The sequence below is a fragment of the Filicampus tigris genome, chromosome 20 (genome assembly GCF_054856515.1).
Source record: "Filicampus tigris isolate MCC_2025a chromosome 20, RoL_Ftig_1.0, whole genome shotgun sequence".
Taxonomy (NCBI): Eukaryota; Metazoa; Chordata; class Actinopteri; order Syngnathiformes; family Syngnathidae; genus Filicampus; species Filicampus tigris.
In genome coordinates, this window is record NC_141236.1 from 2,927,501 (window position 1) to 3,167,500 (window position 240,000).

General features: G+C 39.5%; 5 protein-coding genes and 1 long non-coding RNA gene across 13 annotated transcripts; 3 read left to right on the top strand and 3 right to left on the bottom strand.

The window, feature by feature from the left end:
- Positions 1-13,611: 13,611 nt before the first annotated feature.
- cd2ap (CD2-associated protein) lies at positions 13,612-58,527 on the bottom strand. Of its 2 annotated transcripts, none has more exons than XM_086018792.1 (19): positions 58,181-58,527; positions 47,147-47,304; positions 37,801-37,969; positions 36,223-36,323; positions 35,668-35,794; positions 32,714-32,892; positions 30,945-31,032; positions 30,756-30,850; positions 28,063-28,161; positions 26,944-26,997; positions 25,685-25,721; positions 24,487-24,549; positions 22,975-23,122; positions 22,755-22,864; positions 19,093-19,208; positions 18,512-18,595; positions 17,014-17,210; positions 16,699-16,762; positions 13,612-16,467 (listed from the first exon to the last, which is right to left on the bottom strand). In XM_086018792.1, the coding sequence occupies exons 1-19, from the start codon at positions 58,182-58,184 to the stop codon at positions 16,426-16,428; spliced, it is 1,935 nt and encodes a 644-aa protein (XP_085874918.1). In that variant the 5' UTR covers positions 58,185-58,527; the 3' UTR covers positions 13,612-16,425. The 2 variants fall into 2 exon arrangements, with proteins under 2 accessions (XP_085874918.1, XP_085874917.1); XM_086018791.1 differs by having other exon boundaries at positions 26,938-26,997; positions 58,181-58,524.
- Positions 40,296-65,968, top strand: LOC147127857 (coxsackievirus and adenovirus receptor homolog). 4 transcript variants are annotated; one of them, XM_086018796.1, is made up of 4 exons: positions 40,296-40,576; positions 42,079-42,159; positions 63,857-63,953; positions 64,233-65,968. In XM_086018796.1, exon 4 carries the CDS (start codon positions 64,241-64,243, stop codon positions 65,135-65,137), a length of 897 nt encoding a protein of 298 aa, XP_085874922.1. In that variant the 5' UTR covers positions 40,296-40,576; positions 42,079-42,159; positions 63,857-63,953; positions 64,233-64,240; the 3' UTR covers positions 65,138-65,968. The 4 variants fall into 4 exon arrangements, with proteins under 4 accessions (XP_085874922.1, XP_085874920.1, XP_085874923.1 ...); XM_086018794.1 differs by having other exon boundaries at positions 42,082-42,159; XM_086018797.1 differs by lacking the exon at positions 42,079-42,159 and having other exon boundaries at positions 40,553-40,576.
- Positions 65,969-67,731: 1,763 nt separating this feature from the next.
- On the top strand, positions 67,732-102,816 carry tnfrsf21 (tumor necrosis factor receptor superfamily, member 21). Its single transcript, XM_086018312.1, has 7 exons — positions 67,732-67,819; positions 72,078-72,218; positions 81,490-82,165; positions 83,913-84,455; positions 94,478-94,743; positions 97,856-98,096; positions 100,223-102,816. The coding sequence occupies exons 2-7, from the start codon at positions 72,192-72,194 to the stop codon at positions 100,450-100,452; spliced, it is 1,983 nt and encodes a 660-aa protein (XP_085874438.1). The 5' UTR covers positions 67,732-67,819; positions 72,078-72,191; the 3' UTR covers positions 100,453-102,816.
- On the bottom strand, positions 100,123-107,563 carry LOC147127859 (uncharacterized). 2 transcript variants are annotated; one of them, XR_015083783.1, is made up of 3 exons: positions 106,768-107,563; positions 103,638-103,714; positions 100,123-100,453 (listed from the first exon to the last, which is right to left on the bottom strand). It is a non-coding gene; the product is annotated as an uncharacterized LOC147127859 (long non-coding RNA). The 2 variants fall into 2 exon arrangements; XR_015083784.1 differs by lacking the exon at positions 106,768-107,563 and adding an exon at positions 104,784-106,686.
- Positions 103,589-131,978, top strand: LOC147127860 (uncharacterized). Of its 3 annotated transcripts, none has more exons than XM_086018310.1 (41): positions 103,589-103,725; positions 109,755-109,858; positions 110,615-110,663; positions 111,524-111,676; positions 113,774-113,932; positions 114,499-114,561; positions 114,915-114,950; positions 115,045-115,110; positions 115,492-115,554; positions 116,126-116,194; positions 116,796-116,837; positions 116,914-116,976; positions 117,150-117,212; positions 117,695-117,757; positions 118,364-118,405; positions 118,487-118,549; positions 118,721-118,783; positions 119,217-119,258; positions 119,333-119,395; positions 119,763-119,915; positions 120,207-120,377; positions 120,473-120,517; positions 120,602-120,754; positions 122,106-122,276; positions 122,366-122,410; positions 122,614-123,144; positions 123,345-123,374; positions 123,507-123,632; positions 125,217-125,326; positions 125,407-125,465; positions 125,982-126,121; positions 126,188-126,391; positions 126,469-126,672; positions 126,745-126,891; positions 126,981-127,159; positions 128,363-128,527; positions 128,609-130,006; positions 130,092-130,133; positions 130,690-130,755; positions 130,934-131,000; positions 131,104-131,978. In XM_086018310.1, exons 2-41 carry the CDS (start codon positions 109,757-109,759, stop codon positions 131,172-131,174), a joined length of 5,541 nt encoding a protein of 1,846 aa, XP_085874436.1. In that variant the 5' UTR covers positions 103,589-103,725; positions 109,755-109,756; the 3' UTR covers positions 131,175-131,978. The 3 variants fall into 3 exon arrangements, with proteins under 3 accessions (XP_085874436.1, XP_085874435.1, XP_085874437.1); XM_086018309.1 differs by lacking the exon at positions 103,589-103,725 and adding an exon at positions 106,792-106,917; XM_086018311.1 differs by lacking the exon at positions 103,589-103,725 and adding an exon at positions 106,792-106,917 and having other exon boundaries at positions 125,220-125,326.
- A 28,749-nt stretch (positions 131,979-160,727) lies between these two features.
- thbs1b (thrombospondin 1b) lies at positions 160,728-172,546 on the bottom strand. Its single transcript, XM_086019075.1, has 23 exons — positions 172,358-172,546; positions 172,200-172,275; positions 171,511-172,070; positions 171,068-171,143; positions 170,811-170,888; positions 170,610-170,719; positions 170,288-170,413; positions 168,750-168,846; positions 167,480-167,653; positions 167,207-167,383; positions 166,954-167,127; positions 166,740-166,867; positions 166,495-166,647; positions 166,162-166,380; positions 165,987-166,094; positions 165,480-165,639; positions 165,240-165,358; positions 164,353-164,587; positions 164,015-164,242; positions 163,422-163,693; positions 163,221-163,318; positions 162,998-163,137; positions 160,728-162,569 (listed from the first exon to the last, which is right to left on the bottom strand). The coding sequence occupies exons 2-23, from the start codon at positions 172,261-172,263 to the stop codon at positions 162,562-162,564; spliced, it is 3,504 nt and encodes a 1,167-aa protein (XP_085875201.1). The 5' UTR covers positions 172,264-172,275; positions 172,358-172,546; the 3' UTR covers positions 160,728-162,561.
- Between the last annotated feature and the right edge of the window lie 67,454 nt (positions 172,547-240,000).

The window sequence follows — 240,000 nt, forward strand, 5'->3', positions numbered from 1 at the left end:
GGAAGTGCATGATGTGCCAGTGTCATATTTGAGTGCTGCGCGCAGCTTGATTTTCCTCCCGGACACAATTTGTTTTGAAAGAAGCCTAAAAAGAAGCCTTTCACCGAGTAGGCTGAGATGAAATTTAGCCGCCTGGAAGTACGTCACACGTATGAGGGCCGATTAGTGGGCCAGACTAAAATCCACTTCCGGCCATGCTTAGTCCAGACATTTTTTTTTTATTTGTCACCCCCAACCCCTCCGCCCCAAAAAATGGGCATCTGGCCGGGCCGGAGGGTCCGACCGGTCCGGCCCAGGGACGGACTGCCCAGCTCTGCAAAGGAGCAATTTCAATTTACAACTTAACTTGAATGTATTATTCTTGTGACTGTGCTGTTTAAAAGGGCAATTTAGCAGTAAATGTCTTGTGACTTGTTTTTATTCATTATTAGAAAGGATACAATGATATCAACGGGGTAAGAGGGCATAGAATGGAAAATAAAATGCCAGGAATGTCAACCTTTAAAAAAGGTCAAGACAACTATGACAAAGTCAAAGGTTGTCAGAACAGCTGCGACAAACTTGTTGCCAAATCCACTCATTGAAATATCATAGCAGCATAGGACAAAGAACTATCAAAACACATTCCAAATATGAAAAATATTTCAAATATTGGCAAACAAGTTGTGTGACTTTCCCACTCTTACCAACAATTTCTTCTCACACTGTCACTCTCATTTGTCCTGTTTTGTTTCAATTCAGCACGGCATTCTTTCTGAAGAAAAATACTTCCCATCACTACAAAAAAGTGGGTTTACTGATGTGAACAAATCTACAGGTCGAGAGGCTGAGGGTGGATCTTTTTCTAGCTATTATATCCTCTATATACACTGACAACAGCTTTCCAAATGAGAAATGAGATGAGCCCTAAAGTCTCTGTAGCCCTCCGCAGACAAGGACTTAGGGGCGCAGACTGGTTCACTCCGACCGTTCGGAAACTCAGAGCATTGATCAAATGTGACTTTTGGTTATTCAAATTGCACCAAAAACAGTGTGCCTGGACGCGCTAGGCGCTCCAACTGTGCGCAGTACTCAGGCAGCATGGAAACAGTTCTGTGATACCTGTGACTTTCCTGCCATTTTCACAAGGATTTAGTATTCTTAGATCACTTGATACTCTGCCACAATACATTTATATACTGTATATTAACAATGTCAATCAATAAAGTCAATCCGAGAAGTCATTGTTTATTATACAAAGTAAAAAGAAAATTTCTGAATTGTGAAGAATTAAGAGATTTTTGTGCCATTGTGATTTTTAGATATTTGAATGAATGAGCCATCAATCGCAGTATGCAAAATGATGTCGGCTGTCGGTGACAATTAATCACTCTGATTGGCTGTTATTGTTAGCTAGCAAAGCAGTGCATGTGATAGAATTACATAGACTATGTGCTGTAGCCTTAATTTCCTTGCCAATAGTTAGCTGTGGTGCATTGGTTCGAATTAACAATTCAACTTTTCCATCAATGTCTGGAAGTTTTACTTCTTCAAGATATTTCCACTTGCCTATGGCCTTTTGCCTTGGGATGTGCCCTTTATGCACTGGGAGTTTATCTTCAGTATACAATTTTGGTAGGCCGTAGAATTTAGGACTTTCTAGTCCACTTACTTCAAGGCAGCCAGCTGACACGAATGTAGTATCCATGGCCTTTCTCTGGACCATAGTGTTCAGCAAGATTCAAGTTTTCCTCGTTTTGGCTTTTAACTGCAGCAACAAGTTCTCAGTTCAAAAACATGCAGCTTCAAGAGCTGACCGACTTGTCAGTTTCTTCTTGGACTTCTCTGAGGGAAGTCAACCCAAATATATTTTTTTCTAGAATATGTTCTATGCAAACCCACTAGTTAAAACAAGGCATTCTGATAAATATTGCATTTGTGGAATAAGAATTAATCCACCCATTTTTAGCCATCAATGGGGGCGGCCATTTTGTCACTTGTGTCAACTGAAAATGACATCACAACTGCTCAGGGCTCAGGTAAAGACCAATCACGACCCAGCTTGAGAAAACAGGTCAGCCGTGATTGGCTGTTATCTGAGCTCTGTTGAGCAGTTGTGATGTCATTTTCAGTCGAGAGAAGTGACAAAATGGCCGTTCCCTCCCTGAGATGGCTAAAAAGAGGTGGATTTTGCTGCTTAACTAATATTCCACAAACGCAACATTCATCAGAATGCCGTATTTCAACTAGTGGGCCTGCTGGGAACATATCCTTGAAAAAAATATTTTTGGGTTGATTTCCATTTTAGGCCTGTTTTGACATTCTTTTCTTCTGTGGTCCTTTATCAAACACCCAAAGCATATTCCATCTTATCCTTATGTGGCCATTCATTCATTTTACATGATTCATCCAAATGTTCTCCTGCACTGAATATGCAGGGTCTTTTAACAGTGGGTTTCACATCATCTTGCTTGAAGCTCTTTACAGGCCTTTTTTCTGCCTTGACCTCAGGGGTAGCCACAATGGCAAAACTGCTTTTCTTGTCAAGGTGGCTGAACTTTCCACTGAAGTCTTTGATTCCATTCTGATCCCTTTTAACTTAAGTATGGTATCTTGTATGTCACCATAATATGGGTCCATTGCCATCCGAGCGTGATGCTCTACGAATGCAACTAGTACAGGAAACTTTGCTCTTTTCTTTTTGCGTTCATAAAAGTCATAGGCTTGAGCTTGCCATTTTCCCTTAACCTGTAAGGTAGTTTCAGTATGACTTGCTTCATTTGTGATGGGGTGTTCATTTCATCTAAAAATTGAATATCTTTCATAGTGTTGAGACATCCACGTAATACAACTGCAAATGTACGCAGCGCCTTTCTGTCTTCATGTTTAATTACAGTCCATTTGGACACTTTCTCCATGTATGCAGATGCAATCAAAAACTCGCTTCCATCATAGTCATCCACATCATCGTCACCCTCTTCAGCATTTGAGAGGTCTGAGGTCTTGTTGAGCCTTGAGAGCAGCTTGTTTACTTTCAAATTCCTCTCAAGTCTCTTTCTTGTTTTCCCAACTCCTGTTTTTGTCTTTAAATTGGCAGCAACGTCAGTGTTGCCTTTCTGACTTCAGCTGTTCTTCTCATTGGCGAGGTTGTGGAGCTTCTATTGGACAGTGACGTCCCGCTACTATTTTCTTCATGAAATGCATTCTCACTGGCGCCACCTTTTGGCAATTGAGAAAAGGAAGCAGCTTTATCCAACCATTTGCTTACAATTTCTTAAAATTATTTTAAAGCAAGCAAGTATACTTCTACAGGATATCATCTTCTTTCTCTTCATGAGGGAGAAGAATATGAATGAACTCATGCAGCTTTAAAATGTCCAACTTCCAAAGCGTTGTAGACAGCAATGTTCTCCTTTATCTTTGTTTCATTTCCATAGTCAATCATGAGTTTCTGCATCATATTTCTTGTCTATGTTTTTCACTTTTATTTTTCCTTGCTTGATGTGTTTATCAGATTGAGCGAGGCGTGCCTTTTCTGTCGGTTTGATCTTCCTTTTGGGTCTCCCAATCATGAATTCCTTGCTTTTTCAGTGGCATTTCACTTCCAATTTCATTTGTGTTTCGAGGTTGCACAGTTGCGTTGGTAGCGTCCTCAGTTGGTGGCTTGTTTATTTCCCCATTTCTCTTTGATGCACAAGCAAGTGTAATGCATTCTTTCAAGTACACGAGGCTTTGGCAGCGCTTTCCTTTACGCACGATGCACAGTTAAATCAGTGTTGACAACAGCAAAAAGAATGGCATACAATGTATCAATTCCACAATTCACATACGGCCAATCCATTCCAAACCAAAATACATTTACAATTCAATGCGACAGAAAAGGAGCGTCCCCTGCATACATGCGTCAATACAGCACTTAAAGAGGGAAATCAACCCAAACATATTTTCTTCAAGAATATGTTCCCAGCAGGCCACTAGTTGAAACATGGCATTCTGATTAATATTGCGTTTGTGGAATAAGAGTTAATCCACCCGTTTTAGCCGTCTCAGCCTTTTGACTGAAAATTACATCATAGTTGCTCAGGGCTCAGGTAACGACGAATCATGGGTCAGCTTTAGAAACAGGTCAGCCGTGATTGGTCGTTACCTGAGCCCTGTGTAGTCGTGATGTCATTTTCAGTTGACAGAAGTGACAAAATGGCCGCCCCCCTCACCTGTAGTTAGGCTAAAAACGAGCGGATTAAATCTTATTCCACAAACACAATATTTATCAGAATGCCTTGTTTCAACTAGTAGGCTTGCATAGAACATATTCTTGTTGAAAAAAATATGTTTGGGTTGACTTTCCCCTTTAAGTCCAACGTTTAGGTCAACTTTTGTTGTTGCCTTAATTTCCTTGCCAATAGTTCAGGCCAACAAGATCTACATTCATTTTATGAAGGACAATGTACCAACGCGCTTAAGTGTGTGTCCATGTAGATGATATGTCCATCCATCCATTATCGATACCGCTTATTCTCACAAGGCGTGCTGGAGCCTATCCCAGCTGTCTTCGGGCAGTAGGCAGGGGACAGCAGGGCACACAGAGACAAACATCCGCACTCACAATCACACCCAGGGGCAATTTAGAGAGTCCAATCAACTTACCATGCATGTTTTTGGAATAGGGGGAGGAAACCGGAGCACCCGGAGAAAACCCACGCAGGCAACGGGGAGAACATGCAAACTCCACACAGGGAGGCCGGGATCGAACCCACGACCTCTGAACTGTGAGGCGGACGTGCTAACCAGTCGCCCACCGTGCCGCCCTTAAGTGGAAATCAATAGCAAAAACCAATTGGCAAAAGTAATCCCTGTTGGATTTAATTAGTTCAGTGCCACAATTTCCATTGCGAAAGACAACAACCTATGACGCAATCAGATTGGAATGTTTCCTATATTTATCACAAAGTAATGGAAGCATGCTGTTGCATTCTAAATCCATTGTGAGCTGTGTCAGAGTGCCATGATGATAAAACATAGTCACCCGTGCCGCCCTAGATGATATGTAATTGTGTTAATTGTGTATGTTGTGTGTGCACATATTTGTCTACTCTAGAGTTCATAATCTAAATAGACTTCTGTCATTAATCAAAAACCCAAAAAGTCACCTGCAGGCGCAGTTGACATCAAACTTTCCTCCTAACGAGTGCACCTGTTCCAATCAACTAGGCGTGATCACAAGCCTGTGTGCGCACTATAATGCCAACTGCCTTGAACACAATTTGGCCAGTAGGTGGCACAATTGCTCACATGAGTACATGAAAGAAAAACAATTATCCAGAAAATTAAGCTCAGCAAATTGTTGATTTTTACTTAGACTTGATCTTGCTTATATTATCAACGTGTTGAGCCAATTTCTGGATGTGTGTGTATTTTATTTCATGAAACCCTGACTGTGGATGGTATCATAAACAATGACTTCTCAGTTACAGAAGGAGTTGCGAGGAAATGAATGTACACATGTACATTCAACTCCTGTGTAAAACTTTATTTAGCTCTAGCCACCCACTGAAAAATTTCTGACTATGCACCTGAGCGTGTGTGAAAGCTTACATTGATCAAGCCACCATTCACAAAATGTGCCCGATCGATCACAGAACAATTCTAGTTCTGAAATCCTTGGGAGTTCCTCCGAAAAATAAATGGAAGCAGTTTATTCCTCAACACCTCAGGGTTGGCTCCTAACGTGGGGAGGCTCTTGCATAATGAGTGACAAATCTATGTCACAACCACACCATCATAGTCCAATTGTTTTTGCAGGCTTTTGCCTTTCAAAGGCTATTGCATTTTCCACACACATTAAGGTAGGTTGTATTCAAAATGGAGTAGAAAATGGAAAACAACCTTAATCATTTGATAACTTTCTGCATGCCTCTTTTGTGTTGTTATTAGTATATGTGGCATAATTCTAATTGCATATCATCCCTGTCCTGTGAAAAACACTTACAGTATGTCCATTTTTTTTCATTTTTACGTCAATGGTTTTTCCACGTTCCAGACATTGCATTAACGTGAAAATTTAAAAATATATAATAATGACAATTGCACAATTACACTTGACAATTCAAGTGTAATATGATGTTTCACATTCCCGGGGCACTTGATTTAATACAGCCTCAGAAGTGTGGAAGAGGAAACGCACTTAAGTGGATGGCCTGTACTTGGAAGGGCAGATTAGAGCATGTATCCAGAATGACAGATTTAAACAGCTACACGCCTTTTCCCTCCTATCTGCATGGAAGAATACAGGGCAATTTTAAAAAATAATAATACCCAGGGGGCAGCACGGTGATCGACTGGTTAGCTAGTCCGCTTCACAGTTCAGAGGTTGTGGGTTCGATCCCGGCCCCGGGCCTCCCTGTGTGGAGTTTGCATGTTCTCCCCGTGCCTGCGTGGGTTTCCTCCGGGTACTCCGGTTTCCTCCCACATTCCAAAAACATGCATGGTAAGTTGATTGGACACTCTAAATTGCCCCGAGGTGTGATTGTGAGTACGGTTGTTTGTCTCTGTGTGCCCTGCGATTGGCTGGCAACCAATTCAGGGTGTCCCCCGCCTACTGCCCGAAGACCGCTGGGATAGGCTCCAGCACGCCCGCGACCCTTGTGAGGATGAGCGGTATTGATAATGGATGGATGGATGGACTTCACATTTACAATATCATGATGCATCCCATTTAAATGAATGAATGAATGAATAATACCCAGGATTGTACCTGGTTTTAACGGTGGTCCATTACTGGCGGAAATTGGCGCATGTATGCCGCCATATTACTTTAATTACTATTCTTGAATATTTTTGTTGCAGACAAACTTCTCCACACTTCAGCCCATTTATCAGTAGTATAATGAAAATGAGTGGGATGATGAATATTTACGGTGTGTTAAATCTCCTACTTGCATCCCTAAAATTTCCGGTTAGGTGCCAATGTGTTCCGAGTAAAAAAGTTAGCCTGGAGCCCTGAATCAAGCCCCACATACAATCTACTGTTAAAGTAAAAATGTTTTCAGTTTCACTGCAGTAGAGTGTGCAAAGCTTTCACTGTGTTAAAAGAACAAAAACATCTTTGTTTTGGTGGTTAGGGTAAGGATGCCCCTGTGGCAATAACACAAATGAAACCAGTCATCAGGCTAAGATCGCATGATTCCGATTCAAGGTTCATGATTCCGATTAGAGGTTCTGGGTAAAATGTGACTCAACACAAGATGAGGAAAATTGTGATGAAATATATATATATATTTTAAAAAATAACCACAATGGAAGTCATTCATATCTTGGAGTGAGGCCTTGATGGAATTCATGCATCCTGCATGACCTTACAGGAGGCATTGTTTGTGTTTTCATGAACACATGGTCTGAGATTTTTGGAGGTGCTGATTTTCATCCCAACCACATCACACTTGGCTGCGAGCCGCTCCAGTGGGAGTTGGAGATGGCGGCTTTAAGAAGCCAGCAGTACCACATCATCTGCAAAAAGCATAGGCGCAATACTGAGGCCACCAAAACGGATCCCCTCCGGTCCATTATGTCACATGTTGCGATGACATACAGTTTCCCACACAAAGAGGAGAGAGGGGATGCAGCATGAAGCTCGTTGCTGCTGCAAAGCAAACTAGTTTGGCAGCGGCGTATGTGTAAAAAGAAGCTAATCACCCACGTTCCCCCTTAGCCGTCAAGTCATCTTGGTCCCTTTAGGGGTTGTAGCAGGCACGATATCCATTGTTGTCACTGTCTTTTTTAAGCGACGCCCCCCGACTTGGAAAGCAACTGTTTCAAAACAACTTGTGTCCGCGAGTATAGTCAAGCTGCAGGCAGCACTCAAGATCTTTAAAAAGCCTCTGTCGTTAGCATCTCTTCCGCGGCGACGTCAATCACGGCCGTTTTTTTTTTTTGGGGTAATCATTTTTAGGAATAAGGGGCCGGAAGTGTACCCAGGTCAAGGGTGGAGGGTCGCGGCCGGACCGGCAAAAAAGGGTCAAGTGCCCAGCTCTGCTGTCTACCAACGACCTAATCACATTTTAATGACAGTTATGCATTGTAAAAAGGGGGTTCTAGAGGGCTACAGAAAAGTGTTTGCACCCTGACCTTTAAGAGGAAGGTTTTCCTAAATCTATTAGTTGAATTCTCAATGGTTCAAATTTAGTAGGCCTGCTCTATTTTCCTGAAAATGCTGCGTTTTAATGGAGAGCTCTCAAACAAATATTCTTATTCATCAAATATCTTAACATCGCAGTTACCAATATTGAAATAAAGCTGCTCTTTATACGTATCATTAGCTGCGCACGACTAGCTTTTATATTTATGTACTCAAAGAGGTTTTACAGTATTCAGACCACAAAATGACCTGAGGCAGGGGTGTCAAAGTCAAATGGACGGAGGGCCAAATAAAGAATTTTGTGACAAGCCGAGGGCCGGACTGATAGAATGTTCATTGAAATGTTTTAAATATCCAGGCTGGATCGGGTCCTTCGCGCCTGCTGACAACGTCGCGCTTTATATTTCTGTAAAATATTTCTTTGTTTCTATGTTTGTCACCCCCCTGGCTGTGTTTTTATGTTCGGAGTTGCTAAATAAAAAATAAAATAAAGTACATTACTGCTACTTTTGCGAGGCAGCTCGTACGTCACTTCCGCTTATGACCCGAGAAGAAGCCGCTGCCAGTCTTGTGAAACAAGATCAGCAGAACGTTTGCGTTTCTCCTGCCAAACTGGAAACAATTTTCTGGTTGACTCGGGCTGCAAGATTGTATGAACTGTACATATTGTGAAGTAAAACGGAGAGGATCATGTGATAGGTATGATGTCTCCAGCTGACTCTATTTTAGAGTGGCAAGGTATGAATGTGGGTGCTCCTGTCAGAAAACACAGGCCCGTATTCCACTTGACACGTCTATTTATTGTGGTCTGCAACAACACAGACAAAGAATAACTAAGTAAAATCATACAATGCATATCCATTAGTTAACAATATGCCTAAACATTACAATTCACTGTATTAAGAAATTAATCGGCCAAACAATACATACAATACACATTCACACGTTTCATCACTAGAATAATAAGCATACTAGCCGAAATAACTAACTAGTGTTCACCAACGTGACATCACTCACGAGAACATATCTAGGCCGTTATGTTCAGCAGTTACCTGACACGAAGTTAAATTATTAAACTCACCTTTTAACATTTATACACAACAACAAGCGTGGTGAAACGCGGGAAATCTGCAACTACTGAGTTTGCTGGCACAAACAAACTACTAGCTAGCTGTGTCGAAGGAGGAGAAGGAAAAGAAACCACGTCTCTCGCTATCAACACTTCAATGCATGCTCACAGTGTGGGACATCTCAGCACTACATCGAAAACTCAATGAATTTATCAAATGCCAACGATTACTAATAATAAAACAACCTGAGATTTATATTGTACTGTTTTAATAAGCTTTGTAGAATAAGCTTGGTGTAAACACATTTTTAGGTAGTTGGAATTGAAATTCCTGTACACGTGTTTGTACACCTAATTATTATATAAATCAATAAAGCTTGTGCAAGTAATATAGAAATGAATACATCTTACATTCCATATTGATTCCATTTCATATGGCCTCACATAAATTAAGCAACAGGTGGATTCGGATTCTGCACAGAGGAAGCCTGAGGAACGACTTTTTAGTTAAGTGGATATCCATCCATTATCGATACCGCTTATCCTCACAAGGGTCACGGGGCGTGCTGGGGCTTATCCCAGCTGTCTTCGGGCAGTAGGCAGGGGACACCCTGAATTGGTTGCCAGCCAATCGCAGGGCACACAGAGACAAACATCCGCACTCACAATCACACCCAGGGGCAATTTAGAGAGTCCAATCAACTTACCATGCATGTTTTTGGAATGTGGGAGGAAACCGGAGTACCCGGAGAAAACCCACGCAGGCACGGGGAGAACATGCAAACTCCACACAGGGAGGCCGGGGCCGGGATCGAACCCACGACCTCTGAACTGTGAGGCGGACGTGCTAAGCAGTCGACCACCGTGCCGCCCTTAAGTGGAAATCAATAGCAAAAACCAATTGGCAAAAATAATCCCTGTTGGATTTAATTAGTTCAGTGCCACAATTTCCGTTGCGAAAGACAACAACCTATGACGCAATCAGATTGGAATGTTTCCTATATTTATCACAAAGTAATGGAAGCATGCTGTTGCATTGTGAATCCATTGTGAGCTGTGTCAGAGTGCCATGATGATAAAACATAGTTACCCCCGCCCACACTTTTTTTTATGACAAATTTATTAATAAGAGGAAGTGCATTATTCCAAACTGTGTAAGAGGTTGGGGGGAGGGGTGCAGCCTTGCACTCTGGATGATGTAAGAGCCATTGTCATTGAATTGTAAATAGGCTGGAATGCATTTACTTTTTTTTAATTTCCTTTTCATATTTCATATACCGTAATTTTTATTTGTGTAAGTGAAGATGGCATGGCTATACTTGGCCCTGTTCATTAGTGGGTGGCGGTGTGATATGGTGGCTATCTTTGCGTGAATATGTTTCAACTCAAATGTTAGCAGTAAAAGTATAATCAACAGATTTATTTATTTATTTTTTGTGGGTGGAGTATTGGAGCCTATGTGTCTTTGTAATTGCTTGTACAGCACATCTTTGCTAGTATTACGGAAATTGTACAATGGAGCTTGTTGGAAAATTTCAGCAGGGATGTAAGCTCAATTATTAGTTCACAAACAACAACCATTTTCCAATGGGTGTTCGTTTAATCTTTCAAGAAAGCATCCAATGTAAATCAAGACTCACACAAGTTGATTGAATTTGCTCGTTCGTTTCTTTCAATTTCCGAAATACTATCAGAGGGCTTCTTTTCTTACCTCGCAAACATTCGTACCCATGCGGGCGAAGTGAGAAAAGGGTGCTATCTAAGATGCAACCCCCACATATATTGTTGTGCTGTCAGATAAGTCTAATCAAAAAACGTTGGTTCTGATCTTCTCCATCTATGGTTAATCACTTCAAGGACCAGGTCGTCTGGCCCAGAGGCATCCTTGGTCACAAGGACTTCTAGCTCCGTCAGATATCCCTCAAAGCCACATTCCATTACACTAGACTAAGCTGTATGCATGCAGTTATGTGAAGGCCTGTTGATGTGTGTGTTACACAAGACAGATCGTTCTATTGATTGTTATATGACTGCTCATGTATAAGGACATTTAGAGGTTTGTGTGTGACGATTAAAAATGTGTAACGCAATTACCGTCTGATCAACATATGGCTAATATTTAGCCATCCATCTAGAGTCAGTAATGACCAGCCTGATGCTAATATTGGACAAATCCTTCAAGCTTCTAAAGCAGAGTAACCAAATGCAGGCCACAATGAAATGGCATACAGTTGTGTGTTTAAGAAGACAGACTGAAATATACCTTGAAAACAACTTGCTGGAACTAGCTCACAAACGAGCCGAGCCATTGGTAAAGGATGCACCCGTTCCATTTTCTCCTGTTCGTCTCTTCCTCCTCCTTCTTAAAATGAGCAAAACCAGGGCTTTCTTTTGCAACAATGAAAGACACATCTTGTCGAGGTGCGGTCTATTTCTCTTCGAAACCAGCAGCTAAATCTCCCTTTCTCTCGTTTTTTTAATCGACAAAATATATAGCCAAATACAAAAATCAGTCAATCCAACGTTTTACATAAACGTATCGTAGTTACTAATGACGATGTGTAAACCATAAAAGATAAAACATGCAAACAAATAAAAAGAATAATAACAATTATATTTCACATTGCAAACAAGGATATCCCTGACACTTACCCTTTAAAGATTTCTGAATGATATCAATTATCAATCTACATTTCTGCTTTATTACATCCAGAGACCTGAAATAAGTCACAGTTTCAACCAAAAACAGTTTAAACAACACGGTTGAGTTAAGAAATTGAAACTTATGGATGTGAAATGTTCCCAAGAAAATATGCAAAATAATAAAACGTAATATTTTATTTTGTTTTGCACAGCATATACTGTAATTCTCAAGTATTTTTTCCCCAAAAATGCAGCAATAATTGACGCAATTTTGGGACAAATCCACCCGTAACACTGTCATGATTCTTGTTGAGCAGGAAAAATTATGTACCGGCAATTGTGATGTCCAAGAAAGAGAATCATAGAAGGTCTATTACAGAACACTTTACTGTACATACAGTCCCCTCTAAAAGTATTGGAACCAAAGATCTTAATTTCCAGTTTGGGTTTCAGATCAAAAGATGAATATGAGAAAAAAGTTTAGAATTGCAGCTTTTACTGTATGGTAGTGATGGAAAAAGGAATCTTCCAATTTCCTTCATGAACCAGTTATATTTTTGGATGGCACTGGGGGTTTAAATAAAGGGTTTAAGAAATGGCAAGTCAGTGTGCTTTCAGCCATATGTTGAACAGAGTGCCATCTAGAGGAGTGACAAAATACAACTGGTTCATGAAGCAAATTTGAAGCTTACCATCAGTACTTTACCGTACATCTAGACGTGTTAGTATGATGGTAGCAGCAGAATTAACCCTGAAGTCTATAAAACCATTTTGTCTGGCAATTTACAGAAAACATATCCCAACTATATGCATTCGGTGTTAACTTGAATTGGCCCTTAAAAACAAAACCCCGAAGGAGTATTTCCAGATTCCAGCCACATCACATCACATCACACACAAATGGCTCACGTCTATATGTGACATATGTACAGTTTGTGGGAGAAGCGCATGTGAGAGACACTACATCTTGCTACATTCAAGAACAACACATGGAAGCGTTTGCATGTATGGAAATATTTAGTCGGCTGTCAAGCATTGCATTGAACTATTAAGCAGTCAATTAAGCCCAGCTAGAGTTTATGAATGCCTATTTGTTACTTCATTGCTGGTCTCACGCCATTACAGAGGCAGACGAAGAGAGTTTGGCCACTTGCACATGCCGCAAAAGGGCTAGCTTAGCACTAGCTAGCAGCTTGTACGATCAGAAGACTAAATATGACCAAATATTTGGATTAGGGTTTTTTTCTGCGGTTTTACATGGATTTTCAAAACCCGAAAATGGACAATATTTGGGATTTAAAATGGGCATTGACTGAATGTAAACATTACTGAGGGTGCAGTGTGAAAAAGGGCTTAAGAAGCGTGTCTTTGGAATCCGAGAAGAAAAATCGGAAAAAAGCCCCAAGCAAGCACGCAACTCCCTGACCTCAGAACTGTGAGACTAATGTGCAAACTACGCGTTGCACAGTGCCGCCACATTAAGTAACCAGTCTAACATAATTCGACTGTGACGGTAAATTCAAACATGTGATGTGCAAGAGATCAACGTTTTCATCAGGTGTCATACCAATGAAGATTTAATCATGTAGAATCAAGCACTCCACCTCCTAAACACACACACACCTTTTTCCATCACACAATCACAAGGCCAAACAAACTCATCTGCATTTGCAAAACAAGATTTTTTTTTTTTGCTTCAAGTCAAGCACGAGACTCAAGGGTCCTGCAACTGCGAGTGAAAATCTGCCAATAAATTTCATGGTGTATAAATACAGAGGCAACGTCATTTTTGACAGTAAATAAAGATATTTATTTTTTTTGAAAGAATCTCAGCTCATGCAAGGATACAACTCATGTAAACAAAATTATTTAGAAATTAAACTCGTAAATGTGCAGAATTCTTCTTTTCTTGGTGTCAATCTCTGGAATGTACAGTATATAAAAGTAAAGCGCAGTACATATGTTACATCAACAGCTATCCCTGATCCCTCTTCCCCACAATGTGATTATCAAATAGAGCAGCCGTGTCGTCAAAAGGCTTAAAAGGGAGAGAGCGAAAGTATGTCAGGCACACACACACAAAGGTCAGACAGACACTGACAACTTTGTCAAAGCATTCACATGAGAAGAGAAAACAGAATTGAATACCATTAACGCCCTTTTACGTGTGCAAGTTGATCAGCAACACAAACACAAAAGCTTGCGGATGATTTGGAAGTAACTCCTTTAAGACACTGGTGACATTTTAACAAAAAAAATAGTAGTAATAATAAAAATGATAATAATTATAACTTGTGCGGAAGACATAAGCCGGAGGCCAAAAGGGGGGGGGGGGGGGCTGAGAGACGTGGTGTCCTCTCATCTTGATGCCCAGCAACATTAGCATTTAGCTTACTCTAGATGTGAATATTGCTTCAGGCAGCCTACTAACATGTTCAGAAATTTCTTAAGCCGGAGAAAATCTGCAGTTAGAGGTCACAACTCAAATGATTTGACATGCAATGACAGGGGATGTCGGTACATGGTGACATCGCCACCAAGCGTGGTCAAATGTACGACACAGAATTGGAATCCGTTCAACACAATTGTATGTGGAATTGTCAAAAATGAAGGATGTGAAACAACATGAAACAGTTTGGGATTTAAACTTGGGGAACTGCACGTTTATTTTGTAGCTATTTTGTTAGCTCTTTTTTTTTTTTTTTTTTTTTTGCGAGAGGTCTGAATCTCAATATGCCACGCATATCAACTGAATCATTTTCTTGACACCCATTTAAACTGGTGGCGGCCACAGCAAACAACCTGCTGAGTGCTCCTTTAAATTCTAGAGCCAGTTAGGAAGGATTGTCTTCAACAAAATAGTACAACAGGCATAACATGTCATAAATTCCTATAGTAAAAGTAAGATTTTTGTTTCTTGTTATTGCTAGTTTCTACTGTGTTGTTCCAGTTTTCTGAAACTACTTGGAACGTGAACCCAAACCCAAAATGCGAAGGAGTATTAGGGCCATCCTGAAAACAAATGTATATACACTAGAGAAAAAAGATCTCACCTTATGAACAATTGTCACATTTGTGGGGGCTTGGGGTCATAACATAAGTGTATGAAAATAAAAATGTAATATTACAATTATAACGCTATACACTTGTTTGGCTGTTAAGGATATTGTCAAGTTCAACTTTAGTTCAAGTTTCCCAAATACAATAAAATAGCTGATGTTTTGGTACATCAACACCACCATGAAAAACTAGACCAAAATCATCTAATCAGGAGGGTTTTGATGGCATTTCATGACAGGTCTTGAGCGAAAGACAGTGGCTGCTTTTTGGCTTAAGTTGGTACTTTAAAATTCACTTGTTAAAATTACTTCATTCTCATACGCTCATGAAAATCGGACTTTTTTTTCCTCATGTTTTTCAGTGTGGCTCTAATAGCTCCAGTACAAAAAGACAACAAGAACAATTGCTGAGCAATAAACATTTGTTGACATACCAGCCCCAAAACAGCGATACAGGTTATTTTGTTCACTTTGAAACACAAAGATGGGATAGATAAGAGGAAGAGGTAGAACGGACCACCTGGGATTTGATGGATGGTGGACTGAGTAGAACAAGTAAGCAAGCTGCAGAGATGATCAAAATGAGACTCTGGCTTTTTCATATCAACATCCTTAGGCACTAGCCAGAAAAACCTTGGAAATGGAAGGATGCAACATATTGTTCCTTTCTTTCCTCTTTAGTTTTTCATGCTGGTTTCAGCTAAATTTCAGATAATTTCCCAGTCTCAAGTGAAAGTTAACAACTAGACAAGAGGCCCTCAAGAGTATGTCAGTAGAGTTTAAAAAATACAGATACACAAGAGAGATGCAATATTTTCAGGTAAATGTTAAGCTCCCATACAACACTTGTTAGAACTCTTTTTTTTTTTTTTTTGACAGGCACAGTAGTGTTTCCCTGGATAGGAATGCTAGAAAATGCATACAAAAAGAGGACAAATATAGAAGAGAGTTAACTTCCTCTGGGACGATGCTAGGAATGATTAAATTACAGCTGCAGCAGGCACCTTGTTAAGAGGAAAGGGAAATGATTTGTCCCGAGGACGACAGTAAGTGAAATTAAAATGAAAGGTTTTAAAAGTTGTGCTTAAAACATACGAGCGAGAAAATTAGGTGTAGAAACAAGGAGCCTCTGCTTTGTATATAGTCAGTAGTACTGAGAGCGACCTTTAGTCGTGAGGCGTTTGATGAGCGCGGGAGGGAATGGAAGAGAGTGAGAGACAAACGCATGCAAGTTAGCACAGTAGTTTGAAGTAAGGCCTCGTTTTTTTGTGTTGGCAAAAAATATATATATCATATACATCTGTAATTTAATTACATCGAGCTTGAAAACAAAATATGTGCAAAAAATGTTAATCTTACAAATACGGGGAGTTTAATTTGTAGGTGTGAAAATGATTGCACCCTCTCTCTTCCCATTCAACTGTCTGTTGGTTGTCCTCCTCCTCTTCTTCCTCCGCCGCCGTCGTTGTCCTCAAAACCGGCCCTCGAGTTGGTCGTCGGGCTAGCAGCTGGACCTTGAGCCCCATGCCCTGAGCTCAGCTTCACGTTGAGTGGACAGCCATCTTTAGCTTATCTAGCTCCATCTGAGGGGACACAGAGCGCAAAACACTCAGCGCCAAGATTTAGACCAACACTTACATGTTCTCTTTTCTTCAGCCCCACTGTTACATATCAGTTTAATCAAGTTCATCCACGTTCATATAATGTGTGCATCTTGTTTTTGACTGTTAGTGAATCCATCAACATTTGGCTTGGTCTCAAGCGCATAACAAATGCAGACAACCCAGCGTAAATTGTTATGGGATCAATACTACCTGCAGGGCTACACGCTTTTGCCTTTCCTCATCCAGCTCTCCACGAAGCTCTGTTATTTCTTTCCTAGAAATATGCACAGACATGAATTAGTAAATGAGTGCAACTGCAAAGCTGTCAAAACATGTGGTTTGTAGATTTAATAAGGAAATCACGAGTATTTTTCATTTTTACATGTCAGGATGTAACTACTGTATCAAAATGTGAATTTATATTGCCCATTCATTGGCAAAACTACATGCTAAACCAATGCTATGTCAGATAAATGCAAAATGTGGTTGCATTGTGTAAAATAACTATTTTTATGTACTAATTACATTTGCTGGGCCTTGAACAGCTCCACTGACAGCAGGAGATCCTTCATCTGACTTCTAAGCGCTTCCATCTGGGATTTGGGATCCTCTCTTCCCTGAAAACTGCTGTCTGAGCTTAAGTTTGTGGGCGCTGGGCTGAGTTTGGCTTCGACACTTGGTTTATGCAATGACGACGAAGGGGACGGGCTGTGTGTCGCAGGCTGTGGAGGGATGGAAGGAAGAGAGAGACAAATAATAAGTGTACTGGATGTATAAGTATTCTAAAAGCACCAATAGTAGTTCTATAAACAAAAGTCATAGCTGTAGGTTCTGCTACATGGCGGAACTTCTAAAGTCAAGTCTTTTTGCATGTTTTTTTTTTTTTTTTTAATATAATTAAAGAGCAATCACTTTTGGTTAACCATGACCAATTTACAGGCGATATCATCATGGCGATAAGCTTTATAGCAGGTGGTCCTCCTTCTGTAAGTCTCTTGTGACATACGACCCACACAATGACATACACAACACAATGAAAATAATCCATTGAATAATTTTTAGCTAGGCAGGAGGCATTCTGGCATTCATTTTAAAATGGAATTGAGATCATGCATCCATCCATTATTTATACCGCCAATTTAATTTTATTCATTCATTGAGGACAATTACCTAAAGAGATCAGATTTAACAAACATGTGTTGCATCATCAGTAAGTGAATAATAAGAGTGTTAAACCACTAAGTACCTTGAAGCTAGAAAGGCCCTATACAAGTGAAAGCCCATTTACGATTTACACTCACATAATTCAAGTAGCTGTTTTTATTTGAATACAAAACATTTCATGTAAGCAGACGCACTGCCACACGTTTGGCTCTCTCAATGATATCATGATTAGACATTTTTTATTTTGTTAACAGTGCCCCCCAAAACACTAAAGTTAATTATTGGACAGAACATTATTATAGCATAACATGAGCATTTACCCACAAATTACATTTCTGCTTGATAAGGCATATACCTAAAACTAGTACACTGTCAATTTTTTACCGGGAATACTGACTTGAACAGACCTGACAACTACCACTGTCCAAAGATGGAAAGACTGCAGCTTTTAATGGCATTTTCACCTTCAGAGCGTACTTGTAACCAGGCATCTCTTAGAACCAGTGACAAATGTCACGAAAATTGCTTCTTTGCAAATATAAGGGTGACATAAATAGAAAAAATAACTGCAAAGTGAATTAGTGGGCCTGGACAGAGTGTAGACACACTCAAAGCCAGAGAATTCAAGGCAGTTTCGAAGTGCCCTGCTTTTTGCAATTAAATGAGGTCCCTGACAACAAAGTACAGCATCAGCTAGCGACCTTATTCAAATATGAACGAGAGGACATTTGTTGAAAATTATGAGGATTGCATTGAAGAAGGTAGAGAATTTTGAAGGAGCAAACAGAGAAAATAAAACACAAAATAATGCACACGACCATGATAAAAAAAAAGTAGTTACAAAAGAAATCAAAATGACCTTTCTGGGTTCTAGAGGCTTTAGTTTGATGCCATCCTCCTCATCCATCTTGAAGGATTTCTCCATGACAATTTCCTTGTTGGGCTGCAAGGGAGTTTTTTTCAATCATTTGATAAGGACAATACAACTAGTAACACTACTACTAACCACTACTACTAATAATAATAATAAATTAGATATATTGCAATAAATATGATGCAAATGTGCCTGCTATATCTGCAAACTAGAAACAAACAGCCCACAAATGTCTGGAAACAAGCATTAGCTATGAACAATACATTACTGGAGAGAAGAAAATCAGTGTGTGTCCTCATCATGACAGATACATGTGAATGAATGAATGAATGAATGAATGTGTGTTTCACAATGTGGGCAAGACTGAACATCAATGTGATAATTGTGCAGCCGTGCTCTGACAAGATGTGCTCCTGGGGCAGTCATTTACAATCGCAACCACAAAAACATAAACATTATATTAAAATATAAGTACATTTAGGCCATTGTACCATTTTAAAACATAATCAAGCAATATACAATTCTTAAATATTGATGACCATAACCAGTACTGTATCAGTGCTCACCGATAGTCCTCCACCAAATTGGGCGGGCAACCTCCGACCAGTAATCTTTGGTCTGTTAGCAGTGGGATGAGACAGCTTTTCTGAGGTAGATGAAACCTCATCAAAACTAATTAGAGCTGTTGAAAAGACAAAATAGACAGAAAACTATGTTAAAGGAATATTAGAAGCTATCATTTGACATTTAAATCAGAAGTCGGATCAAAAATGTGCATTTTGCCCCTGTACTGTCAACACTGTCAACGGAAAATGATGTCACAGTGCCCATGGGCTGAGCTGAATAATAATAATAATAATAATAATAATAACAACAATAATAATAATAATAATAATAATAAATTATTATTATTTGTTTTTTTTCACAGCTTGTCCAAAGGCGATATATAGGTGCATTTGTTTCCAATCTAATAACCCTACACTTTGCAGCCTACTTTTTTGAATTTTTTTAAACTAACCCCAAAAAGTCAATTTAAAGTAGCTGATAAACAATCAATAAACGTTTTCACAGAAACGAGGAGGGGGTAAGGGGGGGGACCTACAAAAAAATGAATAAAACAACAATTTTTTTTTAACCCTTTCATCTATGAATTATGATTTGATGATATGATTTATAATATAACATTTTTGTTTGGATTTATTAATATAGGCAAAAGCAACTTTTAAATAGCTGTCCACTGTAGTGACCACTGTGCTTGAAAGAGTTAAATTAGAGAAAAAAAGAGAAACATAAGGCGCAACAATGTGAATTTGCAGGTGCCCAACATAAAATTTGCATTGACCATAGTTTTAAGTTGTAATATCAACATGCACCACCAGATGGCAGACATGGCTTAGTTGCCTTTCACCGGGGTCTTATACTGCACTATACCACAACATGAACAATTTTGGAATGATATGCAGGACAAACACAGAAACTCAATAATATTTAAATTTTGAGTGAGTTGGTTTTTGTGAAAAAATACAGAAAATGAGTTCTTGCACTTAATGTTGGTTTGCTACGTGGTTATTTTGTTGTTTGCTTCAAACCCTTGGTTGTTGGGTTAGGAAAGAGAAATGTATTATGAAAAATGAAATATATTAAGAGGGAATATATTAGATGGGAATGATTTTTGCAGCTTTCATTTTACTTAGAAATAGCCCTGTTTGAAATGATGGCTTCGTAATGTAAGTAAGAATCTATCATTTCAAACAGGGCTATTTGCCATTATGTAAACCCATTTACCCACATTTCTACCAATCCGTATTAACAGAATCCAGTATAATCGAATAGTGAACTACGCTTAACAGCATTTATTAATATCGTAATAAGTCGTGGATATGGAAGTGTATTGCCTGTAGTTTCTATCAAATATAATACTATTTCTTGTTATAGAATTAGCGGAAAATTGGAAAGTATTGTAATATCTTGCGATATGATGGATTCGTAATGTAAGTAAGAATCTATCATTTCAAACAGGGCTATTTCCAAGTAAAATGAAAATTGCAAAAACCATTCCCATTTACCTATTTAACTGGTGACAAACACAATTTTACAAACTATAGGCCCATCTCCCTTCTTCCACAATTCTCCAAAATTCTCCAAAAACTCTTCAATAATAGACTAGATAAATTCATCGAAAAACACAAACTACTCTCGGACAGTCAATATGGATTTAGAGCAAACCGGTCAACTGCATTTGACTTAGCAGAATTTATTGAAGAGATTACTGATTCAATCGACAAAAAGAAACACATATAAGGACTGTTTGTTGATCTACAGAAAACATTTGACAAAATTCCTCGGGGTAATTATTGACCGGAAAATTTGTTGGAAGCCCCAACATTAAATATATAAAATCTAAAGTTTCAAAAAGTATTTCGATCCTGTCTAAAGTAAAACATTTTCTCAACCAAAAATCCTTGCACATTCTTTACAACTCACTAGTTTTATCATATTTAAATTATTGTTCAGAGGTCTGGGGAAACACATGCAAGAATTCAATGCAGCCTCTTTTTATACTGCAAAAAAGAGCTATGAGAGCAATCCACAACGCCAGTTATCTGCAACAACCAAATCCGCTGTTTCTGTGCTCTAAAAGTTTAAAATTGTTTGATCTTATAGAATATAAAACTATACAACTAATCTACAAAGCAAAACATAATTTACTGAGGGGTAATAGTCAAAATATGTTTTCAGAAAGAGAAGGTGGCTATAATCTAAGGGGAACACATAATTTAAAGACATAGTACTCACGCACGACAATGAAACGTTTTTCTGTATCTATATGTGGAGTAAAACTATGGAATAAACTGAATACTGATCTACAACAATGCCCAAACACACACCAGTTCAAAACAAAACATAAAATAAGTATTTTAGAGAAATATAAAGATGAAGAGGGGCTGATAGAGTTGTATAAATATATATATTATTATATTATGGTCATTACTGTCTGGTTATAATATCATTATTGCTATTATTACTATTGTTCTTGTGCCATTATGTAAACCCATTTACCCATATTTCTAATAATAGGTGTACCAATCCGTATTAACAGAATCCAGTATAATCAAATAGCGAACTACGTTTAACAGCATTTATTAATATAGTAATCAGTAGTGGATATGGAAGTGTATTGCCTGTAGTTTCTATTATATATAATAATAGTTCTTGTTATAGAATTAGCGGAAAATTGGAAAGTATTGTAATATGTTGTTGATGAAATTGAGATAAAAGGGGTTGGAATATCAAAGTATACATATACTTCTTACTCCTTTTTGAACATGTATGTCTGCCTTTTTGTATGCACTTAAATGACACTCCTTTTTTGTTGTTGTTTATTTTTCTTATCTTATTTTTATTTATGTCATGTCATCTTCCAAACCGCTTATCCTGTACAGGGTCGCGGGGAGGTGCTGGAGCCTATCCCAGCTAACAATGGGCGAAAGGCAGACTACACCCCGAACTGGTCGCCAGCCAGTCGCACGGCACACACAGACACCGCCACTGAGCGGGAACCGATCCCGCGCTGCCCGCACACAACTCAGGCTTGTGTACCACTACACCATCAGTGACCCATTTTTATTTATTATTTTCTTATATGTTTGAAATAAAGCGAGAAAAAAAAAAAGAGCAAGTATTATGCACATATTTTGTCCATATCTAAAATAGCATCTCTGTCATACATGTGGTTAGGAAGTGCGCGGTCCAGTGATGAAAAGTCGTGCCCCTATTCAGCATTTAAATTGCCCATTCCTACTTTGAACATACTTTGCAGCCGACTGTATGTTGCTATTTGTCTGACACTGCAAACCCGAACCAATTCCAAATGACTGACTAATCTGTGCCTCTGTAATAAACAAGCTCCTCTCTGTTCAACGTTATTTTTTCAGTGTAAACAGTGCATGTCAGCAGGCTGCGGAAGCCGGTAAGGGAAACAAAACAAACCAAAAAAAACCAATCAATTCGTTCCCAAAAAAAAAAAAACAGATTTAGTGATTGACTCAAGTAGCTCTGCTGAGAAGTACCCATAAATGTATTTTGGTGAACAGATGCTGTCAGCAGTAGCTCATCTGTAAGGACTTGGGCTTTGGAGCTGGTGGTCAAGAGTTCAAGTCCCACTGTGGCCCAAAATGTGAAAATGGCAACTAGCTGTGGGAAAAAAAATAAAATAAATCATACATACGTGATTCAAATGATTTATCCACTGTGTCCGATGAGGGTGTTTTGGGTTTTGGGGGAAGTAATAGCTCCAAGTCAGGCTTTGGACGAGATGTGGGCACTTCCCCATTATGTCTGGAAAAAACAAAAATAAAAATTCACTAACAAAAATGGTTAGAAATAGCACATGACATTGAATGTTCAGATCCTGGGAGAAAAGAAGAAACACCCCACATCAGACACACTTCAAATTTGGTGATGGAGTAAGAGGCTTGTCTGGCCGCTTTGGTGGGAGGTTTCCTGGTTTGCCTTTGCCTGGAGGTGGGATTGGCTTTTTGGGTGGGAGTGGTGCTGCTGGCTTGGATGGTTTTGGATCTGGCAGCGGCTTGTCAACTGTAATTGAACAAACAGAATTGGAGATGTACTTAATGATTGAGAAACTCAGCGAAAGGAACAAAGATACCGAAAGAGTCAGATGAAGTCTGAAAATTGAAAAAAATGTTTAACGTTAATGTTATCAGCATTAAGGGATCAATGGATGATTGTGGAGGAGTGAACCGACACACAGCGGAGGATGGTCGCTTCCGAAAAGTTCATTATTCCCTGATAATTGAACACATCAAAAGGGCATTAATCCATTTATACCATGGTCACTTGGCAACAAAAATTATTAAACTTCAAAATCCTAATTTCATACGTTTTGTAACCAAAATAGAAAATTTTACTAAAACAACTTATTTTCCCCAAGTAACACCTGAGGGCTTGCTTAAAAGTAATTCAAATCCCGTAACTTTCTAAGGCAATGTAAACACTATTCAGTATTCCAGCAAACATATTTTCTAGTTTGACAATGCTAGAAAACAACCACAGATAGTATGACAATGAAACCAGTTTTTTTATTATTGCACGTATATTTGGCATATTTATATATGTTGGTTGATTTTGTATTATTTATATTATTTTAAAAAAAAAAAGAAAATAGAACTGTATAATAGAATAGAATAGAATAGAATACTTTATTGTCTGTACTTTATAAAACTGAGTTCTAACAATTAATTAGAACCTTAAAGAATTAAACTGTTTTTACATCATGATGTAATACTTCAATTCATTGTATTGCTCAATTCATTGTGTGCCCACCTTGGCCACTTGGAGGCAGTTTAATACAGTAGTACAAACCCAAATGAGTGAGAATCAACACTGCTCTCAGTAATTCAGCAGCTGCAATATAGTTGCATTTTTTTTGCAGAAGATGAAAAATATTTGCCTGTTTAGGAGATTCTTATTTAAAGGCACTGCTGTATACACACCAGTCCAATATAATTGGTACCCTTTCGTGATAGAAAGCAAAACCCATAATGGTCAACGACATGATTTTATTGAAACTATTAGTGTGAATCAGGTATTGCTTTATTATTGTGGCACAACTGAATCGATATAACAACAGCATGAATCCCTTAGCCTTAACATAATAATTTCTTGCACAAGCTGATGAGGTAATGACTATTTTCACCCACTGCACTGATAATTGCCTCCAACTATCAATAATTAAAAGAACATTGATGTCATACAACACGTTGTCATTCAACAGCTGAAGATGCGCACACATCGTTCAGGCACCATACATTATTTCCATAGCTACAGACCATGCCATAATAGCAATTAGGTTTCCAGAAACGATATAGAGAGATACAGCAAACTAGCCCCTTAATTGCTACCCAATTTACTGCATACAATGAGAATGAAGGGATTTGTACCTTTGTCTTCTGGCCTGATGGCATGAGGCTTCTTGTCAGCGCTGGGAACCTCTGGTTTGAGAGCTGTTGCAGAATCATTAAAAAAAGAATGTCAGAAAGTACCCGGTTAGCTCGGCATGAGGTGCAGCAAACTAAACGGTGGTGTCAAACTCAGTTTTGTTGTTGGCCCCAATGTTGGTCAGGTTTCCCTCAGATATCCGTTTTGAATGTGAAACCATATATGTAAATGTTTCATCAGCTCATCACAGTAATACAAATTCACAGCAAAGTAATGTGTAACTAGTTTTGAAATAAGAAGTTAAGGATAATTGTTTTTTCAACTCTATCACGTTACTGTAAAAAAAAAAAAAAAGTAGTTTGGTAACAAAAACAAATGGTCGCAATGTTTCAATGTTATTAACTCATTCACTGCCATTGACGTATTTATTTGTATTTTTGCTGTGGAGCAATTCAATCCCAGGAACTTATTCATACTTTTTTCCAATTTTTTTCAAAGGTTAGGGTAGAAGAGGGTATGAAAATGTCTGGCAGTGAATGAGTTAATGATATATGATAATTTTGAAATGTTGGTCCAGAATCCTTCTGAGATGTTGACACAAATGATTTGCTTTTAATTCGTCACATAAAATGATGTGTTGTCAGTTCAACATTGTTTGCTGTATGACACGAAGGAGCCCAGTGGAAGTCGGTATTGCTGAACATTGCCCAAGACAGGGTGACTAATATCTATCGCAAAAGCAGCGAATTATCAAGTTGAAAGTTGGAAAAAATGGTAACAGGAGAAATAAAGCAAATCCCCAAAGCGGGGGGAAAAAACAGAGCAAAACTTTTTAGAATAAAGTCATTGTCATTTATGTTGTCTACAAGTGGGGGAATTGAATAAAATCAGATTATTTTCTCGCACAAAAATACAATTTTAATTAACGCCTTATCAAACACTCTGAGTACGATGAGCGTTGAATGTTTGGAAGAGGTGGGTTTGAATAGTGACCCATATGGCTAATCAACACATTAACCCTGATCCTGGAAAGTAGCGACATGTTAAATGTTGGGACCATGACACAAATAGCAATGATAAGCTCTGTAAAACTGCAAAATTATGAACACTTTAAAAAAACCATATCTTAGCGTATCCTTTCACACAACTGACCTGGTAATATTTAATGAATGGAATAAGAGACGTGTCTGAGGTTCTTACCTATATGTTTTGATGGTGGAGGTGGCTTCTTTGGTTTCTGAAAGGAGAAAAAGAAGCAGAGAAAAGTAGGTTACATTAAGTAAATTCCACTGGTATTCAATAAGAGACAGATTCTTATCATAAATACCGTATACAGTGGTACCTATACTTACGAACGTCTCTTCATACGAACTTTTCAAGTTACGAAATGCCTCAACAGGAAAATATTGCCTCTTGTTATGAAAGAAATTTCAGGATATGAAAGGTAAAAATACAGTATGGGCTGCTAAGTCACAGCTCTAGAGTTTCCTGAACGCAACATATTCATCATAGCTGCTCTGACATTGGCTATTACTTAGCATCTTCCTGGCATTCCATTGGCTAAGAGGGACGGCGACCGTATGTGTCTACGTGTGTAGATAGACAGGTAGATAGATATATACCGGTATGTGATGGATATTTCTATGCAGCGTCCTTGTCATTCGCCCCTCGGGCCATGAGATGTTCCGATAGTTTTACATGAATTAGAAACGAGGAAAAGAAAAAAAAGGAGAAAATCGGGTTTTTTTGTCCATACAAACAAAGCAAGAGATAATAGAAAAGTATGAAAAAGGGATGCGTTTGGTTGATCTCGCCAAAGAATATGACCGTAATGTATCGACAGTCGCCACGTTATTAAATCATCGAATGTTTGCCGTCAATGTTATACATTAATGGCTGCATTATGCCGCCGTCCCTGTGTGACCTATATCTTTGCTGCTGTAACAATGAAAATTTCCCCACTGTGGGATCAATAAAGGCATTCTTATTCTTATTCTTATTTCTTTACAAAACGCCAGGCAAAAACCACTTCTGAGAGAGAATATGAACCAAAGAGGGCAAAAAGCGGTGAGGACAGCAATTAAAAGGTAAACGACCATGTGGCCCAGTTTAAAGTTATAATAACACCATTCAGCACTTGATGGTAGAAATCACTTTGTTACTCCTGTCTGTTCATTTCCATCAGAGAAGAAGAAGACCAGTAGAGCAATGATTTGGAATGATTTAAATCGGAATGATTAAAAGTCTCCATCTAAAACCGGATATTGATGATAATGCCTGAATATGAGAATTCTTTAACAATATCATGATGATTATTTTACAGATATTATTAAGAAGAATGGTCTCCCAAACAACCCGGACATCCCCTCTAACAGTGTTATTTACTCCCCAATGTCTCCCTAGCCATTTCTTCAAAAAGTATATTTTTGTGAAGGACATGGCTGATAACCTACCGGTACCTCTTCAGAGTCTTGCTTCAATGAGGACTTGCGCGACCCTTTGGATAAAAAGGCCTGAAACAGATTGATCATTGATCTTTTTACTGTGCATCAGACATTTTTGGGCATGTCACGTTAAATCCTGCCATAAGGAATGCCTTGAACAAGATACAAAGCCAAGAAAATGTCAAATGTTCAGTACTCAGATTTTGTACATGCAAATATTCAACTACACAGAAGTAATGTTTTCTTCAAGCCTTAAATAACACACTATAAGGATGCTAAATGTGACAATCTTAGAAACGGATCACCAAATACATCTTGGTGGTTTATAAAAGGCCTAATACAAGGCAAAACTTATGTTAAAGTTGAAAGAAGAAAATCAATGTTCTGTAAGGTTTTGCTTACATTATGTCCAATTTAAATATCAAAACTATTCTTCTTAATACACAAACTTGCACTAGCTGCTGTTTGGAATGTTTTAAATTATAATTGTAGTACAGTAAAAATAAAAATGAACATTTGGTTGTTTCAAACTCAATGTATCGTGAATATGCGAAATAGGCAGCAATTCGGCATATTTTAAAATAGCCTCCCTTCAAATGTTCTGTGGTAAATTCCTGGTAACCAGGGATCTTATGGAGTAGTTACCAGTCATCACAGTAGATAAACTACTTTACTGTGACCTACATCAGCTGAGAAAAAATAAAACAAAACAAAAAATAAAAAGATGCCCAGTTTTGATGAGCACAAGAGAGGGATTAATTTTGCAATGTTTATTAATGTGGTCAGATTTTGCAGTTCTGTAAAACTGAACTTTTCATACAAGAGACATTTGTAATATGCTAACCAAAATAACACCCCTGCAAACTACTACCATTAGTACTTATTCCTACTACTATAACAGCAGAGTAGAGTGCAGAAGGAGCGACAACCATACGGCAAGCAAAGTGGTTGTACCAATAACTCTAATGCTTATCTTTTATAAATATTTAACTCACACCCCACTAAACATCGTCACTAAACAAGCTTTGTTCATTAAACATCGTTCCTTCTCTTTATTGCTAAAACTGTGAAAAAAGACTCTAGTTCAAAATTCCGGCAATAAACTATTTCATTAAATTAACATATTGACTTTACCTCTTTTTCTGTCTCAGACAGCATGACTACAAAGTTGTCCGGAAAGACGCCTTGTTTGCCTCCAACCTCCCCTCGCCACCACCCGGGCTCTCCTGTGTCCTGTCAGAAATAAGCAGAGAGGGGATGGAAATGTCAAAACACTCACATTGGTAGAGAAAGTACAGAAATCTGGAAGTGCTGAGAAATCAAACAAATGGGCGCATTTCCTGGTTCATCCCTTTCATCTAGTATTCCGTCAATGACTAAAATTCTTCAGTTGACCCCGGCTAGGCCCATTCCAAGTGGAACCCGCCTTGTAAAACCAAAAAATAGGAGAAATGGACGGGAGTGCATTAACTTATGAAGCCATCCAAAAACTACCAACATTTTGTTAAAAATAGTAAAATAGTTTCAGAAATGAATTCACGACGAAAATTTATTTGAATTGAAAAACAAAGCTTAGGACCATCTCACCCAATTGCAATCCAATTATAACATTGACAAGAAAATTGGTCAGAATGTGAATTACATTGGTCTTAACTGTAAAAAAAACAGGCCCAAATAATTTGTATCTTTGTAGAGCAAGTTCAAAAAACTCCACTTGGTGGCAGCACCTTTCCACACAAATTCTTAGCTATGCCTTTAAAGTGTTCAATGTTAGGTCAAGGTTCATTGGCAGGCCCAGCACACAACAAAACCCGTATCAGAGAAGAAATACCCACATAATGTTCAGAAGCAATGACTATGATCTAACAAACTGTCAAGACTTAAAGTGACACTTGGATGAGCTTAACATTGGCACTTATATAATAGGTTTGCATGTAGAAATGATATCAGTACTAAAATGACCCCCTCAAAAGACTTGAAGAAGAAGAAGTAGTGATTTAAGGGCTTCTTTTTTGTGATTAGATTTACAACAAATTGCCCCGGCCCCTTTTGGGGTGTGGCTTATGTTATGTTTTCAGTCTCAGCGGTCTACGTCACAGGAGGGAGGCAAGCGTGGTAATATTGCTCGCTTTGTCAGTTCTGTTGTCTAAAACGGCGACCGATCGCCACCAAAATGTAAATGCACATTACTACTCTTGTCCACTTCAACCTGTGAAAGTATAAAAGTGTTCTGCACAATAGTTTGGATTTATTGACATCATCATGATCACCTCCACAAAATAAAAAATACTGTGGCGATCGCTTCTCCACTTACACAGGCTGAAGCGGACAAGAGCATGAATGCGCACACGAACCCAGACTGGTTATATTTCGGACATTTAGCGACGCTAAACCCGTCAACTCTCGGGAGGCAGACGGCGATTGGCATTGGGCAAGCAATCAGGCAAGCCTGGATCTTTAGTCCACCCCAACACCCCATCCCTTCGCTCCCCTCCCCAGCTAACAGTAGGATAACAGTACAGCTAATAGCAAAAACTTGCTTAAGACCGTTAAAACAAAAGGCGTTAGCACAACAACATTAGCTTCTTACTGTCCGCGCAGCGTGTGGAGGTGATCATGAGCCTGCGTCTTCATTTCGCGGGGTTGCCTCCCAAGCAGTCGCGTGCGTTGTCCGACACCGCTTGTAGCCGCGAGAGTGAAGCGGCGTCAGAGTGAGGTAAGACCTCATCGAACACCGGGGGTGTCTTGAACGTGCGCATCCGACTCCACAGCCGCGTGTGGCCGCATTGGAATGCACCATTTCGGCTGCTGGACGGCGTGTTGTCGGTCGAAAAACTGGGGCCATTCCTCATCCAAATAAATGTGCACATCTACTCATTCCCCCTTCAGTCTCTGTTAATAACCTGACTGGTGTTAAATGCCTCGCTCGTCCTATCCGTCATCAGCAACGAAGCAGTGTTTTTTTGTTTTTATTTTTTTAAGCAAAGAAGCAGTGTGCGCTTGTCCCAGCATAAAGCTATGTAGCTCATGCTCACTTCCACATTTCCTCATTCTCATATAAATCAGCCACGGAGAGGTTAACCCTTTTGATATGTTGAAGTGGTCATTAGTAAGGGTGTCCACATACATTTTGGTGCCAATTGATCACCGTTTTTGGACGTTATAAGCAATGAAAGATTGATTTCCAGTGGAGCGTTTGTAATCGGTTCCTGCAGTGACTCTGACCGAAGAAGGATAGAACGGCAGGGGGCGCGGCCATTCTCCTCATTAACAAGAGCCGTTATTCATGGAGTCACTTATTTCCTAATTCCTCCCAAATTTATTGATAAAATAACAAATGACAACTCTTTTCATTTTCCTGATCAAAATATATATCAAATAAACTTGTTAGTGAAAACATGGCCATCCCGGTCCAACCATCCCTTTAATGGTTGTGAGTTTTTTGGACAGATTACTCATGAGAAAACATAAGCAAATACTGAAGCAGTCCAAAGAGACAAAACTCAAATTGTCTAAAAGGGAAAAGTACTGTTTTCTGAGAGGGAATCAAAAGTAGCAAAAAGTAACGAGAATATCTCTGCATGACAACGATAATGAAGTATTTTAAAAGCATACCTTTTTCTAAGTATTTTCATCCGCACGCAAACTGCATTTTAGGTCACTAGTTTTGTGGTGTTTTTATACGGAAAAATTGGTGGGAATACCACTGTTTAGAGGGGCTGAAAACCCGCAGGTAACTTATCATTGACATACTCTGACTCGTTGAAATTACAACATTATGAAGTTATTTGTATGGTTGTGCAATCAGACACCGAGCAACATCTTACCTTGCTTATGATAGAGATGATGTCATCCTCATTCAAAGTCAATTCATCCTCATTTGTAGCCTCAAAAGCGAAGGTGACCTTACAGAAGTCTTTAGCTTTGGATATAGAGATTGTGGCAATTCAAAAAAGGAAGTATAGGACACAAAAGCACAACATGTACATGCCACAAAAGGCCAGGATGTATTTTACCTTTGGAGTTGAAGTCTGCATCACCCTTTTGCATTTCTGTCACGTTGGGAAAGGCTGGCTTAGCAACTGATGGTAATGGAGGAATTTGCTAAAATGGAGCAAGCAAAACATGAAAGATGGAAATGATTTATAGGACATAAATGGACAAGGGACTTCATATGGAAAAACTAGTTCAAAAACTCAAAGAAAGGAGTCAAAGGAACAGATCATGTTTTCATGAAAGGTTGTGTTAATTATAAAGCTGTCAAGGTTTGTTGAGGAAAAGGAACGGAATTGAAATTGGAGTAACAATATGGATGAAAACGTCAACTTGGTTTACACAAAGATACCGCATCTTTTACTGTATCCGCTTAATTTCTTTGGGATTTGGGAAACAAATTATTATAAATTGGCATAATCTAAGCAATGGGTGACAGAGTTTGAGTCTATAACATCACCTCGTCAAATAACTGATTTTGACAGTTTGATGAAAAAAAAACCTGCTATGACTAATAAAAATGCAGTTCAGACATACAGTAAATAGTCAAATAAGGCACAAAAAAAAAAGCCACTTTCATGCTGTTTATTTTGAGTAGCCTACAATATGTACGGTGGCCATTATTATCTAGAGCTGGTTGGTCGTGATCAGTCCAGGGCGTATCTAAACAAACTACTTCAGCATCGGCTCCAGCTCAATCATCCAAGAGAGTTTAAGTGTTACAGAAAATGGATGGATGGACCAATGCAAAAACACACAAAGTTGACGACTGATGCAAAGTTTCCTTTTGATCTCACAAAAGGAAACCATCAATTGCAACTGTCGATATTACTGATTACAATGAGTGAAAAGCCAGGTGAGCAGTAATATGTGAACCATGTGGGCTATTCAATGCCAAATGGAAATATCAACTTGAGTAAAAAGAGAGGTTCACGACCAAGCGTATGTACTGGTAGGGTTGGGGTGAGGATCAGTGTTGTGAGTAGCAGAGAACGATAGAAGCCGAGTTAGTGGTTGAAAAATATTGCAATGGCTGTTGTGAAGAGACGAGAAAAGAGCGAGGGAGAGAGAGAGAGAGAGAAAGAGAGAAGGGAGCAGAGTTTCAGAAACAAGAAACTAAACAGCAAATGTTGTGAATATTTCTTTTTGTCAATAATTACATAGGTCTTCTGACCCTGAAAGGCTAAATAAAAACTGTTCAAGTCCAAGACACATTTTGAATTTTTTTCCATGACTTAGAAGACAACTGTCCCAAATGTCCACTTTGTCTTTCACTTTCCCTGAGCTCGCAAATACATTCCGCTCTAGTAAATTTGTTAACGTGTAGCTCACCATATTTGTCTGATTTGTTCTGTCTTTAAACAGTATAGTGAGTTACCTTGAAAATTAGTGGACAGCAAAAGTGAATACACCATACGCATGGTAACACATTTTACATTTCCAGTAGAAAGTTATGCAGGTGCACCAGTTTGCGGCGCCTGTTGAATTCAAGCTACTGGGACGCCATGACGCAAAATGACCTCATTCTTTGAATGTGTGATAATGCGGGCTACTTACAATAGTTCAGTTCTAGTACTTTTCAAGGTCGAAAATTCATCTGTAATTTTTACTCTTTAAAGAGGATCGCCCCTCCAGCCAACACTCCAGCCATTATCTTTAGCAATTGAACTAATCTTTTTATTTAATTATTCTATGGTCACTTATTTTAAAAATGTAACTTTACTGTGAATGCTTTCTTTTTATGTCCCATACAAAGAAAAAGAAAAAGTAATAGGGCTGTAATCAAACTCACATTTTCCTTTTTTTCTTCTGTATCCAGATTGGGAATTCGGACCTTTGATTTTATTGACCCTTCTTTGAAAATATCTCCAAAACCAATGCGTTGTATTTTTTTGGGCTGGACAATAGCTCCATTGCCTGAAGCAGGTTGGGGCGATGATGGGGTCACTGCGTTTTCTACACCATGTATATCTGTGGAGGAGATGCAATAAGGGAAAACAAGACATGTAATCAACAAGTGCAGAACAACAGCTTCAGACTTCCTCTAATGGTGCTTGGAAGGACATTATTACCATATTGTAGATAATGATTGAAATTACTGAAAATATTAGTTTTTGCCCCTATTATATTGCAGGTTGGATGCAAATAAACATACTGTACTGATTATCTTTGCCACCAAGGCACCTGACATGAAGCATTAAAAAAAGCATTTACAGCACCATCTAGTGTAGGTCTTACTCAGCTGCAGCCTCCGTTTCTTGAGTCCCCACTGACGTTCCAATAAATGTGCTTGGTTTACATTATGTTCCCTGTGGCCACAGAAATCTCGTCTTCCATAAACATAACACACCATGGGATTTTGGCCTGGTTTCCCCTGTATTCAAGTTTTCTCACAGTCTATGGGATCTATGTCTTACGGGATCCATGATGGGCCATGGGAGGGGGGTCCGAGCTACTAAGGCCTTGAGGATCAAGGGTGCACTATGGTTCTGTCTACCAAGGATTCCAGTACGTTCCCTATTGGCTCATCATGTTGTGATCAACGCCTGACATGTCTCTGACATTCCGTCGAGTCATTGTACGGATGAAACCCGGACGCCGGGCAGCTTTGGAGTTTGTTTGTCCACATCAGACTGTGATGAAGCTCCCCTGCCAGGCCCGGCTTAATATCCCTTTCCAAACTGTATTTGGCGTGTCAAACCGTATTATGATGCAATGTGACGTATCGCGCTGGGCCCGTAAAGCATCAGACGCCAGGATACTTTGTGATTGAATGTGACAAACCAGCTGCCATACATGCTAACTTGTCATGAAAGACATGACAAAACGGTACAAAACATAAACCAAACACAGCAGCATGTGACCAAACTTGAAAGGACCGCGAGTCCCAATAGGACCGCCTCCAAGTTTCGTTACATACTGTCATGTTTTGTTACTGTGTGATTAAAGGTAAAGTTGACTTCCATCCTGCGGGAATCACACGGGATTCCCGAAAAAATGTCAGCTTCTATTAGTAGCATAACATTTCCATTTATTTTTTGCTTTTTGTTTTCAGTTTGTCTTACTAGGATGCTACAACATGTCATCCTTTTTCACCAAAGCCTTTCTTCTGCATCCTCCTTTCTAACTACCCACCCTCATTTCTTCCCTCTCTACAAGTCCATATATATATATATATATATATATATATATATATATATATATATATATATATATATATATATATATATATATATATATATATATATATATATATATATATATATATATATGTGTATATATAGTCGCACTGGAGTATAAGTCGCATTTTGGGAGGAAATTGTGCATTAGTACACATCATTTCCACCAAGAAAGTTACGGTAAGATAACTTTAAACTCACCAAAACGGTTGTAGATCGATTAAATAAGTCTTTTATTTATCCCAGATTATGTAGAATGTTTCTTAGTCTCCAAAAGTATTAATGTATTCGGTCGTAATTATGTCTTCGTCTCTGTGCTGAGTGTGCTCCTCCTTACGTGTGTGGCTTCATGATGCAATACCCCAACTGCCTGTTGCAACATTTATATAGGAGCTGAATTGTGGCTGATTGTACTGTGTTGTTGACTGAACATACTAATCGCTAACGCTAATGCTAATCGCGGTTGCTAATCGTTAGCATAGGGATAGGTAAAACATAAGTCACAAGTCAGCACTAACAATCCATGAAAGTAATGTGTTAATAATTTCACACATAAATCGCTCTAGTGTATAAATCGCACCCCCGGCCAAACTATGAAAAAAGCTGTGATTTATAGTCCGGGAAATACGGTAATTATATTTATAAAAGTGCATTGTTTACCTTGGAGTAGACAACGACATACCTATAATCTGAGCCTGCGTTTTTATGGGATTATTTTGGTTTGGGAAATGAAGACAATATTCCCGCCAATCTCCCTAGTTAACCCATTAAGGACGGGAGAGCATAACCGCGTTTCTACCACTAGAGCCGTGAGCGCTGTTGCGTCTTCCTACCTTTAAAGCAGGGAGAGCGGATACGTATATGTCGTTTTTTTAATCCAGTTCTCCGTCTCTTAGCTATTATTAGCTTTAATGCATCAGAATATACACGTGACGGTGTCACGAGACCGTGGAGAGTGTCGCGGGATTTTTTCGAGCTGTAGGCTAATGGCGGACCCCGTCGATCGTCGGGAGCGCTGAAATAAGTAACGGCAGTGATATAGATGACGCGCTTGTGGACTTTAAACCAGTGGAACCAGTGGAACCAGTGGAACGTGATATGATATGGTTTGTAGACAATGACGATATCGACGTCTTTGTAATAGAATAGAGGATGGCAATTACCACTCGTTTTTTTACATTCAAATAGTGCTTCTCTTGCACTGACACTTTTTTTTACACCTTCGTTTGAAACAGTAAAGATTAATAAAATCGGACTGTGTGCAAGCCACATGTCTAAGGTCTCAAATTCTTTTGGAATTATGTTTCTGTCTGCTATAGGGGTTGAGGTATTATTTTGTAAATGTATTTCTGGCAAAACTTCAGGTTTTCAAGGGTAATTCCAAAGGCGACCTTAGGTTTGGGGGAGCTGTTGAGCCAGGCGCTTTTGGCCTTAATGGGTTAAAATGTCATTTTTGTCGATGCCCAAAGTACATCCTTTAAATCATCTTTTAAAGGATCAAAAATAAATAGAATATGTATCAAACAATGGGGGGGGGGCATCTCTTCATTTGCTCTCCGTCTCATACCAGTCTCATCTGGTGTAGTGTCATTTGATTCTCCGTCTTCTTTCGTGACATCCAGTTCTTTGACAAAGTTGGAAGGGAAGAGTCCTGACTTGCCGTTGATGACGCCGCTCCACCAACCCTCTTCAACCTGCACACATGAATAGCCAAATTAGGGCCACTGCTGACAAGAACGGGCTAGTTTGGCCTGACTACAGAATTGATGTTTCTTATTATTAATTTGTATACATTTATATCTTATGAAGTCCTCAATAATAGTGGAATCACAAACTGTCAGAAACCTGTTTTTCAGTAAGTGAAAACATGATGCTAATTTTAGGTCAACACCCCATATGCTCTCTCTCTGACTTGTGCTCTACATTGTTTCGCCATTACGCTAAGAGATTAGTAATAACATTGTATAACCTATTGACACAGTTAAACCATTCATCAGTACATCAAATGCAACAGTATTTCTCCTATGTCTTTCAGAATTACCAGAGAAACCAGATGATAAGAGCAAATATGATACAACCCGCTCGCATTAAAGCTCAGAAACTAAGTAGAAAGTGAAAATACCTCTTCAGTGACGTCTAAAATATCCCCAATTTTTAATTCCAGTTCATCTTCGTTCTGTGGCTGATACTCAAACAACACTTTGCACTGTTTCTTCTTCAGCTCTGTGAAAAGAAGGTAGGGAGGTAGTAAACAAACCGGCTGTGTAACTTCAGCTGTATGCTCTTTTACATGTTCATACGTGCAGGCCCTCAAAGTTTTTTAAAAAAGGAGGCGGTATTAGAAGGCAACAGTGTAAACGTGTAAAATGTAGGAAGTGGAAGCACGATTAAGAAAATGGTGAAAACAATGTTATCTGGGATGTTTCAATGGGGGACCCCAGACCGAACCTATTGTTCAAGCACAGCAGCAAAGAAAATATTTTACAAAAAGTACGTACTTACTTTAATCACTGCCAGCCCTCCCAGTTACAATGCATATTTGGCATCTCTAGCCATCAATTGCAGTGAATGTGTTAAATGCCATGACAAAGCGATCCAAGTGGTACAACATGGGTGTGTGAAACTTGCATCAACATGATCTATTTTTTGTTTTATTACAAAAAAAAACCTGCATGGTAAGTTGATTGGACTCTCTAAATTGCCCCTAGGTGTGATTGTGAGTGCAGATGTTTGTCTCTGTGTGCCCTGCGATTGGCTGGCGACCCTTGTGAGGATAAGCGGTATGGATGAATGAATGAATGAATGAATGAATGAATGAATGAATGAATATATATATATATATATATTAGGGGTGTAACGGTACGCTAAATCACATTTCGGTTCGGTTTTTGGGAAACTTCGGTTCGGTATATTTTCGGTACAAAAAAATGATTTTTTTAAAAAAATATGTTTATTTTGAAAAGATGACAAGTGAATTGGTACATTTTTTAGAAAGAATAAATAAAAACGAACAATTCGGGTGATATTCTAAAAAATTAAAAAATACATTAACAATAAAGATATCTTAATTTAGTAAATTATTAAGACACTGAAATCTTTAAACACTCTGCAGCAATAGCCTATGACACACCTAAGTATTCAAGTTAAAGACAAGTTGTCATTACAGTACATATACTTTTTGTGATTGAAAAAAATACATACAATAACAGTTACAATTATTGCTAACTATATTAAAACTATTTTTATAATGACAAAAATTTTAAATGTACCCTTCCGGCCTCATTCCTCCGTCCTTTTTCGTAAAAATTATCGTCCTCCGACCCTGTCCGTCCTCAACCTTTTAAAGCGCTTCTGTGCTTGCATTCATTCAGTCCGAGTAGGTTGAGATGAGTTTTGGCCGCCTCACGACCACATCACACGAATGAGGGACGATTAGTGGGCCGGACTAAAATCCACCTCCGCTCTTGCTTAGTCCATCCCTTTTTTAAAACTTGTCGGAAATATCTCATTTCCCTAACTTTTTTTTGAAAGTTTTTCTTCTTTTCTTTCCTGAAACAACCATTCACACTGACAGAAAGTAAACTCCACGGAGAAAATCCAGCCGTACATTTGCTTATTGTTTAATTTCATTTTCAGGTTGCACCATTTATGTAAAAAAAATGAAGAATGCTCAATATATTCATGTGTCTGCATTTCTTACTCTTTGTGGCAGCTGATGGTCGTGGCTGGAAACCACCAGTTGGGATCCCAATGGTACTCATCCTCTGAACCAAGTTGGCAACATTCCCTACAGACTTTTCTCTCTTCAGAGGCTGAGCAGATTCCTCTTTGGGTTCATGTTTCACTTCCTTGGCTTCTGGTTTTCTTTCCTTTGAAAACAGAATGGACAGAACACGAATATGATAAACATTACGTTTGGAAATGTTCATCATCTGTTTCTGACAAATAACGTGTCGCGTTCCATTTTGTAGATGTGGCATCACTCATGGAAGTATTAAATTAAGATATATCTCTGCTCCCAAAATAATTGAGATTTTTGCTTTCTGCTAAGACCAAACCAGAATAGATAACATATTTTCATGCGGTGAAAACAACTACTGTACATTGGCGCTCTTCAATGCTACTTATGTTTGAAAAGTGTTGCAAAACTACTTCCGTTTCCGTGTACTGCGGAAGCTGTGTGGCACAATTTTCAGCTCTAATTATCATTTGGATTTTTTTTAGGCAATAACGAGTGAAAATAGTAAAGTTAGCTACATTTAAGTTGGCCTTCAAAAAACAGGAAACTGAGGCAAGGCAGTTATATTTATATAGCACATTTCATACACAAGGCAACTCAATTGTGTTTCACACAAGCAAAAGCAACAGCTACAACAGCATTTACAAACAACAGTTAACAAGATTCAAAAGCAAAGCACAGAAAATAAATGTAGCTATGAAAATTACAACATTTAAACACATTAGCAGAAAACTTTAAAAGTAAAGAAATAAAAGTGGGTTTCTAAACTATATGAAAGAAAAAATGATTTAAAATTGTTTAGAGGAACTTATACAAAGGTATGAGAAAAAAAGCTACGTTTTTAACCTGGATTTTAAAGCATTTACACTCTGAGCTGTTGGCTGCTTATTCCACTTGTGTGCAGCATAACAGCTAAATGCAGCTTCACCATGTTCACTTTGAACTCTGAGCTCCACTAATTGACCCAAGTCTGCAGGTCTCAGAGCCCCACAGGGTTTATATTCAATCAGCATTCCATGAATGTATTCAGGACCCAAAGCTTTGTGATTTATAGACCAGTAGCAACATTTTAAAATCTGTTCTACAGTTAATTGGGAGCCAGTGTAAAGCCTTTAGTATTGGAGTAATATGTCCCGATCTCTTTGTTCTGGTATGAACCCGAGCTGCAGCTGGTTGATGCTCTTTTGTGGGAGACCAGTAAGAATGTCATTACAATAATCAAGTCTACTTGAGATGAAAGCATGAATACGTTTCTCCTGGTCTGCTTGGAGCATGTAACCCTTCAGTCTGTTCTGAAGCATTTGACCCAAAGGTAATACATACAGACTGAGCAGAAGGGGCCCAAGGACTGACCCTTGAGGAACCCCACATGTCATGGTCATGCGATCTGATTAAAAACTTTCAATGGTCACAAAGTAACTCCTTTCCTCTAAGCAAGACCTAAACCATTTTAGGACTGTTCCATTTATTCCCACCCAAGTTTCCAACCTGTTCAACAGTATCAACTGTATCAAATGCTGCACTGAGAACCAATAAGACTAGCACCAATACCTTACCTGCATCAGTGTTCAATCTTATGTCATTTAGTACTTAAAAATAAGAGCTGTTTCTGTATTGTGATGAGGTCGGAATCCTGATTGGAATTTATAAAAAAAAGTCCGTTTAAATTCAAGAATTTGATGAGTTGATTAAAAAACACTTTCTTGACAATCTTTGATAATAAGGGAAGGTTTGAGATGGGTCCATAATTTACAAACAAGGGGCCATCCAGCATTCTCTTTTTTAGAAGGGGCTTTTGATGGCAGCTACTTTCAAGGGGTTTAGGAAACTTGCCTGACTGAAGTGGGCAGTTGATTATTCGCTGTAATTCAGTTAGAACAGATTTTACAATAGTTTTGAAAAAGTCAGACAGTAATGGGCCAAGGCAGCTAGTTGATGGTTTCAGCTGCTGAACCAAATATGTTTTAGTTTTTTGATCCATCGTATTAAATTCTGTCATGGTAATCAAATTATTCCCGGGTGATTTTAAGTGCTGCATAATTTTGGAATTTTGCTGGTTTGTGATGGTCTTTGACCTGATGGATTTTACTTTTTCACTATAGAAGCAGGCAAATTCATTACATTTATCTGTTGAGAGGTGTTCCGGCGGGAATTGTGAGTTTGTCAACCACAGCAAATAGATTATTTAAGTTCTTACTAATGATTTCAGAAAAGTGTTGTTGTCTAGCTTTTGCTAACTCTTTGTTAAAATTACAAAGACATTGTCTGTAAAGGTCAAAATGAACTTTAGTTGAAGTTTAGTTAGTTTAGCTCCACTTAAAAAGACTTGGCTTACAGTGTTGCTGATTGGATATTTTGCACCAACTGACTGCATGTGTCCAGCCCACATAGACCATGTGACCTACTTGTATAAAAGCAGTACCATGCCAGTCCACTTGAGCTTGCCCTATCGACGGCCTAACAAGACTGAAACGCGTAGGCAGTTTTTTTTTAACTGGCCATGTTAAAATAAACACCTTTTAATTCAGAATCACTTTGAGTGCCTCAGTTTTTTGTATTTTGAAGTCCTGCGCTCATCCCTCGACTGAAGACCACCAAAAAGATATTTTTGAGAAAACTCAAAACATCCCAGAAGCACTCCAGTATGCATTGATTATATAAGTTGGCTTGTTTGTTTCAAATCGATCGCTATGATGCTTCATTGCAGAAGGACCCTCGTGAGTAACGGAGGTTAGAGGTTAGTCAGTTCATTGTTTTATTTATTGCATCTCTCCTGGCGTAGGACATTTAAGGCATTTGTGAAGATGTAGGGTAGATGTTTGCTTTTGTGATATTTTAAAAGGCTTTTTGCAATTGAATGTATTTTTGGGGTAGTGTTGTGTTGATGTGAGTGTGAATGGTATATGATAGTAATATGATATAACGTATAATACAACTTGAACAAAGCAGTATCTGGGAATTTAAACAAGCTAGCGTTATTTTTTTTTTCTTTTTCATTTTGAAAAGTTGCCAATTTAACAGTATTAATAGCGAATATATACAAATATAATGTATGAGAACTGCAGGCTTTGACCAGCTTAAAGCTAACTTTGACTGAATGTGTGCTGTATAAATATATTTGACTTGACTATTTACTGTACATACATCAGATGAGTAGTCTTATTTTCTTCAAGGTCACTGACATATTTTAGTCTTATTTTACTATGCAATAGACAGGAACATTTATAATAGCGCCTTTCATATAACAAGTTTCCTCACCTACAGAAGCAGACAAAGGAATGATGCCCTCTAAAATGTGTTTGTTATCGCAGTTACTCTTTAAAGAATGTCTGTGACACAACAGGCAATGACAGCAACGATTAATCGATGATCAAAGACATTCCTATGCCCTGCTGGAGTACTTAACTCATTCTATCCCAAAGACGTATTTAGATGTCATTTCACAAAGGGTCTAAAAATGTCTGGTACAGAATGAGTTTAAGTATGTCTCAACTTTATAATACTCACTTGTCTATCCATCCATTCTCTGAAATTATTTTCCTTCAAAAGTCTGTGGGGATGACTGAAGGGTATACCAGCACGGCAGTGGGAACACGTGCACTGGATATGCTTAAACTAGTCATGCTTTGTTATGGATTAGGAAGGAAGAGTCAATGTTTTCTTAAGCTAGTAGCGATGAAACGATGATGAATGCGAGCACCTGTGGACGCATTCTAATTTACTGGCTGTTACTCTTTGTGAACCAAACAGGACAGATCAATTCCATCCCAAACTGAAGCCGTGACAACCACAATGTCAGTGCAGGAACATTCTATTTAGCTAAACAATGACTGGGTTTACCATCCGCTTCCTGGTTCACGCTGACTTTGCACTTCCATTAAATAGGAAGTTCAGTTTGCTTGTGATGAGTGTGTCCGAGTATGTGTGTTTTTCAACTGGTACACAAAGAAAAAGACACAGATTATTATGACACAGTCCTCACAGACTCAACATGTTGGATGGTTTCTATATATGTGCATAAATAATTGGTATGTTTATCACTAATTTACTCAACGCTATGTAGTACAGCTGTGCTCAGCAACATGACCATGAATCATGATCTTGGCCAGAGAACCATGGTCACCTTACCTGAGGATACTTTAAGAAGATGAATGCTAACTAATCCCGGTCATGGCAGAGCAAAATTTAATCTCTTACCATTTCATTCCACGACCAATTTTATGCCTTTGTGTCGTTCAGCAGTAATGCCAATTAAAAAGGGAGCGGGGGGTGAAGAACAACCTCTCAGATGGTGGTAGCCTCACAAAACTTCAAGAACCGGTAGGTACTGCTTCTTAGCGGATTATCTGTCCAAGCACAGTGACAGGCCCAGTCTTCTTAGCAGATTACCTGTTTTACTATCAAGGATTTGCCGACCGGAGAAAAGCAGCAGACACTGCAGACACTGAAAATGCAATAGACGACAGTCACGGTGCACTACTGAGGGAAAACCTTTAAGTCAGGTGACTGGTGATAAAGTCATAAAATGGCCCCGCCTGAGTCAATTGCACACATTAAAAATGCGCATGGAAGGTTTGGCACTTGAACTTTGAACTAAATACACTCCGTCCACTAGATGTCAAGGCAACACTAGGACAATGTAGGACTAAACAAAGCAGACTTGTAGATGTCGGATAACGGATAACGGATAAATAAATAAACAAATAAATACATAAAATAACAGTATTTATTTATTTTCAGACACAGGTCCATACAATCAACACAAGGAAAACACACAGAGGGAAAAAAGATCAAATAGAAAGGATACAAAATTGTACATATTAAAATGTATACAAGGCATGGCACCAATGCAGTCTAATCTTAGAAGTAAACCTATAACAATTTTTCACTGGGCTGACAAGGGCTTCAATTATGTGGTTCACTGACGTGTCTAGTCGACAGATGAACGTATAAATTAGCTGTCTGAGTAGTGCATCAAATGTTGGTATTCTTTTCACCACAAATAATTGACTAGCACTGTACAACCTTGGTACTCGAAGAAGGATATATTGATCCTTTCATCTCAGTGCGTCATTATAGGCAACTTTTAGCCTCTGTAAACTCGACTTCTTGTACGGTCGTTGGACCATAGCTGAGCAGTGTAAAGTGGCATAATATGTTTTGAACAAAGAACACTTAACAAAATCAGAGCACATATAAAACTTTCTAATCAACACATTTTGCACTTTGAGTTGCATTTTTATGTATGAAAAGTGCTATATAAATAAAATGTGATTGATTGATTGATTGATTGATTAGCCTGAGAGTATATTTCACGGCACTGACGAAAGATATCTTTGTCATCCATCAAGTCCTCAGATATGATATGGCCAAGATATTTCGTTTTTTCACACACTGCAAGTGGTCTGTTTGGTAAATAAAACGTTGGGAAACATAATTTCCTATCCCCAGCACTTCTATCATTATATGACATTTTTTGGCATTATACATAATATCGTGACTTATGCCATAGAGCACATATGTCCAAGTCAAGTCAGGCCGTAAGGTTTTCTACGGCCCCTGGGATGATATTGCTTTATTATTAGATCCGGCCCGCAGCAAGCCAGTGTGGGTAGCAGAAGTGATCAGGTCCTTTGCGCCGGCCGATGACGTCACGCTTTAAAATATAGTGTAGCGTCTTCCAAGAACACAGACGTAGTTTAATTAACACGTTTTTATTAGTCCAACCGGCTACTGTGGGTCGCAGCCGACGCCAATACAGTATGACAACCGTTCTGTCAGAAAAGAGCTTCGTCTCTCTCTTCGTCCTCCGCTCGCATGCCCTCTCATCCAGCTGCACGATGCATTCATTAACCTCGGAAACAACACAACTTGGCAAGACACAAATTCGACCACAACATAGACAACCCAATTCGTTACACTATTTCTGTAATATATTTCTTTGCATCTATGTTTGCCCCCCCTGGCGGTTGTTATAACGAACATTACCGCTACTTTTGCGAGGAACGTCCTTCGGTCGTCTACGTGCTGACTGAAGACTTCACGTCACTTTTCGTGGCTTTCAGAATCGGATTGTAGTGAAACGTTATTTGGAGTAAAACGCTCTTTATTAAGAAATACTTCATGTTAGAAGTCTCACGTTGTTTTATGATTAGTAATTGTTGGCATTTGATAAAGTCATTGAGTTTCGATGTAGTGCTGAGATATCCCACACTGTGAGCAGGCGTTGAACGCCCCTCGAGCGCTAGTGTTGATAGCGAGAGACGTGGTTTCTTTTATTTTCCTCCTTCGACAAAGCTAGCTAGTAGTTTGTTCGTGCCAGCAAACTCAGTAGTTGCAATTTGTAGAAATTTTTTAAAGCTCTTTTTTGACAGAACGGTTGTCATACTGTATTGGCGTCGGCTGCGACCCACAGTAGCCGGTTGGACTAATAAAAATGTGATAATTAAACTACGTCTGTGTTCTTGGAAGACGCTACAATATATTTTAAAGCGTGACGTCATCGGCCGGCGCGAAGGACCCGATCACTTCTGCTACCCACACCGGCTTGCTGCGGGCCGGATTTAATAATAAAGCAATATTATCCCAGGGGCTGAAGAACACCTTCTCCGGCCCGTGGGCCTTGACTCTGACATATGTGGGCTAAAGAGAACCTGGTCATCTGCATACATTAAATTATTTAGTAGTGTATTACCCACGAGACAACCTGTATTGGATCCATTTAACTGAATTGATAAATCATCTACATAGACATTAAATAAAATAGGAGATAATATTCCTCCTTGTCTTACTCCGTTACTAACACAAAAAGGAGCTGATATTGCATCTTCCCATTTAACCTGAAATGTTTGATTGGCATACCAATACACTAGAATTCTTACGAAAAGTTTAGGGACACCTCTGCACAGTAATTTCAAAAACAGTTTTTCGTGGTTAATTCTATCAAAAGCCTTAGATGAATCAATGAAGCATAAAAAAACAGATGAATTGAGACTTCTGTACTTTGATACAATCCCTTTAAGTGCATAAATACAAAGATCTGTAGTACGTTTTTGTTTGAAACCAAACTGGTTATCAGTTGAGGGGAGAAATTTTTCCAGTACTTTAGACAAGATACTGGCTAAAGCAATTGGTCGATAATTGTCTATACTATTCAATTTTCCAGCCTTGTCTTTAAGTGCTGGCACTAAAAGTACAGACATAATAGAGTTGGGCAAGATAACAATATAAATCAACTTTGTCAATCTTTTTGGGTAAGACAAATTAACAAAGACATCATTTTATAGCCATCTCAGTCAGGGACATTAATCCAACATCCAATGTGATTTTGCAGGGTTATGCTATGATTAACCCTTAAGAGCTACTTTAATTTCTCTGGAACCCATCATCTGATTTTCAAAATTCTTGCATGTGAAGAGTCATTCCAAACAGACTCAGTATTTGGGCAGAAAGTGATTTTTGGGAAATCTTGTCACATTTTTCTGTAAATTTCCAGACAACATGGTGTTGTAGACCTGAGAATTCTTTCTGCTGCTACTATCAGGCGTTAAATCATCAATAAAAACTAGTGAGCCCGTTCCAGAAGCAGCTTGTGTGTTTTGGATCATAAGCAGATCTTTGGTAGAGGTTAATCTTGCTCTCATCAGTCCATAAAATGTTGGTCCAAAACTTCCGATTCTTCTTCTGCTGATAATTGGTTTGCATCTTGTGGTATGGCCTGTATATTTCGTCTCTCAAAGTCATCTTCAAACAGTGGACTGTGATACAGTACCTTGACCCATGGCTTGTGGAGGTTGGCAGTAATGTTGTCTTTGGGTGTTTCTAAACACCTCTTACAATGTTTCTATCATCAACTGCTGTTCATACCCTTGGTTGACCTGTTTCATATCTGTTGCTCAGCACACCAGTAGCTTCATTCTTTTTCAGGACATTTCAAATTGTTGTATTGGCTATGCTTAATATTTGTGTAATAGCCTTGATCGATTTTCCCTCTTCTCAGCTTCATAGTGGTTTGCTTTTCTCCCATAGACAGTGCTCTGGTCTTCATGTTTGCTTAACAGCAAATGCAGTTTGCACAGGTGAAACCCAAAGCTAAAACAAGCATCTAATGTTTAAGAAATTAATCTAAGACAACACCTGAGCAACTAGAAAACCCCATCAGTCACGTTCCAATACTTTTGCTCACTCGAAACATGAGAGTCTGAAATTTTGTCACATACAGTGGTACCTCTACTTACGAGATTCATTGGTTCTAGAAGAAATTTCTTAAGTAGAAAACTAGAGACGCGTTTTCCATGTAAATGCCCTAATCCGTTCCAAGCCCCGCAATATTCAGACATAAATGTTTTAAAAAGCATAAAAATGCATGAAAACATGTAACAAATACATGTTACAATTAGATTATTGCACAACAAATTTGAGTTGTGCATAATGTAAAAAAACAAAGATTAAAATAAGGAATAAAAATGATGGTCGTTCACCTTTTAATTGCTGTCCTCATCGCCTTTTGCCCTCTTTGGTTCATGTTCTCTCTCAGAAGTGTTTTTTGCCTGGCGTTTTGTAAACAACTGATTTAATAACGTGGCGACTGTCGATACATTACGGTCATATTCTTTGGCGAGATCAAATAAACGCATCCCCCTTTCATACTTTTCTGTTATCTCTTGCTTTGCTTGTATGGACAAAAAAAACGATTTTCTCCTTTTTTTCTTTTCCTCGTTTCTAATTCACGTAAAACTATCGGAAGACCTCATGGCCCGAGGGGTGAATGACGAGGACGCTGCTTCCATCTATCTATTTACCTATCTATCCACACACATAGAGACCAACGGAAGTGGTCCCTCTTAGCCAATGGGATGCCAGGAAGATGCTAGGCTAGCCAATGGCAGAGCAGCTATGAGTATGTTGCGTTCAGGAAACTCCGGAGCTCCGTGTAGCAGCCCATATTACGAGTAGCTTTCGTATCCTGAAATTTCTTTGGTAAATAGAGGCAATTTTTTCCTGTTGAGGCGTTTCGTAACTTGAAAATTTCATATGAAGAGACGTTCGTAAGTAGAGGTACCACTGTATTCATCTTTTGATCTAAAACCCAAATTACATCTGTAGTATACAATAAAAACAAAGGAATTGACCTTGCCATTTCAATACTTTTGAAGGGGACTGTAATGTCCACACAGAATCTTTCATAAAATACACAGAAGACATTGTAGGTGAAATGATGCTATGACAACTATTATGTTGGATTAGTTGCGAGCACAGCAGAAATATAATAATTCAAAAGAATTGCGCACAATGCATCTGCTGTTACCTTCACAAAGTTGTCAGGAAAGAGTCCTCTTTTCCCGTTGAGATCTCCCTCCATCCAGCCATCCTCTTGTATACAGCACACGTTCTTTATGAGATCCCCCTTTCGCAAGGTCAGCTCATCCTCGTGGAGTGCTTCGTAGTCAAACTCCACCACAACCTCTGCTCCGGAGACCACAGAAAGGAGGTCATGGAGAGGAAAACACAAGAGGAGGGGATGCAGAGAGGTAAAGTAAGAATGGAGGAAGCCATAACTCATAGAATAAGGAGTGTTCAGATATAAAAGAATAGCATAGCATAGCATAGCAACATAACAAAATATAAAATAGACATTGGAAATTAATGAAAATTAATAAAAATTGATCTAATATTTCATGGAACTATATAACAGATGGAGGCAGACAGATGGAGAATGCTTTTAATTATGTTTTTTAAACTGAAGACAATATAGTGATGTGGGCCCGACCGATTACCGTGTAATCAGCTGGCTGATTTACCCGATTTTTCTTTTTTTTTGCAGACTTTTCTCTCTCTTGTAAAATTAAATAAATATTATAGGACAATTGTAAAAGAGCCAATTGTTCTGCCTGTAATTCTTATCTTTATTGATGTAAGCGTAATCAGCCGATTAATTGGTTATGGTAATTTTATTCTGTCAAATATCGGAATCTGCAGAAGCCTTAAAAAAACCAATTTTGGTCAGGCCTGAATAGTGACTTTAACTTGTGAACATTGTGGGCAAATTGTCATCTGGTGTGTAATACCACTACCATGATGCATATAATGACACAAAAAATACATATTTCAAACCCAGTGTTGGTCACGCGATCAACTACAAGGTCTACAAAGCGATCCTACGGTATTTGCTTCATGCAGTGTGTGAGAAGAGGCAACAATTATGACAGGGCAAACCGTGGCTGCTTCACCATGACAACGCGGTTGCTCACAATGCTCTGAGCATCCATTAGTTCCTGGCTGAGAAGAACAATGCCGTGCTGGAGCACTCTCCCTACTCACCCACCCTGGTTCACCCTGGTGATTTTTTTTTCTTCTTTCTAGAGGTCAAAGGGATTATCGAGAGTAGACAATGAAGTCTTCAGTCAGTGCAAGGTCGCTAGGTTAGCGCTCACTCATAATTCTTAGTATCTGCAGGTGTACAGAAGACAAATTGAAGAGTAATAGTTTATTAAGGACGAAATCAAATCTAAAGACCTTTCCATTCAATACATATGACCACTGGCTAAGGGTAACAAAAATAGTTGTATCACATTTTATATCGTGTGTATTTTATATAGGGATACACCAATACTGATAACAGCTTCGTTATCAGTGTCAAATCTGCCGATACTGTACATCTATAATTGTACAACACGATACCACTTTACTAGCTTGACATAACATGCGGGTAGGTGGAGTAGGAGCCCTGCAGGACATGTGGACACACTTTATGGTAAAAGAGGATGAGACCACTTTTATTAGCCCACTGAAAATGATGCGCTGTAAAATGGATAGTGAACTCTGGCTGGGTGACCGTCCGACAAGTTTTAGCAGTGGGTTGTCTGCGCAAACCCTGGCCACAACGGTGTGGCAAGTATCACTTTAGGTTTAATGTCAGTTTTGTTGACGCATATGTTGGATTTCTTTTTACCCGCTTATTTTGTAGTTAAGAAGGGGTGTAACGGTACACGTGGGTGTATTAATACGTTTCGGTATGGCATGTTCGGTTTGGTCCACTTGCATTCGGTTCAGTCCACTTATTAGCGCGAGCTTACGCACGGGCGCTATTGACTGTTGCATGCGAGAGAGGAGAGTGGCGGCACAACAGTGAGAGACAGAAAAGAGCCAGAGCTCGAAGGTCCCCCCGTACACTGCGCTCTCCTGTTTGGGAGCATTCTGGCTGTCCTGGTAAAATCGCTGATGGGGAAAGGTACGTGGTTAAGTCCGAAAGTTGTGCGCCAACATTGCTACATGAGATGGGCGGCAGGTAGCACGTCTAACATGCACGGCATCATCCGACTGTGAATGTTTCTTAGACGAGGGAGCAAAAACGTCAAACGTAAATAGCGAGATTTATTATATTGTAGCGTCTTCCAGGAACACGCCGTCAGACGTAGTTTAATTATCACTTTTTTATTAATCCAAGTACAACTGCTCGCGCCCTTCTTTCTCCGCTGCTCCACTCGCTTGCCGTACAATGCATTCATGAACCTCAGAAACATCACAACTCAGCAACACACAAATCCAACCACAACACAGATAAGCCAATTCGTTACAATATGATGTTGAACATTCAAAGATTTCAATGCCTAAAAAGTGCATACAATTTCATAAAGACTTTTTTGAAATAAAGTTAATGTATTTTTTTCATTATAAAAATAGTTTTAATATAGTTAATAAATAATTGTAACTGTTATTGTATGTATTTTTTCATCACAAAAAGTGTATATATGTACTGTAATGACAACTTGGCTTTAACTTGAATACTTAGATGTGTCATAGGCTGTTGCTGCTGAGTGTTTAAAGATTTCAGTGTCTTAATAATTTACAAAATTAAGAGATCTTTATTGTTAGTGTATTTTTTATTCTAGTGTAATTTCTTAGAACATCACCCTAATGGTTCGATTTTATTTATTTTTTCGGGAGAAAAAAGTACAGTTTACTTGACATCAAAATAAAAATATTTTAAAAAATAAATAAATGTTTTTTTGTACCGAAAATATACCAAACCGAAGTTTCCAAAAAAACGAACCGAAACGTGATTAAGCGTACAGTTACACCCCTAAACACATAGGTATTATGGCATCCGTAGTCTTCCTCTTATACCCACCACACATCATGTTTTTCTTTGTCTCTTACTCTTGTACCTACCAGAAAAACTATTCCTACACTGTATGTAGCATTAAACTAATCAAATATCTCATCTGCTCAGTGTTTGAGCCCAATCGGCGAACAGTAATTTCAGATTAGCCATGTATGTCACTAGAGAAGACACAGCCATCTGGAGGAAACAGACCAAAGATGCAAATTGAACAGGCAGAATCACAGCAAGTATATTTAATGTAAGTGGAACCTTAGTCCTATTCCCAATTGGATATGCAGCAAAGCGATCATTTGTAACCAAACAGATTATAAAGGAACACCCAGTATATCGTCGCTGTCCTGTGAAAAACACGTACGTCCGATTTTTCTTTTTTTTCTTCTTTTTTTATTTTTACTTCTTTTACTTTTTACATTAATGGGATTTCTGTAACAAGAAACCTCATTCACGTAAAACAAAGAAATTGAAAGAATAGACATACATGTTTTTCACAGGACAGCAGCGATATGATGTCATATCGTCTTTGGGCATGATGCAAAGAATTTTTTTCATTTTACTTTTGAGATACAAGACGAGTCGCACTTGCTGTCCAAGTGCAAATAAAAAGGCAACTGTTGATGAAAAATCAAAACCAAAACTTGTTTACTCAATACAGGTAGGTTCCCTGCTGTAGGCAGTAGTAGTAATAATGTAATCAAATTACTAGTGATTACAAAGATGCCCCTCATTTTTGGCCTTTTAGTCCACAAAGTGTTTCTGCTTCTGACATACCAACGGTAAGGGTTTTCTTTTTTGTTCCTCTGAGGAAATTCCTTTCGAAATACAGTGCACTGAACACAGACAGAATGAATCAGAAGACTTCCTGTCAGTTTAATGCAGACAGGTAGCAGCATGGCTACTCTGGCGTCAAAATACTTCTCAGGCTATTGCATTATACAATGAACACTAACAATGGCGATGGGAAGTATTCAAGGTCAGATGACATAAGGCATTAATTCTATGTTCACCATCAGGTGGCTGGGAAAGTGGGAGGATTGTGTTGTTCATTTGTCTTGGCAGGTGTCCCAGAAAACAAGTTTAAGTATTAAGATACTTCCAAGCTGTAAATCAATCAATAAATCAATCAATCAACAGGCACACAGCAGTGACAGTGACCCAACACTGCTAAGCTTCACAACTTTGCAGATGCGCTGGTGCTCGTATTACCTTCAATTGATTGCCATGACAACAGAAATCTACTGTGTGCTGTGAATGTGTTACGTAGTAAGTAGTAAGTTCTCACCAACGCAAGAAAAAGTTCTGATGGTACTAAAACACTGGTGATAAATTGAAAAATTAGCCATGACGAAAGCTCGGTTAAAATAATCGAACTTGATTGTTTTCGTGATCCCATTTGTAACGCAAAATTCGAAAATTTAGGTCAATTTACTAATTGACATGACTCGAAATGCAATTAATCCATTCTAGCCCCCAAATTATGTTATTTACATTTTATGATGGTTTTTTTTTTCAAATTTTAAATCAGTGTGTGGTTGAAAATAAGAATACAACATAAAATTATTGAAAATATACTTCACTATAAAGAAATAACACACTTAACAAGTGCTTATTGTGCTTTACCTTTAAGTGAGGAGGGGTTGAAGGACAACAGCTCCTCCGTTGAAAAAGAGTCTCCTTCCAAAATAACAATCTTATATAGATGTTCTTCTTTTTGCATATTTCCTTTGTTAACACAAAAAATGAGCCAAGGAAATGTGTCTTTTGTCACGTTAATGACGTTAAGGTAGCTGCTGTGCGAATTGTGATTAGAAGAAGCGGGTGTGTAGACTGCACACGCAACAAGCTCGTCTTTGGAGCAGACGTCGAGTGTAATTTTCCCCCTTTTTTTTTAATAAAGAGACGCTATAATACAATAAATACTAGGGATAGACCGATAATCGGCCGAGCCAAATATTGGCATTCAGCACTTTGCTACGAATATAAGTGTCTGCCTTTTTTTTTTAATCTGATAACCAATAATGAATCAATTTAAAACCGTGTTAACTTCAAGGAATTGTTTATCTAAATTTTGTGTTAATTCTTGAAAAATTAATTTAAAAAAAATTAAATTAAAAAAAAACTATCGCAATGAGTTATGCAATGATGGTTAAAGGGGAGGGGCGGCACGGTGGTCGACTGGCTAGCACGTCCGCCTCACAGTTCAGAGGTCGTGGGTTCGATCCCGGCTCCGGCCTCCCTGTGTGGTGGAGTTTGCATGTTCTCCCCGTGCCTGCGTGGGTTTTCTCCAGGTACTCCGGTTTCCTCCCACATTCCAAAAACATGCATGGTAAGTTGATTAGACTCTCTAAATTGCCCCTAGGTGTGATTGTGAGTGCGGATGTTGTCTCGGTGTGCCCTGCGATTGGCTGGCAACCAATTCAGGGTTTCCCCCGCCTACGGCCCGAGGACAGCTGGGATAGGCTCCAGCACGCCCGCGACCCTTGTGAGGAGAAGCGGTATAGCTAATGGATGGATGGATATTAATGAGTAATTACTAGATCTAGGATTATATAAATAAAATGTACATTAGATGTGAGATAACATTTTTTTTGCATATTATTGAAATGAATAGTGTTTTTTTTTTTAATGAATGAACCTTGAAAAGTGAAAACATTCTACACACTGTGCCTTTAAAAGTCAACCCAAAAGTGTTCTTTACAATAATATCTACTATGCACCTCCACTAGTTGAAACACGGCATTCTGATTAATATTGTATTCGTGAAATATAAGTTAAGCAGCAAAATCCACCCATTTTAGCTATGTTTTCAGCTTATCCCTTGTGAGGATAAGCGGTATTGGTAATGGATGGATAGATGGTTAAAGGGGGAAGTCAACGCAAACATATTTTTTTCAAGAATATGTTCCCAGCAGGCCCACTAGTTGAAACACAGCATTCTGATAAATATTGCATCTGTGGAATAAGTATTAATGCACTAGTTTTTAGCCATCTCTGGGGGCAGCCATTTTGTCTTCTGTCCAGTGAAAATGACATCACAACTGTTCACAACCACCAATCACGGCTCAGATTCAGAAAACAGGCCAGCCGTGATTGGTGATTAATTGGAGACTAATTGGCCACCCCCAGAGATGGCTAAAAACGAGTGCATTTTGCTGCTCTATTTATATTCCACAAACGCAAAATTAATCAGAATGCAACTAGTGGGCCTGCTGGGAACATATTCTTGAAAAAAATATGTTTGGGTTGACTTCCGCTTTAAATGGTGCGAGAAGCACAGCACGGATCCATCCGCTCATCCATGCTGAGAGGGTTCGCACTTTGGGCAATGAAATACGTACATAACTAGAGGGAGATTTTCTATTTTAAAAAATGATGCGCATAAATTGAATAGTTAATCAAAACGGCCGTTTGTAACTCGAGGTTCCACTGTATTTGTCTTATCATTTGTAATACACTCAACTTTTGCAGTTCAAACAGAGAGCTTCACAACGGGAGTAAACATTGACGTCACTCGTGATTGCCACAAGACACGGTGTATTCAAACACAACAGGAAATTTCAAACTCCGAAAAATCTCAATCAATGCATGAAACGTTAATAATAGCTACAAATATCCAAACAGTATGGGTTTTCTATCAATCTATAAAAGCTGGCAAAGATCAAGAAGAATGATGATGTGAAATCACTGCTATTTGACTTAATTACAATCAATGATCGATCTGGCCACTTACGTTATAATCCCCAATCAAATGATTAGGCTTCCATCCTCCAGTTTAGTGGTTGGGATGTCAAACGTTAAATATTCACTGAGATGTTATATTGCCAGAAGGCGTAAATATATCTATTTTTTTAATTTTGGTGCCCAAGACATTTGTACAGTATTACAGTGGATATTAGTCATGTTTAAAAATGTGTAAAGTTTTAAAAATGTGTAAAGTTTTTTTCTTCAATTGTTCTAAAGATTTTGAAAATGTTCAAAGCAGATTTTTTATTTTATCAAAAGTATTCTAATTAGTATTCTTATAGTAATATGAAGAGATGAAACAAGAACTAAACAACAATTAAGCAGTATAACGGAGCGGATTGGTGTCGGTTACTTAGCATCGGTGAGTACTCAAGTTTGAGTACTAGTACCGGGACTAATAATGGTCTGAAAGAAACCGGTGAAAAATTTAAAACTTTTAAGAGGTTGGATTACTATGAAGCCCCTAGAGTGACATGAAAGAAAAGAAAAAAAAATTTTGCATTCCCTCGCAAAAATTGTGTGCTCCCTTGAAATCTTTGTGTTCTCTCACGAAAATATTGCGTCCCCTCGCACGGGTACACAAAAGGCTTTTTTTTGTCTTTCATGTCAATTTAGGGCCTCTGTAGATGACTTTTTGTTGATGTGTACTTAATTTGAATGAGTCATTTTCCAAGACAGGAGGAAGGAAAAGCACAGGGGACATGTTCAGGGCCACACATGTGAGTCAATCACTGTGCTCCCTAACATTCCCACTAACACCTAATGATTAACATGGAAACTAACCATCGCGTTTTTTTCTGCTTCGAGTCGTCGCTGATGTGCAAGGTGATGTGCGAGGAGATTACCCAAGCAAGACACAGGAACACTCGCAGCTGCTTATCTGTATCAAAGCCGGAAGTCTCCGGCTCACGCTTGTTGTCATACATTGCAATCTGTCAGGATGTGGACATTTCACAAACCTCATAGGTTCACTTGAGCAAACCTAACAGTGACTTTTCTTTACTTGAACCTACTTATTAATGTCTGACGTTGCACATATTAAATATGTTTAACACTGAGAGCAGATCAAACACGCATAGCTAAAAGAAGATCAAGGGATCTATACATTTCCAGCGCCTAAACATAAAAAAGAAAAAAAAAAGAAACAACTGCCCACTGTCTGAGGGTTGAGATGCGGTATGAGAGGGGAAATCATGACATATTTAAATAGTACTGTACATCTTCTAAAACATTTAATCTCTTCAGTGGGCTGCTACCACTATAATTTTGCATTAACATTAAGTTACCCTGTGCGCACTTACTGATAAGATACAACAGAGTAGTTGGAAATCACAGAATAACTCAAAATACAGTATCACAAAATTTTGCAAATGAAGACATCCCTGATAAAAAGTTAGTCATGCAATATTTTAGGGAACAAAACAATCTATAGTATGTTGCATCATAATGTCTACGTAAAGAAGATGGGGGGACACATGACATGAAAGAAATGACTACAAAAATATCATGAAGGGCACAATAAACAACTGATGTTCAATACCATTTTCTCCCTTTTAATTTGCATGCAGTAATCAGAAGAAAATGTGTTTATTGTCACACCTCAGCTCTAAAACAAATTCATTATCAAAGAGGCATACTTGACTGTTACTTGAAGCCCTGTGTTGTATTTACTTTATTTTTTACACTTTTCTGCATTCCTTGAAAAGTGATTGTACTAAGATATTTTGAATAGTATTTATTTAGTCACTGGTTATTTTGAAATGATGTTTTATTCATTTTATTGCATTTTCTATTTAAAATGTGCATTTTATAAATAAATTGTGAAAAATTAAGAGAAAAATACAATTTTTTTTCAGGCAATTTTTGAAGAAAAAAATTGGGACATTTGTCATTATATGGATATAAAATTGTGTGTTGGGATATACAGTATATAAGATTTTAGCCATGTCACACAACTCTATCCTTGGGTTTATTGATTAAATCAAATAGTCATTTGCACTGCTATTTTATCTAATTTGACAAAGTTCACCAATATGTTATAAAAATTACTCTACATTCAGGTCAATTTTATCATATGAAATGATTCTATCACGAAGTTTGCCCTGTCATTGGCTGGCTACCAGCCCAGAGTGGGGACAGCCTCATGCCCAAAATCTGCTTGGGTTAGTCTCACCTGCAACCCAAAAAGTGGATGAATGGACAGATGTAGATGGGAAGTTATTTAGCCAACCTTGTTAGTATAGTTTCTAAGGTTCCTCTGTGCTGTTGAAAATGAAATCACTAACAGACTGTTTCCACAGACATATTCAATGATCGGATTTTCATCCTCTAACCGCAACTTTATCTATTGTTTATCACTCATTAGTAAAAGGTATGCAGCCACCAAAACTCAGAGAGACATACAGAGAGAGAGAGCGAGAGAGAGAGAGAGACAGACAGAGAGCTTACTACAGTCACACACAGACATGTTCAAACACAGCTGAAAATACCCTCAGCCATTTGCCAATTGAAGAAAAGCATACCTCAGTGAGAAGTGTATCTAGAATTTAGAACACCAGCTACAAAACAATTTTTAAAACGTACAGTATACTTAATGCAAGGGTATGCTTGTTTTTTTAAGTTTTGGTGTGAAGCAACAATCTCAAAAAACAATACACATCCACAAAGCACTTCAAACCCACTTAAGGCACTCTAATAATACACATGCCAAGCAAGTTGTTGGGGATGTTGTTTTAAAAAATCCTAAACTAACTCAAAACTACAGAAAAGTTCTGTGAAACTACCTACTACTCTAAATATGGTATATACTATAAAATTGTGTCTGCAGGCCAAAATAATCACTATACATTTAATACTTGTTTTTTCTGTGTTATTGTTGCCCAAAGTTGTCACTTTTGTTTTCATCGCAGTAGTGGTTTGCATGTGGGTTGTTTCAGATGTAAATATAAGCTCAGTCACAGAGGATATGTCACCTGAAAAGAAAACAAATTGGCTACTCAGGATTGTTGTGTGAATTTGACATGTGTGAGTCCAGCAAAATGTCTCCAACAGACTTAATTAGAAAATCATTCCAACAAAAATGAAGCACTACTTTGATTTTAAACTAGACATGTCACAAACATAGCTGAAATGCTACCATAAAATGTTTACATTTTTGTTATTAGTTCTTAACAAGTTATTCTAACTACTTTGACAGAATGTTGAAAGAATAACATAATTAAAAAATGCCTAATGAAGAAATCCAGTCTTTTTTTTTTTTAATTCTGTGCATTTGTGCAGCACTTTTTAAACCTATTTTTCTAAATACTGTTTGTGTATTCGCTACCGGACATTATTTTTATACCAGTTATACAAGAACACATGCGAAGACCAGTAATCTCTTTAAAATATCCTTTGCCTACCACGTCAGGTTTAGAACCTGTTTTGCAACATAGCAAAGTTACTGAACTGCACACAACCACATGCACATCTTCGAAACACACATCCCCGCCTCAAGAGATGCGGTAGGAAGGTTGCATAATTCAGTGCAGAACGCTTACAATGTAAGTGGTCATGTTGGGTATAAAGCAACCCATAAAGCTTAACCTGCCACCAAATCAATCTAATAAAATGAGAGAACATGTAAATGAATAAAACATCAGGATATCTAGCGACAGTCTGAATTTAAAGCAAAATAATTTTGTGTATAATGGAATATCATGATGATGTTCTCAGACATTTCCTGAGATTTTACATCTCGAGTGAGAACACTGATCATTCACTTTCACTCCTTTGCAAAATCAGGCAACTACATGTGAAACCTAATTTCAAGATAAACATGCTATTCACTCATCAAACGACTCAATATATCACTTTGACAAGCAGAGTTGCTTGCCCACATGTAAATGGTCACACCAAAACACACCGTCTGATAATAAGAGTGGGTGGAAACATAACTATGCGCTCCTAAGATAAAAAAAAAAAAACACACAAAAACGATTCTATATCTAAAATGAAAACTAAACAAATCTGTCCGTTAAAGACAATTTAAATCTGGACCTTAACATCAACTAAATTCACTTGAGTTGTCTGACTATTGAGTTAGTTCTACTCCCATACACAGCCAACTTCACACTATTTAGTTCTTGAAAAAGTATGTTTTGTTCGTCGGTGGTTTGACCACAGAACGTGTTTTAGCTACAATGGCAGCAGTTTAGATTGTTTACGTCAACATAGCGAGAAAAACGCAGACAAGGAGGAGGCGTTTATTCGTTTGACTTTGCTAGCTTGCTATTCTCCCTTGCTAAGCTAACCTAAGTGGATTGCTTACTTTAACCAGGGTTCGTCAAACGCACACAGCATGACTTAAGATATCGACGTCAGGCTTGGAGACTTTACTGGTCTTTAATTGTGTGCGATGTGGCCAAAAGTAACGTTTGGCATTTTAAAACACACATTGACGCAAACAACACAAGCGCCACATCATGGAAAACTCACCCATTCCTGTCCTTTTGCACCGCCTTGGCTATCAAACGTTGCCAGTCGCTTATTCAGCAGGCTTGCGGCTAACTAGCGAGCTACAAGCCAGGTAGATAGGCGTATAAACAGTTAACAACTACGACGTGGTTGTAATTAGGGGAAAAAGTAGAGCCGTATATCCATTCGTCCTTGCCCAAGCAGCAGCCTCCCTTCTTCTCTCCTGGCGGTGCTTCAAGAGTATTGTGCAGGAAGTTGAGCAGGAGTCTCCACCTTTCTTGGACTTGCCTCCATCGGGTTGCTAGCGGCTGATGCCTGCCACCAAAAATACAAAAACAGCACGAAACTTCGCGATGATTCAAAGCCAGGGGAAAGTCCCGCGAGAGGAACGGTGGAATTTTGATCCCTGCCATACAAGTGCGCTCAGCAAATTAATCAGTCATCACTCTGCGCGTCTGCTATGTCAGGTACCACTCAAACTTACTTTACTAGCAGTACAAAACTACAAAAAATAGTAATAATGATAATAATAACAATAAATGAATAATAAACAAAAATAACAATAATGAATGAATACAGACAATTATACTTGTATATCATAAGGAGTGTAACAAAAATAAAAACGTATTTTATTGAGAGATACACACCCCTACACTTATATATACCATACTTAAAGTTGAACTCAACAGAAAAAATTTCTATAAAATATTATGTTCAATGTAGTCCCACTAGTCTAAACTCGGCATTCTGATTGACATTGTGCTTGTGGAATATAAGTTAATAGTAAAATCCACCCATTTTTGTCCATCTAAGGGGGCGGCCATTTTGTCACTTTCTGTCGACTGAAAATGACATCACAGTTACACAGGGCTTAAGTAACAACCAATCATGGCTCAGCTTCAGAAAACAGGTGAGCCTTGATTGGTTGTTACCTGAGCCCTAAGCAACTGTTATCATTGTCATTTTCTGTCTGCAGCAAGTGAAAAAATAGTCACCCCCTTGAGATAGCTAAAAACGGGTGGATTTTGCTGCTTAACTTATATTTCACAAATGCAATATTAATCAGAATGCCGTGTTTAGACTAGTGGAGGTGCATAATAGATATTATTGTAAAGTAAACTTTTGGGTTGACTTGCTCTTTAAAGAGACAGTGTGTAGAATGTGTTCACTTTTCAAAGTTCATTCATTTAAAAAAAACACTATTCATTAAAATAATATGCAAAAAAAAATGTTATCTCACATCAAATGTACATTTTATTTATATAATCCTAGATCTAGTAATCACTCATTAATATCCATCCATCCATTAGCTATACCGCTTCTCCTCACAAGGGTCGCGGGCGTGCTGGAACCTATCCCTGCTGTCTTCGGGCAGTAGGCAGGGTACACCCTGAATTGGTAGCCGGCCAATCACAGGGCACATGGAGACAAACAAACATCCGCATTCACAATCACACTTAGGGGCCATTTAGAGTGTTCAATCAACCTACCAAGCATGTTTTTGGAATGTGGGAGGAAACCGGAGTACCCAGAGAAAACCCACACAGGCACGGGGAGAACATGCAAACCCCACACAGGAAGGCCGGGATTGAACCCACAACCTCTGAACTGTGAGCCGGACGTGCTAACCAGTTGACCACCTAACACCTCATTAATATTAATTAATTAATTAATATTACATGGGTGGCGGCTCACCGCACAGCCTCGCTGCCATTTTTCTGCTATTGATACCCAAAGGAGACAATCAGCCGATCACAAATTTTCCGCATCAGCATGTGTTACAAATGCAATGTACTTACATTGTCACTTGAGGGAATAGTAGAAATATTTGTGATGAAATTTTGCTTGTACCTCTGCTAAAGAAATTTGTGGTAGGCTTGCAAAGTGATATGGCACCATATGACCAAACAATAATAATAATAATAATAATAATAATAATAATTATTATTATTATTATTATTAAATAATAATAATAATGATAATAATAAGTATTATTATTCATAATAATATTAAATAATGATACTACTACTACTACTAATAATAATAATTATTATTATTATTATCATTATTATTGTTGTATAACTGTATAGAAGATGATAATAATAATGTTGTTGTTAACCTTTCGGCTTTTCCCCTCAGGGGTCGCCACAGCGAATCAAGTGCACGCACGATTTGCATCATTTATTTGGCAAAGCATTTTATGCCGAATGCCCTTCCTGACGCAATAATGATAATAATAATAATGATAATAATAATAATTATAACAATAATAATGTTATTATCATTATTATTTTTACTACTATTATTATTATTTTTATTATTATCATTATTATTATTATTATACAGCACTAAACCTGTTTCAGCCACTAAACAAAAAGTGTTGGTCCAAAGTAACATGAGACATGGGTATTTTAGAGTGTTATTGTATTAACTTACCATGCATTTTTTGGGAATGTGGGTGGAAACATGACAACCCAGAGAAAAGCCACGCAGGCACAGGAAGGCTGGAGACCGGATTGTCACCCACGAAATCTGCACTGTGAGGCGGACGTGCTAACCATTCATCCACCATGCTATCCAAATAAAGACATCCATCCATCCATTATCTATACCGCTTATCCTCACAAGGGTCGCGGGGCGTGCTGGAGCCTATCCCAGCTGTCTTCGGGCAGTAGGCGGGGGACACCCTGAATTGGTTGCCAGACAATCGCAGGGCACACAAAGACAAACATCCGCACTCACAATCACACCTAGGGGCAATTTAGAGTGTCCAATCAACTTACCATGCATGTTTTTGAATGTGGGAGGAAACCGGAGTACCCGGAGAAAACCCACGCAGGCACAGGGAGAACATGCAAACTCCACACAGGGAGGCCGGGGCCGAGATCGAACCCACGACCTCTGAACTGTGAGGCGGACGTGCTAACCAGTCGACCACCGTGCCGCCTCAAATAAAGACATATACAACAAATTGTACAATGTGCTATACACAAATTTGTACACATAAAATTTACATGTAAGCAGTGACGTGTGGTGCTTTTCTGACCAGGGCCTTTTTTTTTAAGTGACCTTCTTAAGAATCCACTTTTTAACACCACCAACATAATGTACAAAGGCCATGTACATGTGTGACGTTAAAAAAGATACAGAGGCTTTGGTAACCTTGATTTCTTTAAACACTTTAAACACTTTTGAACCCAAACCGAGAGTTTCTGCAGTCACCAGCATTGAGGTTCATGACTGGTGCGGCACTCCTCCTCTGGAGTCGGATATAAAAATATGAACCAAAAATAGAAGATTAGTCTATATTTCAATTTTGACCTTCATTGAAACATGCTTCAAAAAAGGAGTTGGCCCTCAGGTCGGTTATGACCTCAGGAAACATGCTTTTTTTAAAAAAAAAAATTTTTATACCGTACTAGAATAAAGTGTAGGGCACTCTCATTGTAATGGTGTGCGCAGGGAGTAATTTCGCTAAGGTGTATATTATTTTTGCCTCAAGCAGTCAAACACACCACATAGCAGGAGATAAGAACAAACACTGGACAAACTTTCAATATATTCTTATGCTGCAGCTTTCATTGCACACTATGACACATATACACACACACATGCACACGCCCCCCCCCCCCCCACACACACACTAACTGTTTCGATAAAATTGATGACACCGAAGGTTTTAGAATAGGCAGGTCTAACACTAAGGAGGGGCTAACACTAAGGAGAGGCTAACACTGATTTATAAGACACGGTCTCATGAGGAGGGGATCACCTTACTTCCTGATCCCATCCGGGAACGAGGTAAGACACAGTGATGCTGTTTTTACTTGACCTTTTTTTTCCAAATTATTTTTATTGTGCAAAAAGAAACAAACAACTATACATGTGTTTTTGCTTGACCTTAGTTTTTGTATGAAAAAATAGTTTAAAAAAGTTAAGCAGAAATCATATTATTAATTTCTGCTTGGTGTGGTCCTCTTAATGTTTGTATCGAAAATATAGTGCACCTAAATTGTTTCATCTGTGGGTATAACGGACCATTTAAGGTAATTCTGTGTTGAGTGGAAGCAAGGTTTTTGATGTAAGTGTTAAAAATGCACTCTAAAATCAATAGGTGTTAATTGTGCCAAGCTGGTGGTCATAGACTGGCAGACCATACAAAGGGGTTAATTGTGCCAAGAACCGATAGTCATACACTGAAAAAAATGATGGTTGAATTTCATTCATTATCCATACTGCTTCTCCTCACAAGGGTCGCGGGCGTGCTGGAGCCTATCCCAGCTGTCTTTGGGCAGTAGGCGGGGGACACCCTGAATTGGTTGCCAGCCAATCGCAGGGCACACAGAGACAAACATCCGCACTCACAATCACACCTAGGGGCAATTTAGACAGTCCAATCAACTTACCATGCATGTTTTTGGAATGTGGGAGGAAACCGGAGTGCCCGGAGAAAACCCACGCAGGCACGAGGAGAACATGCAAACTCCACACAGGGAGGCCGGAGCCGGGATCGAACCCTCGACCTCTGAACTGTGAGGCGGACGTGCTAACCAGTCGACCACCGTGCCGCCGTGGTTGAATTTATCTAATTTTATTTTTTGTCAAGTTGTTGCATACTCATTTGTATCCAGATATATTTTTAAAGTTGATGTATGGTCCGCTTGAACATCTATCTGTATTCAGATGATTTTATTTCATGCAACCACTTGGCGAAATAAATTTGAGTAAATAATGCACAGCATTTTTTTCAGTGTATGGCGGAACATTCAATAATGCTGGCGGGCAACGCCGAAAAGCTGTTGGACACCACCTTGTGGTAAAAAGGAAAATGGCAACATTATATGTGTGGGTATGCACTTTGTCATGTGGCTAACGCGTGTCGCTCGAAAGATTTAGACAAAGTCGTCCAACTTGTCTGTGATTGCGCGAAAGGGATGGACTCATAGGCCCCTTGAGAGGGTCTCCAACAATTGAATCACACTTGATAACATTGGCAAAACAATACAAAAGAAACATGGAAGTGCATGCGTCAGAGAAACCCAGGGGGTTGATACAAATGAGAACACCTGACGAGATAACTGCACAGCTGGAGGATGACTGGAAAACTACAAAAAGTATCATAAATTATTGGTTACATTTCAAATTGTTTTCAGCAGATAAAGTAAGTCTTGCTGTGCAAGCACCTGTTGTGCTGGGCGCAGCCAACTGTCCCCAACAGAACATGATAAGCACAAGTAATTGGAGGGACGCCACACAACTAACCCCAAAGGATGATGAGTCTGAAACAGAGGAGGAAGATACTCATGTGGGCGGAAGGGATTTCTGCAACAAAGTCAAAGGGGAAAAGTGAACTGCAAAATGCAAACTAATGAATTGATAAAGTAACACGCCTTGTGATATGGCATCGATGTCAATATAGATTACATCAATACTGGAAAGAATAACGCAGTTTGTAACGATGTTTCTTTATACTGTAATGCCATTACCGGTACTCCCATCATTGGTGTTGACATCACTTGCTGTTGACCTTCAGCTCATCACATCCTGAAACGGTTTTGCTTATTTGTTACCATTTTGGCTTTTCAGCTGCCAACATACAGTAAATATGAAGACAGTAAATAAGAAGATCAAAGATGCCAATTTGAGCCTTTGATCATGATTTTGTGCTTTAATGCCTTCATCTCTTTCATCCTATAGTGCTGTCAATTCAAGCAAACACCAAACACCAACACTGTAAACTGAATGTGCTGTTCTTGGAGTGCATCTTCCGTCCTTCATCAGAAAAGTTGACCAGGTAAGGAATACTGACTTTATTTAGTCAAATGAAATTGGTTGTATTGCTCTGTGTACGACAAGTTCCTGATATCAACTGTATTTTGTCATTTGATCGCAAAAACATTGCTGATTGATAACTTTTACAATTGCAATAGTAGAAGACAAATTGTTGCTCTCATTGCGTTTGTGTTTGCATTTTCCTGCCTTATACATGGCGATGATGTGGCCTTAACTTTTACAATTGTAATAATAGAAGACAAATTGTTGCTCTCATTGTGTTTGTGTTTGCATTTTCCAGCCTTATACATGGCGATGATGTGGCCTTTTGTCCTCCTGGGAGTGCTTTGTAGCATTGGTCCAGCCTGTGCTCTGAACATCAGCACTGATCGTGACCATTATTACGCCGCTACGGGCTCAAATGTCACACTGGTCTGCCACTACAATCACACCATGGACACCCCGCATGTGACAGAGATCATGTGGAGTGTTGTGGATGAGAACGAGATGGAGAAGACGATCCTTTGGTTTGTTGTTGACGGGTTGTATCCTGTTCAGTACAAACCACTAGAGGGGAGAATAAGCTTCACATCACCAGATCCTCAAAATGGCGACGCTTCAATCACCATCACAGATGTCCGTTCCACAGACTCCAAGACGTACCAGTGCACCGTGAAGAAGTTACCCGAAAAGTTACCTGAAATAGGCTGGAAGACCCTGAACCTGGCAGTCATGGTGGCACCCAGTCAGCCTCTGTGTAATCTGGACAGGGAAAGCGATGGGATGACACTCCAATGTGGATCCTTGCTCGGAACCCCTCCCCTGCTGTACGCCTGGGCCAAGACCAGCGGAAACCAGATCCTGCCGGCGAACGCCACCGTGGATACCGTAGGAGGCACCTTGCATGTGAACAACATCACTGAGCCGTACTGTGGACACTATCGATGCACGGTGGAGAATATGGTGGCCACCAAGCACTGTGAACTTGTCCTAGCCTGTCCGCTGTCCCAAGACATCGAGGTCACCAGCCCGCATTTGTCCAATGTCAACGCCGCTGCCGCCACCACGGCCGGCGGCACCGTAGTCCTGGTCATCGTAGTCACCGTCGCCATGCTCGCCACTGTCGCCATTGTCGTCACCATCACCGTCTACTGGTACCACAAGAAGAGATCCATGGACATTAGTAACGTAATAGCTTTAGAGTGATGATTTGATTCACTTTAATTTCAAGAATATGACAGTTATCTGACTTTTTTTTTGTCTTTAAACACTAGAAAATGTTCAAGAAAAAGACAGAATATTGAAAGACAACTTGTTTATGAAGAATGATTAAGAATTTTATCTAGTAAAGTTTGTAGCTGTGTACGAAATAATTAAAATCTGATGCCAATGTTAGTTTCTGTTAAGTTTTGATGTTTTAACATGATCAAATTTCACGTTTAAACTGGATAAGTTACCATATTAAAACATGTTCAATTTTATTTAGCATTTGGCACTGCTGTTTATATTAAAGTGGAAGTCACCCCCACAAAAATTCTTTGCAATAATATGTTATATGTGCCTTCATTAGTCCAAACATGGTATTCTGATTAATATTGTGTTTGTAGAATACGAGTTAAGCTTCATCCACCCGTTTTTCGCCATCACCGGGCGGCCATTTTGTCACTTCTGTTGATAGATGAAATCAGTGTCATCACCTGTTTTCTGAAGCTGAGACACAATTTGTCGTTATCTGAGCCCTGAGCAACTGTGATATCATTTCCAGTCGACAGCAAGTGACAAAATGGCCGCCCCCTGAGATGGACAGAAGCAGGAGGATTTTATTGCTTACCTCATATTCCACAAACACATTATTAATCAGAATGCCATGTTTAGACTCGTGGGCCTACATAGAACATTCTCTTGTGGGGAAAATATTTGGTTTGACTTGCCCTTTAAGGAAATATCTTCAAGAATCCCTATCCCCCCAGCACGCCCCTCCCCCTCCCCTTCTCACTGGTCCCTGAAAATGTTGTTTTCAATAAAGTTTGAATTTAAAAAAAAAGGAAGCAATTGTTTCCGGGTATGGACACTCGTTGAGTCTTCATTTTAATCTTTTTATTTTTTAAATTATTATCCCAGCATGATATAGCTGTAAGCCTAGGGCAGCATTTGATTCAGCCAAGTAAACTTTTTTTTTTATAGCAAATCAGCGGTGGTACACAAAAATTATCTTAAAAAATTGTCTTAAATTAACTCAACTCTAATTCCACACAGTGTAATATTGTAGAAGTAAAACGAGGGCAGTTAATGCCACTTTTTAGAGGTAACTTCATATTGAAAAAAAATGTAGAGTATCACTTATGTAGCAGACGTTTGCCCACGAAAACATACAGTACATATTCACTCAGGTAGTTGACACCGTCCTATAGGAAGGATGACTTGTTCCCTCTTGTGGGTAGAAAGTGAAACTGCAGAGCACATTGTTTCAAGCATTGCGGATGTTGTTTTCTTTTTCCCTCGGGCAACAGGTTGTTATGGCTTGGTTTGGAGATCTACTGTCTAATACCTAACGAAAGGGGGTGTGGATGACACGCCTCCTCGCCATAGGCGTGGTTTTCTCGGGCTCGAGGGGGAAACGTTCAGAAATAACCCAATATGACAGAACTTTACCCCCTTTTACTGAATCTATTGTGTAGGTTTTACTTCCTGCTCTGATAAATTAGATCACCTCTCATAACGATTTTTTAAAATATCAGGATTCTCTATTCAAACATGTGTGCTTGTAAAAGTATATGTGAGGAAGTCTGCTTAAAATTGTGATAGTCATAAAAAGCATGTAAAAACCTGAGTCCCTGAGAGGAACGGTTCTACACTCTCAAACATAACTCTATATTAAAAATACTTTCTTTAATACATCAATGCAAGTTCAAATAATGTTGATCATGACAATCACTTCATTTAGCCTGTATACTCACATTGTATTGTTAGTAAGTTTAAAAACAACATTCAACTTGGCATTACTTCATAAACTTAACTTAATACCTTCATTTTTGTCAACATGTGGTTGCCTTTTTAAGGACCCAGCTAATTATACCTTTACCCAAACAATTGAGTGAGACAGGGCATGATTTAAAAACAAACCAACAAATAGGCAAAACTTTCAAATCGGTTTGCGTGTAAGAACTGAATAAATTTGACATACCATTTGACAGTTACTCTCATGTTAAACACATGCTAGGTTCAAATGAACTATACCTAAAGATACTCTTCCTAACATTTCAGATCATCTTTTACCGCCTCACAACAATGTATAACTTACAATTTCAACCAATTTTAAATATCTCAACAAATTGCCAAAGTCAACCGCTGTTAGACTTGATGTTCATCGCTCAAGCAGCTGGTTGGAGGCAGATTGGTGATAGGATGGTTCATTTCAATTGCTTCATCTCATATCTGGTAACCAGCTGAACCAGTTGTAACAACCAATTTTCATTTTCAGTGAACCGTCAGTTTTAAACATTACATCAATACCTGTTCTGAGATCAAAGTCAGAATTCTCAATTTAAAGTCAGAATTCTGACAATAAAGTGAGAATTCTCAGAATAAAGTCAGAATTCAGTAAAATGCACATGGCTATTTCTTGCGTAAAAATGTGTTAACAATGCTTGAAAAACTATTTAGACCAGTAAGGAGCACTGCGTGCATACACACATCTAGGAAAAAACGATGCCTCTTTTGTCTTTGAAGCCTACCGTTATGGTCTCTTTCATCTCTTCCCCCCTACAATAGCGCAGCATGTTTCATTGCAAATTCATTCAAGCAAATGCAAACCATGAAGAAGACACTGTAAACTGAGTGTGCTGTTCTAGGGGTGCATTTCCTTCCTTCATTGGAAAACTTGAGCAGGTAAGGAATCCTGACTTTATTTAGTCAAATTGAATTGGTTGTATTGTGTGTGTGCGTGTGTGTATTTATACACTTGGAAAGCAAAAGACACGTTCCTGATGTCAAGTGTATGTTTTAATTCATAGCGAAAACACTGCTGATTGATAACTTAATTATCAATTAATAATGAATCAATTAATTAATTGTAATAATAGAAGACAAATTATTGCTATCAGTGTGTTTGTGTTAGCATTTTCCAGCCTTATACATGGCGATGATGTGGCCTTTTGTCCTCCTGGGAGTGCTTTGTAGCATTGGTCCAGCCTGTGCTCTGAACATCAGCACTGATCGTGACCACTATTACGCCGCTACGGGCTCAAATATCACACTGGTCTGCCACTACAATCACACCATCTATCTATCTATCTATCTATCTATCTATCTATCTATCTATCTATCTACCTACCTATCTATCTATCTATCTATCTATCTATCTATCTATCTATCTATCTATCTATCTATCTATCTATCTATCTATCTATCTATCTATCTATCTATCTATCTATCTATCTATCTATCTATCTATCTATCTATCATCATCCACCCATCCGTCATGGCTCAGCTTCAGAAAACAGGTGAGCTGTGAATGCTCATTACCTTGGTCCTGACCAACTGTGATGTGATTTTCAGTTGACAGAAGTGACAAAATGGCTGCACCATGAGATGGCTAGAAATTTCAACTAGCTAAAAGTTTCAACTATAGTGGGCCTGCAAAGAACATTTTCTAGAAAAAATATGTTTGAGTTGACTTCCCCTTTAAACTATTGAATCGACATTTTCCCAATAAGTCACTTAATTAATGTTGGAGTCTGGTTTCCAGCACAGGGACAAGCACCTTAAACAATGGATAGGGCAACAGTTTTTCATCAGTTGTACTGGGGAGCCAGATTTACTCATGTCCACGCACTTTCTAACCAGATGTATGACAAAAATGACATTTGAAAGATGGACAAAATATATGCATATGTCTGCTTTTTACTGAACCAATGAACATCAAAGTATCTTGTTTTTCTCAGTTGCTTTGGTACACTTCTTCGATCAAAATTGAATCTCTCAAAACGGTTTGTCCAATTTTCACATCATTGTGTCACTTCTGCACATCAAAAAAGCCATTTATGATTTTGTACAACAACTTGCAAATGCTTTGGCACATACATGACAGTTATATGTACAATTCTCTGCTGTTCTCAACATTATCAGTTGCTTTTGTCAAGTTGATCAAAATACAAATATTTTAATGGGCCTCTGTTAAATTGTGTCACTCCACAACATCTTTACATGCAAAATGGCTGAGCAAGTTGTCATCATATGTCAAGCATATTCCTCTACATTTCCATTAGACATTTTTTCCCAGGAGGATATTGATTTCTTCTAACGGGGAATGTGTGAAGTATTTGATCAACCAATGATCAACCTGTCTTTAGACTTTTCACTCTGATGGCACTGACATGTTCAGTGACACAAATACAGTATTTACATTTGAGAGATGTACCAAGTATTTTGAGAAAGAAAATGCCTTTTGCAGGGGTCCACACTGGCGGAGCTAGTATTTTTTCCTTGGGGGGGCCATGGAGGTTCAAGGATATCTCAGGGGGTCAGCGAAACAAAAACATTTTTTTTACAAACCCCAAAAATTCTTCAAAAAACGCTGATAAACATTCAATATATGTCCCCTACAGGGGACGGGGAGAAATGTGGAAAATAATTCCCGGAACAAAACGCAAATGGTGTTTTGCTATTTGTATGAATTGTTTTGCAAAATGCACTTACTGTTTTGAAATTAAATTTTCAATTAAATTCAATTCAATATGACATCAATTGAATGAATTTGATGTCATATATATATGCTTAATTGACATCAGATGTCCGCCCATTGGGTAAGCTCCAAATAAAACTGTACTATGGCTGGGAAACATATGCACTGTAATAAACATACAGGCCATAAAAAAACAGATCCCAAATCCCATATGCATGTAAGCATACTATCATGCAGTCTTTATTTGGAATAGCTGAGCGATATAACAAAAGCTTGCTTTAATTGTGCTCTATAAAGCCGCAACCTACAGTACATCGCCCAGCAACTGCAGTGGAGAATATGTAGTGTCCTGCAGCTATTTGAGTAGTTTGTCCAGCTGAATGTCAACGCTGCTCTGCAGGATGAGTAAGCAGAAGTGCTGGTCAGGATGTGCAATGAATCTATCCTCAGTGGCACGCACTGTCATAACATTCTTTATTACTCTTGGCATCTTATACCTTCCTGATTTCTAGCAGCATTGCTTTTAATTCCTTACTCCTACTGAATTTGACCTACTTCTCATACGGATTTTCCCTCACGAGCAGAGGCAAAGAATTACCCTTCATCCCTTTATCTCCACCCGCCCTCACCATCCTGTGCTTCATGTCCACTCCCCTTCGTTCCACGTGCAGGGCAGATGGCACTGGACTTGCTTATCAGCTGCTGCTATTTGCAGCAATGCCTGAGGCTCGAAGCACGCCAGCTTGTGTGTATGCTGACTGCTGCCCAATGGGCAAAAACACTGCACACGTCATGTCTAGATATCTGGGCAGCAGGATGGTAGCTGGATGGCAGACTGCACAGAACAGATGACTGAGTGGTTTGCTCAAACCACCACGTTTGCTCCACTGACACATATCAGACTAGTGGAGGTTAGGGACTTGGTTTGTGATGATACATTGCTGTACACTGCTTGTGTGTCATTAATTAAATGCATGGATGCCTTTATTAAACATTTGCATGTAAAGCAGCTCTTTATCTGGATTTTTGTATAGGTTGTGTGCAATGGATATAACAAGTCTACTCACCCCTATTAAAATGGCAGAGTTAGGGTTTTGTGACATAAAAAATGGGACCAAGAAATAAAAAAAATATATAATAATAATAATAATAATGAATTAAAAAATGAATAAAAATCCACCACTAAGGTGACCTACAACTCAATTTTAAAAAAAATCTAAAAAGCTATTCTGCTCTCATACGTTTTTTTCTGTCTTTTATATATATATTATAATAATTCTGAAGACAGACACACCACAGTTATAACATGCACACTTGTGAACACATAATTTCAGTTGTTTATTTTATTCTTACTTCCCCTCACGGAAAGGTTTAAAAAAAATCAATTGAGTGTTATACTGTAGATCACATTTGTAGTGGGAAACGTTTAAAAATAATTTATCTTTATTTGGATTACAAAAACATGACATCAGAACAGCGGTGTGTACACATTTTATATCCACTGTATGTACAGAGGATCCTCGTTCACAAATGGCCGCTGGTTCATATTTTTTAAATTTGTATTTATTTATTTTTGAAGAGCTACTGCCTTGGTTAGCACATTATGATTTGGTTCACCCTCTGAGGCTGGAACTTAATCCAATTTCCATATTAAACCAATAAGCGTACAGGCGAGTATGTGAGTTTTCACCCAAGCAATGGGGGAACGCAACAGAGAAAAGCTTGCTGTCCTTGATGGCCTACCACTGAATAGAGGAGTAGTAGCTACTCACCAACAAAGAAATTGACGATTTAATCATGTACTTTTAAGACAGATGGATCAAAAATAACATTATTATGCATAAAAAAAAGACTGACCCTACTTGGGTTGGGCCAGTTTCATCCAAACTTTTGTGGTATTCATTTAACTCAAAAAGTTGGCTCAAATGAATAACCCACAAAACCCATTTTTGGGTTGTTTTGTACAAACAACCCCCAAAAGTATGCACAAAACCCAATTGTGTGGGTTATTCGTTTGACCCAGCTCTTTTTTGTTTTGGAGTGAAGCTTCTCTGCATGGCTGATGCAATAATGAAAATAAAAATGCTGTATATACTCTAAAATGCACAATAGACAGCATTAGTGACAATCATTGTCTTGAAGCATACTGAACTATCCTCCTCACACAAAGCGCACAGAGTTGGGCGCACGTGCTCGCTCCGTCCTTAACCACGCCCACTGCCTGCGTCACCGTGTCAGAGTATCCGCGGCTCTCCGCAGCAAGAGGACAGCGCCGCACTGCTCATTCAACAAGCGCGCACGGGGCGAGGCGGCGGTGCCCGTGTGGCCCTCATCCATCACCGCGATGGGAATTAGCACAGCGTTCTTTGTGAGACAAGCCCTCATCCTTGACTCCCTTAAACCGCTCCATCTCGGGACCCAGACTGTAAAACACTGCAACTGAGTGGCTTCTCTCCTCCATAGTGCACTGAGGAGGAGGATGACGAGCAGAAACACCCAGAGATGAGAAGTGTTTATCTTGTCAACTTGGACAAGGACGTTTGTTTGAGCCTCATCTGAGTTCTGTACATCTACACAATGTCCGCCATGTGTATTTCTGCAGTGGTGAGTGCATTCATTTGATTCATTACGCTTCTTGTTCCTTATCCTAAGGATTCCTTCAACAGATTCTCAGTTTAAAGGGGCAGTGCCTATTTTTTATTCCCACATCCTTTCCAGTCTGTTCCGGGCTGAGCTTCAGGGGCAGTGTTCCTACATGTTCATAATTTTCATTCACAATGACTATTTATCCCTCCCCTCCATTTGAACATCTCATCAGTATCCAGTCATTCCACTGTGGGCGAAGCAACACAAAAGATGTAACAGTGGTGTGCTTGTTTGCTAGTTGCCACATTGCAGTTGTGTTGACTAAACTACTGGAAATATCTGCCATTGAGTCCTAGTCACTCGTTGCTTGACACAACAAAGATATGGTCTGATTACTTCCTGCAGAACTGAAAGTCTCTTGAGAACCAAAACTTTTTTGCACCACTGTTGGTGGAACCCCATTGAAGTGAATAGAATTGCCTTTAATCCGTTGCAACATTTAAAAAAGCAAAAAACAAATCCTATTTGTTTTTCAATAAGCAAAAATAGCACTCTATAATACTGTACTTTACTAAAACTGAGAAATAACATAATAAAATACAATGTAAAGCTTTAAACAGTTTGTACATCACAATTTAAAGGTACAATTCAATTCGTAAGTAAGTAAAGTAAGTAAGTAAGTAAGTAGGTAAGTAAGTAGGGTTTTATTTTTAAAACGCACTGTGACAAAGTGCTTCACAAAAACAAACAAAACTTGTGACACATAGCTTAGCATAAACAAACATGTAGAGAAGGCAAACATGACATGAAGAGAATTCAACTACAATAGAAATGAAATAAGAAAAATAAAAACTGGGCATGGGAGCAAAAGGGAGGCCTATCAGTCTACAGAAGGACTTGAGGATATAAATGGGTTTTCAGGCGTTATTCGAAACAACGTTGTGTGAATTAATGGAGTCATGCAAACATCAATAAAGAATAGACTTCTACTACTCAGGAAGTTGCTGTAATATTAGTCATTTTTGTAGAGGATAAAGAATTTATGCCAGTGAGTATTGCTATATTACCTGTCTGCTCGTGTTATTTTTTGTTTAAATATCCGTTGCTTAAAAGGTCGTAAAACTGTGACTATCTATGCTAACCGTTTGCACGTCAAAGGCAATTTCTATGATGTTAGCATTAAGCTAGCCAATGTAGTTTGGTTGTAATGTAAATGCTGTACACAACGTGTAAAGTTTGGAGACTGTTTAGTTTGGCAGTAAACTTCAACTAGGTGTGGCATGAAACAGATTGAACCCTCTATTTTGATGAAATATACAGTAATTGCAAGATTTGCTGCTTGTTGTGAAGTGAATTGAACTGTGTTTACTGACACCATGCAGTACTATCTTGGAAAACTAGTGAGTCGGGTCACTGGTATCTCATGGTGTCACTGTATTGTCTTTTTTTGTTATGACACTGGTTGTTGGGTCTGTATCTTTGAATAATCATTTATTCCAGCTCAGTGAGGTCTCTGGAAGCTGGAAAGTTTGCAGTACAGGAAACCTCATGTGGTTTTTGTTGTTAATTCGCTTCGCACCGAATGCGGACTGCTGAGTTCTGATCAGAATTGGTCATTCAGGCTATAAATTCAGGTTTCAATTGTTTTATTCTGATGGATTGGCTGAAAAGCAGTGGCGGGCAGTCAATTTTCGACCTGGGTCTTCAGTGGGTATTCAGGCTACAATGCTCAATTCTGATTTTTGGGCGAAATCCGATTTTTTTGTGTAATCATTCACATTACATATTAATTGCAACCTAAGTTTAACCCAATGTGACCAGAATGCGCAGCAGAACTGACGATGTCACTCACAACAGAGTTTTTAAGTAAATATGTTCCAGCGTGTAGGGCATTACCTTTTTACAATCTCATATCTACAGAGGAGACGTGGTAGAAATATTTGATGATAAGCGATCATACCGCAGACGCATCGCATACATATCCGATTTAAATCCACATATGAAAGAGGCCAGGGTGTGGCATGGAATGAATACCATTATTATTAAAGCAAAAACACAATTAACTTTATCTTCCAATATATCACCTCCAAACAACTCCAAACATCTACACTACAATCTCACAGTTCACAATAAATATTTAGCAATACAATTTTAAATAAATCACATCATACCCACCAGAGATGCTAATGTAGAGGCTCCTGCTTGTCCGTGCATGCTAACTGTTCCACTCATACTTAACTAGTCTGAAAGTGCCCCCTCCCAAAATTTCCGTATTGAAACAAGCGAATCAGCAACAGTGTTTTTGACCTAGCCTCATAAAATCCATTTTTTTTTCCGAAAAGTGCGCCTTTCATCATGATCTGATATCGTCCTCCATCGTAAATCAAGCTTTAATACACATCAAGCTCAAACAATCAGAAGCTAGCCGAACCAATGAGATGACGGAAAGACCCACCTGTCACCGGACCTGCTCGAGATTGTGAATGTGTTGGGAACAGGGGCGGAGCCATGGGTGGGCCTGGATGTGCACAGGCCCACCCACATTGACAGACTGCCCACCCAGTGAGACTCATGAAAAAAATATATACTTTTTAGTCAATTATTAAATTATTTTAGAATTTGTGTTTTTTTTTTTTTTTTTTTTTCATTTTTATTGAATATTAAGGATGGTATAATTGTGCTTGTCTAAGGAAGATCTGAACTTCATATTATTCAGATTGTCATTTTACTTGAATATACGATGTGTCGAGACAGTGAGAGAAATATTCAGGCCCACCCATTAGCCACATTCTGGCTCCGCCCCTGGTTGGGAGAAATAATATGTGCATGGTAACACATGGAAGCTGAAACCCGATTGGACAAAAACTGTGCAATCATTTGTGAAACTGCCTAAAAACAGATGACAATATTCTATAAATGTGGCCGCCAATCTAATAGACACAGTGCCTCAATTACCACTACAACAAATAAGTACCTCGCTAATCAACACTTCCTTCGCCAACTGTAAAAGCCTTTACTGTTGCAAATACAGCAGATTTTTTTTCAATATATAATTTAGATGATTCCAGTTTACAGCTTACTTGCACTCCAGCAATGCCCAACAAAGAGGATGTGTTCCAACCACAAACCCCGTGTCAAGTCATTTGCACGATGGATGAGCACTTATCGGCTGCAATGTGACACATCCACACAAATAATGATCATTAGTCTTTGTCACTGATAAATTCACAGTGAGTGAATACAAACAGTCTCCTTCCTGTCCGAGCTGAAATGTGCTGCGACCACAGTGCAAGGATGGCCATGGGGCGACACACAACAACAGGTGCTTCTTGGTGTGAACAAGTGCATTAGGGGGAGGGGTTCCGTAAGTAAACGGGGGCACGTGCATGTTTCTATCCTGAACATGTGTGCATGTTAAGCCCTGCTTTAATTAGATAGTGATTCCCGCTAAATGTTATTCTGCCACCCACACCCAAACATGCATACGCACACCTCATTATGTGAACAGAAAACAGATTGTTTTCACTCACCACTCACCCTAAACAACCACTTTCAAACTTTTAAGACTCCAAATGCTGCACCATACAAGAATATTGGGCCAAACATTAGTAACCTTTGTCACACAGCTACATAGATCACGTGCTCGAGACAGACAGCCTGCCTGGACTGCTGACAGACTTAATGCGTTGGCATGTAGACTGTCAGTTCATGAGCCTGTATGCTTATTTTAGACTAATGTATTTGGTTTTGGCTTCGAGTGTGGGTGCCATGGTTTGTGTTAAGTTCTTTCACAACTCAGATCAGGCCCTCCTGTGTGGCGTGTGTGTGTTCTCCCAGTGCTTGTGTGGGTTTTCTCTGGGGATCCCACATTCCACAAACATGCTTGTTTTGGTAATTTTCTGTTGTCTATAAGCTTTTTTTTGTCTACAGTGTACCCCTGTTTATTGCATCAAGATATATGGGTACTACATTTCAAACCAACCAGTTTCATTTTAGAGGGGAAGTCAACCCAAACATTTTTTTTCAGGATATCTTCTGTGCAGGCCAACTAGTAGAGACAAGGCATTCTGATGAATATTCCATCTGATTAATATATACATTTGTGGAATATGAGTTAAGCAGCAAAATCCACCCGTTTTAGTCATCTCAGGGGGCGGCCATTTTGTCACTTCTATCGACTGAAAATGAGATCGCAGTGTCCCAGGCCTCAGATAATGACTAATCATGGCTCAGCTTCAGAAAACATGTGAGCTGTGATTGAGCCCTGAGACACTGTGATGTCATTTTCAATTGACAGAAATGATAAAATGGCCGCCCCCAGAGATGGCTAAAAACGACTGGATTAACTCTTACTGCACAAACGCAATATTTATCAGAATGTCAATAATCTATGTTGTCATAAATTACAACAACATAGGGTGTTATTTTTCTCATTTAAAAATTTTACAAATTATTATTATTATTTTTTCTTTTAGCCTTGTACGGATTAATGGATTTTCCATTCATTTCAATGGGGAAAGATGATTTGCTCAGACTCAAGGCACCACTGTACGTGACAAAGCAGTCCTTGTTGGAAGCCCATTGATTTCTCAGTGTGTCTCGGGACTGGTCTAATAGCCGGCGCCTGAGGTAGAATTACAGGTTGCTCTGCTCAGTTGCTCTGGGAAGGGAAAATTCAGGGGTATGAGTTGTATGAGGAGTACCGTATGTTTGTTGTGCTGGCATGCTGCACTGTTGCCCACGTGATGTAAACAAGATCTGCCTGACCAGCAACCACACCCTCAGATGTCTCTCTTCTCTCCTTGTCCGTCCTGCTAGCGAGTCACAGAATCAGCAGATTAAAAAGTTGCTTTTTACTATTGGTACCTAGTGGCTGCCTAGGTTGGCTGATTGGTTGGTCGTGTGAGACATACAGTATAGACAAAACATAGACACAACATTGAGAGATAGGAACAAAGGCATGCGGCAGACCTGACTTAATACCTGATTTTCTGTGAGCAGAGGCTCCAGATAATGGTTCTCTTCCCATTACAAATAGCAAAACACCATGGTTCCATGAGTAGCAAGTGTAAATGGTTGTCTGTCGACTCTATTTGTCCAGTGATTGGCGGGTGACCAGTCTGTCGACTGTATACGTAAGCAGGAAACTACTGGGGTATAAAAATGCCTTGGTTGCATTTTGTTCAACTTCCCTTTTTGTCTTCCCACACTTTTTAGTGTATGGTTGCATCTTTTCTCCTTTCCTCTCCTACATTCCCTACAGCCATACTAGCAACAGTCTTGTCAGATTGCCATTACATCATCTTCATTGTAAGCCAACCTGTGAAAATGGCAGGTATAGTAATGAGGCGTTAAATATAATATATGAACTAAGAAAAATGACAAAAAGTAATAATACATCAAAATATGCCATAAATTAACAAGAGAAAATCAGGTGTTGTTTTATGCAGTGCTTTTCAGATATGTCAGTGGTTGTGGTTTGGGTGTCTGTGCATAAGTGGATCTGTCGGTGTTCTGTGAATGTAAACACACCCATATCAGAAATGTGTCCACCTAAAAATTTTAGAGGTGAATAGGCAGTCAAAATAATAAAGAAATTGAGTATTGACATTAAATGGCATTGTGTACTTGGAAAGAGACTATCGCTGAACAATTTTGAAAAATAATACAATTTATGTTTATTTCTTCAATATAGTAATTGTGATTTCTTTTGCAATTACTGTTTCAAGGTCCTCCTCTCATTAAGTTTTTGAGCAGGCACTAACAATGAATTAAAATGTATTCGAATGCACAATCGGTTTAGAAATAAATGTTTTTGTCTGATAGATTAGGTTTATGCTAAAATAAAGGCGAATGAATCATGAATTAATATGAAAGACTGTACTACTTCAATTAGAGTTTTTAACTTACAAAACACTTGCAGTCTTTTAAACATTCACAATGCAGAGATGGGAAATTCAGGTCCAGAAAGTAAATACCCTGCCACAGTTTGGCTATAGCCACAGGTGCTTCTACAGTCTGCTACTGCTGAGCTTCATGGGTGGCAGGTCAAAGGGATAGAGAGGCTGCCTAGCAATTGGAAGATAGATAGTTGAAGCATATTATTGTCAAATGACTGACCACATGGAAACAGTTGCAGTATCTTGAAAAAAAATCGCTGGTGTCATGAACAATTGTCAGGGATTTGGATTGTGGGGGAAAGCCAGGCATGGGAGAGAGCATGCAAACTCCAGATAGAAAGATCCCAGCTAAAGCAGATCTAAGCCAGTAACTCACAAAGCATGACAAAGCATTGATAATTGGATCAAGGATGAAGCTGTTCTTTGTAGTTTGGATTTGGCTGGTTGACTAATATGTGACTTTCTGGGTGGGCCCGGCTGGCGCGTGTGCCTTCTGGCTTGCGACCATGTTGGACTCGCCTGAGGGAGCGTGCCCTGAGTGGATTAATGCGCTGTGCTCCGTTCCTGTAAAATAACCGCTGTGTCAGCTGCGTCTGCAGTATTTGTGAAAGAGATTTCCTGTTTGATACTAACACATCTTCTGTTCTCCAATCTCAATTGAAAATTAAAGGCAAGGCTGGATGTGTTGTTTTGATTCACAGCTTACAGGAAAAACCACTGGGAGCATCCATTATGCCATGATCAAATGATTTTGTTAGACACTCCAGCACTGTTGCTCTGAAGAGCTGGCTGCTTCCTTAATCACCCGGCTTAATTATGACTCCTGTTTCAGGACAAAGATTGTAAATGTTCATATACTGAATCAGAATCATTAGCTGTGGTCCTATCAGTCGTCTGACTGGCTGCTGATAAGTACGGAGGCAAGTTAGCAAATTCACGGGAAAAATGAAATGATTTGGTGTTCACTGACTTTAGTGAGCTACTGTTGTTTGTACGTTTTACACGATCAGAATTTTGGGGTCAATCACATCACGGATCACCGAGTTAAAAAAAAAAAAAAAAAAGATAACCGATCACCGATCCGTTCAGAAAATGGAGCAATATATCTATTTAAAAAACTTGTTGATTTACTGTACAATTGACCCCTGCTATTCCCAGCGGATGGGAACTCGGCCCACGAATAGCAAAAATACCTCTGCTATTCCCGGCGGATGGGGACCCGGCCCACGAATAAAGAAAATCCGCGTATAATTGACGTCCTATTTAAATGTACTGGAAAGAAACACATTTTTAACCTCCCCTAAAAGTTCTTCAAAAAATGCTAAAAATGTATTTTATGGAAAATGGGGGTAAAAACCCAACAAATTATTTTTAAAATATGTGGGAGGCCTGCGATTGGCTGACAACCAATTCAAGGTGTCCCCCGCCTACTGCCCAAAGACAGCTGGGATAGGCTTCAGCGCGCCCGTGACCCTTGTGAGGATAAGCGGTTTGGACAATGGATGGATGGATATATGTGGGAGGCTGGGGATTTTGTTGCAATTTTGGCAAATGCTTGATACTATTGCCATCTTGGTTCAACAACTGTAAACAAGTAAGCACACTTTTGCTCACTGTGTAGATATGTTTTATGATCAATTTCCTTGTCTGTTCATTCCACCTTTGAAATCCAAAGAAACAAATTTGACCTACATTGAGCCACAAAATAACCTGGAAACCTATCATTCTCCAGATGTGGCTGAAAGAAAAGTTTCCTGGATTTGTACATGCATTGCGCTAGCTGCCAACTCTTCTTGACACGCGGTGTACGGCCATATTAAAAATTAAAGATCATGTAAATGAAAATGTATCTCTTAAGTTGGTAGGTTCACAGTATGTTTGAATAACACGTCTGATTAAAAAAAAAATGTTTTTAGTGGAAAAGGCATACCTTTACTTTTTATGTATTTGCTGAGTCAGAGCAACTGGCTCCCTTAGCCAATGGCGAATACCCCTAATCATTTTCCATTAATTGGGAACACTCAAGATGTTTTGGGTAGAATCACTGCTCAATACAGAACAGGATGAGCTCAGCCTTGTCTGTTTGATGGAGATATTGCTTAAAGTAACTAACTACTTTGACATGACTCAGTTTATGTGTGCAGCGTGACGTAAAATTAGACATGTGAGGTTATTCCTTTCAACCACGTGTGCTGTCAGGTTCCCAGCAGAGTTGACAGTGGAGCCAGAACAAAAGGGGTGATGCATAGTTACCACCAGTCCTCGTAAAATCCACTTAAACTTTATGTGTACAGTCATGCTTGTCCTTTTGGCTCATGAGCCTGAGGGTCAGGATCGGTTTCCTGGCTTGTTTTGCTCGATCACACAACCTGACGTTACAAATTTAGCTCCTTAGAATTAACAGCAATCAGACTGCTCTTGCCCATCTGAGTGTGGTTTGATTCTGACTTCTATCCGGTTCTGTTTGTGACAATGTCTGTTCATTCAGGTACCCCTTGGTCCAGATACCTTGCTTCTACATCAGTCGTGATGATTATTTCTCAGTTCCATGTAATTCAGATTTTGGGTTGTTATTTTAGAACACCTCTTCTGATACTTGTGATGACCCCATCCAGCCTCTGCAATCGCAGACATTGCAGTTCTACTCACCTGATTCCAATTTAGTGCCTAATCCAAAACTGTATGTAGTGACATGTGTCTTGTCAACATCAGGCTGTGAGAACATAGTAGCAAATAGATACAAAGTACATAGTTGGATATCCAGTTGATCTGGTTTTAGATTGATTCTTCCTTCCACTGGTTTACATAATGGCAGGTAATCTTGAAATTACATCACTGGCCACCATTGGCAATCATTTTCTTTATTTAAAGGTCTGTGCAGCTCTAATATGCAGAACTGAGTACAGTTAGAGTCATGTTTGGTGAAATGTTCATAAGGGTTGTTGCACTCTGTCAGAAGGCCTCCTTGGAATTGAAAAGATTTCAAGTTGACAAAGTATGTATGTATACATAGTATATATAATATACTATTGGTACAAGTATTACTAGTTGTAAGACATAGTCATTCTAGTAGTGCACTGAAATGTCCTACTGTACAAGTGTTTTACGAGTGTGAAAGGCGCTATCGTCTCCATCAGCACTCGTCAGCTCTTCCCCTTGAGTGTGAACCAATCAGCTCCACAACTTCCGCGGCGCCTTCTCCATCTGTTTCATCTTGTAATTGTCTTGTACTGTATATGTTGCCTCTTTGTCAACCCATTTCCGACTCTGTATGGAGTGTTTCAATTGTACCTTTTTTTGAGAGTCCAATGTTTTCCATTAAAAAATGTTTTTGACTATTGTATTTTATTTGTCACTCCCTAATTTAAATATTTCCCCATTTTCCTCAGGTCCTGTGGACATTGGTGGTTGAAATCTCAGCCCGGGTTTTAACCACCACTCACCCAGCTGACCTCACCCTCCTCTCTCCCCGCCACTATCAATACAAAGACCCAGACTCTGGCTCCCAATTGGTCTGTGACAAGTGCCCGGCAGGTACCTATGTGTCTGCCCACTGCTCCTTAACTGCCGTTAGGGAGTGCAGCCCCTGTCCCGAAGGTACTTTCACACGAGGCGAAAACGGCGTTGTGCAATGCCATCACTGTCGAGCTCCATGTCCTTCGGGCCTTATTGAGAAAGTACCCTGCACTACCTCCCAGGACCGTGTGTGTACCTGCCCTCCAAACAGCTTCCTGTTGGGGGAAGGTAGCACTGAGTGTAAGCCCCATTCGCTGTGCCCTCCCGGTACAAGGGTGAAAAAGCGGGGTAGTGAAACAGAAGATGTTATTTGTAAGCCGTGCACCAAAGGAACTTTCTCCGACGTGGACTCAAATGCGCTCAAGTGCCGAGCCCATGCCGACTGCCAAGCTCAGGGGTTGACGCTGCTCATAGTGGGGACAAGAGAGACGGATAATCTATGTGGACCCCTGTCTACAGCCCCCTCATCTGCATCTTCCTCTACAACCACTGCACAAGGACAGGAATTAATCACATTGGAATCGTCGTCACCACCATTAGATCACAAAGGTGAGAGTTTGTTTAGTGTCATTGCATTCATGAAACCCCATTCAACCAAAACCCTGCTTTAAAAAAAGCACATTCTTAGGCATGGCAACAAAGTGGTGGCTTCTACTTGCTCCAGGAATGCTACTATTTGCGGTCATGAGGGGGTCAACTTCTCCTTTCTTCCTCATTGCTCCTCACCTCAATGATGTGTCGGATCAGGGAACATGAGTAATTCTCTCGCCCTTTTGTTTTCTCTGCCCTTCACCCTCCTCATCATCTTTTCTGTTAAGTCAGTGGGTCATTTCTGAGAATCAACCAGACATACTCGCTTTCACTCCATCTCCACTGACACTCACACCTATAATGCTGTCAGTACTTTTTGTTTCTGCATGGGGGAAATGACTCTGTTACGTCACTATTCAAGGGAGATGAGGAAGGACCAATTTGTTATCCACAGCAAAGAAAGTGTTGTACACAGCACTGTGTAACTATTCTTATTCATTCATTGTTATTCATAGGGTGTATTGAGGCTTTTAAGGCTTTGTAAACCTCATTGTCAAGACAAGGAAGTACCAGTCACTTGTAAACGATACATGTAGCTAAATGGTTCACTGGACCATACTTGCAAGGAGACATTTATATTGACACTAAATTAGAGTCCAGGTGCCTCATGTACCAAGACTTGTGAGGCTTTCATACGACAACACTGTGTATGGCCAAATAAAAAAACAAAACGTTGCATGCACAAAAAAATCTGAATCCAAACACATTCCTTTCGTACAACTCAATCAATGCAGAAATGTTGGCATACCAGACCCCTCTCTCTCCCTGCCCTTACACATAAATAGGCAAATTTGTATAACCAGGGCCTACCCGTGGGAATAATCACTCTGCATGATCAAATAAACAGATGATCAAACCATGAGTCACAAATGAATCAGAGGAACGTCACAAATCGTGAGCTGGGGACGCCGGTAAACAAAGACGATGCCCGACAAACTGTTAAAGGGCCCCGAGTTGAGTGGACACCGCAAGAGTAAACCGCACCCGTCGGCAAAAAATATAAGATTTGGGGGGCATCAAGATTGGCCATTCGCTGCGGGCATCTACTGCGCTTCGCACTCCACTATCCAGTCCTCTAAGACTCGCTAACCCGCTCTAAAGCAAGGAAAACATGTGTACGCTCGCCAAATAATTGCCGTGAAGCACCGCATTAACAATTCACTCTAGATATATCTGAACATGAGAATGGAAAGGTGAGTATGATGTTTTTGTACATGAGTGTTAGAACGCTGGGTTTGTGGAGGGCCCAACAGCAGAGAGGGAGACAGATTAGCAGAAAAAGTGATTAGTTTATCGAACCAAAGTTGGTGGTGGTAGCCGTGATCTCAAGAGAGCAGTTCCAGGTCAAGGAATAGAATCCAGTTGGTTGCAGGGCACAGGTCTGGCAGGAAAGGAGCAGGCCACAAAAGATCTGAGGAATGCAGGTAATAAAGCAGAGTCAGCACTGTTCAAAATGGCTGGATGCACAAACTCATGATGGAGTATGTTGATCTGGTGAAAAGGTGGAGTCAGGAACCGGTTTAAGTAGTGCACTGAAGATTGTTTCTCCAACCCTGCATGGATGGATTAAAGGATTCTCCCATTCCATTGTGGAAGTTTAGTCAGGCTTGATAATGTAAATTGCATTGCTGGTCTCAATTATTTCTTGACTTCTGGCATTTGTTTTCACTCAACAATTCCTTTTCATCCCTGTGTCTCAACCCAGGCATCAACGGCCGTTCAGCTGCTATTCAACTGCGGGAAAACCAAGATAGGAAACTAGGGGGTAAAATTCATAGCCATGCTACAAGCACCATTCCAGCCATCCGTGAGCCTGCTCAGGCTTCACCTCCCACAGCCCCAAAACAACTGGTGCATCACAAACACCCTTGGGATGAACCAAATTCTTACACTTTGCATGGTCCCAACAAGAGAACAGTAGAAGGATTCCAGGGGATCAGTAAGATTGCAGTGCAGTCAAACCGAGACAGAGTTTCCAGTTATAACCGACCAACTCGAAGAGGATCCCCACGGCCGAGCACTCACGATCACTTCGATATCAACGAGCACCTCCCCTGGATGATAGTCCTGCTGCTCCTGCTTGTACTGGTTGTGATTGTGATGTGCAGTGTGAAACGTAGTTCTCATGTGATTAAGAAAGGCCCCATGCAGGATCCGAGCAGTATCATGGAAAGGGCAATTCAGAAGAAACCATCTGTGCCCCCCACGCAGGTCAAAGAGAAGTGGATCTATTACTCCAATGGACAAGGTTAGTCTGCTGCTACGATCACTTGTTACAGAATCGGTATTAATGACCCTGCCTGAATGCAGAGCATTTTTATAAAAGCATTTCACATCAGCCAACCTTCAAAACTACTTTTTGAGTTAACCTTGACTTTTTCAAACATAAGTACTACAATCAGTGTAAGTAATGTAGCCACAGTAATTCATCTTAAATTGGCCTTTGGAACTTAAGGGTCACGTGTTTCTCCTGGACTACCTGGTTCAGGAGTGTGATATGTAAACCCCAAACTGAACTTTTGCAAAGCAGTTAAAACGATATATGCTCTAAAATCAAAGCTTACTGCATTGTGCTATGAATAAATATAGAGCACTCAGCCCTTTGCTCACGGGGGATTGTTGAATGTTGTGGTCTACTCGGTTGTTACATGGACACCAAACTCTAAGCGCTCAAGTACCAAATTATTTTAAATTATTTTTACACTCAAACTGCTTCGCTAACTTCATACAAAGATATTCATTTGAAATGCTGGTACAAATTACCAATTATACACAGAAAATTACCTCTCCATGGTGAACAGATGGTTGTCATGTATGATCTTTGCGTTAGAGGATCACGGTAGGACACCATCAATTGATCACTGTTCACTTCTCAAAATACAAAATGCCTGCAGCTGAACTGCGCACTTTTAAAATTCTGCTGAGTCACGCACAAGAATACACTTAATAAATAGTGCGTTCAAATTCGCATGAAAAGATGTATCCATCTATTGTATCATTTCCAATAAAACTGGACATCACGCTAGCCACGTAAACTGCTCCGTCGTCGTGGAATTAACACCAACTTCAGGGGCGCAGTCCTCTATCACTTGCTGTACTCCTTGTATGCATGTGTGCCATGTCTGGTCTGTTCCTTCGTGTGGTGTGTGACAAAAGGTTTGAATTGAATTAGTACTCATGACTAAAATTGAAATAACAAATCAGTGAAAAGGAGACAAGGAAGGCTTTTCTCCACTTAAGTAACGTCAATGCGGACACGTGCTGACGTTAGCCATATTGGTGAGCCGTGTTATCCGCCATGGGAGCGAGTCTATAGTATGTATTTCACCAAATGTAGACATGCTAATTCTCATTGCTTGTTGCAAATGTTCATTTCAAGACAGTGTTAAGTTAATATACAAAGTTACCTTGAATTTGTCAAATTGATGGGGGTCATTGTGTTTAATGTAATATCCCAGTTGTGGTACCCTCACTGACTGCTCGCACCAACAATTGAAGATGGAGTGGTTGTGTCACTTTGCCTCTACTGAGAAAGACAAATAAAACAGCTTATACTACTGATGTCAAGTTCTAAAACTACGGCACACCTCAAAACCAGTAACCGCCCATGCCTACTCAGGACTTGCATCTCTCCAGCAGGTCTTAATTTTCACACATTTTTCCCCATTCACAAGTTTTACAATTGAACTGCCAATCCATTATTTTTATACCTGCCTTTCCAACATTTCATCTGTTGTCACTGTGATTTGAACTACAAATCTATTTGACCTTTATTTTGGGGAATTTACACAAAATCTTGAATAAACTGAGCTTAAGTGTTTACTAAGTGATACTCTATCTTGGTCTTACAGATCAAATCAAGGTCCAAAAAGTAAAAAGACTGTGGTTTTTGCCACAGGTGCTTCTACTCAGGTAAACGAGCTCAGTTGATGAGAAGCACCTGTTGCTCAAGACAAACTGTGGCAGGGTTTTTACTTTGTGGACCTGAATTTCCCCATCTCTGTTCCAGACTTGCTTGTGCAAATCAAGCCTAACACTGATACGCTAAAGGTTAACAATATTGCAGTTGTACTGTAGGCCTAGGTGCTTCTAGTTACATCACCACTATAGAACTACTCAGACTGAGTGAGCTGATCAATGCTGCCCTGAGGCTTATGGTGTGGAGGGCAATGGTTACACAAGACGGCCCTGTTATAGAAGAACATGCTGTCACTTTCAACAGAGGCTTGCACACAATACTCAAATTTCACCAACGATTGCTCTCCTTTCTATTCTGGCCTCCTCTGTTTAACCTGTTGTGTTCTTTTTGTATTTATTTTAATGACTATTAACAAGTTCTCTGGTTCCTTCTCAACATAATGCCCGTATCGTTCTTTGCATTTGTTGCAATGCCCTCCTGTCATGGAGTTAGTTTTCTTTTTCTGTCTCTCTTGTGCATATCTGTTGACACAACAGCAAGACGGAACAGGTGGGGAGCTCAGTTTCACACGGAGGGAAGGAAAAACACACTGAACTTTAAAACAGGTTGCGTGTGTATGCTGTATGTGTGTGTGTGTGCTCTCGCTCTACGATAAAGAACCACCCTCCCTGTCTCTGCTCAGTGACTGACCATGGAAAACTGGAATAATCTGGTTTCAGCTGCATTGAGTTTTGTTGTTTTTGTACATGCACAGGTCAAACAGGTCCCCAATAGAGGGACAAAGAGATGCACAGCATTGATAGAAGGAAGTGAAAAAGGCAGTGGTCAAAATGTTAGACTTTTAAAGTGGCTTACGTGTGGGGAATTTGTTGGGGCAGAAAGTTCTAAAAACGCATTGTCGTAGCTCTTCTCTAGTCAACCTTGTCTACACATCATAAAAAAATAATTACATGGACAGGCCATGAGTAGTGAGTGTGAATGGTTGTCTGTCTGTATGTGTCCGATTATTGGCGGGTGACTAGTCCAAGTATGTTATCTGCCTTTTGCCCAAATGAAGTGGAAAAGGATAAGCTGTATTGTGGATGGACGGATGGATTTTAACATTCTTTTATGTCACATAAGTGTGCAAATAAAAGGCTTGTAAATTTGACACCCCACAAAGAGTGTTAACAACCATGCCAAATCTCCAAGTACGTGACAGTAGGCTTCAAAATGGTGACAAATCATTTCTGTGTTCAAAGCTTTCAAACACTGAATGCTCTAAAACCAAGCCCTGCCCAACTGTCAATCAAAAACACATGTAGCGTTTTAGCCACAAAAGTTTACTCACTTTAAGCCGCAGTTGGCTGTAATACGGTGATTCTCAACCAGTGTGCTGTGGAACATTAGTGTGCAGCAGGAAATTATCCAATGTCTATTATTTTGACCCAAAAATATATTTGCTAATATGTAAAATTGTTTTTTTAATGTATTTATGCCAACCACGTATAGTAACAGGCAAAACAATAAAATGTTCTTACACTAGATGACAGAACGTACATAATGACCCTGTATAACCACTTTTTGAAATCGTTTTGTTAAGTGGTGAGCCGTGACATTTTTTCAGATGTGAAATATGAGCCTTGGCTCAATAAACATTGCGAAACAGTGCTGTAATATATCCCACCGGGCCATGGATGAGAAGCGCTAGCCACCAGCTAGCTCCTAAGCTAACCAGGTCTACTCTTGGCTGACGGTCAGGCAGGTGACTCATTCGTGGTGTCACCTCCTCATTGGTTATTATATTCAGTTTTTGAGTCAACATAACAGCGTTCAGGGAAAATCCACTGTACATGAAACACTACAAGTTTTGTACTTTCAAGTAATCCCCAGAAGTCTAAAGCACTTTGCCAACTTTTCTGCCATGCCGTCATGCCCTCTAGGAAAGAATTCTTCATGGATCCTCCGCAGCCCTGTTGCCACAGCCATCCTGATGGCACAAGTCCCGGAACATTTCTGACACACCTTATATGTTAAGTGAAAGTGATTCCCGACAGTGGTAAACTCACAGAGAACTAATGAAGTATTGTTTAACCTCCTCCCAATTAAGACAAAAATGCTTTAAAGGGTGATTTTCAGTTTTCGTACATTGTGTGCATGGGTGTTTTTCTGATGGGATGACTAATCTGGTGCCCATGTGTATGTATTTAAATGACGATACGTATGCACTTGAATAACAACACAACACACATTTTACACTGCCGTGTACCTTCTGGAACAATAAATAAAACAGCTTTTTAATCCTTTCAAGGTGCATGGTTGGCTCCCCTTGAAGATTGTAATGCCTGTTTACTAGAGTAGTTAAAACAATTAGACAATAAACCGAGAAAGAAAAGGAAAGGTGAAAGATCTCCCATGTACTGAGCTTGTCATTTATTGAGAGACAACCAGTGAGTAAATAGCTACTCCCCTAAAGTCACATTTGTATTGATATAATGACAATTTTTAATTGCACACATACACAAAATGTCAACTATATAAAATGTGTACACTGACAATTGTACTACATTGTTAGTATTGTTAACCAAAGAGCACTCAATGGAAACCCAAATCATTATCCCATTGTGGACTGGATTCAGAATTTTAATAAAAATGTGGATAACTAAGACAGCGTAGCGTGACTGATATAACGTCTATAAAAGTCCTAAAGACAAACTCACTTCCTGTGTTTGTGTACCGTATTAAAAAAACTGATGGAAATAACACTTCAAATGTAATGTTAACTAAACTTTTTACACAGTATTGTATTATTTTTAAATCTGTCCAAATCTGTGTGCACGTGTTTATGTGTGGGATGTGACTCAAATCTGGAAATATTCATTTGGTGTTCATTTTTGGTGGCCACCACTGATTCCTGGATATCCCTAGAAAATATAAACCTCAAATATGCATTTTTCCACAAAAAAGAGGGTTTGGTTCCCACCCCCAAAAATTGAACCCCCTCTCCAAATAAAATAAAATAATCTGCGAATAGGTGAATCCGCAGGTGCTGAGGTGTGAGTATCCTGGGTCCACTGTAATAATTTATAACACCCGCCCCTCAAAACAATTCACAATTTTTTTTATTTTTTTAAATTAATCGAGGGGCTGTTCAGAGTGGCCGCCAATTGCACATCACTGATATCTATTCATAATCACAGTCATATCTATGGACAATATAGGGCCACGCAGGAATGCCGCCACCAATATTTAAACTCAGAACCTTGGAATAGAGGCGGACATGCTAACCACTTGAGAAGAAAAAATCTAGTACATGTAATTATATTCATTTACCAAAGTAACAGTTTTAACTTGACTATATTTTTTGTTGTCCAGCTAGCATGTAGCTATTATAAAATTCATGTCTGTGATGTAATCTAGGCGCGTTTGGAAAAGAAGGGCCATGGAAAAAACAACATTGTGATACTAGAAAAGAACCTCACAAGTAGTAGTCTGCGCTCCGTGTGAAGTAATGTAATTAGCAACATGTATTTCCGAAGCAAGTTGGAGAATGTTGCGAAAAACATGAAGAAAAACAACATTGAACCTGCCCACTATCCTCCCTTGTTAAATACCCACTCCGTTAATAATGCCAAGTTCCACATTCTGGCCCAGTGGGGAGTCGCATGTTAGAATCTACTGTGTGCTGCAGTACCAGGGTGGGCCTAGGTAGCCTGTTCTTAGATCTGCCTGTGTTTGATGGTTAAGATCATTATTTCAAGGGAAGGGTCACCCACGTACACATTTCACAAATTAAAATAAAAGTTAAGTGTTCTCCAGTTGGTATACATTTGAGTATGTGATGTATTCAATGTAAAATTCAAAGCATTTAAAGGTGCTGACGTACGCAGCTCTCTGTTACACATCATGCAACACATCGTAAATGAGACTACTAATGTGTTTCATGTCTCTGGGCTCTAAAACTGAATTTGGGCAAATACAATCCAGATTTTCTGGCCGATCACCGATCTTTAAAAAGCCTGACCTGCCTATCGCGATTTTTGCCGATCCAGATTTGTTTCCGAACCAACTACATACACCAATTTTGTAAGTCATTGAACAATACCTGTGAAACAATACAAAGTGCTTTTTTTAACTGCACACGAAGTAGTTGAAAAGCCTGATTAAAAGAGCAATTAGTAATCTCACAACACAAGTGGACAGTGGCTTTTTTAGACCACTGCAGAAGGATACGAGATCAGTGGAGAAGATCAGTTTTATATTAAGCGTATATATATATATATATATATATATATATATATATATATATATATATATACAGTATATATGTGGAGTATTTATACATATTATATATATATATATATATATATATGTGGAGTATATATATATATAATCTGGTTAGCACGTCCGCCTCACAGTTCAGAGGTTGTGGGTTCGATCCCGGCTCCGGCCTCCCTGTGTGGAGTTTGCATGTTCTACCCGTGCCTGCGTGGGTTTCCTCCGGGTACTCCGGTTTCCTCCCACATTCCGAAATGGCATGGTAAGTTGATTGGACTCTCTAAATTGCCCCTAGAAGTTATTGTGAGTGCGGATGTTTGTCTCTGTGTGCCCTGCGATTGGCTGGCAACCAATTCAGGGTGTCCCCCGCCTACTGCCCGAAGACAGCTGGGATAGGCTCCAGCACGCCCTGCGACCCTTGTGATGATAAGCGGTATTGATAATGGATGGATGGATATATATACAGTATATATAAGGAGTATATATATACATATATATAAGGAGTATATATATACATATATATGTATATGTGTATATATATATATATATATATATATATATATATATATATATATATATATATATATATATATATATATATACATATATATATATATATATATATATAGAGAGAGAGAGAGAGAGTCCAATCAACTTACCATGCATGTTTTTGGAATGTGGGAGGAAACCGGAGTACCCGGGGAAAACCCACGCAGGCAGGCACGGGGAGAACATGCAAACTCCACACAGGGAGGCCGGAGCCGAGATCGAACCCACGACCTCTGAGCTGTGAGGCGGACGTGCTAACCAGTCGAACACCGTGCCGCCATGTATATGTACATATATATATATATATATATATATATATATATATATATATATATATATGTATATATGGAGTATTTATTAAGTTTAAGATAAAAAAAAATCACAAATGTTAGCATTGTCTAATAGTTTTAAACTAATCTACAAACAACAGTTTGACCTTCCTTCTTAAATATTGGTATATAATTATTGATAGTATTAGTTAGTTTTATAAACGTACAATGTAGTTTTTTTTGGTGCCATTTTCATTTTATTTCATTACCGAAAATTGTTTTTTTTTTTAATCAAATTTTTAGTTTCTCTGAACCACAGTATATTAACCTTGGTTCTACATCTCACGGGTATTTAGCTACAGGAAACGTCAGGGAGGTTTCATCTGCTATAGGATTTAAAAAGTGATGCACAGTGCAATTTTAATGGGCTTTCCTAAGAAAGCAAATCATGTCACGAGTGGAATGGGTTTACACCACAAAGAAGATGACTCATTGTCCACACACAATGAATTTGTCAGCTCGGCCTTGGACTCGAGTGTTGCTTGTCATCACAACAAATGTTAAGAAAAAAAATGTCTCAATATGTGCTGTTAGCCATTCAAATTGATAGAGAGTCCCCTCTGGGCATCTTATTTTTGCCCAGAAATGTTCATTTTTGCATAAAAGGCACATTAGCAGCACAGTTAAAGATCGTGACAGGGGTTGAGAAAATATTAGTCGACATTGCTGTACACGCAAATGCATAAACACACACGCTCAGCCTTGCTACTTCCTCATGCAAAGACATAAACACATCTGCTGGCTGGCACCCTGACTCATCACGAGACTTTTATAGGCCACCCAAGTGTGTCCAGCTAACAGGGACAGTGAGGCATACAGAGCAAGGGGATTTCTCTGCTGTCACTGTCTGTTATTGCCAACGAGGCGGCAGGCTTTTGACCCACAAGGCTGGCACGCGAGGTCCTGTGGGTCCACGCTCCACTCGAGTTTATTAATCTTGAGCCTGAGTGATGATAATATGTTTGTGTTTTTACGCGCGTGTGTCTGGCTGGATCCGAAAACGAGGTCAAAAAGTTTGGTTGATGAGATGCTCGGTTTTCGAATTGAGGGTATAAAAAGTGTAACAGCAGCAATGTTCAAGCATGTATTATAAGTGACTTGCATCAAGTCACTGTGCATATATGTGCATACCTCACATGTGTCGTTGTATTGGCCTCTGGATTTATATGAATTCATACTCATTTTTTGGGTGTGTTTGTGTCGGCGTGTGTGCGTGCGACATATTTGCCTCAGTGGTGGCTTATCCATTTAATCTCTCAAAATCATCCTGGATTTGTGCATTTAGCGTGTTTGCCACTGTGGACATCAATCAGGGATCAACCTGATGCTTATCAAAGTGGATGAATAATTCATTGTGCGTGGAGGCTTTGCTGTCAATACAGTATGATGCCAGCAGAAGTCAAAAGGATCAGCCAACTCAATTGATCAAAGAAGACAAAGAACTCAACTGTGTAGCAAATGTCATTTATTGAAAGATTGAACCAGTTATTCAAGACATGAATTGTTGTGTCTTAATTTGGATATGTATAAGCGAGTGTGGTGTTACTAATTGATTATATATATTTTTTTGTTTATGGAGACATTTTTGGGTGCATTGCATCAGAATTTGAAAACTACTACTCCAAACTCTGGCTGTGGTCTAGATGCTATTTATGATTAAAATGTTAACATGCATTGGTGATTGACAGTCTCCTTCAGCAAATTCCTTACAGCATGCCAGGCCAGTGAAGACAGTTCCATTTGTCTTTCATGCTGAGCACAGACTGCAATGTACAGTATTTTTTTAGCTGCTGTGCTTAAACTCAATGACCTGTTTTACTGGTCACAGAGGGTAACACGTGTGAGCCCATGTGACTCAGTGACTGTCGAAAACATTTATTAGAATCACCAGGGAGAACGATTTAAATGTAAATTTTTGAATCAATGCTAATGGGAAAACGACATTGAAGTGGATCTTGGATATTCTTCACCCCTTTGTGGACTGCTATCGGACAGGGCATATTTATGATAAATGCTATTAAGGAATCTGTGATTTTCTCAACAGCAGCGATGGACAGAGAAGTGGCATGGGAGCAAATTGCTGCACAAGTGAATGCATTGCTTTGAATGCACTACTATTTCCCCTTCTGACTTAACTTTAAAACCCCACTTTAAATCTTATGTGAATGGGCCGTGTGTTGGATAACATCTGATTTTCACTTACGTATGTACAATCCGACGTTAGAAAATTGTACCTGAAGACGTATGAAAACGTCATTAAGACAGGCAAGGCATACAGTACTTTGCTTGGCGATAAGAGGACTTCCACCTCAATTTTATTTTTACTAATTGTTGAATTAAATATTCATTTAGTATCTTTAGTGAACGCAATTTTATTTACATACTGTATGTGTGTCATTGATTTGTGGACAATGAATTACAAATATTAACGTTTGATTTATATGGAGTCAACATCCACACGCCCATCATATTTAGATGCCCTGCAAAATCATAATCTAATTAGAGCATGGGCAGTGCATTTGATTGTTTTGAACGGAAAGATGGGCTGGTTGATTTGTAGATTAGGTAAAAACAAAATAAATAATAAAAATGTGTATACGGTATAATTGTAGGCTATGTATGTGTATGTATACAGATTCTTTTTGAGGGGCGGGGCTATCCTCTGTTATTCACCCAAAAAGGAGTTTTATTTAGTCTGCGGTAGTCTTGTCTAATAGAAAAAAAGTGCTTTGGTGCCATCTTTTTACAGCTATAGATAATTACAATCATTTTTGGGTAAGCATCAATTACTCGCATATCAGGACTCCGCCCCTCTGATCATTTTATTGTAATTGTACCGACTTACATAGTACTGTTGGGTGTGGGCACAAAATACGACCTTGACGATGATTAACCTTAATACGAACGGGGAAAAGTGTTACGGTATATTTGTAGTAAGAGACTATTTTTGAATATTTTTGCTATTCTGTGAAACACTTTATGGCTGTCAGGTTTATCCTCTTATCCCAACAGCCTCAGGGCTGTGAGCAGGGAATAGACAATTTCAAACATGACTTAGATTAGAGACTTGTTTCAGTGCTCGTCTTTATTAGAAAAAACACATTGGAACTTCTTGTCTGCAGTCTAGAATTATGAAATTCAGCAGTCCGCCCCTTTTCTTCATATATCGCATGTGTACAGAAAGACAACAAATCCATTTGTTTACCCTTCTCTTAGGAGTGGACATTCTAAAACTGGTTGCAGCTCAGGTGGGCTCCCAGTGGATTAACATTTATCAGTCGCTGGCCAACGCCACCGAGCGGGAAGTGGCAGCCTTATCCAGTGGCTACTCGTCAGATCACGAGCGGGCATATGCTGCGCTGCAGCACTGGACCATTCGGGACAGTGACGCCAATCTGGCTAAGCTGATCAACGCCTTGCACCGACAGCGCCGCATCGACGTGGTGGAGAAGATCAGACTGGTCATGGAGGACAACCCACAGGTAGGAGAGAAAGATTGGAGAATGAACAGGGAGACCAATTTGTTTTGTTTTTTTTGTTGCGGTATGCAGAAAAAAAAAAATCTGCAAAATTTGGCAAAAAAAAAAAAAAAATGGCCGATTTGAAATTCGGCTAGCTGATTAATCGGTCGTGCCCTAATTTTTATCAGTGAAACGTTTTCAATTTTTACTACCACTGATTTGAAACAAGTTGGCCCTGGCGCACATCACTGTGTGGGATTGCGCAATGTGAATGATCTTTGTAAAACAACAGAACAACAGTATGCGTGTGTGTGTGTGTGTGTAGAACTATTGAGTTATGTTGCTGCTAGTGCAAGTTTGACACATTAAAGCCTACGTTTACAATTTTTTTGACTTTGAATGCACATACAATACAGTAGGTTGTCCAATGAAGGCCTACTTTTCAAAAATCCCAAAATCCATCTTCACCAGCAAAATGAACGCAAGTTGTTCTGCAGTACCATGAAAGCAGTCATTAAAAGTAACCGATGCTTGGCCTTTGTCATCTGAGTGGCGCTGGAATGGGAGGCAGAAGCTTAGCCAATGAGCAGTGGTCCATCAATGATTGGTGGCACTCATCTGCACAGCTCCTCTCCGGAACAGTATGGTCCACTGGCCATTGCTCATTTGACATTCTTGTCTCAGCCTGGTGCAATATTCACATGAAAACCCAACCATGGCTACATTCAGTTCTTTATCCTTTACATGATTCAAGGTCAAAGCCTAACAGTTAACGGTATTGTTCTGCGGTCATAGACTTTCTGTCTGCCAGTGCAGATCATTTCATCTTTCATCACTGCTTAATAATCAGTGGATGATTTTCCACCACTGCCTTCTCAGCATAGCGCTAATTTCTATATAAAACAAACAACTAAGATTTTTAGGCACATTATCAATTGTACCATTTTTGTCTGTTGCCAATTACCCACATCACATGTGCCGGCTTCATCATCCGCAAGGGGAGATCTTGCAGGTCATCTATATAAACGCATTTTTGCACACGCCAATGTCAAGCACGAATCTCAGCGAGTCTATTTCTGCTTCCAGTGTCAATCATTGGTGCACTTTGACTGCCCTGCTATTAATGGATTAATGTTAATGTAAAATCTCGGAAAATACCAAATGAAAGAAAGCCCCGCACATGTGCACAGTTAGACTGTGCTTTGCACAAGACTTGAGGTTGTATGCTTTCACCTTCTGACAGCTGAAAAAGATGTTGATAAAAACGTTTATGGCCCGATGGGTTTGTACAGGTTTTCCCTCAGAAATTCTCAGCTCATCAAAAATGTATTCAAAGTTACCTAGTGGTAGAACTAGAATGTCTAGTTCTCGCTATGAAAAAAAAATACAGTTGATCTTTTCTGTATCTTGTTGCGTATCAAAAGTGAAACTGTGAACAATGGTGTACTTATTTTCCAACTGTCATGATTTGTGTTGTGATGTGGTTTTGATTTGTTTTATCATGTTTTCCTTGTATTCCTTCTCATGTCTTGTGTCTTGTTAGGTTTTTGTGACCACCTGTTCTCGTCAGTCAGTCCCTTGTGCCTACCAATCACCTCCCTTAGCCATTCGTGTCTTGTCCAGGTGTCTCTCGTCATTTCGTCTATTTGTATTTAATTCGCTGCTTCCTTTCTAACATTGAACGATCTTGCTCCTGTTTGTATTTCCTGTCATTTGTCACGTCCTCATGTTGTAGTGTGTGTGTGTGTTTGTTTGTTTGTTTTTTCGACTCGGGTTTGTTTGGACACTCTTTAATTTAGTTTTGATTATCCTGCAGTGAATTGATTGCCTTTTGTAATTCTTGAAATCAAATCCTTTTCAAGAGCACTCCTGCTTTGCTTCCTTGCATCGATTCAATTGGGGCCAACGCTGCCCATTCATAACACCGTCAGTGCTTTGGTGGATAAAGTCAGAAAAAAGCTGCTTTCAATCACAATTTACTGCAGCTGCAAATCTTACATTTGATTTTATGAACAGGTTTTTTAGATCTACAGTGGGGAGTTTTCTGGGTGATTTCCAGCAGAGTTTAATATATGTACCACAAAATATTCGATTGTGTTAGTCAGACTGCACTAACTTGCTGCTTCCTGCTTTCCTAAATGTTCCACTTTCCTCTGCTTCTGTGTTGACTGGTTATTGTGTTTTGTGTGTTCTACAGTTCTACATACAGTAGATGCTCTTGTGTGATAGTGAGTGGTTGTTCTGTCAAAGCTGTGCACCACAGGGACTCTGTCATCAATGAATGGAGGAGAACACAAGAAAATTTGAGCAGTGCTTACATTTCTTCCGCTACCGTCCAGGCTGGGAAAAACAAGACTTTCTCTCATGAGCTCATCTCCAAACCAGTCCTTGCTGGTTGGAAATGAATGTTCATTACAGCTCCAGAGAGACAGAGGACAGATAGAAGGACAATATACAGAGGACAATAAGGACAGTACAGTACATGGAGATAATAAAAGAAACATGGCAGTCACAACTCAAATCAAAGGATGTTCATATTAAATTCCATGAGATTTTTTTTCTAACTATTTCTATAACTGCGTTAGTGGAATATAAATTAAGCAGTAAACCCCACCTGTTTTTAGCCTTCTCAGGGGGCAGCCATTTTGTAATTTCTGTCGACTGAAAATGACATAACAGATGCTCAGTTCTCAGTTAAGGACCAATCATGACTCAGCTTCAGAAATCAGGTGAGCCCTGATTGGTTGTTGCAACTGTGATGTCATTATCAGTCAACAGAGAGTGACAAAATGGCCGCCCCTGAGATGGCTAAAGCAGGTGGATTTTACTGCTTAATTCATATTCTACAAACGCAATATTAACCAGAATGCCGTGTTTCAACTAGTGAAGGCGCATAGAACATATTATTGGAAAGAACATTTTTGGGTTGACTTCTGAAATAGTTATATAAATATCGTACCTACATTATAATTGAAAACAATGGCAATGTGAACGGTGACAGTTCCCGAGCTGAAGGTCAATATAATCAAATTATGTTGCTAATTTGCCCTAGTAAACATCATGGCAACATATACAAACTCCATTCCAAAACATTGTTCACCTTACTCATGTTGTGTTATCTGTCTTTCCCCAGTTTGACATAAACCAGCTGATGACGTCTGTGAATGTAAGCCAAAGCCTCAGTCCCATTCACAAGCCTCCAGAGTCTCCCAGCAGCAGTGGTGGCAGTGGCGGCAGTGCTGCAGGTGTGGAGCAGTCGCCAGTGGAGCGTACCAAAGGCTTCTTCCACGATGAGTCAGAGCCGCTGCTCCGTTGCGATTCCACTTCCAGCAAAGACTCGGCTCTTAGTAGGAACGGCTCGTTCATCACTAAAGGTGAGTGGTCTGTAAACAGCTCGCCTGTTTTCTAAAGCTGAGCCCTGATTGGTTGTTACCTGAGCCCTGGGTAGTTGTGATGTAATTTTCAGTCGACAGAATTGACAAAATGGCCGCCCCCGGAGATGGCGAAAAAAAACGAGTGGATTTTGCTGCTTAACTCAGATTCCACACAATCAATATTTATCAGAAAGCCTTGTTTCAACTAGTGGCCTTGCATAGAACATAAACTTGAAAAAAATGTTTTAGTTGACTTCCCCTCTAAGCATATTGTTTTTAATTAGATATTTTGTTAATTATAATGATAGTATTTATGACTTCAAATGAATCAAATGTGGCCCTCAGCACAAAGGTTTTCCCACCCTTGGTCTAGCTGCTAATTTCATCCCAATTATTAGTATGTGTGACAAAAGTCACCATTTTGAATCTCCAAACTCGCAGTATTTGCCCTCTGCAAAATGTAAACATCATTTAAAAAAAATAATTTCAAATACATACTTTGATTGGGTATAATCCCAAATATTAATTTGCTCACATCCTCAATTATTTTATCGTATTTAGCTCTCTTTTCACTAACGGATACCCAGAGAAGATAATCATTCTTCACTCTAGACTGATATTTTAGTGGTAGCCTTTACATCTTGTAAATATCAACAGGCTCAATCGTCAAACGCCTCTAGAGACTCACTCATGCATGGCAATCTCGATGAACTCTGATCAAAACATGACTAAGAGTATTATGAGTGCCCTCAACTCCGTCATTCCAAAAACATGCATTTGTTTCTGTTTTTTGTTTGTGATATACAGAAAGAAAAAACAATCAGCATAATGCTATTTCAAGACTCTAAATTGGTCATAGGTTAGAAAGTGACTCGTTAAGTGTACTTCTCGCCCAAATTCAGATAGGATTGACTGCAGTTTACCTGACTGTGACCCTAAATTAGGACACGGTTTATAGAAAATAAATTGATTATTATTGCCCTCTTGTGGTTGCCATTAGTATTGTACTCAACTAACTGCTCAATTCTTGTCTTAACAATATTGTTTCACTTTGCCTTTTATTTTCTGGGTGTTATGATTAGGAACTGGGGAAAAATAATAAACAAGGGTTGGAGATAAAGTACAATATAACCTTAAAATTACATCCCCACTATGACTTCACATGCCAATAAGGTGCATGATTAACATTCCCCTGGTTTTGTAGAGCTGAGTCATATTTGATGGTTTTGTACCGCAGTTGTATTTTAGCAATTAGAACACTCTTTCAAAGTAATATACATTCGATTTAATGGTTTTACATTATTCAAAGATTTTACTCAGCTAAATATTTGTTACAAGCCTTGTGAAAAATAGTAGAAGTAGAAAAATGTGATTAATCACGATTAATTATGAGAAATTGTGCGATTAATTATTGAGTTAAAAAAAGACTTGTTAAGGCAATACATGGTGTATAGTATTCAAATGTTTGGAGTACAGTATCACTGGAAATTTAACACTAGGAGAGCTGTCATTTTGACTGTTTTCAAACTTTGATGTGTTACCACTCTGCATATATAGATAGAAGATGCTCCTGGCCTCTTGACTTTTCCTAATTCTGTATATATTTCATTACCATTGTGAAATTTTATGGTATTAAACAATATAAAAATACTTAACGAGTCATTATTCCTTTAACTACGGCGCCCCAGTCAATTTGATGGTTCTACTTAAGACGGCATTAAATTGTTAAGTAATTGTAAAACTGTTAATTGGTTCTCTCTGTGAAAATTAAGCATCTTTCACACAGTTTCTGCGAAATTAGCACATCACTAGTGGCGGCACTTATTCAAGTGAGCTTCTCAGATGTAAGTATTGGAGATAAAACATTCCTACAATCAGATAGTTTGTAAATCTGACACTCATCTGGTGTGGGGTGGAGACATGAGTGAGACTCGTGTTAAACGTCACACCCTGGGTGCCAACTTCCTGATATCCCCTCACAAAGAGGCGGCGTTATGCCTCTGATACTATCTCAGAAGCCGGAAAATGTGCGTGTAAATCCAGTTGTTTCTTTATTAGCGGTGCAAGTAATATAGAGTGAGAAGTCAATGTTAGATTTTTTTTCCTTTTCTCTGTCATCACCGCAGAGAAGAAAGACACAGTGCTTCGGCAAGTCCGCCTTGACCCGTGCGACCTCCAACCCATCTTTGACGACATGCTGCACATCCTGAACCCCGAGGAGTTGCACGTCATCGAGGAGATCCCCGCTGCCGAGGACAAGTTGGATCAGCTTTTTGAGATTGCCGGAGTCAAAAGTCAGGAGGCCAGCCAAACGCTGTTGGACTCAGTCTACAGCCACCTACCTGACCTTTTGTAGGCTAAGGAGAAGACACACAGAGGATAAGATAAGGTCATAACATTTCTGGTACCATTCAAATTGAGTACACTTTTGATCTAACACAATTTCCCATCATCTTAAGTTTATGTAGATGGTTGTAAATGGGCCCATTGTCTACGTTTAATGCTTTTGACCTTTACAACTTCCTCCTATCTTGTATTGTGTGTTCCTTGTTCTTCCTTCATCCACCATGATACAGGGTCAACACTTGGTGTCTCCCTACCAAATCTGAGTTTTATAATGTAGCAACCATCAATATTAAAGGGACAGTGTGTAGAATGTTTTGATTTTTCAATGATCATTCATTTTAAAAATGTACTATTAGTTCCTCATCAATATGCAAAAAAATATGTCATATCACATCAACGTATCTTTTTTTTTATATAATCATTGGTCTAGTACGTACGCACTTTGAATTTAGGTCATTGCATTCTATTAGTTTACCACTAGACAGCACTAAATTCTACACAATCTCCTTTTAAGTCATGGCTCAGGAGCTTGTTGAACAAATTGTTTCCATCCAATGAAAAGCATCCATCTCCAAGTTTTGTTTAAAGTTCATGATTCAATTTTTGATGACATTTTTTTGCTTTTTAATTGGAAATATATGCTTTTCATTGTTTAGTGACACTATGTTAGGTTTCATTGAAAATACAAAGCACTTTCTTCATGGTAAACTAGCATCGTTCATGGATAATACTGGATTTCCCGTAGAGTGAAAAAAAAAACAAATCAAAATGAGATTTCATTTTAAACAAGTCAGTACACCAGGGGCGGAGCCATGGGTGGGCCTGGGCACAGGCCCACCCAGATTGACAGACTGCCCACCCAATGGGATTCATGAAAAAAATATATACTCTTACATTTTTTATAAATTATTACATTATTTTTGAAGTAGTGTTTTTTATTTTATTTAATATTAAGAATGGCACAATTGTGGTTGTCTAAGGAAGATCTGAACTTCATGTTATTCAGTTCATCATTTTATTTGAATATATTTGTGCCGAGATAGGAGGATTGTGCTCAGTGAGAGAAATATTGAGGCCCACCCTGATTTTTTCAGGCCCACCCATTAGCCACGTTCTGGCTCCGCCCCTGCAGTACATTGGTATTGTTGTTGTTTATTTTAAGAGGCTCTTCAATAATTAAACATATATAGCACACATTTATCAACATATTATCCAAAGTGTGGGTTTAGCCCTCAGCATATGTGCCTGAACTAGCTCCGATAGGCACTCCCCCCCCACACACACACTTTCTCTACAAGTTGGCTGCGCTCCAACCAAAGCCTTATTCGCACCTTTTCTGTAACTTATTCTGCTCCACTCTAATCTGTCACTCTCTTTCCAAGTCCACTCAAGTTTAGAGGCTCTGAAAATTTTTTTTTTATTATTTGTGTCAAACTGTTCTTAGAGTAAGGCACTAATTAATTTGTAGTTATTTGTTCATATAAAATCATTTTTGTTCTGGAATAGGCGTTGTCTCTGAATTTAGAGCATTAGTTACGATCTCAGAATGGGCCAAGATGGTGTCTATGTCTTCAATTGCGATGAATATATGACATTATCAAAGGGATGATGAGACTGTAATTACCAACTTGTCGTAGAGCAAGTTGAGCATTGATAATGCTCGAATTGTGCTTTCTTCCATTTGCTGATTGCAATGCATGAAAAAAAACATCCACAATATGACAGTGCAATACATTGTGGTCATCTATGTCTGTATATTCCCCCCCTCCCCACTTTTTTTTCTTTTTTTAACTATAAAATGTTGTTAACATAAGCTTGACTTTTTATTTTATTTTTTCACTATTCAATTTTTGTAGCATCCCATTATTAACAATGTTTTTATTTTATTATATTTTTTACAGCCATTGTGTGCATTTCCCTCTGCTTGGCATGACACAATTACGTGCTGGAATACAAGATATGCATACTCCACATTCTACTTGAAATATGTCTACGTATGACTTTTGAGTCAAAAGAAATACTACAGTAAAGTCACTCTGGTTTTTCTTTAAAAGTACTCTAAAATGAACTTAAAAGTGCACCAAAAAGGATCTTGGGGGTCGCCACGATGGTAGCAGCAACATGGGTACTGGGCTTGACTCTCTCAGTAACAAATTTCAAGATATGCTCCTGTGAACTTGACAGAGCGACAAGAAGGATAACGAGAATGCCCTCACTCGGACTTCATGGTGTGAGGGCTTTTGTTTTTCTACGTTGAAGTATGAAAAGATGAAGGTGATGGTGGGTTGAGTGGAAGATTTCCATATTCACAAGCATAGCTATGTTTACTTTGTAACTTTAAAAACGAACAATAAAAGCTCCATATTTGTCATAACATTGTGTGTAGTGGTTACTCATGTAAATGAAATGTTGATTTTTTGTTTTTTAATAGCATGCGGTGTAACGGGTTCGAACAAGTTTCACCAAACCCAAATTTGAAATGTGGCTATTCCTAAGTGCCCGAACTTAGAAAATGCCGGAGCCTTGAGTGGAAGAGTCCGACAAGCAAGACAGTCAAAATCATGTTGGTCGAATGCCTGCATCTTTGCACATTTCTTTATTATTAACTAGACTATTAATGCTGCTGAACTCAAATCCATTTTCCTTTTTGTTTTTTGAATTGTTATTGTTTTAAAATTGTTCTTATGTACATTGCATACCCCCCTTTCCTTATACATTTAAAAAAATAGCGTTTATATATATTTTTTTATACAGGGAGATGAGCAACGTAGGATTTTTTTTTTCTTAGTACTGCTATTGTGTTTTTACTGCGCATATCACAAATCTTGGGCTCTATTTTGGTAAACCAGTGAATGTCTGACATAAAGCATGGTCTAAATCTATGCAGGGGCAGACTAGATTAAGTGTTGGTGTTTTCGCCGGCACATGCAAGCAAGCACAGGGCGGTGCATTGAAAAAGGGGGTTTTGCGCCAATGTGAGTGTGAACACAGCCTACTTGATTCGCCACCAATCAAAGCGGCTCCTCTCATTTGCTTTAACCCATTTAGGCCAGGAGCGCATAACCGCATTTCTACCACTAGAGCTGGGAGTGCTTTGCATCTTTCTACTTTTACAGCCGGGAGAGCGTATACGTCATTTTCTTTTTTTAACCAATTCTCGGTCTCTTAGCCAATGAAATACATCAGAAAGCATACGTGAAGGTGTCGTGAGTCCTCAGATGTCCCGGAATTTTTTCGAGCAGTGATGGTGAAGGCAGATGATCGCAGGAGCTCTGAAATAAAGGTAATGATATAGTCAATGCACTTGTTGACTTTGAAGTAGAGGAACCAGTTGAACGTGATATAAGGTTAAGATATATGTTTGTAGACAATGACGATATTGAGGGCTTTGTACAGAATAGAAGATAGTAATCACCACTCGATTTTTTTTTTTTAAATTAACTCATTCGCTGCCAGACATTTTCAGACCTTATTTTCCCCTTCCGTTTGAAAAAAATATATATAAATAAATTCCTGGGATTGAATGGCTCGATTGTGAAAAGACAAATTCTTCAATGGCAGTGAATAAATTAAAAATAGTGCTTCTCTTGCACTGACACTTTATTTTTTACAATTTTGATTGAAACAGTAAATAATAAGAAACTGTGTGAAAGCCACATATCCAAGATCTCAAATTCTTTATATCATCTGCTACAGGGGCTGAGATATCAATTATTTTGCAGGTGTTGAATTTCACGGAAAACTTCATGTTTTAGGGAGTGTTGGAAAATGTCAGCAGGTCACTCACTTGGAATGTAAGCTCAATTATTAGTTCACAAACAACAACCATTTTCCAATGCGTGTTCGTTTTAATCTTTCAAGAAAGAATCCAATGTAAATCAAGCCTCAATCAAGTTGATTGAATTTGCTCGTCCATTTCTTTCAATCTCTGAAAGACAGGAATCAGACAAGGTCGGATCTGGTCTTCTTTTCTTACCTCGCAAACACTCACACCAATGGGTGCGAAGTGAGAAAAGGGCGCTGTCTAAGATACAACCCTCACATATATAGTGTTCACATAGAGTATATAGTGTTGTCCCGTCAGATAAGTCTAATCAAAAACGTAGGTTCTGATCTTCTCCATCTATGGTTAATCACTTCAAGGACCAGGTCGTCTGGCCCGGAGACATCCTTGGTCACAAGGACTTCTAGCTCTGTCAAATATCCCTCAAAGCCACATTCCATTACATTCCAATACAATTTTATTTATATGGCGCATTTCATAACAGCTAGAGCTGTAACAAAGAACTTTACAAACAATACAATAAATAGAACAAGAGCAAACGCTTTATAGTACTGTACCTCATAACTACTGAATGTCTTGTTGTTTCACAGGTAATATACACTTCCTCATTCCAAGTCATGAATCGCCCCACAAAAATGCATATACAGTAGTCATCATCGTGTCTTGTTTCACGTGGATTAAACACTTTGTTTGTTCGAATAATCAATGCATGTTTGACACACAATCTTCAAGCTTCTTCTTCTTTGTTCTCGTCTTAAAGGCTCCAGTGAGCGGAAGGCTCTGGTTACACTGGTTAACAACACAACAATAAGGACACAGACACACACACGCACACACACACAAACAACATTGCCGTCACAAAGGTGCCTCTGATCCCCACTAATAAACAAAAGACATTTGTGAATTCACAGCAGAACAGAAGAGCATTTAAAGAAAAGAGTAGAGGGAGTGGGAGTCATCGATTACATGGCGGCCATGTTGGAAAAATAGAATGCACAACACTTTATTAATTCAAAAGACAGATCTATGTTAAATTTGTATGGGGTATGGGGACTTTCCTGCCAAGATACCACGTTTTTTTTCCCCTTCTTTGATATTTTTCTTTTATTTGATCATTACTTAATGAATTGGGATTTCCAGTGCTTGCAAGCTCTCCAGGGACAGCGCATTGTTCGGGTTATTTTTTCATTATACAGATGCAATCTAGGAAGATAGACACTTTAGTGGGGAAATTAAGGCTAATTAGTCTGCTACCATTTTGTATGGTTCTAACAAACCCGAGATTGCACCTAAACCCAAATAATGGACTGGTCACCATCCAGTCGCAGGGAAAATATAAACAAACAACAATTTTTTGGGCCTATGTATGTGTATCATATTCATCTATTGAATCCAAATAGGGAATTTATTTCAGTTTTCATAGTCATTTGTGCTCCTCCGAATTGCAGAGACATTTTTCTTGCCTCTTTTCAATGCAAGTAATGCAGATCCAGTGGCAACATACATATTTCCATCAAAGATTACTATCAAGACCTGTCAAGCTTGTCTGGGCAGTGTCGGAATCATCAACCCAAGCAAATGAAATCAGACATTCCATAAAAGGTCTTCCCTGATAAATAACACCTTAAAGGAGCAACTATGTGACATTCTTGATTGTTCAACAGTGATCCTGTTATGCAAGAAGAGCCAGTCTCACATTGCCATTATATTAATTATAATACCACTATTTCGCCTGTTTGAAATCGCATTTGAATCGAGTTGGTCGTTGATCGATAAAATGAACCCTGATATTTATGTGAAACCTGTGGATCAAAAATCACAAGAAGAATCCATATCAGTTGGGCTTTTATGCCTATTATATAATGCTGACATAAATGTCCTCAAATATTTTATTCGCAATGTTTTTAATGTCTACTCTAATTTCAAATTTTCTTGCATATATAGTATTTTTTTTTTGTGTCTATTAGATCAGGACAGGAACCAAGAAGCGCAGTACGTCTACCTCACCTGCTACGACTCGGACACGACCGTTGCCTTGCAAGATAGTTGCTACATGAATTCCTTGTGTGTTTTACATACTTGGCCATTTTGTTTCTGACATTTGCAGAACAAAGTTAACCATTCACGGATGATAAAGCATCATATAGCTGCCCTCTGGGAGTTGGAATGTTTAATACTGAAGCAGACATTTATTCACAGTATCCACATTTTGATGTACATTATTAAACATTAATGATCCCTTGCTTCCTCTATGTGTGTATATGCATCACTATTTTGCTGCAGGTTATTAATTCCCAGAGGTAATTACACCAATTGTTTCCAGGGAATTATTTGTATTTGATTTGATCTTTACTTTGTCACAATTATTAATGCAATCTGATAAATACCCACACACATCTCTGTCATATTTTTCGAGACAAAGGCAAATGCCACACACGGGCAACAGAAAATACATACAAGGAAACAATACAGAAAAGTATGGTCGTATTCGTGTGCGCGCGCGTGCATGCGCATGTGTGTGTGTGTGTGTGTGTGTCTTACCAAATTTCAGGAAGTATTTGAAGCAGCATGTTTTCCACAGTTGAGTGTACGGGTTGGGCGGGCTTTTACAAGCCGTAAGCGTTCATCATGAAATGTGCTAACCATATACACAAAAGTGCCAATATCAACAGGAGAGGGATGTGAACCAAGGTAAGAAAACTCATTATTTATACCTTATATATATAGGTTATATATATATATATATATATATATATATATATATATATACATTTTTTTTCAGTAATTTGTTGAGCAGATTAGATTAATGACCGATTTTCTTACACAACATGGGAAATTTTGACATAACATTGCTGTATTTTATCATCATGTATATTAACTCTGGTTTAGGCAATTTGAATGTCAAATATTTGATGTTTTGGTTAGCCTAGTTCACAAGTTCAAAAATACTGAGTTATGAAGTAGACCAGCATAGTTTTGTTGTGTTTTTGTACTGGTCAATGCTGGTGTCACCAGCAAGATTAAAACAGCAGCAGCAGTATAAGCAAAACAATACAAGATTTTAACATCCGAACCTTGAGGGACGCGCTCCATGAACTGAGCCAAAGCAGCCCAGCCAGACCAGCATGTAGTTGGTGCCCATCCAGGAGCTGGTGATAGCTGGTGACCAGCTGGAATCTAGCTGGTGTCACCTGCTACCAGTTCATGTTGCTGGTTGTCTTTGACTCAGATGGCAGTGCGGGTTGCCCAGTGACCGAGGATTTGGATGCTCCAATCTTGGCTGTTTTGTTTTGCTTTTGCTGCTGTTTTGCTCGTGCTGGTGACAGCAGCAAAACCAGGATGGACACTTTTCACTATTTGTATAGATGACATCGCTATCACCATCCCGCCTTCACTGCGTAGTGGAAACCTGTTCAGGGTTTACTGAACCGTACCGTGGCAAACAAAGAGAACTGCGCTGCTATTTTAAACACTTATATGGACATTTATTTATTTATTTTATTTTTTTACTGTTTATTTGAACAAGCATTTGTGTGTCTATCTGACTCTTACTATAGACAGACATGCCCAAGTTGTAATCAGTGAGAACAATTCAATGTACTGTTCTTTGTTCACTTGACAATTCCATTACACTAATGATAAGTTACTGCGTCACACTAATCCCTTTAAAGTGTTGTTGTTGTATTATAAAATCTTTGACGAGGAAAAACTGGACTCTGAATCCACAGGCAAAGAGACCCAAAATGTCTGCCTTGTAAATCACTGACAAATCACCACATGCTAAGTACAAATATAATTGGGGAACTTCTTTCGTTATATTCATAAGTCAATTATTTGACAGCGGCACTCTTGGGCCAAAACATTAGTACATTATTATACAGTAGTACGCATAACATTAGTTCACGCCTGGTGTGTGCAAGGAATGAGGAAAGAGATTTACGCCCAAGGAAAAAATCTAGATCAATCATTTAATGGCTTAAAATAAGAAAACAAGAACAAGCTGCTTAGCTGATAATATTAGTCAATGTAGTTTATTTACTTCACTGTAAAAAAATGTTGAGTGAACTCAAAATTGGGTTTCCTGCATTTCACAAGACCCAAATCTATCTATTCATCCAACACAAGTCAATGCAGCTCCGCTTACCTTTTGGCTTTGACATGATAGTATTTCAGACACTGTCCTAGATATTAGCTCTGGGTCTTCGCTCAGGTTAGTTGCCTAGTCAAGGACCGAGAACCTCAGTCTTGAGGTGGTCATGTAAATTAGGTGAATTGTGATAGTATCGTAAAATTCAGAGCCACTTGCTCATGGGCACACATATGGAAATAGGCAGAAAACAAATGATGTATTTGGTTGTTATAGTTTACACTTTATGGGTTGGCAGGCTGCCCAGAGGCCCAACTTTTAAAAGTACCAACTACATAAACAAATGACAGTATCCTTTAATTTTTATTTAGGTTTCCATTCTCTGTCCCTTTGGTATGTTCCGTTCAAACTCAAATGTGTTTTTGTCCGAACAGTTTAGTGTGAAAATCACCATAAATATTTTGGGGATTCTATTTGTATTGAATTATGACTTTTTCCTTTTTGACAGTCAAATGTTAAAAATACATAGATGCAAGATCGAGCTACAGCAATAAACATAATATCAAATCAGTACCTCTCTTAAAGCGTCAGTCAAACCTGACTATCATGATCTTTGCAAAGGCAGATTTTTTATACCTGATCACATTTGATTTGCCAGTATATGTAATTAACTGTACAGTGGTTTTATTTCTTCAAGAGGTACCTATGTCTCAATGTGAATTCTTTGTATTTTGAATTTACACCAAAGAAATTCACTATTTTATAGTGCATTAATCACCATCTTTTCCTTCTTATTAACTATTAACTCATTCAGTGCCAAGGAGATATTTATTTGTCTTTTCACAGTCCAGCCATTCAATCCCAGGAACTATTTTTAAAAAAAAATATTTTTCAAACGTTTGGGTAAAAGAGGTTCTGAAAATTCCTGGCACTGAATGAGTTAATGATTCTCATTTATGTGAACGCACCGGTCGTGTTAATGATTTCTCTGAATAATTAGAGATAAAGGTCATATGCGACACTTTATTATTCATAAATCTCTTCTAGTGCTTACATTTTCCAATCGTCACTTTTATAACATTCCTAGAAAATATGAGCTATATTTAGAATAGACAGCAAGATGCTCATATTGTTCTTGGGGTGTACTTGGTGCTCATCGGTACCAGGTCGGTGACCCCTGATCGACACTGATTTGCAGATTTCAAACACTTGTTTTGTAATTGCACTGCAAATGAACAAGCAATATTTTGTTTCACCTTTGTTTGAAGTTTTTTTATGTCCTGCTATGTTGTTAATATGTATCATTATCGTCGGCATGGCATATTTCACGCAATGATTCAAATGGGATCAGATAAAACTGGTTGTGTTGATGGCAAAAAGCTAACAAAGCTAGCTGAATGATGAATTGGAACAAAAAGTAATTCCATTTGTTTTCTCTTAGGAATGGCAATATATAAGAATGGCTTGATCATTGCTCTCGTCTTGGCGACGCTCTGTATTTTGGAAACTGGAAACATCATCAAATTGTCAAGCCTGGTGTCACCGGTAGGTTCTCTGTGTTGAGGCTTTTTCACACTACACTTGGTTTTCTTGGTGTTTGCCACGGGGTTGCACGCAAGGACGACAGCACCCTTCTGACGTCATGGCAACACAGCTCTTGAATTGAACATTTTTCAATTTGAGGGTGAAGCCCAGAGCGGCAAACGTCCACCTTGTATGTTGCACCGTGACGCGATGTATATTATATGTAATTACACACGCAAAATTAATGGTTTTATCAATGCCGCACCATTGATGAAACCATTAATTTTGTGTGTGCACTGCAAGTTGCTAAGTGCAGTGTGAAACGGCCTTGGATGCTATCATCCTCTATCCTCTAGTGGTATGCGAAAGAATCACGGTCTAAGTACAGAGCAGTTCAGTTGTATTTAACAATTACATTTCAATACATTTGCAGATTTCTTTAAGTACTGTTTGTTTGAAAACAGTTATTCAGTTATTGAAATTTTAGATGCAAAACCATTGACCAATTATTTCAGTACAGAATTTTGATGTTCCTTTAATTAAGAAGTATTAATGTAAAAACTGTGCATAATGACTGCATCTTACGATATTAAATAAACTGTTGAGTCAGTATTGTTTTTAAGGAACACTTGGGCCAACTATGCTACTGTATTCAATGTTGGTTATAATGGTGGTGCATGAAGTGCTAAGTAGTTTTTTTACATGATACTTGGCGTAAATGGTTTGTCCAATGACATGGAAAGTACAATTAAGATGTCTCTTTTGTCACTTTTTAAGCATCAAGCACGCGTTGGAGAACAACACATCATAAGGGAGAAAAGGGATGGTGAGTTAGAATAAGACATAACTTCCCATTTGTTCTGATTACTTCAATATTTTTTCCGTACTCATCCCCTGAGCCATCACCTTGCTGTAATGCAATGGTTTGTTTGTCCCAGAGATCTTAGGGGCTACTGTATACATTGTCTGGGCAAACAGGCCTTAGGTGAGGGACCAGACAAAGCAAAAAGCTCAAAAAGTCCCAATGAAGAACAAAAGAATCCACTGTAAAATATAAAACCAAAAAAAACATTTTAGATAAAAAGTAACCAAGTGTATGATAATGATGCTTAGAATGTGAGTCTTCTTACTTTGCATATTTTGTGGTGTATATTTCTTCTTCTCTTGACAACCCTTGTTCAGACAGGTCATCCTTTTTCGAATAAGTGGTGCAAAAAAAAACAGCACACACACACACACGTAGAAACAGGCAGAGGAAATACTTCCCAAAACTCAGCTATCCATCCATCCATTATCCATACCGTTCATTCTCACAAGGGTCGCGGGGCTGTCATCGGGCAGTAGGCGGGGGACACCCTGAACTGGTTGCCAGCCAATCGCAGGGCACACAGAGACAAACAAACATCCACACTCACACTCGCACTCACACCTAGGGGCAATTTACTTCCCATGCATGTTTTTGGAATGTGGGAAGAAACCGGAGTACCCGGAGAAAACCCACGCAGGCACGGGGAGAACATCCCACACAGGGAGGCCGGAGCCGGGATCAAACCCACGACCTCTGAACTGTGAGGCGGACGTGCTAACCAGTCGACCACCGTACCACCCCAAAACTCAGCTAATACATTAAAATGTTTTTGTTTTTTAATAGAAGTAGTTGAGATCATTTGTCTTTTTCTCCCACAGAGCCGCTCAGTCGGCATGAGTATGAAGTGTCCATTGAGCTAAATGTAACAAGCGATGAGACAGTGGATTATCTTCGCTTTCTGCTGCTCAATAGCAGCTCTTCCCTGCCTCTGGATCACACTGCAAAATTGTCACACATTGATATCACCTCAGGTAGGCTCTCAAATGGAATCATGCCATGTTTTTGAATGTTTTTGTATCTTGAGGAAAAAAAGGTTAATGTACACATTGTAATCAAAGCAGGGTCACGCAGTTCGTCTGCTGGCCGTGTGTACCCGACAAAAAAAGACCTTTATAAACAGTTTCATACTTTCATTTATGGGGTAAAAAAATAAAAATAAAATAAAACAATGAATCTTTGGTCCTCCATGGAATCTGTTTACTTTGTTCTGAGGAATGCTGAAGACAACAATGTTAGATAAACAGATTATTGCTGTTCCTATGTTTTGGTAGTAGTCATGTCCTTGTCTTCTTTCAAGTTTTTCTGGTTATTTCGATTGTGTAAGGCAGCTGTTATCACTAGTAACTAGTGACAGAAATGTTTTTCTTTTGCATATTCCTTATTACGGTGAACATAATTTTTTGGTGTATTTTTCTGAAGCACATTTAAAAAAAACTTGTGAATTACACAGTTGTCATTAGACAGTAAAGTAATAAAATAATACAACATCAGTCAAAATGGACATCTGAAGACGGGTGACCTGTTAAACACAAGTTGATGATAGTAATCATTAGCTGCTCTATACACCTTTAAGTCCTCATATGTGCCCATTCTGTGTAACATTTCGTTTAAATTCTGTTTATCAAAAAAAACCCTCCTGGAGAGGCCATCACCAATTGTTGAAGTGCACTGGGATGACTCAGACTAAAGGAAATGCAGAGTTGAAAGGAGTTTTGTCATAGCTGATATGGCATGACTCCTTCTTGTGACTGGCTCCAAGTCAGCCCTTATGTCAGGGGTGTCAAAAATACCGTCCATGGGCCTTAACCGGCCAGCTAGGGGATCCAATCCGACCCGCAGGATGCATTTTCAAAGTGAAGAAATGCAATAAAACCAAACACTTGATTTTTAGCCTTCTGCTAATTACAGTGTAGTCTACCCGTACTAGCCAAAGTGTCTTCTCTATGCAAAGTGCAGAGTTTTCCAAGAAACCGATTTCTACTTATTCACAGAGGTGAATGGAAACCCTGTGTGCTCGGTGTGCAATAAATAAGTGTCCGAAGGAATATAATATGCGGCCCCACTATGAGACTCATCATGGAGAAAAATATGACCACTTGCAAGGACAACTAAGAAGAAAGAGGATGAATGAATTGCTGTTGGTTCTCAGGAAACAGCAGTCCATTTCCACCCTTAGCCGTAAAAGAAAGCTACCTGATTGCTAATGATACCGCATCAGCATCAAAGCTGCATTCCGATGGTGCGTGCGTTAAAACGCGCATGCTGAAATCTGCTAATGTTAGTCGAGGCAGTTGACTGCACTGTAAAAAATTAATGTTGGCTGAACTCACAAGACCCAAATCTATCTATTCATCCAACACAACTCAATGCAGCTCCGTTTACCTTTTGGCTTTGACATGATAGTATTTCAGACACTGTCCTAGATAGAAGCTCTGGATAAAAGAAAGCTACCTGATTGCTAACGATACCACATCAGCATCAAAGCCGCATTCCGATGGTGCGTGCGTTAAAACACGCATCTGAAAGTTGCAGAACTTGTGTGTCCCAACATTTGTCTGGAAAGGAATAGGCGTACTGTGGCAGAGAGGATTTCGGAACTATCGGCTGATTTGTCCAGCCAGTTGAAACACAAGTCATTTCTTAAATTTTCTATTGCAATCGATGAGAAGAAGAAGGGCAGTAGAAAGAAAGAAGGGAGGAAATAAAAGGAAGGAAGCAAGCACGTCACCATTGTTGAATACTGATAAATAATTATCACAAAATATAATTTAAAAACTGCTTTGAAAAGTTACTATATAAATATCGTAATGTACTGGCGTTTCCCGGTATTTTCATGAATGTCATATCATGGATTCAGGTTCAACAAGGAAGTGTGGACATTTTGTATTCTTTCCAGTTTGGCACAGAAGGGTAGTCAATGATTGAGCTATATTAGAAAAATATCAGAGTTCTCATGCAGTTCCATGTAACTTCGTATCTCATGCAGTGTGCAAACACCCTTTTGCCATAAATTATTTCCCATTCACATTGTTCTCTATTCTCACATCCTTTTTTTTTTCTTTGCTTAGTTTGCTATCTCTATGAGAGCAACTTCCAGTGCCGATGCGAGGAAGGCTTTTTTTGGCCAAAAGACACCTGCGAGATTTATCAAGCCTGTGATGAGATTGTTAATGATACCTGCACATGTATCAACAGTATCCCCATTGAAGGAGACTACTGCCTGTCAGGTGAAACATAAGTCTATCTTGCTTCTTTTATGGAAATCCATCTTATGAAAGCACTTGTTTTTATAGGAATGAATATACAGTATCCGATAAGACAAAAGTGTAACACATATCAATAGAATACATCATAGTCAACAAAGCCACTGCGACAGATGTAGTTTTGGTAGTATAGCTTGCCTTGCTCTGACCAACGTATTAGAGGATAGAAAAGGCTGCTTTTAAAATCGGATTGGTTTGAGGAATAGGCCCACTGCTAATATATCTTAAATGTTATGGACAGTCCTGTTCTGTGGGCTCTGGGCAGATTGAATTGACAGAGGCTGAAATATAATTGAACAACAACAACAAAAAAATCTAGCACCCTCATAGAGTACGGGAAGCTGTGCATCCAGGAGAAATGCCACGAAATGAAGAAAATAGAGTCTCGGGAATGTAGAAGTACAATTTGATCAGTGTGAAATATTTGGTCTAATGGTTTCTGTTGTTTTTGTGTTTTCAAAAATACGGTATGTTTACAAGACCTGGGGTGCATATTGGTTTATTCAATAGATTCTCTAAACTCTTTGCAGCTGATCAGCTTAGTAAAAGATTCACCAACGCTACGACAACTATTGGACCAGCAACAGCAACATGTAAGAGTTCAACGAGTTCACTTTCTATGGTGAAATAATCTTGATGATCTTTTAAAAAGATTGGATACTCCTCTCAGACAATGTAAACGAGGAAAGGAATGCAATTATACTTTTGTGGTATTATAAAATATTATGTACATTAAAAAAATAGCAATGCCGAAATGCAACTCAAGCAACACTGCATATCTCGATGCAGGTTTAGGATATAGTCACTATTTGAGACGAACCTTGTAAAGAGACCATGTCAGAGAGAGACAGAATCATCACAGTATAGATGCTCAAAATTTTTACTTAAGGTAATGAAGTACCTGTAAGACATCTGTGTTCATGAAGCAATTACTGTATATCCACAGACACAACAGCTGTTACTACAATTAGTGCAACAGCAAGTAAGTCAATCATCTCAATTATTTCGATTGTGAAATTGGACATAGGACATACAGCTAGATTTCACCTACTTTCTTTTTTTTTTTTTTTTTACAGACACAGGACTGGGTTCTACCACCACCTTCAAAACCACAACAACCGGAGTACTAACGACAGTGACAAGTAAGAGTTCATGAATTCTGTTTGGCATTTGGTGTCATGATCTCCCACACAATACATATTCCTCCTGCATATTTTCTTTGTAATACAACAGTACAGTGTCTTTAGAAGGAGTCTACTGCTATTTAAAGCCATATCGTTCTCCATTTAACCTTTGGACTGGCGAGATTTTTCAGTACGACCTTACGTCCTCCTCAAGAGTCTTAAAAACAAGAGATGTTCATGTTCATCAGGTGCTTATCTTTCACAGACACAACACTGGTTTCTACAACTGTTTCAAACACTCAAACTGTTGCAACAGCAAATGAGTCAATCATTTCAATCCCTGCTATTGTGCAAATGAACATTATCTGTTTCAATTCAGTAGATATATTTTTTTTGCAGACACAGAATTGGGCTCTACCACCAGATTAGACGCAACCACTGAAATAGGAACGACACCAATAAGTAAGAGTCTATGAATTTTATGATCAGAATATACTATTCAAATAATGCAAAACTCATTTTAGATATCTATCCAGTTCCACACATTCTATTAAACACCAGAAGATGTCTCAAGGCACTTTACACTTGGAGCAGGTTCTCACTAGACCACAACTGAACCCCATATGAGGATCGAAGACCCCTGGTTTAGAGAGTAGGGATGGGTTAGGGTAGACAGAGAGGCATAGAGCGAGAAATCATGTGAGAGAGAGAGAATGATAGTGAGGGCGATTTGGCTATCCAATCAGTCAGTCAGTGTCCAACACTCGAGGCATTCAGGCCAGAAAAAAATGAATAAGGCTATAGATCATCGCTAATCATATTCTTTATAAAACAGGAATGATTTAAGTTTGCTTTTAAATAATATTCAGCCTTCCGGTATCAGGCAGCTGAGTCCATAGAACGGCTGGCTGATAACTAAAAAATTGTACCTCCTGCATGAATAATTACATTGTCTTCAGAAATATGTTCAAAGGAGATGTTGTGAATGTTGATTTGTTCAAAGGATTCTTTAAATTATGGATCTCTTTTGCAGGCACACCTTTTACGACAACAGTCACCAACACTACGACAACTGTGGGAACAACAACACCAACAATTAAGGGTTAAAAAAAATACACTTGTGATTTTCTAGAAATAAACCCATCACAACCAGTCACACAATCAAACAGTTTTTCATTAAAAAATATGGCAAGTAAGGTGGAGGATTAGTCACAAAAATAGGTACTGGCAGACAACCAATCAATTGGATTATATTAGGATTGTTTAATGCTCAAAAACAGATCAAAAAAATAAATCAATAAAAATCGGTTTGATGTTGCTGATGATTTGCTGTTTTTTATAAATTTAACGTTGGCCATCACACGCTTAAATGTAACAGACAACAGGGGCAAAGGGCGTTCGTTTGGCGATAGTTACACTACGAAAATTAATTGGGGGCGGGGCAAACGTCACGTGGTTGGACCGGCCTGGAAATACACTGGCCTATGTGTTGATTTTCCCAAAATTTCAGATGGCTAGCATGCCCCTGCTCTCCACCCCCTTGATAATAACATAATTTCAATTTATCTAAAGCCGGAATGATCACAATCAAAAATTGACAAATGAACACTCCAGTAAACTTGCCCAAAATTTCTACTTAAGTTAGGTAACGAAGTATTTGTGTGACACCTCTGTTCATGAAGCAATTACTGTATATCCTACAGACACAACAGCTGTTCCAAACACTACAATTAGTGCAACAGCACGTAAGTCAATCATTACAATTCTTTCTATTCTGAAATTGAACATTACAGGTTTCAACTAGTTTCTTTTTTTTTACAGACACGGGATTCAGCTCAACCACCACATTGGACACAGCAACTGAAATAGAAACGACACCAATAAGTAAGTGTTCTATGAATTCTATGATCAGAAGATACAATTCAAATAATAAAACACTCCTTTCCACCCGAACTCCTGCATCACGAATTAAAATGGCTTCAGAAATATCATCAAAAGAGATGTTGTGAATGTTGATTTGTTTAAAGGATTCTTTAAATTGTGGATCTATTTTGCAGACACACCATTTACGACAACAGTCACCAACACTACGACAACTGTGGGAACAACAACACCAATAAGTAAGGGTTAAAAAAATACACTTGTGATTTTCCAAAAATAAACCCATCACAACCAGTCACACAATAAAACAGTTTTTCATAGAAAAATATGGCAAGTAAGGTGGAGGATTAGTCACAAAAATAGGTAATGGCAGACAACCAATCAATTGGATTATATTAGGATTGTTTAATGCTCAAAAACAGATGAAAAAGTCACAAATCAATAAAAATCGGTTTGATGTTGCTGATGATTTGCTGTTTTTTATAAGTTTAACGTTGGCCATCACACGCTTAAATGTAACAGAGGACAGGGGCAAAGGGCGTTCGTTTGGCGATAGTTACACTACGAAAATTAATTGGGGGCGGGGCAGACGTCACGTGGTTGGACCGGCCTGGAAATACACTGGCCTCTGTGTTGATTTTCCCCAAATTTCAGATGGCCAGCATGCCCCTGCTCTCCACCACCTTCAAATGATTCCCTAAATTCTGGATCTCTTTTGCAGATACACCATTTACGACAACAGTCTCCAACACTACGACAACTGTTGGACCAACAACACCAACAAGTAAGAGTTCAAAAAATACACTTGTGATTTTCCAAAATGAACTCATCACACACAACCAGTCACACCATGAAACAGTTTTTCATAGACATATATGGCAATAAGGTGAAGGGTTAGCCACAAAAATAGGTACTGGCAGACAGCCAGTCAATTTCTATGGATGATATTTGGATGGTCAAACGCTCAAAAACAGATTTAAAAAAGTTACAAATCAAGAAAAATGGTTTTGATGTTGGTGATGATTTGTTGTTTCTTTGAATTTAACGGCAGCTGTCACGCGATTAAAAGTAATAGACGACGAGAGGGAGGGGTGTTCGTATGGTGGACATCACACTACAAAAAATAATCGTAAGGGGGAACGGCGGTCACGCGTTTCGACCAGCCCGGAAATAGACCAGTCTATGTGTTAATTTCTGATCGCCAGCAGGCCCCTGCTCTCCACCCCCTTGATAATAACATAATTTCAATTTATCTAAAGCCGGAATGATAACGATCAAAAATTGACAAATGAACACTCCAGTAAACTTGCCCAAAATTTCTACTTAAGTGAAGTAATGAAGTATTTGTGTGACACCTCTGTTCATGAAGCAATTACTGTATATCCTACAGACACAACAGCTGTTCCAAACACTACAATTACTGCAACAGCAAGTGAGTCAATCGTTACAATTCTTTCTATTCTGAAATTGAACATTATAGGTTTCAACTAGTTTTTTTTTTTTTTTTTTACAGACACAGGATTCGGCTCTACCACCACATTGGACACAGCAACTGAAATAGAAACGACACCAATAAGTAAGAGTTTATGAATTCTATGATCAGAAGATACAATTCAAATAATAAAACACTCCTTTCCACCCGAACTCCTGCAACACGAATTAAATAGCTTCAGAAATATCATCAAAAGAGATGTTGTGAATGTTGATTTGTTTAAAGGATTCTTTAAATTGTGGATCTATTTTGCAGACACACCATTTACGACAACAGTCACCAAAACTACGACGACTGTTGGACCAACATCACCAATAAGTAAGAGTTAAAAAAATAACATTTGTGATTTTCCAAAAATAAACCCATCACAACCAGTCATGCAAAAAAAACAGTTTTTCATAGGAAAATATGGCGAGTAAGGTGGAGGATTAGCCACTAAAATAGGTACTGTACTGACAGACAACCAGTCAATTTTTATGGATTATATTAGGATTGTTAAATGCTCAAAAACAGCTCAAAAAGTTATAAATCAGTAAAAATCGGTTTGATTTTGCTGACGATTTGTGTGTTGTTTTTTTTCATTTAACATTGGCTATCACACGCTTAAATGTAACAGACGACAGGGGGGAGGGGCGTTTGTTTGGAGAGATTACATTACGAAAATAAATTGCCCAAAATTTCTATTTAAGTTAGGTAACGAAGTATTTGTGTGACACCTCTGTTCATGAAGCAATTACTGTATATCCTACAGACACAACAGCTGTTCCAAACACTACAATTACTGCAACAGCAAGTGAGTCAATCGTTACAATTCCTTCTATTCTGAAATTGGACATTATAGGTTTCAACTAGTTTCCATTTTTATAGACACAGGATTCAGCTCTACCACTACATTAGAAACAACAACTGGAATACAAACGACAGCAATAAGTAAGTGTTCTATGAATTCTATTTGGCATTTGGTGTCTCCCACATTTACATATTAATCCTACATATTTTCTTAGTAATACAACATTACAGTGTCTTTAGAAGGAGTGTCAAAAAACTTTTGTCGTGCCGACTTAATGCTTTTACAATCATGGCCACTGAAACATCAATAACAGTGACAAGAGTTTGTGAAATTTTCTCTCAACCATTGTAATGCGACAGCAAAGCAATATCTCAATTGTTAAAACTTAATGTCACTGGTTCACACAACAGTGCCCAATTGTATGGCCTACATATGAATACGAAACAGTTGTTGTTCTTCCTATTCATGTTGTTGTGTGCTATGCTCCCATTTAATATATCCCTGCAGCACCTCCATTTGTTCATGAATACATCCTCTCTATTGAGCTGAACACCACAGAGGTGAGCGAGGCAAATCTACTGAGGAACATTGTGAAAAACATCAGTTATCCCATAGCCATCAACAACTACTCCAATATCTCTGGAATCAACATAACTACAGGTAAATAAAAAAATAAAGGCAAAATGCTTGAATTACAATAAGAGTTGTTTTTACTTACATCTTTGAGTTGGGGGACAATACAAAGGCCATTATTAGTTCTGTAAACTGTTATTTCTTTGTTGAAAATGCCGGAAGTTAAAGTTTTAGGAGACAAAATAAAATGACTTTCATTTAAAAATGTGTTTTGTGACGTTCTACTTTTGAAGTGAGGGAATACTCATGGTATGACAAAAAGGTTTGGGTGATCCCTGAGAGAATCGGAACGTAATCCTCATCTTCTTCTAATTATAGTTTGCAATGCAAGCAGTGGTGATTTCCAGTGCAGATGTGAGAATCAGTATCGTTGGCCATGTGACCAGTGTTTCCTGCATGGATCATGTGACAGCATCACAAATGACACATGTGGATGCATTAATGCCATTCCACCTGGAGGACAATATTGCCAAGCTATCGACCAATACAGTAAGACATTTTGAACCAGTGATATCGAAACATACAACATACATTTTTCTTTTACATAATCAGCATGACATTACTTCTCTATGTTTTCCTTACAGAATTTACAGCTTGCCCTCCAACAACAACGTCTCCAACAACAACATGTATGAGTAACAAGACAATATTTGTTCAAAAGACTGTTGAACAATTGGTGTTGCAGACAAAGGTTGACTGTTTTCTCCCTACAGCTCCTCCACTTGATCATGAATACATCGTCACTGTTGAGCTAAACACCACAGATATGACTGTGATAAGCCTGCTAAGAAACATCCTGAGAAACATCAGTTATCCCATTGATATCGACATCTACTCAAAGATCTCTGATATCAACATAACCACTGGTAAATATACATCTTTTGGGTGGAGGAGGCAGGGCTCAATTAGTAGTATAAAATAAATTAGCTCTATTTATTACATAGATTTTAAGGTACTTTTATTAGTTTATAAATGTAGAAATGGTCTCGGGCCGTCTTATTTATCTGACTTGCTTTTACCATAGCAACCCTCGAGGATCCTGAGGTCCTCTGGCGCCGGCCTTTTAATTATTCCTAGGGTGAGGACCAAAACGCATGGTGAGGCTGCGTTCAGCCATTTTGGTCCTCAACTTTGGAATAGCCTGTCAGAGGACGTCAGGTCTGCAGAGACTGTTGATATTTTTAAGGGGAAGCTCAAGACATACCTTTTTAGTTTGGCCTTTAAATAATTGTTCTTAGTCTCTTACTATTTTTATCCAATCTTATTGCTTTATAGTTCTTAGCTTCTTTTATTGCTTTATCTTTTTAGCTTCGTTGTCATTTTCCTTTAGCTTCATCTAGGTTTTACCTCCAGTGTTTCCTCAAGGGGGGCTTCCGCGCTGGGAGGTGTGGCTGCCCTCGCTGCGCAATGCTTAGGGGAGTCTCTGAGGTGGTGGTGCTACCCGTGGCCATGGGCTGTCATCCCTCTCAGCGTGGACGAGCCCCCCTCGGGTACTCTTTCCTCATACGGTTTCTCTGTGCCCTGCCATGGCTCTTTTTAAGGCTATATGTGTGTGCGTTTGTGTATGCATAAGTGAATGAGTTCTCTATTTATGCTGTATTTTGACGTTTTTAATGTACAGCACTTTGAGTTGCATCTTGTGTGTGAAAAGTGCTATATAAATACAATTTGATTTGATTTGATTTGACATGAAAGTAAGACAATTATATGCTGGTCATAATCATCATCAGGCAAAATTTAATGAACAGTACCCTACTTTACGTGTGGTGATTTATTAGGGATTTCTGTTAGTGACTCGTTAGTTGTTAGCACGTCTGCTCTACAGTGGATATGTCCCGGATTAAAACTCTGGTACAGCTACTCTTGTGTGGAGGTTAGGGTTAGGGTTAGGGTTAGTTGTATGTTTTTTCTATTTTCTAATTATACTGTGGCTTTTCCCCACATTCCCAAACCATCCATTTTAGATTAATTGATAACTAAATTAGCTAAACTAAATTAGGTGTGAATGACAGTGTGATTGGTTACCTGTGCGCGCCCAAAGTCATAGAATCATAATTTAATTCAAAAAAAAAAAAAAAAAAAAAAATTGGGCTTGTTTATCACCACCCAAAATGCCCTTAATGTCCAACTGTCTTAGTAAGAAACTCAAGTACTGCATAACTTGAAAATGAATTATTGGAACAGATGCTTTGATATGGCTTTTGTTATTATTTCTAGTTTGCAATGCAAGCAGTGGTGATTTCCAGTGCACATGTGAGGATCGATATCGCTGGCCATGCGACCAGTGTTTCCAGCATGGATCATGTGATGACATCACAAATGACACATGTGGATGCATAAATGCCATTCCTCCTGGTGGAGAATATTGCCAATCTATCGATCAACACAGTAAGTAATATAGAATGGTTTAATAGATGCCAATATCCATTAGGTTATGAGGTTGTTTCTACCATGCTTCTCTTTTTTTTTCTTTGAAGTCACTTCTCCTTGTCCCATCACTACTACATTTCCGACAACATCATGTAAGTGAGAAGAAGCCTTTTTTTTTTAATGTTCACCAAATCTTTATTTCCATGAAAAAAACAATCCTCCAGCATGAGACAGCAGTATGTTTTTGTTTAGATTTTATTTAATTACTGCTCATACATAATAAACTTAACTTAAAAATGACATCAAGTTTCTTTGCTCAAATAATTCTAATAATGCTTTTTTGCTCTAATTGCAGACACAACACTGGCTTCTACAACTGTAACACCAACAACAAATGGAACAAATACTACATCTCAAGCACCAACAACAGGAACAAATAGTACAACTCAAGTACCAACAACAACTGTAACAAATACTACAACTCAAGCACCAACAACTGTAACAAATACTACTACAACTCAAGTACCAACAACAACTGTAACAAATACTACAACTCAAGCAACAACAACAGAAACAAATACTACAACTCAAGCACCAACAACAGAAACAAATACTACAACGCCAGCACCAACAACTGTAACAAATAGTACAACTCAAGTACCAACAACAACTGTAACAAATACTACAACTCAAGCACCAACAACTGTAACAAATACTACTACAACTCAAGTACCAACTACAACTGTAACAAATACTACAACGCCAGCACCAACAACTGTAACAAATACTACGTCTCAAGCACCAACAACTGTAACAAATACTACAACCCAAGCACCAACAACTGTAACAAATACGACAACAACTCAAGCACCAACAACTGTAACAAGTAAGAACCTTTGTGCCCACAGTATTATTGTGAAGTGGTGTTAATCACAGAGAAATGAGTGTTACAGAGAGATGATTATTTAGCATGAAATGTGTATAATGGCCAGTTCAACAAATGTCAAGTTCTAATATCCCAGATTCCTTCCTCCGATTAACTTAATTAACAATGTTCCCTTTTCAATAATTCCGTTTCAACATCAGCTACTTCTACAAGAGCCCCATCAACAACAGGTAAATTCAGATTTCACGTGACCAATGTGTTAAACTCAGCAATAACAAATAACATAGTGAACCCTTTCACTTGGTATTATGATTAAATTGAAACATTTCCAACAAACATAATGACTAAACAAATCACCACAGAAAACAGTACAGTATCAGCAACCCCGTCGACCACGAAGTCCACGACTACGATGACCACTGAGCCTGCCACTACTAAAACCTCCACCACCACTGCCACCAGTTCAACTCTTCCTGATCCCCCGAAAGGTACTTCTGAAAAAACAGATGAAAAACACGTATGTCCGATTTTTGATTTTTTTTTTTCCACTTTAATGTGATGTCTGTAACACGGATACACCACTCACGCAAAAATAAGAAAAATAAAAAAAATGGACATAACTGTTTTTCACTGGACAGTGACGACATATAATTGATTATTTTCTTTATACACGATATACATTAAGAAATTTATTATCGAGCTCTGTACCATTGGGCTGATGATAAGTACAACTTCAGTTATCCATGTTGACCGGACGGGGTGGGGGTGGGGTGGTTATCAGCGCCAGGGCGTTGCGATGAAATGACAGCTACTACTAGCCCAGAGTTTGGAAAAAAAGGAGCTCAGAGAGCTATGCCGGGGTGACTCCATTTATAGATTTGTAGATAAATAGAAGCATCTTAAAATCAACCCTAAAATGCACTGGGAGCCAGTGAAGTGTATGAGAGCTTTTCAGTTGTGTATGAAAGGGTGTTAGTAGTGTGCATGAGAGAGTTTCAGTAGTGTATATGAGAGTGTTTCAGTTGTGTGTATGAAAATGTTTCAGTTGAGTGTATGAAACCATTTCACTAGTGTGTATGAGAGCATTTCAGTTGTGTGTAAGAAAGCATTTCACTAGCGTGTATGAGAGCGTTTCAGTTGTGTTTATGAGCAACAAAGATGTCATTAGTGTGCATGAGAGCATATCAGTAGTAAGTGAGAGAGCTGTTCCTGAATCATGTCCCTAATGGCCCCTCATATAGACCGACCCACTTTAGATCACAACGTTTTCATTAATATATACTATTTGACCCTTATTTTATCAGTCTAAAATAGCTTACTATTCAGTCCAACGATATTCCTATTGTATTTGATCAAAAATCTACATTTCAATTAAATGTGCTCATAAGATCACGCCCAGTGTTTGTTTGAACAAGTATGAGAACATAAAGTTAGTGCAAATGGACAAAAAAAAAAAAAAGGGATCAATAGGCAAGTGTACATAACATGAAACATTTGTCAAACACTATTAAGTCCGAAACATTTAATCAGCTAACACAGCACTTCCTGTTCGGGAAATATTTACAATGAAATGTTCTATTCGACACCTTTAGTCTAAACACAATATCCTGATTAAAATTGTGTTCATAAGATAAGATTCAAGCAGCAGAGTATTTTATCCATCTCATGGGACTGCCACTTTGCTACTCGCTGTCGACTGAAAATGACAAATCACAATCACAAATCACGGCTCAGCTTGCGAACGCCACATTACCAAACTCAGCAAACTCAGAATGTACTGGAATCTGCGGAACTGTAGTGCACCATTAATCCTCCAGGGCACAGCAGCACGCCTTACCTCCCTCAGCAGTGTAAGCAAATTTAGCAAGAGTTACTGCTAATATGGAGAAAAAAATGGCCCAAATCACATTGTGCACCACACTTAGGGCAAATGGCGCTGTCATGGTTGCGGGGAAGACAACACAAATTGGTTTCTCTTTTTATATTTTCTTGTATTTGTGACGGATCCACCTATAATAATCTTTATGTAAACTCATCTACTTTTTTTCTGTTGTCTCTGTTTTCTCTCTCAGAAGTATTACAATTAGAAATGTCCATCAGATTGGACAAAGAGTACACTCCAGAATTGAGCGATAAAACCAGCGCTGTTTACAAGGAGTTTGAGTCTCAGATCAGGCCCGTGGTAGGTCCTAATGGCATGCCGCTTTTTTCAAACATGTATTTTTATTTGTTCAATGCTAATTCTCACTCTTTTACTTACAGTTATTTGACGAATATAGAAGACTTACAGGATTTGTCAATATTTTTGTGACAGCGTTCAGGTAAACATGGCACAGACAGTCAGAAATTGGTGTAAAGCCGAAATCAACCCAAACACATTTTTTTCAAGAATATGTTCCCATCAGGCCACTAGTTGAAAGACAACATTGTGATTAATATTGTGTTTGTGGAATATGCGTTAAGAAGCAAAAGCCACCCATTTTTGTCCATCTCAGGGGGTGGCCATTTTATCACTTATGTCAACTGAAAATGACATCACGGTTGCTAAGGGCTCAGGTAACGACCAATCACGGCTGACCTGTTTTCTAGCTGAGCTGTGATTGGTCGTTCCCTGAGCCCTGAGTAGTTGTGATGTCATTTTCAATCGACAGAAGTGACAAAATGGCCGCCCCCGGAGATGGCTAAAAACAAGTGGATTAACTCTAATTTCACAAATGCAATATTTATGAGAATGCCTTGTTTCAACTAGTGGGCTTGCATAGAGTATTGTTGAAAAAATATGTTTGGATTGACTTCCACTTTAAGGTCTCTATGGTTGCTTGTGCTTCTTCCTACAGACCAGGAAGTGTGCTTACAGACTTCACTGTTGAAACATCACAAGTTGACACTGACGAACTTGCTATAGTGAATCAAAGACTTCCTAACGCAATGCAGCCAATTGCTGATGTCCTTGGCTTTGTGACTGCACGTTACAATAGTAAGTTCATCCATCGCTTTTGTAACTTCTTCCAGCTTGTAACTGCCTCACATATGTTTTCCAAAGGTCCAACTCAAATCCAAATTCCAAATGTGACATATACTGGGAGGTCAATGACATTGACATGTGGCCCCACTCCTGATAGCAATGCCACTAAGGTTAAATGGAAATTAAATGGCCAGGAAATCAAACCGATTGGACGAATTAAAATCAGTCCACCTGCTACAGTATCTACGTTTGAAATTACGAACGTGATTCTGGCTGATGCTGGTAAGCCCCAAACTTTTTTAATGAATGAACTACAATTAAAGCCTGATTATTATTCAACTTTCTTGTCTTTTTAACAGGCCTTTATGAATGTAATATTATGGGCACAACTATGACTTTTGTGCAAGTTGGACTTGTAACAAATATCAGACAAGCTCCAAATGTGCGAGTGCCGAGCAAAGTTAATGTTAAGTGTTCAGACGGGGGAACACAGCCACTTCAGTGTTGTGTGCAGTCCGACTATATTGTCACGTGGTTTCTGGACAACAATGCTTTAAACTCCGGTAAGCCAGCAATGAGAAGTGAAAATCACCCTGCCCTGCCACTTTTCCTGCAATATTTGAACATTTTCACAGAGGTAAAGCCTGATGAGGGAAGCTACTGCATTGTGCACCAATATAGGCTGAGAGGCTGCAGAGATTTGTCAGAATTACGTTTTACATGCAAAGTAAAAAACCCAGGAGACTATGAAGAAACAACAACAATGATCATTTTTAATGACAGTAAGAACGACATTTTAAATGTGCCTTTTCCTCATTACTATTTTTAACCATAATTTGCCTAACAAATTATTACTTATTTTTTTCTCAAGATGTTGCATGTAATGACCCTCTGTATGGGTCCGGACGACCAAATGACATATCAACCATAGCATGTGATCCTGGTCAAGAGGGGAGCAGGACTGCGATATGCAGGGAGACAGGAGAATGGGTCCTTTTAGAAGACAATTGCATTGTGACTGTAATCAAGGACTTGGTAGTTGTTTCTGAGGTAAGTGACCAAATATAACATATTTCCCTTTTTATATGTGAAAGTGATCAATTAATGAGAAAACCTTTTAGCCTGTATAACACAATGAAAAAAAACAGTTCCTAAGGAGTTTAAATTCAGTTCAATTAAACAATCAAAACAAATTCAAGACCACTAAGCGGCATTCTGAGAACCGCAAATCAGAACTGCAGCTATACCCGATCAACCCCACAGAGATGCACACTGAAAAAAATGACTTCAAAACCTACAAATACGCTGAATACAAGACATTAGACCCTGAGAATAATTTGGACCCGGATAATCACTTTTATAAAAACAATCACTGTTTCATCATAAATAAAAATGGAACATAAACTTTCAATTTAATAGCAAAAAGCCTCAATCCACTCACGAAACTCCCAGCGACAGACTGACGGAATGTATGGACAGTAACGCTTTAAAAGGACGAGGACGGACGGGGTCGGAGGAAGATTATTTTTATGAATAAGAACGGAGGGACAATGACGGAAGGGTGCCCCGTTTGTGGAGGAAGAGCGGACCGGCAAAATAGGGTAAAGTGCCCATCTCCGCATATAACTTTAAACAGAATGGCTTGTAAAGTCATGTTTAAAGCGGAAGTCAACCCAAACATATTTTTTTCAAGAATATGTTCCCAGCAGGCCCACTAGTTGAAACACGGCATTCTGATTAATTTTGCGTTTGTGGAATATGACTTAAGCAGCAAAATGCACTCATTTTTAGCCATCTCCGGGGGCGGCCATTTTGTCTTCTGTCGGCTGAAAATGACATCACAACTGCTCACAACAACCAATCACGGCTCACCTGTTTTCTGAATCTGAGCCGTGATTGGCCGTTGTGGGCAGTTGTGATGTAATTTTCAGCCAGAGATGGCTAAAAACAATTGGATTAACGCTTATTCCACAAACGCAATATTTATCAGAATTCCCTGTTTCACCAGGTGGGCTTGCATAGAACATATTCTTGAAAAAAATATGTTTTCGTTGACTTCCGCTTTAAGTCAAAGTCAAGTTGAATCGCTTGAATACCAAGTTGCGAGACTTTCCTAACATAGTCCGAAAAATCCTAAACACAAACAACTCTGCTCTGCGATTTTAGTTGTTAGCACTCCAGCAAATGACTTGTTGGTTGATAAATGCAGAAATGTACATAATTCCCCAAATATTTATAATCTTGCATTCCTAGGATTTGGTTGAAGAGGAAGTACCACAATTTGCTGCAAATCTTAGTAAAGTTGTCCAGGACGAAAAAGAAGAAATCACAAGTTCGTCTGCCACCATATCAGCTATTGTTGGCATCCTGAGTGTCATTGCTAATGTTTCTTCTGAAGTGAATGAAACTGTCATGGAGGTATGATGACCCTTCGTTATCCTTTACTATGCGGCGTAATCACACGAAGAATCCTACAAGTAAATATGTCTTTATTTGCAGAATGTGCTGGAAACAGTAGATGTCCTCATTGGTGATGGCGCAAGAGAATCTTGGGAATTCCTGAGAGAAAACGTCACTCGCAATGACAGCTCCAAATTGCTTAATTCAATGGAGACTTTAGCTGATGAGTTAGTTGGGGAGTTTACCATCAGAACTGGATCAATTCTGCTCAACAGGACGACGTTCAACGACTCCTTTATGGCCGAATTCAACTCCAGCGTCGTCATTGATATTTCAAACACCAACAGCTCCAATCTCAGCATCACCACCATCGTCTTTTCCTCCCTTGATAATGTCCTGCCACCACGGAACTCCAGCTTTAACAACACGCTCACAAACACCAACGCATCTGCTTCCTTTAATAACACCATCAATGCTGCAGTGGCACTCGTCAGAGTACAAACAGAGATTCGAAATGTCAGCCTGAGTTTCAAAAAGCAGAACGACTCACTGACGCAGAATCCGCAATGCGTCTTTTGGAACTTCACCCTTTTCGACAACTTGGGAGCTTGGGACGACGAGGGTTGCGCGTTAGTTTCCGATATCAACAACACAGTGACCTGCAACTGCGACCACCTCACCTCATTCTCGATTCTGATGGCAAAAGATATCCCCGAATCGATACGAGTCGCTCTGGATATCATCACGTATATCGGAGTTGGCATATCTATAGCAAGTCTTGTCATATGCCTCATCATTGAAGCATATGTTTGGAAAGCCTTGACAAGAAACAGCACTGCGTTCATGCGCCACGTGTGTATCGTGAACACTGCCCTGTCTTTGCTGATTGCAGACATTTGCTTCATAATTGCTGCCTCTTATGCCAAGAACCCCCTTGAAAACCCAGATGAGGACCATAAGGTTCCACTGGAACCATGTACCACGGCAACATTTTTTATGCACTTTTTCTACCTGGCTCTCTTCTTCTGGATGCTCGCGTCGGGTCTTCTTCTGTTCTACCGAACCGTCATGGTCTTCTCCCATATGTCCAAATCAGCCATGATGGCTATTGGCTTTCTTTTTGGCTATGTGTGCCCACTTATAATAGCTGTGGTCACCGTTGCTGCCACGGCCCCGGGAAAAGGATACATCAGGGAAAATGATGCATGTTGGCTGAACTGGATCAAGACCAAAGCCCTGCTGGCTTTAGTAATACCGGCCTTGACTGTGGTTTTTATCAACATTTTGATTATTATCGTGGTCATGTTCAAAATGCTGAGACGAGGGGTCGGAGAGACAACTCATCCTGATGAAAAGCACACACTGGTTGTCATTGCCAGATGTGTGATCATTTTGACGCCATTATTTGGACTCACGTGGTCTTTGGGAGTGGGAACCATGATATCGTCCTCAAATAAAGGGATCCACATTGCTTTTGCCTTCTTCAATTCACTGCAGGTATTTTCTTCACTTGATGTTTTTTTCTGGGCAGTACATTTTGTATGACGTAACTTTGGTCTTGTTTTTAATTTCCTTTTTTTAGGGTTTCTTTATTTTAGTGTTTGGGACCCTGCTGGATTCAAAGGTAATTTCAGTGATGTTTGCTTATGAAAAGCTTGATCTAAATTAAATGTATACCACTCGGGGGACTGTAGTATTAGTGGAAAGTAATGATGGTCAAATGAAACTTCATGAAGCGCTCGTGATATTTTTTGACCCCTCTAGATGCCACTCTTGGTTTAAAGATATATTGGAAATGTAATATATTTCCATTGCAAAAGCATTTATCTTCAAACCAAGAGCACCATCTCGAGAAGTGAAAAAAATTCACTTGGTGGTTCATGAAGCTTCATTTTCCCATCGCTTGTGGACAGGTTACAATATCACAATTTTTTTTAGCTATTTGTAGCCTTAATTGAATGTAAACAAATTAATTGTTGGACATGACTGTACAACCTCTTTGTTTTGGTTTGTCAATAAGTAATTGTGAATTACTAATTTGTATCTAGAATGCTTTGAAATGCGATCGGTACATTAGTGAAATATAGCACCAGTTTGAATGTAAAATGAATATTACTATATTGTTCCCAACATTAGCCACCAAGTGAAGTGATTGATTTTGAATTTGATTATAATTATAGATCCGAGCTCTTCTCTCCAAAAAATTACCTGTATCAAGCTCAGGCTCTGGCTCCAATCAAACTGCAGTAAGTGATGTGACAATCATTTATATATTACAATAAATGCGGCCATACAAATGAGTCAACATCCCATGTTGTACCTATGCCTGTCAAACTCTACAATTCTGTACACATACAAAAGTAAGTTCTATTTGGCTAGTTTGATTTTTAATGGCGTTTTTTTTCCTTGTGCTTTCTCTATTAGAGTACAAGTGCTGGTGTTTCTTCTTCAAGTGGCCGAAAATGGTTCAGAAAATTGGGTAGGAAAAAAAGTAAGTTATTGATTAACCCCCCGACCCCCTTCAGCCCCCCCCGACCCCAGTCCTGCTTGCTTGAATTAATTTTCTAATCAACACTTTGTTGTTTGTCCTGCAGATATTTATCATGTGTCAGAGGCTGCAAACTCAAGTAGCTCGAGTGGCTCTGAGCTATTCTCCAATATCTGAATCAGATGAATAATCACTCATAAAATGGGCTTTACTTAGATTTAAGAAATCTGTCTCTCTGTACTATTAAGTACAATCTTATATTTTAACTGCAATGAGTCATCGATATTCATTGTTTTAAAACAATGCAATGGCATAAATACCCGGCATGCATTCTTTGACTCATTTATGCCACCGTTGTGTGGAATGTCTCGATTTTGAAGTTAACCAGTCATTTTAAAACATAAAATATTAAAATTAAAATTAACTTTGATGACTAGTGACAATGCATTCCGTTGTGTAAAAAAATAAATTAATAAAATGTAAATTTTAAAAAAATGCAAAAAATACGCTAAATCCTTAGTTAAGGTCTCATGAGGTTTTGTAAACTACATCTCAGTACATCTAGTTCAGAGGTTTTATCCGACTTTTTCACCCAAATTCTGGTGGACGTACAAACTGTTCAACAGCTTTCAAGAAGGTAAACTGCTACTGTGTTTGAATATCTGTTAAAGCAGATAGTTATAATATACAGTACAACGAACAAATAATTAAATGTTAACAATTACACTTTGATAACGGAAGTTGGAGTGCAGAGGTTATGGTTAGGTGTAAAAATCGTTATGTAATGCAGAAATGTATTTTTAATGCGTTTTTAATAAAAGTGAGCTGTTTGAATTGATCACTTGTAACATTTGTACACAGTTAACAAAATTGCCAATGTAGATTTGTTCCCAAATAATGTCTTTTTTATTTGATAAAAAGTAGACTATAAGAAATGCACTTAATTTATGAAGGACAATTAAACAACATGACTTAAATAAAGATGGTTTATTCTTTGTGTGCTTACAATGGATGTCAACACAAACAACAACAAAATGGCCTGCCTTTAAAAATCAACTTTAACTTTGGTCTACCTTAGATAATGCCTTGCATTGCACAAACATAATGCTGATGTTTTTGAATGTTGCATACTTGACCAAGCATCAACTTGCTGCATGACTGAAAAGCGGGAATGTATTGTAGTACATGTAGAGTGATTGATTTGACTGACAAAGGAAATCCATGGCCATACTTTTTCCCACCATCACCACAACCCTTTGACAAATGTAGGTCGAATGCAAATAAATAAAACATTACAAAAAAAAAGGCTAAGCTGATTATTTTATCCTCCAACAGAGGGCAGCAGTACATAATATTTAAACGCAGTACCACCTGCAGAAAATGCTTGTGCGTCACTCATACCTCATTTCGAAGCGGTTAACAAGATAGACATGATGTATAGAAATGAGAAAGAAGCGCTTGTGATTGTGCTGTTTGGAGACATCTGGCACTGATGATGTGTCATGATAAAATTCCCCTTGTCCCCTCGTCTATCAAGTGACACACACAAAAATGATTGAAAGGCCCTTCACTCAAGAGATGAGCACGTTTTCATACTTACATGACAGGTGACGTTAAAATGAACGCCATTTTTTTTAAGGGAGTCTCAGAAACACGCACGCCAGAGTGGACATAATAAAGTTATACAGTATATCCAGAGACACACTAAACCATGTGTTTGGTTTTGACTCACAACTAAATTATTTCCAAATTTTCAGAAAGATTTATTTGCATTCACCTTGCAGAACAATACAAATATGACTTTTTTTTCCCAAAATAATTTATCCTGCTAACCAACCCAAATGGTGAAAGCTGAATATTTCAAGTTGATATCTTAGCATTATGGCCCTATAAAAAGGCATTTATAGAAGCTGCGCTTAACTATGTTTTGTGTGGATTTAATGGTTTTATTATGTCTGGTCTTACCCTAGAATTTCCTTTTGTCACTTTTTTAAAGGGCGGTAGTGTGATTTACTAGCATTCAACATTCTGCACAGCAGCTCAAGTTGTTTCTTTTTTTTTTTTTTTAATTCCCGACCATGCGCCAAATGAGCTACATTCACTTCATGGCACAACTCAAATGCATTATTCTGTTTTATTCTATACAACAGTGACAAGGAAAAAGGAGTTCAGAACAATCATTGGGTTGCCTGTGAGTTATAATTATTAGATGTGACGTTATCTAGTTCCGTCAGAAATAAGGTAAAAGTCAAGTCCGTAAAATGGAGTAATACTGACCCAATTTTACTTCAATTACAACAAGCTTTCTTTGCAGTGTCACTGTCACATGTCCAAGCAGTGTAATTTCATTGGTTGGGCATTGGGTCAAATTGAGAAAGGTTCGACTGCTTCTCTTATGGTATTTTTGTGTCATTTGAGTTTAGATGTCAAATTATTTTACAATGGAGTTTTTTGAGCTGTTAATTTTTACTTTTATTTTTTATTTTAAGTTCGACTTTGATGCTAACAATAATTCAAATGAAATTGAATTAAATTAAAATTTCAAATTCAAACCCAGGTGACAAAGGTACACTTCCATATATTTTCTCCCGCATTGCAAAAATATGCAGATTAACGGGGACATTTGAAATGGATGAGAGGCCCTTCAAAATGTAAAAATAAATTGATTTTATTTTTTAATTTCAGATGGAAAGGACTTGTAGTTGGCTCAGGCCATTTCTGATGACTTTATGTTATTTTTACCTTTAATTTGTCACATTTACCGCAACTTCTTCACCCTTTAGTGATGGACAAGTGAGTTTGGGATTAATGAGTCACTAATGTCTCTGCGGCACACGTGAGGCGTTTGGGTTTTAATCAACAGAATGTTATTATTAAGCGGTTTAGGAAAAAAGTCTCAGCCATTTTTTTTTTTCTCCTTACCATATGTCAAGTTCGATCATAATAAAAATCATCCTATTGGAATGAGTGATGAACCCTTACTGTATTTTTTTCCATGCAGAGTTCAGGTAAAGGAACAGCTTTCCAATTGGAAGCGTACATCAAGCCGAAAGGTTAATGCTTGTGCGTACGTGTCCACACAAACGTGCGGCGCAATGTGAATGTGTTTCCCTCGTTAACTGGCAAGGCCCTCTTGTCTTAATTAGTGGCACTGAGCTATGGGTGGAAAAAGTGAGCTTGGGCAGACGGGCAGTGATGGAGCAGCGGCATGCGGTGCCATGCAAAGGGACCTGCCAGTTCAAAGGCCTTCGGCTACCTGCAAATCTTCATCCTAATGCAGCGTCAGTGCACTGAGATTTGATCTTGAACATTGAGTTTGCCTTAACTTCCTGTCGAAGAGCTAAACAAAACACGCACAGGTTCAGGTCAGGGCCAAGTGTACTGCTGAGATCTCCCACCAAATCCCCTGGTAGCCGCTCAGCAGGGGGCCGGACCCTGGTGATGATGTAAGGCCTGTAAACGCAACAAAGACTGTTTTGTGCCACTGTGCTACGCACAAGCTAAGATGCAGAGATTCCTGTTTAGGATTATGTTACGAGGAAAATCCTTTGCATTACCAAAACTGTTTCCATATGTATGTTAAGTCTTACATTTTTAGTCATTTAAAAAAAATGAGCCGGGGCTTAGCCATTAGCAGTGTCAGAGATGAATGCTGCATTCCAGAAAACTTGGAGGTCAGGAACTTCCGAATGCGAACAAGAAGAAGGGCACCGGAGCGCCTCACATGGTTGGAGTTCCTATAAAAAGAAATCAACAAATCAACAGTGAACTCTCGTTCTTGAGGGTTAGGGACCAAGCCCCCGGTGCGAAAATCTGCAAGTAATTGACACTCTCTCTCCTTACAAATATTTATAATTGTTTATATTTTGCAATTTGCTACATGTACAGCTTTGCCACCATCTTGTGGCATTTGTTGGAAAATATAAGAAATTTTATTTATGTATTGTCACTGTTCCCTATCGCCCATGAATAGCGGGGGAACACGGCAGGGGCGGAGCCAGAACGTGGCTAATGGGTGGGCCTGGAAAAATCAGGGTGGGCCTGAATATTTCTCTCACTGAGCACAATCCTTCTGTCCCAACACATTGTATATTCTCTTAAAATGACAAACGGAATATGAAGTTCAGATCTTCCTGAGAACACCACAATTATGTCATTCTTAATATTCAATAAAAAAAAAACCCCAACGAAACTCAAATTCAAAAATTGTTTACCAAAAATTTAGAATTTATCTTTTCATGAATCTCACTGTGTGAGCAGTCTGTCAATCTGGGTAGGCCTGTGCACACCCAGGCCCATCAATGGTTCCGCCCCTGGAACACGGTAATATTTCAGATTCATCAATAATATACTTAAAAGTAAATGGCTTCAAGATGATTGGATTTTTTTTCTAAAAAACGCATCAGAAGTGTGAAGATGCATGTGTACGCTCAACATTAAAAAATACAGATGAAAAGACGATGAAAATATATCATATTGACTGAGACTTTGCCACCTTACATTCGTTACTTACGCCAGCACAATTTTATGACTTTATTTTATTTATTTTAAATGTATTATTTTGGGAAAAACATCAGGGCTTCCAAAAAAGGATGTGGTCTGTTGTCAACTTTTGTCCTTACAGACAAAGCAAATGCTGGGTTACAGCAGTCGTAAGCCATTTTTTTATGAGTTTATCTTTTAGTGCAGTGTCTCAGCTGCTTACTATAAAAAGTTTTGTTTTTTTCTATTTGGCAAGCTAACATTAAACAACTCAGACCAATTGTGGATGGCCGACACTTGTTGTCCATCATGCACAATTGTCGGCATTAAGAAAAACGCAAATACTTCATTACATTACATTACATTACATCACATTAAGTTAAACCTCAATTCTGGAAGTTCGAATACGATTTTGCCAATTTTTGTCCACGTCTAAAGTTGATGCGTCACACTGGTTTGAAATGTGTGCTTCCTAAAATATATTTAAATGTCAGGTACCCTCTTGAACAATAAGGTCAACTGGAGCCAAGAAGGAAATTAGATGTCTGTATATAGTGTCAGCTTCTCTGTGGGTTTCCAACCTCAAGTGACCCCTTTTCATATCAAGCATAGCAATTTCATTCACGATCCGGAATTCATTTTGGCAACATGAGCGCCACTTGAATATAGTGTACATTTAAATAATTGCCGTGCATGGCATTTCATGGGACAATCCATGACAGTTTTTCCTATATGGGAAGCATTTAGATTTAAAAAAAAAAACAAAAAACTGAATACTGATTTGTGGACTATCATGAGCATGTCCTCAATCCACTCGTTGCGTTTAAAAATCTTTTGAAAGAGTCTGTGACCCAGGTGCTGAATTTATTTATTTTTTAATAATTGAGTGCACACTGATGGCCAACTGTCCCGCAAGAAATAGCAGCGGGTGGGGATAAGACTTGCAATTGGCTGGGTGTAAATCACTGGTAAAGTGCATGGATGGCCGGTTTTGCACAGGTGTTTCCTTATAAAAATAAAGTGTCTGGTTAACATTTTTTTTCCATAGTCATAACGGGACAAATCTGTCAAACGCTTAATGATTTACTCGCTCACTCTCTAATGTCTCTATTTGCTCACTGTTCCATTTATTTAACTGACTTTGGGAAGTCAAAGTCACATTCTGTGGTAAAAGCCAGTATGTGTAACATCGGAGGCACTGTTATTTTCCGTGGCACGTGCGGGATGTCCAGGAAAAGTTTTGGCCGCGGCTGCATGAGTGCCTTGTGACCTCTGTAATGTGCAGATGCTTGTTGTCAAACCTCGGCAGCTGTGTACCGTCATGTGTCAGACGAGTGGCATCTTTGGCAAAATTTAAAAGGGGACATTGTCCAATGTTGAGGTCATAGAGAGTCCATATATATATGTGTATGTGTATATATATACATACATATACATATATATATATGTATGTGTATATATATATATATATTAGGATTAATATTTTTTGTATTAAATTGATTTTCCAATATGATGGATCTGAAGTCCATACTTCCACGTTCTATTAGCACCTGTAGTCATTAGATTCAAAGGTAAGCAGAAGCCATCCCAGCTGGATGGTTTTAGGTGAGAGGCAGGTGTATATAGTGGACTGTCTGCCAGTCAGTCGCAGAGCGCATACAAACAAACAGCCTCAAATTCACACATATGGGCAATTTAGAGTTCTTTGTGGGCACCATCGAAAGGCAAGAAGAAAAGGAATGTGGATGACGACAACCTTACAAGCAACCTTCGCAACAGGTGTAAAAATCCTCTCGGGGAGGTTGGGTTATTGCCTTCATGGATGTAAACACAGAAGGTTTACAACAAGGTGCAAACTACTAGGAAGAATGATGGAGTTGATAGCAGTGTGTAGTGTGTTTCATTATCAGTGAAGCGGTAGCATAGTGAAAGTCATCATTACATAAGGGCCACTCATATATTGGCCATAGTCTCGATTCTTTAGTGTGGGTCTTGTTCATACAATTTGAGTCAAACAATCTGAAAAAGCAAACAGTGCCAATTACCATATCCACACCAGGGGAAAAGAAGCACTTTAATATCTTACATCTTAGACGTCGCTGCTCACATACATATCTGCCTTCTCATTTAAAAGGTATACAAGTCCAACCATGATTATGTGGTACTCTCAGGGAATTGCCCAATGTCCATTACTAAAAACGGACTCTTAAATAAACCGTGTTTATGTTTGCTTGAATGCCACTATCCATGGCTATGAAGTCATGGTCATCGGATGAGTGTACAGCGCTGACCGCAGCCTGGAAGTAGCCAATTAACCGTCAACCATAATGATAGCTCCGCAGTTCTAAATCATCATGGAGACACAACAAACAACAAGTGTGAGGACATTGCCCTTCCCATTACCTTTGGATTACTTTGATTTTTCTGCTCATTTCCTTGTGTATTCAATACTTCTAAAAACAACACACTCAAGGGAGGATCCTTCACTCACCGATGATGACAAACAAGTCTGTTAGAGCTCGGAAAAATAGCGCCAATGGAAAATTGCGTGATTTGGGTGTCAGGTGACAACTTGGCTCACTTTTAACACGTGTGTCATGTTGAGTTCAGCACAAAGATCATAGGGGGGGATGGGGGTTGTATGAAATGTGTATTGTGAATAACAGGGGCATTTTACAACATTTCGCTGGTCCGTCATTCATCATCCATCATTGTTCATGACGAACTGAAGTGTAATCGTCAGTCCGCTAATCTCTCAGTCAGTCCGTCATTTAAATCCGTCAGACGTCTGTTGGTCTGTTAGTCGCTCCCCCAAAAAACTTCAGAAAACGTCCAGCGATGGACTGACGGACCGTCACTGACGGACGCCAACTATCTTACACGAACTTTTTTATCTGCAAGCGAGCCGTTCTGAATTTTGACACATTTTTCCTGGATTTTGTGTATTTCGATCGAATGACTGTCAGAAGCTGTGTTTTTTCTCCCCTCATAGGATTTTAATTGTACTCTACATGAAATAAGAAATACATGTCAACTCTTTGTTTGCACTGCATAGCATTGCATGGTGACATCATTGCTTACACAGCCACTGTTTGACTGGCTTCCGACCAAAAGGATCCTCATCACTACATCAACCCTCGGCCTTTAATCCAGTATCCTGCTGCGGTTTATCCGATGGAAGACGAGGCTGCCCTCAGGCCTCCATTCTCCCAGCCATAATTAGACAGCACGCCCTGTTATTCCAAATTCCTCAAAGTCACCTCCCCCACCATGAAAGTGTCAGTCACCTACGTTTAATTAACAGGAAAAGGCTTCAATATTAGTTCCAACCAGGAATTTACAAAGAAATGTGGAAAAGGGATGCCCCGGTCAGGTGTTTGGATCCCTAAATATGAGCTGCATTATATGCCACTATTTTTTGATTCATTTACCTAATTTGTATCATCTGTTATAGATTATGACTCATCACAAATAAAATTGTTAGAAAACGAAGGAAGTGAAAAAGCTGCTAGGTTGTAAATTTACATGTGGATAACCACAGCCTTTTGGAAGCGCTTGGGTATTAAATGTTGAGCTACGTGGTTTTGTGCCTTGTCATAAATGTGGCAATTTTGAGGCCCATCAGGAATACAGTATAAGCAGGTTATGATTTAATGGAGTCATTTGACGATAATGGATGGTTGGCTTGTGCGACTTGAAATAGAAATAGGAAGTGGATGACACCGCCATCTGTATCTGCTCTAGCTCAACTTGGGGATGCGGAAAAAGTATCTTCATGAGGTCCTACCAAGGTCAAAGAAGAATTTCCTTTTAGTATTTACATTTGAATATAATAGTTGATATCTACAGTATAGTTAATTCTCATAATTACAGTAAATCTGTTTTGATGACAAAAACAAATTTCATTTTGAATGTTTGGGCACATTATCAATGATTTTTGATGATATTTTGCTCCCATGAATGAGGTGTATCTGATCTGCGTGTTTACGGTAGGCGCACATTGACTGACATCAGATTTTTACCCACATTTGGAAGAGGCCTGATTCTGAACTGAAGACATACGACTCCATTATTTTATCATTTATTTATTTATTTATTTTTACTATTAACACTGCCATGACACATATTCTTGTCATACTTAAGAGCAATAACATGGATTGAATTAAACACTTAAAGATTAATTCCACCCCAAAGTTTTCTATACATTTTCTATAATATTTTTTATGCACGTCCACTACCTAAACACGGCATTCTGATTAATATTGTTTTTTTGGAATATAAATTAAGCAGCAAAATCCAGCCGTTAACAGCGGCCATTTTGTCACTTGTCACTGAGCAACTGTGATGTCATTTTTAGTTGACGGCAAATGACAAACACCCATGAGATGTACATTTACTACTTAACTCATATTCCACAAACACAATATCAATGCTGGTTAGACAAGTAGGGCTGCATAGAACATATTATTATAAAGACATTTTTGGGGTAGTGTCACTGACGGTGTAGTGGTACACACGCCTGAGTTGTATGCGGGCAGGGTGGGATCAGTTCCCGCTCGGTGACGGTGTCTGTGTGTGTGCCCTGCGACTGGCTGGTGACCAGTTCGGGGTGTAGTCTGCCTTTTGCCCATTGTCAGATGGGATAGGCTCCAGCACCTCCCCCGCGACCCTGTACAGGATAAGCGGTTTGCAAGATGACACATGACACATTTTTGGGGTTGACTTCCACTTTAAGTTTAATGATTTATCAGGAGGACGTCATAAAGAAATAAAAGTGCTTCACGTTAGAGTATTGCACAACATTTTTTTTTGTAGTCAACGCTAATGTGATGAAAGTCAAATTGAAGTTGATTCGTCAACGATGTCATTGATGTTTTCAGTGCAGTACAGGGGGCCCCTAACCTTTTTGTGTCACGGACCATTTTCATGTAATTCATATTATGAGCCATTCTGTAGTTTGAGAGCTTTTAGGATTCTGACGTTGCGCTTTCACTCGTAGGTTGATAAAACACCTATTTAAGGAAATTGTGGTTCTAATGCAAATCGCACACTAACATGTAAACTATTTTAATTATAAAGACTAATGTATGTACAAATGTGGAATTTCAACAAGCGCAGGTTTGCTTCACCCTGGCAATGTGTTTGTCATAAATCATACTTTGGGAATGACAAAGCATAAGTAGGACCTAATTAGAACAAATTGTTGGTTGGAACTGTTAGTGAATGAGGCCCATTGTTTGTTGTTGGAAGAATGAATGTAGCCAGTAGCTCTGTTAAAAGTGCTAATGAAAGTCACATCCCTGGCAGACAGTGTGCAAGGCTACTTGTCATGTTTATTTAAGCTTTAGCTGCATGTGGCTTCCACTTCAGAGTGTGCTGGCACTTGCGCTCATCAAGAATCTTTCTTCAGCACGTGACGACGGCTTCACACGCCACAAGCGAGACTCTACAAAGCAAAGAGCCACAGACGCCGCTATGACTTTCTGACGTGTGCATGGTCATTGGCCCCCTACACCCCATTTATGTTTCCTCTCATCCGGCTCAAGGAAAGGTGAGCAGGTGTGACTTGGACAACAAGTCCCATTCACAGGAGGAAGAAGTCCCAGGGCAAAAATAAAAAGATTTACACCTTGTCTTCAACTTTAATGTACACAGATTTATATCCTTCACCAATGAAAAGCAGATTTTCAGATTACAATTTAGAGCAGACCCCTCAGTTGTTAACCCAGCAAACACTCCGAAGAACACCAACTACATAAGCAGCAAGACCATTTTAAAGTGAAAATTAAAAATGTAACGCATGGTCATTTGACTATTTATCATCTGTGCTGTTGTGCCAACCAAAATGTGAAAACACATCTCAAAGTAGAAGCGCTTGAAAACAATATCACTAGAAATATCATGAATCTTTCCGTCGAGAAATGCCATAAACAAAACAAAAATGATGAAATACATTGCTTTTGTTAACCTTTCCAGCAAAGTGCATTATTAGCATTATCAATACTGTATCAAACCGAAATGTGTTCAGCACAGTACCAAGGTCAAATTGTTCGCTTGTTCGTCTCTCTGTGGCCTTATAACAGCACACTCGCATACTCGTGGTGGCATTCATATATTTTAATAGAAAATATATTTTTTGTTTTTGTTTTTTCACACGATTTATTTTTTCTCTCAGTATTAATCTCTTTATAGTACATAAAAGCGGTTCAGATCATGGATGGATGTGTATTTCTGCCAAACAGACATTTGAAATGACACATGAATGTGCCACCCGTCCTTTCAACAACACTGGCAATTTCAACTGATGTCTGTGGTATAACAAAAGGGCCACCATCCCTCAGTACACCTTGTTCTGATGGGGGGACAATTTGAGAAGAAAAGGTGTGCTTATGTGTCAAAGCCAGAGGAAATAGCCAAAGTTCCTGTAAGAACAGTCAGACTGCTCCCATGCTTTTGGAGAGCTGCAACATATTAAATGTATCGCTGTTCTCTTTGGAGCTTCACTTCTGGATGGAACGTGTTTTCCTCTTCATGCTATAATGATGAACAGACATGAAAAATAAGAATGTAAAGAGGCTCTTCCAACCTGAGCAAAACATGATATTTTTTGGTTTTTATCATTTAACAAAAAAAAAAACGGCACCTTCCAAAAACACTTGTGCGGAAGAGGACCAATCAAATGGTTGCAATCACGATACCTCAAAACAAAACTGGTGGCATGACTTTTACTCCAATTAGAGAAATATTTTTCCTGAAAAATTGTATGTCGAATCCTGAATTGTAGACTTTAATAAGTTAAAACACATGTTTTGTATTTGACTCAATCCTTTCACTTTTCTGTGATGTTTTGCCTCTGTGAGCTGACACAATTAGCTGTCTGGGACTTGTTTGGGTTATGAATTAGTGCAGTTTTGTAAATCACACAGGGAGTGGCAGCCAATAAAGCAGTTAGAATCCACTTTTAAGGCTTGTCTTCTGTCACTCACTGCTCCATTGCTTCCTTTTGTTTCCACCCCAAGACATGGCAACCAAAGCTTAAAGCCTGGAAACCACTGTTGCGGTTTTGGCAATCGCACTCATAATTTGTCCCCTGTCGCGCCATGTCATGGTGGATATGTGCACTGAGAATTACTTTGCAAGTGCGGTCACAGTGGTAGAAATGACATGAAAGTGATATATTGCATTTTTGCCCAAAGCAAATTATAATATTCATTCAACCTCACGATGCATAGTCCGTGCAAGGTATAAATTTACTGTCTCGTGCAAACGCGATGAGGGTCACGATCAGTTGAAACAGGATAGGTGGGTCTCTCTAATAACGATGACGATGAAAAGCACAGGAAGGGATATCTCAGTCATGCCGCTTTTAGCTGAAGTCGAAGTCTGTGCACATGCTGCACACAGTTCACCACACAGGTCAGGGTGCATGTGAGAACTAAGTCGAAGAAAGACGCCGAAAGGAGTCAAAAAAGAGAAGCTGGAGATATATATACACAACACTCCGGAGGCTATAATCAGGGTTTCTCCTACTATGTCTTTAGGATTGCGGAATGGAAGTGTTTATCATAAGCTTGTGGATATGGGACAGGAATAAGTCAGTGACAGTACAACATGAAACAGCCCTCTGCTGGTCACACTGGAGCTACACATAGACTTCGGGGGGATATTTTGACTCAGAAGTCTCTTTGCCTATTTTGAGAGTCTTTCCAAACTCTCTAATCATAGCAACATGAAGGCTCGTGTTCAATTTTTGCTGAGCTGATGCTAAATGAGCAATTCCAGCACAGCTGCATATACACTCACTGAAAACCTCAGTGGGTACACCTGCACAGTTGGCGAAAAGACGGAGAACTATGTAGTACTCAGTTGCGGAGGTATTGTGTTAAACTGTTTCACCATTTCAGTTTTTGAGACTTTTTTTTGGGGGGGGGTCTGCTTTAGAGCGCCTCGTTGTCAGCCGTGAGTGCATGCATGTCACAGAGAGAAAGGCGAAATAGTGTGTGAGCGTAGAAAGTCAGTATGGCTAATTTAGTGCAAATTAAAAAAAGATAAGTAGCAAAGTCTCTAAAATTTGGCAAAAGTATAATTTGAGTACAATTGTAAAAGCTCTTCTTCCATACACTCTAAAAACAGTTGGGTTAAAAATAACACAATTTGGGGTCAAAAAATTGACCCATCCACTAATTGGATCAATTTGACCCACTTTCATGCATTGTTTTGTACAAAACAGCCCAATTTTTGAGGATGTTTTGTACAAAACTACCAATTGTTTTAAATTTGGTTTAGGGTTAGGGTTTATTGACCCAACTAGTTAATCGGTCCATTTTTGACCGAGAATTAGATTATTTTTAACCCAACTGTTTTTAGAGTGTAAAGTTATTATTGAGATTGAGGTGCTTGACGATTGTTTTGAAACTGGAATCTGCAGATTTTGAAAGAGGCCATTGTTCAAGTAGAGATTTTTGGTGCTTTACATTGATGGACTCAATCAGTCTTTGAGCTGTCAACAGCTAGTCCAAATGGATGAAAAAGAGCAGCTCGTTAATCAAATGTGCTTCCTTGTTCTGATGTCTTCAGAATAGCCATTATAGACGCTGTCTGGACAACATTGTTTTGAGTGATATGAGATCACGTCTGCCTCTGGCCCCTCACCCAAACACACCCCAAGGGGGTCCCCAATGGGAGGTGGTCGGCCCCTCCCTTATGGCCACTAAGCTGGGTGACATGGCTGTCAAACAAAATCTCAGTGCTTCCCTAAGTCCTGGTTGCCAGGGCGGAATATGAGGAATGTCGGCCGGCGACAAAAGACGATTAGTGACCTGATTTCTCCATACACTGACATTTGTGAGTTTGCATTCTTATATGGGAATTCTTGTCACTGGAGCTAGTTCGGACAAAGACATACTAAAGTATTCTTCCACATATCACACATAAAAGATGTTGTTCCAACCCTTGAAAATCTCCATCTATCAAACCAAAAATCCCAGATCTATTTGCAATGAGTCTTTATAGCAGTGTGATCATTATCTTTGTCCACATAGTAAAACCATGGGTAACCATGGGTCTTTTGTACATATGCAAACTCTGGTCCACATCACTAAAAGCTAAACATGAACATAATCCACGCTGGTCCAATTCCTCCTTTGGTCAATTTATCTCTCCGATGGTCAAGCCCTCATTAAGGAGCGATCTGGTTGTCCCTCCTTTTAACGTCTTAAATCTAAATTGTATTACCTCAAAGTTCCCCTTTATCTTCGTGATCAGTAGCAAACTTCTTGCCATCTTTGTTGAACGTCATACACCGGCTTTTAAAGCACTAAACATCTGATCATCACTTATGATGTAACAAGTCTCAAATGCCAAGTTAGCTCAATCTGAGGCATTAGTAGACAAAGTCCTTGTTTACAGACTGAACATTTCTACTTTTAAATGACCCTTTGTTTCATTAATGACTGTGTTTATGGCCTTCAAGGACCAAATCTGCTTAGGTGTGGCGCTACAGAAGCTAATAGCGCTGATCTCTCACTTAATCTGCATGAGACTCCCACAGTGTAACTTGGGTTTGTGTCATTCTGACACCCTGCTTAGAACAGTAGGACTGCAATCACCCTCTTGTATCAATGAGTTGGCGATTCGGAAGACTTATTAAACTCCTCCCTGTTTTTGATCCTTTCATATGACATGTAAGAAGGGGAACATTTTGCGCTTTTTGTGTACCTTGAATCAAAAGACCTTAATCTTTTTTAAGAGGGTTATTTTTCTGAGACAAAACACTTCCTTTCCTGTTGCAGATCAGGGGGTTCAATTCAGGCTCAGTAAGCATTTAAACGACTCAAGTATGCAGAAGTTCACTGCGGAATTGGCCTTTTATTATGGAAAAATATAGAATAACATTTAACTATAGTGACACACATCAACATGTTGAAATGTTATGCCATAGAAGGCTGCAAGTTCAACCTGTGGCTTTACTCTATTTTAAATATTTGCTGCTTTCACAACATATTTTAGTTCCAAGTTTAACTCGGTCTTACTTATATAAGCTTTTTTATGCCTTTTATATATAAAAAAGTAACCATTTGGGTTAACCGTTACCTTGAGATAAAATGTAGTGTCTGTGTTTTCTATTTGCACACGTTCACCACCTGAAACACCCCGAATGTGCGGCATCACACACATTAATAGGGCGGTTTGTGCCAGGTCACTCCAAACAGATCACACCTGGACAATGCACCCACAGTCTGGCTACCCTGCGCCAACCATATTGGATTTTAACTGCATGCAGGCAATCCAGAAACCCAACGACAAGAGTTGCCCCCGGCACTCCCAGACAGTTGGCAGACAGGAGAAAACAGATTCTCTCGCTCTCAAACATAAATTTGGAGTGTTAGAAACCCAAGACTGCTCTGCATGGCTGCTTTTTTTTAAACAAATGCCATACAACAAACACATGACACTTCCACTGAGGTGAGGTAAGGTGAGGTAAGGACAAACCGATCTGAAAACTGCAAAGAAGTGCAGGGAACAGACTAATCGGAATAGTGTAGGGTAGTTGACCATGAATTACTAGGGTTCTTTATTAGCAGCCTGTGGTCCGTTTTAATCTTATTCTAGCTTGTTTCGCCGCGGGGTGTGATTTGACAAAACATACTGTGTCTGGGAGTGTATTCAAGCTGCGCGAAGCACTCAAGTATGGCACATCATGCACTTTAATACTTCCGGAAATACGCCGTAGCAAAACTGCTGTGTAGTGGTTTGCTGGTATGCTTTTATTTTGAAGGAGGGGAAGTGTGGAAAATAAGTAACTTGTTGTTCGCTTGCAGACTTGTCATCTGTTGGATCCAAATAATTATAAAATACGACAAAACCAACCCCTGGCCTCGCAATGGAAGTAAGTACACGCAGCTGGATAAGTAAGTGAGTAAGTGGGTTTCAATAGTAAGTTAGCCAACTAATTGTCTTTAAATAAACATCTTCCGTTAGCATCTCTCCCGCTGGGGCATCATGCACGTTTTTTTTGCATGGGGGGGGCATGGGGTCGTCGATCGGAACGGGGCGGGGGCCGACAATGTTTATGAATATGGCCGGGGGCTTGCGGCCGGAATGGTACCCAGGTCAAGGGTGGAGTGTCACGGCCAGACGGGCAAAAAAGGGCCGAGTGCCCAGCTCTGTATGTATGTGTGTGTATATATATATATATATATATATATATATATATATATATATATATTAGGGGTGTCAAAATAGTGCATTAATTGCGATCATTTGATTCCACATTTAAAGCATTGTTTTTTTTTAACCGTGTTAATCTAATTTTTAATCTCTAACTTTACATTTTCTCTCCATTTTGATGCGTGGGGCTTGGGCTTGAGTTGTTGGGGGTGTAAAACGATGGTCAGTGTCACACTCTGAAGTGGACACTGCTTGGCTGTGATTGTGTTTGGCATAACCTGATAGGCTGCCATTGCAGATGGGAGGGTGCTAGCGGTAGTTTGTCGAAGTTGGTCGTCGGAAATGATAAAATCGGCCTATAGGCGATTACTATTTGGTCCGGCCGGACAAAATGGCGGATGGGTACACCGGCTGTAGGCGGAAGGCGATAAACGGACCGCACATTTTTTAGGTAAATACCTGTAGGTATGCACACTTTATATTCTTTGTGTGTATGTGCGTGTATTAAAATTGAACTGCAATTCATATTTGCATTGAATGACAAAATGTCATTAAAAATAAAACACAAGTTCACCCAACTATTGCACTGTTGCCTTCCGTTCCGAAAGAAGCAATCCACTTTTAGACAAAATAGAGCGAAAGAGCTAGTTTGACTTTTGACAGTCTGTGCTGGATGCCAAGAGGCGTGGACCACACAGTTCAGACCCACAGCTGTTTCGTTTTTAGCTCTTACGACCCATCGAAAGCTTATTTGTGGTTCACTGAAACCACCCACTGCCTTCAACATGGCCCACTTAACTCGAGACACGATACCAGCTACAGATTTAAAAAGATCATTTCCACACTTCTAATCGCAGGCAACACCACGATCACTTTGCTAGATTTCTCTTTACGCTGAAGACACATTTTAGACTCATTCATCTCTACAGAATTATTGCACCTAAAAGGCACAATCATCATCAGGCAGCCTTAAATTGATTTATTGACAGTGATGCTGACTGGTCGATTCATGTAACATTTTTTTCCTTTAAATATTTGGTTAGCCTACTGGATTCAGTGCAACCTGGCGCATTTGAGGCGATGGAAAATGTCGAAGCATGTCTGCCTTTTTGTGGTTGTCATGCTTCCAAAACAGTCGTGTAGATAACAACATAACTACATGGTGGCTAAGTGAGCGGAACACTTTAAATGTTGAACAATGTAATTACAGGAGCTGGAGAACAGTTAAAAATATAAACAATTTACATTGAGGGAAAAAAATTGTCATATCTCAAGAATGACGTGGTCTATGTATGGATCAAAAAATACTTCGTCATAATGGGATAATTGATGGTATGGGCCGCAAGTTGCATAAACTTTCAGTTACCAACGAAAGAAAAGTGTTTTATAGGAGCTTTAACTAAATTGTCGCTGATAAATGAATACAATCAATCTATCAAGTTATTAACTTCCACAAGAAGTACTTAAGTCTCTGTTTTTTTTTAAGTGTAATTATTGTGGAAGTACATTTTAAGATGTTATAATAATAAGGTGTTATAATAATGTTATAATTGGAGCCCCAATTTGAAGTCAACCTCTCAGCCTCCATGTCATTTGGTGGGTGTCACAGATAGTTTTGTTTTTGTTCCTTTCTTTGTTTGTCTGGTGACACGGGAACTCAAGTGTGCGGTAGATGAAAGACACCAAGCAGGTTGGTACCGTTATACAGTAGCTCTTCTCAGCCTCTCATGCCTGTCATTTGAAAGAGTTTGCCAACCTAACAATTGTCCTTCCGTCCATTGATTTTCAAAGGGCGAGCCAGTAAAAAAAAAAAAAAACTTCGGGCACGGCCCACTTCTCAAGACCACAGGTGAGGATGGGAAACTGGATCGACTTGTATATCGAGAGCTGTGTTTTTAGCCTCAGCTCCTTCTCCACCATGACTGATGCAGACAATGCAGATGCAGCACTAACCCGTCGGTCGATCTTCTGCTCAATTCTTCCATCAGTCATGAACAACACACCAAGATCCTTGAAGTACTCCTCTTGGGGCAGGATCATTCATGACTGACCCGGAGAGGGCAATCCACCTTTTTCCGACTGAGGCCTTGTATTTGGAGAGGTCATGCTGAGGTCACCAAACCAGACCCCTCCGACACCTCAGCTGTGCCTACAACGTCTGTCCACAAAGGTTATGAATCAGAATCTGAAATTCAACCTTCCTGAATAGACCTACCTCTGAATAGACCTTACTAGGGAGGCTGAGGAGTGTGTTTTTATGTACATATTTGGAATACACGCGCCAGTCCCCCTTCTTAGAAAAGGAGGTGTAACAACCAAATTAAACTGACTGTCAGCATGATAGGTTATTATGTTTGTTTCTGTCTGGCAATTTGAATCATCTTTTAGACCTGCTGATGAAATCAGCTGGGTCATATTTCACTGGTTGCATTTTTCTGTCAGAGTCAGTTATATCTCCCAAGCTGAAGCATTTGTGTTGTTAATTATGTCTTCATCCAAAGATGGTGAACTAAAGAAGCCCACAAATCAAATTGGTACAGGGTTGCTTTTGTGTCATCTGTTTTTAGATATTTTTTGTGGCTCTTCTATTAAGAGAAACATATTTCCATTGGAAGACGTAGTCTCCGTTTGAAAAATTGTGACATGAAGCTGGCTGTGCATTTGTGGTTTAAGTTATTCAGAATGATGTTTTTAAAAGAGCGTGTGTCACTTCAAATTGTCTTTAATTTTGTTTCCAAGCTCAATATACAAAACCCAAAGCAGCGGCCAGAATGACTGATTTATTTTATTTTATTTTTTTTGTTCCAGAGGTCCCCCTACAGTGCTGTACTAATTTCAATTCCAGCCATCGCAGATGGAAAAAAAAGTCCAAAACCAATTAATGTCTGTGACAATACAGTAGTAACAGCATTTGTCTGGTCACGTTCACAGTTTGAGAGCTAAAAATGGCATTGATCCCGGTACGTACGATGATCATCTATTATATTTGATATTTCCCGGACATATTAATATTTGCTTTTCAAACTGACATTCTTTCACCATTCTCTCGAAGACTTTTTTAGGGAAACATCTAAAGCGTGCTTCGTAACAGCCGTCGAAAACCAGATTTGAACACCCCTGTTCTGTTCAGAAGGTCTTGTAAGACCGACCTGTGTATTCTTTGTGTATATGTGCCCCGCTGCAGCTGCGGCGCCGTATAAGGAGCCCACTGTTCTTTTAGACGAACGCGTTCTGAGCCGGAGTCTGTAAATAATCCATGGAATGTCCGTAATTAGTTCGGTAATCATAAGCTCAAGGAAATCTGCAGGAAAGCAGACTTTATCGCTGTGTGAAAGTCTTCAGTGTGCACGTCTTCGGCGGTCATTGACACTCATGCTGGAGAGTGTACTGTGGTATACAGTGACATTTCAAAACGTACCTCTATAAGGCACGGTATCCTATTTTAGTACGTACAAACAGCAAGTGAGGCAAAAAAGAAAATGATGAACAAATGATCATAACATGAATTGATATTTGCTCTCCATATCACCTCTCAACAGGTTGACATAAGTTAAGTGTGTGTTATTCAAGCATTCCACACATTCCAGGATGTGTGCGTTCATTCATATACCATCTCGGATCAGCAAACTTCCATCTCTTTATCTTATCTTATGTACTTGTGAGGTGTCTAGGACTATACTGTCATGATCTGGGTTTATGGACTTTTTGAATGGATTCACTTCATGTTATGTTTCCCTGTCACTTGTTCATTCATGTCTGCTTTTCTCGTCAGGTTCCTGTTTCCACCTCCTCTTGTCAGCCCTGTTCCTTCTGTCTACCAATCAGCTCCCCACAGCCACTCATGTCTTGTGCAGGTGCGCCTCGTTGTTTCGTCAATTTGTTTGTATTTACTTACGTGCTTTCTTTTAGTCAGTTGTTAATGTTGTTACACGTCATATATGTTTCATCATATCATCGTTCATATAGTGGTGAGTTTCTTCTTTCCTTATGTTTCTTAGCTACTTTGACATTAGTTTTTAGGAGGGACTTTGTGAGTGTTTTCATTATTCCATGAATCTTGTTTGCCTTTTTTCAATAAATACTTTTCGGAGAGTAGCCCTGCTTCCCTGTCTTTCTTCTCCTGCTTCCCCACATTTGGATCCACCGCAACCTAACCGTGACATATATTCTCTGAGTACATTCAGCCTAATGCTGCAAAACTGATAGGACAGAATAGTTGGGGTACATGCAAACTTTTGGGGTCTGATTGAAATCTTTCCGATTGTGATCCATTCTGCCGTCTACGGCTGTGTGACGCACAGAGTGATGTAACGTGTAATGTGATTGTTTTTACGCTTTTGACAGTGTGATTAAAAACATGTTACAAGCAGTTTAAATAGGCAAGCTAACCCGTCTCAGACCAGCTATGGCTGTAAACTGCAGGGAATCCTGTAATTTGTTTTCCTCTGCTTATAGTCATACTTTTACTGGATAAATACTTGAATGTGGCTTGAAGCACTGCGTTGTATTTCTTTTAATTGTTTGCACTTTAAATGGATGCCGAGTGGGCAACATTTAACACAATATGATGCTATACAATGTAAGTTAGAATAATGTAACAATTTGTTTAATAAGACGCAACGGTGCAGGAAGATTGCTTCAAAGAGGTGGTTCCTTCTCCCGCTTGGTCAATGAAGAAATCTCCATAGCAGCGCCTCCGAGTAGGTGACACCTCAGATATTGTCCAGGTTAGTCAGTGCAGATCTTAAGCACAATATATGTTCCGGTTCTCCCCTTCAGTGTGTGTTCTCATTGTGCACGTGTGAAAAGACAAGGTGACTCGCTTTGTGGACAGAGTGGGCTGTATTTGTGTCAGAGATCCCATGCATGCTTCCAAAATGCATGTCTTTATCTCAAAAGGCTTCAGCGTCAGATGAACGGAAAACAGTGCTTTTTTTCACTCCCTAAATGTGTATAACACCGCCATGAAAGTGTTAGTTGTGACTCAGCGACGGGGGAAAATTCACACGACAACACAAAAATGCCTCCCTTGCCTCCTCTGGGAGGCTGAAGGGGATCCAGACGAGGAGGCCCTTATACACACCTATGTGTGTGTGTGTGCGTGTATGCACGCATGTCCATTATCAAGATATCCCATCTGTCCTGGGTGTTGAGAGCTTCTCCAAGGTGCACAACAGTCGGCCGGCTTGGACGGAGAAAGGACTCTATTCTTCTCTCCAAGCTCTGGTTTCTGTGCTCCTTTTGTCTGGGGCACCCGATCGAGGATTGCAAATGCATCCGAGGGAACCCAACACTTCACATTTCTCATCACCCCTCTCAAGGCTCGTTGCAGGAATGAGCATTCTCATGAAGGGCACAAGCGCAATAGAGCCTTGAATGCTTATTTTTGCATTTACTCCCAAAGTCTTAGTACCCAGAGAAAACACGTAGTAACATATAAAAGACCAAAAAGATTAGGCTAAGTCATTTAATTACGTGTTAAAAGAAGACATTGTCAACTTCAACTTACCTTTTACCGGTGCATATCTGCTCATCGTCACGCGAAATATGCAACTGCTGAATGATGACAGCTGACAGTAGTCTATCCTGTCAGGTCAATGATTTCACAAAACAACTCTCAGGTCTGTTTTCACCATTGTGATGGTGCCTATCAGATGGACTGCTAAGTGCCAGTTAAGCACATTCACAGAGAGCAGTCCCCCCCCCCCTCCTCCTCCGACATTCTCCAATGCTGACTGTCCCACACAGCATGGCACAAGGTTGTGGAAGACTTTGGCACTTGTGAGTGGAAACCTGGCCTGTCACAGCCCGAATGCCCACATTAGTCACTCGTGTTGGGCTCAAGCAGGATCTTCAGAAATTGGAACCTTGCTTGTTTATCGACTTCTTCTTGGTCTTTTCTTTCCTGGCTCGGAGAAGTGAAGATTTACTTCAACTATTAAAAGAGGTTGAATTCAAAGAGTTTCAAATGTTGTACGATGCAATCATTAGCTCACACTTGTACGTTGTCCAGGTGTTCGTCGTAGTCTTGTCAGTTTGCTGGTTTCTTTCTATCTTTGTCAGTTCATTGCTTCCGTTTATGTTGTTGTTGCGAGTCACGTTCTCCTTGTCAGGCCATGAAGTGGTGAATGTTTTGTTTCCCGGTGTTGAATTTTTACATTGAGTTTTGATTTTTGTAAAACTTTGTTAATTTAGTGTTTAGTGCATTGTCTTTGTTTACCTTTTCGTTTTGGAAATAAATAATTTTTTTACTGCTTCCCTGCATTTGGGGCCAGCTCTTGCTTCACACATCAGCACAAAACAGCCAACTCATAACACAAGACTTACATATGTGACTTAGGTGACAACTGTGCTCAAAGCATACAGACATAGGATACATCAACATTTCACAATTTTATAAGGGATTTTTTTTTTTCTAAAGATGAAATATTATACCAAAAAAAAAAAGAACAATCAGTAAAAAATAGGCAAAATTGTAATCAAGTCTTACTAAACATGCTGAACCCGCATTGGGAATTGTTGAGAACCGTGAACACTACCATGAATATGTACATGATATATTTTTGATGGAATTTCATCCTGAGTTTGTGGGTTCAAATCTGGGCTCCCGCCTTCCTGTGTTGGTTTTTGGTTCTCTCGCATGCATCAGTGAGTTTTCTCTGGGAACTCCGGTTTCCTCCCGCATTCCAAAATCAGGCATGGTAGTTTAATGGAAGACTCTCAATTGTTCATAGGTGTGAATGTGAATGGTTATTTTGCTTTTTGGTGTGACCAAAGCCTGTTTTTGCAAACCTTTAGAAAATCAGGCCCAAACTGGGTTTCTAGGAAAGATTACGCCACGGTAACATATTTCAAATCAAACATATTCCCGCTTGAATTGGACATCACCCACACACACAACCCGGCTGTCTGTATCTTGGATATTTACATTTTGGCCTTGCATGCAACATGTGGCCTGTAGTGGGGTTTGGTAGTGGTGTGAAAATGTAGCTAGAGCAGCTATCCCGAATATTTCACACCTTTATGTGGAGAGTGAGGGGGTCGCCGAGTAAGTGGTCAACAACACACGGACGACTTCCTTTTCGCTCGGCTGCTGACGTCGTCACTCATTTCTATTCAAACAGAACATATGAGTGCGTTTAAAGAATGCTAAATGTCTTTCGGGTCTCAGTAGTTCATTCATGAACGGACATTTTAGCATTTAGCCTACACTTTATCAATACGTTCCAAAAACTTTACCAAAATGTTGGAATGACATTGCCCACTCAAAACTGTTTACTCCACATTGGCATTTCCACGCTTGCGTAAGTCTTCGCGTGAGTGTCAAGATGTGCATTTTGGCCTAATGTAGCCACTTGTGAATGTTCCCATTTTGTATTTGTGTGTTTGACTGTTTCTATTGTTCAATCTATGGTTGAGGTGCATTGGTGTCTGTTGATCTTTTTTTCCCCGACTTTATCACTAGATCGTGGAGAATCTGAAGCTTGTTTTCAACTAAAATTTACGTTCTTGACAAAGAAGAATATAATAAAATAAAATCAACCATGTGATGGCTCGTAACTCGAAAAACTTGGAATTTGGGTCACTGCTTTGATAAAGCCAGCTTAATCCTCACACACCCTTGTTGACCTGAGTGAGTGCTTCTGTGATTTCATCTAATTCCATTTTAATTGTTTATTTGAAAGGGACAATGCACTTTAATGAACACCGGTACAATAGCTGTGTAAATGCGCCGAAGTTTGCAATAGCTAATTTACATTCGTAGTCCCTTGGAAGATAGCATAAGACATGATGAGTTGAATGTGCAGCCGAGCTGTACCAGTACAAAGAGTGGAGAGAGAACATCTTCACTGTGGCAGTACTGATGTGACATATTACAAGTTCAAGGCCATATGGAATTGCAGGATCGCTGGATCAGCAGAGGATAGAGAACAGTAGCAGGGTGTCCTCAAAGCAGGAAATGAAAAGCCTTTTCTTCTTCCTCCAGTCCCTCGGTCATCTCGCATCTCCTTCAGCTGAGTTAAATGCATTGTGATAGTGTCTGGGGTTGCTGCTTTTTGTTTAATGGAAACTGGTATGCCCACATATTGTACAAAAATAGAATGATATTAACTGTTAAGTAGAAAACAATGATGTTACGCAACTGGCATCTTACAAGACTTTGGTCAAACATACGTAGCATCTTTTTATGCAATGCTACCCGGACATAGCCTGTTTGGGTGAGAAATAAGATACTGGACAGAAAGTTGTGGCAGGTTCCAGATGCTCAGAATAGCTTGCCTTCTCAAAGTTGTGTTCTCAGCCCTAACTGGAACTTGGTGACCAAAAATGCTCTTACAAAAGGCCTGACCATTGTTTTTTTTTCTCCCCCACATAACATTTTCAGAAAATGCAAATAGACACTATCCTACCACAAAGATTCTGAAAACACGATTAAGCCTGACAACCTGCTGCAACAACCAAGACACCAAAGCCCAGTTCCAGAAATTTCTTTGAGCCATAGGTCCGTATATAATATTTATGTTCACTTTACCAGCCTGGATTGAAAGGCATAACTCAGCAGCACCACAACAGATGTTTAAAGTCTTTAACTAACAAACGAGTAATGAATGGGAGAATTATTTCATAGCGGCAGGTCTCAAATGGTGGATGGAATTCCTAAAAGGTCTGCACAGCTGAGTGCAATGCAGTGGTCAGTTGCCGAATGTTTAAATCATTTTTACTAACAGGAGTTAGTTTTAGGAAGCTCCCTTGAAGTAGTGATGGTCAAATGAAGCTTCATGAAGCACTTGGGATATTTTTTGACTCCTCTAGATGGTACTCTTGGTTTGAATATGAAGTGGAATTTTAATACATTTCTATTGCAATAGCATTTATCTTTAGACCAAGAACACCATCTAGAGGAGTGAAAAAATATCACAAGTGGTTCATGAAGCTTCATTTTCCCATCACTACCTTGAAGCGGTTCACGTGTGGCACCGGCTGAGGAAAGCACACAGGTGAATATTGTCGACTGAGGTGCTTAACAATCAGCCAGAACGTAAAGAAATCCAAGCTGGGTCGAAGCCAATAAACAGGTATCAATTGTCAATTGTTTATTGCACATGACTCGGGTCAGAGGTTTCCAACATGTCAATAAATCACGGCTTTTGCATTGTTGAAACGGGCACTATAAATCTTCAGCAATGTTCGGTGAGCTTGACTTCGGGACTTCCTTCCTCTGTTCGTCGAAGCAGTATGCAGAGATGAGCAGTGAAATATGGAAGCCTCTGAAATAAATTGTTTAAAAAATTCCAGACATATAAACCCTGAATAATCAGTAAAATAGGTCCATATATGCCGGTTGGATCCAAAACGAGACTCCTGTGCCTTTCGGGAAACTGTTGACACGGATGCTTATCACAACTGAAACTGCAGTGAAAACAGAGAACGTGCAATATAAAGCTAAAATGGCAGTATTTCTGGTTCAATTGCTAGTTCTCATTTACATATGGATTTTTCAGACTTTAAATCTCTTAAAACAAGAGGGTGTGCTGTGCGTAAACCAGGAAGCTCAGACAGCTCAAGATGTTCATAACATATTCGAATCTATTTTCTCTTTGAAATTTCAGTGCATGTTCATCATTTTGGTGTTATCGTATCCTTTGCTATACACCCAAATAAGAACAGGTAAGGGGGGGAAAAAACACATTCCAGGTTTATTTTCTGCAAGTCCATATTGTGTAAGTGTCGAATTCTGTATATTCAGGTGGTGTCCTGCAGCCTCTGCCCTTCATGTGCAAAGGTGGTGGTATTTGGCGGTAGGTCCTCCTCTTAACACAACACTACACACACACACACACTGACAAGCAGTGCACAAGTGTCATGTGACAGATGAGGGGAGCAGGCAGGGAGGCCAATTCATGTAGCCAAAGTTTGAGGTTTGAGGTCAGTTCAGTGGCTCCACAGTCTATCCGCTTCCTTGGGAGAATTACAGGAGCTAAATAAGACTGTTGTACATCTCCTGTTCCATTCATCAGCACTTTGGCCCAACACTTCAAGGCTGATAGTTCATACCCCATTACTGGGGGGAAAGGTGTTCTTTTTAAAGGAATATCAAAGAAGCTTGGCGGTAATTGGGTGGGTCTTGTGCAGCTTTGCTCTGTCATTATTTAAGGAGTGTTTGGGTGTGTGGACCGGAAGGCTGTGGCTATTCACAAAATCAATGAGAGAACAGTACATTCTGTTCTTTTTTAGATTCTCACCATCAAGAAATGAATGGACCTTTAGAAGTATGAAGGAATAACAGATACCCTTTTTGTGCTGCCAATTTGGGTCATTGGATCAGATTTTGTTTTGTTTTTATGTTCTGTCATGTTTTTCTGTGTCCCTTATTCATGTGTTGTCCACTCGTTAGGTTTTCATTTCCACCTGAATTTGGTCTGCCCTGTTCAGCTCCCTCCAGCCACTCGCGTCCTATCCAGGTGTGTCTCGTTGTCTCAGAAGTGTGTTTGTATTTAGGTCTCTGCTTTCTTTCACCCCACATTGGTTTATTGTTGTTGTTCTAAGTCACATTTCCCAAGGTTTATCATGTTTCCTGTCGTGAAAAATGTGAACCCTTAATTGACAAGTGTCAGGGCAAGCACTTTGAGAGAAATAAGAGATACAGTTTCATAAAGAGCTTGCATGCAAGGAGGCTTATAGTAGTGCTGATTTTCCTATATGATTTTCTTATATGTAAACAAATAAACACACATGAATATGAGACATTACCTTTTTTCTTTGACGCAACTGGTGTCACCAGAGATGTTGTGGTGAATGTTTTGTTGTACTTTGGTATCAGAGGAAAGATGATGACACAGGTGCAAAGTGACTTTTTTTGTGGAAATGTGGAAATACTCCTCGCAGGTGAAGAAAAATGTTTTCTGGTGCTGATCCTTTTTCTCACCAATTTGTATGATATAATGTTGACGTTTGGACGTCATTGTAATGTAGTAGGGACAGTTTTTGTGGATCGGTTTGCAGAAACAAAAGAAGAAATAATAAATGGAAAAAAAAAATACAAATCTGAATTTTTCCCATGTCATTATGGAAGACTCTTTTTTCTGTTGAGGAGCTGAAGTCTTTGTTTTTTTGTTTTATTTCTTTTTAATAGTCTGTTTTCACTTATCTCTGTATCTATTTTTAACCCCACCCAGGTAAAATAAAAAGGGAAGTATAACTTAGTTTTGGAGCTGGAACTAATGAATTACATCTCCTTTCATTTCGATGGGAAACATTACATCGACTTAAGAATGTTTCAGGTTACAAATGGGCTAACAGAACTATAAAGTTTTTAATTTGAGGTTCCACTGTATTCACTTGGTTGTGTAAATTCACAATAAATGAATGGGTGGTCAGGCAATTAAAATGTCACAATTTCTGTAATACAGTATGTCCTCTTCATAATTAACAGTGGTTACCTTTTTTGTACTTTTGTATGGCTATCAATTAAAATCTCATTTAATTGTCCGTACCAAGCTTTTGCGGTGGTGGGTCTTTCTCGTTTCCGTTATTTCCCATGACAAAAAAATATTTCAAAATATGAACACATCTGAGCTACCTGAAACAGATTGTGTTCGACCTGAGAGGTTGCAATGGAATGATAAAGTTCAAGGGTCTCCTCTCTCTTCCAGCCATGAAGCCTTAAATGGTGCAAAAGTAAACACATGGGGCGTTTGTACACACCTGCGTGAGAACTGCGGCAGCTCTTCAGAAGTCTCGCCCTAGTGTTGCTACTTTGTAATTATTGACTTGCTGAAAGGCAGAACTTAAGTAAAATATAATTATTCTAAGGCTAAACTGTCAAACTGAGTCCACATCCATGTTTGTCATGGGTCAATGGCCATTTTTTTTCTTCTCCAATAGAAATACATTGGCAGAGTGATATGGTAAGTAACAAACAAAATGCACATGGCTTGTTTTGGCTCACTTCCACTTCCAAAGTAGGAAGTGTGGTGGCCCAAAAATGTCTGTAGGCTCAATACTGGATGGTGGGAAGATACCCGGGGAGCACAGTTGGTGCCCTGCAAGTATTTGACTTTCCTTGGACGTCACTTGTGACAATGAACTTACAATAATTTGACCTTGGCCATCCTGAAACAGATATAAATCACAAGATCAGTCTTGTCTAACCTGGTCACCTGGTAGTTGAAACTAAGAGCAGAAATGTGTGTCACATTCCTCATGCAGCCTTCATCACCTTGTTTGGGAGAGAAAGACCTTACGGTGCAACTCTTTCTGTGTCTCACCACCAGACTTAATATACGGACTTACTAGTAATACACAACTCAACAAAATTAAAGTGAACACAACCCAGGTCTCAATGAATGAAAATTTCCAGATATAACATGTTTTTAGGCATGCATCCACTTTCTATATCCAGAGATGGTAAAAGTACAATTACTTGTTTGAAAAAAACTAAAAAGTGCTTTTATGGGATGTTTCCTCATCATGTCATAATTTGAAGGCTATTAAATTTATAAAGTCATTGCTTAGCAGCCTTTAAACTGACTGGATTGTTTTTTAGTTCTCAAACTTCAAAATTTCAAGGTCTTCTTGAGAGCAGACAAATGGAACCAAATCGTCTACCACGCCAATACAGCATGTTATGCTAAACTACCGTCATTAACCAGGGCCATGCTAATGAAAGGGTAATGATTTAGCTTTGCCTCGACATGTTTTCTCAGACTGGACAGGGAATTCTTGTAGGCGGCAAGTTCGTGGATTAAAGGTTTACACAGGACACAATGACGTTTGTAGACACAAACGCAAACGGAAGCCAATTTAAAATGACCGGCCTATAGGCGATTACTATTTGGACAAAAAGGCGGATGGATGGACGGTGGAAGGGTACCCCGGCTGCAGGCAAAAGGCGATAAACGAACCGGGAAATTTTTGTAAAATGCCCAGCTCTGTATTTTACGCTTCATAATGCGCCTCACATTTTCAATGGGAGACAGGTCTACACTGCAGGCAGGCCAGTCTAGTAACCCCACTCTTACTACAAAGCCACGCAGTTGTAACACGTGCAGAATGAGGCTTGACATCTTGTTGAAATAGCAGGGACATCCCTGGAAAAAACGATGACGCTTGGTTGGCAGCATATGTTGCTCCAAAACCTCTTTGTACCTTTCAGCATTAATTGTGTCTTCAAAGATGTGTAAGTAAGTGCCATGCCATTGGCACCAACACAGCCCCATACCATCACAAATGCCGGCTTTTGAAATTTGCGTCCATAACAGTCCAGATGGTTCTTTTACTCTTTGGCCTGGAGGACACTACGTCCACAAATTCCCAAAACAATTTTAAATGTGGACTCGTCAGACCACAGAACACTTTTCCACTTTGCATCAGACTTCGTGAACCAATTCAGGCCAAAAAGAACACTACCAGACTAACACAATTCCATTTTGCATGTTAAAATACATTGACTTTTGGATAGCATTTATACTTTTCATAGTTTTTATCTTTCCACTTTGCATCAGTCCATCTTAAATGAGCTCAGGCCCAGAGAAGCAGGTGGCATTTCTGGGTGTTGTTGATAAATGTCTTTTTCTTTGCTTAGTGGAGTATTAAGTTGCTTAAATTTGTTTAAATTAATTTACAGAAGCAGCGTCAAACTGTATTTACTGGCAATGGGTTTCTGAAGTGTTCCTGAGCCCATGTGAGCCTTTAACGTTGGTTTTCGGCCTTGCTGCTTACATGCAGTGATTCCTCCAGATTATCTGAATCTATTCATGAGATTATTGACCATAGATGATGAAATCCCTAAATTCCTTGCAATTGTACACTGAGGAACATTGTCCTTAAACTGTTCGATGATTTTTTTCACCTACCTCGCCCATCTTTGCTTGTGAATGTCTGGGCAATTCAGGGAAGCTCCTTTTATACCCAATCATAGCACCCACCAACTTCCAATTAGCCTGCTCACCCGTGGGGTGTTCCAAACAGTTGTTTGCTGAGCATTCCTCCAACATTCTCAGTCTTTTTTTGCCAAGTGTCCCAGCTTTTTTGGAAAACTATTTAACCACTTACAAAAAAGAGCACACACAATCACAAGACTTTTAACTATTTATTATCTTGAATTATGTTACAAAATAATCACTATGAATACAGACAGCATTTCAGCATTTTTACAACTAAGAACGTGTTTACAGACAAGCAAAACTAATTGTACAAAAACAATGATAATATTGATAAACAACCATGCCCCCACCTCCCAAAAGTAAAAATGATAAAGAATACAACATCCTCACATCAGTGTGCAAACCGTTTATACAGACGGACAGGTGCCCTTTTGTACGGCAACAAATCCTGATAAATTATTTAAATAGCATTTATCTACACACGCACACACTCACTGACCTCTCACAACCTGCTAAGAACAAAACTGAACAATAATTTATCTGCTAAAAACAGCATTGGACATATAGGATAACGCAAAATTATTCTTTAATAATAATTAAAAAAAAAAAAAAAGAAGAAGAAATCTCCCATTTTACTTTCACACTTGCTGGCGAGGTTTTGGGAGCTGATTGTACTTAAATGGAAATGTCATTTAATTTACAACCCATGCTACACTAATACTACAATCCTTTCAATGGAAAATAAAATGCATGTGTTTTTGTTGATCAACTGCAATGAGGTAATATTTGTACATCACTTTAGCTTTGCATTTCTTTCCTAAAGGACACAAGTCACAAACACTTTATGCTTAGTAGGTGTGTGTTATCAAAACCAAAACAAAACTGTTTGCAAGTTGTGAGTAGAGGGAGTAACACATCTGGTTTCTCAAACCTAATTACTCCCAAGTTTTTACCATTTTATCCAATTGATTTTGTACTTTTTCAAAGTATTGATTTGTTTATGCCTACACTGTAGGCAAGAGTCAATAAATTACATGTATTTACATAATACCTAATTCAAACCCAAAAGATGAGGGTAATAAGTCCAAGGTTTGGCTGTTACATGGTGGAGGGAATGCAGACTGCAATTATTACAAGACGCTCATTTTACCTGAGACTTCGTGAACCAATTCAGGACAAAGAACACTGCCAGACTAACACAATTCCATTTTACATGTTGAAATACATTGACTTTTGGATAGCATTTCTCCTTTTCATGGTTTTTATCTTCATAGAGTCTTAGGTTGAAGAATACAAGTACTTTCATTTTCCATCGTGGACAGTCTTCCACACACAAGCATGAACACAAACATCCATAAGATTATGTTCTCCGTATTTGTAACACTACACAGTTTTCTTCTGTCATACGTCCTCCACAACAAAGATTCCTAACATTTTACTGCTGCCATCATCCTCTGAGTCCTCAAGAATTGCATCTTTCAGAATGTGCAATCTGGTAAAGCAAATGGAATATTTACTCAGTCTTTTCTTTGGGATGTCCATCCAGAGGGTAATAAGGTGAGGAAGGTGAGCTAGAAAGGCACACAGGCTGCAGAGGAAAAGCTGAGAGAGAGGATGTAAAAAAGTCTGCAAGTGCATAGTTGTCTATGGGGAGCCCTGCCCGCACAGAGATGAATGAGGTCTTTCAGAGAGTAAGAAAGCAAGGAGAGCTGGGACAGAAAGGTGCTGGTGTCCTACAGGCAAAGGTGGGAGGGAGGGAATATTTTCCTTTTTCTCTCCAGCTTTCCCCACTCTTGCGGAAGGGTGAAGGGACTCTGATCCTGAAACTGTTCTCAGCCATTTGGTTTTCGGCCCAAACCGGCTTCATGTTACCCAAAGGCTGCCCACATGCCCTTCACCATCAACGGGTGTACGCATTGCACATGAAAGTGTTGTGGAGATAAATCGGTCCCTGGACTTTACGAGAGAATAAAAAAAAGTTCATACTACTAAAAGGTGCATTCCTCAGAACATCCAGAGCTGTGCGCTTATGCATCTGTGAAAAGAAAGAAAAATGACATTGCATTTTAATAATGGCCCCTTTTAGGTTCAGGAAATCAGACAATTTTGTCTTTACAATAGAACCCCTTAAATTGTACAGGAAAATGATGCAAATGACCCTGTCCTTGCCACTCAGTATGATATGGTATAAGTCGGGAATGTACATCTGAAAATGAGCTGTGGTTGATGTTTGTTAGGTGGCTCACCTCCCAACCACAAGCCTTAATAGCCCTGTTCGTATGTTTTCATAGTGAACTTGTTTTATGTTTTTACACACATACATGCACAGTTAAGAATTTTAAAAATAAAAACCCCCAAAAAGCTATTGTAATTTTGAACAAATCTGAAGTGGATCAGAGTCCCAGAACTGACTGTGTTCAACCTTGGAGGTTCCACTGAATAGTTTGAGACATACATTCTTACCTCTGCACTCATACTTGAGGTCTGAGAAGTAAACCATCTCCTGAGAGAAGACAAAAAGACCTAGCCTGCCTCCGGCATATGTCTTGTCATAGATGCTACCAGAATCTGCCATGATCTTCTTTCCTTCATACATCACAACCCTGAGTAGGTAAGGAATAGTTGATGAGCAATGAGCAAATCCATTGGACGTTAAACATCCATGTTGGCGGTTACATCTGCCCACCTGATAAGCCCTGTTCTTGGTCTGTGGATCAGATGCCATCTGTAGGCAGTGTAATCTTTCCATCCAACATTCTTAGGGTCATGCCAAAGAGTGCGGACCTAAAGCAGGTAAAAATAACCATAATTATATTTTAATATGATGGCAATTCTGATGGAAAAGTCATCAGTTATGAGGATGAACACAAAGAAGGTCATACTGTACCTGTCCTGCAGTATTCCCGGTATGCCACAGGGCATTCCTGAGGTGTTCTCCCGGGCCAGTGGTGGAATTGACCACTTTGATTGACAACCCAGAGTAGCCCTGGGCTTTCGTGGGTTTGTTGGACCAGTAGGTCTGAGTGATCTGCTTCCACATCACCACATAGAACCTGGAGCTTGACTGGTAACCAAACACAAAGCCGGCATAGTCATCATCCCTCTCGGTGTTGATGAAAAAGGTCCCACTGAAGTCCACCGCATTGAACTCGTGATATCCTACAGAAAAAAGATCCAAGAAAGAATATTGAAATAATCATAAATGAAGAACTTTGTGTATATCTATCTGTTGGAACAAAACAACAACAACAACACACAATTGGAATATATATTGTATTTTCCTCCAACAAGGATCTCTTTGTTTCCATGATTACGCAAAAACAACTAAATGATTTTACTTTTACAATTATCTTCTGCAGCATATCAAATGCACAGTTAATTTATTTTCTGGATACTAAACTATTTCCTGTTCCACTTCTTAGCCTAGGAGAAAAGGATCTGCCATTGTACAGCTTTGGTGGAGGTCTATGTTCTACTTACCGACAGCAATTCCAGGGTCGCAGTTGACGGTTTGAACGAGCTCTTTACCCTGGTGACGAACCACCCAATTTGGATCAATCTGGGAAGTGCCTTTCGGGTCTAGAGGAACCATCTGGAATTTGCGGAAGTCTGTCTCGCTAATGTCAAAGTTCTCTGGACAGACATCGTAGATGTCGGGCACATTGTCTTGGTCAAAGTCATCTTTGCATGCATCTCCACGGCCATCACCTGCAAAAGAAATTGTGTACATTAGTAGCTGATCTGTAATGGGAAATACATATTGGGTATTAGTGTGCCAGTTGAATTTAGACCCCTTCCCAATCTTCCATTGTCCTCACCATCGGAGTCAACCTGGTCAGGATTATGTGCGAGTCTGCAATTGTCCTTGTCGTCTGGGATGCCATCATTGTCGTCATCGTGGTCACATGCATCTCCCTTGCCGTCCTTGTCGTGATCAGCCTGATTGGCGTTGGGGATGTACGGGCAATTGTCCAGGTTGTTCTGGTGTCCATCCTCATCAATATCCTGGTTGCTGTCACATTTGTCTCCCACACGGTCATCATCTGAGTCCACCTGCAATGGCAAATGAAAGAAAATGGAAAATTTGAAATGACAATTGGGAATTAGGGAACAGGGGATTGTATGAATAAAAGGATGTTGGAATTGGAATGGACAGTCTTCATTTCGGTAGACTCAAATCTTGCTTGGATTATTTGTGGAAAATTGTGTGTTTTACTTCTAGTATCATAGCTGTCTAGACTTGATTTTAAAGCTCATAAAACTATCAATTTCAAGCACCCTTGTCCGTTAGATTTCTCCTTCGCAGTGTAGCATGGCACAGGTGCATTCAGCTGTCCTGCAGCGCAGCCCAATCCTCAATAATATCTCGCTGAGGGCCTCTTCTTTCACATTTTACGTCAATGGACAATTGAAAAGACCCCTAACCCCCACCACGCCTTTTTGAACTGATGTGCCCTTGAGCTCTATGTGGGATTTAGTCCAGCATGTAAAGCTCACACTGATAGGGGCTGATAACTGAATCACTCACTCTTTCTCTGACTCTCTCTTTCTCTTTTTCTCTCTCTGTCTCTTTTTGTGTGCATATCTCTCACATGTAATTGAAAGAAAGACATGCTGAGCTATGAAGAAAGACTGAGGGATGAATGTGTATTGTTGCTAGTGGATGAGCTGGAAGGAAATGAGTAGGGAAGGAGTGTGCACACACCTGATCAGGATTATGTTCCAGAGGGCAGTTATCGCACATGTCTCCTACCCCATCCAAATCTGTGTCTCTCTGGTCCACATTGTACACATAGGGACAGTTGTCCTTTTCATTAAGTATGCCTAGAAAATTTACAAAACGCATTATATTGAAATGAATACTTTACTTTAATGTATTTAGAAAAAAAATCACTTCAGTGCAGACTAACAAGCTGTGAGTCCTGCTCGGAGTAACCATCCTTACCATCTCCATCTATGTCCACAGCGCAGGCATCCCCCTCTCCATTGTTGTCTGTGTCTGTTTGGTCAGGGTTGCTATTATAAGGGCAGTTGTCACAGCGATCACCCACGTCATCACGGTCATAGTCATACTGCCTGGAGTTGAAGGTGAATGGACAGTTGTCCTGTTTTGGAGATTAAAAGATGGTAAGAAAGTTATGGGTATGTGTTCAGGTGCAGGTCCTTGCCATCTGCCTTCAGACTGACTGAGTGGATCTATTTAGAAGGAAGGAGGGCGGTGGAATGAAAAGGTGCTTTATTTTTAGGTCAGATTCCACTTCTAGCGTTGGAATTTGTGCACAGTTGAGTCCCTTCAGACTTGTACCTCGGTGATAGAATTTGAGTTTTTGGCCAGGGAAAACATTTGCTTTTCCCCTGAGCCCCACCTCCTATCCACCTAGCTTCATATTGCACATGCATGAAGAACATAAAAATCTCAGTCAGTTGCACATCACTCTCCTGCGCTACTTACTCTGTCATCAGGAATGCCATCGTTGTCATCGTCAACGTCACACGCATCTCCAATACCGTCCTTATCATAGTCTTCCTGCCCAGAGTTGGGGAGGTTGGGGCAGTTGTCCTACATTAACAGAAAACATGGATCATCAGGATGTTCAACTAATGCCTTTGTAACTTCTTATACCTACCTTTTTGCAGTGGTAAGTGGCATTCTCCACACAAACTAAGTCAGCATTGGGCCAACCATCCAGATCAGTGTCCTCTCCACAGATGTATCCATTGCCAGCGTAGCCTGGCTTGCACTCGCATCGAAACATGGCTTCCGAGAAATGCCCAAGGTAGTTACAGCGTGCATGTTTATTGCAGTCGTGGCTTCCATCCAGGCATGGATTTCGGGGTGAGCACACCTACAAAGAGAAGAAGGGAGTTGCAAAATCTAAATTCATATGTTTATGAACCTAGAGACACGGGCCTGCAGTTTAAATGAAACTGCCCCCGTTCCTGTTTTCAAAGGTACACACCTGTTTAGTAGCAACAGCCTGCTCCACACCTTTACCAAATGGTTGAGGTCCTGAATATCGAGGTGGGCATGGAAGACAGTTGTAGCCGGGATTTGTGTTCTCACAGCGGTGTACGCCATTAAACACAAAGCAAGCATCAGGGACCTCCTTGCACTGTGTCCAGGTTAAGATGAAGAAGAATTCAAATCATTCAACTTGTATAAGGTTTTTTCCTATATAACTGACAGCAGATGCTCACTTTTTACCTCATCAAGGTCTTTGCATTTGACACCATTGCCAGTATATCCAATCGGACATTTTCCACACTTCCAGGAACCATCGGGGAAACTATTGCATTTGACTCCAGCAAAACAAGGGTTTGATAGGCATCCATCTGAAATCAGTCAACATTGTTCAAGGTCTCAAGTGTCATTTCAGGTATACGCTGCTATGTTTGTGTCTAACGAATCAGTTCCTCACCGATAGGACACGTTTTCTTGTTGCATGTCTGCGTTTCTTTGCTGTCACCAACACACTCTTTACCATTATAATTTGGCGCAGGGTCATTGCACAGGCGTTTACGAGTTTGCGCACCGCCTCCACATGTAACAGTGCATGTATCCCACGGTGACCAAGGTCCCCAGTTGCCATTGACTGAGGAAAGGTTGCACGATGATAAGCTTTTGTTGTTATATAAATGAGCTTAGTGCAAGTGAGTAGACCTGAAACTTACTGGGGCATGGAGACTTTTGACACTTTTCTGTTTGGCGTCCTTCTCCCACACAGTCCTTGCCTCCAAGCTGGGGGGTTGGGGAATTGCAGAGACGGATTCTAGTGATGACACCAGCCCCGCAGGTAACCGAGCATGAGGACCACGGTGACCAATGGCTCCAGCTGCCATCCTGCTTGACTGAGCATTCAAAATCAGACCGATTTTAGGAAGCAAAGTAATGCACCAAAGTTTTTGGAGATGACAACTTGGGTTGTTTGTTGGGGGTTGACTTACAGCGCTTGTCACACTCTTGGAGGTAGCAGTCCCGGGTTTGCACAGAGGTGCCGTCGCAGTTGTTATTGATGCGGTCGCAAGAGCGTCCACGCTGCTGGATGCCCCGCCCACATGACACAGAACAATGGGTCCATTCAGACCACGGCGACCAGCCGTCCTCTGCATAGTCGCTCGCTGAGGAGGAGGGTGATGGCAAGAATATGGGAGAGGGACACAATGAAACGGCTATTGGAGAATGCCGCACCCCCCCAACCACCACATACACACAACACCCTCGAGCCTAAATTAGCAGCGGAAATCTTTAAGAGCAGAAAGCTAGCAGTTTGGATTTCGCTTGGATTCAGGGCCTTCTGTTGAGGATGAGCAGCGACTTACATACTAAGAGAAGCCAAAGAACAGAAGGGCCCACTGTCCTAATGATACAGTTACATTGGGATGCCCCATTGACTTATGTTTTCCTAAAGGGGACTTTTTTCTGCGCTGGTGGCCAATGGTGTGTAATGACTTCAACAAGTGGCTGAGGTCCATATGAATGTGGCCACTGCTGTTTATTTATGTTTTAGGGAAAGGGTTGCAGCCAAGACTGCACAGGTATGACTAACATGTCACTCGTCTTCACGTGGATGAGGCCTTTACCAAACAGTCAAACAATTTTCTTGCCCACTTTGACCAATTTGGCAAATTGCAGCCATCTCAGCTTTAAGAATTCAAAGATGTTTTTGAACACAAAGCGCCAATGTTCCAAACACATAAGTACCCTTTTATTTATTCCAACACGAGCGCAGTTAAGTCATCTCCAGAATTAACATACTTTCTCTTGAACAGAAACCTTTACATGTGGGGAAATATTTGCGGCTTTTATATGGGAAATTACACTGAATCTCAGAGGGAATGACTGAGGCAGTGTTTCAGTGAATGCTCCTTCCAGATTTGAGCTTACACAGCATTTACAGTACTGCATGACACATTTGTATGGTTGTAACTGCAGTGTGGAACCTCTAAGGTCGAACATGTAGTTTGTTTGGTTTTGGAAAAAAAATACTATAGGAAATAATTTGTTTACAGGGTCAAACTGTACAATCTAAAAGATTGTCTTAACTTTTGTTGAGGTTATATTTAAGACATTCTGCTTGACTTCAGAGGGGTATTTTATGCTTAAATTTGGTTTGAATCTTTAGTGAGCGGTGAACATTAGAGTATATACGGTAGTTTCTAATGACGGTGCAGATTTCAGCAAAATGTGTTCAATGAAGTGAAGTAAAATGCTTACGTGTTCCACAGCGTGGGCAACACTCTCCGTCCGGTAGAGTTGCGTTAGCACAGGGAATCAAGGGACAGGAGATCTTGCGACACACTGTTGCAGAGTTCTGCAAAAAACCCGATAGTTGGTTAGGTGTTGCCTTATAAAGACTTTTTCAAATGTTGGTATAGGGGCCATGAGCGAAATGAAGCTTGACCTAACCATGTCTTGAAGGATGGTTTATTGCATAACTCGCGTGATTTTGATCCTTTTCCGTGCAATAAAATTTCTGCGCTTGGAATAATTCGCCAAGCCTGACATGATAGAATAAAATCCAGGTGTCTGTCTGCAAATGTAGACCCCTGCTGGCACCAGTCTGCCTACTGGGTCAGCAGATTGTGGGAATGTGGCCAAACCCTTCATAAAAGGAAGCTGGTTTCAGACGGTTGACCTAGACTGCGAAACTGTGCCTAAGACATGCAAAGGCAGGCAGCCTGTGTATGACATAATGAAGGACTGAAGAGAAATGACTGCCTTTTCTTATGAATGCTATTATTATTCCTGCTGGATTTGATAACTTGCAGGAATGAGGGCCAACATGACTACATCTGGAAGTGAATCCCACTACTGCAAAAAGATGAGGTCTTTATTACCTGAGTGAATGTTAGAGATGAGATGTCCTTGAAGCGAAAGTCAACTCAAAGATTTTTTTTTTTCAAGAATATGTTCTATACATGCCCAATAGTTGAAATAAGGCATTCAGATAAATATTGCCTTTGTGGAATAAGAGTTAATCCACCCGTTTTTAGCCATCGCCCGGGGCGGCCATTTTGTCACGTCCGTCGACTGAAAGTGACATCACAGATGCTCAGGGATCAGATAACGACCAAATGTGGCTCAGTTTCAGAAAACAGGTGAACTGTGATTGGTCGTTAAAACCATCTGTGATGTCAGTTTCAGTCGACAGAAGTGACAAAATGGCCGCCCCCTGAAATGGCTAGATTTTGCTGCTTAAAGTCAACCAAACATATTTTTTTCCAGAATATGTTCAATGCAGGCCCACTAGTTGAAATATGGCATTCTGATTATTTCGTTAAAATAAAATGACATCACAGTTGCTCAGGGCTCGGGTAACAACCAATCACTACTCATTTGTTTTCTGAAGCTGAACCATGATTGGTCGTTATCTGATCCCTGAGCAACTTCGATGTCATCTTCAGTTGACAGAAGTGACAAAATGGCCACCCCTTGAACTAGCTAAAAATGGGTGGATTTTTTCATATTCCACAAAGGCAATATTAATCAGAGTGCCTTGTTTCAACAAGTGGGCCTGCATAGAACATATTTTTGAAAAAAAATATGTTTGGGTTGACTTTAATTACGAGCAGCGCATCATTTTGAGTTGACCTCCTGACGACAGACTTCTTATCATGGCCAAACAAGCCATCACGCTATCATTACTGACCACATTAGTTGAGTTGTGGTAATAGTTTGCTACTGTGTCCATCTGTGTTTGTGCATGCACAAAGCATTCTCAGAACAGTGTAAAAAATACAAGATATGCACACCTGACATGTGCACTCGGTGCAGTCATCGACAGTCCACTCATCTCTGTTTTTGTGAACGATGCCATTGTGGATGCAGACGCCACTGTGGATGCCGATGCGAGTCTTAATCAGCTTGTTCTCATTTGTCTGCAAGGGAAACATCCATTTTTAAAGCAGCTTAACAAGTCAATCACTGTTTGAGGAACACATTTTTTTAACATAACCATCAATTTTTGAGAGAGTAAAATGTTAATTTGACTTCATTATGATTTGAGACCTCATAAATATACACGCACACGCACACGTGCACACGTACACACACAGGCAGTGCAGACAGTCTTACCAGTTTGCGGAGCTCAATGGACAGCTCCTTGACCACCACACCAAGACCCTTGAGCTCCTTGAACATGCTGATGAGGTCCTCACAGGAGAAACCACAGACCATCTGCAGATCTTCATTACAGCAAAAAGAAAAAAAAGTTTAATTTGTGTTTTAGTGCAGACCGGCATGAGCAGTAATGCACATTCGCTAACTATTATTTACCTTTAGTTTTATGACCTGTGTACTCTGTCCTGATGGCTGAGGAGCCATTAAGATTCTCCATGATCATGGAATCTGGCGCTGGAGGGAGAATAAAACCACACATCGCATGAAATAAGTGCTCACAAGTGTGATGGTATATTTTTATGACACAGCTAAGCCCTTGAGAAAAGTTTTTATGCGTCCAAATATTGTATTTGGGTTGAGTATCACATGAAACGGAAGTGTGAGGGTAAACATACTGGTGATTAATTACTCACAGCTCTGACATCCCTTGTTGCGGAGGATGGCGTCCAAGCTTGTTCCAAAAACAAAGCGCACGTTTTGAAGGACCCCCTGCAAACACGGGTGTGCAATTTAAGCCGTAAAATCTTGCGTGACCGCGTTCATATAAACGTATCTATACTGTACACATGCACTTAGCGGTTTATTGCACACGTTGCTATTGTTTTGTATCTTTATTGCACTGTGGGTTTGTCGCGCATTTTATTATCACTTCTTGTCACCATTTCATATATATATATATATTGCATACTTTTTTTGGCCTTCATGTGTGCATTATCACACGAAGTTAAATTCAAGGATCTTGCCATACAGATTCTTCTTCTTAGTGTGCGTATTTTACGCATTTGCAGCACTTTGGATGAGACTGCTCAAAGGTGTGCAAATGTCATTTCACAGCCCGTTACGGGTTCGTACTCACCATGAACCTGTCCTTCACGGCTCCTTTCCCGATCCTGAGCTGCGCACTGGCAGGAGTCTCCTGGGTCAAGATGCTCTGGATCGGCGCGTCCAGCTCGGCGTTGTTGACCTCCTCGCATCCTGCGTACAGCTGAGCCCGGTCCTCCTGCACGAACAGCGTGATGTTCTTCCAGTGACCCGTGGCGAGATCCGCATCTTCGATGGAGACCAAATGCTGCTTCTTCTCGGTGGAGAAAACAATGTCCAAAGTGTTCGCCTTCCCGTTGGACACGATCTCAAATACTGGACCGGAACCGTCCTTCTTCTCGACGGTCAGGAGGCTGCCCCGCGTGCGCTTGGCTTGCTTGAAGTTGAGCAGCAAGAGGAAGCCTCTCTCGGCGTGGATGGAGTCGATCAGGTCCCGGAGGGCGCGCTCGGGGACCGGGGGGATCAGGTCCGGGTTGAGGATCTTGTAGGCGGGGCTGTACGGGTCGTCTCCTTTCACCTGATTCACTCCGTGGTTCTTCTTGGGGACTTGGACCAGATCGAACAAGTCGTACACGCTGTTGTCCTCTCCGCTCTCTGTGGGTGTATAATCATAATTTGCACTCAATATCTTTGTTGTTGTTGTTGTTTTTCAGTTTCAAACAGAAAATACTCTTAATAAATATTCCGTATTAGATGTATAATCTGCGAGTTCAATTGGATCACCTGCTATTCTGGCCCCCTCACAGGTCCACAGCATCAGTAACAAAAATATCCCCGTCAGCTTCATGATGAGATTTAACTGCAGAAAAACGTATTTAAGTTGATGCTTTACTGTAAAAAATATTATATCTAATCGAATATCTATACTTTAATTAACTCACCTGTTTACAAAAAAGTAAATTAAAGATTAAAAGTAGGATGTAAATGCACAAAAATAATACAAATCCAGCAATAATCCTTCGGAATTTATATGTATCAAATATGGGAAAAATTAGACAAAAGCTCCACTGCACCTCAGCAACATGTATACATTTTATGGGGAGAAATGTGTCCTGGATGGGATCAGTCGCAATAAAAAAGTTCCTTATAAACTGACGCAAGACAAAGTGCTATTTAAATAGTTTAATGCCATTCCCAACAAGTGGCCTCGTCCAATCAGGGGTGAGGAGAGAAGGGTCGAGTTTATCATCTATAGGGGAGAGAGAGAGAAAGAGAGGGAGAGAGTGTGTGTGAAGTATTTCCTCTTGACTCAGTGGGTCCTCTCTTCATTACAGATTCCCATAGCCAAAAATGCGAATTATGCTTAATGTATGGAATTATTGTGTTTGTCTGCCCTTCATTGCCACAACATAGCAGTAACACTCATTCTGCAATGAATCAAGTGGCATTTCAGTTATACTCTTAAATTCAATGCACGTTGATAAAATTTAATGTTGATTACATCTGTAAAGAGTCCCATAAAGCTAGTGCGCTTTGTTTTGTAAAGCCATTAATCAAAGACTGATCACAAACACGTTGTTAGTGAGTGGACAGCAATGCATGCAGTTCTGTTTCTGACCACTAAGAGTCGACATAACATAGTAGCCTGAGGCAATCTAACTTGCTGCTCAGCTAGGACGAGGTCCTGGGTACAAACTGAGTGTTGTGCATGAGTGCACTCTTTGAGCTCCCTCCATACCTGAGCATTGACATCCCCGTGATTTTCACTGCCTGTTGACAGCTTGAAGGAATGTCAAAGACATATGGAGTCCTGATCTCTGCCGACGATGCATACAACATCAATCAAGCGAATAGCAGCACAGGACGCATGGTCAAGGCCTCATGCCAATTAACCAAGTAAAGAAAACTTGAACTAGCTCATGAATTTCTTTTAGCAATGGAAATTTGAATTTCAGTCATCTAGAGTATTTAAACAGTGTGGTAGCGTGTCTGCCTCACAATTTTGAAGTTTGGGTTTTAAATACCAAATACTCCGGCATCCTCCCACATTCCAAAAACATGCGTTTTATGATAACTGAACATATTTCAATTTAGTCATATTTACATTTTCTATAGGTATGATTGTGAGTGTGAATGGGTGGTTTTCTCTGTGTGCCCTGCGATTGACTGGAAGAATGGAAGAATGGATGTTTTTATATATATATATATATATATATTTTTTAGGGCTGTAAAACTTAACGCGTTAACTATGGAGATTCATTTTTCAATTTTATAAAAGCATGAAAAAAAATCAACTCAGTTGTATTTACGTCCTGTGACAGCTGACCTCTGCTCACTTTGCAGTCAAACTTAGAGGAGAGTCACTGGCAGATTTTTACGTAGTTTTACTTTAAAAAGTCGCTCGAACGCTCATTGGAAAAATCCAAAATAATTTGTGCACTTGGCAAAGCCAAATTCAAATGCCATATTTGTTGTATGTCTTTGGTGTATCATTCAACAGTTGCATTTTACAGGAAAATAACCTTATTTAAGGATAAAAGAAAGCTATTAGAGTTTTTGGATCAAAATATCCTTTTATTTTTTTTTTCCACATTAATTCCAAGATGTTACGCAAGTAAATATCTGTTCCAAGCTTCATTGAAAAATACGATTAATTGCGATCAATTATGGAAAATTTTGCAATTAATTCGTTAAAAAATGTTAATCGCTTGACAGCACTAATATATATATATATATATATATATATATATATATATATATATATATATATATATGAAACACATCTCCACATTCACAGTCAAACAAGGGTAGATTTGGAAAAATCTGGTTATAAAACTAAACTATGATTGAATATTTAGGAAATAACAACGGCATAAACAACATTTAGTTGAAGCAAAATGCTTTGCTGATACAATCCACCCACCCACACAACACAGACACAATAAAATCTCCAGTGACAAGCCCTGTCTCTCTCGCAGTGTTTGTGTAGTTATTTTGATGAAACATCTCATTGGAATGTTCTACACTACACGACAAACTGTGCCTTTCACATGAGATATTGAATGCAATGGGCTCAGTGATTCTGCAACTTTTAAATATCTCAAATGTGGCTAGGAATGTAGTCTTTATCCATCTTCAGTCTATTATCAGGTCATGGTGCACCATCTTCTTTTTATGGGCTTCCTTAGACAATGTCATTTACATTCCAAGCACAGCAGAAAGAGCACGAAATAGACATGATGGTTTTCACAACTATCTGATGTAATTGCTGCCCATAGCCAAGCTGCTTGTTCGATTTTATTTGACCTCTTGTGAGTTTGCATTCAACAACAGTTGTGTAAAACACATTATAAAGAGATTATCTTTTACTCAGTTTATCACTCGATTATAATTATATAATAGTTTTGGCATTCGGATGATGTTTTTTTCTTTTCCTGTCATCGTTACTTCAGTCATGTTGTACTGGTTAGTCAGTGCTTTCCTATGTCGCAATATGTTCTGTTTCTGGTTCAACAGGAGGAAACCGGAGCACCAGAAGTAAGCCATAATAATACCATTACACGCATGAACATGTTACAATTCATCAAGTAAACTCTAAATAGGCGTCTCATGAATATGTGTGTGAATGGATGAATCAACCCATCCATTTCCATTTTAGTATGTATAAGAACATTTTCAAAAAAAGCATTAAACACAATGGCATGCTGTCACTGGCTTTGCGTGCAATAATACATTAAGTTTAAGAAAGGTTTGACTATGGGCCCAGTAATATAAAATAAAAATAGATCAACCAGTTGTTCAGTTTAAGATGAGGGTAAAATTTATCGACCTGAGAGAATGAAAAACGTAAAATGTATCACTGCTTTTGTAAGTATGGAGAACTATTATGGACCCAATAAATCAGAACGTACACGCATGTTGGGCACTTTAAAACCCCACATTTTCTTTGTTCGCCATGAACATAATTTACTGGGCATTTCAAACAATACTTTTACAGCTCTGTACACATTCCTCGGATAAACCAACACAAACGGTGGTGACCTGGGCTCAGGCGGCAATAAACAGTTGTCAGCTGACCTTATTTGGAGATATAAAAAGGTCATCTGCCACGTACACATTCCCAGCATACCTCTGCAGCATACATAAATATCCTGGGAGCCTTCTTTGTAATACCTTAGCTTCTTTATATGCCCCAAACTGGGTTGAAATCACTCATATGGCCTGTTAGGTCAGGCGATGCAAAGAACCCTTCGTAGTTTTTAAGGGAAATGTAAGGTTTGTCCAGTCCTCAATATAAAACACCTCTTAAACAATATGCTTGGAGTAACCCAAAGCTAATTCTTTGAGAGTTAAAAATAAAGAAACGCTGAGTACCTGTCCAAACCTGCCGTACATAAAAAGAATCAAAACACATTGAAACAAAATCGTTAAAAATAATCCGGATAACAGACGTTCTGGGCAGCAGCTATTTGTCACATTTTTTGTTGAAACTACGCATGTATGCACATGCACACACTTCCATGAGCCACACACTGATAACAGTGTTTACATCGGGTGTAATGGTTTTACTGAAGAAAAACACTACACCTCGTGCCATATGCTGCAGCCTTTACCGCAATGTTTCCCAACCTTTATTGAGGCAAGGCACATACACACTCTAAAAACAGTTGGGTTAAAAATAACACAATTTGGTGTCAAAAAAGGACCGATACACTACTTGGGTCAATTTGACCCAACTTTTGTACAAAACAACTCCAACATTTTGGCTGTTTTGGACAAAACCAAGAAGACCCACATCTGTTAGCAGGCCGGGAGCACCACAGGGGACTGTGCTGTCTCTAGTCCTGTTCATCGTGTACATTTTGGAGTTCAAGTACAACTTTGGAGCTCTACCATGTGCATTAGTTTGCGGACGACACCGCGATTGTGGCTTGTAACAGGAGAGGACATTTGGAGGAATAGAGGACACTGATTAAGGACTTTGTCACATGGTGAGACTCCAACAACCTGCGCCTAAACATCTCCAAGACAAGGTGGTTGTGGTGAACTTCACGAGGCCCAGACCTCACCCTGACCCAGTAGAGATTGTACAGATGTAGAAATTCTTGGGTTTGCAGCTGGAAGAAAGGCTGCGGCGGACTTCCAACGTTGTGCAGGAAAGGACAGAGCCGCCTGTTCTTCCTCAGAAGACCGGCTTCTTTTAACATCTGCAAAAAGATGCTTCAGGAGATGTTGTCTGTAAATAAACAGATGATCATGATTGTTGTAAATACAGAATCATTTTCAGGAATATTAAGCAAATGTATTTCTCATGGCACATTTGTTGGGACTGCTCCAACGTGTTAAGTCATTTCAGACGGAACCTGAATGAATCTTCGTGACCTCCAGGCGCATCCGGATAAACTATGCAATTACATCAACCCGCAATACTTCTGTGTGTTTCTCTTAATACCACTTTAAATTGAGGCTGAGTGTTGACATTTGAGTATCAAGACCATTGTAGACATCTCTGCCCACTCTAAAAAAAACATTTCTGATTACCTCACCGTTGTCCTGTCACATTAACAACATGTCTAAGAAGATCTCTGGTGACCTTGTCATGGCCACAAGGTTCGGAGGTTGGGCGTGAGAGGACCTTTCAGGAACTATTTAGTGCATGAGTGAGCAACTGACGCTTCAATAGACCCTCCAACAATCTGCCTAAGGGAGGGGCTCATTGTCAGACATTCGTGACCTCACAGTCATGATAAGCCATGGCCATTGACACTGCTCCCTTTGCCAATCTTCATATACGGGAACATTTATAAACATGGGTTACATTAATATGACTGAATAATGAATATAGTGAAATAACTATTCCTAATTTTCAGCCATCCACACTGCTTGGAGTGATTAGGTTCACAGTTAGGTTCGGCCTATCTCAGCTGACTTTGGCAAGAAGTGAAGTTTAGTAGTAGTAGAAGTCGTTACAAAAGACTGATGGAACATTTGTTTTGAACATAGGGAAAATTTCCTGTGTATACAGTAGTGATGGGAAAACGAAGCTTCATGAACCACTTTTGATGTTTTCACTCCTCTATATGGTCCTATTGGTTACAAATTTAGGATAAGAAAAGTTGTTGTTGCTATGCTCAGAAGACATATAAAGCCACAAAAATGGGACAGAAAAATGAGTTTTTGAAATGGTTCTATTTTCCCATCTGTGATTTTCAGCTGGCACTGGATGTCACATCACGTTGGTGGGTATTAAGAGATTAGAAAGGGGGTCTGAGGTCCTCATAACAAACCTTTTTGAAAATCTGCAAAAGAGTACTTACTGATTTTGAGGCGTTTTGGATTTAACAATGAGAATTGGCATCATGATCAAATGCTAAACAAGCCAGACAAAAAATAATCTGCTTAGCTCTGATGCTTTGTTTTTCTAAGAATAGTTCTAAGAATAGAACTATTCTTAGAAGAATAGAAGAATAGAATATCAAGTATTCAAGAAATACTCTGTTACTCTTCTGTCATTGTCATTCCTTAGTATCAGCGAGGAAAAAGTCTGCCTTAAATGTACTGCTAGACAGTTGTTTATTTTGGCAAAAAAGTAGGTTATTTTAAAACACATCATCAACAGAGTGATAAATATGTCCCAGGCTATCTAGTTTAGTACCTCCTCTTGAGTCCCAGTTGATAGAAAGCAGATTTGCACTAACGGCGTGTTGATGGAGTTGCTGAGCAACGGTGCGATGCAGGACACTTGAGGGTAACACAGGGAGCTGTTTCAGGGTCATGACCACAAACTAAGGACTTGAGCCAAAAGAGAAGGCCTTAGAAGTTGATATGCACACAGTTGTCCATTGTACTGTGTCAAGGATTATAAAAACGTTGTATAAACTTTGCGAAAACCACAATCAAACAAATGTACTGAAAGGTGACGCTCTGAAAAGTTATAGATACATTATGTAGCAATTATCATTTATAATAAGGGCTTCAAAATCAATTTAATGCAACACTGATTTGAAATAAGGAGAATAGCGTCTCTGTCATTGCCATGGCGACGCCTTCTAATCTGTCCATCCATTTTCTATAACGTTGTCCTCATTAGGGTTGGGAGTTAGCTGGAGTCTATCCCAGCTCACAAAAAACGGGGCTCACACCGGGCTGGTTGCCAACTACTTGCAGGGGACATATAGATAAACAACCATTGAGACTCATATTGTGATGGGGGATTGTGATATTCGAGACATTTTGTAGAAGGGCTCATCAAAATATGAACACTGGCAGAGATTTATAGAAAATTGTCGCCTATTGAGATATTGTGAGAAATCATGAACATGATCAGTGTCACATGCTGTATATGTCACCTGTGTAGTCCTGCAGGGCTCGGTACTCGACCCTCTATTGTTCAGCATCTACATGCTTCTGGTTGTTGGTATAATACGTAAATATAACTATTACTTTTCACTGTTATGCAACTCCAATTTGATATGACTTTAGATTAGAATTAACAAACGCACATGATTGCCATAATCTGGAGTCGAACCTCGCTGAGATTAAGCAATGGCTGTCCTGCAGTTGTTTGCGTCTTAACCATGATAAAATGGGGATGTTGATTGTTGGCCCCACTCAACACCGGCGCTTGTTTAAGGACACAACTCTAAGTCCTGTTAAATGTTCTATTACTCAAAGTGACTCAGCAATAAACCTCAATGTTATATTTGACTCCTGATGAGGACAAGAAAGTGTTATTATATTACCCTGATGTTGGCCAACTTGCATTGACTCCGGTCCACTTGAGATGTGATTTCAAGGTTTTACTCACTCGTAAAATATTACATGGCTGAGCAGCTTCCCATCTTCTCGACTCAGTGGCGCTGTATGTTCCTTCCCGGAAACCCAGAAGCCCCCCCACCAAAAAGCCTCTTTTTTTTAAGGATATTTACTAATCATATCTACCAAAGCAAAAAACATTAATTCCTGAGCTACTCATCTTTATTTATTAACATGTTTCCTGATGATTTGCATTAACATCATGACTTATTTATTTATTTATTCATGTGTTTATTGATTTTTTTTTTTTTTAAAGAATGTGCATATTGAATTGAAGTCCCTCTGTGTCAACGAGTTGTAAGAATGCAGTACGGTCTTTAAGGCGCTAATCCACTTGTCAATCAAGCCATTGCAAGCACCTGAATCATATTGGGGTCACAGGGAGCATGTCAGGTGAGTCGACTTTTTACTGAGTCTCCTCTGCAGCAGCAGCATTTCCTGAGGTTATGTTGAAATATCAAAATAGCCGATGTTAATATACACTTGACCATGACCGGCCATTACTATCTTTCAAGTGCTGAAAATCCCTTTCAAAATGTGTGCATTTTTAACACTTCTTTACAATTTGTGTCAAGTCATTGAATCAGATATCTGGAACTGAGAGACAGTACACAAGCAGGTCCATAAATATTTGGATATTAACACAATTTTCTGCATTCCAGCTCTGTATAACACCCAATGGATTTGAAATGAAGCAATCAAGATGTGCTTTAAGTGCTGACTCTATACTTTAATTTGAGGATAGGTGAAAGGTGTCGGAGTTACATTACCTTTTATATGTCTCTCCACCTTTTTAATTGGACAGTTGGCTACTCAGCTGCTCCAAGGCCAAGTAGCTATGTGTCATTCCCTCATTTATTCACTTACAAGGAGCATATAAAAGGCCTAGACCTAGAGTTCATTTCAAGTGTGGCATAGTCATTTGGAATCTGGGGAGGTCGTTTCAGCAGTTGATTCTCAAATTTGGTTTGATTTGATGTGGCACAAAATGCTAAATTTGCCACGCAAGCTGAAATATGAAACAGCTTATTTTGCGCCTTGGTGACCATTATTTTAGTGTTATTTTAGTGAATGTGTTTGATTTGAGAAACTACATCTTTTAAATGATCATTGTTCTTAGAAGCAGCAATGTTTATTTACAGCAAACATGTCTCCATACAACCCAGCTAGTATGCACCAGCACTCTCAGCAGAAAGTGAGAAGTTGTTGGCGTTGTTTGCAAATTACCGGGAACAAAAATGCTAGTCATATCCATCCATCCATTATCTATACCGCTTCTCCTCACAAGGGTCGCGGGGCGTGCTGGAGCCTATCCCAGCTGTCTTCGGACAGTAGGCAGGGGACACCCTGAATTGATTGCCAGCCAATCGCAGGGCACACAAAGACAAACATCCGCACTCACAATCACACCTAGGAGCAATTTAAAGTGTCCAATCAACTAACTATGCATGTTTTTGGAATGTGGGAGGCAACCGGAGCACCCGGAGAAAACCCACGCAGGCACGGGGAGAACATGCAAACTCCACACAGGGAGGCCGGAGCCGGGATCGAACCCACGACCTCTGAACTGTGAGGCGGACGTGCTAACCAGTCGACCACCGTGCCGCCATGCTAGTAATAATTATATCCAAATTCATTGATAACAACATGAAAAATCCAAACTCGATTGTAAGATGAGATTCAAAGCCGCAACCTCTGACTGCTTGGCAGACGCGTTAACCACATGTACCAACACAACAGGCTGCCCAAAAGAGACAAATAGTGACTGCAATTTCTGGAACTTTTATGGTGGATACATCACATTGATGAAAATGTCATGTGGTTTTACTGGAAATTGGAGGATTTATATGATGTTGGGACACTAATACAAAGAGTATAGTATTATTTGCGTGATGTGCAGTGGTCTATTTTTTTGTGAGACCCATTGTGATATAGTCACAAATTATTTTGATTCCCAGGCCCTCGACGGAGGCAAAATAGGGTAAAGTACATTTTTCTGCTTGTTCATTTTCTTGTTCATTTTCTATTAACCTGTTATTTGTGCCATTTACAGTTGTTTACTTGAAAGTGAAGGTCACATTCTTTTCTGTGCATTTTTAATCATTGAAGATAAGGTTTGCACTATCTCTATTTCTGAGGGGGCTCAACAGCCTTGTTGAGAAAACTACAGGTGACGCAAACATCAGCTAAATAGTTGTGTTTCACTTCACAAAACGCTTCAAGTTCATCTTCATTGTGGCAGTCTCCTGACAAGAAAGTTTCTAAATTCGGAAATAATCCTTCTTCATGGTCCCAGCGTCGCTGGAGCCGTGAATGGAATTGTCTGCCAAGCGCTTTATGGCCCCGCATCTCTGCAGCGGGAGTTACGTGGGTCGTGTTTGTGTGGATTTACGACACAATAGCAGTCAAGTCTTCCGCTTTGATCCACAATCTGTGTCAAGGCGGCCCCAAAAGAACATGCCATTCTGAGCAGGGGTCACCAACGTGGCGCCCGCGGGCACCAGTTAGCCCAATTCAAGCATGTTTTGGGAAGGTGGGAGGAAGCCGATATGAAACAAGCAATACAATCATTAAAAAAAAAAAAAGAAAGTGTTTTATCACTTTTGCTAATTCCATTCGAGTTTCGGTCTTTATGTTCCCTCAGTGAAGTGACTGAACAATTGTTTTTATCTTCTACCGTTCTTTCCATGCTTTTAACGTGGTTAAGGGAATGAGGAAATAAGATTTAATCAAAAACTTGGACTGAAGTAGCTTGAGTAAATATCTGAAGAGCATTGAGCGTCCCTGACATTAGAACAGGATGACGTGTTTGGAAAGAGCAGAGCCTGAAATGTTGCCTATGAGCGCTATTTGCTCCCCTTTAATCTGCATCGTTTTTATGTTTTTCCGTGGAGATGTCAAAATAAACAAACCGCAATCGTCTTCCTCAAGGAGAAACTATGGCGCTGGAAACGGTCTGTCCTTGCAGCGATGGCGCAAAGTCTCTCCATAGAATACAAAACACGTGTTCACATTGCTAGATGGATGTCTTACCCCATTACAGATATCAGTTGAATCCTAAAATTGGACTTCATGCAGGTGCCTGGGCTGTTCCGACACACGTGATAAGGCCCCCATCGCAGAACAGCCTCCCTAAATGAGGGATTTCCGACATTAGGTAACACAATCGTTTGTTTGGGTCTGCAGCGGTGTTTGGCCCCTGGGAGCCTTCCTGACTGTCACGGTCATGGCCTAAGAATGCTTGTTGATCCTCAGGGTAGGAAAAGAGATATGGTTATTATAACACAGACCTTGGTTTTATATAAGGTTATCAAACACTGATTGTTCATGGTGTCAAGCGTTTTGAACTTTTTAAGTGGTTGCCCCAGAGACGTAGACTAACAGCCAACTTGTACTTGTTTAAGGGCACATTATCATGATCTGTGTTTTTTGTTGTTTTCATTTTGATTTGATTTAGTGTTGTCGTTTTCCTTATGTCCCTTGTTTTCCATGTCTGTCTCATTAGATTTTTCGTCCACCTGTGCTCATCAAGCCAGTGCCTTGTGTCTTCCACTCAGCTCCTTCAGCTACCTTGTGTCTTGTCCAGGTGTTGATTGTTGGCTCATTAGTTTGCTAGTATTTAGGGCCCTGGTTTGTTTCTGTCTTTGGGCTTTGTCTTGGTTCATTGTTGGTTTTCTCTGTTCCAGTCAGTACTGTAGTCAAACCCCTAAGTCATGTCAAGTCTCGTCCTAGTGTTCTTTTGTTACTTTGTTTTGGGTTTTTTTGAATTTATGATTTTTTTGATAAATCCGCATACCTTTTTGTTCGTGTGAACTTTAGTTCCCATTTTTGAGAACACACTTGCCTCGACTTCCTATTTCCCTGTACTTGGGTCCTCAACCATGCAAAACCGTGACCGATACATTCTTTTTCCACAAATTAAAGCAGTTCCTCTGTGTCTTATGAAAATGTCTCAGACATTCTCTTATCAATGCACAAAACATCTATTTTGTCTTTCCCTAGGCATCCAGTAATATTTTCAAAAATAAGAGATAAACAACAAATATAGCGACTTTTCATGTCATGTCGCCCACTCACCTCGACGCTGCCCTCCTCATTATTGGTACTGTTCACAAATTTGTCAATATGGCTTTTCATCTGTGTCACTGTAGCATTTGTGATTATACAAGAAGAAATGACACAAATAAAAACGCATGCTTACACATCCCCTGTTGCTGTCCCTTAGTTGGGTGCAGCTGCAGATTATACTCCACAATTCTCTTCTCGTTGATCCATGAGACAGCTAATAAAATTTGTCTCGTTACAGTGGTGAACAGTCTCAACCCAAGATTTAAATAAGGGAGACATTCTCCTCTAATATTGTTGTTAGTTTGCCTCGTATTCCAATTGATATATTCAATGTGGCATGTTTTCTGCAGTTTCCCATGATACTCTTTTGAAGTGGATAAACATTACATCATCCACTCAACCACCATGGTGTCCCATTAAAATTATATGAATATAATCCAGGATTAAAGGTCAGAAATTTATTTTTTCTTTGGACAGACTCTACTACACTCTGTATGCTAACTGATTAGTCTAATTCTATTGTCTGCCCTCTCTTCAAATCCAACATCTTGTTTGGATCTCTTTGTATTATGGGGCTTTGTAGCTCACACACCTGCAATACCTCTACAGGTACTGTAGATGGATGAGGCACTTTTTTGCAAAAGCAGCACGTGTTGCACATGTGCTCCAGCTGTTCTATGCACGCTATAGACTATGTAGTGGTGGATGATTTCCACTGCCGTTTGCTGCTGTTTTGAAACATTCCTTTGTAATGAAATAGTGACATTTCCAGAAAATGCACTTTGAAATATCAACTAAATCATGCTCATGCATTTTTCTTTACGGCTTATCCTGTTGAGGCGCGTGGGGGGAGGGAGCCGATCACAGCTGAATGGTCGCTAGTCAATCACAGGGCAGAGTAAAATTTTAGTTTTATTTACATGTATTTAGTTCAGTGGTGTTTTTAAAGATGTGTGTGTGGGCAAAGGTGCAAAGGCAGCTAGCACGCGATAGCCTGGCAGTCAGTCATTTTAGCCATAGGCCTAAACTTGCTAATAATAGCTAAAAGAAGACAGAAGCACAGACCAACTTGTTGAACTAAATGGATAAAATGACGTGATGGGCCCGATCTGGCCTTTGGGCCTTGAGTTAACACTTGTTCACTAACGTCGCATCATATCCTCGTTTTACGGGTCAGACTGACCCAATGTGCTTTCCCTTGGATGCAAGTGCACCTTTTGTTGGGTAATAAACGCAGACTTAGAATACCATCGACTCAGTCCAAAGCCTGTCTTTGAAAGTGTTCAGTATCCATAAGGAAGCAGAATAATTCGCAAAGCTGTTTCACATGCAGTCATAGCAGGACTCTCACAAGCTTCTTTAGCTCTTTGCAGCAGTAATACCACGAAGGAAACAGAAGCGGAGGGCCAGTAAAGCCTCTTGTTATGAGACTATGTAGGCCCTTCAAAGTTGGCATAGCAACAGGAGAAGAGCCTCTTGTTGTCGGACTCATTTCAGCCCCTAGTGGTGAAGGGAGATAATATTGCAGGGTCCCCAATTTTGATGCACTCTGTTATAATTCAGCATCCATCGTAGTCTGTTTTTGTACAATTTTTACTCTTCTTGCTAAAGACACTTTTGAAAGGTTTTAGCTGATGGTGATGCGGTGACAATCCCGTTTTATGTTGGTGACAATATAGGCTGCAATTATTGATGAGCAATGAACGAAAACACATTTTAAACCTAAAAAGCATTTTCTGCTCAGGCCTCTTATTTTGTTAGTATAACCACAGAGGGGTTCTTGAAATATGCTATATATGCAGACAAACAATTGACGGAAGATTCATCAGATGCTATCGGAGGGAGTCAAAGAGGAAATCAAATGCCACGTTACACACCCCATGGGTGTATTCAGGATGGGAGCAGGAATGCAAAGAATGTCTGATTTGACATTAGTCTCAGCAAGACTTAAAACACTTTCATGGCAGAGGATTGTGGATTGATGTAAAGTTACATCCAAATGTATCTGGACTGTGTTTGTCCAGCCAGTTGAAGGGTTATTTCTGTAATGTGAAGCAATTTGAAAAATTAAATAACAATAACTAGTTACCTTTAGGAAGTGTTAACTCGACATAACAGCGCTAACGGGAAAAATATGTGAAATTACGCTAACGTTTAAAGTAGAAATGGATGGAGCGATGTTTTGTTGACACGGAAGTCGCTATGGCTTCTTCTCCTTCTACTACTACTTCGGGTATATTTGGTCAATCTGCACGTCAAAATAATTTGTTCTGCTCAAGTGTGTTGCATGAACACGCAAAACCTAATCACATCAATATTTTTAGTGTTCATGAAAAAAGTGCATCCGGTCATAATTTTAATTAGAACTCTGATCGTATTAAAGAATTTTAGTCCATGTAGCCATTATCACTTTGTTAAGAGTTCGAGTGAATTGACAAGATTTCAGGTGTATCTGCGGAAATGTTTTTTGTTTTTTTTTTAATTAAAATGTCTTGCCAGTTACTCTGGTCGAATTATGCTGTCCTTCCCTCTAAAAATAAGGTGACCTGATTCACCTCTTGCAGTGGGTAGTTTGTCTGCTTTGAATTAAGGAGGTGGGAAAAAAATCACAGTTTTGGTTTGGAAATACGACAATATATGCTGACAGGAGCAGCACTTCCTAAACTAAGTGGCTAAGATCAAATCTTAGATTTGTTTTTTTCAATCAATTAATCTAGTAGAGAAACACTTAGTTTTGCTACAACAGAGGGATGGTGTGAAATAAGATTACATATCTCAAATGATTTGTGAAACGCCAGTAAAGATAAATAATTAACAATGGTCACTGAAATGATTTGAAACTGGTGAAATGCATATTGACAAGCCACAAACATTCTGCGAGAGTGTCGTCGGAGGGTGTTGATGAGTCACATCATCTCTAAAGACTCAAAAATGAAGTCTACCTACCGTACTTCTTTTCTGCACCCGGAACAGTTTGTCTTGAATCTGTACAATGCAATCTCAAGACCATAAAGGCATTCTGGGGTAAAATGTGCTGGCTAGGCATTCTGAGGCGAAATGTGCTGCCGAGTGTCATAAAGCTTGGTTTCAGCTGCAGGTTATTGGTCCTTCAACTGGATAAAGATCACACTATTCCGAAGCGCTCTGATCTAAATTCTGTTCTATTCTGTTCATCTGTGGAAAGGGGTGAAGCATGTAGTCTGGATAAGGCACCTTTTAAAACCAGTTATCTAGCTAGACCAACATAACTGTCAATAAGTGCGCAGCTCTCTTTGAAAGTTATAGAAACCGTAAGACTGAAGAGATTTCCTCAAAATGCCGTGCAATAAAGTATTAAGTTAAGGGTACCATGATTTTTTTTTTGTAAAGGTCAGTTTCATTAGGTTGGTTAGTCATTTTGTGGCCATTGGGGCTTTTTCTTTTCTTTTGCAAAACAACAATTTTAATCTACCTGTGTTACTCCTGAACAAAGTATTTCATTGTTTAAAATATTTTGATCTCTTGAATAAATGTTTGCCTCGTTTTGACCGGTTTTTCATTTCCTGTTTCTTTTGTAAAGTCGCGTTCCAAGCACGCTGCCCACACAAGCACAGTGCTCACGTTGCATACCCTGTGACTGAAACATTTTGATCCATTATGAAGCGTACTTTGCACAGTTAATTTAACAGGACTTGGAATGAAAAACAGCTTTGCACCTATTTTATTTAAATGGCACATCTGGGTTTGTGAGTCTTGTCCATACTTGGGTATCACATTTATTCCATGAGGAAGTTGGAGCAGTGACAACTTTAAGCATCACAAGAAGAAGAATCTTTGTGTCCTTGCATTTGACCCACCAGACTGATGACGACTAAAAACACTTCAATCGTAAAATTATCTGATGGGATTGACTCTTTTGCTTGCTATGAAAATATTAGAAAATACGTTAATATGTGTGAGCCAAGTCATGGATCAATTTTATGCAACATCAACAAGAACATTAACAGAAGATGATCTAGATAACTTAGCACAATAAATCCTCAATGGGTTAATCATTTGGTTTTCCATTTACCCTTATTTTATTCCTTAGAAATGTGGGGTCGGTGATTTTGAAGGTTCACTTTAATTTTCTGAGCAGTGGCGTAATTCAAACATCAAAGGAAACTATGGGAACCGAAACAGCAAAACAATTTGGAAATTGATGTTAAATTGCACCTCCCGACCATGTTTTCATGAGCTCAGTTTGGACACGATTTGGTTTGACTGTTTTGGAAATATTTTTAGGTTTAAAATGTGTTTGGCATTTTCTTGTATTTTTCTTATTCATTGGCTCTCGGATTTCCACAATGTTGGGGATTATTAATTCTCAGAAGCCTTAGTTCCCCCCAATCTGTCTCGACGTCTCTGATCAAGCTCTACAACTACAACTCCTTCTGCAGTCATTTAATACGATCTTCATGCAGAGCTGTGGCTGCTGCAGTCTTTCAAATTCTCACCACTAATAATAGTGGATGAGCCCACTTTTATAGCGGTGTTTGCGTTAAAATTACATCTTGCGTGCCGCTACGGCATTGGCTCATCGCTCCAGAGAACAGTGGGGAACCGCAGCTCCTAGGGAAATATTATGTGCAAACATATCAATTTCTGGGTTAAATATAATATTTGGATATGTCTTTTCCTTTTTACTTTTCACTTATATGTCGTGTGAGATGTATAATTTTCGATTTAGGTGGTCAGTCATAGATTTACAGCTGCAGAAAATGACATTTTTGGTTGCATAGTTTGGAGGGTTCTTCCCAACCTGCTCTTTCCATGAACCAGACTTGAACCAGGTTCTTATTTCGTTCAGCCCTATCCCAAAAACATCTGAAGCAGATTCAAGTATAGGAACACCTCTGTGCTTAAACATTGTGGTCAGTTTATTAAGACCAGCTCAAGAAGAAGACACCAGTCAGTTTCAGGCCAGACCATCATAGTTCCAATTTCTTTTCTCTACGAATCCCTCCGGTTACTCGCTACCAATTCCTCCCACCTTCATTCTTTGTGAAACTGCCGTTTGCGAGCGTGAGTGTGTGTGTGGCTGTTTCTCAGCACATCAAAGTGGCAGGCACCCAGTCAGAGGAAACATTCTTAATGTGCCTGATACCGTGCCATCAGCCTATTTGCAGTGTGTTCTCAATAACAGGAAGTCAGGAGAAATGAGTTCTCCCATAATTACAACATGCTTGTTTTCCCTTCCTCTCCATATAATGTTCTTGGGGGTAAACTTGCACTGACATCAAAGGATGGAATGTTACATCTTGATATCGGAAGGGGGCTTCCACAGCAAAACTAGTTTAGTAAACGCTCCGTATTTGAGTGAAAGGGATGCAGAGATGTTATGGGTTTAAAGAGAGGACTGGTGGCTGCAGGGGAGGCAAAAGAAATATAAACAAAGGACTGATATTTGCCTTTGGGGAGCTATGATGCCATCAATAGTTATAAATCAGGTCAACCACTTGAGTTTATAACCATCGCTTTAAAGCTCGTTCCCACAACATTATTAAATATTTACTATAAAAGCAGTTTTTGAGATGTTCTCCATATGGATGTAGCATGACTGTTGAAACGTCAGGGTGGTATGTGCCAGTTATCTTTTCATTGGACAACACTGAAGAAATGACACTTTGACGCAAGAAAAGGTATCTTGTAGTCAGTGGACAGCTTATACAATAATGTAATTTATTGTTCCCTTAAAATAACTCCAAATATAGCCATTAGTATCCCTGGAAACAAAAGTGAGTCCACCCCTCAGTGAAAATGTCCAAAGTGTCAATATTTTGTGTGGCTACCATTATTTTCCAGCTCTGCTTTAACTCTCTTGGACATGGAATTCACCAGAGCTTCACTGGTTGCCATTGGAATCCTCTTCCACTCCTCCATGACAACATCACAGAGCTGGCGGATATTCGAGACCTTATACTCCTCCACCTTCCGTTTGAGGATGCCCCAGAGATGTTCAGTAGGGTTTAGATATGGAAACATGCTTGGCCAGTCCATCACCTTCATCCTTAACATCTTTGGCAAGTCAGTGGCTATCGTGGAGGTGTACACGCAGACACCGTCACGGAGCGGGAACCAATCCCACGCAGCACGCATACAAGTCAGGCGAATGTACCACTACACCATCAGCGACCGTATTATACAAAAAGCTCCAAAACCTTTTTCGCAGACAAAATTTGTTACATATGAGTACTCAAGTACTGATACTTTTTATTGTCATTTTGCCTCACAATTTTGATTAAACAATGTCAGAATCTGTGTTTTTGTTGTCTTTGTGTAGGTTTAGTTTTGTTTCATTTAGATTTTGACATCGTGTTTTCACAGGTCCATTATTCATATCTTGTGTACGTGTTAGGTTTCGGTCCCCACCTATTCTACTAAGTTTTACTGTAACACACATTTTGTTTTAAAAAATTGAACTTTTATTGAACATGGAATAAATTTCATTTAGAAATTAGAATGAATTAATGCACTGTTGTTGTTTTTTAAGTGCCCTATATATAAAATCGAGTTAAATTGTGTTCTGTTGGCATACACACCGAATAATCCCATTCCATTTGCCCGGGAGGTATATTTGATGGAAAAGTCTTAAAGAAGAGAGTAGAGTTTGATCTTCACTGTTATAACTTGTTTTTCACTAAGCGTGAAGAATATATGCCTGTGATTAATTGTTATATCATCATTCTGTATGTGTTGCTGCACCGTTTGTGTTTGAATATGTGTTATGAAAGTTGATACTGTGAGATTGATGCTATTCATCAGCCTGTTTATGACATTTTGTATAATGTAGTCACATTAAGCTAGTGGAAATTAACATGTGTAAAGCAAAGTGTGTGTTTGGTTAAATATTTGTGTGTAATTCCCTTTATTGTGTTTAGCTTTACAGTAAACTCAACTGGAGTGTCAATAAACAGATTGAAGCAAGTACACAACAACTCCGTTTGAAGAACTGTTGACAATATGGCAAATTGCACATTGTACCCTCAGGAGGACAGTAGTATAGTACGTATGTGACAGTCTGGTATCAAGTGCCATGGTATCCGAATGTTTTTGTGAAAATAAATGTACAGTATTGATGATTTTGGATTAAATCCTGCTTCTGTCCTGGAAACACTTTCAAGGATCTTTGGACACGGTCTGGTCACTGTCATCATCAAAGAAGGTCTTGGGTGAGCATATGGGTAGTCTGACTTGGCCATGTATGTGTTTACACGACAGCAGCCAAGTAACAACCAAGTATTTTGGTTGGGGCGGAAATGTGACAGCTTTCTCAAAACAATACTTGTCCATACGGATTTGTAAAACAACTGAATATGCTGGAATGTGCTTGGCAGACCAGTCATTGGTGTTGAATTGATGACACATAGACCACTCATCAAAAATGTAAAAATATCCAGAACAATCTTTTGAGTACCCTTCATAGGCTTATATGCAGATCTAAAATTTTATGTGTCAACTACAGGGTATTTAATACAGAAAATAGTATAAGTGACTTTTTCCCTGATTTTCACTGATGTGAGGACTGTCATTGAAAATGTATTTTATGTTCAAATGAACTGATAACCTTAGCAGATTGGATACCAGACAATTATTTAGTCAGCTGGATTTTTTTTTACAAGAAATCGACAGCGACGAGCATCTGAGGATTATCTTTTTAACACAGACAGAAGTTCTTCTGCGCTGTGATATTTTCCACATTCATTTAATTTTTAACCAGAATAACAATGTCACAAAGTGGAGCATCCTAAAAAGACAAACCCAGACAGTCTGTGAGCAATAAACTGTTTTTCAGGTTATTCATGTATCAAAGCAATTAAAAAACAAAACAAAATCAGAATTGATGGATTTCAATGAGGCTGTCTGATCTCCATTATGCCTGTGCCTCCCCACTCTCAATTTTGAGCTTTTATACACTGATTACATCATGCAGGGTAAGCATTTAAAGGACCGTGATTAATTTCAAGACTTTCAATGGGCATCTTGTGTTACTCGTGTTGTGTTAATCAAACTAATTTTGACTGTGGAAACTCAATTTCAAGTAACTGACATCATACTGGCCTTCTTGAGACAGAAAACTAGTTTAAACTGAATCAGCAGCAACTTTGCTGGGTGCAGCTAAATACGGTAGTGCACTCAATCATGCCCATATTGATTGGACTTTTTTTTTTTTAATTTGGAAAAAGACTCATGAAAAGAATCATGTAGTGATGGTCAAATGAAGCTTCATGAAGCACTTGTGATATTTTTTGACTCCTCTAAATGGCACTCCATGTTTAAAGATGTAGTGGAAATGTAATACATTTCCATCGCAATAGCATTTTACCTTTAAACCAAGAGCACCGTCTAGGGTGAAAAAATATCACAAGTGCTTCATGAAGCTTCATTTTTATCAACACTAGAATCATGACCAGTATAGTGAAGCGCTTAAACCGTCTTATGACTTTGGCAAACAATGGCTAAATGTACCATGTCCTGTTGTTGCATGTCTGCTGATTGCAGAGTTGGATGTGTGTGTTAGCATGTGTCTGAATGAATCTGCCCACTTCTGGGCATGTTTATCTGGAGCTAATGGAGGAAGCTGCAGACTGAGCACTTGACATTACAGCATCTGTGTGCCGAGATATCGTCTGGATCAGACTGGTAGGATTTGACCTAAGGGCGCGCTCGTGTCAGCCTGATTATGTAAGAGGCTCGGTGACAAGCATTTCACTGGTTCTTTAGCTCAACTTCGGGAGGTAAGAGTGAGGGGGAGATGGTGAGGAATCTGCCATCCAAGATTTCAGTTTCATGGATTTGACTTCACAGGGACAGAGGTCCAGGAATTTGATAATGCATTTATTTCTACTCCCATGGTGGTGGGCTTTGATCCTGCTTTGGGTTTTGTGCAAGATTACAGTTTACCTTTGATTCAACTTTAATATCTTCATCAAGGGAGCAATTTGTAGTATGTGAAAGCTTTTGCTTTCCCACATCTCAAAGGTGACATTGCCTCCCTTTGAATTCATTCACGCCTGCGTGCATCCTTAAAGCGCTTAGTGGCCGGCCCAAGCAGACCGAGGAGGAAAAAGGGCCCGTTGTGGAACTGGCCGCCATGAAGAGTGAATAGACAGATATGAAAGAAATCAAAGAGAATTAAAGTGTGTGATGGGCGGTGAGAAAACCCATTAAACATTCAAAAAAGAGAACAGGGATTAGAAAGTGAATAGCGATTACCACCATGTTGCCCTGCCAGACACTGTAATTACACACATTGTGACTGATGCCATGATTGCTGAAGAGGAAGGAGACACTGACTGTAATAGTTGGGAAAATATGGACTACAATGACAGGTTTTGGTCATCACCTTTCACCGAAAAGATGAGAGGGGACCAAGCCATTTCCCCTTTCTGTCAACATTAGGAGATATTTCAGGGCACTCAAACAATGAGCTTGAAACCAAATGATAGACGGAAGAAGAAATTCACAAGGAAGTAAAATAACATGGGCAGTTCACATGATAACTGGCATTTGAAAAACAGTGTCATTTGAGAGACCAAAAATGAAAACACTTTCAAATGGATGTGAAAGAAAATAACCGTGATCACTTATTTAAACACGGAAAACTGTGAAAGTGTCTGCATAATAGTGTTGTCGTCCGTGAACCTGAGTGAATGGATCACAAGTGATTTGTCTTTTTCCGGTGAGAGACCGTGCCGTCATTTCCCTTTCATGAACGATTCGGTGAGTGAACGTGACGTTTTTTTTTTCAGTTCACGAATTATTTATTTATTTATTTTTTGATGGCCTGATCCTAATGATTCAGTTCACTCAAAATAACTGTTATTCCCATCACTACTGCGTAAGCAGTGGACGTGCATGTAGAGTAGTCAGAGTAGGAGTGGTTGTGACACCAGTTGGTATGGTACCATCTAGTTTAGTCATCCCATAAAAATATTTTGAAAAGTGTCTGGCCAGTCTCTTCCAGATAATTTAAGCATCGTAGTGTATTGTGCCAATGGAATTTTTGCGGATACCAAGCAGAACATAACCGCCTTTGGCACAGATGATTGGGTTTAAAAGAAATCATGCACGCAGTCAACTTTCACAAAGTGCGGCAGCCTGAGCACTGTTGCGTAAGAGGCCAGAATTAGCCGATGTGGGGGGTCAGGTTATCAATTAACAAAGCCACACTGATACCCACACACACTCATTCCAAATCCCTCTACAACACTCTTTCTGGAAGCAGCGTAGGTCTGCTGGCTCCCGTGTTCTTCAGGGACTTTGATAGGAAGATTACAGTATAAGAGAGCAGCTTTTATGGTTGATGTCCTCCGAGGTAGCCAAAGAACATGCCTGTGTCCGTTTAAATGTACCAAAGAGGGTCATTGTTCCCCTGTAATCCAGCTACAAGATTAAATCATGAGCCAGGAGAGAAAACCATTTTTGCATTCTCTGCATCCCCAGGCACACTCTTATTTGACTGAATGATTGCATTGGTCATGTCCTTTCTTAGGTTTTGCAGCTAGCAAGAAGTTTCAGGTGTTCAGATGTTTTGCCCTAATCTTAAATCGCGATAAAGGATACCAAATGTCCAGACTCCTGTAATGAATGTAACGAACAAGTGGGACACAGAACATGAACTAAATGGTACAGAAACGGTGTTATCTGTGGTCACTGAGACATTACAGACAATAATAGATTACAGGAGCCACACACAGTGAGTTTCTAATCATCCCTACTAAAAATATAACGTTAATGTTAAGGCCCGCATTGCCAGTAATACCAGCAAATATCATGTTCCCTTAAAGTTGTCGGTATTGTCATTGAATTCGTCTCCCAGTTTCTCCAGCCAGGTTAACTGTCAGAGGTGGGCATTAGGGACGCCTGTGTTGCTGACGATAGACGAATGATGGGACACCTTTTAAAATAGATGGAATGGTGGAAGTGGGTTTTCTTTCATCAGTCCGTCACTGGCGGACGCCCATTTTTCTGACGTTTTTTGGGGGGGCCGACTGATGGACCAACGGATTTCCGACGGACTAACTGATGGACTTAAATGACGGACTCGCTGACGGATTGACGTCTACAATTAAATTTGTCACGACAAATGACGGACGGATACCCTGGCCAATGACTAATGACGGACCAGCAAAATTTAGAAAAATGGCCACCTCTATTAATTAGGCATACCTACTCATACCAAAAAGACAATTTCCTGCCTTTTTTGGCAACAACTGTTTCCTCACACAACCACCCCTGACTCAATATCAAGGTTTGTTTACTACGGAACGGTCAATTTATTGGGGAGAATGTGCTGAGCTTCCTCTTCGCTAATGTTGACAGGTTACATAGTCCATTCATATAAACATTAATAATGTAAAAATGTAAACATCCGTCAAGTCAGGAGCTAAAACTCACCTCTTCAAAAGAAAACAATTTGTATTTGAAGCAGTTTTATAATTATTGCCCTGTTCATAAGTCATACCAAGCAAAAACGCATATTTAGTGAGCTGATTCTACTGTATATGTACTCTAAATCAGCAGTAAAATAGAGGCACGTAAGCATATGTGGGGGGGACTTTTTGTGGTGTACTACTACATTTGACCACTGGCAATATCAGCATTTTCCACAAACTTGACTTCCGTGTGCACAATCAAAAGATGGTATCTTGCAATTTTCTCAAATGAAACCAGAGAAAACACATTAAGCTAATGATGCACAATATAAACTTTGAACATCCTGTTATTTCAAGGCAACTAAATTATGTAAGACTTTAACAAACCCGAAAGGTTTATGTTCTTTTGTAGATTTCTTGTTGTCAAATCGATGTTTTCCCAGAACGCCATAGTCTTTTGTTTTGACATCTGCATCTGCACACTCTGTTTCTCTTAATGTTTTAATTTGACATTAAATTCATTGCATTTAATGTGGCAGAGGCAACTTTGCAAATGCATCGTAGTTAGACGTGGAAATTTGCTCATCAAGTGCAACATCATGAGCAGGATTTGTGTTTTGTGGTGATTACTCAAATTTTAGGGGTGCTGATATGATAATTGCTTAAAAGATCCAATCCCAAAGACAGCAGAAGAGTAAGAATCATCATTTGGCAGGGGTGGGCCAGTCATCCGAATGTCGTTTTTCACCATATAAGGCAACCATACTCTTTTTTTTGCTTGTTCCCTATAACAGCAGAATACAATAGTCATTTTATCATTTGATCAGTCATAAATATTTGTTTGTCTTGTTACACAGTAGAATACTGGTAAGCACGTCTGTCTGCAGGCGGCACGGTGATCGACTGGTTAGCACGTCCGCCTCACAGTTCAGAGGTCGTGGGTTCGATCCCGGCTCCGGCCTCCCTGTGTGGCGTTTGCATGTTCTCCCCGCGCTTACGTGGGTTTTCTCCGGGTACTCCGGTTTACTCCCACATTCCAAAAACATGCATGGTAAGTTGATTGGACTCTCTAAATTGCCCCTAGGTGTGATTGTGAGTGCGGATGTTTGTCTCTATGTGCCTGCGATTGGCTGGCAACCAATTCAGGGTGTCCCCCGCCTACTGCCCAAAGACAGCTGGGATAGGCTCCAGCACGCCCCGCAACTCTTGTGAGGATACGCGGTACCGATAATGGATGGATAGACGTCTGTCTGCAGTTCTTAGGTTTGGGTTTGGAATCTTAGAATCTGTATAGGGTTTTCATATCCCATAGTCCAAATTGTCTATAGGTGTGATTATGGGAGTGAACGGTTGTTTAATTATATGTGGGATTGACTGTTGAGGATACGATTCCCAGAACAAGCGTTATAGAAAATGGATTTGTTACCTAATGTGTCATTGTGATATTCTCATTACTGTTGGAAAAGTAGTACAGCAATAATGTATGGCATAGAAACAGTGTACAGAAGCCCTTCCTTGACAGCGGAGTAATTTTTATACTACAGCAACAGTAATGTAATCTACATTATATTTAGTGTGCCTGGTGTATTTTCTTTTAGGCTTTTTATCGCCTCTATTTACCGAAGTTGAATTACATAATTTTAGAAAACAGCTATGTCACATTATGTTTGCTTGAACCATGTCCAACTCCACTGGAAACATCGTTTCGAGGAATTTATTTTGCCACTCCCAAAATTGGATGGAGTCTTCCTGAAAGCACCCATGGTGGATAAAAGTGGGTTTGTGTCAGGAAAATGGACCATAATCACTCACTTGAAGAGCACAGGAGGGAAATTCATGTGAGTAGATTGAAGAAGGCTTGTTGTGACGGCAAGGAGATGGACCATATGAACGTGTTTGCCATTCTTGGAGAAGTGTGATCGGAGACATACATATGCCAAAAACGTATGGATAAATATGTGGGTGGGTGCTTCCAAGTGGACCATGGATGTTGACCAATGGATGTGGACAACTATTGATTGATACCACCTTTGAGACATTTTGTGGGCTGGAATTGAAAAATCAACTCAAAGAATTCAGCTTAGTCCAGTTCTTAGCCCAACAACGTAGCTCCAAAAATCTGAAAACTGTGAGTGAAATTGAATGATTCTGACATGAAAGCCACAGCGACACACTAAACCAATGTTAAACCTCAAGCAACAGTGAAAATGTAACACTCACATGTTTGGCAGATGAAGACAAATAGCTCACTGAGCATGCATCAGACTTTGTGCACAGTGTGGGTTCTATTGGTGCCATGATCCATCTTCATCTTGTGTCTCCCATCAGAAGTTTTTAAACTCCCACTCACACAGTCATGCTCTGCCTGCTGACTGTCTGCATGCTTCATCCACTTAAACTCAACCATACTCAAGGGGTTCGCTAGTACTGATGATTGATTACAATCGGGTCCATAGACCCAAGCACCAACATCTGAAAAACACTCGACTTACCAGTCTTCAATTAACCTAACATGTTTTGGAATGTGGGAGGAAGCCGGACTGATGAAACCCTCCCAAGCAGGGGAGACCCCGCAGACGTCCAACTGCCCCTTACAGTACTGTACATACTTAATACAAATTAGGTATTTGCCTACATTTTAAATGAAAAGTACATGTTTATCTTTTCTTCAAGATCTGAAAGATATCAATCTGAGAAAAAGACACCTTCATACTTTTGGGAATGTCATTAATTTCCTGTCTTTGTTGTCATATTTCTGTTCTGGTGCGTATACGTACGATGGTCACAGCTGTTGTGATATGTAAGGAATTAGTTAACTGCCCTAGGTGGAGTGATATGCAAGCTACTGTACGAGACCTGTGTAAGGATACGCATGGTGGTCGGTACTGCTGTTACGAGAACAAATAGTAGTAAAAGTTCAATCAAGTCTCTTTATAGAGACAGCACAACAACAGCCAGCCTGAGATGATGGCCTCTCTTATTCCCTAAAAGAGTGCAAGAAAAGGGGGGCATGAGAGATTGTCTCGTGTGCCTAATAAAACCGCTAGAAAGCACCTGATTTCTTGCTTCTGCCTCTTATGAATGGAGGGATCCCACTGAACCTTTGGTCAGTGGTGAACTGATTGATGGGATTTGCACTACATTTCAATTGAATTCTTAAGTCTTTGCATATACTGAAGACATATTACATACAGTGGATGGCTATGCATTACTATCCAAAACTACAATATCACAGCAGGCTACATTATACATCAATACTTGACTAATAATATGACATACCAAAAAGGAGGATTATTAATCATATGTGCAGTATGTCTACTTAAGCTTGGCTTTTTCTGACGATCCACTCAGATGACAAAAAAAACTAAATGCTGACTTTAATGTGTGCCAGTAAACTGGCCCTGTGAGGTGAATTTTAAACCTGATCGGTTAAAGAATCGTCACATTGATAATGTTTAAATTACCGGTATATTGGCCTGCACTATGGAGACTCTGGACAGATTATATGATGGAACACAGGATGTGTTACCACTGGAAGAAACCATTTTTTACTCAATAATTTAGCTAAAAGTGCAGGTGTTGCTTCTGCGGAACAACAAAATCCACGGCATCTCAATGAAATGTGCTCTTACATAAATCCACGCGCACTTGCCTCCGCTGCGTAGTAGATGTTGAGGCGTGAAGTTAGCTTCCATCACATCTGCCTATGAGCACTCGGACACACTGAGCGAGCAGCATACTTAAGTGTCAGCAAGAGGCCAGATAAGGCTAATAAAAGTAGACTGAGAACAAATCACAGCAGCCTTCCGTTAGGCTGCACACAAGCAAAATGTGATGGAATGTGTGCTTTTCAGCACTCCCAGTGTGATTCCATCCAAACCAAAACAGATTCCGGCTGTTACTGAGCAGTGCTCTCTCGCCCCACCCTGAAGTTCACTGAATAATTAAGAGAATGCTGCGGAAGGTTAATTTGGGTCAGAGTACAATGAGCTGCTTAAGTAAAGCTTTATGAATACAATGAGACAATTCTGGCAGCTGCTGAGGCATTTTCTTCATTTTAATTGTAGCGTTTTTAGTCACTTAAGTCCCTGTTCTGTAGTGTTCCGGTAAATACCAGAATGAGGTGGATTCTAAAAACGCCAACACCAAAAGAATTTGAATAAAAAACAAGTATTTATTTACACAAATGATATCGCCAGACCGACAAAGTGAAACATAGGACGCTGGTATAAGACCAGGAAAAAAAAATGTAGGAAACAAAAGCGCTTGCAAAAGGTAAAGAAAAACGAGAACCGAAATTGCTTGTTGCCGAAGAACAAGATCATCCAAAACGTGTATGTTACAAACCGAGCAAAGCTTTAATTCACAAAATGAACCAAGGGAGTGTACTACGGAGCAAAACAGGAGATAACCAGACGAGTCTTGAAAATTTGTGAGCATGGGATCAAAGACATGAGCAAGGCGAATAATCCGACTGTGAGTTGTCTGCTTGGCAGTCCTTAAATAGTACACTGATTGGAATTGCAAACAAGTGCGCGCCAGAGGATCTACCTACTGCCCCTACTGGAGCAACCGAAAACTACAAAAACAAAGCATGACCACAACAAGAACAGACCATCACATGCTCTTTGTGATCTGTTTTAGTTCTTTTTGTTTGAGTCACACTCTCAATTTACCGTACTTTTTTTAAATAGCAAATTTGATGAGTAATAAGTAAAATGAATAATTCAAAGAAAATATAACAGACAGTGGTGATTGAATGATCATGAATGAAGAGATGGGCATTCTGTTCCAGGGAGGGAACAGTCCGTCCGTCTGGGACGGGTATTCGTCCGTCCCTCTATTCGTCCCTAACTGGGTCAAGTACTGACTGAACGTACTGTTTTGGGTCCTTTAAATAGCAAGACCACTGTTCTCTTCTGCAATAGCACTGAGCCACCTTCATTAATTGCCTGCACAACACTTTATGTGCGTTCTCTGCAGTAACATTGCACAGGCATAGTCAGCCCCCTACTGGTTCAACACATGTAGTACCATGGATTATGCCACAGAAACAGGCCCATCTTATCTTGTGTGTATGTAATCCGGGATAAAGTATGTATTGGGCGTAGGAAAACGGTGGGTAGCACTTTTGTTTTGTTCACTAACTGTTAACATTTAGCACCTTATCTTTGCGAAGTATGTGGTTGTGCTGGGCCTTTTTTAGACCATAAAAATCTCTACCAGCGTGACATACATTTAAACGAAGTCTTTGTTTCTTCTTAAAATAACCTTGTGTTATTTTGCAATAATTATTTTATTGTGAAAATAATTACGGAATGTAAGGACGGAAGTGCTTTAAAAGGACGAGGACGGACGGGGTCGGAGGACGATTATTTTTATGAAATAAGGGTACCCAGGTCACGGACGGAGGACAGACCGGCAAAAAAGGGTGAAGCGCCCCTCTTTGGAAATGTATTGGTATTTCAAAATATACTACTACTCTTTCAATATTCCACATGCACATAAATATTGTGGTGCTGAGTAGTTTACAATCCACCTCCAGTCTCAAATTCTGCTGGCAGGAAGCACGAGTTCCAGGGATTATCTGAGATCAACTTGAGTGCGGAAGAGGAGGTATACAAGTTAAGCTGCAGCCACACAGAACATTGTAAGAAATACAAGTGACATTACACAAGCAAGGGGCTGTGCTGTGGGCTGTCGTAAATACTTGTATTTTGTACTTCTTCATAGCATTTAAAATAAATATTGTAATTCTTTATGATGCTGATTGTGCTCAATAAGTCATACTGTTGATGATTGTGGGAAAGACTTTTTCAAGTACCTTTTTCACCATAGTCACGTCAACAATAAATTGTATTGTTAATATTCTATTATACTATTGGAAATCATACCATTATTTCAATAAAATGAGTTTTACAGGCATGGTTCGCATGTCTGCCTCACAGTTGAAAGGTTCTGGATTCAAATTTCGGCTCAGGCATTGCATAGAGGTTTTTTTTTTTTGTGGTGGTTGCATGCATGTTTTTCCTTCATGTAATCCAGCTAACCCCCCACATTCCAAAAACATGCGTGTTAGGTTAATTGAAGACTCTGAGGTGTCCCTAGATGGGAACACGAGCTACAGTCCAGGTTATAGCCACCTCTTGCCCAAAGTCGGCTGGGACAGGCTCCAGCTCACCCACAAATCCGAAGGAGGACAAGCTCATATATGGTTATTGTAATTTTATCATTACGGTTGGGGGAAAAAAATTCAGTTGCAAAATGATTTTATAAGTTGGGAGTCAGTACTTGCCTTTTGAGCTGCTCAGACGTTCTTGACACGTGGCATACACCGGTCAGAGAAATCAAACCTCAACAATATCTTTAAATGGCCAGGGATTGTGAAAATAGATAAAAACCCAATTTAACATTTTAATAAACGACTTGCATAACTGTGTTTTTGTTGTATCGGCTTCCTCTGTGCTACTTTTTAATGTTGTTTGTCTTACGACTTATGTAACTTCTGGATGCATTCAAGTATCAGGTGTATCGTTTATACCCTAATTATAATGTCTGTCTGGCCAAACTCAGCAGCAAATACTCTGAATCCTGATGTTTGGGTATTGGGACTTCCATTCAGAACATCAATGAAAACTATCCCCGTATAAAAAGAAGGATTTGTATTATCAACTGAAACAATCCAGTGTCAGGTGCGACACTTGAACCAAGTCAGCCATTGAATGTGCCTGGACTGATTTAAAACAAAAAGACTGCACAATCAAAGTGTTTAGGTGTACAGCCAGCCAAGGTAAGAAGCTTTGAAGGTAATTGTTATGTAATCCATACTGGTTGGACATTACATAACGAGGAAAGCGCCAAGATTTGGAGGACACACCTCTGAGATGAACCAGATGTCGGTGCATTTAGTCAGGCAACACACTGGATTCATTGAGCTCTAAGGAGGTCCCATATATCCTGTCCTCAGGGACTTTGTGTGCGGGTGCGGTTTGGATCTCTGCGGAACACCAAAGAGATTCCTCGCATTCGCCGACTGAGTGCACTTTGTCGCGGCTTTTTTATTCGGAGTCAAAATCAATGTTTATGTCTTCATTATAATTTCCCCCAAAACCTATCAGGCTCAAACAACGCCGACTGGTCCCATAATTGGATCTATGCATTTGCTACTTAGCAACCAGATGGCTTAACTTTTTGGAATTCATTTTCTATATTTAATTTCTTTTTAATAGATGTAGGTGCCTATTATGTACATATGAAAACCCACCGGCTAACTCTCCTTACAGATGATTTATTATGATCTTTTTTTTAGTTATTATTATTATTCTAGGGCTAGAAAATATCGATGCCTTAAATCACACATTGACAATTATTTGTAACCTACGGTTGACTGGCAACCTGTCCAAAGTCAACTGGAATTGGCTCCAGCTCACCCGTGACCCTGAATTGTACAAGCGATAGAAAATGGACGGATGGACTCTCATGGAGATCAAAATAGAAAAATTAATGGAAACATGGATCAAGAACCCTGTGAGGACAAAATTCAGAATCTTCAACGAGAAAAATGAGATCAAAATGTGGCTCAGCGCAGTGTTGTCCCTGTTTGGGTACAAACAAATTCCCTCAGGCACACTTAAAAATAGTGTAGAAAGTCTTTTGAGAAGAATGGAACCTGGTATAGCTACAAATGCGACAACCTACACCATATTTTCTTAAAACTTTTTTGACGTAATTGGAAATATCTTCATATTTTTGTCCATGTAGTTTGGCTCATACTTATTGAAACAGTGCGATCAATTTAAAGAGGTTCATGTCAAACCACAGCAAATGAAATATCCTACGCGTTAGATCCAGCTTACTACATCCATCCAACTTCCATTTTAAAAATAGAGTTTCATTCTGGAGTACTGCTTCTATTTCCTCTTTAGGCAGCATGTCCTCTGTTTCAATCCACTCCAGGACCAACATCAATGATCTACCAAGCTTCTTTCAATTCTGCTCTCCTCCTTTATTTCAAATGTTATATCTCTGTAAAGCCTACTGCTTGGAGACAGACTCACATAAAAGTTAGCTTTCCCTCCCACTGAGAAACCTAAGCTTTGGTCTTGAGGGAATGAGGAGCAGATGCTTGAGGGAATATCAGATATTCGACAACCTGAGGGAAAGATGACACAATATCTCTTCACGGCTTTTCCACAGAGATTGCCGCATATGACCACAATGTATCACAGCAGGCATTTTTTAGGATGTATACCTGCATTCCAACACATGAATGAAAGCACATTTAGTAATTGGTTACAGTTTTATCAGTCCTTCAATGTTGGGCCCGAGCAGTGGCACAGAAGCCTACTTCCAGGTACAATATAGAATAATGTACACCATAAGGGTAATGTTTAGACTCTAGTGTAGCCCTAAAAGGTTAGGGCTAGGGTTGTAAGGTTAGTCACCAAATATACAATATTATTGCATATTAATTTGCTATATCCCTTTTCCCTGGATGAATTCATGGAAGAAGGTGACCCTTCATGGACATATCAGCACACACAGTGCCAAGACAGCCACTCACACTCACATTCACACCTACTGTCAGTTTTCGAGTCGGAAGTTCACTAAGTTGTATGTTTTGGCTTCACATCGATGTGGATGTTGCACCCACCTGTCTGTTGATCTTCCGTCCTTCACTTTTGAAAAAGAATGATCTGTGAACTGCGAAGCCTCAGGCTGGAATTTACACGCAACCAAGAGGGGGCCTTCCAGCAATTTCTAATCAATGGGCTCAGATTTTGAGGTGCTGATTACACATTCCGACTGACACACGTAAGGAGTTGCTGAAAGTTAAAACTCTATGAATCTATCAGATTCACATCACCCACAAAGATACAAAGAAGAAACCGCCAGGCCCCAAACTGGACAACCACTACGCCTTGACAATGCCAAGAAAATCTGCATGAGTCCTCTTGAGTCCGAGATCTAAATAGTTTTTGTAAAACTGATTTTAGTTGGGGTTTTTTTCGTTAGTAAAACAGAATTCCTTGAGATCTCGAGATTTCAATTCAGAAAGAAATACTGAAGACGATCACACGTTGCATCATCATTTTTACAAGACAACAGTGCAGGCTTGCACATTGCGGGTGGGGTTGAGGTCAGGGCTCTCAAGTTCTTCCATACTGAACTAATCCTGCTTTGTAGACACTGCTTTGTGTACTAAGGCAGTCACGCTGGAACCATAAAAGAGTTTTCCCCAAACTGTTGCCATACTGTAGCTGTCCTCATGGCTAATAACACAAAATACAATTATTGCCTGGTCTGTCTTGAGTTTGCAATGTTTGCACGACTTTCCCCATCCATCTTCCCTGTCATTTCCTGTCTTCTCTCCTACGTGAGACATTTGTAAGGTGTGTTGGCTACAGTAAGAAATGTATTGGGCATTCTGTCTTGTCTCATCATGAGTCATGAAAACAGTGAATTTTCACAACCCCTAATAGCTGAGATTGACCTACATTCACAACACACCTGACATCTTCTGGGGTATTCCATTAAAATACTTTAATGGTGATTTTTTTTTTTTTTTTTTCAGATTTATATCTTCAGCTTCCATTTACTCTGTGAAGACTGGTGATATAAGATGTTCATGCCCGAAACGATTAGTGACTGTCTGCAATGTGTCATTATTTGCGTCTTGCTCCACGATAACGCCGTCTAAGCAGTTTAAGGCGGCTTGTTGATTGGTTCAGTTTGCTGTCGTAATGAGATGCTGGGTGGTCAACAACCTCCACTCTCTTTTGGTAGCTCATTAGGCAGTCTTTTGCAGTGTTTTACAGTAAAAAAAACTATTTGACAAGACAATGAACAGCCAGTTTGACGTCATTGGGTCGCTGTTCAAGCGATAAATGGCAATTTGCAATCTGTGCACACAATAAGATTGTCCTAACTAGGTGATACTGTCTCCGTATAATAATGAGTGTTTTAATGAGAATAATTGATGGGCTTTGTCATAAAATGTGCGTTTTAGATTATTTATGTGTGTGCATTGAGGGGAGGCCAGGCACAGCCACTAAAAGAGAGGGCCTCCCAATATTGACTGTTACGTCAGGTTTCCCATGCAGGGTCAGACCCCAACTGACACTGGTTTCAATACCCAAAATAACTTACAACTGCATTCCTGTCTCCTCCCTGAGAAACACAAGGCAGCCAAAACACTTTTTGGACTAGGCCTTGAACAAAAGGCTGAATAACTAACACCTTTTCAGTTGTGTGTGTGTGTGGCAGTGTTTTTAGACGTGTGTGTGTGTGTGTTGCCTGTGGGCAAAAATATGAATATGGTTTGACATTGGAGTCAATAATTAATTGGTCTTGACACTTGCTTTGCCTGATTGTGTTCTAAATCACCGTTTTGATCAGAGCTGGGCATTCCGTCCCAGGGACGGAACGGTCCGTCCATTGTCCCGATGGATTCCCATTTTGTGGACGGAGGACGATAACCCTTTTAAAAAGGACAGACTAAGCAAGGATGGAGGTAGGTTTTTGTCCGTCCCCCTAATCGTCCCTAACCCGGGTCAAGTACACTGCAGAGCTCTTTTTCATGTGCGTTGCCTTCCTGCAGTATTGTTCTAACAGGCATTGTCTGTCCTCTAGTGGATGCCCATTTCACTGATGACTGAAAAAAAAACACTCAAAGCTATGACCCAAAAATGGAATATGTTCGTTCTCCTCCTAAAATAACATTGCCTTATTTTGCAATAATTATTTTTATTGTGAAATAATGCCCAAAAAAGTGAAAACGTGCAACAAAACCTAATAGTATTGTGTTAGTATGCAACCTTAAATATTCTAGTGATGTCCCCTGACTTGCCTGCAGTTTGCGTCGTCATCATCATCTTCATCGTCACACGATGGTGGTTGCTGGCAGCTAAAAAGCTGTCATAGTTAAACAGTTGTAAAAAAATCAATCCACTCACAATACTGCCAGCCAGTAAGTGGATGTGCATTGTAAAGTAGCCGGAGGAGCTTGAAATAATGTCATGCACGGATGTGTTTTTTTTCTATTAGGCAGCGACGGAGCGGCGGACTGACGGAATGTAAGGACGGAAGCGCATTAAAAGGATGAGGACAGACAGGGTCACAGGACGATAATTTTTATGTATAAGGACGGAGGGATGAGGACGGACCGGCAAAAAAGGGTAAAGTACCCAGCTATGGTTTTGATCAAAATTGGACTTAAGCATTTAATTGTCCCATAGGAAATAATGCAAATAGAAATACAGTAATAAGTTCCACAGTCAAATTGTGAGCATTACAAAATGATTACTAAAAGTAACGGTTTAATTGTCATATACATTTCAAAAGAAGCCACGCTGAAGTATTAAAAGAAAGCATTTTGTTTTAGCAAGTGATGACATTGGAGTTCTACTACCTTGAATGCGAGTCAGCGTAATTTAGGCAACTGTTTATTCTTCCTCATCCTCTTCTCACATTCTTCTTCTGTTAACATCTCTTGTTGGGGTCTTCTTTTGGATTGTTACAAAAAGCCAAAGAAAAAGTATAATATTTTGTACGGTGACCTTGAGTGACAGAAAGGCGCCTTTAAATATAAAGTATTATTATTGTTATCATTATATCTTACTGTTGAAGAACTGAAGTCTCTCGGACTATGAGATGTCACGCATTATTTTTTTTTCTGACTTTAGAGGCATATTTTTCCCCACCAATTTGGATCCAGTATCTAATCTTACAACTTCAGTGGTGTTTGACATTTACAGTCATTGTTTAGGAGACTTTTTGGCTCTATTGGGTAACATTGATTAATTGGCAATCAATGGTATGTTGTGAGTCAGGCTACATGAGTGAAAGCCTGTCTTTCATTTGTTGCGAGCAAAAACTCAAATGTCTCTCACTGATGTCCACACTTGGCCGTGGGTAAGGTTGTGGATGGGATCCACAGACAATAAAACTCCAGACGAGTTTTCTCCTTAAGTGTGTCTAATAGTTATATCGTCATGTGATCTTGAGACAGATTGATGCCACATCACTCGAGAATTCCTGGAAGTAAAAGCTATTCTCTGTCTTGGTTGTCTTTCATCAGAGGAATATGCTTGGCAACCTTAAGACATTTCCAATGTCTTGATTTGGGGCAGAATTAGGAGCTTCAAATGTGTGCCAAGCAACGTGGAAAGTTGATTTACAGTTTGGATTTTTGAATGGGTATTAAAACGCTTCGTAATGGGCATTTTGTTATTAAGCTACTATTTGATATAAAATGAAAAAACATTTTATTTACATACATAATTAAATAGACACACTTATATACATGATTTCAGTATTTTTTTTTCATCCACAATAGATATAGCTGCTGTATACTCTCGTGCAATGATGGGTATGTACATTGATGCTGTATGTTTCCCAACCAGAGGAGCTCCAAAAGATTTCTCATCTCATGGGTTTCACAAAATGTGTAAGCGCAAAGAGGCATGGAAAGAAAATGGGATTTGTCAAGATCAGTCTCAAATCCTTAATAGACTCCTTCAATTAAAATGCCTGGAAAGTAACCTAACCCTAAATTTGAAACAACACATAGAAGAGTTTTGTTAACAACACAAATTTCAAGACAAGTTTCATGCTCTATCTCCATAATGAACTCATTCACTGCCAAACATTTCCGGACCCTCTTTTACCCTGTTTTAAAAAAAAAAAGAAGAAATATAAATAAATTGCTGGGATTGAATGGCTGCACTGTGAAAAGACGAATAAATATGTCCTTGGCAGTGAATGAATTAAGTACTACTGGACAGAGTTTGCAGTCTTTGCACATTTTCAGCAGTTATACCGATCTGTATTTTAAACAAATTTCTGAATTAACTTTAAATGGTTTTAAATGTTCCATTGTTAATGTTTGATTGGGTGCTTCTGTGTGAGCTTATATTCATGCCGCTCTGACAGTGATTACAGTAGATACTGTGGCTCTGTCTTTGTCGCTTTGACTTGCCGTCATCATACTGTCTAGCATTTTCTGTCACATTCCAGAATTCTGTCTGGATCTCCGCACAACTAAGCATCACTTAACTAAATGTGGAATGTCAACACTCACTGAACCGAAATACACTGGAACTACACCCACGCGTCAGACTTCCAGTTAACGGCCCTCAACGTTTTCCCACTGCTTCAGCCAACAAGCAAACAGCACGATTGAAAGTTTTAATGGTGTCGCCAAAATTTCAGTCTGTAAAATGGGATTTAGAAGAGCCCACATTTTTCCCCACGCCCTCCAAGAAAATGTCATTATCTGTCAGCTCAACAGTCAGCAGGATTCCCCAGAACATTGCTGGGTTGATTTTGATGAAAGATGGAAGGGGTTTCCTGGGGAAAAGGGGCAAAAAGAATCTAAATTTAAATATTGCGAGTGAAGGCATTTCTTGACATTATCTAAAAGCAGAGATAAGGAATAATTGGGCTGCCGCAACACTCGTGAACCAATATGGTTGAAAATAAAACCCATCCATTCATTTCCTAAGGCTTGTTGGGTTCAGGGTAATGATCTGATCTGGAGTGGTACCTATATTCTTTGACATAACTGCTGATATTTTTTTATGATATTTTCTTTTCTTTTCGGTGTGACCCAAATGCACCTTTGAAATAACAGACCTTGGTTATAAAGACAACAGTTTGGTTTAGCGTGTGTTATTAGCATACGTGGGTTGATCGTCATAATTTTTTCCTAATTTGTTCAGCAAAAGTCTGAGTATTTTGAACAGCCCGCAACCCGCTAACGTTGTCATGCATCTACTTGTCTAATTGCAGAATGCTGTGTTGGCTGTATATCATCCGCTGCGGCACCCCATTAACATAAAAATTTAAAAAATGACGAAAATGTACATACGTGTTTTTCACAGGACAGCAGCGATATGATAAAATCACACTCGGTTGTAGCAGTGATTCCCCTTTGGTAGGTTCGACGTGAAAAACAAAGGTGTCTTATTTTAATATCTTCTGTTATAGCTTTGGTGCAGCTGTTTCTTAGGGTTTCTGTGTGGAGCTTGAAAACTCGACTGTCATAATTGGGCAATTTATTCTCACAGCAGTACTGTCAATCATGACAGAAGAATAATATAAAGACCCTCCGACCTTTGTGTGTTTACATACTTGGCCAATAAAGGTGATTCTGATACTAAAGAGAAAATAAATATGACTGATAAAATTGACACAATCACACAGAAGAGTGTTGCTCACAAATTTTGAATGATTAAAAAAATTCATAGCTAGCTCACTTACTGCACTTCCATGACTCATGTCGGACTCCAGAGTGCATCAGGGAAATTGAAACGCAATTTTCACACGTGTTCTCCACAATTGAGTACGATATAGTTCTCGGTCATTAGACATGTTTTCAGCAATTAACTTCAGCCATGTATAATGTATTTAGAAACAAACTTTCCGAAGTTATTTATTTATTTTTTTTTGTCATAAATTTGTGCGCACGTGTTTTTCCGCTTATGGTTTGTTTGATCGCGTAAACATGTCCACTTAAACACGTGTTGACCATGTTTGCGCTGTAGCTATGTACATGAAACGTTGCACCCAGTGTGTCCTTGTATTTCGGCAATTTGTGCTGCTAACTTGCGGCCTCATCTCCCCGCATCTCCACTGTGTCACGACGTGAAAGACTGTTTACTTTTCGTAAAATCATCTGGTGAGGTCAAGCTGATGTTGGGCTTAACTTGTGTGGTTTCCAGTCGTATGCACTTGGCTGCCCCGCACTGACAAAAATGGAAAAGGTCCACACAAACGGGCTCTTGAAATTGTCAGTGACTGTCAAACACAGACGAAACAAAGACGGTCTCCTGCGTATCTGCTCCAAAAATGTCTCCACTTACTGTCCGAGGAATTTCCTCTCTCACATGATGAATTTGGGAGAGAGCATTTTCACACGCGCGGGATGTTAGAGGGCGCCTGACTGCAGCTACTAAAACACTTTTCCACACAACATCAAAGCGGTGAGGAAAGGGAGGGACAAGACTTTCCCTGCTTACTGGGTAAATGCAGGGGGCCCTATCTTTATGAAGAATGATAAGACTGTGTAGGACCCCCTCATCTGAGTCAATACAAGTCTGCAACGTGACCTTTTTGGAATCCTTAACACTACACATGTTTCTCATGTTGCTTATACACTACATGGCTTCAGATTAGAGAAAACCAGCCGTCATGATCTTACTGTGTACTGGCAGGAGAGCATTAAGCAGACTACTGGTTGTGTTAAAAATGTATTGCTTTCTAAATGTTTTTTCAGTGTGATCACCATATTTACCCTGAAAGCACTGAGAATGGCAAATGTTTCCCTCTCAGAAATGAATTATTTTTTTGGTTTGTTGTCATGCTGCCATAAAGTGGAAGTCAACCCCAAATTTTTCTTCACTAGTCTAAACTTGATATTCCGATTAATATTGTTTGTAGAATATGAGTTAAGCAGCAAAATGCGCCCATTTTAAGCCATTTTGCCACTTGCTGTCGATTGAAAATGACATCACAGTTGCGCAGGGCTCAGGTACCAACCAATCACGGTTCAGCTTCATAAAGCAGGTGAGCCGTGATTGGTGGTTACCTGAGATGGCTAAAAACGGGTAGATTTTGCTGCCTAACTCATATTCCACAAACACAATATTAATCAGAATGCCGTGTTTAGAGTTTAAAGAAAATGTGTGGGTTGACTTCCCTCTTTAAAGTCATAGTACAAAGTGTCTTTGTCATGTCATGTCATCTTCTAAACCGCTTATCCTATATAGGGTCGCGGGGAGTTGCTGGAGCCTATCCCAGCCGTCAATGGGCGAAGGCAGACTACACCCCGAATTGGTCGCCAGCCAGTCGCAGGGCACACCTAGACACTGTCACTGAGCGGGAATCGATCCCACGCTGTCCGCACACAACTCAGGCGTGTGTACCACTACACTATCAGCGGACAAGTGTCTTTGTATCCACCAATAATCCAATCAAAAACATAAGGTTGGTGTGCACCCTGGGTTCGTCACCAGCCAATCACAGATTTCTTATTCCCAATATGAATTGATTCTGCGAAGGTTTTTAGGGGATGATGTATAGCTGGCAGTGTCGTATTATGATTAATGACACGACAATCCTTTATTTGTCCCACTGTTGGGAAATGCACAACCTTTGGGTCAATGTCCAAACGCTGCTTTCCCATGTGAATGCTGGCAGTCTTTACAATGAAAGAAAAACAATCAAATCAAGAAATAATGAAGCAAAACAGAAGCAAACTTTGGCTACCTTCAACCAAAGTCTATGTCTGGCCAGAAATGAAGTAATTGTATGAACAAAGAGCACATACATGGTGTTTACCTTCATTGAGTAGTTTTAGCATCTGGACCGCTGTTTATGTTCCTGTTCATTGGCCGTTGTTGAATTCGGTTTCAATCATCAGTTTGTCAGGTTTTCTTGCACAAATTTTTTTTCTTCAATACATGGTTCCAGAAACGTTATACAGTACATTATTGTGTGCTTTTTTAAATATTCACAAATGACACGGACTGAAATATTTTTTAGGGGCCTGTCTTGCTCTCTATGTTCAATTTTGTTTAACTGTCTGAGTAGGAGGTCTAACAGTAGCTGTGATAAACAGATGGTTAAGACACAATCAGTAGCTCTCTGTCTCCAGGAATGTATGGCTGGTTTGATGTCGTGGTGGCCTTCACTGCCAGGACAGAATGATGTCACTGACTAGACAGCTAATATGTGGTATGAACCTTCTTGTGAGGTAGTCCACCAGGCATCCATATGGCATCATGTACTTCAAGGATTTTAGTGGAATCACATGCTATTGCGATTTTATGAAGCTGCAGCATAAAAATCTTTCACCGGTATGACTTGCTTGTTCAGTGGAACCTCCCCCTTCCATTTATACAGTTTTACTCCCCTCAAACGCTGAAAATACATTTAAACAAATACAAAATTTTAGTCATGTTGAAAATGTGTATTATGGGTATGCTTGCTCTATATTGGTACGGCTTTGGATTCTGGTTTGCATCTGCCTTTTTAGATGCACAAAACAAAAATGCAATTCGTCATGTTTGATTAATCACATTGGGTGTGCAAAAATATTCATATCATCCATAAAATTAATTTGTCGGCAATTAAGCGTATTCTGAAGATCCTTGTTGCCTCCACCAATCAAGTTTGTATGTGCAAATCTTTAGTAGATCAGGAACATACTGCCTCATCATTTTTATTTTGCATAGTCAGTCTTTTCTAATGTTGTATTTAGCTGTTTTTGAGTCTTGGCTATACACAATATGTACGCACGCAGAGCACATAGACCAGACGTTCTTTTTAAAGCAGGAAGAGCAATGAGTTCAGGGGCTTTGTTTTTCCAGATAAATAATTGAAATTTCCCACTATTTGAGCGCAAGCACTAGACATAAAAACAATTTGTGCACAAATCTTCCAGAGGTCAGCCCTAAATCGTGTTTATGAAGATATAATTTCAGATGAATAGAGGTGCATTATCATGATTCTTGTATATTTGTGCACAGGTAATTGTAATATTGTGCAGAAATAAACAAAAGGTTGGCTCCTGTTTTTTTCTGGCACCAAGGTCATATTCCTGGGCCCTGTGACCTGTGACTGGATGGGCTGCCAGCCGCTAATCCACCATGACCAACCCAAGTCACGGCAGATTCTTTTGCCAGAACATTAGCGGCGGCGGGATGAGAGGTTTCCACCATATTTTCCTTAGATTGTTTCTCATGAGACAACCTCTGGCTATTGCAGCAGGCATGAAGCGATGCTTCTGTGGCTTTATTAGTGAGTTTGGCGACCCTAGTGACTACCTATTGGAGATCTGAGCATAATTGGGTTTGATGTTCTTCCATATGTATGTGGCTTTTCTCCCTATATTCCACCTAAAATTCCTATCAAACTCACTCAAGGTGTGTTGTCTGCCAATTTAAAGACTGTTTTGCAGCTAAGGCTGGAGATGCAATCACAAAAATGGGGAAGAATGGAATAGGCCTGTGAACAGAGCCTTGAGGAACACCATTCATTATTGATGAATGAATATGATACATTAAATGTTTAGGATTTTTTTTATGAGAGCAGTATGGTCCTGGAGTGGTTAGCATGCCTGCCTTCATATCACCTTAGGAACGTTTGGATTTAAAAAATGTTACCCAATGCTTATGTTCCTTGGTTTTCTCTGGGGACTCTGGTGGTGTCCTCCTTAATCCCAAGGACATACTTCTTAACAGAGATGAGCACTCTATTTTGCCTCCGACGGCGACCTAGGTACCCTTCCCTGTACTTATTCCTAAAAATAATCGTCCTCTGGCCCCGTCCATCATCATCCTTTTCACGCTCTGCCATCCTTATATTTTGTCGGTCCGTCCCACAAAAAAAAAAAGTGTCAGTGCATGACGCCGTGGGAGAGATGCTAACAGCAGAGGTTTCATAAGAGAACGAAAGGCTTATACTTCCAGGTTGTAGCGTTAAGCATACGGCGGCGTGAGCATGAATGGCGGTTTCTGAGATATTTTTCACGTCTCGGCCAATTACATACTTTGCATGCAAAGGGATTAGGTATGTATTAAATGTTAACAGTTAGTTAACCAAACAAAATTGCCACTTTTTTCCTCATCAGTGAAATGGGCGTCCTGTGGCATAATCCATGGTAATACACGTGTTGAACCACTAGATGGCAGACAACGCCCGTGAATACAATGTTACTGCAGGGAACATATATCAAAAGGAAAAAAAAGGACGCAACAGTGTTGTGCAGGCAGTTAAAGGCAGCTCTGTGGAATCGTAGAAGAGAACAGTGGTCTTTCTCTTTAATAAAACCCAACACAACACGTCAGTCGGTTCTCGATCCGGTTAGGGACGATTACAGAGACAGATGAAAACCTACTTCCTTACCCACTTGCTTAACTTGCTTAAAACTCCATCTCCAAAATGGGCGTCCATCCTGAACGGACCGTTCTGTTCCTAGGACAGTTAGCAGAAACTTTGAAAACAAACAAAAAACATTTAAAGCATTTTAAAAGTAAAGAAATAAATAGGTTTATAAAATGACTAAAGAACTTTTTTTTTTTTAGAAAACCCTAACAAAAGATACATTGTGGGGAAAAATGTTTTTAACCTGGATTCAAAAGCATTTACACTGACTTAACTTCTGTTGCCATCTTATTCCATTTGCGTGCAGCATAACAGCTAAATGCAGCTTCACCATGTTTACTTTGAATACTAAATGACTAAGTGACCCAAGTCTGTATTCTCCAGGCTCCGGTTACCTGCCACACTAAGGAGGATCAGAGACAATGTACTTTTTAATGGGTTTCTATTAGTTTGCTGACCAGTTTAGACAAGCTTGTGGAGTTCAATGTGAAGCTAAAGTCAACAACAGCACCCTGATATTCGCGAGATGTGGGATGGCTGAGTTCAGTAGTGTCCTCAGGGGATCTGTTTGACATTTGGTTGTATGTGGGCGGCGAGGAAGGCTGGTCTTACTGCATTCCAATACCAATCTCTCATTCAGGCTGGTGATTGAAGAGAATGTCTAATAAGTCCAATGATATAACTGATCTGAAAAGGAGCATGGTACACTGAACTGTCTCACCTTTAGAGCCTAAAATCTAATGCTGATAAATTTCCTGGGAAACTGTATAGGTACCTACAAAACAACACTACCGGGGAGGAACTTTTTTTTCCACAGTGATAGATTCATTTTAATATTTGTAGGTGGGTTTGTTTATGCAGTGCTTTGGTTTTGTGTGTGCACGTGCATGCGTGCGTGTCGGGGTGTGTGTGTGTGTGTGTGTGTGTGTGTGTGTCCTAAATTGACATTCCTCTTTCCGTTCCAAAATGAGATGAGGAGTGTGGAAGGCAGCAGCTAGGAAGGCTGCCAGACAGAACAAAAGTCCTGTTGTGTCTCTGCTTCACTTTGTCTTCCGCCTCTTCCTTCCCAATAGTCTACCACTGACGTGAGAGAAAATTGGGAATAATCAAGAGTTTTGATGTTGTTTTTACTAATTACCATTCAATTCAAATGGCATGTGAGCCATTCAGCCTTGTGAAAGGATTGCTGTCTGCTCATGAAAATGTTACAAGACCACCTATGATGAGCAAAATGATTAGACGGGCAAAATCATATATACGAGTTGTGTTTTGCTCCATTTTGTGCCTCAAAAGGTTTGCTTTTGTAAATATATAGGGGCTCACATGGGCAAGGAAGTGATGTGAATAGGAAGTTGTTATGTATGATTTCTCATAGATTGCATTGATGTATCCAGCATCTGTTTTTGGAGACATGGTTCATACTTGCCTGTGTGTTTGACAACTGTCCTTCATAGTCTGCTATCAATAGTACATTTCCACAGGTTATGTGTATTACTTCAAATTCAAATTCATTTTCCAAAGGACGTTTATGGCAGATAATGGTGCATACATACAGTGTATGATATATCCCTTGTAGGTTAGCAGTGGATTATATTAAACACAAAAGGTTTTAAAGTCCTCTCTCTATCCTAACACAGTATTTTGTTAAACAGGACAATATTAATGTGCTCCACTGATTCTTCATAAATGTCATGTTCAATGGTTTTGTATTGTAGAAGCCTAGTGACCCCAAACATGCATACAGTGACATGCAACCCATTTTAATTCAGTTTATTTCACTTAATAATACATTTTTAACACAAATCCAAATGTATTTTTGAATATCTGCATTACAGATCTCACCCTGTAGAATTAAATTACTTGTTTTAAGTGTTTATTTTCATGACTCATCATTTGAAGAAGTCTGGATTATTATGTAGTGTACAGGTGACTCACTGAGGTTGAAGATTTTCACTAACAAATCTCAGCCCCATATAATGTTTAACCAATGTGAGAAACCACATAGTCGTAGGTTGATCCCCCACAGAGTTTATCCGTGATCTATTTCTGCCCCAGCGATGCTTCAGATATTAAACTATATTAAATGAACAGTGATGACCTCACTGGTATTCATCGCTTCATGTTTGGCATGAGCAACAATTTCCTTGTGAGTGAACCGTCAAGGAATGTGAGCCTGAAGCACAAACTGTTATTGTAATCCTGACAAATCGTTATGCTGGTAGCTATCAATAATTATTTCATGTATTACACTCAGAATATTACATGAATTTTGTTACTTAAAGCGTATTAAATCAGAACGTGAAATTTCAGAACAAATTTTCGTAATTCCTTGGCTGCAGATATACTAGAATAATTTGGTTTATGCTTACTCACTTACTCGGGTTAAGCCTGATTTAAGAATACATACATTCATTTTGAGATATTAGATTCATCCATCCATCCATCAATCCATACCGCTTATCCCCACAAGGGAGTGCTGGAGCCTATCCCAGCTGTCTTCGGGCAGTAGGCAGGGGACACCCTGAATCGGTTGCCAGCCAATCGCAGGGCACGCAGAGACAAACAAACATTCGCACTCACAATCACACCTAGGGGCAATTTAAAGTGTTCAATTAACCTGCCATGCATGTTTTTGGAATGTGGGAGGAAACCGGAGTACCCGGAGAAAATCCACGCAGGCACGGGGAGAACATGCAAACCCCGCACAGGGAGGCCGGAGCCGGGATCGAACCCACGACCTCTGAACTGTGAGGCTGACGTGCTAACCGGTCTGTCACCGTGCCGCCCAGATATTAGATTCAAAATGTGATTTTTTTTTATCATCAAAGTGAGTATTACTCTCATTTTTGTTCATAACTGATTATATATTTTCATAGGACAACACTGAAAAATAACACCTGTCGGTCTATCTACTGTACTTGCAAATACCCATGAGGAGTCAATTTTATATTTTGTTAGCAATAAAAAACATTAATAGTATAGCACCCCACCCCCCCACATACACACCACCCAAATCCATTGTGCTTTAGAGACCATAAACTGGAAAAGCATGATTTGGATGCAAGATCTTACTGATGGTGTGTATGAAGCTCAGGCACAGTTCAGTCACACTGCCCTGACTACCCGGCAAATATTGACAGTATTCTTTGGCAGCATCGTCGGCCTACTTTTGTATGATGCCAACAGCAATGCAAAAAATAAGATGTCTTAAAATATTATTTCCTAAGCACATGGGATACAACCACAATGTTTTATTTGACAGTCAGAGAAATGAAACATTTTATTGGGAAGAACTGCCAATCTAGATGTCACATTTTTACGTGAGCTCATACCTCCAGCGCACATGCAGTAAAAATAATTTTTGGCTCATAAATGGATACTCTATGCATTTTGTGTGCCCCACCTGACCCCGTCTTTGACACTTTTTCCTCTCTGCTAAAGCCTCGTCGTCTCTGACAGAGCCACCGGTGTTCGCTGATCTTTGAAACAATATTTTGACAAGGTGAGGCGTTTTCTGGATGTTAAGGTGAAAGGTTGGCAAAATAAATCAAAGCCAGTGTGCGCATGAGTCTCGTTTTATCGTCAGAAAGATAAACCTGTGAGGTGAGTACGATGTTAAGGGGAGACACAGAAGACCTTTCATCAATCATGCCTCCCATCGATTGAATCGCTGACGATGGTGTCATCGGTGATGCTTTTATATGAAAAAAAAGGTGGATGGTTGCAAGTAAAACCATAGTCATCCCTGTTGTGCTTATTTTTGAAGTATTACATCCCTGTTCCCCATCAGTATTAGGCTATACATTGCACAGACAGTGAGATGGTTTTGTGATTCACCACAACACCACAACATTCGTCCAGCATCCTGTGTCTGACTCATAATTTGAGATACAAGCTCAGTCACAGAACAAATGAAACTCGTAAGTCAAGCTACCACTGTAAATGTTTGTGAACTGATGCTGCATGTAGAGCAAGGGAATTGCAAATACTTTTTTTTCCTGGTGACTGGGAGCAAGGTAATGTTCATGAGGCTCAAACATAACTACCTCTCAATATAAAAAAAAGGCATGTGCCCGTTACACCCGCTTGGCTGTTTGGATGGCAAACAAATGTAAACAAATTGAATCAGCAAATTCATGACAACGTATTGTAAAGCAAGAAAAATTGCATCGTCTGGTGATTAATGCAGAGTTGCCACTTGCATTCTTTGGGGCGTGCATTTGTAGGTCAATTATCTCATAGCAGTGGTCTGAATGTCGTATATTTTTAATTTTTAGGGTTCGTCTCTATGTTTTATGGCCTCCAGTGGCCTCAAAACCTAGCATGCCACTGCTTACATATACTATAAGGTTGATACTCATTTCAACATCCAACACCAGATGTTCCACCTTTGTGGAACCTTCAAAACTATGTCATGTTTGTAATGCTAGCATTTAGCCACCTAGCATTGCGACATGAAATTTGTAGATGCCTCCGTAGACTTGATGTTCGTTAATTGTGTGGGCTGGATCCTCCAACGGTTTCAGCCATCACACATACCGGTGGAAACTGAAGCCAGATCAGGGTTTACTGTTCCCAACCATACTTTTGCAAGATGAACTGAACTGTATTGCATGGTGGAAACTTGGCTAATGGCGTTCAACTCACCCAACTTCTGTCTTTTGATAGCAAAGTCTGGGCTTTCCTTAGGAATCTGCCCAGGCAGGACTCTCGATCCATGTCTTTGAACAAACACCAGTTTCTTATTAGGGATACTTCGCATGGAAAAAAAAAAAAACGACAGGGATTGTTAGTCCTAAACTGTGAGCCCAGTGCTCCTCATCCTGTTTTAAAAGGAGGATGCATAGACAAGAGAAATGCACCCATCCCCAAGATGTTTGACATTTGAAGAAAAAATGAAGTGAATTTCACTGCAAGGTGCGATGGAATGAGTGGATGGTACTGTTTGGGAAGCAACAACACATTTAATGACTTTGAATTTGAACAATTTGATTTGAAAATGAGAGAAGGCCTGTTTTCTAAACTCCAGAAATATGTTCAGGATTTGAACCTTCAACCAATAATGTGGGGGGAATATGTACTCATTCTCTATCGACAAATGTGTCAAAAACAGGACTGATAAAAGTTTCCCTGGAAAAAAAGAAGGACCACCGAACTCTGGTCACACACTCTGGAGAGGAGGACGTTTGGAAAGGACGTTTGGGTTTCAATATGATGAGGCTATTCACAATTCTTCCCACAGAAATTATTACCGTCAATAAGCAATTGATGCATGGACTCCAGATGTTGAATAAACATTCCCAGCCTTTTTTCCCAGCCAATGTTCAATTCACATATCAACCTTTGGTTACTCCCCCCCTCATCTCACACATTGTCAGATGAGTCAGCGTTGTTGGACTCACGCAAGCTCTCGAATTTACTGAGTATTGAAATAATCAGGACCGCATCTATTTGCGGTGGAGAAATCTTATGGAAAACTGTTATGTGTCATCATTTTGCACCTCTCATATTTACAATAATGCTGTTAGAACCACATTGTGGAACACTAGATGTTTGAACGCCCCAAAGATTGTGTCAATTGAAAAATTACAAAGGTTTTGGGGAAAAATACGTCTGGGGTCAGACAAAAACTCAAGAGGCTGATCTTCATGCATCGCACAAGATGTCAGGAAATCTTACAGGAAATCAGCTGAGTGAGCATCAAGAGTGTGTTTTCTTTGATAACATCTCACAAAGGTAACAGTGCTGTCGAAAAAAGAAAAAAAGTGATGACCATAGCAAATGAAATTTAACTTATCACACAACTTAGGAAGAACACACCTTATGTCACAGCTGATTAGTACAATAATTGTAATGTGATAATCAGTTGACATCCATTTTGGGCAAAGGTTCTCTAATTATATTGGCAAAGGGAGAGAAATTGGCAGGCCTGGAAGCCAGCATAAGATGCCAAACATAATGAGGGTAGGGAGAGAAAGAGGGAGACTGTATTTTGAACAAAACAAGAGAACTGTTGATTCCGAATTTAATTGCATCTTCTACATCCAAAAAAGCCCGTTTGACTTCACAGAGGCAATCTTCACTGCTAATAAATTACTCTTAACGGCCTTCCCTCTCTTGCAGTGATACTTCCTTGCTCTTTCCTTCCCCTGAGTGCATTGAGTGACCAGCTTGTCCGTCTCCTCTCTCCAAAATAAACACAAAGTGTCAATATTAAGGTATCTTTGGCAAGTACCACCTCAATTGGGCACCAATGTCCAGCAACAGTTCCAGCCGGCTCTGCCAGTGTCCGACGGTTAGAGATGTGTGGAGTCAGAACTCCAGCTCAGACCTTAAAACCTTTTAATTCCTACCTTATCCGCTTCAGAATTCTTCTACAACCTCTTTTTGGAACTCAGAAGGCTGAGTGTTTGATGGACCATTGGGAGGTCTTCCTGAGCAAATTCAAATTTCCATATGTATATGTGAGGTTTGACCTGCTTCTTTCCTGACAGAAGGTTTGATTCTCTCTTTCTCCCTGTTACTTGTCCAGCTAATATGCGGTTCGCGGAAGTCATAAATTGTTGGATACTCCAAAAAGAAAAACAAATCCGCCTACCTGATTTGGGTCTTTCTCGGCACGAGTCACCCCATTAGTTTCGTGGATATTGGTTTTGGAGGGACTAGACAACAAACGTCAGATCTAAACTATAATGTTTCATACCCCCCCCCAACCAGTTGAGTGTTAGTTTCAATACATTTTGTCAATTGCAGGACGAATGCCCATTTTGGGGACGGGCGACAAGAAGTTTTTTTAAAAAAGACGGACCAAGCAAGAACGAAAGTGGGCTTTGTCGTCCCTAACCATGTCAAGTACAGACTGATGTGTTGTGTTGTGTTTTTTAAAAAGAAAGACCACTTTTCCCTTCTGTGTTACCACACTCACAGGCAAAGTCTGCCCTCACAGGTATACTCACAGGCATAGTCTGTGTCTTGGGCAGTATGCGGGGGACACCCTGAATTGGTCGCCAGCCAATCGCAGGGCACACAGAGACAAACAAACATTCACACTCACAGTCACGCCAGGGACTGGTCAATTAACCTCCCATGCATGTTTTTGGAATGTGGGAGGAAACCGGACAACCTGGAGAAAACAGGCCCAGGCATGGGGAGAACATGCAAACTCCACAAAGGAAGGCCGCTGCCGGATTTGAAATCTCACTGTGAGGCGGACATGCTAACCAGTCAAGCGCCGTGCCGCCCTTTGGTTAAACAGTTGAAGACAATTCAATCCACTCACGATACTCCCAGCCGCGAAATGGATGTAAATAGGAAATTAGCCAGCTAATGAGCTTTAAATAATGTTTATGAATTATGAAACATCTGCCGTTAGCATCTCTCCTACGGTGTCATGCACAGACTTTTTTTTTTTGTGGGACGGACTGACTAAATGTAAGGAAGGAAGAGCTTTAAAAGGACGAGGACGGATCGGGTCAGGGGATGATTATTTTATGAATAAGGACGGAGGGACGATGACGGACGGGTGCCCAGTTCGAGGACGGAGTAGCAAAATAGGGTAAAGTGGCCACCTCTGTTAATTGTTCAAACATTTAAAGCGGAAGTCAACCCAAATATATTTTTTTCAAGAATATGTTCCCAGCAGGCCCACTAGTTGAAACACGGCATTCTGATTAATTTTGAGTTTGTGGAATATAAGTTAAGCAGCAAAATGCACTCGTTTTTAGCCATCTCCGGGGGCGGCCATTTTGTCTTCTGTCGACTGAAAATGACGTCATAACTGCTCACAACGACCAAACACGGCTGACCTGTTTTCTTAATCTGAGCCGTGATTGGTCATTGTGAGCAGTTGTAATGTCATTTTCAGTCGACAGAAGACAAAATGGCCGCCACCAGAGATGGCTAAAAACGAGTGGATTAATACTTATTCCACAGATACAATATTTATCCGAATGCCGTGTTTCAACTAGTGGGCCTGCTGGGAACATATTATTGAAAAAAATATGCTTGGGTTGACTTCCGCTTTAAGATTGCAAACATTACGTGTGTCATCAACACAGATTCCTCACAATATTTGTGAGGAATCTCAATTTACACAAATTGGTTGTGAAATTAAAAATCTGAATGTGTATCATACTTAAGTTGATGGTGATTCAAGCCAGGAAAATTCTAAGTCATCCACTTTTCTGTCAATTTGACAACATTTACACTCATTTGAACTTGAAATAAAACAAGCGTGTTTTCGTTTTGGTTAAATGGAACCTGTTCGATTAGTTCAGATGAGTAACCGCATTGCGACAACAAAAACACAATTTTACATGTGTCTTTCACTAACTAGCATTGATCTGCTGCAGTTATCTAACCTAGACTTCCACTTCCTCATTTTGGGGGGGCCACCTATTGAGCTTTGAACTTCACAGGGTCACACCTGTGGCGCATACTGTTTTTATAAGCTGTGAAGGGAATATTGGGACCACTGTGTAGCCATGTTGACCCCAGCCTCCTCAAAAAACTTCCCTTGATGGACACCATCTCCTCTGCAGGTGTACATCAGCACTATAAAGAAATGTCTGTGTGGCAGGAGATGAAAATAAGCGCTGTGGGGCCGATGCAGGCTAAAGCAGACGGAACTCTGAGTTTACCAACTTTATGAGGCGGCTTTCATGAGCGAGGGGGGTGCCGCGTGTCACAGTCGCGCCGAACACATGGTAGGCTGTTTGCGAACGACTGTCCGGCCGTCTCGCTTTGCAAAACCTTGACAAATCAGTAGCCGCACATTCGCGCAGTCTCACGTGCTTCCACGCAGCTCTGTAATCCCCCCCGCCCAGCCCCCATCCTCAATCTCCCATCTGCCTTCCTTCATGACTGGAATGTTTTCTCAAAGATACAAAATAAACCACCATATTCCAGCACTCGGCCATTAAATCTATACTCACTGCTCTTGCATTGAGCAAGAGATTCTGGGCATTAGGGATGAAGAAGAGTGTGCAAGAAGAATGCACAGGAGCTTATGTGCAATTGTAAATTGACCGCCCTTGGAAATGTGTAGTCGCTGGGTTTGTGTGCGTCGTGCTTTCATCGGGTGTTATGGTTTCATTCGCCGCGCTCACAGTTCAATCTCCTGCAGACGCTCCATCATAACCAAGACAGCGAGAGGTTCAGTGCTTACCGGGGCCTCCTAAATGATCCACGTGACCATCAGCATACAGTATTAGTCTAAACACAACTGGTTTTAATCACACTAATCCATCCTTGGAAGATGTGTTTTCCTGTGTAGAATTAGGAGGGAGTTTCAGCATTCCAGACGATTTTACCTGCTCGGGCCACTCACGTTTGCTTTGGCAGCCACACAGTTGGGTGTTTCTCTTCGTGTTACATAATCAAATCTTAAATAAAGACGGAAAGCTGAAGACAGAAAATTATTATCTTTGAAAACTAAGTACCACAGCACATTATTATTATATTTTACTGTATACCGTATGCATGTTGTCACATTATAAAGGAATCCTTCAGTTACATTTGCTGAGAAATCTTGATTGAGCTGGATGGATTGTCACGGTTGCAATGTCTCTAGACTCTTTACCTTGTCCTAAATATCCTCCTAAAAATTGCAATCCCAGAGTTTACATTTACTTGGTTGTTACCTACGATTTTTCTGGGAAATGTAGTCATTAACATGTTTTCTTGTCTGTTTGTTTGTTATGAACAAATGAACAAAAGAGACCATAATTCATGTAAACATTAGTGAAACTAAAAGCTTCTACTCCCACATCCATCCTCCTTGCATGTATCAAGAAATGAAATCACGACTTTCAGTTTCATTGCTCAAGCACGTGCTGTGGTTGAAACAAGAGGGCATACATGTCGAAAGAGATCCAAGTCATTTAGCGGTGGTTGCAGATGTTGAATCTGTGGCTGAGGACATGATCTGGAACGTTTCAGGTTCCATCTCTCTCAGAAATGTAACTGACTTGAACGATCAGACCTGAATGTCACTGATTTAACACTCCTCCGCTTTCCCCCCTTGCTTTTAAACTAAAAGAAAACAGGAATTATGGTCTTGGAGTTAATTGTTCAATAATGTAAATGTAGCATAATGGTAAAATTAACAACAGTGAGTGTCAATGTTGAGTAGACTTTTGTGTGCATGCCTGCGTGCTTGTGTGTTTACAGAGAATGAGCCCCCAAAAAATGTATAACGTATATGTAACATGACTACATAATCATGATGAAGAACATTCCTTCATTCATACACTGGAGGTTTGTACATTGTATGCCTTGTTAAACAAATCCTTCTAAAGTATCCAAAAGCACAATGGATAACTACTCATGCATAGCAAGAAGTTACTTCAGTGGGGCATTTTCTACATTAGCATAAATGATACAGATTAGGAGTCTATGATATTGAGGGGAAAAAATGGTATTAAACCACAGGAAGTCTCTCTTGATAGCGGAAAATTGAGAACACAGACATGCAAACACCTGGAAAGTATAACTGTAGAAATCAAATGGTGTAAAAGAGAAGACAGGTCTCTGCTTTCACCGTTTGCCAAACATCCGTCCTTGACAGTGACATGTGGTCTAGTCTGCATCAACAACAGCTTTGTCAGAACGCCATGCAGAAGAATCAAGCCTTTGATTTGGATATTTAAGTGTGCAGCCTGCATGCTACAGGTGGCTCGTAGTGCATTTCAGTGCTCTAAAAAATTGTGAACTGCCAACGAGGGGTCACAAGAGTAATTGTCAAAAGGTAGTTGCTTCTTTACAGCACAGCTCGCCAATACTGGCCTGACATGGCAGAGCCTGACAAGAGGTTTCTGACTTCTCATGAGTTATATGGCCATAAGTGTTTTCTTCATGTCATTAACCCCTTTTGATGAATAAATCGTAACCACGACTGTTTCTTATGATTACCTATTAAATTGGTTTATGGCTGCCGTTAACACAGCTAAGGTAATTCACAAACAAAATACCTCTATTATAATAATACCCGAGGACCAAAGCACCTTAAAAACTTTAAAGGGGAAAATCAACATAAAACATATTTTTTTTCAAGAATACGTTCCCAGCAGGCCCACTAGTTGAAACAAGGCATTCTGATAAATATTGCGTTTGTGGGATAAGAGTTAATCCACCCGTTTTTAGCCCCCTTTGGGGGCAACCATTTTGTCACTACTGTCGACTGAAAATGACATCACAGACGTTCAGGGCTGAGATAACGACCAATCATGGCTCATCTTCAGAAAACAGGTCAACCGTGTTGGTCATTACCTGAGCCCTGAGTAGTTGTGATGTCATTTTTCCCTCGAAATGGCCGCCACCAGAGATGGCTAAAAACGAGTGGATTAATTCTTATTCCACAAACGCAGTATTTATCAGAATGCCTTGTTTCAACTAGTGGGCTTACATTGAACATATTATTGAAAAAAATATGTTTGGGTAGACTTCCACTTTAAGGCCAGACATCCATACAGAATGACTGAAGTATTTATTGCACCTGGAGGCAGCAGCACCTCCGCTTGCCCTCATTTGCTCAATCTGGTTGGACTGTGTTCTTCATTAGCCTTCTCATAACTTTTCCATCCTGAAGTGTTGACTTGTTTCAGTTAAATGGTCATCCATTCATTTTTCATTTTTCACTTTTCATTTCGGTCTTCTGAATTGTCGCTGAAGCGATGAATGAATGGATGGAGAAACATAAACTTGAGATCTGAATTTAATTGGGAATTGAGCTCAGCAGTGTGAAATTAATCTTTTCAAAGTACTACGCTTAACAAAATCTTCATTGTGAATGTTTGCCGAAACTTCAGTTTAGCAGACAATGGACACAATCAAGCAATGGATAATCTAAAAATCGAACTATTTTTGAAGTATATTTGTAAGAAAGTATAACAGTGCACTAAAATGCAAAGAATTTGCAATGGCTAAGCAGTGTTCATCAGCCGTACATAGTGAGGAGCTGCCCTGCGTGTTTTCTCTCAGAGGCCACCCAGTCCCCGAAAATCTGTTTTCAGAGCTTCCAGAGGCTTAGCACAGATGTGACATGTGCAGCATAAACTGACACACTGGATGGGGTGTGTTATTGAAAGGTTTCGTTAGAGGAACGAGTGAGTGAGTGAGTCTTGTCTGTGTGTTTAGGATCAACTGGGGTTTCATTTTCTTACTACTATGTTGTCCAGCGGCTTAGCACACCATAGTGTAAGGCTGCCACCTCTATCGTTAATGTAAACAATGTACACGTGTGTGTGTGAATGCAGTCAGCGCACTCATGGAACACTGGTGCTTTGTTGGCCTAGTCAGTCATCGGTAAATCTACAAACTTCTGTGTAGACTAGTACAAATTATCCTCCGACCGTATTCTCATTACATCATTGGTGCATTTAATCATATTATAGTGAATGATGACTATTTTATGGGCCAAATCTAATTTCAGGTGGCCATGTGAAAACAATGGGTGTTCTATTGTCAATTCGTCAAAGTTCCAATGATCCACATGTTCAAAAATTCAGTCTTTTCTCTTGGCAAGCTTTCCCACTTCGCCAAACAAAATTCCCATGAGATTTTTGTACTTTCTTCAAAGTCGCCTGTATTGGTTTATCAGTACTTCCTGGCAACAGCTTTGAAAACATCAAGCATGAGTTCTTTCCGATGTAAATTCTGGGAGAGAATCCAGACGTTGATAAAGTAATACGTGGTTATCAAAATGTTACAAACATTATTAATTTCATTCATATACTATTCAAATAATAAAATAAAATCATTGTTTCTCATCTTTTATTATTAATTAATTATTAATTTACTAAATAAATTATTATATTCTTAATAAAACTATCTAAACTAAACTAATTAATTATTTCCTAATCAATATTTTAAGAAAATCAATTAAAAAACAATGTAAAATTGTCTTCGTGTATTTTACTCATGTTTTATTTTCTTATTCACCAGTTATCAAGTAACCAATAATAATAATAATAAAAATTTGTTGCCAAAAAAATACTAATAAATAGAATTCATTTCACCCTCCCCCATTGCTCCTTCTCCCCACACCCTCCCAACCACCACCACCCAAAAATTTATAATCACATTAATGCAGTAATGCACTATTTGATTACCGGTATATACTTTCGGGAATGCGCAAAATGAGCTGCGCGGAAATGTTTCACAACTGGCAAATGCAGTCCTGGGTATCAGCATGATTAATCAAGTTGATGCATATTTTTAGCAAAGTAAATAAGGACCTTGGTTTGCATGTATCTGTGTCAGTGTTTTGTTTTTTTTATTATTATTTCTGCACATCTGTCATAGACAACCATAGACAGCAAGAGGAAAGTATGATGGGGAAGGATTTCTTCATCTCCCTGAGCACAGCGTTGCTCTGCCTGAAGCCAAACCCCCAAAAAACGCAGCCTCATTAAGTTATGTAAGAGCCCAACAGATGCTCTCTGTGACTGTCCTTTTGCCCAGCTCTGTCGCTTGTCTAAGACCAACTGATACATATCTCTAGAACAGTCCCACCGCAGGATTTCCGCTCCATCTCACGCCCAGTGCATCACCTGTCTGCACATTTTCATCTCAAGCCAATTGATTGAAGTACATTATGAAATTTTGATGATATTTGATTCTGGTGTCACTACACGTATGGCTGCTCGATTATGAAAAAAATATGAATCACGATTATTTTGGTAATAATTTAAATCACGATCATTCAAAAGATCATTGATTTTTTTTTTTTTTGGTACAACACAAGAAAATGTTTGAATGTAAAAAATAGAAAGACAAATAATTTTGGGGGAAACACTGTGTAAGCTCATTTGGGACCAAACGAAGTTTATCAAATTAGTTACAAAATAAAAAAAAGGTACAAATGTATCAATTTAAATCTAATTTCCTTGTGTAAACAAACGTTCGATATAAATGCATATTAATAATCGTTTTTTACGATTATGCCAATTTTGTAATTGCGGAGTGTAATAATCATAATTGTAATTGAATTTGGATTAATTGCACAGCCCTAATTACAGGCATGAAATAATCATTAAACCAACTGAGCAGCTAAAGAAAGCAGTGTGTCCATTATTGTTAACTGGGAAAAAAAAACTAAATTCTTAAGAGTGAAGGAGCAACCATAGTCTATTCCAAATAAGTCCACCGGAGAAAAAAAAATTATAGACAACTGTTTTCTAAATGACATCCACTGAACCAGAATTTTCTGTGCTTGGACACCTAAAACAGACGTACTCAACATTCTGACATATGTCAGTGCTTCATATGTGTATCACTCCATGACTTACTGGTGCCATCAATGCAATATAGAAGAGCTCATCCGCTACAACCAGGTTTCATTAGTATGACAGTTTACTGTGGTATTGCTAAAAAAATTAAATAATATGGTGAAAGAATAATCACCAAATAGTTACAATACTGAGTGATTTGATTATATTATATTTATATAGTATTGAGTGATTTAGTAACATGTAGTTTTAGATTAGAGAAATGGTATTAATAGATTGCAATACATATCTGTGAAATGTTATTGCCCTGCAATGAAGAATATTGCTTCCGCTCTTGTATGTGCTTGCAATGAAGAAATTGCCTCTGCTTTCATATCTATTTTTTGAATAACAATCCAAAGAGAAAGTGTGAAAAGAGGAAGGAAGACCGGAAGACGGAGAAGCAAGATGGGGGCCTCACGGGGGCCTCGACCTCTTTATCTATCCTTAGCAGCTGAGTTAATGCCTCTGATATATTCTAGAAAATTGTTGATGTGACTGAAATGTTTTTGCAGTGTAATGCTTTGACGCATTTTTGACACATGTACACAGTAATCTTTCACTCACATGCACACACACAGAGAAAACAAGTTCACGTGTTTCCGACAGCTCGCACCCCTTAGGTTGGAGACACACACTTAGATTATTTTTTCCTCTGTACTATGTACAGGCTAAAATGAGTGTTCCTTATACTTTTTATGTAGATGTATGTTGGTGTGTATATACACATGTTACTGCGTATATTTACATAGGTTTGATCCTGACTGTTTGCCGTTAATGTTATACATTAATGGCTACATTATGCCACTGTCCCTGTGTGAGACCTATATCTTTGCTGCTGTAACACTGAAAATTTCCCCACTGTGGGATCAGTAAAGGCCTTCTTATCTTACCCATATAAATAGGGACCCTGATAAACAATAAAAAGAGAGGGAACGAAGAGACAGTTTAGAATTTAGAGAGAAGTATTGCTGTGTGGACTGTGCATAGCAGAAATTGTGCTTTCTCTTCGTTCTCCTTGCAAGCCGGTACAAAGAATTGAGCGTCTTTTCCTCTTCATTGGTGTTTTGTTATGAAATGTCTAATTGATGAACCTGACATACGGATTATAATATGGAAATATGGAAATTCATACAAATTAATCTGGAAGTTAATTACAATAGGTTGGCAGCTCTGGTGTTGCCAGCCAAACATTCCTCTGTGATGAGACACAGGACAGCAAGCTACGATCCGTTCTTACTCGAATCCAAAAATTCTGATCCGGCTTTCGTTTTTAACGTCAAATTCGCATTTCAATTCAAGTCAGCACGGATTCGTACACAGCCCTAGTTATTATGGCGATCGTAGTTTAGCAGTAGCAGGACTATTAAAATTATTATATTTCTTTTCTCTTCTTTGAAAGGCGCTATTGACCACAAAGTCACCAGGGTGCCCTTTTTCTGGTGAGCGTATTGGGGAGTATAAAAAGAAATATGCCCACCTCCCTTTTCTGTGGTTCTGTAACATATTTGGTGGTAAGGTGGGCGGTTATTGGGTATGTTTGAGAATGGCCCATCATAGTTGGCTGAAAGATCCAGACAGAGAGGGGCATTGTACAAGGTCCACTCAGTGGACTCACACAAACCCTCACTATCCGACACCCTCCCTTACTCTACCTCAATGTCTGGCATCGCTTCATTACGCATGATGAGTTTATATTCATCTATTTTTTTGATTTAGCTGTAGTTGGTTTTCTTCACGTTGACTGTTTGTCCTATCTACTGTATGTATTAAAGTCTCCACACGTTATCACTTAGCTGTCTGTTTTAATAGACAGCAGCTTCTCTCAAGTGACTGATAGTGAACTTTCAAACACTAACACTGAAATGCCGTTGATCATTGTCATTTTTGGGGTTGGAAAGAGTTCCTGCTCTGGATAATGTCACAGGTGAAGGAGTTCATTCAGTAAATGAAAGCTAAGGAGCCTTTTATTACTCTTCAACTTGTTGGAAATCGAAAGGATGTTGATTGGATCTATAAACACAATCATTTTGGAGCTTGACTAAATGGATTCATCAGAGTTCATACTTTTATATTTTTATCCTCATTCAATTTATAATTCTGTGCATTGGTGATAAATTGCTGCCTTCTTAAAGGGGAAGTCACCCCAAAAAATAGTTTTTACTATAGTATGTTCTATGCATATATTCTGATTCATACTGCCTTTGTGGAATATGAGTTAAGCAGCAAAATCCACCCATTTTTAGCCATCTCAGGCGGCCATTTTGTAGCTTGCTGTCAACTGAAAATGACATCACAGTTGCTTAGTGCTCAGGTAACAACCAATCACGGCTCACCTGTTTTCTGAAGCTGAACCATGGTTGGTTTTAACCTGAGGCCTGAGCAACTGTGATGTCATTTCCAGTTGACAGCAAGTGACAAAATGGCCACTCCCTGAGATGGACAGAAACAGGTGGCTTTTACTACTTCATTCATATTCCACAAACACAATATCAATCAGAATGCCGTGTTTAGACTAGTGGGGCTGCATAGAACATATTATTGTGAAGAAAATTTTGGGGTTAATTTCTTCTTTAAGTGAATATACAATCCATGAGTTTACTATCTCACGTGTGCTTTGCAGTTGACGCTCACTTTTTTTGACTCAGAATTCAACAAGTGACCTCCCCTAAGCTTTGCCCCTAGTCATCATGGCAACAAGATCCATTCTTAGATTGGCGTAATCCACAGTCCAGAAAGGCAGAAGGCCATTGATTAAATGGCTCATTTGCTGACCCAAGCAACCACATCACATTTCACAGAGTCGGTCCATACATACGCACATACTGTTAACATCTGTCTGCGTATTCACATAAACACATCACATAAAGTTCCATTTCCTACTGTTCATCCTGTTCAGGATCACGTGTGAGCTGCAGCCTATCCACCCTGGGATCTACTATAGACAACAACCATTCACAAAAGCCACGTAAGTATGGGGAGAATGTGCAAACTCCACTCAGAAGGGTCTGACGTGCATACATAAGGTAAACATTGGTTTAGTTTAAGGGGAGTAACTAGTCTCGTAACAAATAGTTTCCTTCCTTGTGCTGTTTGCTTGAACTTACAAGTCAAATGTGGTTTCATTCCTTTTGGTTTCCTGTCAGATATTTTTAGATCAGTCTGTAGACTGACCGACAATGTTAATCACGTCGCAATACATCTGATACATGCCAAGACCTGCCAATATGTATCGAGAAGTCTGGATATGGAGTTGCAAACCAAACATTTAATGAGAAAATGACTTCAACAGAAACTAAACGCACCTGACAAGTGTTTTAAGATATTTTCCCCTTTCGTTCCACTGCAAATTAAACATCATTTCCACCTGCCAAGTTTGCTTCTATCTGCGTGATTGAAAGACAGTTTGTGTTTTCATCATTGCGCAACAGCAGCAATTAGCTGGAAAGTGAAACTATCGATGACATCTCAAAATCCTCATCTCTTATAATCAAATTACTGATTTTCTCTCACCTCTCAAAATAAACACCCAGATACCCAGTTTGCCAAGAGAAAATGATCAAAACCACATTTGATCTTTCGAAGAATCAGCAGGGGTTTCCTGAGGTCTCAGTCGAACGTGTTTGCATGCAGAGCATGGGCGGTTCTAGACAGTTTTACTTGGGGTGGCAACGGGGTGGCAGGAGGTTCAGTTGGTAGGGCATATTCTGTACATTGCTTAAATTTAAAAATGCCTTTTAAAATGGCATTTTTGTCATCTATCTGGTTAGAAAGTGTGTGGTCCTACATGGCCCCCAGGTAATGTTGATAAAAAAAAACTGTGGCCTACTCCATCGTTTAAGTTGCCCACCCTTGAACTAGAACCTATGGAATTTGCATAGCTGTCAGGGTTTTCATATACCTAAAAAAAATCTGATTAAGTTCATACATGCAAGCACTGCACACAACTGTGACATTAGCTGGACATAATTACCATTAAAATTTATAATAGCGTGAATGGACTACATATAACTTAAAACCCTTTTTCACTTTAACATGCCTTTACTGGCTTTCTTCAAACAGAACAACATGTCTAATTTGTGCTGTTGGGAAATAGAAAACGACCCGAGAGATATTTTCCCTTCGTGCAGTAGTACATTCAACGAAGCTTCCCCTGTGCCAAAACTGTGGCTGACTTTCGACTGTGGTAGCATGTTACCTCTCGGCCAAACACGCACTGATCCCCATATGGAGTACATGAAGGAGTCCGGGCCCCTGTGCCACTGAAGTGGCCTTTTCACGAGGCATCTCCTCTCATCTGTGCCTGTCTACACGTCTAATCCTCCTTGTCTCTGCATGAATCAACTCCAAATTTTGCTTATTTGCCAGCTCTCACTGTTTACCTTCCACTGGAGGTTTACCCTGCATCAGCAAAGGTTGCACAAACAGCTCATCAAAGGGTGACTGAAAGCACTTGATCACACAGAGACTCTTCGTTATAGCTATGTACACAGGCTTTTTTAGTATATAGTGGATCTCACCAGTGACAGCATTTGAACAAAGTTTAAATAGTAAGTTATTTCTTCGCTGACCACTGCTTGTTTAGGTACACAATAAAAAATGCTAACATTATTTCTCATTGCAGACATTTTTATTTTAAAGGGAGAGTTTGCAGTTGTGTTCTTTAAAGTTTCCCGTCTAACGGCAGCAAGATCGGCATCCGTCATTGACAGACAGGTCACCTCTGAGTATTAGTAGTAGGAGTAATAGTACTATAAGTAGTATTAATTCTTAATCAATTTTTTTCAGGTTGTGTGCTAATTGGGGGAAGAATTGGTATGTAATAAAATCTGAGTTTAAAAAGTGTTATGGGCAATGTGTGGATGACACATCCAGCAATAAATATTGGTGCAGTTTTTAATTATAAAACAGAAGTCAGTATTTGAAGCTACTGTATGCTATTCTTCATCGTCTGGCTGTTTCAAAAGTCAAAATTCAGTTTCAAATCATTTGGGTAAATTGCTCCTATTAGTTGTGAGGCTCATGTTATTATTGCCTTCAGGCTCCTCTTGATTTATTGCGTCCACTACTACCTCTCCACTAGTCACTCTGAGTAGCATAACTACTGAACAAATACAAAATATGTGTGGTCCTGAGAAATTCTGGCACCAATCTAGCATTTTCTCTCTGTGGCATCGAGCTTCAGTTGCCAAGTCTGCCCCCAGCCCCCGATCAAACGCCCACCCCAAACCCCATCTGCCACCTCAAGACACCCGACATCAAGCATCATCCAGACTATCACTGATTCCAGTTACATCATATTTAATCATCCAAAAGGTCAACCTTTCATCAGCTCCTGGTCATTTACTGATAACAGTACAGTGAATTCTGCATTCCTGCGGGCCTTACCTGGGTAATGTGATCCCCTAAAATATTCCAGCTGCCTAATTAAACTGGGTGTTTTTCTAGACATACTTGTACACTCATGAGCACCAGAGAAACATGAGATGTGCCTTGCTGATTAACACAATGATAACGCTTTTGTTTTGGGAGCTCAGTGGTAGAACTATCATCATTATGACCAGGAACGTAACTATCAAGCTGACTTTTAGGAGTATAAAAGGCCAGACAATTTCATCCTGTTTTAATTTATTTGGAGTGTGAAAAAAGATGGCGGTGACAGTGACAAACTGTCAGTGTCCTCAATCATTCTGTCAGTCAGACTTGAGCAACTTAAAGTTAAGAATATGTTCCCAACAGGCCCACTAGTTGAAACACGGCATTCTGATTAATATTGTATTTATGGAATTGGAGTTAAGCAGCAAAATACACCCCTTTTTAGCCATCTCAGGGGGCAGCCATTTTGCCACTTCTGTCGACTGAAAATGACATCACAACTGTTCAGGAATTAGGTAACGACTAATCGCGGCTCAGCTTCAGAAAACAGGTCAGGTGTGATTGGTCGTTACCTGAGCCCTGAGCAGTTGTGATGTCATCTTCAGTCGACAGAAGTGACAAAATGGCCGCCCCGAAAGATGGCTAAAAACAGGTGGATTAACTCTTATTCCACAAATGTAATTTTTATCAGAATGCCTTGTTTCAACTAGTGGGTTTGCATAGAAAATATTCTTGAAAAATAACATATAATACAAAATGTTTGGGTTGACTTCCTCTTTAATTTAATTAATTAATTATGATGATTAAGGGTAGATAATTGCATATTGAGTAATTTGAAGGCTGTCGGCATGAAGTTCAAGTGTGTGCTTTAAGTCTGTTACTGGACACTTTCATTTGTTTATTTTGTAAATAAATGGGAAAAAACTGTCACCATCATAAAAGCTTGGTACTATACAGACAAGATCATTTTAACATTCTTACCTCTCATGAAACAAAAATACATAACTGAAACTAACTAAAGGAAAAACAGTCCCACAATTGCAGAGCCAACACTGCCATGATGATACTTTATTGTTCTAGCAAATTCTAGCATTTATAATAATATAGTCGGTCACGGCGGTCCAGGTAAATTGTCATGCTCACTATAATCTCAAATAACAAATATGATTCCAGCATGCTATCAAAAGATGTAATCATACTGTATTTAACAGTTCACAGAGCAGGAACTGTAGGCCTTCAGACATCACTAGTCTGGTCATTCATTCCACTCGTACCTGAGATTTCTGGATAATTTACATCATTAATGGACAGAGCCTAACGGGAGGACTGGGGGGTCCACAGGGCAGGAATTTTCTGGTGTTTAAGTCTCATGACCCAGGATACTCTTGCAATAATAACAGCGCAGAAGACTTAGTGACTAATCAGGCCAGCAGGAATGCGGGACAGCAAGTGTGAGGCGTAAGAGTGCAAGCAAACATGCCAAGCAATGTTAGAAGTGACTGTATTTATGATATACAAAAGATGTAGGCTTGTTTAAAAAGTGGAGTTTCATCTGAATGTAAGCTGTGTTTAGTGCATTTTCCATATTTTGGCTAAGAAGAAGGTACCAATTCATTGTAGTTGACACTTGGACAGTTTCAGCTCAATATCAGGAATCTCCGGGTCTACTGTACAGTGGAGTAGAGGTTGCCATTCATCCGTCCCAGCCTCCCAAAAAGAAAAAAAATAATTGGTACGTTTTTTTTTTATGAGAATATTTGCAGTTTATAATATTCTACTTTATAAAAAATTAATTATACCGTTTTTTCCTTCAATTCAATGCACATTGTGCTCCTAATTCTGGTGTGCAAGGCTTGGCCATCTGGGGACAGTATAAGACAAACATATACTGTACAAGGAGAGTTTCAGCTTCTCAGTATAACAGTAACATCAGTCGTTCTTTACTGAGGATAAATCATTTATACCTGTTAGTGTTGTTAATTGTGTGTCTACATGTGTTGCTGCACTGCCTGTGTCAAGTATTTGTTGCCTAGAGCAGTTTTTCAAACTTTTTTGAGTCAAGATCCTGCGGCACACCAGCAGCTGAAATTGTGAAAAAAAAGCTTATTTTAACAATATAAGTGTTATAGTGTTTATATAAGCATTTTTTAACATTGAAGAAGGGCGTTATATTAGAACGTCTTGAATAGGAATTAAATAAACGCAAAGAAAAAAGTATTTTATAATGTTTCAGATTGATACTTACTCAGTGTGAAACATGGGCCTGTTTGGATAAACATGCGTCACTAATTTGCTTGTCTCTAAACAAAGACAATTAGCTACCTACTGCTGCTGCTGCCACCTGCTGGTATGGAAGAGTACTACAATGTAGAAAAGACATGATTACGCTGGGCGCTAGACCGCACAGGCACACAAATTAGATAATTTTCCACGGCACACCTGACAATATCTCGCGGCACCACACCAGTGTGCCGCGGCACACAGTTTGAAAAACACTGGCTTTGAGGGTTCTAACTCCACAACAGTTTCGAATCATTAGCGAATGTCTATGGCTTTTTCTATTATGTGTTAGCATTAGCATTAAGATAGCGGGCTAAAGACTAAGCTATTTATCAGTTTTAAAACAAAACGTGTAATTCTTTTTTTTAAATGAGAGCCGCAATAAAGAGTTTGAAGCTTCTTTTTAGAATATGTATTCATCCATTGGTGTATTAAATAGAATTATTTACTAATTCTATCTCCCAAATTGCTACTTATTATGAAGTCAGGTGAGTCACTGCCACAATTGGGTGTGTGCTGTCTATTTCAACTGTAGTTTATGTTACAAATGTGGGTCCTTGACCTATATATGGCTACTATTTTTATCAATTGTATATGTGTTAGCAGAAGCTAATAACTGTTGTTATAAAATAGTAAAGCAATAAGCCGTGAAAACAGTTACGAGAAACTACTGCTTTGGATATGAAATAAATGCAGCTCACTTCCTGGTTTACATTTGTTTTCTTTTATATCTGGAGTTGACTTAGTGACTTAGAGACGTGTCTAACAGTCTCCTAAGTCACAATAAACTAATAACTTCTCTAGTTTTATAGTCATCATCACATTTTCCTATTTGCTATCACACAAAACATAAAAAGAAAGGAAAAACAAACAAATTGAGATGAAGTCTTCATGTGAGATTTGCTGTTTTGCCATTGATGAATTTTTGTGGGACTTTAGATTTTCATACCGACTGTATAAGGATTTTTACAAATAAGATCATGAAGTAGTTGCTTACTTTAGCTGGAGAGGCCTTGCGTATGCAGTGAGTCTGGGCTGGAACAGTTTATGTGGCTGACTTGGGAACCAGCGACCCACACACCGTATACAGACTAACCCCCAAATTAGGTGGTCTGTTTTGTCATCAAGTGCAGAGTGATAAACTTCTGTTCCAGTTCAAAGAGTCAGATGTTTGTTATTCTTCACTTCACCACCAACCACTTGCAAACACGGCCCAGGCAGTTACTGAAGCATGACAGTCTGGACTCTCAAAAATTGGACTCTAACAGGACATAGTGACAACCTTCCCCTTAATATGCATATTATTCCATTTGTACTTGATGTTAAACAACAATAACTTCATCACCACATATATGTGTTGTGTGCATGTTTTGTGTGCATGTCATCATTTTAATATGGAGCATGTTGATATTTAAACTACTAGTAAAAATGTTCCACAATGGTATCTCCTACTTTAGTTTTGACAAATATACAACATATTTCCCCAAAAGGTCCCAAAAGATAAATTGTTCATCCTGTATCACCTTGATGGTTTAATTGCAGTTCGGTTCACAGCTAATTTAGGAATCCAAACTGCTCCAGGTACTTCGGTTTCCTCACACATTACAAAACAAGTATCTTGGTTTAATTGAAGACTTCTCGACAAAAGTCACCTGGCATATGTTTCAGTTCACCTGCTACAGTTATGAGAAAAAGCCTTATAGAAAATGAATGAATGGAGGTTCTTACAACCTGTGAGTGATTTATTCACATCTGCTTCCCACATTGTTTTGTATTCAATTCCACTTTGAGGCTCAGGTCATATTTTGACCAGTGGCTGGATTTTGCACCGATGGTCGTGACCTGGCCAGTGTGATGTCAGGCCCCCACTTGCATAAATCCTTCTCTTGTTCTTCACATGCTCTGCAAGCAGGAGGAAGCAAAGCTGTTCCAGACATTTCCATGTGGTTCAGTGACAAATCTGTTTAGTTCTGCATGGGAAGTGTTAGCATGCTTGGATGCAAATAAAAACATTTTGCAAGTGTGCCCACTCCCTTCCTCACAGCTGTTTGCTTCCTCTGTTGTTGCCTTTCGGTTCAAATTGTTAGTGCAATATTTTTAGTTAAGTGGTTCCTGAGTCATGGGCCTTTCAGGTTTGTCCAATTATTCCTTGTTGAGAATTGCAGGTTGAGTGAGCGAACAGGAGACCGGTTGTTATTTTTTGTTTGGCTGTGACACAGCAGCAAGCAGTAGGAAGCAGGTGGTAAGAGGATTGGATAATACACCAGGAGCGTTGGAACGCGCTCTGGGTCCAAACATTGGTCAGAAAGTGCACCATTAAGTTGTTGGAATGACAGATTGGTTAACCTTGATCTCATGGCAGCAAGCAGTAAAGGCAGCGTTTGATGAATGCATAGTGAACCCTTAAAGGGCTCTGCAAACTTTTTTTTTTCAAGAATATGTTCTATGCAAGCTAGTGAGTTGAAACACGGCATTCTGATTAATATTGCGTTTGTGGAATATGAGTTTAGCAGCAAAGTCCACCGACTTTTAGCCATCTCAGGGGACGGCCATTTTTGTCACTTCTGTCACGTCTCAGATTCAGCAAACAGGTCATTCTTGATTGGTCGTTGTGAGCCTTTGTGATGTCATTTTCAGTCACCAGAAGACAAAATGGCCGCCCCCAGGGATGGCTGTAAACGAGTGCATTTTGCTACTTAACTTATATTCCACAAACGCAAAATTAATCAAAATGCTGTGTTTCAACTAGTGGGCCTGCTGGGAACATATTCTTGAAAAAAATATGCTTGGGTTGACTTCGGCTTTAAAGAGGAAATCAACCCTAACGTAAAATATGCTTTGGTTGACTTCCGCTTTAAATAGGAAATCAAACCTAACATGTTTTTTTTTTTTGTAAATATGATCCCAGCAGGCCCACTAGTTGAAACACGGCATTCGGATTAATATTCGTTCCGTCAGAGGTCGGCCATTTTGTCACTTCTGTCGACTGAAAATGCCATCACAAGTGTCATATGCTTGGACTGACTTCCGCTTTAAAGAGGAAATCAACCCTAACGCATTTTCTTTTTCAAAAATATGTTTGCAGCAGGCCCACTAGTTGAAACACGGCATTCTGATTAATGCTGCGTTTGTGGAATCTGAGTTAAGCAGCAAAATCCACCCCTTTTTAGCCATCTCAGGGGGCAGCCATTTTGTCACTTCTGTCGACTGAAAAAGGCATCACAACTGCTCAGGGCTGAGGTAACGACCAATCACGGCTCAGCTACAGAAAAAAGGTCTGGGCCAATGCCTTTCTTTTTTTTTTTTTGTTTAGATTCAAATCCCAATTTTTCCATCATGTTGAAAGGTGATCATTTGCAAAGTAAAAGGCACTGTGTCAAGCCTGTTGCACTCTTTTAAACACTGATTTCACCGTCTGTGCAGTTTGAGACTAAACTCAGCCAAAGGGATTAACACCTGAAGGTTCAGATGTTAGCTCCTTCAGTGAATCTGTCAGATGAAGCACGTACCACTTGTGAGGCGATATCCTGAATGTAGTCCAGCGGGAATGTTCTCCTGCTTGCTGCCTGAGTCTGCAAGGGAAGCACACAAAGGCAAACTCAGAGAAATCTTGGAGCAATAATAGAGGTGCAAATTGGTCTGGATTACATATTTCATTTAATGAAAATAGTTGCAATCATGTTTCAGTCATGGCATTAATAATCAAAGGCTAAAATGCAAAATACATATGTAGGAATGTGTTGCTTCACCTAAGTTGAAGCGGAGCTCAATCCAAAGTTGTTTTTTTTCAAGAATATATTCTATGCAGGCCCACTAGTCTAAACAAGGCATTCTGATATTGATATTGTGTTTGGGGAATATGCGTTAAGCAGCAAAATCCAGCTGTTTTTAGCCATCTCAGGGGGTGGCCATTTTGTCACTTCTGTCAACTAAATATAACATCGCATTTGCTCAGGGTTCAGGTAACGACCAATCACGGCCCACCTGTTTTCTGAAGCTGAGCCATGATTGGTCGTAAATTGATCAGCAAGTGGCAAAATGGCCGCCCCCCTGAGGTGGACAAAAACAGGTGGATTTTCCTGCTTAACTCATATTCCACCAATGCAATCAGAATGTCATGTTTGACTAGTGGGCCTGCATAAAATATAGTCTTGTAAATAATTTTTGGGGGTTGACTACCCCTTTAAAGAAAGAAAAACCCACAATGGTTGCTGAAATAATTCAGTCCTGAGGATGATGGTCCAAACACACAGTTAAAAGAGCCCAAGAATGATTTTTCGGGACTATTCTGAAGTGGCCTCTGTGAACCTTGCTCCAAGTCATATTGAACCCCTGCGGAAGGAGCTAAAACAAGCAGTCTGGTGAAGGCACTCTTTAAACCTGAGACAGTTTGGAGCAATTTGCTCACATGGAGTGGGCCAAAATCCAAGTACAGAGCTCTCAGTGGGAGTTACATAAATCTATTGAATGCAGTCATTGCCTCAAAAGGTTGTG

Excerpts from the sequence above, each read along its gene's own strand:
- thbs1b (XM_086019075.1), bottom strand. The coding sequence starts at position 172,263 with ATGAAGCTGACGGGGATATTTTTGTTACTGATGCTGTGGACCTGTGAG. Across the intron at positions 171,144-171,510 it reads CCGTGAAGGACAGGTTCATG|GGGGTCCTTCAAAACGTGCG; the intron begins GTGAGTACGAAC and ends CCGTGTTTGCAG. Across the intron at positions 170,720-170,810 it reads CACAGGTCATAAAACTAAAG|ATCTGCAGATGGTCTGTGGT; the intron begins GTAAATAATAGT and ends GCTGTAATGAAG.
- tnfrsf21 (XM_086018312.1), top strand. The coding sequence starts at position 72,192 with ATGTCCGCCATGTGTATTTCTGCAGTG. Across the intron at positions 82,166-83,912 it reads ACCACCATTAGATCACAAAG|GCATCAACGGCCGTTCAGCT; the intron begins GTGAGAGTTTGT and ends GTCTCAACCCAG. Across the intron at positions 84,456-94,477 it reads CTATTACTCCAATGGACAAG|GAGTGGACATTCTAAAACTG; the intron begins GTTAGTCTGCTG and ends CCCTTCTCTTAG.
- LOC147127857 (XM_086018796.1), top strand. The coding sequence starts at position 64,241 with ATGGCGATGATGTGGCCTTTTGTCCTCCTGGGAGTGCTTTGTAGCATT.
- LOC147127860 (XM_086018310.1), top strand. The coding sequence starts at position 109,757 with ATGGCAATATATAAGAATGGCTTGATCATTGCTCTCGTCTTGGCGACG. Across the intron at positions 114,562-114,914 it reads TGGACCAGCAACAGCAACAT|ACACAACAGCTGTTACTACA; the intron begins GTAAGAGTTCAA and ends GTATATCCACAG. Across the intron at positions 127,160-128,362 it reads ACTTGGTAGTTGTTTCTGAG|GATTTGGTTGAAGAGGAAGT; the intron begins GTAAGTGACCAA and ends TTGCATTCCTAG.
- cd2ap (XM_086018791.1), bottom strand. Across the intron at positions 24,550-25,684 it reads TCCACCATCAAAACATATAG|CTCTCAAACCAGAGGTTCCC; the intron begins GTAAGAACCTCA and ends ATTCTGCAACAG. Across the intron at positions 19,209-22,754 it reads GGATAAATCATTTGAATCAC|CTCTAATTAGTTTTGATGAG; the intron begins GTATGTATGATT and ends TCTTTTCAACAG.